The following is a 207122-nucleotide window of genomic DNA, read 5'->3' as shown; positions in this document are numbered from 1 at the left end:
ACCTAGTGGTCCATCACAGTCTGCCGCTTCTCTGCAGCCTAAGAAGCGCAAAAGTCTCTGCTGCACATTCCTCTCCTTTTCTTGTGCCTTTCTCCTCTTTGCTCTATCCCTGGACATTCTGTCTGCAAGAGTGATACTCCAAGCCCTATGCTCATTATCTAAAGCAGCAGAAACTTGCAGACTCTCTTGGAACATGCCATCCTTAGACCTCTTGCTTTACCTTATCTGGCTTAGCTATTCTGGTGTGGATGGAGAGATCCTCAAAGCCATATGTGCAACAACTGAAGATACAATACACAAAAGTACTGTTGCCATTGTATTTATGAGGCAAATCGCAGCTTAGGATATTGAACTTACTCCCTTTGATTCACACAAGTTATACACTCTACATCCTCATTTCTCCTTGGGATTTATATAGCACGTTGGTTGTCACAGCACCAGTCGTGATGAGTACAGTCCTGGAGATGGAGGTGAATTGGAAAAATGAGGGGGGATAGTTCACAGGCATGGGTATATGGCTATCGGACAATCAAAAAACAAACAAACAAAAACCACTGGCATCAATTTTCTACAGGTGGATGTGATTTTAGCCAATATCTCATTCCTGAGGATAATGGAAGCTGAAAGGAAACCGCTCCTGCAAGCATCTGTCTGCTGCCCTGGATCATGTGCTGCTAGCCTGTGTATTGCAATAGTTCCCACTGAAGTAATTGCTGAGTGATGTGGAAAGGTGCCATACCTTAGTGGGGAAAAAAAGGCTCCCACCCCAGAAACCTACAGCAGAGGATTGCAAACTACCTGCAGGAAAGTTTCATTCAGATCTCTATGGAGGATTCACAGGACATTCCAGTGCACATAAACAAATTGTTCTTCTGCCTCCCTCCCCCAACTTTAGAGATGGGTGAGAAGCAGACAGCATCTCTGCCTCTATTGGTTGTTTCTTTCTAGCATAAGTAAAAAAGAGCAAATTAAGAGATGTGCCCTGCTCTTTTGGAGGATGGAGGGGTTCCCTCTCTTTAATTTTCAAGTAAGCAGTATACTTACCAGAGGTTCCTTCTTGCCCATGCTGGACTGTAGGGACTATCTGGACTATATTGGAGTAAAAAATATATCCTGGCTCACCATGCAGCTGGACCCGCAATTGCCTGTACCTCATACTACTGCTCCTTTTCTTCCTCCACTTTCTCCTCCTCCTCCTCACTATTCAGTGCAGGAGGCCTTTAACTCAGGCTCCTTCAAAGTATCAGTATGGCTTTTTGGAGGAAGGAGTTGTCTGAGGATGGCATGCAGCTCTTTGTAAAAGTGGCAGGTCTGCAGCTCCACACCTGAGCAATTTTTAGCTTTCCTTGCCTTCTGGTACTCTTGCTGCAGCTCCTTGGCTTTCATGCAGCACTGCTGCCTGGTCCCTCTTGTAACCCTTCTCTTCCATGCCCCAAGAGATCTGCTTGTAGATATTTGGTGTTTATGTGGCTGGATTTGAGCTATGGCTGCAGACGTGCAGCTAGCACGGTCAACTGAGTAGTTGCTAGGTGAGGGCTTCAAGCTGGGCAAAATTGCAACCAGAAAATTTAATTTCAAAAATCACTGGCCAGCTGGTTGCTAAGCAATGGAGTCTATAATGATGACTAGAGCAGCCAGGGTGGGGTATTGTGGGACAGTTGCTGGAGTCCACTAGCAGTTGATGAAAGTAATAGTGTCTACAGTGACACTGTGTCCAACTAACAACACTGACCTTAATTCAGCGGTGGGCAATCATTTTTGATGGCGGGGCACTCCAAGATTTTGGTAAGTTGTCAAGGGCCTCACTTTTCTGTGGGATTTGGGATGCAGAAGATGGTGTAGAGTCTGAAAGAGAGTTTGAGTGAAAGAGGGGTTTGGGGTGCAGGTCTGGGAGGGGTATGGGTGAAGAAAAGGATTATGGACTGGGGGATGGATGTAGGAGTGGGTACAGGGTCTGTGAGGAAACTGTGACCGGATGTGGAAGGAAGGTGTAGAGGGTTTGGGTGGTGACCTGGGGTAGGAGATTGGGGTGCAGGGTCCAGGAGGGGGTATGGATGCAGGAGAGGATTCCAGCTTTGGGAAGGAGTGTAGGAGGGGGTGCAGAGTCTGGGAGGGAGTTGTGGGAGGCAGTGGGGTGCCAGAGGCAGACTCTGGCCAAGAAGCACTTACCAAAGCTGCTCCTGGCCAGGAGCACTCTCAGGCAGGCTTCCCTACCTGCCAGCAACCCCAGAGCACTCACAGCGACTGGCTGTTCCATGTGGCTCTCTGCATTGTGGGGGGAGGCATTATGTGCTGCCTATGCCCCCAATAAAATCTCTTAGCTCCTATTGGCTGGGAGCTGAGAAATTGTGCTGCAGTGCCCACATGCCCAGCAAAATCTCTCCATTCCCAATGGCCACTTTCCAGCCAATAGGAGTTGAGAGCTTTTGCTGAAGGTGGAGGCAGCATACAAAGTCCACCCACCCACCCCTCAACACAGAGAGCCATAAGGAGCAGCCAGCCATGGGCTGGATTAAAAGGCTCAGTGGGCTGGACCTGGCCTCTGGGCCATATCTTGCCCACCCCTGGTCTAGGTAAATCCAGAGAAAGTCTCAGATGAGGTAATTTACATCATTGCCACCCAAATTTTGGCAAATTATTACCATCTTGGATTACGTTACATTTACCTACACCAATTTGCTGAGGTGTAAGTAGATTTAAGAAAAGTCTTATGCGTCTATAGAAGTTTAGGTCTATGCATCTATGAAGAAATCTAACTTACAGTATCATACATATAACTTCTGAATCTGCTGTGGTGAATTTGAGAGCCAGTGGGAGGCTCCAGAGTGCACACCTGCAAGAGGAAAGGGAAGGGTTGTCATTGCATCTTAGACACATTCCTTATCATAGTATCTGAGCACTTCACAATCTTTAATGTATGTATTCTCACTACAACCTGTGAGGTAGGGGAAATGCTATTATCCTCATTTTATGCACTGGGAACTAAGGTATAGAGACAATAAGGCTACCTCTACACTGGCCCCTTTTCCGGAAGGGGCATGGTAGTTTTTGAGATCGCAATAGGGAAATGCGCGGGGGATTTAAATATCTCCCGCGGCATTTAAATAAAAATGTCCGCCGCTTTTTTCCGGCTTTTAGAAAAGCCGGAAAAGAGCGTCTACACTGGCCCCGATCCTCCGGAAAAAGCGCCCTTCAAAGTAGGAATAAGATCCTCCGGAAAAGGGCGCTTTTTCCGGAGGATCGGGGCCAGTGTAGACGCTCTTTTCCGGCTTTTCTAAAAGCCGGAAAAAAGCGGCGGACATTTTTATTTAAATGCCGCGGGGGATATTTAAATCCCCCGCGCATTTCCCTATTGCGATCTCAAAAATTACCATGCCCCTTCCGGAAAAGGGGCCAGTGTAGACGTAGCCTAAGTGATTTGCTCAAGCTCAGACAAAGTTTGTGGTAGAACAGGGAATTGAACTTAGATGTCTCAGGGGGCTGCTTAAACCACTAACCCATTCTCAAGCGCCCCACCTTTCCAAGAGCCTACTTATTATAGTCCTCTAGTCTGTCCTTCTCAATCTATGTTACATTTTTCAAGAGCTCTGAATTTGAGGCAAGAGCCTTGTTTGACCTCAGGAAGAGCACTCTTGGTGTGATTTATCTGACTCCATCCTCATCCTTTCTAAGGAGATGATGTTTGTCACAAAGAAAACAGAACAGGAGTGAGACTCCCAACTGAGGGTAGTCAACTATTTTGATTCCAGTAGTTGAGAGAACTAGATAAAATAATGTGTTATGAAAGGACTTAGCTCCAAACAAAAAGCACTGAAACACAGTGGGAATGAAGGAAGCAATCCTCAACCATAAAGTGTGTTTCTAGGTTATTAATTGCATAGCTGTCTGCTAGACCTTTGCTTTTGCTCCTACGTTGGGCCACATGGACCCGCATTCACATTGCACTCCCCATTAGTACCAGGCCCAAGCTGGGAAAGCTAATGATCCAGTCACAGACCTAATTTTGTGATGAATCCTATTCATGTGCCACCTGAGGCATGCACATCGTACATATGCTAAAGAAGAATGATCAGTGGGTACATTGCAAAACTGACTTCCCCTCTTTTCTCTTTTGAAGAGTGGAGGATGTCTGTAGTGCCCTCTGAAGACTCTGCTGATTGTTCTTCCAGCACAGCAGAAACACACCTAACAATATTTGGGCTTCAAGTGTTGCCCTTGGAGTATTTAGTGCGGGGGGAAGGAAGGGAGGAAGCTTGAGATAATTTCACAATTTTCTCATCCTGAAAACAGGTAGGAAATATTTTTGATTCCCAGAGAAACATCAGATAGTTTTCTCTGAAATATAGCTTAATGACATCCACTTTCCATAAATTACTCCTGAGGTAAATTTCTGAATTTATTGGAAAAGAGAAGTCATTTTCATTGTACACTGCTCAACAATTTCTTGTTATAAGACTGTTTACAAGCTGTATTTTAGTGCCTTAGTTTGCCTTTTTGCTAGAAAGCAAAATATGTCCTTAATGCAATTACTATTTTTTAAATAATTAGGATATCGGAAAAACTAACAATGATTAAAGTGCATTTTCTAACATACTATTTTAAAATTGTGTAGTTGCTCAAAATACATTTTCTGTACTATATATACACACCTACATTAGTAGTGATCTAAAATGGCATTTTTATTACATGTTAAAAGAGCTGATTTAGTGTGTCTTTATTGAACCGTGATTGATTTTGACTCATTCTGGTACGGTATGTTCATCATCAACACCTGTGCCCATTTAGCAATGAATTCTAGTACAAATCACAGTGAATTGAATAGACATCTCAAAGAAGCATTACAATTGTTGCAATATTTTTAGAAACTCAAACAAGGAAATAAACAACTTCAGTAAAATTAATTTAAATAACAAAAAAACTTATCTTTATAAACTGCTTCTCTCCTTGGGAACAAAGAATAAACAAGGAGACGAGCCTTTTTTTCCCTTCCATTATTAACTCAGATCACAATATGAATGGGTGAAATGTCAAGAATAATTGGAGAAAATCACAGCATAATCTTCAGCAAAAACATGTGATTTATTTAAATTGTCACTGCTTTTCTTAATAGATCCTCTGTTTAACCTTGTTATCCAAGACAGCATGTAAAAAAAGGCACATTTTGATTTATTCTAAAATTGCCAGCTTAAGTGCATGTATTCTACTGTTGTGTTGTGAACCATAATCTAGGACATCTTCACATTGTGAAATGTCAATGTATTGTATTGAAACCCTAAGGTTCTGCAATTACACTGGTGTGTGCCTCCCAAAACAGTATTTTTCCATTCATGTAAAGTATTTCCCCATTCATGGTCATGGGGATTCTCTTGGTTAAGACCATGAACAGTACAGGTATATTCTTACCGGCAATATTTTGGTATACCTCAGCCATAGTGTTTCTCCCTTCCTTTGTTCAGTTTCAAAGAACGGGACTCCAACTGGGGAAAATATAGGTCATCATTAAGGGTTCACTATCAGATTTAAACTCATGGTTCAGCTTCATTATTGCTTGCCCAGGGAGGTGTAAATTACACCTCTCTGCCAGCTGGAACCACTGAACCCCAACGGGGTGGAGAACGTGAGGGTGGTAAGGCAGTACAATCTCCACTTGTCCTCTTCTGGGTTTCTGCCAGAGGAGAGAAGCTTATTTGTTCTTGAGACCACATGGCAGCCTCATCAATGGAAGATGATCTGGCCTTGTCCCCTTTCTGGTCAGGACTTCTCCCATTTTGGGCTGTGCTGGATGCATGTTGGCAGCCTTGGAGAAGGGAATTTGTAGTTGCTTTTCACTAGTGTAGCTTTCTCCAAAAGCCATCCTGTTGCTGAGGTCCTGTATCTGTGTTTATGCCAGCAGAATCTGGGGTAAATCTGGGCTGATTTTAGCCAAATATATTACAGAAAGAAACCTGTGTCACTCAAACTTAGATTAATAAGAATTTCACAAGTCTGAATGATTTTTTTATTCTCTAGGCTGTTTTGTTTTAATTTTCTATTTCGCTGGGCTTCAACAGTAAACTTGTCAAAGCTGTCTCTGATCAGTAACCGGGAACTTTGTGGAATAACTTGGGAGGTACAAGTACACCACGGCAGCTTTAACACTTTAATGTCCTGTCCTCAATGGCATTGTAAAGACAAAGGATGTAATGGTGATTAGCTTTGCTCAGAGCCAGTGCCCCATAGCAGTGGTGTGAGTGCTTCTGGATTCTTGGAAGAAGTTTTGTCTGTGAACATAGAATCATAAAATGCTAGAATTGGAAGGGACCTCAATAGGTCATTAAGTGCAGTCCGCTGTACTCATGGCAGGACCAAGCACCATCTAGATCACCCCTGACAGATGTTTATCTAACCTGCTCTTACATATCTCCAGTGATGGAGATTCCACAACCTCCCAACACAATTTATTCCATTGTTTAACCATCCTGGGTATGTCTACACTACCATCCTAGTTCGAACTAGGGTGGTTAATGTAGGCAACCGAAGTTGCAAATGAAGCCCAGGATTTGAATTTCCCGGGCTTCATTTGCATCTTGCCAGGTGCCGCCATTTTTAAATCCCCGCTAGTTCGTGGAACGAGGTGTACCAGTAGTTCGGAATAGGAAGCCTAATCCGAAGTACCTACTCCGTGCCATGTGTAGCCGCGGGCACGGAGTCTGAACTAGCGAGGATTTAAAAATGGCGGCGCCCGGCAAGATGCAAATGAAGCCCGGGAAATTCAAATCCCGGGCTTCATTTGCAACTTCGGTTGCCTACATTAACCACCGTAGTTCGAACTAGGGTGGTAGTGTAGACATATCCCCTGACAGTAAGGATGTTTTTCCTAATCATAGAATCATAGAATCATAGGACTGGAAGGGACCTCAAGAGGTCATCGAGTCCAGCCCCCCACCCTCAAGGCAGGACCAAGCTCCATCTACACCATCCCTGACAGATGTCTATCTAACCTGTTCTTAAATATCTCCAGAGAGGGAGATTCCACCACCTCCCTTGACGCATGTGACACACCTTGCCTGGATCAACAATAAAGAGAGTGCCTCCAGGAAATCAGCATACATTCGAGTTAAGCAGAAGGCATAAGTCAATTTATGGCAAATGAAAGAGGACTAATGGAAATGTAAAGCAGTCAAACTTCAAGATGCTGCTGATGGACATGATTTTAAAGCATTCTGTGATGAGCTGAAGACACTCAGCCATCGCTGAGCTGAAGACACATGGGCCATGCATTGCTAGCTCTACATCAGTGCACCTTTGATGGCAGCAGTCTAATTACAGGCAGTGCTAAAATCCTTGACCATTGGGCTGAACATTTTCGCAATGTATTAAACCAGACAACAACTTTTGACAGAAGTGTTCTTGAAGAGATTCCTCAGTGGGCTAATGATTCACAGCTGATTATTCCGCCCACTCTTGATGAGACACAAAAAGCTGTCAAGCAAATGAAATCTGGAAAGGCACCTGGCAGTGACACGATTCCATCAGAGACTTATAAAGTTGGTGATGACCAGCTGATCTGCTGTCTCACCTGTTTATTTATCACCATTGGGAGAAAGATCCCTCTTCTCATGTTCAGCATCTACTTTTCAATGATGCTGTTAGTTGCTTTCAAGGATTGTGCATTGGGCATATGGTGCCTATTCTGTTCCAAACTGATGATAGTATTTTCAGCCTGTGAAGACTTCAGGCTCACACCAAAGTGTTCACTACAACTGTCCGTGACCTTCTTTTTGCTGATGATTGTGCATTGTTGGCTTAATCAGTCAAAGATGCACAGGAGCTTTTTGATCATTTTGTTACTTCTGCTCCCTGCTTTGGACTCACTGTGAGCCTCAAGAAGACAGAAGTTCTGTCCCAGTCTGTTCAGAAAGAGGCCAGTGCTCCAGTGATCACTGATGATGATACTGTCCCTAAGGCTGTTGATAAGTTTTGCTACCTTAGAAGCGTACTGTCCTCCAGCATACACTCTGGTAATGATTTATCTGCTCAGCTAGTCAAAGCCAGCACTGTCTTCGGAAGATTGACCAAGCACTTGTAGAATGACCATGATGCTAAACTTCATATGAAGGTAACAGTTTATCAGGCAGTTGTCCTGATTATCCTGCTTTATGGCTCAGAATCATGGACTATATCTCGCCATCACATTTTGAAACTTGATCAGTTCCATATGTGCTGTCTCAGGAAGACTGCCCATGTGAATTGTTTGAACAAAATCCCTAACATGGAGGTCCTTTAATTGTCTGTTGTCATGGGCATTGAAGCAATGCTTATGAACAAACAGTTTTGCTAGACTGGTCATGTCATGAAGATGGATGATATGTGGATATTGAAGAAGATCTTCTATGGTCAAAAATTTCAGAGGAGTAGCAGAGTTAGTCTGTAACTAGAAAAACTCAAAAAACAATGACTAGTCTAGCAGCACGTTGAAGACTAACAAAACATGTAGAATGTGTTGTGAGCTTTCCTGAGTACAACTCACTTCTTCAGATGACTGGAGTATTAACAGTCCAAATCTAAGAATAAATAAGGGAAAATAAGGGGAGGTGGGGAGAGGGGAAAGAACGGGGGGGGGGGGGATGAGAAAAAAATAGTGAATTGGATTGTTCAAATTACAAGAGGCTGATAAGAATAATTTGCACCTCTATAAATACCCATTGTTTGGTTGGTTAAGTCATTAGGATGTAGAAGGTCCTGTGCAGAGCCAGCCAATATCTTTATTCATTCCTCTCTGATAAGAATCAAACTTGTAAATGAAGTTAAGTTCTAACCCTTCCCTGTGTATTTGGTTAGTGGAATTGGCCTGAAACAACACTGTGATTTGAGATCCACTATGGTCAGTTTGTTCATAGAAAGTGATTGATTGGTGGTCAGTATAAACGTTACAAAGATATCTTAAAGGCCAATCTGAAGTCATGCGGCATATCTCCTGGTGACCTGGAAATCATAGCTCACAACAAATTGTTCTGGTGACTATTGTACAGGCTCTCAAATGCTTTGAGAGTCGGTGTATTCAGACAGTTTAAGAAAAGTGTTAGATCCACAAAAAGTGTACAACACCCACAAATGGTGGACTTTTATGTGACATCTGAAATTAGATTTGCTAATCAAGAATTGACTTAATCACTCACCTACGGCATCATAGAAGATTAAATTAATCAATTGACGGCTCAGTCCATATATATACTTGAAGGCTGTTATCACGTCCCCTCTTAGCCTTCTCTTTTCTATACTGCTTTTCAGTTCCTGAAATAGGAACAGAAGCTAAAGAAGGAAGATAGAGCTCAGCTGATATAAATAATGGCTGCAAGAGTACTTGCTCTGGCTGCAAGAGAGGTGGCTCATGCTGCACCACAGTCTAAGTCCCTTGGATATTACCTGGGATTCAGTCCAGAAGCAGCTTGGAAAACTCCACAGCTGGGTGTCTCATTCAGTCAGATCCCATGAGCAGGTGAGCAAGGCAACTCAATCCCTTGAAGTCCTCTATATTGATCCCCATCCCTGTGGACAATTCTAGCCCTCTCCCCTAGCACCAAGTGTTGAAAAATCATGAAAGATGGGAAAGGCGATTGGGGAGCAAGGAGACTTGCAATGGTAGGGGATTTCTGTCATGGATGTGGTTTCTCTGTTTCCACTTGTTCATGCACTTCCCCATTCCTAAGCTTCTGTTGTTTCTGGTGTATTGGTGTGATGACAGTTGGCTTGCCTGTGAATGAGTGAAAGTTGTGCTTTTCTAATACAGGTACTGTATATAAATTAAGTTTTTTGTGCTATCAAGAAAATGTATTGCTATCACTGCTTCACTTTCATACAACGCATACCTAAAATAATAAAGATAAATACATGAGTGGGAACAATTAGGAATTAGTAAGCAGTTAGGTACATCAATCCACACTTCAATCACTTCCTTACATATTATGAATCATCCCCACTCCCATGTTTAAGTGGTCATGTCATTCATAACTACATAGCATGGCACTCAAGCCCCCTGTCCAAGCACTGAACCCCTATCCCAAATCAATGAGTCCCCACCCCAGCATCAAGTGTATTCATAAAGGTGCTATTCCCACTCTTCCATTGGGCCATGCAGGTCTATAATGTGGAAGCACAAAGTATAGACTTGCATATACTGGGAACATCCAGCTCCAACAGTGGCAGATGCACTGTCTCAGGGGCGGATATAGGGCAGGGCAAGCGGGGTGGCCGCCCCAGGCCCCGCGCTTCAAGCAGCCCCGCGCATGCGCCGTGTCAAAGGGGGGGCCCCATGAAATTGTGCTGCCCTGGGCCCCGCAAAATCGTCATCTGCCCCTGCACTGTCTGACTGAGTGTACCAATTCAGTGGCCCCTCGCTGCCATAGCTCCATTCAGGGAGAAATGGTTCACCTCTGGCTTCTCAAAGATTATAAAGACAATACAAGAGGCTTTTAGCTTCTCTATACTGTGTAAAAAAATCAGCAGCACCAAGAATAGCATGCAGCTAAAGGCATGCAAAAGGGGCAGAAAACATTGCAAAATTCACCTCCCCCAATTGTCGAAACAAAAGTGATGACAGGATCATAGTGTTTAAATCTAGATAAAAATGTACTTAGTTAAAGATCTAAAGCTTTTGATAAGTAACAAATAGTAAAAGTTTTGAGTAGGTATGGGTAGACATCTAAAATGGCAATGGCAATGATTTTACATTAAAAAAATCAAAATGGAGGATTTGGACTTAACTGACAAAAAGCAGATGGGAGACCGGGGTGAAATAAATTTCAACAGGGTAAGGATGAGTTCATGCCAAAATACCTGAAGGGAGGAGACACACGGAGGATCTCAGGTAGGTTCAGCTCAGATAACACATAATGCTGATTAACTAAGCGGGTGTCACCCCATTAGAAGGATCTATTCTAATACCTGGTACTGAGAAAGCAGCCAGTCAGTCAAGGCCAGAAATTGTATAAAAGGCAAAGAGCTGGCAGACTTGGGTATGGAGCAGTAGAAGCACAAAACAGCAGAGAATGCAGCAGCAGCAGAAGAACCAGAACCAGTCAAAGGGGCTGCGTCTAGACTGGCATGATTTTGCGCAAATACTTTTAACAGAAAAGTTTTTCCGTTAAAAGTATTTGCGCAAGAGAGCGTCTATCCTGGCAAGTGCCTTTGCGCAAAAGATTTGCTTTTGCGCAAAAGCGTCCGTGCCAGTGTAGACGCTCTCTTGCGCAAGAAAGCTCCAATGGCCATTTTAGCCATCAGGCTTCCTTGCACAAGAAATTAACGTTGCTGTCTACACTGGCCCTCTTGCGCAAGAATACTTGCGCAAGAGGGCTTATCCCTGAGCGGGAGCGTCAGAGTATTTGCGCAAGAACCACTGATTTTGTACATTACAAAGTCAGTGTTCTTGCGCAAATACTCGCAGTTGCTTTTGCACAAAATCATGCCAGTCTAGATGCAGCCAGGCAGAGCACTGCCCAGACTACGGTGGGCCTCCTGCTTCACCCTCAGCAATGCCTAGAGCATACCAGATGGCACTCTGGTGGTGATTTAAAGGGCCTGGGAGTTCAAGCACTGCCACTGCTGCAGTAGCAGAAATAGCAGCTGAAATCCCGGGCCCTTTTGAAGCACCAGGCCCTGGGGCAGTTAACCCCTTTGCCCCTCCTCCCCGCGCCCATCAGCAGACCTGCTGCTGTGTGGATGCTGGAGTCCCAGATTCAAGCCCAAGTTAGAAATTTCTTATCCCGAGGTTAACAATTAATGTCAACACTCAAGCCCTGGGTTCTCTAACCCAGGATCAGCTGATTTAGGTCCTTCTAACTCTGGGCTTACATTGCAGGATAGATATACCCTAATGCACATTGCTAATGGTAGGAGTCCTTGACATTGGATGTTGCTTCTGTTCTGGTTTGCCAGAACATTATCTTGATTTCTTTCAGGGTACAGTGCCATCATTGCTTTGCTGGGAAGAGGGCTTGAAAGGGATTATTCTGACTTGGATGGTAGGGAGGAATTTCATGTGTTTCATGATGACAAAGATATGAGGAGCATCCTTGCTAACGTTGCATATATCCTTCAAAGGCTAGCCAACATATTGCAATCAGGGTATGTCTACACTGCCACCCTAGTTTGTGGAACGAGGTGTACCGGTAGTTTGAATTAGAGAGCCTAATTCAAACTACCTACTTCATGCCGCGTGTAGCCGTGGGCACGGAGTCCGCACTAACGGGCATTTAAAAATGGCGGCGCCCGGCAAGATGCAAGTGAAGCCCGGGATATTTAAATCCCAGGCTTCATTTGCAACTTCAAATGCCTACATTAGCCACCCTAGTTCGAACTAGGGTGGCAGTGTAGACATACCCTCACTCTGTTGCTCTGGGCCTGGGCAGATCGCTTGAGCGAAGGAACCTTTTTAGGCTCAGAGCTGCTGATCCACAGAAAAATCAGTTGGGGGTCATGAGAAGAAAAAAAAGAGAAGAAAAAAACACAACTCCCCTCCCCCCAAAACAAAGCAACAACGAAAAATATGACTCCTGATTAAGGAGAAAAATACTCCCCACATTACCCTTGCACACTAGAACCTAGGGAGACCCAGGCTATTAGATTTTGTGTGCTCCATCTCCGCGGTGGGCTCACCTGAGCCTCAGGGGCCAGATCCAGGCAAGACGGGGGAAGTTCCATACCATTGGCTTGAGTATAGGCGGGATTGTTATTTTAACTGTATTTATGGCACTTTTCATGTATGTGAGAATTCAAATATTTTTCTAACTGCCTGAAGATTTTTGATAGTTGCAATAAATCATATGGAAGAAATACGTATAACCACCTAGTAGAAATCCTGAAAGCCAGATTTAAGAACATAAGAATGGCCATACTGGGTCAGACTAATGGTCTATGTAGCCCAGTATCCTGTGTTCTGATTGTGGCCAATGCAGGGTGCTTCAGAGGGAATGAACAGAACAGGTAATCATTGAGTGATCCTTTGTCATCCATTCCCAGCTTTTGGCAGTCAGAGGGACACCCAGGACATAGAACGCATCCCAGACCATCTTGGCTAATAGCCATTGGTGGACTTATCCTACAGGAACTTATCTAACTTTTTTTGGAACATGTTGTGGTTTTGGCCTCCACAACATGCCTTGGCAACAAGTTCCATGGGTTGACTGTGCATTATGTGAATAAAGTTTCATTCAGGTATGACATATATCATACAAAAAGATGCTAACTCTTCCACCTTGACACTCCACTTTATAGTCATTACCTCCACCGAAATCACGCCCAATGCTGTGTGATCCAACTTGACTGCAAAGACTCCCATGAGCCTTACAATTAGGGTTGCAAACTTTCTGAAAGCAGAAAAACAAGCACTCTTGACCCACTTTTTGCCACACCTCCTCTCTGAGGCCCACCCTGCTCAAGCCATTCCCTCCCCCCATCATTTACTCTCCCCCACCTCACTCATTTTCACTGAACTAGGATAGGGGGTTGTAGTGTGGAAGGGAGGGCATTAGCTGAGGGTGTGGGTTCTGGGGCTGGGCCAGAAATTAGGGGTTCAGGATGCAAGAGTGAACTCCAGACTGGGACAGAGTGTTCAGACATGGGAAGGGGTTCAGAGTGTGGGCTCCAAGGGGTGCTTCCCTCAGACAGCTCTTGAGAAATGGTAGGCATGTCCCAATGGCTCCTCTGTTCACAAGTTCCCAGGAGTTTCTGTATGCTGCCCCCATCTGCAGGGGCTAGCCTCTTAGTTCCCATTAGATGTGGTTACCAGCCAATGGGAGTTGCAGAGGCAACATTCAGGGCAGCAGGTGGGACATAGTAGAGCTGCATGTGGAGTCCCCCTGCATCTCTGAACTGGCAGGATATGCCAGCTACTTCAGGTAGAGCCAGCTGCTACAATCAAACTTTTAGCAGATAGGTCAGCTGACTGGAGCCTCCAAGGTCCCTTTTCCACTGGGTATTCTGGGTCAAAACCTGATGCCTGGCAACCCTACCTATCAATGGGAAAGGAGGAAAAGTGATTGAGGAGCCTGCGGCCTTCCCTTCCTCTATAAATGCAGAGACTGTGAACTCAATCTTAAGGCTACTGAAGTTCCTGGCACTATCCATAAAATAATATAGGGCAGTGGGCCCCAGGAGCTGATCTGGGCCTATTCCCCCTGCTCCTGTAGCTTTTCCCTACAATTGCGGGCGGGCCCAAGAAGATATTTTATAGCAGAGTCCTGCTTGTTGTGCCCCCCCCCTCCCGGTGCACTATGGGAGTTGTAGTTTTCTTATCCCTGTCCGTGCTCGCTCTGAGCGAGTGCGGCGGCAGCGGAAGTACTACAAGTCCCGGGATTCCCTGAGCGGATGAGGGGCGTGGGAGGCGCATCCGCTTGTGCCGGGCGGCGGCTGGGTAGCAGCGCGTAGCTGGGGCGTCAGCTGTTTGCTGGAGCATAAGAGGGCGAGAGGGGCGGGGTTGGCTCGCGACGTTTCCGCGGTGGGTGCGCGCGTGCCCGGCTGCCTGGGGAGGGGGACCCGGCGCGGGCGGGCAGGGAAATGGCCGAGACCATCGCGGACACCCGGCGGCTCATGAGCAAACCACAGAACCTGAACGACGCCTACGGGCCGCCCAGCAACTTCCTCGAGATCGACGTGAGCAACCCGCAGACCGTGGGGGTCGGCCGAGGCCGCTTCACCACCTACGAGATCAGGGTCAAGGTGAGGGGCGCAGCGAACGTGAACCCCCCCCCCAGCCTGGCTCCACGGTTGCGCCCCCGCCGCGTGGGCGCGGTAACGGCTTCTCTGCTCCCCCCCCCCCGCCCCCTCGGGCTGAAGTGCCCCCGTGCGGGGCTGCGGTTCCCTGCCCTGCGGGACGGGTCTGGGGTCCCTGGCACCAGGGTGCGGAGGGGCTGGCCCGGCCAGGAGCGATGCAGGCTGCATTGGCGCCTCAGACCGTTCGCACCAGGTGTTTCAACTCCGCCTGGTCGTGTAAACACACCTCTTACGGGGGAAGCGCGAACCTCTTTCCCTCCCGCTCCACCGTCCTGTGCCAATCCGGAGTGGGGCTTGGATCAAGCGTAATTCCGGCCTACGGTACTGGGGGGGAGGCGGAGTTTAATGATGGCCTTTATAGGGCTTAACTGCAGAAAGGGGTCTTATTTGTGTTAGTGGTAAGTTTGCAGTGTTGTTACAGTCCTGTTGGTCCCAGGATATGCGAGATGTGAGATCCTATCTTCTATTGGGCTAGCTTCTATTAGTGAAAGAGACATGCTTTTGTGCTTATCTAAGCTCTTCTTCAGCTGTGTGTAACTCAAATGTTTGTCTTAACCACAGAAATTGATCCAAATATATCTTGCCTACCTTGTCTCTTCAGTGAGAAATGAGTGTTTCACTTGAAGGAAGATGTAAGCACAAACTGCTTGTGTTTTTAACAGCAATTTTGTTTTGTACATGTCTGGGTGTCAATAGTTTGTCAGGCTATTGAGTGGCGCTCAGGCAGGCTTCAGGCTTATCTGCCTGAGTACAGGTATCTGCTTGCCAGGGCGATGGTTGTGATTGAATATATTGGTGTCATAGAGGTCGGCCGATAGAAGCATGGAAACTTCTTTTAACAGCTATTCTGAGGAGAGTATGGTAGCTGTGTAATAGTGGTGCCAATCTGTATGCTACGTGAAGAAGTTAACATTTGGAAGGGAGGGAGCGACTGTTGAGTTGGATAAATAAAATTCTGCAGATAGAACTGCAACTGGCGTTTTGCTTTTGACTAAGACCATTTAGTCAAAACCATTTAGTGGCAATTTATAAGATGAGCACCCACATTAACACTACAAGACAGCACATCAGATTTTTACTTGCTCTAATACAGAGGCTGGCAACCATATGGCATGCAAGCTGACTTTTCAGCATCATGCAGGAGGGAGTTCAGTGCTGCCCCTCCTCACCCACACAGCTGCTAGAGAGCGCTGCCTCCTCCCTGCAGCAGGTTAGGTTGCAGTGGGAGGAGGCAACATTGGAGGAACCACTACCCCATGCGGTCCAGTGCCGGCCCCAGAGTGCCACTACATGGTCTGGGACAGACCTGAGACTGAGTGGCAGCAGTGCCCCCGGGGCCAGCCCCAGACCACAGTTGCAGCAGGAACTCTAGGGTGGTCCTGGACTGTGTCAACAGCAGCAACGGGGCTGGACCTGGATCACATGGGCCCTGGCAGAAGGATCTCTTTCTGGAGTGGCTGGGACAGCGTGGCTGTGGCCATAGCTGCAAGGGGGCACAAAGCCAGGTAAGGTCCCTCCTCATGCTCAGACCCTCCTATCCCAATTTTCTCACTCCCCCTTTCTTCCCCCCCCCCCAAAGATCTGGCACCCCTAGCTTGCTCCGAAACTCCCTTGTTCCTGAACCCTCTCTCCTGGCCACATGCTGCACCCTCCCTTGCTGCTGTTCTCTCCACCTGTCCAGACACCCTACTTCCAACCTGTTTCTGCACCCTACTCCCAACCTAGACCTCACTGTGACGGCGCGTTGGGGTTTTTCCATCTCCTGCACCCCCCCGTAATGGCACGAACAGACTCCGCCAGCCAGTAGAATAGAGGGAGTTTATTGCTTCTCCCGGATACAGCACAGATGTCATCTGGTTACAGGAACTGGGGCTAAGAGGCCTCAGTGCCCCCCCTAGAGATGGGGGGGGGTGGCTGGGCCCTACAATCCCAGCCCCCTCCCCAGTTCCTTCTCCCCTGCTTCCCAGACAGAAACTAACCAACTCTCCTCCAGCCCTGCCCCCCAGCCAGGGGCAGCATTCCACCTTCCTTTGTTCCTCTCCCTGGGGGGTAGCTGGTCGGACAGGTTGAGACCCTTTTTGCATAGTGACCCATCCCCTGCCCTGCTGGGCTGTGCTGTAGCCAGCAAGGTACCCCCACTACGTCACACTCACAACTTCTCCTTCTGCACCCTACCTCCTTCCCAGATCCTGCACCCCATGCCTATCCTACTTCCTGGCAGCCCTGTTTTGCACACTGTACCCTTTGTTTTTGTCCCTATGCCCAAGTCTAAGGAGGTCCATAAAATCCACTAACTCTAGAACCCCAGAGAAGTCCTGGACCTCAATCCCCTCCTTTCCTTCCCCTCACTCCATGACGCTGGGGAACCAGAAGGGAGGAGTCTCAGTTGGGGCCCCATGAGTGGGCATTGGGGGTTTTTGGAGGGGTTTTTTGCTTCTCACTTCTGTGGTACCCACAGAAACATCAGTTGGAAGTGACCCCAAACCCAGAAAAAGTTACCCTCCCCTGCAATTAAATAAAGAAAACATTGAGACCTTTTGTGTTAGAGATAATATTTTACTTTACAGGCAGTCCCCGGGTTACGTACAAGATAGGGACTGTAGGTTTGTTCTTAAGTTGAATCTGTCTGTAAGTCGGAACTGGCGTCCAGATTCAGCCGCTGCTGAAACTGATCAGTGGCTGATTCCAGGAAGCCCGGGGCAGGGGCTTCCTGTAGTCAGCCACTGGTCAGTTTCAGCAGCGGCTGACTTGGGGACGCCTGGGGCAGAGCATCTGGGGTGCTGCTGGGTTGGTCCAGTAGCGCCGCCGCTCCTCGGCGCTACTGGACCAACCCAGCAGCACCCAAGCTGCTCTGCCCCAGGCATCCTGATTCAGCCGCTGCTGAATCTGACCAGCAGTGGCTGAATCAGGACGCCTGGGGCAGAATAGCTGGGGTGCTGCCCGGTTGGTCCAGTAGCGCCCAGAGCGGCGCTACGGGACCAACTGGCAGCGCCCCAGCTGCTGTACCACAGGTGTCCGGAGCAAAGCCACAGGGCACGGGGGCAGCGGGACAGCCCAGACGCGCCGTGGCTGTCCTGCTGCCCTCGGGCTCCGTGGCTTTGCTCTGCTTTGCTCCCCGTCCCCCTGGTCTGCAGACCAGGGGGACGGGGAGCAAAGCGGCGGAACACGCGGACAGCCCAGACGCATCTGGGCTGTCCGCTGCCCGCGTGCTCCGCGGCTTGGCTCTGCTTTGCGCGCCCCCCCCCCCCCCCCGACCCCTGGTCTGCAGACCAGGGGGACGGGGGGGGGGAGGGCAAAGCAGAGCCAAGCTGCGGAGCGCGTGGGCAGCGGACATCCCTGTCCGCTGCCCACGTGTTCCGCCGCTTTGCTTCCTCTCTCTGGTCTGCTGGAGACCAGGGAGAGGAACGGCCCCGTTCGTAACTGCAGATCCGACGTAAGTCGGATCCGCGTAACTCGGGGACTGCCTGTATTGAAAATGAAGTATGATAAACTAACATGAGTTAAAACGGTTAATCTGTTTGGTTTAATTTAAATTATTCTCCCTAGCTGCAGCTGGTTCAGTAAATAAGGTCGCCATACCCAGTTTGCCCTTGCCTCCCTTCCCCTTCTTCCCCCAGCACACAGATCCGTGAATAAGTTAAATCTTGTTATGCCACTTCAGAAAGGTTGCCAACCCCTGCACTAAAAGGTAAAATCTGGATCTTTATTTATTAATGAAGCTGCTGTAAGTAGGACTATTATTGACTTTAAAAAGTGTCACCGGCACTTGGGCCTGTACATAGAGGCAAGTAAGTCAAATCTCAGCACTCCACCTCTGAAAGGTTGCTGACCTCTGCTCTAAATGTGTAATTCAACTGCTCCTGTAATTCAGTCTTAAATCAAGCTGAAATATTTTGCATCCAAACTCTTTGATATTTAGTATCTTGTGATTATTGACATGTTGAATAATGCTCCTCACTTATAACAGTCAACTTGGATTAACTAGCCAACACTTGTGGTGTAATCTGGGCTCTGATGAAGTTGATGGAAAGTGGCCTTTGCACTAAATCAGTATTGTGGGCAAAACTAAAACTTATTAGCTGGATGTCTAAACTTATTTACAGGAGGGGTGGAAAGGATCCCACCAGCAAGATGTGGGGATAGTGTTCTCCTAACCAGAGTTAGCTGTGAACTGAGAGTCAAATGCCACCCATCTGGTTTAGGAGGGCACCCACAGCAAGCTGCATGTGTTTCCACTGTTGGTGCACATAGATGGAAAAATGCTCCTAACCCCAGCCATCTGCCAGTTTAGGTAGGGGAACTAAGGAAGAATGCTGAGATTTTTATTAGGGTGTTATCATGACTGTTCCGGGGCTCAGTTTCTCCTAACTATTTCTATGTAGTAAATGACTAGAATGTGTCATGTTGTGCTTTACCCCTTGTAGCTGCTGATAGCAAAGGAAACCTTGTCTGGTCTCTCCCCTCCATAATCTCCTGCCTGCTGTTAGGGAAGTGGAGGAATAAACCTGCGATACTTTACTCCTCCCCACTCTTTCCTGGGGTGCAGGAGAGATCCTCTCTTGTGAATAACTCCAGGTTGCTGCTTGAAGCTTTTCTTGATTGCTTCACTGATGCCCATGTAGTTATTTGTGGAAGTGAAATTAGCCATTTCTCTTAATTTTACTTAGTGGCAGTGGTGGCACTGGAGCTGCCAGACCCTTGTCACAGGAAGATAAAATGTCAACCTTCCAAGTGTTGATGCATGTAAACTATGTTCACAAACAATGATTAGAAACTAACTTGAAATGAAAGCTTAAATTTATACAGAATCTAAAGCATAAAATACCTTGCTGCTGGCCAGAATACCAGGCCTGATAGAGTAGGTTTTTTGGGGGTGTGTTTTTTACAGCTTATCTACAGTACGCCACTCTTGGAGCATGGAATCCACAGTTAAAATTACCCTCAAACTACACTTTATCTGGGAGCTTTGAAGGCTTGTTTGGCAGTGTTTGATCTCACTACTTGATTCTGCACAAGTTTGAATTCAGTCTATCCTCATTTTAAAACGCTCTGACTTAATTCATCCGTCAACTTTTTAGCTGGTTTCAATGGAAAGGATCAAGTTATTTCTAGCAAGCTTACATTTCCGGTACTTAAAACCCATTGGCTGCGTCTAGACTGGCAAGTTTTTCCACAAAAGCAGCCGCTTTTTGCAGGAAAAACTTGCCAGCTGTCTACACTGGCCGCTTGAGTTTGTGCAAGAACACTGACGATCTAATGTAAGATTGTCAGTGTTCTTCCGCAAATACTATGTTGCTCCCGTTCAGGCGGAAAAAGCCCTCTTGCGCAAATGTATTTGCGCAAGAGAGCCGGTGTAGACAGCTGAAAACTGCTTTGCACAAAAAATCCCCGATGGCAAAAATGGCGATCGGGAATGGCGATCGGGGCTTTCTTGCACAAAACCGCATCTAGATTGGCACGGACGCTTTTCCGCAAAAAGTGCTTTTGCGCAAAAGTGTCCATGTCAATCTAGACGCTCTTTTCCGCAACTGCTTTTAACTGAAACTTTTCAGTTAAAAGCATTTGCAGAGAATCATGCCAGTCTAGATGTAGCCATTATGTATTACTAACTCCACTTGCTGATATTAACTTCAGTGTTTCTTGAAGCAGAATAAATTCCTCCATCTATAAACTTAACCCCCCCCCCCCACTTCTGCGAACATTCTTCAGTTAACAGCTTTAGTTCAGTTCTCATTCATGTTTTTGTGACTAGACAGAACTCCTAGCCATCTTGTCTATTAGCTTTCCACTTCTAACATGTCAATTGTTCTGACCATGAAATTGGAGGTAAATAAGTGGTGGAGTTTAATATTTGTGATATTCTTGCTGCACTTAAATCTTTCCCTCTGAAATCCAGAAAGGAAAGTAGAGGGTACTTGAAACACATGTCTCTAATGGCTGTGCTAATATGATGTATACAGTTAGGTGAGCACTTCAGCTTTGAATTTGTGAAGGCTTAACCAATGGCTCACAATTTTTTTCATAAGCATTGGTGTTCAGACTCCTGTTGAATAGTACCACTTGATTTGAGGTAGAATATTTAAAAGGGCATAGGTCCCATTGTCAAGTGACTTAAGCACTTACAGTGGATAATCTATGCTTTTAAAATGTGCAGGGTCTTTTGACAAAAATAAACCTATTGAAAATCTGATAGTCTAAACTTATGATACAGTGGTCCTCCAGCTTGTAGTATTCTATTTTTGCAAATGACTTGAGTAAGAAGATTTGATGCCAGGAGGATTACATAAGTGATATGCCAATAGCTTGAACAATATTTGATGTGCTGCTGTATGAAATATAGTATTGTAATGTTAGTGAGTCTTTGTCTAAGCAGTGAACATGTAGTGTTGTCTAGCCTTCAGTAAGCTATTTTCCCAAGATAATCACATTGTATTGTGGAGAATAAAGAGCTCAGCTGTGCTTCCTGTTGTAGTTTCTTGTACAAAAATGTTCCATTCTGTAAAAATGTTGGCTTTAATTCTAAAGTTCCTCCTTTTAATGGGGAGGGCGGGGGGAAGGAGAGGGTGAGGCAAGAGAAAGCAGAAACAGTTGTAATGCTGTTTTTTTCCCCTTCATGAGCTTTTCAAAAACACTGGTTAACATCGGAGGAACATATTGGTACCTGTTTTTTTGAAATTGTATGTGACTTCCTTTAATTTCCTGTCTACAGGTTTTTACTACAATAAAACTGTATTCACAACAGTTTCCTAGATTTGCTAGAAACAACACTGAAAAGTTCAAAAAACTAGATAAGTATTGATGGACCTAACCCCCATGAATTTTAGTCAGGGTGGGTAGGAATGATATTCCTAGCCTCTGTTTGTCAGAGGCTCCCAATGGATGACTGGGGAGGGATCACTTGATTACCTGTTCTGTTCACTCCCTCTGGGGGATCTGGCATTGGCCACTGTCAGACGGGATACCTTTGGTCTGACCTAGTACGGCCATTCTTAGAAAAGGCAAGTGCAGAACTGTAAACGTGTTAAAGGATACTAACTTGGGAGGGGAAAAGACTTATGAAATTGTAATTCCTTGTTTTTTCACTATAATGGGAAGCAGAAAAATATGCCCATCCATTCATTTCTGAGTTGTTTGAGCATGTAAGGTCTTAATTAGAAAAAATCTAAATAAATGCCTGCATTATAAATCAGACTATTAGAATGTTGTCTCTACATTCAGCATCGTATACATAACATATCCAGAAATTCCAATGCTTTAATTGAATCACATATGTTCAATGCCCCTGCTTTGTATTCCATTGCTATATTGAGTTTTAATACTTTGCTTTGGTTTACACAAATTAATGAAGGTCTTAATGATTGTGTTCATATGAATACTTCCCCTAAAGGAGAAGAGAACTGCATTCTACTTGACCATCCCCTGGCCAAGTCAACTTTGGGTGGTGCTGCAACCACTTGTGCAAGTCACAGTGCCCAGAGTAGTGAGCCAGGCCCAGCCTCATGGAATAGAAGCTGCCTGTCCCAAGAATGAGTGTGAGGGCAAGCTTGCTCTCAATCTCCTGGCCTTTCCTGCCCTCTCCTTCTGCCAGTCCCTGTGTCCCACTTCTCATTTTTATCAGTACCACAAATCCCATGACTTTGGCTTTTTAAGAATGCCAGAAGAAATTTGCAGCTCTACTCAGCTTTATCAAAACTTGACTTGATATTGCAAACAGCTTTATTTGAAGGAAAATAAAACTAAATTGTAAAGGAAGCAATTTCTCTGAACTAAGTGATCTCTGGACAAACCCTCTAAATCCAACTCTTACCTGACTTTTATGTATAATTAGCAGATGTACCTGGCATTGCTTGGGTTTTAACTGAGGTAATAATTTTGGACTATGTACATGCTTTATTTCAATTGTATTTTTTGAAAATGAAGGCTAGAGTGATTCAGAGGTAAGGAGAAGCTTAGGGAAGAGGGTTGGGGGAGGCTTAGGGCAGGGGGAAGGAGGTGAGGGTTCAGAAATCAAGGCAGGGGGGTGCATGATTCAGGGCAGTGGGCTCAGGACAGGAGGCTGGGAGATGGTGGGGGGGTTACCAGGTTTGCCCATGGTAGTGACAATGGCACTGCTCCAGTGACAGCTTCTCTCAGGGGGCCATGGCAGTGATTCCCCAGAGGGTGGCACCTCCTGTAATGGGGGGGATCCAGGTCTATGCACGTATCAGGTAGAGAAACTTAAACATGTCCTGCAGCACCTTAGAGACTAACAAAAAAAATGTAGAGGGTGTCATGAGTGTTTGTGGGTACAACCCACTTCAGATGAAAGGACAGAGTAACACAGCTACCCCTCTGAGATTTGTCAGGTGGAAATTAGGGATGTGAAGGACTAGTCAACTATCTGATAAGCAACAGGCTAGTTGATTTCTCCCCTCCCTCCCTTTTTTGCCCCTCAGAATCAGCAAGCGGGGGGGGGGGGAATAACAGAAAGGAGTACTTCAAAGCAACAGTGCTGCATGGAGCCTGGGATCAGCTGGGGATTCCCCTGCTGACCCCGGGCTCCGTGTGTCGCTGCCACTTTGAAATGCTGGGGGGAGCCTGGCATCAGGCTGCATGTAGCATTTTAAAGCAGCAGTGCTGCATAGTCCAGGATCATTGGGGTTGACCCCGGGCTCCATGCAGCACTTTCACCTTTGAAGTGTATCAACAGCCCTAGGGTTGTTGCTACCCGTTAAAGGCAGAGGCACTTTATTGACTAATCAAATAGTCAATGCAAAATGCATCGACTATTTGATTAGTTGATATTTAACATCCCTAATGGAGATTAGGGCTCTGCAGGAAAACCCTGGCCTGCAGCCTGTCTGGTAGAGGCAGCCCCTGGCTTGCAGCTGCTCTAGGGGGAGATGGAGCCTTGCTTGGGAAAGTGGCTATCCTGTCCTGCAGCCTATTGGGGAGGGAGGGTTGGCGCTCTGTGACCTGGCCTTGCCCTCAAACAGCCCCTCTTGTGGCCTGCAGGCTGTCTGGGTTGGTCAAGGCTTCAAGGGCTGCTCTTTCCACCAGTTCCCCTTGCTAGCTGTCTGGGGAGGGGGTAGGCTCTGGGAGATGCTCCCTCCAGTGGGTCTCCCTACAATCCTGCAGGCTCTCCCTGGAGAGTGGGCAGACTCCATGTTTGAGGGAATGGGGCTCCTTACCTGGTCTGGAGGCAGGCAAGATGGTAGATCCCCAGCCCTACTAGCTACTCTTTGTGCTGCAGCTGCCCCCAGTAGCCACTCTCAGTATTCCATCCCTCTTCTGTGCCCTTCCCTTTCCATGTTGTCAAACAGTCCTGTTCCCAGCCCTTCCCATTTTCCAGGCACAACCAAAACCTGAGCTTAGTTAGGGTAAGAGGAAGCCACATACCAAATCTCGTGGTCCTAGCTCTTACAGTTTAGGAGGCATTCTTGGACAAATGGACAGATACACTATAAAACACACATTTTGGCTAGTTCATTCACTTTCTTAAGCCTTGAAAGGAATTAGACCATATTCAAGGGCAACAGTTTGCCTAATTTCAATTTAATCATCTCTTCTAAATCAGTGTTCAGCTTTTCATTATTATGTAAATTATTTCCTTAAGTGCTTAAATCCTGGGTTGGACATACCCAAGGCTAACTTTTACAACTAAGCTAATTGCATCTTGAAAAATCAGGCTCCTAGTATTGTCTCATCATAACAAAGCCTATTCTGAGATGCTGGAGATCTGGAATTCTCATTGAATTTGAAGATGCAGATACTAAGAACTCTGTAGGAGTTGGCCTGTAAGTCACTATCTAGTGCACATGCCAAAATGTTTCCTTTTTTGAAAGAAAATTGTTCCAAGTACACAAACCTGTCCTTGACCTAAGCAAAGATAATCATGGATTCATGGCTGTACTCTTCCTACTTGCCTTGTGCTTCTAAGGAAGTGTCTCTTAGCAGAATTCTGCTATTGGTGTATTAGAGAATATGATATTAGTAAATTCCATTTGACTGTAAGCCACCAAAATGGAGCAGAGCAACACAGAGGGGAATTATAGCTGACACAATGGATTGGAATGGGAAAGACCACTGATGCACTAACAATGGTAAATCCAACACATTACACAGTGTAACTAAAAGCAGCACCAATTGAGTGCCATGTGAATGTCAAGTCTTTCAGGTGATACTGTAAGTAAGCAGGTAGTAGTGTCCTGTAAATGTAAACTTGTTTCTTAATGATTGGCTGAAGAAGTAGGACTTGTCGGCTTTAAAGTTTTATATATTGTTTTTAATATAGTTTTTGGACATAATTCTATTCTTGCAAGTTCAACTTCAGTGTGTTTTTTTTCAATTCACCTCAAACAGTGGTGTAATCACTATTGCTTTTACAAGGCAAATATCTAATCAAAATAGTGAGCACACTGCACTTTGTATTCGGTGTATTTCAAAAATATAGAAAATCTAAATTAGTTTTCAATTGGTATTGTTTATACATGATCAATCATGTGAGTTGACTAAGCAACAGCTCTTAGTAGGCACTCCTTAAGACTTTTTTGCAGCCAAATGTAACCATTTTAAATGGATTGAACTGGATTGTGGTTAGTCACTCCCTGACTCAGCATTCAGTTTGCAGAATATTTGTTGTGTGACCCAGAAAGAATGCATTTGGACTGTAATTCCAAACTGATCTTATAAGGCTGGCATTTTGCATCTAAGTAGTACATTCTGATGTTGCTGAGATGATATCCCACAAAGCCAACTTGCGTTTCCCCAAAGCATCACAGTTCTCTAAAACTTCTATAGAATTTGTGAATTCTGGCTGATGCTTCATTTTTAAAAAATTGTTGCATACTGTCTATATACCTGTGTATCCACTGTTGCTGACAAGCTTGTAACCATGTCTCTTCCAGACTAATTTCTTTACACTGCATCTACTTTAGGATAATAGTTATGATAAGGAGGCTGGCTACAGCTGGGAGAAGCCATTTAGTTCAGCTTACCTGTGAAGGGCTGGGGTTCAGAGAAGAAAACTGCACAGGCAGGATGAAACTCCAGTGTTAGTGGTAGGGTTTGAGGGGGCAGTTTGACTGTTCATTGGGTTACAGTTTGTAAATGGTGAGGGGACCCCAGTAAGTATTTAGTTGACGTTTTTGATCGTAGTTGGGGAAATTAAATGAAAAAAGTAAATCCCTGAAGTAAGAGTGGGACCACGCAAGAGCTAACATGAGCCATAGCCAGCAGTCCTTACTGTGCCGGTTAGACTGATGTAAAAAGCTGTTACTTCTGGTTTCAGCTATTAGACTAAGGTTATTACTTAATCAGAGCTAGCATACCAGCTTTCATCAAATAACTTGTTTTCTGCAGAAAACGTGCAAACTCATCCTCTACATAGGAACAAAAGAGAAGATTATGCAGCACTTTAAAGACTAACAAGATGGTTTATTAGGTGATGAGCTTGTGGGTCTGGCAAGCTCATCACCTAATAAACCAGCTTGTTAGTCTTTAAAGTGCGCATAGTCCTTTCTTTTGTTCCAGCAAGATCAGACTAACACGGCTACATCTCTTACAATTCAGTGTGTCCTATGTAGAGGAGTAACAGCTACTGGAAATTGTGGCAATTTTCCCTAATCCATTGGATCATGGTGACCTATGACTATTGTTTTAATAGGTGAATGAAAGGTTGACCTTGCTGCTGCTCATTGGCCAGAGACTTTTTGTAGGCTTGGTTTGGATCTCTTGCTTGGTGGCATTGTTATATGCCATAGATTCTGCCTCATTGCACTGTCTTAGCAGGATACATCTTCATGGGGAATCTGGCATGCTTTTGTATAACTAGAGCATGGATCTCTGGGTTCAATAAGTAGCTGCATGGTTAGATGATCTGATGCTGCTCTTTTCTGACAAGTGGATGTTGAAAGGGTTCACCCCTTTCAATAAGATGCATCTTTATGCAGCTCTGGTGAAGAGGCATGTATAGCCCATTCCTCAGGTTAACTGGCTGTAAAGTGAACATCGTGAGTGAGGAAACAGGCACATAAAACAGAGCTTTCAGACTGCACTCTTGCTTGAAAGCAGATCTATTCAGCTGTATCAAACAGCTGTACTTGTGGGAAATACTACTATTCTGGCACTACTTAAAATAGCAGAAACTGCAATGATTCTGCTTAGGAATATTTAATCAACTAATTGAATAGTCAATGGAATTTCCATCAAATACTTGATTAACCGATAAGGGCACCTCTGCCTTCTAGATGTAGAAGAGCCCCACAGGGCTCTTGCTACATTTCGAAAGCAAAGCCCACATGCTACCTCCAGACCGTATCCCTCTGTCGGCAGAGGGTTGCAAATAAAGCACTTCAGAAGTGCAAATGAGCCCAGGATTTAAATATCCCAGGCTTCATTTGCATACTCATGTTCTGGCGCTGTGCCGATCACATGCCATTTTGAAAGTGAAAGTGGCTATGAAGCCATGGTTCTGCTGACAACGGGGAGCTTTTTCGACAGATCCTGTACTCAAAAAATGAGTACAGGAAATGACGTGTGATTGGCAGTGTGCCGGAACATGAGTATGCACATGAAGCCCGGGATATTTAAATCCTGGAGTCATTTGCACTTTCGAAGTGCTTTATTTGCATCCCTCTGCCGACAAAGGGATGCGGTCTAGAAGTAGCCACAGGGAGCACAGGGCCAGCAGGGGACTGCTTGAGTCCCCTGCTGGCCCTGTGCTCCCTGTGGAGCTTCTGCTTTTGGAATGTAGTAAGAGCAATGCTCTTGCTACATTTCAAAGGCAGATGCGCTGCCAGTTCTCTGCTGCGCCCTTGCCCCTTTGCCTCCCCTCCACAGACAGTGCTGGGGGGAGCTGGCTTTCAAGCTCCTGCTCCCTGATCCCCTGCTGCGCCTCTGATAAAGGCAGCAAGGAAGGGGGCAGGGAAGTTACTGGTTGAGTAGCCAATCACCATATGCTTATCAGTCAACTAGTCGCTTACATCCCTAATTCTGCTTTTTTCCCAAGGAATGTTAAATGAAAAAGCTCTTTAATATATAGTTGCTTTTTTATATAGCTTCTCAAGTTATGGCTTGAAGTATAGGAGGCCCCCAACTTGCGACATGATTGGTTCTGGGGGAAGCATCGCAAGTTGGGAGTGTCATAACTCGAACCCTCATTTACAATAGGTGCTGTGCGCCATCGTAAATGCGGGCTGAGGATGCAAGTTGGGATTTCAGCCCCTTCTGCACTTACAACCATTTTTGTAAGTGCATGGGGTCAGAACTTGGGCAGTCCCAAGTCTGGTCTTCTGTATAATAAAAAGTGCACCTATTCAGTAGTACATTTTCCAGTCCACTTGACTTATCCTCCTCAATAGCTTTGGGTTATTAAATTCTTTCTGGATGTCTAAGCCATTATATTTATCATGGCTTTGTGGTAGATTCTACCAGTACCGGTAGATATGCTTTCACAAACTCTGAAACTACATCAGTCACACTTCAAAACTGGAGAAGTTGATGGAAACTGTGAAGCACAGGAAACACCATTCTGAAATAGTTAAACTGAGTCCTATTTAATCACAGTTGTGTCAAAAGTTCAAAAGGGAAAATGTGGAAGGTAAAATGAGCTGAATTGGCACTTTTACCTCAACATTGTACTTGTAAGCCTGATGTGGTGTTTAGAGATTAACTTTATAGACTTCCGTACCCAGAAGTATGAAAAATCTTAGGGAACTCTTTTCACAGGCTTGATCTTAGCATTGAATAAAAGAGCAGCTAATCCCTTTTCTTCAGTAACTTGAGAGGAGGAAATCTCAAATGTGAAATCTCACCTGCAGAAAACACTCAATATTGTAAAAGCCTTTCTCTCTTTAGACACTTACAAAGACTTAATATTTTAATGCGGAAGGTTGAACTCCGTTAAAAAGCCAATAGGTGAAATCAGAGAAAAATAATCCAATGCTTCATTTCTGGGAATCCTCATCCTGCACTCTAGGGGACCTAATGTGTTCCCTGCTGAGGATAAGAAAACTGTTCTATACAGAAAGCCAGCATCCTTAAATATAAGCCTGACTTTGAGTATAATAAGAGTCTTGTTAGCTGCAATTTTGCTTGTAGTCATTAGTACAATAAACAATGTTGTTACCTGAGAATTCAAATGCTTTCAAACTCTCAGTGAGCTCAGATTTCATGTATGAGACAGTGTTATGCACAAGCACCTGTACAAGGCTGTAAGTAGTGCTGTGGAAGTGTGCACTTCAGAAAAGCTGCTTAAACAGAATTGCTTTACTACATTAGGCATAATATAAACTGTTACTGACTAGCAGTTATGCTTAGGTGTGCAGTTACCACTAAACAGGCCTGTTTCTCTTCTCAGGAAACATCTTCTATATAGAGGTGGTGCAACTAAACTTTCCCCAATGGCTGAACTTTCATCCTCCAATCACTTGGGTAGTTTGGCTTGATGACTATCCACTTCCTTTCCTAAATGGAAGTTGTCTGAGTTGGACCCAAATTTGACCACAACATATTGGTTTGTATAGTTGGTAAATGTCACAACACATGAAGTTTCAAAACCAAGATCTCTTCAGCCCAGCACTTTTATTTTTGCCCAGGACAATATAATACAGATAAAACAGGTTAAGGAGTTTCAACTCTTCCTGTATAGTACACCTGAGAAGCATACTTGAGGGTCATATAGTTATTGCTTGTGTAGGGTGACAGTTATCTCTACTTGGAGCAAGTTAAGGTGCTGGCTGCATAGGCAGCAGCAGGAATTGCTCAAGTCTTCTATCTGCAGCACTGAATAGGCACTGTAAGCTGGATCTCTTTAAAATTCTCCTTCCTACCATTTTCCCCACCCCAGGAATAGAAATCAGGCTTTTTCTGATGGTGGCGGAGGGGAGGGAACCTGATTCTGGAAAATATTGTGGTATTGACCATATGTGCTGCATCACAAGTCTTCAGGACAAAGTTCATGTGCTTGCAAAGGAGTCAGACTAGATCAAAGGTCATTAACGAACTGTTAATGTGTGTTAGCAGGGTGCATGTGTACAGTTTAACAAGCTAATGCAGCAAAGATTTACATCTCAACTTGCCATGAACTAAATGTTTGGGTTGGACTGCCCTGCCCTTCCCTAGAGCACTATCCACCTGGGGATATTAAAGCCTGAGAATTCACCATTTCACTCCCCTGGTCCAATAAGATTCAGGGTGGGAGAGATTGATTAGTCAGTTCCTGCTGTCTTGATCCTCTCCTGTTTCTGTTCCTGAGCCCTCTATTACCCAAGCTTGCAACTTCCATGTTGCCTCTTATTTTCCTACCTTCAGACTGCTATTGAATCTGTCTTCCAACAGCACTAAACCCTGGTCCCATGCCGTGCCTTGGTCCTATCTCCCTGTGATTCCTATAAATGTTGCCTCTCTGGCCTTGCTCCCTCTCCCCTTGCTAAAGTTGTCTTCCCTCACTCACTAAATTAGATCCCCTACACAGCTCTTCCCTGGCTTTCTGCATCTAGGGCAGATTTCTCACCTACAAGGTCCTACCCCGCAGCTCCTGCACTTCTACCCCACTTTGTTCAGCCCAAGCTTCCCTCCTAACCATGTCTTCATATCCTTTCAACAACATCTTCTATGCTGCCTTCCATGCCCCTGTTTTCTATGTAAAACAGTGTCTCCCTCTTTCCATATATCACATCACATTCTCCCTACAGCAACTTCTGAGATTCCTGAAAACATCACATGGTGTGCTCTGGAGGTCTGACCTGCTGACTGAGTCTATGCTGGATGATAAAGCCAGGGACTTGTGTGCTACCAGCAACTTCCCCAGTGCAGTTCTGCACTCTTGGCACAAACATTTGCCATTTTGAAATAGAAAATACTTTATTGCTTTATGTAGGTTCATCTGCATATCCAATGAGAATAGCATATTAAGCTAGGTGTAGGTAGGAGCAGGGGGTGCAGTATCAAATAGATGCCATTGGTTGGGTCCAGAATAATCAAGTTATTCCAATTTGCTAACTTCTCACCAGAATCAATAGGGTTCTGCCCACAGATGCCTAGAACATTGTCTGAAATTCTGGAGTTGAACATCATACTACAGTCATCTTTGGCAAAGACTGCCATCAGATTGAGTATAAGGGGAAGATTTTCGGTTGGCTAAATCCATTCATCTGAGTGATTTAACCTGGATGGTGGATGTATGTGATATAACAAAAGGGAGACCAAAATATGAGGTATCTGTCCAGTATCTATTAATGTGTATCTGACCTTAATGTTTAGGCATTATTATTCTCAGCAATGGGATGAGCCCAGATTAGTGTTGACTGAATCATACTAGTTTTTTGTTGTTCAAGTGGAAAGAGGGTGGGGGTGTGTGTTATTTAAATGTTGGCTGTGATTTTGTTATGCTGAGGTTACTCTCAGAATCTAACTATAAAAGTAGGTCTCTAAATTTACTCTAGGTAGGCTTCAAGCATTGATGGGTAAAATTTCCCTTTGCCAGTTATGAGCAAATTGCTTGGTGCAAGTTTGTATGATTAGTGTAGTACATAAGGTGACTGTCTCAAAGCAATTAAGTAAGAGCAAGGATTAGACCTCAGGAAGAAAATTCTTGATTCCTGCCACCATACTAAGGCCACTAGACATAGAGGAAAACTTTGACAATGTCAGACCTGGCTTTTTTTGTCCCTCATCTGTAAAACATACCAGCCTCTGAGGGAATGTTGAGGATTAACATTTTTACAATGTTCCAAATATGGAAAGTTGTAAGAAGAATATAATCAGGGTGAAGACCAAAGGTGGGCAGCAGAGGAAAAGGTATACAGTTGCCAACTTTAGGATCAAGTATTTCAAAAATGACACAGGAAAACTTCTTTATCCATTATCATAGAGTACTAGGACTAGAAGGGACCTTGAGAGGTCTAGTCCAGTCCCCTGCCCCCCATGGCAGGCACAAATACTGTCTAGAGTCTCTAGACCATCCCTGATAGACATTTATCTAACCTACTCAAATATCTCCAGAGATGAGGATTCCACAACCTCCCTGGGCAACTTATTCCAGTGTTTGACCACCCTGACAGTTAGGAACTTTTTCCTAGTGTCCAACCTAAACCTCCCTTATTGCCATTTAAGCCCATTGCTGCTTGTTCATCTTGGCCTCTGAGGATAGAACAAGTTTTCTCCCTCCTCCTTATGACACCCTTTTAGATACCTGAAAATGGCTATCATGTCTTCTCCCCCACCCTCCCAGTCTTCTCTTTTCTAAACTAAACAAACGCAGTTCTTTGAGCCTTCCTTCATAGGTCATGTTCTCTAGACCTTTAATCATTCTCGTTGCTCTTCTCTGGACCCTCTCCAACTTCTCCATCTTTCTTGAAATGCGGTGCCCAGAACTGGACACAATACTCCAACTGAGGCCTAACCAGTGCAGAGTAGAGTGGAAGAATGACTTCTTGTGTCTTGCTCACAACACACCTGTTAATGCATCCCAGAATCCTGTTTGCTTTTTTTGCAACAGCATTACACTTCTGACTCATATTCAGCTTGTGGTCCACTATAACCCCTAGATCCAGCTTGTGGTCCACTATAACCCCTAGTAGTGCCGTACTCCTTCCTAGACAGTCACTTCCCATTCTGTATATGTGAAACTGATTGTTCCTTCCTAAGTGGAGCACTTTGCATTTGTCTTTAGTAAACTTCATCCTGTTTACCTCAGACCACTTCTTTAATTTGTCTAGATCACTTTGAATTATGACCCTATCCTGCAGAGCAGTCACAACCCCTCCCAGCTTGGTATCCTCTGCAAACTTAAGCGTACTTTCTATGCCATATATAAATCATTGATGAAGATATTGAACAGAGCCGATCCCAAAACAGACCCCTGCAGAACCCCACTTGTTATACCATTCCAGCAGGATTGTGAACCATTAATAACTACTCTGAGTTCAGTTATCCAGCCAGTTATGCACCCATCTTATAGTAAACCCATCTAAGTTGTATTTGCCTACTTTATTGATAAGAATATCATGCAAGACCATATCAAATGCCTTACTAAAGTCTAGGTTTACCACATCCACCACTTCTCCCTTATCCACAAGACTCAGCTTTCTTTAATAGGATATCAGATTGGTTTGACAGGATTTATTTTTTACAAATCCATGCTGACTGTTTCTGATCACCTTGCCACCTTCCAAGTGTTTACAGATGATTTCCTTAATTACTTGCTCCATTATCTTCCCTGGCACAGAAGTTAAACTAACTGGTCTGTAGTTTCCTGGGTGGTTCTTATTTCCCTTTTTATAAATGGGCACTATATTTGCCCTTTTGCAGTCTTCTGGAATCTCTCACGTCTCCCATGATTTTCCAAAGATGATAGCTAGAGGCTCAGATACCTCCTCTATCAGCTCCTTTAGTATTCTAGGATGCATTATCTTCAAGAGCTGTTGTGGGAATCCTGATGAACAAATGCATTGTATATTTGATCTGAGTTTTGAAAGATTTGTGTGGATTCTAGTACTTCATGAAAGTTAGATCCTTAGCTGTGACATGCTCCTGAGAAGGTGTGATCTGAGAATCTGTCCTTGGGGCTCCCTTCTCTCTGTCCCTAAGCCGTTTGTTACCTGCACGTTTGCAGCCAAAAAAAGTCTTCAATACTGATTAGTAAAGTGTTGCCTGTAGCCTAACAAGTTGCATCGCTAGACATTATAAGCGATGATAGGCTGAATAATGCAGGCTGAGTCTCTGCTTGTCTACCTTAGGCTGTATCTTTTTTTGAGGGGGAGCACTTTTCAGTCAAAGCAGTCTATCCCTGTCAGATGACTAGCTTGGAGAAGACAGGTGGAAATGCCCATATCACTATCTCAGCTTCATTGGGAAGCTATAGTGCCTCCATAATCTAGTGGAAGGATTTCAAATTTGGCAGGGGTATCCTGCCTCTTCACATCCCTGTAAAGTCTCTAATTTAGACAAAAGTACTAACTTCTGAAAAAATTGGTCAAGTGCTTGCAGACTTGTTAAAATTTGTCAGCTAAAATCTCTGAAGATTCAGTCTTAGCTGAGCATGCTACTTACTGCCTCTCACTGGGGTCTGCAAATGCTTTATCCCTACAGAACAGCTGTGCAGGACTTTCCCTGTAACTGCTGCATGAGGATGTTTGGCAGCACAATGTCTGGACACCAGAACAGAGCAAGGAAGACTTCTGTGATTTCAAAGGAATGTTACTGATACTACAAGCAGTCCCCAGGTTACGTACAAGATAGGGACTGTAGGTTTGTTCTTAAGTTGAATCTGTATGTAAGTCGGAACTGGCGTCCAGATTCAGCCGCTGCTGAAACTGACTGCCAGTTCCGACTTACATACAGAATCAACTTAAGAACCCCAGGCGCCCCCAAGTCAGCTGCTGCTGAAACTGATCAGCAGCTGATTCCAGAAAGCCCTGGGCAGAGCAACTCTGCCTCGGGCTTCCTGTAGTCAGCACTGGTCAGTTTCAGCAGCAGCTGACTTGGGGACGCCTGGGGCAGAGCAGCTGGGGTGCTGCTGGGTTGCTCCAGTAGCGCCGATCTGGCACTACTGGACCAACCCAGCATCACCCCAGCTGCTCTGCCCCAGGGGTCCTGATTCAGCCGCTGCTGAAACTGACCAGCAGTGGCTGAATCAGGACGCCTGGGGCAGAGCAGCTGGGATGCTGCCCGGTTGGTCCAGTAGTGCCCAGAGCGGCGCTGCAGGACCAACCGGCAGCGCCCCAGCTGCTCTGCCACAGGCGACGGAGAAAAGCCTAGTCTGCTGGGGGGGGGGGCATACTAGCTGTGCCCCCCCCCAGCAGACCAGGAAGACGCGGGCGGGGGACCAAGACGCACCGCAGTCCCACTGCCCAGGTCCTCCGGCTTTGCTCCCAGTCTCCCTAGTCTGCTGGAGACCAGCAGACCAGGGAGACAGGGAGCAAAGCCTCTGAGGACCCCAGCAGCGGGACAGCTGCAGCACGTCTGGGCTGCCCCCCTGCCGGCTTCCCCCGTGGCTTCCCCGCTGCACAAGCCCCCCCAGCTTTACAAAGCCGCGGGGGAAGCCGGCAGGGGGGCAGCCCAGGCGCACCTGGGCTGCTCCACTGCCAGAGCCCCTCCGCAGATTTGCTCCGCGTCTTCCTGGTCTGCAGAGCAGCTTTTCTTGCCCAGGAGTACACGGGCGGTGGGACCGCGCGGTCCCACAGTCCATGTTCGTAACTGCGGATCCGACGTAAGTCGGGGACTGCCTGTACCAAGTTTAAACACAGGTTTCAGGATGTGCTACATATAAGGTTCCCTCTGTAATCCTAATTTGTATGCATTATGATGATCTCTAACTAGTCACATTTTCCTCACAGGACCATTGCCTGAAGTGCATAGGATTGACTGTGCCCATTGAATGGGTAGCAATTGTATATTTTAATCATTGTCACTTAGAATGTGGCCCCAGTCTTAACACACATGGTTTAATATAAGGCCCAAGTTATCAGTATGGACACTCAAAAAATGAGGGGGAGGGTTTTGTTTAAGTGACTTGCATAGTATTGCATTGGGCCCATGTAGACTACTGTTTACCTTAATGGCATTTGACTACCTACCTACTTTCTGTGCCTGCAATCTGCTCTCTCATTCACTACATGTCTTTCAACTTCTTCAATAAGTTAGAGGGAATGATTCAAACACTACCCTGATTCTTTTCTTTCCTGAGCATGGCTTATCCTTATCCTATGCACAGAATGAGACGTGTCTTGAGGGCAAGTATGTGATGTGATTTAAAGACTGGTTCTGTGCATCCAAATTCACAACCTTAATTTGGGCACTTTTTGACTAGAATGTTTGTCACATGTCAGTGTCCTTTTATCATTGCTCTAAGTTAGACAGAGAAGCAGAACATTAACTCCTTTGCTCCTTCTTAAGGAAAGAGTATTGGATGTCATGACTCAGAACTTAACAAGACATTTTTACCTATTCAGTTTTTTCACTAATTACATCAGTTATTAATCACTTCTCTTGTATTTTAGACAAACCTTCCTATTTTCAAATTGAAAGAGTCTACAGTCAGAAGAAGATACAGTGACTTTGAATGGCTGAGAAGTGAACTTGAAAGAGAAAGCAAGGTGAGTTGAATGCTAAAGTAAAATGTACAAATCCACTTGGGAAAGCTTAATGATCACAAATGAATCTGTTAAATTCTCTCCTTTTGTTTTCACTACAATACTTGGAACTAATGATATAATTTGAAATTTCCCCAAGCCTACACTTGATGTAAAGAGTGTGCTTTCATTGTAATGAAGTACTGAAGACCCTGTAAAAGCTGTCAAGATGGCTCCAAGTTTTTACATTTAGTTAGTAATCTTACTATGTGACACTCAGGCCATACAGAAAAAGCAATTCTACGCTTAACTTTTTTGCATTGCTTCAATGTAGGCAAATTCCTTTTTCACATCCTAAATGTAGTGTTGCTTAACCGCCAACACCCCCCCCCCCCCCAAACAAATGGGTGAGTGTTAATTTATGTATAAGCCATGGTTATAGGTAGTAATTTTAAAAAATGTTTCAGGTTGTGGTACCATCCTTACCTGGGAAAGCTCTCCTCCGTCAGCTTCCTTTTAGAGGAGATGATGGAATATTTGACGATTCATTTATAGAAGAAAGGAAGCAAGCTCTTGAGCAGTTTATAAACAAGTAAGTGTGAGGTTTATTTCTTGGAATTTTATTAGCACCAATCCATCTTCTACTGTTAAGTGGTTGCACTGTTTTAGAACAAACTTGTGATTAGACCTTGTTTAAAAACCTACAATGTTAAAGTATCAAACACGGAATATCATGTCTGATATTCCGTGCTTATCCATTCAGGTGTGTTGACCAAAATTCTGTGTGTTTGGCTTAATTTATGCAAATTACTACAGAAATTACAGCATTCAAAGAAGTTCTACTTGTGAGTCTTTTTTGGTGGGGAAAAGGGTGCTTTCCATTGGACAAAACAAAGCTTACAATGGATTTCAGACACTTGACAGATGTGGGAACTACAAATGTTAGATATTCAACTACACAACTATTGTGTAATTGAATATCTGCATGAAATCTTGGTGGTTACATGACTATTTGATGGGTCCCAGGGGCAGGGCCAGCAACCCATGTACTCCTGGCCCCACTCCTAGGGAGCCCCCTGCCACCTCACACTACTGCCTTGGTATCAGATGCAGTAGTGGTGGGTGGCAGCAGCCCCTGTATGCAGGGGGTCTGAGCTCCCACTGGACAGTGGCTGCTTTGTGGCAGCATCCCCTTCCCCCTTTACATAGCGGAGAGCGTAGGTGGCACTGCGGAGCTGGTGCTTGGAACTGGCTTCTGTCTGCCCCCCTTCACTGCCTCCGTAGGAAGCAGCAAGGGGGGGCAGGTGGGTCCACAGGGACAGCACATGCAGGGAGCTTACTCAAAAGCTGGCTTTTCACAACTATCCTCTCTAGCCTGACCACCTCACCCTCTGCACTGCTGCCTCTGTCAGAGGCAGAAGTGCACAGCTGAAGAGGGCAGGTGGATCTGGTGTTTGTGGGGAGCCTGCTTAAAGCCAATTCCTCAGACACTGCTCTTGCTCTTCCCCCTTCACCCACTGCCTCTGATACAGAGGCAGCAAGGGGAAAGTGCATGTAGTCGTCAAGATTAACAAATAAGCCTGGGTTTATAGGTTAAACACCTAATTAACTACACACTGACATCCCTAGTAACAGCTTAGTAAATTTTTATTTTTTCAGATTTTGAAGCTGTAAAAACACTACTTAATTGTCCCAATTGGGTATAGTTATTAGACTAAATATCCATTTCAAACTACCAATGTAGGACTTGAGCCAACTCTGCTTCCTAGTACAACTTTTTTTCCTCTACATGTAGTGATCCAAGCCCATCTAAGCTTTCTAATACTATTTGCTGTAGAGCAAAGTTTTTCAAAGGAACAGAGTACTAATTTTACAGGTGGGAGTGCTGTGGGGCTTTTATAAAGTATACGTCATAGGTTTTCAGAATCAGTGATGACTAAAAAAGGGTAATTCTAGATAAGCACTTATAAAGGACAACAAACAGTAATTACATTGGCATTTAGTGTCACTGAGACCTAAACTGCTGTGTACTTTTCTCAGATTCTACTTGGGCATGAAACATTCAATACTTGGGATTAGCACAAATGTCTAATACTTATCTGCCATGAAGTAAATGGCGTAGTTTGCTCAGAGGCAAAATGTGGTGTTTTTTCTGCCCCTCTCCCATATGTACAGATTAAAATACCACTTCAGAATTTAAACTACTGTGGCTAGGGACTTTGAAATGTAGGTTTTTCAGTGACGATAAAAGTTGTAGCAAAATGCAGGACAATGTAGCACTTTAAAGACTAACAAGATGGTTTATTAGATGATGAGCTTTCGTGGGCCAGACCCACTTCCTCAGATCAAATAGTGGAAGAAAATGGTCACAACCATATATACCAACGGATACAATAAAAAAATGAACGCATATGCAAAGGACAAATCACATGTGATTTGTCCTTTGCATATGCGTTCATTTTTTTTTTTAATTGTATCCGTTGGTATATATGGTTGTGACCATTTTCTTCCACTATTTGATCTGAGGAAGTGGGTCTGGCCCACGAAAGCTCATCATCTAATAAACCATCTTGTTAGTCTTTAAAGTGCTACATTGTCCTGCATTTTGCTTCAGCTACCCCAGACTAACACGGCTACATTTCTATCACGATAAAAGTTGTGGTATTGCTTTTGTTAAAGGTATCAAAAGTCAGATTTATCTGCAAAATTCAGGTGTTCATTCTTTTTTCCTTTTTAAAGTAGAGAGATTTTGATAGTTTTTAATCAGACAGGCTCAATTTTATAAATTAGGTTTCAGCAGATCAAATATGCTCAAGGTGCTTCAGTTTTCTCTTGTTTGCTGATAAGGAAACATCTTAAACATTTTGGGAATGGATACAAAAGCAAAATATTTGCCTGTTGCATAGGATAAACATGCTTGCCATACTAGATCTGGACAGTGAAAAGGGTATTTTGTATGGTTCAGAAATCTGAACTTCATGGACATAACCCTCAAGCTATTGCTACTGGGTTAGGATTACTTAACCTGTGACAGCTAGGTTCTTGGTGTTGGCACCCCTATAAAACCTGTTCTAAGGATAGTATTAAATAACACATGCTACTTCCCTACCCATATATCTTACTACTGAAATGGCTTGTGTCATGTCTTGAAGCTCATTTAAGAGCTCAAGGAAACAGATTTGAGAAGGAGGTGGCTTATCTGCAGCTTAATGGTTTTTAGCCTTACTAGTATTCATGGGACAAAAGTACTCTCACGCTTTGTTCAACAAACAAGTTGAAGGAAGAAATGCCATAGAATGCATTTCTTCCAGATAGGTGACGTGTTCAGTTCATAAATGGGATGTTGAACATTGCACTGAATATTCTAACCTACACCAAATAACTACTCACTTTTGGACAAGGTGATAGTTTTATATTAATGTAACATTTCCAGATATAAAGACAGCTAATCCAACCCTAAGTGAAGTACACTATTGATGCCCATAAACTTGCTGGAAAAAATAAATCCATCTTGAATAGTTAAGTGTGTATTGAAATTGGAGAGCAAATTATTAGTCAGCTTCCCTTTTTGAAAGATAAAAAGATTTTAAAATATTGATGCTTCTTGAGTGTAGTTAGAACAGCAGCCATTGCTGTTTAAAAGTAAGATTAATTTGTCCACAAAAGGTATCAACACAGTCTTTGACAGCGGTAGGGGAACCCTTTTTATTTATTAAATGTTTACCTCGCCCCTCTATTTAAAATATTCAAGGTAGCCTAGAAAATGTTTAGAACACCATATACACATATATAAATTAAAACTTTTGGGTTGGGGACACGGATCCACAGAGAAATCAGATGGGGGGCCACTGCAGTGAGGGTTGGGGTTTTTTGCTTCACTTTTGTGGTCCCCATCTGCAACACTTCACTCGCCTGGTGCTTCAGCTTCATGGTGGGTGAATGGGGGGCACAGAGGACTGAAGTTCAGGACTTTCCATGGGACAGATTAACTCTTCTGGGGTTAGTGGATGTAGTGGAACCCCCTAGGATTGATAGGTCTTGTCATGTTGTGGATGTTGGTATTTTCTGTCCAAAGAAAAGTTAGATGGTCATTCCTTTCCTAGAGAGGAGAATCTGATCCCTGGGGACACATTCTGACATGAAGATACAAATTTCCAGCTTTAAATAGATCAGGAAAGCTAATCTTGGTCTCAAGTCAATGCTAAATAGTGATGGTGTAGATGCATAGGCTGGGAGTAAACACATTCCCTGACCTGAATGATTGATACCTTCCAGAGGAATGTCCTCTGTATCTCAGAATTGGCTTCTGGTGCCACTGCAGAGGGCTGAAATCTTAGGGTGTGTCTACACTGCAATAAAACACCCATGGCTGCCCTGTCAGCAACTCGGGGCACGTCTTCATTATATGCTGGATCAAGACAGGGATCAATCCAGTATGTTTTGCTTATCTCGTAGTTATAGATGCAATAAATCTACCACTGAGCACTCTCCCATCAACTCCAGTACTCCATCAAAATGAGAAGAGTAAGCAGAGTTAATAGAGCATTAGCTAATTTACAGCCATAAGCAAACTTAAATTGACTTCAGCTACATTATTCACATAGCTGAAGTTGACAGCCTGGGGTAGTGTAGACAAGGCCTTAGGCTCAAAGAGGCTGAGTTCTGGGGCTATCTAATTGCAATACAATCATTCAGGTGTTGGCTAGAATCCAGGCCTACAACCCTCTTTCCATGGGCTCAGGTTTGCATCTGAGTCCAGATATCCACTCAGCAATCTTATAGTCCTTCAGCCCAAGCCGGAGTCAGCTGGCACAGGCTAGCTGCAAATGTTTAATTACCGTTTAGGCTTATCGTTGGTGTTTGCTGTACCAGCAATTCTGATCCCTGCCGGACTAGAAGAATACTCATGTGCTCTGCTAGAATTTACTCCAGATCAAAAAACTTTCCTACATCAGGGCTAAGGATGTTAAATTTCAATTAATCAGCTAATTGACTAGTTGATGGGGGGGGAGGGGGGTGCTCTCTATCCCAGCTGCACCTCTGTCTTTGAAATGTAGTAAGAGCCACCTGTGACTCTTTACTACCTTTAAGAGGCAGAAGAGCAGCAGGCAGGAGTGGGGACTGCTGGGGAACTGGCTTTAAGCCAGCTCTCCCCAGCACTGGCTCCTGCTTTCCTCCCACCCCACCTCTTTTGCTGCCTGTCTCTGATAGAGGCAGCAAGGACAGAGGAAGTGACTAGTTGAGTCACTAAACTACCAATAAGCATATGCTTATCAGGTAGTCAGCTAGTCATGTACATCCCTAATCAGGGCAGAACTAGATAAGTCTGAGGACTTGCTAGAGCCAGTGAATGAGTGCTCATTAAAAAAACTTTGGATTTTACCAGATTTGCCCATTTCTTTGGGGTATATTCATTTATTAGGGTTACTCTGGACAGGCAGGTGTTATGCTGCTTGAGTACCATGTTAGAACAGACTCCCTTTTGCCAGTTCCCTCCCAGTGGAGCTATTCTGCAGGACCTAGATTCCCCAGGGCTGAGTTCTCTTCCCTCCAACTCTGTGAAACAAATGAACATATACTAATGGTGTGACAGGACTGGCTGATCATCCCTTGTATGTCCCTATACTCAGTGGGCTGGGTTGGACCGCAATGCCAAGCTGTGACCCATGTGCCCTGGGACTCAGTGGGCTGGGTTTAACAGCACTTTCAGCTGCCACCCTCATGCTTCCACTTTCAGCACATTCCTATCCCCACTTTCATGCTATAACCATTCTTCTAGTAACCCCTTGATGAGCAAACCCCACAGGATTTTTGGGTGCTACAGGGATCTTTAGCTTGGGTACAAGGAGCATTTGTGGAGTGAATGGAAAATTAAAAGCAACACTTTGGTGGGAGAGCAACCATTTTAACCATTCATTTATTTTCAGGCAGTAACCCTACAAGGGGAGCCAAAACAGTTAAAATTAATTCTAATTTAACTCTTATCACAAGTTAGGGATAGCAAACTCTAACTTATCACAGAGGAGGATCAGGAGGCTATCCAAGAGATCTCACCATTCCATTAGCTCAATTAGATCAGAGTTCCCAGGTGGTGATGGTAGCTGGGGATCCAAAGTGTTGGAGATATGCAGAGCAGAGCCCCCCAGCATGACCAGTCAGAAGTCACAATGGAACTGATGCAGAATTCAGATCCAGTTTTCAGAACACTTTACTTGAGCATGGGTAGGGAGTTTTGTAGGGAAGAAACAATGGTGCAAGTGGGAATACTGGATTTACAGGGAAACTGATGATGAAGAGTGTTCTAAAGTTGTTTAGGCTAGACAATAGGATTCATAAGCATGGATTCATTAGCATCTGGGGTGGAGATTCCCCATCGAACAATACTTCCCTGCTTTGTGCCCCAGAGTTCAGTGCAGTTCTTGCCATAAATTGCTGTTCTCCATTCTATATGCTAAGAAGCATCCCCATCCAATCTTTCTAAACCAGGCTAGGGGAGTTTCTGGAGAGGTTGAGATGTCTTTCCCCACCTTTTTTGGTGTCTTCTGATCAGCTTTGATTCAAGATGGGGTTGGGGGAGAAGTCTTTCAGTATTATGGCATAATAAATCTCCAAGGGGTGAGGATGGGAAGTTGAGGAGACACTTGAAGTCTCATTCTTAAACAACGTGATGCCTTTTAGGTGTATGCATTTCTAATCTGCAGTTGAGGATTTAGGGGCCTTCAGATTAAGAACCTGAAACTCTTGCTTTTATTTTCTGAAACTAATTCTTTTTCTCTTTTTCCTAGAGTTGCTGGCCACCCTCTAGCGCAGAATGAACGCTGTCTTCACATGTTTTTACAAGATGAAGTAATAGACAAAAACTACACGCCGTCCAAAATAAGACATGCCTGAATGCTCTAAATATCCACTCAAAGTAAATGTTAGTGACTAATGCACTTGGTTTCAAAGGTTATAGTTAAGCATGCAGCAGATACAGGCACAATAAGCCTCCTCTATACTAACATGAGTACACAGCTCAGTTTTTGCATTTATTTTGTCAGTAAAGAACTAATTTGCTTTAGCTAAATCACTCCATGAATCTCTTATAATTATAATAGCATTGAAGCTATTTAGAGTCCATCTGCACTACTAGTGGAGTATTTTCAACTCTTAGCAATGACCCTAACACAGTTTACTGAGTTGGCCTTACTTGGACTAACACTGTTCCAGTGTCACACATTCACATGCATTTAATTAAATCACTTAACTGTATCTTGTTAAAATAACTACTATAATCGTCTAACTTGTGTAATGACCCAAGGCAGTCTGTTTCAGAGATCCCCATGTTCAAAATGCACTTCTGCAATCGTCTTCAAGCTTGTAAAACACTTTATATTGAAAAATGAGGGAATTATCTTTATATTCTGTAAAGAAATCAAATTTATATACTAAAATTTGTGAAGTTTTGAAATAAAAGTGAAAATGCACTTCCAGTGTGTCTTGCTCTGCCATGGATATTAAGGGAATAAAACATTTTTCTTCCTCCCTCATGTTCATTTAACTCCTATTACTATATAAATAGTCTTTCCACTTCTTATGGTATCACAGCTGCTACTAATAAACCTGTAAGAAGGTTATGGTTCAGTACTTCAGCTGTATGAAAATAAGTAAAAGATCACATTAAAAACAAGGGCTGAGGATTAGTGGCAGTCAATGTATGCAATTTTTGAGTAAAAATCATGAATAATGGCAGTTTTAATCACATTATTAAATAGACAATTAAAACTTAGTATTTTGGGGTGTTTGTTCTACACTTTTTCAAATTGATTTCAACTATAATACAGAATTCAAAGTGTACACTGCACATTTTATTAACAATACTTGCACTGTAAAAATGGCTTTTTCAGTTCACCTCACATTCCCTAGTACTATAGTACTTTTAAGTGACTAGTTGGCAGACATGTTTATCAGTTAGCTAGTTGCTTCCCCTCTTTGCTACATCTGTCAGAGGCAGTTGGGGAAGGGGGTGGGGTAAAAGCAGGAGCCAGTGCTGGAGGGAGCCATCTTAAAAGCTGATTCTCTTCTCCCTCCCCCCCCCCCCCCCCCCAGCACTGTTGGGGAAAGAGGCAGGGCACAGCAGGGAACTGGTGACTCTTCTGCCTTTCAAATGTAGTAACAGCAGAGCTCTTCCTATGCTTCAAAAGCAAAGCATGGCACTTCTGCCTATGAAATGTAGAAGGAGCCAGCCAGGCTCTTGCTACACTTCAAAGGCAGAGATGCCCTTAACTAATCAGTGCAAGTTGTATCAACTGACTATTAAATTTAGATCAACTAATTGAACATCCTTATGCAATGCAATACAATCTCTTTATCATGAAGATGCAGCAACTTACAAGTGGAGGTTTTTGTTTTGTTTTTTTGGTTCATATCTGCACTCTATGTGGAACTTTAGGGTTTACAGGCCACTCAGTCCTTGTTCAATCAGTGAGGCAAACAAGTTTATTTACATTGAGTGATAATGCCATCTGCTTTCTATTCACTCACCTCAAAATGAGAACTGGCATTCAGGTGGCACTGATGTAGCTGGCATTGTAAGGTAGTTGTGTGCCAGATGTGCTAAACACTTGTGCCCCTTCATACTTGGGCCACAATTCCAAACAACATGCATCAGCATGGAAGCTCTTTTAAAAAAGTTAAGCTTTTGGCCCTGGGCTCTTTGGGGAATTGAATGCCTCCTGCTATTTTACTCATGTTCAGCCATAATTATGCAGTCTGATGCTTGTTTCTTCAGATATGCAGTGAAGGTACCAATATGAGACTTCTAAATAGCTACAGCATCCCAAGGTTTAAGAATCTGTAGTGCCCTCCAAAATGAGGAACAAGGAGTACAGCAACATTTGTTAAACTTTTTAAGACTGAGGAACACCAAACAATTTTTTTCCTGAGGAGCACCACACTTTTTTTTGAGTTGGGAGGGGGAAGGTTTGGGAGTGGGGGAAGTCACCTGCCTCTTTAAGAGTGGCCATTTTGAACTCTGTTCTCCACAGCACACCTCCAACTGCCTCACGGCACACTGGTGTGCTGCAGAACACAGTTTAAGAAACACTGGTGTACAGCATGTTTCCAGAAGTCTTAAGAGCAACACTTAAATGTAGAAACTACAGCACCTGCCACCAAAGGAAAAAACATTCTGGTGGTGACACCTGATTAGGATGATTAAAATGAACATGTCAGTCCAGTCTGCCTTGGCTAGTTATCCAGCAGAACCTATCAGCATGGATGCATGTCCTGCAGAATGATGGGAGAAGCATGAGGTAACATAGGAATCTTTAGTGCATCTAAGTATCTTGCAATACTGGTTATAAGTGATATGCAACAGCCTGTTTTCACTTTCAGGTGACAGTGCTTGCCCACTTCTTGTTTACAATATCTCCTATAAATGTTTGGCCAATTTCTAAGACAAATGAGTTTACAAGAAGGACTGAGTGGATTAGTAGGCACTGAAGTCTGACCTTGTTTTAATTTTTAATGCCTTTACTTTGTATGTAATAGTTATAAGTTCACTTCAGTGCTAAAGATTACTCCACAGTATCTTAATGGGAATTGAAACACTTATTTTTTACAAAATTTGTAATAAAGATCACTGTACACTATTCTGTGTAAAATCAATAGTTGAAAATGTAGAAAACAAATTAAATAGTATTTAATGGCACAATTAATTGCCATTATTTACTGTCCTAATAAGCCTAGCCATTGCAGATTTTGTTTATTGGCTCTAATTGAGCCTTCTGCATTGCTCCCTTCTCTTATAAGCATTAAGTGCAGTTTTTCTACAAGTTCTTCCTTTTCAAGGAAAAGTTCAGTGATCATGAAAATGATCTGAGATCAAACTAAAGATGGAAACCTGTTAATAGTTGGGTGTAACTAACATGATTATTCCTTGTACTTGAAAACTGTCCAGAAAAAAGTTTCCTTAATATAAAAGGGATGTTTGATGCTTATGAACTGGTATACCTGGATAACTGCATATCTAGACATATTTAACATGTATCTTGGGTTCTTAAACCCTGCAATTCTTTGACAGGCTCAAATACTGAAATGTTAGCTATTATGGCAACTTGGACTGGAGTAGGATTTAGTTCCTACAATCCAGGGATGATATTTTTATATACTAACAATTGTCCATTAGTGAGTCATTTGACAACAGCAGTGGTTCTCATTCTTTGGAGTTGCACAAATTCCATTTTCATGTAAATGAATTTTAATCTTGGCTTGCTGAAGACTGCATGTAGGATTCGAACTTCGCGTAATACTCTAGACCATCGGAAGGTAATGAATAATGAAACAACTGTACCTAGTTGGCTTTTTAGTATAAAGGCCCAATTTTGTATAATACACTTCTAAACAGCAGTTGCAATTTGATTAACACCTGTAGTCAAACATACCCCAGTAATCTAAACACAATGGCTACGTCTACATTGGCAAGATTTTGCTCAAATACTTTTAATGCAAGAGAATTTGCGTTAAAGTATTTGCACAAGAGAGCGTCAACACTGGCATGTGCTTTTGCACAAGAGATGTGCTTTTGTGCAAAAGCATCTGTGCCGGTGTAGATGTTCTCTTCTTGCGCAAGAAAGCTCTGATGGCCGTTTTAGCCATCCGGCTTTCTTGCGCAAGAAATTCATGTTGCCTGTCTACACTGGCCTCTTGCACAAGAACAGTTGTGCAAGAGGGCTTTTTCTTGAGTAGGAGCACCATAGTTCTTGCGCAAGAAGCACTGATTTCACACATTAGAACGTCAGTGTTCTTGCGCAAGAACTCCCCGTCAGTGTAGACAGGCAGCATGTTTTTGTGCAAAAGCGGCCGCTTTTGTGCAAAATCATGCCAATGTAGACACAGCCAATGTGTGTGTTTGGTGGCTTTCATTTTAAAAACAAAATCTGATTGCTGTTCCTGGACCTTCTTTTGCTGCAGCATCATCTCTCTAAGGCTATGTCTAGACTGCAAGCCTCTTTCGAAAGATACTTTCGAAAGAGCCTCTTTCGAAAGAGAGCGTCTAGACTGCACGCGGAACTTTCGAAAGAGCAAGCCGCTTTTTCGAAAGAAAGCACCCAGTGAGTCTGGATGCTCTCTTTCGAAGAAGCCCTATTTACATTCAAGAACGCCTTCTTTCGAAAGAAGCACTTTCGAAAGAAGGCGTTCTTCCTCGTGAAATGAGGTTTACCGCCGTCGAAAGAAAAGCCGCGTTCTTTCGATTTAATTTCGAAAGAACGCGGCTGCAGTCTAGACGCAGGTGAAGTTTTTTCGGAAAAAGGCTACTTTTCCCGAAAAAACCCCTGAGTCTGGACACAGCCTAAGAGGGGCCAGGAACAGTTTTTGGATATGGGGGCTACTGACCCACAGAAAAATCAGTTGGGGCAGAGCTGCATACAAGTAAGAAGCAAAACAAACACCTCATTGATGTGGCCCCTGACTGAGAAGGAGAAAGACACTCCTCACATTCCCCTCCCATACCAGAACCTAGGAGGGCTTAGGTTAGTAGATTTGTGTGCTCCAGTCCTCTGGTGGGGCAGCAGGGGGACTGAAATGTCAGTGCATGCTGTCTAATGCTGCGGGGGAGGGGTGGGGATTGAGCCTCAGGGACCAGATCCAGGCAAGCTGTGGGCCACAGGTTCCCCACCTTTGCTAAAAAGCATTGGACAGCTTAGTAGCAGCTATTACATTACTACATTCTGGGCTTCCCCTCTCCACCCCTGGGAGTGATTTGCGTAAGTTTCACATCTGTCCAAAATGTTGGGTGCACTTGCAAGACATTGCTCAAGATTGATGCTTCAGATGCTGAATCCATAAAATGTTGCCACTCAAATCAGTTGTTTCCTTTCCTACTAGTTGCACATGTAGATCACTAGATTGTTCTAGTCATTTTTAATATTGAATGCATATGTCTAGCACCTGTTTTTTAAGTTGGGGGTCAGTTGAAATCCATAAGTTTACTACACTGAATAGGAGTTCAACTAAAATTATTACTCTAAGCTGCTTTAAGACTGTTTTACTGCAATGCTAATACTTAAGGGCTGTGTCTAGACTGGTAAGTTTTCCTGCAAAAGCAGCTGCTTTTGTGGAAAAACTGGCCAGCTGTCTACACTCGCTGCTTGTATTTCCGCAAGAATACTGACGATCTCATGTAAGAAATCAGTGCTTCTTGCGGAAATACTATGCTGCTCCCATTCAGGCAAAAGTCCCTTTTGCACAAAGCCTTTGCGCAAAAGGGCCAGTGTAGACAGCGCAGATTTGGGGAAAAAAGCCCCGATCGCGAAAATGGATTGGCGCGTGTCTAGATTGGCATGGACACTTTTCTGCAAAAAGTGCTTTTGCGGAAAACCATCCATGGCAATCTAGACGCTCTTTTCCGCAAATGCTTTTAACGGAAAACTTTTCCGTTAAAATCATTTGCGGAAAATCATTCCAGTCTAGACGTAGCCAAGATATATTTTTGCTGCACAAGCCAAAAGGGTTGTTCATAGGTAAGCATGCTGAGGGACTTTTAGATATTTAGTGTCCAACTGAGGGATCTTTAAGGAGCTGTTGAAAGCTGTCTTGTTCTCATCACTGCACAAGTCTTCCTAAAGCTTTTGTAGCTCTAGCAGGCAAGCCTATTAAAGCAGAGCCTCTATAGTCTGCCTTAATTACCTTCTTATTTTGGGTATATGGCTGCTTTATCTGTGGAAGGACATTGAGATAGAATTGATGTATTTGGCTTGTCTGAACCCAGAACAAAGGTCTGGAGACTTGTGCTGAAACAAAAAAGCAGATGCAAAGTGACCCATATGAACTCAATGAAAAGCTGAGTCTCTACTCCTTTTATTCCAGCCCTCTGGTGCTTTAATTCCCTTCTACTCTCACATCAGGGACCTTCCAAGGCCACTACCCCTTTCCCAAAGGATGAGGGTTGGACTCATCTTCAGAGAAGGACCTTGGTGTACTTCCATTTAAAGCCTATCTGTAGATGAAGAGCCTGGCCACCTATCATACACAGAAGGATGGAATTTCTCTCTGCTATATAATCCCAAATATACCCATGGGAAAAGTCAGTCCTCACTCTACATCTTCTGGCGCAGGTCTACTGTGGTTTGTCTAACAGCATGGTAGCTGAATCCCTTTTCCTATGATTGAGAGGGTGGGGAAGAAATAGTGAAGGTGACTGAGCTTGAGTTTTGCCTAAACTTACTGTCTTACCAAGGTGACTAGAAGCACCAACTGCTTTACCAAGGTGACTGCAACAGCTACCTGCCCTGTAATTTGAGAAGTTATATAAGGAAGCACTGCACTAATAGTGGGGTTAATATGTCTTGGGCTCTATAGCCTTCAGCACTGCCTCACCTTTGCATTTTCTCTGCTAGCAGCTACACCATTCGTAAGGCAAGTCACTTCCTTCTGTGGACACTGCCACTTCTCCCAGGCTAAGTCTACACTTGCGTCTTCTTGTGCAAGAAATATGCAAATATGTGGAATATTGCCGAGCCTCATTTGCATGCCTCATGAGCTGCCATTTTTACAGAAGAGGCTCTTGTGCCAGAAGGAGCTGTCTACACTGCCCCTTCTTGCACAAGAACCCTCTTGTGCAATGCCGCTATGCTGATTATTTTCAGGAATTGGCCTTGTAGCCAAGAAGCTAATGGCATAGTGGGTTCATTAGGAGGAGCATTGCCAGCAGATCTAGAGACGTTGTTCCCCTTTATTCGGCACTCGTGAGACTACATCTGGAGTATTGTGTCCAATTCTGGGCTCCCCACCACAGAAAGGATGTGGCCGCATTGGAGAGGGTCCAGCGGAAAGCAACCAAAATGATTGGAGGCTGGAGCACATGACCTGCGAGGACAGGCTGAGGGATTATTTAGTCTGCAGAAGAGAAGAGTGAGGGGGAATTTGATAGCAGCCTTCAATTTCCTAAAGGGAGGTTCCAAATAAACTGTTCTCAGTAGTGACGGATGGCAGAACAAGGAGCAATGGTCTCAAGTTACAGTGGGGAAGGTCTAGGTTGGATATTAGGAAAAACTATTTCACTAGGAGGATGGTGAAGCACTGGAATGGGTTACATAAAGAGGTGGTGGAATCTCCATCCCTTGAGGTTTTTAAGTCCCAACTTGACAAAGCCCTGGCTGGGGTGATTTAATTAGGGTTGGTCCTGTTTTGGGCATGAGGCTAGACTTGATGACCTCCTGAGGTCTCTTCCAGCCCTGGGATTCTATGAATTGAAGAGGGGGAAGTGCAAAGAAGCCATTGAGAGGAAGGAATGACACATTCCTTACGTGCACCAGGACTTGGCAATTAACTACATTTTATGTACAAAAATAACCGGGGTACATTTCTTTCCTTTATAATTGCCTTATCAATAGTATTGCACAGATTTATGTGAGAATTGGATTTGTCCATTAAATATGTTTAGATGTCAAATCTGGTGAGTTGCTGACATACAGTTATGCAAACATACAGTTGTGGCATTAACATTGCAATTAGCAAGTGAGACATTTGCCATCTTAAAATAAGATATTTGGGGAGAATTATCACTGATTTTTCTCAGTTGACCATAATATTTTTACAAACAAGGGTCCCAGGAGGAACTCTAGTGAAAGCTGACTGGGTTTGGGTAAGCTCCTGCTGTGCTCTTTTGGGTTTGGACTCTGGTACTCTTGTTTCTTTTCAAAGGGGAATTGTTTGCTGCTTTCCTCTAAAAGGGTTAATATGCACAAGATGACTGAAACTACTTTTCATGCATACTATTTAGATGCTTCTTACAAATTAGGGGCTATGACTTTCTGAATATTTACCTTAAAAAGGGACTTGTGTGCGAGTGCCTACTCAATTTTCTATTACAGAATTACTTTAAAAGGTGATTTAGAAGTTTACCTATTTTTCTCCAATACTATGAAACTAATTCAGTAAACTAAGGTGTAGGTGCTTTATTATTTAAATAGTACATAGAAGACTTTGTAAATTCCATTATAGGTTTTTCAAAAACCTTCATTTTACATTAGTTACAGTTGCTCTGATCAATAAATTATACCATAAAAAATAGGAAATGCAAAGTCAAAGATGCTCGTTAGAAAATGCTAGCATGCATGTTGCCCAGGCAACCTTACTTCTCTGCCTCTTCCCCCACCACCACCACATACCGTATTTGTATTCATTATGACACAGTCTTTAATTACATGATCCCATATCTTTTACAAAGAAATCATGGTTCAGTCAGTTCATGGGCTCAGTCTGAAGATGAATCAAGATTTTGTAGTGAAGGCTATTGTATGTAAGATTCTTGTGTCATTTTTTGAAAATATTCAAACACTTGTAGTGAATGAGATGGATAGTAGGAAGGAAAAAGGGTGGTATTGTGGTTAGAGCACTTAAATGCCACCCTAGAAACTTGGATTCTATCTCTGCCCCTGAGTTCCTTTGCGACACACCATGGGCTCGTCTACACTGGCCCCTTTTCCGGAAGGGGCATGTAAATTTCACCTATCGTAGTAGGGAAATCCGCGGGGGATTTAAATATCCCCCGCGGCATTTAAATAAAAATGTCTGCCGCTTTTTTCCGGCTTTTAAAAAAGCCGGAAAAGAGCGTCTACACTGGCCCTGATCCTCCGGAAAAAGCGCCCTTTTCTGGAGGCTCTTATTCCTACTTCGAAGTAGGGCGCTTTTTCCGGAGGATCGGGGCCAGTGTAGACGCTCTTTTCCGGCTTTTTTAAAAGCCGGAAAAAAGCGGCGGACATTTTTATTTAAATGCCGCGGGGGATATTTAAATCCCCCGCGGATTTCCCTACTACGATAGGTGAAATTTACATGCCCCTTCCGGAAAAGGGGCCAGTGTAGACGTAGCCCATATGTTTCACAGGTAGTCACTTCTGCATGTAGTTAAAGGATTATTGTAATGCATACTCGGCATGGAACCAAATTAAGGTTGCGTATAAGCAACATTCATTCTGGCATTTCCAAATCTGGTGGTGCTTAACATTGGAACCAAATTTTAACTTTTTAAAATTCTCACTTTTTATTTTCTACATTTATGGTTTAGTTTATGGATAAGAGAAGTCTTAAAGCACATTTTAAAAACTTGCAATTCCAAAATGGTGGATCCTGCTAGCCTGCCAAGAAGCCTGGCTTCTCTGTATTTCCCTAATGACAAAGACTGTAGACATGGAAAGTCTCAATATCCCCAAACAGAAGAGGATTAGTCTTGTACACTTTCATTTGGCTGCCTTGGAAAGGCTGGCATGCAAAAAACAGACTGACCATCTGGGATATTGATACCAATATTGTTTATGTAAATGTCTACATTACATTCTAATGTAAACTTGTCTTAATTAAATACTATGGCCACAATGCCTTTCCTTCATAGAATTATAGAAGGTAAGGCTTAGAAGAGACCTCAGGAGGTCATCTCAATCAGCCCTCCACTTAAAGCAGGGCCAACCCCAACTAAATCGTCTCAGCCCCAGGGCTTTGTTAATCCTAGTCTTAAAAACCTCTAAGGATAGATTCACTTCTGCCTTTCATCCTTTCCTGTTCCTACTGTCAATTTCTTTCTTTCCCTACGGGAATTACATGCTCTCATCTTTGGACTGATATAATTGCACACCTAAAAAGAATAATTTTAATTGGGAAAAAAGTATTCTTCCCTCCCATCTCACCAACAGTGCCTTGTTAGCTGCATCGCTGGTTAACTAATAACAATCATTTTAACAAAGAAACATAACAATTGCCCAGCTAGCTTATACCTATGATCCATCAAGTCCAGAACTCTGTCTCTAAAAGGGGTCTGTACCAGCTGCTTCAGAAACCTTGTAGTTGATGGATATATCTGAAGAATATTTCTGTTTTCTGATAAGCAGTGTACAGTTTTACCTGTAGGAAACTAATCCAGAAACTGAGGGGGAGAAATGAAAAAACAAAAACAAAGGATCATTTAAATTCAATATATTTTTATTCTTTGTAAATACAATGAGTACAACTTTTTAACTTCACAAATCAGTTAATCCACTTTGTACAAGAAAAGTTTTACTCATTCTATGATAGTCCAAGTGCTGATTTTTCTCAGTGCTAGTTCCTAAACAAATCAAAATTTGAAAAGTACAGCAGCTATCTTTAAATGTTTTTTCTACATTTTTCGTAAGTATAGTCATATCAAATAAGCAGCTTATAATGTGTGTGTGAGAGAGAAATCAAAGCTGTAATTAAAACCTGGAGTTTTCTTTTTAAAAAAAGGCATTGGACAGTCTTGGAGACTATTAGCATTGTATCAATTGACCATCTTTATTTCTTCATAATTAAGTTCTTTCTGCTTTTTAAAAAAGTTATTTAATCTTTCTGTACACCTCATTGACAAAGAGTTTGGCCACCATTGCCTTTGGTTTCAGCACTATGTCAATGGGACAGCGATCGGCTCACTGAATCAATCATCCATTTTATTTGGTTTTGCTGTTTTAGTCTTTCTTACTTGCTGTATATTTGTTTGTGTTCTATGTAAAGCTCTTCCGTCTTTTGAGATGTTAACCACATTGAAATTCCGGTGAGATTTGCATTAAAGTTCACCAGTTTATTTTACAGGGAGGCCTAGCCTGTTTAATCCAAAATGTAACTGTCAGCATATGCTACTTTTAAAATCAGTTCCGAAGGCCACTTTATGATGTATTACAACAGAAGCAGAGTTTTGGTAACCTGGATTTAGATGTTGTCTATAACATTATGAATATATTCACCAACATAAGCTACTTTTAAAACAGATCTAAGGGCACCTCGACACATTATAACAACACAGTGGTTGGTTACCCAGTGTTCCAAATGAAAGAACTAAAGTACCTTATTTTTCTTTATATCTCAGATCTGCCAGTTAAATGATAGACTAGCAGAGTCTTTCTTAGTTATGATTGACAAATTAATTGCCACCACCCTGTAGAAACAGGAAAAACAGTCACATTCCAGTCAATTCAGTTTTTCTGTAGAGCAAAACATTCTATCCATGCTCTAAATCATTCTGTTCAAGGAGCAAAATCATATCTAATGGGATTTTTTTAAAAAAATTCTCAATGAATTTAAAAGTTAAACCATTCCCAGGCTTATGCTTCCTGTAGATTTTGTTAGTTGAGGCTTATTCTCCATGGATAAAAGTTCTTATCAAACTGTCTGTCCATCCATCTTGATTGTTTATTTTTAAGGTGTTTTATATATCACTGGATTTGTACATATCTGAAAGCAGTCTTGTAATTGGCACATTCCCAATGGTCTTTTTGAAAAATACTTCTTCTATTGTAGATGGACTAATTGAACGTAAAGCTGGCAAAAGCAATAAGAGTTTTCCAAAACGGCAGGGTTGTGTGGGGTACCTAAAATACAAAATGACAGGGAATGTTACTGAGGGGTCATATATTTTTCCAAATTCCAAAATCACTTACCTTAATGAAATACAAAACCAAAATTCAGCGAATTGTAGGGTTTGGTTCTCATTGAGTGAAATCTTGCTTGCCTTCTCATATAAGTAGACATGTTAACTTTAATAGGAATGCTCACAGTAGGGAGGTAACCAGGCTTTGGACCAATGTTTCTACATGTTGCTCTTTGGCCATTTTGTTTGATCTCATGGATGAATAACATATAGAAGGGAAATTCTGTTCTGACTTACACATCAGACAATAACCATGAATTGGGTGTAACTCAGAAGAATTTGACCCATGTTAAATAAACTGTGTTTATTAGCTTGCAAGTTAAATCTACCCAGTATGCTGTATTAGTCAGCTTGCAGATGTTTGACTCCAGTGTCACTTCTAATAATTAACATTTTGAGCACATTCCTTCCCTGGAAATATACATCTATAAAAGGCTATTTTCTATCCTCATTAGCTACATAATTCTTCCCAGCTTTTAAAGATAAAACAATATGGGCCTGATTCTGATCTTGCTGATGCCTATTTTTCACCAGTGTAACTCTGCTGACTTTGGAGGTGTTACTCTGGAATTTTGCACTGCTATAAGTAAAAGGAGACTCAGGCGCACTTTCAGACACATTTGTAGCCAAATTCTCTGAGCTTCCATCACTTTCACTCATGTAAATCAGGAGCCATCTCATTGAACTCAAAGGACTTGCACTAGGGTAAAACAAGAATTAGAGCAGATTCAGGCCTCTGCCTTCACATGAAGTCAAGTCATTAACAGTCCAATAACAACTATGAAGTCAATAGAGACTTTTGTCATTTACTTCAATTGAGGCTAGGATTTCACCTTCAAAATGTCCAACTCTTATAAAAATATATCAACATGCAACAGAAATTTCTAGAGGTCAAGAACATAAGAACAGCCATACTGGGTCAGACCAAAGGTCTACCTAGCCCAGTATCCTGTCTTCTGCGAGTGGCCAATGCCAGATGCCCTAGAGGGAGTGAACAGAAAAAAATAATCATCAAGTAATCCCTCTCCTGTCATCCATTTCCACAGGCTAGGGACACCATTCCTACTCATTCTAGTTAATAAGTATTTATGGACTTAACCTCTATGAGTGTATCTAGTTCTTTTCTGAACTCTGTTAAAGTCCTGGTCTTCACAACATCAACAGATGTTCCAAAACTATTGCATTGACCACCCCCAAAAATATATAAGGGGCCCTATCTCCATCAAACATGGTCACCAATATTTTTGTATGGTCCCCTTTCCAGAAAAGTGGCATAGACTGTGAAATGCCTAAAACGGGAGAAGAGGGGAGGGGAGGGGAGGAGAGGGAGAATAACACTGTTCCTAATTGCTGCCATTATTTAGACTACAAGATTTATTTACAGTGTATATAGTCATTAACTTCTCTTTTACCATTGTGGTTAAGAACTAACCATTTCACTCCTGCAGAAATACCCATGGAAAAGTACTATCAAGTCTGTAGTATTGCTTTGGCATCCATTTTGACAGGCAGCCTCTCTATATTGCTCTACTGCTCTGTGCCTTTTTGTTTACTTCAGAAACATGGATCACTCTGGAACCATGAGACTGTAGACCTCAGTTCATGCCTGTTCACACAACCCACGTGTTGGTTTTAACAAGGCTGGATTTTTTTCTCTCACCAGTGTAAAACACTGACGTGAATAGAGTAAAACTGGTGTAAGTTGAGGACTTCCAGAGAATTTACCAGTGCGAAAGTTGCTGGCTTTGGAGAGAGCACCAGGCCACTTAAAGCAGTGCTTCTTGCCGCCTTCTTGCACTGACTGGCCATATAACACTAACTCCTCCTGAGCTCCAATGGCACGCTATTTATGTGAAGGGGCTTCAATGGCGGTGGGGAGAATATGCAACACAGCTGCCACTCTTTCCTTTTTAGTATGTACTGGACGGACTGCTTGATATTTTTATGTTTGCTCACATCTGCCGTGAAGGCTACTATCTACAGTCTAAACAAAGGAAGTCAAAGCTTTCTGACAGTGAACAGGTAGTTTTTTGAATATGCCCTTATGTTTGCAAAATAATTACAGTCAGGGTGGTTATGGCTGGGCTTTGCAAACTTGAATTGATTTGAATTGATTATATTAATGTTCATTTATAAGCATCTCTTTATTTCTATATATTTAAATACTGTATCCACAGTTGCATGAAATTATGGGAGGAATCAACATACTAAGTAAATATCCTTAAGTCAAACTTTAACTTCTCAAACAAAATACAGGACTATGTAGCACTTTAAAGACTAACAGGATGGTTTATTAGATGATGAGCTTTCATCTTGTTAGTCTTTAAAGTGCTACATAGTCCTGTATTTTGTTTCAGCTACACCAGACTAACACGGCTACATTTCTATCACTATTTAACTTCTCAAGCAGCCTTGTTCGTACTTTGCTTAGCTGTAAGTTTTAGTTCTTAATCAATGGAAATATTTTTTCATCCATCTCCATGTACAATGAAATGAATTTTTACTAACATTTATCAAGGCTAGTTGTAGCAGTACTTAGATGATGTTGGTAGGGGAAATTTCCCTAGGACTAAGTTGTCATCTGGATTCACACATGTAACTCTTGGATCACGGAATTATGTCCTATACTAAGGATTTTATTTTTTCCAGTATAGGTTCTCATACTCTGCTCATCACCATAGTATTTGAGTGTCTTAAGCAGTGTGTTTAATGTCTGTCATGGGATGTGTTTGTTCTCTCATCTCACCACAGGGAGAAGTGTGTGCACTGGAATGTCTTGTTTTGGATTTTACTTTTAAATGATATAGAACATACAGAGAGAGAGAGGGAGAGAAATGTTGCTGTGTGTTTATGAAGGCCAGGTCAAAGAAATGTGCCTTGCACATGAAGGAGAAGGTTGGTGAGATTTTTGATGGTCCTTAGTTCTTGGGAAAATTCTTATCACAGTCTTGGGATGGCCTGCACAGACAGGCTTCACACTTACTGTAGAGAGTTCCATTGTATCAGAGAATAAAAGTTGTTATTGGAAGACTGGCCTATAAAACAGGTTAGATCAAGAAATACATAGAATGTAGGCTTTGTCTTTAATTAGATTAAGTGTAGAGAAGTATGGGAAATTGAGTTTGTTAATATGAGTGAAAGTTAGAGACAGTAAGATAGGAAAACTGAGACATGATCCAGGGTTATGATGCGGCTATGTTTTGATTAGAACTGTTTTTAATGGTTTTAATGAACATTTTTGAGAATAAGGAATGTTTTACTGAAGTGCTACAGCCAGGTGAGAACACTGATGTAAATGTTAATTTCAGTAGTGTGTAATATGAAGAGCCAATATAGAGATGGTGGAAATGCAACTCTGATAATGGATAGGTTTAATGTTGTTAAAACTGAGTAGTCTTTTAAATTAGATAGCGCTCCAGTTAACACCAAAAGGGAATTCTGTTATATTACAGAATTATACAATTATATTTTATCTAGTTGTCAGTGAACTGATCATCCTTTGATATACCATTCCAATGTGAGTATAATTGTAGTAATGTGTGAATGGTAAGTGTATGCCTGTTTGCTTAGCTAATCGTTTTTCTCTTAAATAAAGTTTGGGTCTATCATTTGAAATGTCATCTGGGGTCCTCTACTAAATTAAATAGTGTAAGTGATCTCTCAGCTAGAACCTAAAAACTAAGTTTGGCTTATTGTTCTCTTAGCTTTAATGATTTAACATTAAGTGGCAACCTTTAAAATTCAAGGTTATAAAAGTGAATTTAAATGTTGCCCCTTTTCAGAATACTCGTTGAAGAAGAAGCAGTTTGGTGATATTGAGGGAAGTACATCTGATCTATGACACTAGACAGAATCAGTCTAAAATGTTTTATCCAAAATGCAGGAGGACATTTTGAAAGGGAAAGATGAGGACAGGTGACAAAAAAGAATGAGTATATGGAAATGCAGAGACTGGAGGTTAGACCTTTTTTTCTTTTGGGTGCATCTCCATGTTCACTATGGAAACCTGAGGAGTCCCCGTTCCCCCTCACACTTGTCCCCCTACTCAAATTACCCCCTGCTCCAGACTTTGCTTTAAAGCCAATTTATTTCAAGCTAAGGACTGTACAAGATGCCTTTCAGAGCTCCTCACCATCATTTCTGAAAGGACCGGAGGAATCATAGTTGAATGAGATACAAAGCACACCCTTCCTCTCCACCCAGTTGCCTAATGAGTTGCTTCGACACTAGTCCTAGCCCTCATGGTCCAATGCTGGAGGAGTTTTGAAAAGTATTCAAAGCATGGTGCTCTAAACTGTGGTCATATTAAGACAATTGCACAAATAGTGAGAATGGCAGTGGTTTTCTACAAAGTGCTTTTCCTGCATGCCGAGTTTTACCCTTGTAAATTTCACAAGGCACTGACTACAGCTTTTATGGTTGATATACAGGTTTTTGTATCTCATGTTTTATACTGAGCAAGATTGAAATGAAGTTTTCCTTATAAACTATCATTATCATTCTTGTTAAGATGGCACTGCGCTAGGAGTCACAAGATCTGTGGTTTTCTATTTTCAGCTCTGCCATTTCTCACACCATGGGTTTTGGATAAGTCACTGCCTTGGTTTCCTTATCTGAAAAATGGGAATAATACTATAAAATATATTGAGATTCTAACATATAAAGTACTGTATGAGACTTCATATTATTTAATACAGTAAAATATATGTAAAATCTCCAGTTTTCTGAATATAGTATATATGTTCCTTTTCAGGTATCACATATCATGAAAAATTATCTCTCTTTTATTTTCCACTTATCTGAATAAATTCCATGTCCCCCATTTCATTTGGATGATCCAAGTTCTACTGTAGGCATATGATCACTGTGAGCATGGAATGAAATCCTGGCTCCACTGAAGTCAATGAACAGTTTGCAATTGACTTCACTGAGGTCAGGAACTCATCGAGGGTGTTTGGAGTGAAAAAAAGTATTCAGAGAAAATATTGATCACCTGGTGTGAATGTAACTGTTCAGAGTGAGTTGAGCTTCGTCTTGAAGAGCTGCAATGGCCGCAGCATTTCGAAAACTTCTCAGTTCAGAACCACTGTGTGTAGGTACTGGAAAGCAGATCAGTAACGAGTCAGGTGGCTTCTTAAGAGGGTCAAAATATTAAGATTTAACTAAGAATGAACCTTTATTTTTACAATCCATTTGAAATACTTCGGGTGTAACACTGCCTTTCAGAATTCAGTCACAGAAAATGTATTAGCTGATGTAATCACATCTCCATTTTAAAATGTCAGTTCATTTGAAGGGCTAACCAGTGAAATAGCTAGTTCCCAGAGCAGAAAAACAAGAGATTATTTCTGCTTACCAGCTTTAAAAGTGACAATGCATTTGAGACAGGCAAATTCAGTAGCATCTAGCCGAAGTTGTCTAAATCTAGCCACAACCTCCTGTAAAGCCTGTATTTCTGAAATAATTTTATTCAGCTTCTGAGAATCTGTATTGTCACCATTCATGCCTAGAACAGAAACATATGAAAAATACTCTATATTAAGCCATTTGCATTAATTTATATTGATTTCTGACAAAAATCCTCTGTATCAATATCTATTCAATTGTCACTCTTAGATATCCAATTCTATGTAAACTGACTATATTGTATGAAAGTTAATATAAAATCTTCTCTTGGATGATAACAAACACAGTAATTTGCATTTAAATGACAATGCAAGCAGTCATGAATACAACAAAACAACATTATTTGCATTTAAATATAGATTTATAAATGACAGGTATGCTCTATTGTTCAGAGGGAATTTGTTATTCTTTACATGTTGTTCTTTTTTCAGTAATGTATTTTTATGGTAATTTCTATAACAAAGTCATTAAATTGTGCAATTCTTACCAGATACAGCCAGTAGAGTGTTAGCGTCAACTGGAATGGCCCATTGTGCTATTCCTAGAACAAACAGTTCTCTCCAAGCATCTTCCAAAAGCATCAGCTGTCATACAATAGATGTACAATATAACATGGTGTATAATTTATAGATTTATAAACATTTTCAATATGTAAATTTCTGTTATTTTAAAAACTGCTTTAAATGCCTGTCTTTGATACTTTTTCCCTCTGAATATTTTAGCTTTTCCTTTATTTGTTTGATAAGGTGTCGATGGATAAGAATACCCTTTGAAGAAATATTATTAGTATGAATTATTTAGAACCTATTATCCCCACCCATGATCAGGGCCCATTGTGCTAGGTCCTGTGTAAACCCAGAGAATGAGAGATGGTCCCTGCCCCAAAGAGCTTACATCTTTATAAATATCTACTCATATTTTTCAAAAGCAGGCTTGTTCAAAAAGCATTCTCTTCTCTTCTGTATCTATAGCTGCCTTAGTGTCAATAGGCATGTGTTCTGAGAGTATAATGGATGTCTATCACTTCCTTTAATGATATCTACACTAGCAGACTTTTTTCCCCTGCAAATATATGATCTGTGAAATGAGTGGCAGATTACTATATGGTGGTTTCAACTTACACCACTTGATGGAGAGTCCATTCAAAGCACTACTATACAAGGACAAGCATCCTCTTACTTACATTCAAACAACTGTTGGTTAAAGAAATCTATAGTGCATTAAAAGACAATATCAAAGTACGTGAAGATGGTATTTTTTTCTAGTTTTGCTGAAAAAAAAGCCCTTGAAAGCTGGACACTGAAATTTCGTTACTGTAGAGTGAGGCCCAAATCCACACACTAGAATGTCACTGAATTTTGGGAAAGTTTGAACCTGGATCCAAACATCTTGGACTGTCCCTTTTCAGCAAGAGACAAACCCCAACTTCACAGCCAATCACTTGTGGAGTTTGGAGCCCATCTGATTTGGATCCAGCTATTTCAGCCAATGCTATTGTTTGCTCTCTATAACCTTTCCATCCTGGTTTGTTTTTGTAGATTTTTTTTTCTTTGAGGTGCATACTCTGTGCCCAATTCACATCTCTTTGCACTCGGGCAACCCGAATGATTTAAGTACAAACATGCTTCATGTAGGCATGAAAGGAAAATTTGGCTCCCTAGGATTTCTAGTGGCAAAACCAGCAAATAATAATGTGTGTGTAAGTGCACGTATGACATTTTGGCCCAGCCCACCTCCTTTGCCTGCACGTGGAGGGCCCTACATTTAGCTGAACTTCATCAGTTCCATGGCAAGGTTTGAAGGGCATGCCACAAGGCATGCCACAGAGCATGCATACAGGTGGGACTTCATGCCTCTTTGTGGACCACAACAACGTGGAGGAAACTTTGTGAGCAGGGCAAGAGTAGGCTCAGGCAGAACTGTCTGGTGGCCATAAGATTATGAAACGTTGCCCAAAACCCTTGCAAAGAACACGAGGGCTTTGTAGCTGCTACTTCCACCCTAAGACTTCAGAAGTAGTTGCAACGAAGCTCCACTGGTATTACGCAGTTGATGGGTAAAGAGAGGGGATCCCATCCTCAGGTCTCAGGATAACACACACTTAGAATTTTCATGTTCAAAAAGTGGAAACTTGGACAAATGACTAGGGAGGGGTTTAACTGTATAGCTCGAGAATGTCGGGGGGTTATCAGGAAGGCGAAAGCGCAATTGGAATTGCGACTGGCAAAGGATGTGAAGGGTAACAAGAAAGGTTTCTACAGGCATGTTAACAAGAAGAAGATGATTAGAGAAGGTTTGGGGCCCCTACTGGATGAAGGAGGTAACCTAGTGACAGATGATGTGGGGAAAGCTGAAGTACTCAATGCTTTCTTTGCTTCTGTATTCACTGACAAGCTTGGCTCCTGGACAAATGTGTTAAGTGACGCAAGATGGGATGAAGATGGACAGCCCTTGGTGGGTAAAGAACAGGTTAGGAACTATTTAGAAAAGCTAAATGTACACAAATCCATGGGTCCGGATTTAATGCATCCAAGGGTACTGAGGGAGTTGGTAAATGCCATTGAGGAGCCTTTGGCCATTATCTTTGAAAAGTCATGGAGATTGGGAGAAATCCCGGATGATTGGAAAAAGGCAAATGTAGTGCCCATCTTCAAAAAAAGGAAGAAGGCCGATCCAGGGAACTATAGGCTGGTCAGTCTTACCTCGGTTCATGGAAAAATCATGGAAGGGATCCTTAAGGAATCTATTTTGAGGCACTTGGAAGAGAGGAAAGTGATTAGGAATAGTCAGCATGGATTCACAAAGGGCAAGTCATGCCTGACCAATCTGATTAGCTTCTATGATGAGGTAACTGACTCTGTGGACATGGGAAAGTCAGTGGATGTTATATACCTTGACTTTAGCAAAGCTTTTGATATGGTCTCCCACAATATTCTTGCCAGCAAGTTAAGGGAATTTGGATTGGATAAATGGATGGTAAGATGGATAGAAAGCTGGCTAGAAGGCTGGGCCCAGCCAGTAGTGATCAACGGCTCAATGTCAGGATGGCGGTCGGTTTCTAGCAGAGTGCTCCAAGGTTTGGTTCTAGGACCAGTTTTGTTCAATATCTTTATTAATGACCTGGAGAAGGGGAAGGATTGCACCCTCAGCAAGTTTGCAGATGACACTAAGCTAGGGGGAGAGGTAGACACACTTGAGGGCAGAGATAGGGTCCAGAGTGACTTAGACAAATTGGAGGATTGGGCCACAAGAAATCTGATGAGATTCAACAAGGACAAGTGCAGAGTTCTGCACTTGGGACAGAAGAATCCCAAGCATTGTTACAGGCTGGGGACCAACCACCTAAGTAGTTCTGCAGAAAAGGACCTGGGAGTTACAGTGGATGAGAAGCTGGATATGAGTCAACAGTGTGCCCTTGTAGCCAAGAAGGCTAATGGTATATTAGGTTGCATTAAGAAGAGCATTGCCAGCAGATCCAGAGATGTCATTATTCCCCTTTATTCGGCTCTGGTGAGGTCACATCTGGAGTATTGTGTCCAGTTCTGGGCCCCCCACTACAAAAAGGATGTGGACGCATTGGAGAGGGTCCAGCGGAGGGCAACCAAAATGATTAGGGGACTGGAGCATATGACCTAAGAGGAGAGGCTGAGGGAGTTGTGTCTGTTTAGTCTGCAGAAGCGAAGAGTGAGGGGGATTTGACAGCAGCCTTCAACTTCCTGAAGGGAGGTTCCAAAGGTGATGGAGAGAGGCTGTTCTCAGTAGTGACAGATGGCAGAACAAGGAACAATGGTCTCAAGTTGTGGTGGGAGAGGTCCAAGTTGGATATTAGGAAAAACTGTTTCACTAGGAGAGTGATGAAGCACTGGAATGGGTTACCTAGGGAAGTAGTGGAGTCTCCATCCCTAGTGGTGTTTAAGTCTTGGCTTGACAAAGCCCTGGTTGGGTTGATTTAGTTGGGATTGGTCCTGCCTAGAGCAGGGGGCTGGACTTGATGACCTTCTGAGGTCTTTTCCAGCTCTATGGTTCTATGATTCTATGTTGGTCAAAGATTTTGCTGAGAACACACAAAACAGATTTGGGAAATGTAGGGGTTACTGGGAACACAGCAAGTTCACATGGAACTATTGAGTTTAGTGAGGCCCCTTTACAACATGGAAAAATAAGAATTCTTTCAGAAGAATTTTGTTTTGTCTTAGATTCAGATGTGTCAGGGATGCATGTCAGTTGCACTGAAATCATCCAACAGTTGGAAATTTCTTATCAGAGCTCTAATTTTTAATATCCGGTGTTTTAAGCCATATTGTCTTCATTAGATTCAGAGAGAGCTCTCCCAGAGTCAAAAGCCATTACGGAGCTACTAGAGAGAGACAAGGTGGGTGACCAGTTTTTAATTTGTAATGAAAGAGATGCCAGGGCTCAAGCTTTTTTTTTTTTTACATTCATAACTGATGCAGCAAGCCCAGAGGTTCTGGAGCTATGGCCTGCCAAGCCTAGTGGGAGCGGGGCTAGCACTAGCACAAATTAAACACTGGATGAGGTAATATCCTTTAGATCCAGTAAAAGATATTGCCTCAACCACCTTCTCTCCAACATCCTGGGACCAACACCACTGCATTACAGAACTATGACCGTCATGACATCACAGTCACCTTTCGGTACCATAGACATTGCAGAGCTTGTATTCAACTCTGATAAAGAAATTGTGACTGAAATGGAAATATATATAGTTCTGCTTGTACATTATGTGGGTTTTAATTAATTGCATTGGCTTTTACAGTAACAAATTGCCCAGAGATAAGAAACTATCTGAAATGCCATACGCATCTCAGATTTCCGGTGAGAGGAACAGAACTTAACTTCACTGAACCCTGACGAGTATTAACCTGCCATTCTGTGTGATACTTACTGCCTTATAAAGAAGTGATATTTCATTTAGATATGCAGAATGTGATGTGGCATAAATTGATTCTTAACCATTATTTGGTTGTTATAAACCTTTATGTCACTTGTTCATGCAGATTCCTGGAACATATCAATAGCCTGTTTTCTTTCCTATCAATCAGTTAAAGTCAGAAGACTTTAGAAATTAAAGGAACCTTCTCCTCCAAATACCTAGGGCTCCCCTCATTCCCATGAATGTGTCTTTAAAGCCTTCTCTCAGAACAGTTCATGCTGACCTTAGTGAGGGCTTATAAATGGTCTTCATTCCTCAAAGAAATTAGAAAATCCCAGGCTTTCTACAGACTTACATCTGCTTCAGAATCAGACTCTAAGGATAACCTGATACTGGTTACTTGTATTTTGCTGGTGCTCTGGTATGTTTCTGGGCACAATTCAAGGTCTTGGTTATGACTTATAAAGCCCTAAATGAGTTGGGACCAGGGTATTTGAAGAACCATCTCTTCCTAAACAAACCCACCCGGGAATTGAGGTCAGCTGGGGAGGCTCTGCTCCATGTTCCTTCACTTATGAAGATACGCTTGACATCTAAATGGAGCAGGGTCTTCTCAACCTTTACTCCTAGGCTATGGAATTCTCTCCCCCAGGACAGTTGCCCCGGTGCCAACGTTGGCACTGTTTCGGTGCCAGGCTAAGGCCACCCCTTTTACTTGTGCTTTTATTGGTGTTAGGGGCATGTGTGTGTTCCTCTCTTAAGGTGTTTTAGCAGGTTTTATTTTCCCCCTCCCTTTTGGGTCTTGTATTTTATTTTATATGCATTTATTTATTGTGGTTTTTTTTTTTAAATTAAGCTGCCTTGAATATTTTAAATAGCAAGAGCAGTAAAAATATTTTCAATTAATTAATTAATAGAAAGGGGTCCACATTTTTCAAATAAAAAAAGTAACATATGGTTCTAGAATCATAACATTTTAAGTTTTCTCAAGATGCTCAAAATGAAAGCAGATCCTAGGAAAAGATTTTAGACTCTTCAGCTAGATGGCAAAGCCATGCAGAGGAAATTCCGATATTTACATCTATGCCATTATCAAATTAAATTGAACATTAGTACTATTGTAAGACTCATCTAACTCTCTAGCTAGGAGATAATACTATTAAAACGAGAGTTATTGTCCTTGAGATTCTCCTGAATGTGAGAGGCAGTGGAGGAATCATAAAGGTTCAGCCCACAGTTCCATATTGGAACCTCTGAATTCTGAGAAATGTGGATCCAGGTCTAATCTTTACCACTCCTTCCCTTCTTTACAACTTGAAGGGAAGAACAGTGAAGTTGATGCTGTTAGAACTTTTAAACAGATGTAATTAATTAATACATTTTAAATTAATAATTTACTAATACCTCACATTTGAAATGGAAGTCAAGTATGTAGCTAGTTCATTTAAGATGACAGAATAAACTGATTTCTGTGAGTTTAATGGGAAATGTTCAATGATATGGAATGTGCATTAACCATTTCTTCCATATTAAGGGGCCTTTCTTTTTAAATATGTTTCCTTCCTCCGCTCTCTTAGCCCCATTCTTCCTGGAGGGATGATCAGGGGGAATTTTTACATATTAGAACAAACTTAGCTCTGGCCTAGGTGGATGCAATAATCCATGGCTAAATTTAGTCATTGCTGCTGTGGGTGTCAACAATCCATGGCTGAATTTAGTCATTGTGGCATTATGATTGATTGTTTTCTAGCAACCATAGCAGTTTTCAAAAAGCAAAACCATAATGTCTGAGTAATAGAGTACACTGTAGGCCTGATTCTGCAACTCCTTCCTAAGCCTCATCCAGCTTCCTACTCCAGAGCAGATACTGTATTTGAAGTGGACAGAAATGACTTGCACGCAGCAGCTGATGAGCTGGGCCCACTCCAATTATCTTCCTGTCATTTGTTCCTTGTTTACAGTTAAGCCTTTGGCTTATGCCTGCTCTTCAGCCTCTTTAAGATCCCACTCATTCAGTGGCCCTGAATGTGTATACCTGATTTGCTGGTGACAATACACAGAGAAAGGTGAATGAGGTCCCACATAGCTAACTTCACAGAAGGGCTCTCAAAATCTGGGGCTATCTCTAGAAAAGGGACCTTTCCGTTTATCTAAACAAATGTCTTTTTGTGTTGCATGTGATACGTTTTAGGTAGAAAACTCTATTGTATTCTAAAAATCTTTTTCTGCTCACAATATGCATTTATTTATGTACTCACACTAACATATTACACACCAAATATTATATTTTATTTGGTAACGAATATAAGAGTTTAATACAGTTAGCTCTACACTCATGTATGACTTTTCCTTCTAGTTATTATATTATAAACTTAAACTCGTTGATATAGAACTATTAGATTGGATTGGAGCTTTGTGTAGTTTATTCCTTTCATTATTGTCCAATAACTTTTCAGAACTAAGGCATAATATAAAATAGATCATGTCCTCATCAAAAATCAAGTAATTAAGAATGCTTTAGTTACTATGGCTCACTCACAAATCACTTACGGCAAAGGCAAGTTGTCACTGAGGAAAACAAGACAAATTAAGGAGGATTTTAATTAGGAAAAAAAGAGTGTGCTGAATTTTGCTCTGAGTCAGATCAGTGTAAATATGGAGTAACTTCACTGAAGCCAGTGTGACACACATTTGGCCAGTGTGCAATAGTACGATTAAATGGTAAAAATGTTTACTGAAGTGCATTTTTCATCCACAGAGTTCTAAGCACTTTACAAAGGAGAATAAATACCAGCATATGTGTTTTGCAACTGGAGAAGCTGAAGCACACAGAAATTAAATACTTGTTGCCAGAGTTCAGACTAAAAGTCAATAGGAGAGCCAGGAATATAACTGGGAGGTGAACTCTTAGCCCCATTGAGATCAACAAGAACTTTGCCATTTACTTCAGTGGGGCTAGGATCTCATCCCTGACTTCATCATTTCCTGACTTCCTGCCCTGTGCTTTGTGCCCTGGAACATGGTGCCTCTCATAATATGTAACTTATAGCAACATCTATTTCCTATCTGGGTTTCATCTGCACCACAGAATACCTATTTCAGATTATGAAAATTGCTGTTAAAACAACATATTATTTTAGAGATGGACGACATCAAAAAAATGTGACCTAGATCTGAATGTGGTGGACCCTTGTGGCCCGGCTGTGGACAAATACTCATTGGGTAAGTCTTACCTGATCTTGTAATGACAGAGTGGAAAAGGCGGGAACACTCTTGGCCCATTTGATACTCATAAAGAGAAGCCTGGCAGCTGATTCACAAACAGATTCTGTGGCCACTTCATAGAGATACATAGGGGTACCATTGACTTCGTGGGGGTACTAATAGAAAAATATTAAAAAGGAATAATCATTAAAAGTGACTAAGATAGCTGTAGAGTTGAATGTTGGAAGGGACCAGCACATCAACTTGCCTGACTTCCTGTATCCCAGGCCACTCCAGATATAGTAAACCCAGCAACTGACATGAGACCAAGGTATTACAGTCCACAGGAGACTAGACTGTTAAGTGCCACAGACAGACAAGAAGAGGGACTGAGACAGGGGTGACTGGTGAGGGGGCTCATGGAGGGCCACTGACCATGTGAGCCCCCAGCCTGAGGAAGGGCCAGGACAACCTCCATCCTCCCCAGGCCTCCTCTCTCCTTGCCCCTTCCTGCCCTTGCTCTGCCCCCACTCCACCTCCTCCCTTGACCAGTGTGGCCCCAGGGGACTAGTAGGGCCAAGGGACCAGCCCCTTTCACTCACCAGCAGTGGCAGAGGAAATGGAACAACATGACTCCAGCTTGTTCTGCCCCACTGGCTGCATCATCCTGCTTCCTGCTAGTGAGTGTGGGGGCAGTGCCACCCCTCTCTAAGCAACATGGCCAGGAGAGCAGAGAGAGCTGGGGATGTCTTGCTCCGCTTTCCCTACCATTGCCAGTGAGTGCAAGAGGGCTAGACCCCTGCTGCAGGTGCCAGCCCCCTCCTCACAGACCCCCCTGGGCCAACCAGGGACTCTGGCCCCACAAGCTGCTGGACAGCTCCTTGCCTCTCTGGCCATAGTTTTTGGTGGCATGTGCCCTCCCAAGCCCCCTATGTGTTGTCCCAGGACTGAGATGCAGCAGTGTCTGAAGCAAGGGCAGGCACGTGATTGCTAACCCTGGCAAGTGACCCACATGTATATGTCACAAAGTGGCCCCCCTTCCCCACTCTCACCTTCCCAACTTATAACGTGTTCCCAACCTTGTATATAGTGATCCCTCTGTGTGTGAGTAGGAACCAACCAGCCAAGAACCTGAGAGACAGAATGCACTTGGCCCAGCCCACCCATTGTCCCATCTCCAGCTATGGCCATCTCTGAAGCTTCAGAGGAAGGAGATTAAAAACAAACAAACGAAAAGATAAAACTAAACTGGCCAAACAGCAGCATTATACTCTGGGGCTATGAGTACACTGCAGGCTTTTTGCACAAGAACAGCTGTTCTTGCACAAAAACTTGCGGAGCGTCTACACTGCACGTGCATCTTGCGCAAGTAAATTTACAGTAAAGCGTCAGAACAGAGGGCTTCTTGTGCAAGAGTTATTCCTCTCCCCACATGGAATAACCCCTCTTGTGCAAGAGCTCTTGCGCAAGAAGGCAGTGTGGACAGGCAACAGGGGTTTCTTGCGCAAGAAACCCCTATGGTTAAAATAACCATCAGAGCTTTCTTGCGCAATAGAGCATCCACTCTGCCATGGACACTGGCGCAAAAGCATATCTCTTGCACAAAAGCACATGGCAATGCAGACGTCCTGTTGTGCAAGACCTTTTGCTCAAGAACTCTTGAGCAAAAAGAAGGGGAAGGGAGAATCTCTGAACCTGCAGGTGGCTGGCTGAAACATTGAAACAAAAGCATTTGGGAACATTAAACATAAACTAGAAATGAACCCTTGGCTACAGAGCCCTGCCCTTTTTTTTAAATCTTTCTCCTCAGATATGCTTCTACTTCACTAGTCATTCCTGTACACAGATAACTAAAGTGATCCCATCCCGCATCCACTGATATTAATAGCAAAACTTCCATTGGCTTCAGTGGGCCCTTTAAAAACCAGGTCATTTGCTTTGTTATCCATGGGATTAAATGGGTCCACAAAGGATAATCTTACAAGTATGGCAAGAAATAATGCAATGGTAGAAGAAACTTATTAATTCCTGGACTCTATCTCTTTAGATTTTTTTCAAATTTCTCTTCTTTCACAGCAGAAATGTATATGTTTGGATCAACGTTATATTTTGTCTCCCATATTCAGCAGTCTATCTCTATTCTGCTTTTCCTTAGTCACATGCTTATTAAGTCCCACTGATTTAAACATGTGCTTAAATGGTGTGCAGAGGTCACAGAGCAAAATAATTTCTGGTTTCATATTTTTGAATTTACATTTACAAAAATAAGAATCTGATTTTACAAGGAAGTGCACAGTGGGATTCACCAAACAATAGACCGGGTTGATTTACCATTTGCCTGTAATTTGTTATGTACTCTAAATACAACTGTCCATATTACTATTTTGGAAAGAAAAGCATTAAGATGTTTCAGTTATTGATTTCAATAACTCGTAACTAAGGCTCATCTGCCAAGTTTATGACAGCGATTTCCTATGCTGTTTACTAAATGTCAAAAACGAAGAAATAAAGAGAATTTGTTCAATATATTACAGTGCATTATGGGGCTTAGTTATTACAGAGACTTTTATTGTCCAGAAAGTCAATGATTTTCCAATCATCTCCAGTCATTTTAATAATACTGTGTCCAAGACTGAAACATGTAGGTTGGTGGGTAGACTGCAGATGGCAGTATTTATGAACCGTTCTACTTTCTGTATGTCTTTCCATGGAATGCATATTAATATCATACATATACTACAGCCGTTCACAAATGGTGTGTGCTAATGTCTAAAATGCAGTCGTGTGTATTTATCGCTACACGCTGAGAATGATTTTAACTTGCTGACAATCGTTCTTTTACTCTCCACCAAAAGAATCTTATAAATATTGGGAGGCCAACCCTAAAGTTGTTATTCAAATACAATTCTCCCTCAGGTCAATAGCAGAGGTTTTCTACTTCATAGTATTGGGATAGTATTGGGTCTGGATCTGTATTATACTATAGACATTACTGGACCTCACAAACCCTCTGGAGACAATTAACAAACCCGGCTGTAAAACAAGACTTTCCAAAGCCTGGTTTCAGGTTCTAATATTTTCTCCCGCATCTCTGAACTCTGTCCCAGTGTCCCTGACTAGAACATGGAAGGCAACTGACCTTTGGAGTTGGTTGTGCCAGTCCCACCAATGTCTGCCTTTCGGGGGTAGTAGATACAGCAGCCAGTTCCAGATTGTGAGGCTCCAGCTGTGTGACAGCAGTAAAGAAGGCTGGAGCTGGTAACGCTGCAGAAGGAAAGTGGGGTGTCGCTCCATTCTCTTCCTTGTGGCCTCTGAAATACAGTGCTACTTGCTTCCTTATTGTGGATGTTCTTGGTCCTCTTTCATGTTGCACAGCTAGGAGAAAAAGTCTCATTTAGTGGATACATTACCCACTTGTGGCCTGATCCCAACGCCCATTGAAATCAATGGAAATCCCCCCCAATAAAAGAACTTTGGGACAGACCTCACTGAACTTCACTGTCCTTGGTTATTTACTGTTATATGCACAATCAAGTGCCTGATACTGCATGCCATGTAATTATTTGCAGTACCTAATATTGCGTGAGTGATATGAAATGCAGCATAAATCTACACTGCCAGATTCTTTCCTGCAAACCAATGAAAACAGCTAACAGCTAATATGTGTCTGGATTTCATTTACAGGGATAGCAGCCTTCTCTCCGTCATGACAATGTTATTCATTGAGTGGAATACACAGTTCGGAGCCCTGGTGTTTTTGTCCTGCTATGTCTAGTTTAGGAGTGCTGTGTGGGGTGCTTTGCAGGGGAGCGTGCTAACTAGTTACTGGATCATATTGATGTTGAGGAGCACGGTTTGTTTTGTAATCTGGAATGAGCATTGAATTAGCCTTACGGGCAGAATTAAGGGGTAGCTCTACTGAGGTTCTAGGTCTCCTGGGATCTGCAAGACTATTTGGGCCTGTCCCATCAGCAAGAGGGTTGCCAGTGTTGGTTGGATATGTTCCTTGGAGGTTTCATCACATGATATAATCTTCAATTAAAGATTAATCATTAATTCCTGGAGAAGCAATGACAGCACAGTGCTTTCCAGACTGACTCTGGCAGGCATTAGGACCAGACCAATAGTGGAAAAACAAGTTTAATTCAGAATTATTTCAAGGCTGGGTAAGAATTTCTACCTATAGTGGCCCCTAGAATGTTTGACCAATTAAACTCTTAGGGTATGTCTACACAGCAACATTATTTTGAAATAATTAGTATTATTTCAAAATAACTTAGTCCACCTCTACACAGCAGGCAGTTATTTCAAAATAATGTCAAAATACTATCAAGTTGGAGGACTTCTTACTCCCACTCCTGTAACCCTCATTGTACAAGGAGTAAGGGAAGTCAGAGGAAGAGTACGTCTACACTGCATGACTATTTTGGGATATTAGAGGTGTCCCGAAATAGCTACCCGGTGTCTACACAAGCCTCCTATTATTTCAAAATATTTTTCAAAATATTTTTCAAAATAATGGGCATGCTATTTCACCATCCCAGTAAACCTTGTTGCACAAGGATGGCTCAAAATAGTGCATTATTTTGAAATTTGGCACTGTGTAGATGTACCAAATTTCAGAATAAGGTATTTCAAAGTAGATTCGGAATAAGATACTCAATTTGTGTAGCACAAATTACATATCTCATTTTGAGTTTAGGGTGCTGTGTGGACACACCCGAAAAGTGCTCTCTCTCAAAATAATTGCTGTGTAGAGGCTCCCAATTTTGAAATAAGCTATTTCGAAATAAGCTGTGCAATTGATGTAGCTCAGTTTGTGTAGCTTACTTTAAGTTAAGGCCTGGTGTTTAGACACACCCTTACTCGTCTTCATCGGATCGGAATCGGATTCAAGTTGAGAAGATTTCTGCCGCTAATTGTGGCAAGTACATCAGCAAAGATACTGTTAATGTATGCCACTGTTTTACATGTGCTAATAAATCCATCTGAGCCTGAAATCCTGGCCCCATCCAGGTCAATCAGAGTTTTGCCCAGGACATCCCAGAAGCCAGGATTTCATTTTTTTCCTGACCAAAATGTGTTTAAAGGTTTATTGGGCACTGAAGGCATGAGACGGCTGCACACGAGTTTATTGTGTATTGTTAAGACAACCAGGGAAATCTCACAGCTTAGTTTGCTGACCAATGCCAGGCCTCCTGGCTTCCACCTGAGGGGCTTGAATTGATTCTTAATTCTATTCTTAGTCGTTGCGGCTCAAACAAAGCTAAGGTGAAAGGCTAATTTTCACAGCAAGGTTCTTAGTTCTCCGAATAAAGCAAGGGAATCCTGCCTTATTGTCTTCTGTAAACTGAGGGTTGCACCCACTGCCTGCATTTCATTAAGTTATTATAGAACTACTCTTTTTTTCTGGTCCGACTCAGACGTTGAAACAAGGGGCTAGATTTTGTCTAGCCAGATCAACGCTCAGCTCTGGAACAACTGGGTCATCATTACTCAGCGCTCTGTGACACTTCCCGATACCTGCACAAAAACCCGACAGATGTTGGATCTGGGCGTTATGGGCCAAACCCATCCCCGGCATCGCTCCCCTAACTCGAGTGGTTGCCGGCCGAGGGCTGGGGTTGGCTGGAATACGATCATTTGTGGTTTCCTCGCATTTGTTTCCCTGTTTGAGCTGCTTTTGTGGCAGGCTTTGAGCCCATTGCACACAGCTGGATCCCAGACGTTCCGAGGGGAACGGATCGGCTCCGAATTAGGGCCGTGAGTGGGCGGGGGTAGGGGAGTGAAGGCAGGCGCCGGCGGGCTATGTTGGTTGGGCCAAGCGGAGAAATGGGGAGCGTCGGTGCTTTTGCCGCCAAGCCTTCCCAGCGTGGCCCTAGCGGCAGGCACAGGGGAAGGGGAAGGGAACTCTGCGGGCAGCTGGGAGGGAATGTTACGGGGCGCTCGCATTGCGAGCCGGGGTTTTCCTGAGTAAGTTCCTACAACGCAGCCCAGGGGAGAAGGGGGGGGGGCGAGGTGGGGAGGGGTTGTGTGCAAATACCGTCTTTGTTCATGTTCACTTCCAAGCACTTCTTCAGGCGGCACGCCCTGCATTGGTTCCTGTGCGTCTTATCCACGGGGCAACCGCCCTGCAACAGAGAAACCCCTCTCCTTAAGGGATGGCACCTGACGAGCCAACAGCTGAGAACCTGCTCCCAGCGCACAGCATTGGGGATGCTCCCTGCCCCCTCCTCCCGCCCCGGCTGCTTATGGTCCGCCTAAGAAGTACTAGTGAAGAGGGAGGGGTTGTGGTGCTTAAGAGTTTCCAAGCAGAACATCCCCCTGAAACCAGCAGGCACTTCTGCTTGTATCCGATGCCACCGTCAGCCCTTCCCTGGGACACCTGTGTGCACGGTCCTTGCTCAGGCACAACTCCCAGCGACGCCAAAAGGGAGTCTGGCCCGAGCAAACGGCTCAGACTTGGCCCTTGGGCAGCGCAGTCTGTAGCTGGACAGAAACCGGGAGTTAGGAGGTACAATGATTTGGTTTGCAGGATCGCTTCAGCTATGGGGCTGTCGGCTGTGCAGGAATGGGGAGCTTCTCCCGAAACAAGTGAAGGGGGGATTGGTGCGTGCCAAATCCAGAAAGGCGGGCATGAGTCTCTGCTCCTAGAATCCGACCTAGTACCACGGGCTTTTTCCGGGGGAGACTCCCTCTGGGTTGTAGAGTATGTAGAGTCTTACGAGGTGTAAGGGACCAGATCCCGCTGGCTCAGTCCTGGGATCAGCCCAGGTGAAATCCATGAAACAGAATCTGGCCTCAGTCACACAGGGGGAAAAACTGGAGTCGCTCCGCAGTGACCCCCAATGGCGTTAATGAGGATTTCCTCCCGTGTAAGATCAGAACCTGGCCCAATGGGGCTACTGGAAGGAGAAAAGCGGATAGAATGTGGACCCTGATAAATGGGTGGGCAGGTGGCAAAGGGCAAATCTGTTTCAGCACCTTAGACAGCTCCCCACCCCCAGAGGCTCCGCCTGCGCCCCGAAATAACAAAGCTCCCCAGGCCTGCAGGTGCGGCGGGAGCCCCTGTCCGATGAGGAGCAGTATGAACTTAAAGCCATCCATAGTCCCAGAAAGTCACATACAGCCCTAGGCTCAGTAAGCCAGAAATATCCACCCGCAAAGCCAGACTTTAGCCCATGGGGAGGTAGCGGGCATGGAGACCGTAAGAACAGAGGGCAAGATGGGGGGGGGGGGGAGTTGTTAGTAAATGTAAATACTAATGACAACGCATCACAATTGTAAAAAAAAATTAAAGCAAACGACGCAGTTGGGAGGCGGGGGGGAAGGAACGGGGGAGGTAATACTCGAGCACCAGCTCTAATCATTTAGCCCGGGGATCACAGATAACTTGATTCATCAAAAGCTTCAGAGGGGTAGCCGAGTCAGTGTGTAACTGGAAAAACTTAAACAAACAAGGAAGTCTAGCAGCACCTTAAAGACTAACAAAATGTGTAGATGGTGTCATGAGCTTTGGTGGGCAGAACCCATTTCTTCAGATGACTGAAGTATTAAAAGTCCAGATCCAAGAATAAATAACGGAAGGGGGGAATTGAATGGGGGAGGGGGAGAAATAATAAATTAGAAGTCGATAAGAACAATTTGCACCTTCTTAAGTACCCATTGTTTAGTTGGTTAAGTCATCCTAATGACTTAACATCCTAATGACTTAACCAACTAAACAAGGGGTACTTAGAGAAAGTGCAAATTGTTCTTATTGGCTTCTTGTAACTTGAACACTCCAATTCACTATTTTCCCGCCTTCCCTTATTTATTCTTGGATTTGGACTTTTAATACTCCGGTCATCTGAAGAAGTGGGTTTTGCCTACGAAAGCTCATGATACCATCTACATGTTTTGTTAGTCTTTAAGGTGCTCTTAGACTATTTATTGGTTTTTAAGCTGATTCATCAAGCAAGCAAAAGCTAATGGCTCTTCCTTTTTGCGCCAACCCTTTGCTAGGCACCTAGTGCTAACTCCTGACATCTGGTGTGGGTGTACTGCCATCCCCCCACGCCTCCGGTGCCCTCTGAGACATAATCATGGAGGGAAACCCTTCTCAGAAAAGGGGCAGCTTGGCAGAGAACAATCCAGAGGAGCTGGTGTTAATTAGTCAGAAACAATCTGGCTGGAACTCCCCGCAGTTCTGACTTGCGGTGTGAGCTGGAAACCGGTTCGCAGCCGCCGACAGCCCGTAGAATTGACATTGGGTCACTGACCACCGGCCTCCCAGAAGCCAGGCTGCAGAGCGAAAGGTACTCTAAAGTCTTACGGGAGTCTCCAGCTCCCACTGAAGCACGGGGCGAAACGCCCACAGCTGTCCGTGGCTTCGCTTCGGGCCGGGGCAGGCGTGCATGCAAAGTGAGAGCAAAGAAAACCAGCTTCCCAGTTAAAACACCCTTAGAGTCAATCCCAGGACCAGAAGCCGAGGGCGCGTAACGCAGGGTTGTTACGAGGGAGGATGATTTCTAGCTAGACTCCTAGGGCTGGAAGAGACCTTGGAGGTCATCGAGTCCAGCTAGTTCCTCTCCCCGCACGGGTCGCCAAGCACAGCGCACGTTGTCCGAACACCTTACTGCAGCGCTCTCTGTGCCATCCGCCTGCTGAGGGGGCAGCCTCTGAGCGTCCCTGGGAGCCGATCGTTAGAAGGGGCGGGGGGCGAGTGGAGGTGACACGAGTTACACGGCGCCCTGGTGGACGCTCTATATAACCGTATGGTTACACGTGTGACCGACCCACGCCCGGCCTTGCCCGAGTCACAGTGCCGCCCGTGGGAACTCGCCAGCGGCCGGCGCGGCGTGGGGTTGGGAACACACAGAGGAGACAAAGAGTGGGGCGTAAAGTGAAAAGGCTTTTCCGGCGTGAGCGAACAGTTCGAATGCTCCGCAGAGCCCCCCTCCCCAGTCTAGTTGCAACACGGCCAATTCGAATTAAGCCTGGACTGAAATCTTCTAGTTGCCTTGATTAGAATCTACTTGCGGCTTTGCTGCAGCCCGCTGGTCTCAGGGGCTGAGCGAGACAAGGTGGGCGAGGCGAGATCTTTGATTAGAGCAACCCCTGCGGATGAAAAGGACCCGCTTTTGAGCGCCGCTGTCCTGAATACGCGCTCCAAAGCTTGTCTCTTTCACCCACAGAAGTTAGTTCAGCAAACAATGCTGCCTCACCCGCCTTGGCTGGTTGCTTTTATTAGATAGTTGGTGCGAGCTGGGATTGTTGCTGTCCCGAGTTTCACAGTGATCCGGACAAGGCACTCTGGCTTGTGCCAAGGCCTTTTCCAGCGAGATGGGCGGGAGGGGAAGTTTTGTTTCCAAGAAATCGTCCCTGTAACTATGGTATTGGCTTGGCTTGACCTCATCAGCTCCTCCACTCACCCGCCTCTCGCCCCGTAGCTGCGCTTGTCTTGTAATTCCGGGGGAGGGGGGACAAAAGTAGGGGAGACAGGAATTGGAAGGGGGTGTTGATTGTTTCCCGACTTGGATATATTGTAGGTGTCAGAGCATCGGCTCAAAATAGTGGTCTCTCGGGCCCTCTTTTCCATGCAAACAGGCAAGGCGGTGCCTTGCCCGGTGAGGCAGCCGAGACAAATATAGAACCTGGAACCTGCAGCAAGAGGAGATCACACTAATGCAGGGGATTGTCGTTAAAGTCCACTGGCTTGCAGTGTCTCTGGCCGAGTATTTCTATACTCCGGGGTCACAGGTACTGCCACAGGTGCGCGAAACCAGGGCGTATTCTCCACACACCGAGCCTGGGGGACTGGCCTCGGAAAACTGCCCAGCCTAAGGCTAATACACATTGTGCTGTTTGCCACATGGCAGTTCACTCTCATTGTGACTGCCTCTTGAGTTAAGAGGAAATATCTGACGTGTGGAATCCGTTATCCTGCCTCAGTGCAATACCTAATGCTGCCGAGCCAATTCACTGGTCAGTAGCTCTGGCGAAACTCCCCCACAATGAAGTGGCTGGGTAGACATTCCTTCCTGGCCGCTGCAGGCGACCATTCTGTCTTGAAGCATGAGATCTGATTGTTGATTTGCCATTTAAATCCCCCCAGAAAGGTGACTCCTGTTCTATTATAATACGTGCCCGGAAGAAGCTGGCATTGAAACGCACTGTAGAAATGTAAACATCCTAAAATGTTAGGCAAACGACCTGAGCTGCTTAAAATCTATCACCGAGGAAGACCAGCCCCCCTTTCTAGAATGTATTAAACTGGGGTGGGATCCAGTTGGCAGGGTGCATATGGGATTGTGCTCGCTATTCGGCAGGACAGAGGGGAACTCCAGGGTCACAGTACAATAGTGGAAGGGGGATGCTGTCCCTAGTACCTGATTTCCAGATTTGCAGACGTACGTCCGATTCCTCCTGATGCTCCGTTTGAAAAATCCCGAGCATCCATCGCAGGCGTAAACCCCATAGTGCTTGCCGGAGCTGCGGTCCCCACACACTTTACAAGGGATATCTAAAATACGACCTGAAAAAGCAGAGGCAAGGGGAGGGGGGAGAAAGAGAGAGGGAGAGAACTAAGCAATCTGACCTCTGAAGGGATTAGCACCGGAGCTCCGATAAAAGCAAATAATGAAGTGATTTTATAGCCAACCTTCTTTTCCTTGAGCATGTGTCAGTTTCCTACAATGAGAATTATTCATGCACCGCTACATTTATTTGGACCTTCTATAATCGCCAAGACCCATTTTGGAAAGAAAGATTACAGCAACAGCCGCAAGTAGCAAAACCTTCCTGCTAGGAGAGAAAAGTTTTTGCTAGATTCTGTAGTGCTCTTCCAACAGGGAGAACTACGTTCTGTGGGCAGGGAGGGGAGAGAAGCAAGTCACAAAAACAGCTTCCAGATGTGCTTGTTCCCGCCATTACCTCGAATGTGCTGCCATTTCCCTAACATTTAAACAAAACTTCCTGCATTCATTTTTTGAAAGAACAGTTTATGTAGTTTATGTACTGCTGGACATGTTGGAAACGCCTGGTTTAGTACTATCAAAGGGATCTATCTATCTATCTATCTATCTATCTGGAAGTTCACACAGTCTGAATTATGTTTACTTTCCAGCGACTTTTACTGTAATTGCAAATGCACCAAAAGTAATAAAATGTATCAAGATTATTAATCCTATTTCAAAGATTATCACAAAACTCACTACCAGCACCTTTTTCTTTTCTTTTCTTTTCTTTTCTTTTCTTTTCTTTTCTTTTCTTTTCTTTTCTTTTCTTTTCTTTTCTGTTTAAACCATCTCTTTTTCCCCCACAAGTAACTCAAGCAGTTCTCTCCCAAAACCTGGATATGAAAAACACTGGCCGGTGTGCTTTATAGCAATTTGCTTTGCATTGCATTAGCTCAGTCAGAGTGTCTTAAGTGTGTGGGGCTATAGGGGTGGAAGGAGGGTCGGGATGGGGGAGGGGGTTGGAAGCTAGATTCAGAGGAGTCTCTTGCTCCCTAGAGAATTTAGGAGCTCGAGATGCTTTCAGACGTGTCTATCCGGAGGCTTTAAAACAATGCCTCCGGGCAGACAATAGGGACATTAGATAAAGTGTTAACTTAATGATTTTTCCCATTGAAACTCGTTTGACTGCCTCCAATCAGCACAAGCTGCCAGCTTCTCCCCTAAATGAAACTCGACAGCTGCTATATACAACACGGCTAGAGGAATGGGGATTAGGTTAGGGGCTGAGGAAGGGAGGGGGCTGCGGAGAGGGCTTAAATAATGGAAAACTTTTACGCAATAAATAACAAGTGCAGCTAGGACCGTCACCCCACCGGTTTCTCCTAAAGCCTGTAACGTAAGTTGTGGCTCTGGATCTGCAGCAGGTAGGAAATCGCGACTAGGGTTTGGGGACAAGGAATGATTTCTGGGATTGTGTAATTACAAGCCCTCCTTGCCACCTGCCTATTGGGTCACCAGTGACCCGTCAAAAAGAGTAGCATGGGAATTCGGATATCACACAATGCCAACAGGGGAGAGCACTCGACTCCCCCACCCCCTTCAGCGTCCACTGACACACGCATACACACTCTCTCACACACACACATACTGAAATTGTACATGCAACGGTGCCATCCCCTTCTATGTCATGTCACCGGCGCCGCCAAACTAAATGCGGAGTTCAGAGGCACGGCGGAATGTGATTTGAGCTATGCAAATCTTACACTTTCTTCCCTTGCCTGAAGCTTGCAGATAAATCGGAGCTTCCCGCTACAGAAAAAAAACAACTTTGTTTTTTCAACCGCAAGGAATTTTTGAAGCCAGTCTCAAACTAGCCAGTGAGTGGGTGAAATTAAGGACAGTGTGAGGGTCTCTCTCTTTTTGGGAACTAAACAATTGCTATCGGTATTGGCATATTGTATAAAATCGGAGGGTAACTTTTATTTAATATGAAAACATTTTTCTAAGGCGAGGTTCATTTTTTGTATTTTATTTCGCCAGATCTAGAGACGATAAAATACTATTTAAAATCCCTTCGTCTTAGAGCTGGTATAACAATGCTAAATTCAGCATTCGCCTCTATAATTATAAAAAAGAAGTCGGCGATGAAAATTGCGGCTAGATTTATAGTAATTCATGTATAATATAATTCTACTCGCAAGTCGACCTCCACACCCCCAACTCCATCTCTAACTAAACTTTCTCCGTCTCCCAATCCTGCGTCAGTCTCATCTGATCACTTTGTCAATTACTTTCTGACTCTCCTCAACGTCTTTGTGGAGCGTCAGCCACTCAGCCCAGGCTGGCTGCTGTTACGAGAAAATTCTTGGGCAGAACAAATATGAAAGAAAGAAAAAAGAAGCGAGCGAGAGAGAAATGTTAACTTGACACAGGGTCAGGAGATAACTGATTGACCCTGTTTAAAAGAGCTCCCATTTGACGAAGCAGAGCGTGGTCTCAGAAGTCCAACGCTAAGAAAACTTAATTTTGTTGAACTGGGAAACCGTTTTGAACATCTCTCGACGGGGGGTCCTTGGCAGCTTTTTGTGTGTCATAATTGCTTAAAGATATATGGCAGCTTCGATTACTGTAATTACCATCAGAGGCTGTTGAAAGAAGTTAGTCTGGGTTTGCGGGACTGCTGGATGGGGTCTGGTTGCCACCCAGGCAGAGAGCACGTTTGACATAACTATACACTCAACTGGAGAGAAACTGGAGCAAGATTCACGCTTGTTGACTCAGGCCTAGGAGAAAAGCCACAGTAGAAAATACCTTGAGCCTGCAGCTCCCTAAATTACTCTCCCTTCGCCCCCCATCTGCTTCTGACTTCGCTCTCAGCCGCAGACCTCGGTCCTTTCTCTGGTGGCTACAATCACAGGCTAGCACCCGTTCTTTCGGGAACGTTTTGCGGATTTCCCATTAGATCGCTCTCTCTCTCAATCTCTCTCCTGCTTCGGGGGTAGCCGAGTTACTCTGTACAGGATGAACCTGCCCATTTATTGTTTTTTTAAATTTAATCTCCCTCCTGTTCTCCCCGAAAGCTAACTTCTTCCACGAGACGCTTGGATCAAATCTAGGCTTAGAAATTAGACCAATTTGAGGAAAGTGCTAAAAAAGCCGCGTGAAATCCCGTCAAACTTTTACCCACCTCGGTTACAACATTTGCGTTGGTCTCCTGAAACGTGAGACCCCCCCCCTTTTTTTCTTTCTTTACTCACAACCAGCACCCTGTGTGTCTATAGCACAATTCACCCGTTCCCCATGCAATGGTGCAGCGTGCTGAGCATCCACCCAAGGTTCCAGAAATAGCAACGTAGCCCGAGAGCTAAATTCCGGGGTGGTTTTCTTCTCTCGGCCTATAAAAGGCGAAGAGGCGCTTTTCTCTCCTGGTCAGATTTCGGGAAAAGCGGGCTGGGCCGGGTAACAAATCCATTTCAAACGGCAGTGGGTGCCGCTGGAAGCGCCAGCTCTCGCGGGAGGAAAACTCGGTAAGTAACACACTGGCTTTGAACTGGCTCCAGGGAATATCCGAGCCAGAAGTCAAAGCGCGACTGACTGATTTCACGGTGGCAGAATTGAGAAGGGTACTGGGAAAGCCCCAGCAGGATGGGGAGTCTGTCTGGCCAAACCAAGGTTCTGAGTGCTCTGGGTTTTCTGTCCCCCCAAATATTTTCTATCACCTCAAACGCATTTGGGCCACTGGGCCTTTTTGCTACCCGTCTCCTCCGCTTTATTTTAACCTTATCTTTAAAGAAATATGCCAGGAAACTCTTTAATTTGCTGCTTTCGCTCCCTCATCCTTTGCTACCCAATTCCCTCTCGATGGGGGACTTCGGGGGGACTTTTGAGTGCGCCACAAATGCGAGATCAAATCCTTACATCTTCATTTGGTTTCTCCGCTCGGCTTTTGTTAGTGACAAATCAAGTTCCTTGCGGGGTGGGGGAAAAGCCTAATTGCCTCTGTAGGAAAATACTGAACACAAGCCACTCGCTACATAGGCAGACATCAACTTCACCCTCTCGCTTTCCCAAAATAGCCCCCTAGATTCGAGACCGGCTGAACTGAAGCAACAACGGCAAAACTCCGAACAAGAATGGCCAAGCAGCCAGCGAAAACAGCGGCTTCTCCCTACATGGATTCAAACCTCCAAGGGACAAAGGAGGATGCGGCATAATAGAGGTTAGAAGCAAAGACAAGCAGCGGGTGTTAGGTGTGCATGCAGTAGTGGGACAGTAGCAGTTATGTACATATTGTCGCAAACTCACGTGTACACTCACTTTTCAGCTCCTCGTGTGTAAATTGCAACACGACGACCCTGTTCTACCCAAAACTATGAAATAGAAAGGAATAGACATGTCCAGTCAATCACTTGTCAGACATTCAATTGGATTGTGTATTTTTTCCCTTTTTGTTACTGAACTCTATCCATATTAGAAACTCCCAAAGTGCCATTTGGGATTAGATCGAGGGAGCCGCTCTTCGCAGGAGCGGTTAGTCATACTTCAAATTCCCCAGTTACGAGGTACACGGATTTAGGATTAAGGAAAATGTGACTTTTAAGTTGTTTCTGCTTTCCTCTCTGCAGGATTATTTGCTATGACTGCGAATGGTGTGCAAAGTGTTGCATTTAAATCCTCTTTCAGCAGAGTTGCTTATGCGATTCCGTGTCATTTATTACTGATCTGAGTTTTAAACTCTTTTTAAAAAAATATATTGTCCTGCAGAAAAAGGCGGAGTAAATTCCATGAGAGAATCAGCACGTTTTAGCTCTTTAAAACCAAACACACACACACACAGACTCACGCAGACCACCCCCCCTCCAAAAAAAACCCCGCTCACCTCCAGGTGGAATACAGCTAACCCTTCGCTGCACGTATAAACTGCATTTCAGACATGCTCGACACCAACCGTGGAGCAAGATTTCACTAGGAGGCTGCGCGGTTGGAACAAGCCGGTAAGAATGACAAACCCCATGTTGTGCAAGAACTTGTTCCAAGCTCCCCAAAATTCCCCCGGGGGCCTGAATGCGCATTAACTGCGCATTCAGAGGGCAACACACGCGCGTTTGCAAAGCGCCCAGCCTGGGCTAGTTCTTCTAAAGGCGGTTAGAAACCTGCACCGCATATTACCCACTTGTTGATCCTGCCGGCTTGCTCATGCTTGGATCCCTTGGGAAATCGCTAACTCTGGCTAAAGTCGTGCTGCTCCGGGGAGATCTCTGCTCTCCCCTCCCTGGTGACAGGTGTTTCCCAGGCGGTCAGAATTCCTGGCACGTTGGAAATCGACACATCCTCGCGTCTCGTTTCTTAGGAATGTTGCTTGCGCCAGAGACAAGTTTGCTGCGGTTTGCGGTTCCTGCAAGAAAATCCTTCCCCGGAGCCGAGGAGAACGCAAGCGGTTCAGGCGGGGAGAAGGGAGGGGGGGGGGACTCGCTATGACTGTCCCTAAAAGGAAAAACAATAACAAGAGCAATGAACGGAGCAGGTAGGAGTTGTGAGCTGGATTCTGTGCTGAGCGCCTCGGCTCAGCCAGGGGAGATCAGAGCCTGCAAAATAATAGCCGGGTGCGGGGTGGGGGGAGCGTCAGAGGAGGCAGTCTCTGGCTCGCACAGACTGAATGGCACAGAAAGGGAAAGGGCTCCAGAAGTTCATTGCACTGGGTGACTTTGTGCTTTGAGCTTCAGGCTGAAGCCCCCGTCAGATCCCCCGAGAAGCGCTGACAGGCAGCCGTGGGGAGGGAATAGGACGCCCCTTGCCCACTTCGCTTCTCCTTGCCCCCCCCCTCCCAGTCCTGGAGGGCTGTGACGTCAGCCCCGCGCTGGGCAGGGAGTGGGTTAAATGCTAATGATATGAATGAAGCCCCAGCGGCTGCCATGGAACACGCAGGCGTTTGCCAAGCTGCTTTGCCTTTGGTGTGTGAGCGCCGCGCGCCGCGCCCGCAGTGGAAGCGGGTTTCTGCAAGTGACATGGGGCTTTTCTCGCAATCCCAGTTCCCCTCATTCACACCTCCCCCCCCCCCCCAGGCCAGTTGCTGGAGTGCGCAGCGCCCGTCGGGGAGGGCTTGCGTGGGAGAGGCACGGAACGGAAAGGTGTCAATGCAAGACCGGTCCCATGGGATAAAACTTGGCTCTACCGCCAGGGAAGCGGCAGATCCTTCGCAAGCGAGGCGCGGGGCCTTGCTTAGGTGCAGGAGACAGGCCAGAGAGGAAGGAGTAAGTGGCCCGGGCCCAGCTGTTTTTGTTTTTGAGTTCTTGTCGCTTTGCTCCATCCTGGGGCATTCGATCTCTCTTGCCAGCCCATGAAGCCCTTTTAGCAGCTCTGTGTAGAGCCAGAGGCCACCTCCACTTCCACCTGCAGGGGGGTGAGCCAGCTCTTCTGAGAGGCAGCAGGGATTAGCTTCCAAAGCAGAAACAGCCAGTGCTAACTCCGCCCGCCCCTCGTGTCCGTCCCCGCACCTGCCAAGGAGTTTGGGGGGGGGGGGAGGAGAAGAATCATTCTCAGGCCTCTCCTGATCTCGAAGAGATTAATACTCCTTTACATCAAAATCGGAGGCTCCCGCAGCTGCTTGAACTTGTTGCGCAATATCTTGTTAACCTCTGCCCGGTGTGTGGTTTAGCGTGGAGGGCTCGGGAACTGCTCGCCCTGCATTCCTGTCGGCGCGGAAAGGGGTAAAGGGGCCCTCACATCCCTTAGCTTTGCCTGGAGGGGGGATGTTTGGAGCCCTGGGCGTTACAGACCTCGCTGGCTATCAGCGCGGTCAATGTAATCCGCTCCAGCTCCCCACCGACACAACTGGAAGGATCCCCTGACTTTGGGCCGCTGTACCAAATTGGTCACGGTGTATTTGTTCCTCCGGCTTCGGAGCAAATCCCTGGCTTGAAAGGGGCAAGTTTTGTTTGTGAGCAACCCCATAGGTGAGTCAAGTTACTTAGGTTCAGCCGGGTCGAGTGGCAGGAATGCAACCCCTCCCCGGTCATTAGCCCACTGGCGGGCAGAGCTGTCACATAAAACCGTGACAACGCCTTTCTGTACCTGTCCCTCTGGGGACACGCACGAGCAATAGGTAGAGAGGAACCCGCAGCAGAGAACTGCCACTTTTGTCACACATGTGCGGAAGAGCCACTGACCCGTGGGGAACCCCGCCCGATGGTACACGTGGTGGTGAGTGGGCAGTCTGAAAAGCGAAAGCTAAACACCCTGATCAACCCTACTCTTGTTAAAGTGTCAGTAGTTTGCATTTGACTTAGGACCATAGCTTTATTATTGTGAAAGCGAGTCAACTTAGCGAGGAGACTAAAGTAGTGTGTGTGTGTGTGGGGGGGGGGGGGCTACCAACCTGGGTAAGGGACGTGGAGTGGCATCTAGATGTAGTGTAGAAGAAGGAGGGAACTGAGAAATGCAGACCGCGGCGGCATGCTTGTAACCGCAACTATATTGATTCGAATTGTGCCTTAAAAGCTCCTTTTCCCCTTATGTTGAAAACGCTTGATCAAGATCCAAGCAGATACACCTCGGCCGCAAACTGGCTGAGGCATCCGCGGGAAAAGTTGGGGAAGATGAGGCGTGTTTGGGCATGGGAATCAGATCAGAAACCGTGTTGTTTTGGGGACTGGCGCTGGATAGGATACGCCACCAGACTCTGAAGTCGCTGAGCAGTTTGGAAAGCTATGTCATACTAGGGAGCATAGTGTTTTCGGGTTTGTCTGACCTGCTCTGGCTGTCTCACCGTTCCTGAGATGTTATTTGTTGGCAGTAGACTATCTTGAGAATGTGATCGCGGAATAAACGTCCCTAAGACTCACTCAGGCGTTCTGTTTCTATGTCTTACGTGAAAGACAGACACACACACTCTCACTGTATTTTCTCCCTTCATGTCTAGTAATAATTGTTCTCCAGTTTTGCATAAATCCCGGTGACAAGACTGAAAATGTAATAATCACTTTTGGGCCTGATATATCAATAAAACAAGGAGAGTCAGCCAACAGTGATAAGCCAAACACACCACTTTATACTATTTAGGGTACATCTGCACAGCCATGTTATTTTGGAATAACTGAGGTTATTCCAAAATAACATAGTCCAGGGCTACACAGTATGCCCACTATTTCAACATATGTCAAAATGATATCGAGCTGAAGGACTTCTTATTCTGACTCCTTGTAACCCTTATTTTATGAGGAGTAAGATAAGTGGGAGGAAGAATGCTTTACCTTGTGTAGGCAGCGCCAAAAGCTGAAATAAGATATTTCAACTTAAACTATGGATTGTGTAATTGAAGTTGAGTAGCTAATTTCTGCTTTAGCCCTGCTGTGTAGATGTCCTTAGAGACATCCATATGCAAACTAACAAATAGATCAATCAAGTCAATTGAACATAAGAACGTCCATTCTGGGTCAGACCAAAGGTCCATCTATCCCAGTATCCTGTCTTCCCACAGTGGCCAATACCAGATGCCCCAGAGGGAGGGAACACAACAAGTAATCATCATGTGATCTCTCTCCTGTCAACTATTTCCAGAGAAACAAAATTAGACAATTTTAGACAAACAATTAGAGCAAGACTTTCATTCCAACCTCACATAGTTATTGATTTCATGTAGTAGGACTTTCAACCACTTGTGTTATGTCTAAATAGTGTGTGAGCATAAACATTCAGGACTCTAGGTCTACCCACAGGCGAGCGTAGTGGGGTTAGCCTAGTGCAAGCCAGGGTAAATGCAGTTCAAGGCAGAGAGAGAATCTAGGAGTTACAGCCTGGAACATAAAGGTTGGAATAGCTGCAGATGTGAGACACAAATGAAGTCGGATAGCTCAGACCTCTTCCTCCCTCAGACATCAATCGCTGACAGCACCCACATTATACTGGTCTATTATGAGCAGGCCCTAAGAATCCCTACCTCCTGCCTGCCTAGTTAAACACATTAAAGCAGGATTTTTCACTTTACCAATTGTGTGTATTCCTTAGAATGCAACCCAAGGCATTTCAGATAGACTTACATTGTTTGTTTAAATTGGAAACATTGAAACGATGAGCAAATGCCTATGCCTGGTTCTGCTTACCTGAAAACATACATATTTGCAGACATCTGCATTTTTGGAATAGTTTCTTACCGTTTTAGAACCATTTTTTAAACATTTTTTTCCCTCTTTGCCAAGTTCACAAGCCACAAGGCTTTTGGGGCTCAAGGTGTCTTGGTTATTGTGTTGTGATCATAAGAAGGCAGAACACAAATCCCAAGCCATAAGGACAGAAAAGAGTGTCTATGCCTCTTAAAAATATACAGAAGCCATTCTTCTATTGCTGTGAGTGTGACGGCGCGTTGGGGGTTCCCCGTCTCCTGCACCCCGAAATGGCACAAACAGACTGCACCAGCCAGTGGAATTGAGGGTGGTTTATTGCTCCTCCAGCTCAGCGCAGCACCGATGTAGTCTGGTCACAGGAACTGGGCTAGGATGCCTCAGGCCCCCTTGGGATGGGGGAGACTGGGCCCCTAAACTCCAGCCCCTTCTCCTAGGCTCTCCTCCATCCCCTCCGACAGCCAGCAACCAACTCCCTCACTTCCAGCCCTGCCCCCCAGCCAAGGCAGCATTCCACCTTCCTTTGTTCCTCTCCATGGGGGGTGTCTGGCCACTGGTTTGCATAGTGACTCATCCTGTTTTGCTGGGTCGTGGTACCCACGGCAGCCAGTGGGGGTTCCCCCAGAGCCAGCAGCATAGAAACCAGCCAGGTACCCCCACTACGTCACAGTTCTCCCCCCTCCGAGAGCGAACTGAGCAGGGTCACTCCGCTCGTGACCTAGGGAAGTTCGGGTCCTCTGCGTGGGAACCCGCCCCGGGGACATGGGTGCTCCCCTTGACTCAGGCCGGCCATGGCAAGGCCCCACATGAGTTGGTTTCCTCCGTCCACTCGCCGCCCCGCTCCAGGGCGACTGGCACAGGCCTGTCCTCGGGGGTCACACCCACCCTTCCGCTGGCCTTGATCTCTGGCCAGGGTCTCTCGGGCCGGGGCCATGAGCCCAGTGAGCCTTCTCTGGACAGCCAGGGCGGCTTCCACCCCCGATGCTCCATCCAGGGAGGACTTCCCCTCCCATAACTCTCTCAGCCAGCCCAGAGGGTCTATCTGGGGTAGAGACCCCCAAGCCGCTTTCCTCCTGTCTTGGGCCTTCCCGCCCCTCTGGCAGGAGTCACAGGACCGGCAGTACCGCTGCACGGCTGTAAAGATTCCCGGCCAATAGAAGTGCTGGAGCAGCTTCAGCCGGGTGCTCCGGATCCCCCGGTGGCCCCCAACGGGGGAATCGTGGGCCAAATACAGCAGCTTGAGGCGATACTTTCGGGGGACGACCAGCTGCCGCTCTACCCTCCATGCCCTCGCCTTCCTGGGGGGGAGCCACTCACGGAACAGGAGCCCACGCTCCCGCAGGAATCTCTCCTGGCCACCTCTCCCCCGGGGCTGAGCTGCATGGAGGCCAGCCTGGTCCCTCAGCCTCTGCAAGGAGGGGTCTGCCTGCACCTCAGCCTGGAATTCAGCTGCTGAGGCAGGGATCGGGACCTGTCCCCCACCTCTGCCTAGGTCCGGAGTCCCAGCCTGGCTGGACCCCGTGTCCGCTGGGATGGGACCCTGAGGACGCTGCCAGGAGTCCTTCCCTGGACCCACGTTGTCAGCCCCCCGCTGGCTCTGGCTCCAGGTAGTGACTAGAGCCCGCTGGGATTCATGGGGCCACTCCTCTAGGTCATTCCCCATCAGCACCTCGGTGGGCAAGTGCGGGTGCACCCCCACTTCCTTGAGGCCTTCCTTCGCCCCCCATTTCAGATGCACCCGGGCTACAGGCACCTTAAACGGGGACCCATCTATGCCCTTCAGGGTCAGCTGCGCGTGGGGTATTATCCGCTCCGGGGCCACTATGTCGGATCGGGCCAGAGTCACCTCTGCCCCCGTGTCCCAGAAGCCCGTCACCTTCCTACCATCCACCTCCAGGGGTATGAGGCACTCGCTCCGCAGGGGCCGTCCTGCCCCCACCCGGTACACGGAGAAATCCGCCTCCTGAGAATCAGACCTCCCAGGGGAGGTGCACTGAGCATCCTTCCCCTCTCTCTGAGCTGAGGTTTGCCTGCCAGCCCCTGCCTCTGGGGCAGCCTGCCCTTCCTCCCGCCCCAGCCAGTTAACCCTGGAAAGTCCCCGGTCCTGGGACCTGGTGCACTGAGCCCTCTTGTGGCCTTTTTGCCCACAGCGATGGCAAGTTAGGCTTTGGGCTGTCTCTGTCCAGGCCCTGGCTGGTTCTCTGGGGCGCAGACGACCTGTTCCTTGGTCTCGCCCCGTAGTTGACTCCCTCCGTCGCTCAGCCGAGATCCGATCTCTGCGCGGTTCCCTCTCTCTCCGGGACTCCCGTTCACACCCGGACCGGCTCTCCGTGAACTCATCCGCCAGTCTCCCGGCCTCCTGGGGGTTCTCTGGTCTCCGGTCCTTGAGCCACAGCCTCAGTTTGGGTGGGCACGCTTCATAGAACTGCTCCATCATGACCAGCTTGAGCAGCTCCTCTGCGGTCTGGGCTCCGACTCCAGACACCCACTTGCGGCAGTATTGCGCCAGGCGGGAGGCCAGATCCACATAGGTCTCCCGTGGCCCTTTCTGTACCCCCTGGAACTTCTTCCTGTACATCTCGGGGGTCAGCCCGAACTTGTGCAGCAGGGCCTCCTTGACTCGGTTGTAATCCCCTGGCTGTAGGTCCTCCAGCTGACTGAGCACTCCGGCCGCCTCCTGGTTCAGTGCGGGGATGAGCTCCTGCAGCCAGTCAGCTGGGGGAACCCGTTGCAGTCCACAGGCCCTCTCAAAGGAGCTGAGGAACCCGTCTATGTCGCCCACGTCCTTCAATTGGGCCACCACGAGCCTCTCCAAGCGTCTGGCAGTCCTGGGACCCTGGGGCCCATCCGCACTTGGCGCAGCCGGTGCCCCGCCGGTTCTCCGCTCTGCCATGGCCAGCTCATGCTGCCGCTGCCTCTCTCGATCCTGGCGGTCCTTCTCTCGGTCCTCTACTTCCAATTCCCTGATCCGCAGCTGGATCTCCAGGCGCCGCAGCTCCGCTGGGCTGGCCCCTGCCCTAGATGGGCTACGGCTTGCAGGCCTCCCGGGAGACGCTGTCTCATCTCTCCGGTGGGTTCCAGCGCTCCTCCCCCTCTCTGAGCCTGACACACTCTCAGGGGGGGTCTGGCTGCTTCCCCTGGGGACAAGATCCTGGCCCTGTGGCTGGTCATTATCTTCCAGCTGGGCAATCAGCTGGGCCTTGGTTGCTTTCTGCACAGGCAAGCCCCTCTCTCTGCACAGCCCCACCAGCTCTGCCTTCAAGAGTCGGGCGTAGGCCATCTGCCCGCTGGTCCCCTTGGTGCAGACTCACCAGTCTAGTGCTGCAGCGCCCCACGATTCCCAGGAACCGCTTCGCTCTGTCTCCAGCATGCCTGGCTCCAGGGCTCTTGCTTCTACTGCGCCTTGTCGCTTGCCGCTGGAAGCTCCATCCACGGGGTGCAGTGCATCCCGCTCCTGACACCAGTGTGACGGCGCGTTGGGGGTTCCCCGTCTCCTGCACCCCGAAATGGCACAAACAGACTGCACCAGCCAGTGGAATTGAGGGTGGTTTATTGCTCCTCCAGCTCAGCGCAGCACCGATGTAGTCTGGTCACAGGAACTGGGCTAGGATGCCTCAGGCCCCCTTGGGATGGGGGAGACTGGGCCCCTAAACTCCAGCCCCTTCTCCTAGGCTCTCCTCCATCCCCTCCGACAGCCAGCAACCAACTCCCTCACTTCCAGCCCTGCCCCCCAGCCAAGGCAGCATTCCACCTTCCTTTGTTCCTCTCCATGGGGGGTGTCTGGCCACTGGTTTGCATAGTGACTCATCCTGTTTTGCTGGGTCGTGGTACCCACGGCAGCCAGTGGGGGTTCCCCCAGAGCCAGCAGCATAGAAACCAGCCAGGTACCCCCACTACGTCACAGTGAGCTCCATCATTTCTTGATGGTACTTGCTAATCTTTCAGACGCTCATTGGATATTCCAGTAGCTGATGCCAATTATAAAATTTGACTTTTCTATTGTTTCTCTGTGGACTCTTTATCGTTTCTCGTACACATTTCAGTATAATGCGTAGAAAGATTTAAGGTGTGATTCTGCTGGTTTTGAAAGTAACGGCCAAGTTCCAATTATTTCAGCCCGAGCAGGACTGGATAATTATCCTGATAGGAGTCCCTGGGTGAGATACTACTGTTTACCTCTGAAGTTATTTTATCTTGACTGCACCAACCGGAGGTAGAGACACTGGTCCAAGATTGCCGGAAATACAGTGTGAAGTTGTAACTGAGATGAGAATGGATTAAAGCACTTAACATCTTTAACCCTTAAATCCCTAATCCATTTCATCCTTATTCTTTAACTGAATATTTTGTTTAGGAGGAAGATAAGCAAAACTGACCACAGTGAGATCGCTTCACAGTTCTCTAGGTAGGGAATATTCAACACATAGCCTACATTCCTTCCATTGCCTTCCTGTATAGCAGAAGTTCTCAAAGTGTGCTCCACAGACCACTAGTGGTCTGTGACCATCTTGCAGATGGGCTGTGAGCTCAGGGCTTGGGCCTGCCTCACCTCTGAACCTGCGAAGTTGGAGCGCCAGCTCTGGCTTCCTGCTGCGGGAGGGGGGAGCCTCCCCGAGCCTCGTAGGCTGGATCTAACTAGTGGGAGGAGGAAGTGACTCCACATGCTGCCATTTCCTCTCTCACTTGGAGGTTTTCCTCGCTGCTCTCATTGGCTGGAAACCTGGCCAGTGGGAACTGCAGGGGTAGAGCTTGGAAGTGGCAGGGGGGCTCAGAACCAGATAAGCATCCTCCATCTGTCTCATGCCCAGACCTCTACTAGCTTCCCCTCACATACCCTCCTCCCACTGAGACCTTACATCTGCACCTTGCTCCTACACCCTCCCTCCCACACAGACCTCCACCCCCAGCCCACTCCTGCACCTTCCCTTCTACACAGACCCCCACTCTCAGCCCACTCTTGCATCCTACCTCCCATTCAGATCTGGCATTCCCACCCCTCTTGCACCTGTTTTTGTAACTATGGGTGGTTGGTTTGCATTGAGTGGGGTGGGCTGCCCACAGGCAAAAAGTTTGAGAACCACTGCTGTATCTGATATGAAAGATGTATCCCTGCTATAGAAAAATCTAACAGCTACACTCACTATTGCTGTAATTACATATGTAAAAACATATAGGTTCAATTTAATTAAATTGCTTTGAGAACTTATATACGTTATTTAAGATTTTAAAAATGGCTTGTGTAGTCTCTTGATCTAAAATAATGTAACCTAATCAATAATGGCTCTTTTAAACCATGAGAAGAATGTGCAGATATTCTAGTTATTCAGACAGGCAGAATTGTGCATCTTTGGACACTTACAATAAAATTGTGAGCAATCACAGAAGAAAGACTTGCTAATTAAAGAATCTAGAAATCTTATTGAATCAAGCAATTCTCTATAACATATGACATCCCTTTCTCCTTATTATGGTCAGAGATATTAATACAATGAGTGATAGTTTAATAGCAAACCACTCTTTTGTTAAGTATGTTCTGTGCCTTTCCAGATCGCTTCCCATAATTCCTGGGGGAGGAGAGGAATCAAGAAGAATTTTGAAGAAATTTAGAGTATTAGATAAAACTGTTAGTCTTGTGGTTGCTCATGTCGCTGCTTGGATCAGTTCCTCTTGGACTGTTATTTAGTATGCTATTTGGCACAAAAAGGTGTTGCTGTTGGAGAGGCCAATTTTACAAACTTTTGGATCAAATCCCATTGAAATGAATAGGACTGGGAATGGGCGATGGGATAGATCACGTGATGATTACCTGTTCTGTTCATTCCCTCTGCAGCACCTGGCATTGGCCACTGTCATTGGACCTTTGGTCTGGCCCAGTATGGCTGTTCTTATGCTGCGAGAAAAGATTTACAATAATGGGCATTTCAACTGGGTAATATTGAACGATATACATATGTATCATATTGCAGTACCTGCTTGGGGAATACATGCAAACAGCTATAACAATACAAAACTGGGTTAATAAACTTTTCATCAAATTTCCTATTGGCCTTTTAAGAGTGATTTCTGACTCTGCTGTGCCATAATCCCAGATACAGGGCTCTCTGTTATCTATTGGCAATATTCTTTCCTCTGATAGTGTCTAACAATAACCCATGTTAAAACCATAGGCCCTCCTCCAGCCCCCCCTTACATTAGCTTTATTAGATATTAACTTGAAATGAGTCTTAAACATCTGGTGTGGAAAAAGTTCAATTTCTGGGGAGTGAAATATGGAGTACAGAGGGTCAGGCTACAACCGGTAGTTTTTCTCCTTTCCCCTTCCATTGGGGAAGGGCACAAATAAGCCACAAGAATCTGTTTTCACTCATGGCTGCATTTGTGCGTGGAGCACTTGACTGGAAAGTAAGGCTGTCATTTTTCTTTCTGGGGGGACAGAGGGGAAAGATTAGGTAAGCTGAAGCATAACTACCCCTTCTCCTTTTTTCCTCATCACCTCCATAAAAGAGTGAGCCATTTTTTGCATGGGAGAAAGCCAAAATTTCTTTAACAGTTGATTTGCCCATGGGAAGCCATGCCCAATTCACTTCTTGCTGGAAAATGGAAAGGACTACCCCACATCTCACATAGGGATAAAATCTGTGCATGTAGGGAAATTAGTCTACAAAGAGCAACATGCATGGGGACCTGGTATATAGAGGGATTAGATCAGGTCTTCTGGATTCCTACGTCCACTCTGAAGGTTGTGGCTGATTCAGCATACCCTTCCTTCCATTTACTCTTTAACCCTAAGTTACTTTTGATGCTCCTCCAACAATTCCCATTCACATTTCTACCTGGGAAAGGAATGTGGACATTCATTTCTTTCATGTTTTTTGCAAATACAAGTGGATGGTGACAAAAAACCTCAATATAACTCCTGAACTATGGAAAAATATGCAGCACCCTCAAACAACTTTCCACATAGTCACTTACCAGTTGTAGTAAACGGCTCATGAAAGGGCTTGTAAAGATTTGAATGAAGACAATTACAAAAGTGGCACCCTGGACTGAGCAAGGCATTGTGAGCAGACTGTTCATGTCCATCTTCAGTGATCATAACAGACCAAAAACGCAAATTCTCCAGGACACTGCAGAGTGTAGTTTGCTATATCGGTAGAGGATATAACTCCAGCCTCTGCTGTTGGAGGTACATGCTTTCTTCAACATTTTTCCTCACTATACTCAAGAACTTCTGGAGCTCAGTTCACTCCTACTCAGTCTAACTGTGTTCTGTATTTGGCTGATTTTGATATCCCTCTTAGTCTTCAATTTTTGTGATTTAGTCATATTTTACCTTAGGTGTGGAGTGGTAACAATGCTTTTTCATGAACCCTGTTATAGTTTTAAAGCTTCTTTCCGCTTTCTTCTTTTTGAAAGCCCCTTCCCCATGATGACAGATACTCATTTTGGGGGATTCTACTCAACAATAACTATTTTAATTTTCCCAACATGCAGTGTAAATTATCACATCCAAGATGGCTGCCTCCTACAGCAGTCATTGCCTAGAAACACACCCATGTGACCGTTATCAGCCTTCCTGAAGTTCTCCTATAGTTGTGTTACTGAGGAAACTTTGACTTCTCTTATGCAGATGGTTTAACCCCACCCGGCAAAAAACTCAACCAACCAACCAACCAACCAACCACCAACCAACCAACCAACCAACCAACCAACCAACCAACCAACCAACCAAAAAAACCCAAAAAACCCCAAACAAACAAACCCCCAACAAAACATTAAGTGCTATCCACTGCAGAATTTCTTAAATTATTTTAAAATATATGTGCTGCTCTGCTGGGAAAATATCTTTCTCTTACTTTCTGTCTTTCTGTCTCTGTTGATTTTCTGATGAGTTTTTAGAGTACCTCAAATTTTGTGGCTGAAATTTTCTTGCGCAAGAAGGGGCAGTGTAGACAGCTCCTTCTCGCGCAAGCCTCTTCCGCAAAAATGGCGGCTCATTAGATATGCAAATGAGGCTCAGCGATATTCCATGCTTAGCCTCATTTGCATACTTCTGGCGCAAGATCGCACCAGTGTAGACATAGCCTCTGTGTTTCTCGCAGGGGGGGGGATGTATGCCTTGCAATGGAAGGAGCCATGTGTCTCAAATGGAGTGTGCATGCAGGAGTATGTCAGAGAAACAGGCATGTGAGGGATGAATTACAGAGTGGGATGTTTAATGTAAGAAGAATGGGTGTCTCTGCTGCATGATAATGCACAGGAGGTAGCATGAAGTGAGGTATATGTCTACATGGGACATCAGGCCATCAGCAGCCTCCCCACTAAATGTTTATGGTGGGGAGGGAAGCTGGCTATTGTCTGCCTCCTCCCACTAAATAGTCTCTCAGACAGAGACTGGTAGTGTCCTTCACTTCCTATATTCCTTGCTGATGAGTAGTCATGCTTCTAGGCAAAAAGCAAAACAAATTAAAGTGAACTATTATTAATGAGAACAGGAATCACTAGGTCAAATTACCTGTATTATGTGGGGAATCAGATTAGATTATCATGAATTAAACAAAACTTAATTTTGCACATTTAGTTAATTACCACTAGGGCATGTCCAGAATATCTGACCAAAAGTCTTTTGATGAAAGCCAAGTTCTTTTCTTCAGCTGAGAGAAATAAAAGTTTATGGGTGGCAAAATGGTAAGTGGAGGGGCTGCTAAAGATTGTCCTGTAAATACTATCACTACTCACAGAATATACAAAATTGAATCTTATTATTCTATGTATATAATTGGCCCAGTGTTTTTTGTTGATACTACTCAGTTTTGATCTGTATTTGACGACTTTCTTCATTTTAGGGGTTCTAGTGACTATATCACAATATCTTTGGTTGTTCTTTTACTTCACTTGTTTTCAGTGAGCACATTCCCTTTGGTTATCCACCAAATAACAAGCCACAAATCACAACGTTATATGTATCTGAGACAATTTGCAGCAGGTGCCAGTGATAAATGTGGAGATCAATCATTCTTTGCCATGCATGCTCAGTTGAACCAAGTGGTAACTATATTAAATGATCATCATATATCCTAGAAGTATGGTCACTGTATGGACTATACATATATCCTATAACTAGTATATGTTTAAAGTATGTGAGGACATAACATATACAGTGCATAAAGCAGCTGTGGGAACGAGATCTAGGAAAAGATACAAACATTCTCTCACTATCTTTATTCATAGATGAAGCAGTGCAGGCACAAAGAAGAAAAGTGCAAAAACTCCAAATTGGTTGCTAGTTCTATATTCAGCCAAAGTTCACTTGCATCAATGAAAATCTCCCTTAATCCCATATGCCTGGCTTGTTTTGTATGCCCAGATTTGTACCTGACCCCATCAGGACGACCTGAAGCAAAAGTCCCCAACAAAGCTGTTCTAATTAGCATCTTGATTTACTTGCTAGTTAACTAGCTAGAAGTAAATACAAGTATATTAGTAATCTAACAGTTACAAACATTTTGAGAGAATGGGCCTAATTTTGACCTTGCATTGGTGTCTAAATCAGGAATAACTCCACTGAAGTCAATGGAGTAACTGTGTGAAATCAAAACGAGGCCTCATGTACTCTGAAAAGGGAAAAGTTAAAATACTGTACTTTTAAACTGTTACGGGAAGATATCTGATTACAAATGGTCCATGTGATTTACAACCATGTTTTAATTTTAGTTTTTCAGAAATCATTGTACAAATGTGTTTTGTACAATCCTGGCTAAGCACTGGGGTTTTGGTTTTTTTGGTACATGTTTGGAAGGGGGTTGTGTCAAATGTGGCCCGGTTTAATATAGGTTAGCAGAGGGTTTTTCAGCCTTATGCACTGGCATCACAGAGCTGGCAGCAGAACTATATTAATAATGTGACCTCCTAGGCAATCACATAATACATGGCATAATGCCAACAAAGAAGGTCCTTCCAAAGAGCCAGACCCTTTGCTGTTGTAAATAGGCGCATCTCCACTGATTTGAACTGAGCTGTGTCTATTTACAATAGCTGAGGATGTGGCCCAAAGTGTCTAGTAAGGGCAGTGAATTTAGAACCAACAAAAAAATGAAGCATAGAGCCAGTGTATGGCATTTTCTGCTACTTGAACATATTAACTCAATTCCAGTGTCTGGATTTTAGAAAGGGTTGTATAACTGTATGATTATTAGCACGGTCTCTAGCTAGGCAGGCTAAATTACAGGTGACCACTTGCTTCACAGAACACAAATCACATACTTCAGGGTGTAATGTGATCACCTGCAAGGCCAGAAAGAAAATATCATCATGTACTGCATTGCAGTAGTGGTTGGGTCCTTTTCTGCGGTCTGCCCAGGGTTTGCCTTCTTCTGAAATATTGGACGCTGCTTTTTTGCATATGTGGTCAGTTTCAGTGCCCCTCAAACACTGTGGTTCCTGGAGGGCTTGTGGGTGGACTGCAGAATGTTGGCTGATCACATGGTGCTAACGTTCTAAGATTTCATCTGCTTTGAAAGAAGCCACAGATAAATATTTTCCTAATGTTACTTTTCCATGTGCACAATTTATTGTAGTTATCACAAGGATATTGTGCAATTACAAGCATAAGGGAAGGAGCTCCAGGTGGTTCAGAATGGAAAAGAAGATGATGTATGAGACAGTCTCTTTAGCATGATGTGTTCCATATGATAAAGGCTGAAAACTGTTGACCCAGTAAATTAAAATATCTTTGTTGGGGGACATCTTTCTCATTGTGAAACACACATCAGTGTAAATGATGCTGGAATCTTGAGAGAGTTCTTTCTCTTGAGTCAATGTTTTGTGTATGGCAACGTACAGTATACTCAAAAATTCTGTGTGGATGGTGTAATGGCAATAAATATGATTTAATATGGTAACGTATGTAGAATATTTTTATAAATAGGAATATTAATAGTTTTCATGTTAACTAGTTTTGATAATTATTCTGCTTGATGGTACTACTAGAAGCGTGAAAACACAGTTGCCTGGCACTATAGTATACAGCTATTACTTTTTGTTACTTTAGTTACAAGGACTCACACTTGGAGATGACATTTTTTGTCCTAATAAATAGTTTTTGTTCCAACAGTGAAAGATGGTTCACAGGGGATGCTCCTAAATATTAAAGAATTGTTTATAAAAAAACACTTTTAATAATGGGCAAAATGCTACACATGTACAGGGAGAATTAACTTCAAAGCCACTGGTTGGCAATTAACTGCTTAAGAAGTGGGCTGTGCCCATGAAAGTTCATGATGCCATCTACATGTTTTGTTAGGCTTTAAAGTGCTACCAGACCATTTGTTGTTTTTTAAGTTTAAATATTAGTGACTTTTGTGTGTATTTTAATCTGTGGCAAGTAATGGCTCAAACTGCTGAAGCCTTATTAAAGACCACCTAGAGTATTTCCCCATGTGATGCTGGGGTGCCTAATCATCTTATGGGTGAGCAAAGAACAAGTTCTTTCTTTTAGCCTTTGGCAGCCTACACACTGCCACTATCCTGCAGTGGCACAAGATCCTGCAGACCAGTCTCAGGACAGAGAGTTAGGGAAGGGGACACACACTTCAAATTGGTTGCAAGTTCTATATTCAGATCTTACCAATCAGTTACCAACTGTAAAGTCCTCAGGCACTATAACAACTTTAACATGAAGTCCTAGACAACACTCTTGGATACTCTGATCTATCTCACCACCCAGGTGGCCTTGCCTTTGTGACAATGATCCCTTCCACCAAAAATCACAACAATATTCAGATTAATCCCCTTCCCAAAAACACAGCCACTTAATCCAGTCAGTTGCATTTTAGATCTTACATCATAGGCAAGCTTTGTAGCCAGTCCTATAATAAACTATCTAAAGGTTTATTAACTAGTAAAAGAGAACAAAAGAGGTATTTACAAGGACAAAGTAGATAAACATATACACACAAATGAATTATAGCCTTAATTTTCAAAAGGCGATGGAGACTTTTATAATAAGCAAGCTATATATGTCCCTTAGGGCTGAGCACTGGATCTTTTGCTTATGTTTAGTAATCCTTGTTTTTCACAGTCCAAGTGGTATAAAAATACGATTCCTCCTTGTTAGGGTGTCTTCTCCAAGTTGCAGATACTTGCACATCTCCTCTTCATGGGACTGGGGAGAGCAATCAACAAAGTCTTTTATCCTGTCATGTTCCACAACAGTTTGTCTAGTAGTGATGTGCTTTCTTTTGTTGGGCAGGATCTAACACCTTCCGGTGGAGACTAGTGTTTACATGGACTAGTGTTTCACACGGTAGCTTTATGCCGTTTCACATTAGTTCATGGTTCTCGCCTGTCTGGTGATTTGCACAGTCATGAAGGCTTAAAATGCAAACACTCACCTTACAATAAGAGATACAGATGTTCTATGTGAGGTTAATGCATGCAGCAATATACAAGCATTCAAACCAACTAAAGACTAAGCACATTTCTATAACTCTAATATCTATTTTGAGAACACTAATGCACAGGTGAGCCAAACTAATTCTAGCTTGATATTTGTCAATGTTCTGTTGAGACATAGGGCCCTTGACATGAGCTGGTACCTGATCTTCCAGCATTGTAATGAGAATGCAGTGGATTGCATACCGTAAAACCAGCTCATTGTATTTCGGGTCTCTAAGAGATCATAAGCAATGCCATTGCCTGATGAGCAAAATACAGCTCTTATGGTAACTCCTTCTTATGGGTCTGATTTCACCTCACGGATGCAGGGGCTGCTCTCCATTGCTCTGTCAGGGAAAGGCATTTACCATTGGACTTCCATAGGATTCCTCCTGGTGGAGCTTCCCCACGAGAGATGTTGAATAAGCATCTTTCCTGAATGTCCTGACCACATTTGCTTTTGTGTTAGCTGGTGGCAAGCCAACAAGCAGAGCGTATGGATGCCTTGGACCATTGCAACCTCCCCGGACTCTATCCCTTGGTGGATTTTCCATGTCTAGAGGCCCACGGTCAGGTCTCTCCAGGAGACACAGCACCTATCTTGATGATTTTAACCAAAACAATATCTGAAAATGAAGGACTTGCTATTAGATGCGAAAGGGCCAGTAGCTTCGTCACCTGCCCCTGTGACCCCATCCACTTTAAGGGCTGTGAAGAAGGACCCCTTTTTACAAAAGAACAACATATAGTCAATGAATCAGGCATCTTTGCTGAGTATGAGCTCCTGGAATTGGGCAACTTTCATATACTTTTGCCTGTTCCTAGGTCTGATACAGTTCCTTGGCATGTACAAGGCTGATCCTATGAGTTTGGCCATTGTACCCTCCCAGCAGTTTCTGGATACACTGAGAGGTTTTGTTCCCCAAATCCCAGAGCTCACATAAGCGTCACATTCATCCATGTCCTGTATGAGCAGGAAAGGGTGTTCTGGGAAGGTAGGTGGAGTCACAGGTGAGATCAATCATGTGTTTCACTCTCAGATTGTTGTGCTGAATGGAGACTATTGAAACTTTATCCTTAGCGATACCTCTACTTTCTCTAGTGTGTGCATTTCTGTATAAGAACCCAAGAACGGCCACACAGGATAGACCAACGGTGCATCTAGCCCAGTATCCTGACAGTGGCCAGTGCCAGATGCCCCAGAGGGAATGAACAGAACAAGGAGTCATCAAGTGATCCCTCCCCTGTCACTCATTCCCAGCTGGTGACAAACAGAGGCTAGGGACACCATTCCTGCCCATCCTGGCTAATAGCCATTGATAGACCTAACCTCCATGAATTTATCTAGCTCTAATATGTTCAATAGGGAGGTGTAACTCCAGTGAGCCTGTGCTCCTGGATTAGGCTGTGCGCAGGAGTATGTGTCTCTGCTTGGTTGGCAAACTGCAAATAGCAGTGGTTTGCAGCCCTAAGGAGGCAGATGCTTGATGGGTACAAATTGCTTTCAAGGGAGCTAGAACAATTTATATCAACAGCTAAGGACCTGCCCTAGCCTGGCTGCTGTAAGGGACTGAAGGCTGTCTTGTCCTTGCTCTGCCCCTTGGGCAGCCACTCACACCTGTGTGCTGTGTGTGTGAAGTGTTCCCATTCTGCTGGGGGAGCATTTTACATCCCGTTGGCACTGGGGTAAATAACGAGCCCCGCAGGCAACAGAGAATCGGGCCTGGCCTGTTCCTCTAGCCCTTAGGATGACCTGCCAGGGACATTTCTGGTGTCGCTAAAGCCTGCTCGGCCATGCTGTGTAGCAGGCCTGCCAATGGCATGTAAAAGATCTCCCTCCCCCGAAGGCTTTCTGAACACAGCAGCCTGGGAGCTTGTTAGCTTCCCTGTTATATCTGTCAGGAGATGAATAAGAGCCCCATCTATGCCATTTACCCTTCCCTTGATCTGCCTTGAGAGAAACAAGCACCCTGTCCAGGCCAGTTAGCTCTCCCCTACCTCCGAGCCAGACTGCATCCCTAGCCCACCTCACCTGACCAGGACCGATCCATACACAGAAGGATGCACCTTTTTTTTTTTTTTTTTTTTTTTGGTGTGGCTTTTTGCTTTTAAAGGTTGCTGCTGACAAATCTATCTATTTGGGGCAAATTGTCAGTGAGAAACTTCCGCTCGAACTCTTTGGGACAAAACTGGCTCTTTGAAAGGGTAAATCCCATTGCATGAAGGTCTGAACAATGGCCAAATGTGTTGCTGCTGCTGCTGCCACTGCCGCTACTGCTGCTGAGGCCGGGGCTGTGACAAAGAGCGGATTAATTGGTGCCGCGGCTGACTGGTTCGAGATGGCTCCACTCAGCCTGCGCCACGGGGAGCCCCATTGACTGGGCCCCGAGTCCCACTTCTCACAAACTCCAAACAAAAGTCAATTTCTTTTTTATAAGGCGGGGGAAGAAAAAAAAATCAGTTCGTGTTTGAGCTGGGGAAGTTGACTTGTTGGATTATAGGGCGTCATGCTCTCTCTGTCTGTCTCTCCCATGCTTTAAAGTTGCTTCTCCTCCAAAGACAAGAGTGAGGAAAAAAAATCCAAATGAAAGGAAAAACAAACCATCCACACTGGTGTATATGTGCATGCTAGCAAACCAACTGGGCCCTAGGGACCTTAGTGTGGGTACTTATGAATGAGGGAATTGACTTGAGCTCTTGTTTAATGATGATGAACTTCTCCATATATTATAAGGCCATTCCTACAGCTTTCTGTAATGCTTTGTGATCCTTGGATGCAAGGTGCTGTATGATTACATGAGTGAAGAAGGATGATCATGAAGAATAACATGTTCATACAGGACATAATGGCCTTCTTCTACTTCTACCATTTTTTTGTTTTAATTATGGAGGTTTTTGCTTGTCACAGTGGGCAACAAGCATTGATTACCTGACTTCAGGGGTCTCTCCAGCTCACTCCAAAGTCCAACTGATTTCAAGATTAGATGTGCAAGGAATGTGGGTTAAGTTACCCAATATGTTGTTTTAATGCATGAAAACTGCAACTTATAAAGGAACAATCAGAGGCTACCACTACACTTCCTCTTTTTTGCAGAAGAGGCAATGCAAATTAAGTGCTCATTAGCAACTTCTCGTGCGTCATTTGCATATTCCCTTCCGATGCTTTTTGCGGAAGAGGTTTTTGCACAAAAAAAAGCAGTGTAGACACGTCCGTTTTGTGCAAAAAAACCCTTTTGCGCAAGAATCTGTAAACCTCATTTATGTACATTGCTTTGATCTACAGCTCAAAATTAAAATTATTCCTTTAAAATACTTTAAAATAATATTCTAGACATAATTATTAATAATCTAATTATTAACTTTTAAGATCTATAAAATATGTATTAGCAATGCTAATAAATTAGTATTATTAGCTTTGTACTTGATAATATGGTAGGAGAACAGAACATGAAATAAGGCTTAAGAGCATGAAGTACTGTGATTTTGATTTACCAGATTGATTTGAAACTTAAGATGATTCCCATATAGTGTATTATATGTTTATATGCTCTCAGCATAAAGTTGTAATTTAAGGTCCACATAACTGACAATAGATTTTATTACATGCATTCTTCCAGTAGAACTAAGATGTTCCAAAATTGGGTACAATTTGTATCAAATATTGCATATAGCTCTGTAGGTATTTTTCAACTTGAAAAGAGCCTTCTAATGAGAGAAGGTAAATAGGTTCATTGCTGAATCAGAGGTCTGAAAGAAAATCTCTTGAATCTTGAATAGGAAAGAAATCATCCCATTTTTGTAACTCCAGTCATTAAGCTCATACCAATCTTCCTGTATAATATTACAGTCCTCTTGTCTATGGATGATGCCTCAGCTTTGTATCAGCAAATTTTATTTGCCTACTTTTTGTGCCAAAGTCATTAATAAAAGTACTAAATAAGCCTGGTCCCACTACAGATCCCTGAGGGACACCACTAGTAACCTCCCTTTAGCCCAATAACTCCTTTTCAGCACAATCCATTGCCTTTTTCTCTTTAGCCATTTTCTTATCCACTTTTCAATTCTCATACTGATCCCCATCTCCCCTAATTTAACTCCTGTGTGGTACCTTATAAAATGCTTTACTGAAGTCCAAATACATAAAATCTGCTGCACTTACCTTATCTTAAAAAAAGTCAGTTATTTTCTCTGGGTATGTCTACACTGCAAAGTTAATTTGAAATAACAGTCGTTATTTCGAATGAATTTTAATAGCGTCTATACATGCAAACCACTATTTTGAATTGAATTCAAAATAGCGGAGCCCTTAATACGAATTTGGTAAACCTCATTCTACAAGGAGTAGCACCAAATTCGAAATAGCTATTTCGAATTAAGTGCTGTGTAGACACTTAATTCAAAATAGGGGGCCTCCAGCCCTTCCCAGGGAGCCCTGGTGGCTACTCTGGGCACAACCAGGAAAACTTACTCTCCTCTCCCCCAGCCCTGGAGACATTAAAGGGGGTAGACCCTGGCCACAGTGCCTGTGCCAGCTCCAAGCCTGCCAGCCCAGAGCCAGCAGTGGCCACTGGGGCCCCTGATCCAGTGGCCCCAAAACATGAGCTAGCAAGCCACTGGCAGCCAGTCCTCCACCGCTCCCCAGGAGCAGTCTGCCAGCTCCCAGGAGCCTGCCAGGGGCTGGAGAAGGCAGGCACCTTCCTGGTCCAGGGTGGAGATCATGGACCTTATTCAGGTTTGGGGGGTATGCCCCCAACGTCCATGATCTCCGCACTAGATGGAGGAACGCGGCTGTCTATGGCAGGATAGCTGCCAGCCTGGCCACCAAAGGCCACATGCAAACCCAGCAGGTTTGCATGAAACTCAAGTTGATCCGGTGAGACCCCCCCAATCCTGAACCCTGAGCTTCCCCTCCCCCTTCTTCCCATTGCTTCCCCCTTCCACCTCCCTTCTCCCAGGTTTCCCCCTCCCTTCTCCCACCCTCTCTCTTCCCCTCTCCCATCTCCTTTTCCCAGTCTCCCCAGAGGTTCATCCTCCTCCCCCCAGTTTTGTTCAATAAACCCAGTTTCTATTTTTGAACATATGTATCTTTTATTTGACGTCAGGAAGGGGGGCAAGGGTGGGGTAAGTGGAAGGACGTGAGGGAGGAATGGGGCACGAGCCCCTTGGGGTGACTCTGAGGGCTTCTCAGGGTGGATGCTCTCCCGCAGGGGCTCCTAGATCCTGATAGTCCCCTGATGGACCCTTCGGATGGCAGCCTGCAGCAAGTGCAGATGAGCTGATGGCAACGATCCCACGAGACGCACCGGTGTGCCCAGGGGCAGCTCTGGTTCCATGTGGCCAAGTGCTGTGGTGTCCCGAGTTCGGGCACTCCAAGACAGGGCACTACAAGACAGGACTGCTTTGTTGTCCATCATCGAGGTAGACAAACAAGCAGGGAACCCTGAGAACTGACTGTCTGGGGTGGAGGTAGGGTCCCTTTAAGCATGGAGCTCAGTTAGCCTCAGGCAGCAGCCCCACACACTAAGTCCTAACCTGATGCTCTGCCGGCACTGCTTCCAGCCAGCCTTAACTTCGGTTCAGGGTCCACTCAGTGTGGACGTGCTATTTCAAAATAGCAAAACGCTATTTCAAAATCGTTTTTGTGTATAGATGCGTTATTTCAAATTAGCTTACTTCAAATTAACTATTTTGAATTAAGTTAATTTGAAATAGCACTGTGGTGTAGACATACCCTCAGAGAAGGAAATCAGGTTAGATTCTCATGATGAGCCTTTGGTAAACTCAAGTTGCATTACATTCCCTCTGCCATTTATCTCAGTGATTTTAATGATTCTTTCCTTCACAATTAACAGGTCTGTAATTGCTTAGATCATTTTCCCCTTTTCCTGAATTTAGGAAAATTAACTAAACATTAACTAAACTCCAGCCATATGGTACCACCTCTTTCAGGACTCTGGGGTGAAAATTATCTGGTTCCCACCAATTTGAGTGAATTAAACTCTTTAAGATTTTCCTGTATCTCAAATGTGGTCATTTCCATTTCTAGACACTCACATCAGCCGCAGTGCTTTTGTGGCTATGTTCCATGTTATCCTCCTTATTGAAAATCGAGGCCAAGTATTCATTTACTTTTTGAGCCATATCTAGATTTAATCTCCTTCCCATCAATGCAACATAGCATCCCAATCTCATTCCTCCTTATTTTCTTATAACTAAACAACCCACTCATCATTTATTTGAATGTCTTTGGCAGGAGATAATTCAGCTTCACTTTTAGTCATTTTCACTTTATTCCTCTATTTTCTAACCTCTGCAAGGAAGCTTTCCATGCTGATCACCCCTTTCCTCATCATTCCCCATAGGCTCTCTCCTTCCTCCTAATAACCTTTTGGAGGCGATTATTCATCCAGCTGGGGCTGGAGCCTTTCCCTACATGATTGTTCCCTTTACTTGGGATGCAAATTTCAGAGTTTTTTATATAGCTGGCTTGTAGAAATCCCAAGTGTCCTCCACATTTAAGTCTTCCAGCTCTTTAGTCCATTCATTCTCCAAAATTTGTGCTTTTTAAAATAAAAAAATATATAGCTGATTGTCTGATTTGGATTCTCCTTCCATTATCCTATAGTGACAGAGGTGGAGAGGGTTGCATTTTTATGGAGGATGCAGGGACATGTTTGAAAACAAAAAGAAAAGCTGATCAAGGCAAGAGTGAACATAGCTAGCAAAAGACAGAACAAAGCTTCATGGCTAGTGGGGGTGAATAGGCAACAGGTGTCAAATGTTGAGGTGAGAATGGAATTGTAGGTACATGCAATGGAATCAAGGGGCTAGAGGGAGGATAGGGATCATTGCTCACTCTTGCAAGGAGTAAGAGAAGCCAATGGGAGCATTTGTTCCTGTCAACCTCCTGCTGTGTGGATGCTTCCCAGCGTGCCTTAAAGTAAGCTGACTCCAGCTATGTAGTCTATGTAGCTGATGAGCTATCTGATCTAGTGTAGACATGGCCTAAGAATTCGGTTGGGAAGAGTCTGTTGTATTTTGTAGGCAGTTTCAAAAACTGGCCTGTAAGGGTTCACGAAGCCCATGGCCATGGTGAGGGGGGAGGACCCTCCCTTTATCTGAAGGACTAGGAAATGTAAAGATGTAAAGGAGAACCTCAGCTTTCATTCAAAAACCTAAACCTAAATCCTCACCCAGCTTGCAGAGGCAGCTTTGCAACTATAACCAAAGCAAACTGACCTCTTAGATTGACAGGTTGTCAGAGACCCCAGATTATTTGCTATTCCATCGTAGCCAATCAGAGCTGGCCTTTTGTCCATAAAAACTTGCACCATGAGTCTCTTGAAGGCTTTAGAGCCAGTATTTTGTGACTATCAAGGGTGAGAAATGAGAGTTCTATACCTGTGGAAAAGGGACAATCCCAATGGGATACATGAAACTCACCGTTAACCCTGAAAGGCCCTTTGGCATTGGATTTTAAAATGGGATATGTTAAACATTCTTGTGGCTAAAAAGATTCTTTATATTCATTTTTGAGGTATTTTGAATGGTTTAGTTTAATTTTTTTCTGCCTCTGAACCTCAGCCAGCTGTGTTCTTAGTAACCAAGGCTCCTGTATTTACTAGGGGATGGGAACAAGAAATCCTCCTCACTTGAATACTCTGAAGAAGTGGGTTGTGCCCATGAAAGCTCTTGATACCATCTACATATTTTGTTAGTCTCTAAGTTGCTGCAGGGCTATTAGTTGTTTTTAAATTTTTTTACTCTGCACTAATATATGTAGTCCCATGGGCTTCAGTGGAGCGGCTCATGTGAGCAAGACCAGCTCGCAAGACTGCTGTTTTCCATTGCTGGGAAATCTCAGGAGACTCAGGAGGATAAAGCAAAATGCAGGACTATGTAGCACTTTAAAGACTAACAAGATGGTTTATTAGATGATGAGCTTTCGTGGGCCAGACCCACTTCCTCAGATCAAATAATGGAAGAAAACAGTCACAACCATATATACCAAAGGATACAATTTAAAAAAAATGAACACACATGAAAAGGACAAATCACATTACAGAACAGAAGGGGGTGGGTCTGGCCCACAAAAGCTCATCATCTAATAAACCATCTTGTTAGTCTTTAAAGTGCTACATTGTCCTGCATTTTGCTTCAGCTACCCCAGACTAACACGGCTACATCTCTACCACTATTCTACATTCAGGAGGATAAAGAGTGAGAAGCAAAGTGTACAGCAGCCCAGAGCTGTCTGTCTGGGAAGACTGGCCAGACTGAAGACACATGGGCTGTGTCTAGACTGCATCTCTCTGCCGACAGAGGGATGCAAATCAAGCACTTCGGAAATGCAAATGAGCCCGGGATTTAAATATCCTGGGCTTCATTTGCATACTCACGTTCCGACGCGGTGCTGATCATTAAATGAGGAGTACAGGATCTGCCGAAAAAGCTCCCCGCTGTCGGCAGAACCGCGGCTACACTTTTACTTTCACTTTCGACACTGAGCCTGATCGGCACAGCGTCGGAACGTGAGTATGCAAATGAAGCCCAGGATATTTAAATCCCGGGCTCATTTGCACTTCTGAAGTGCTTGATTTGCATCCCTCTGTCAGCAGCAGAGAGATGCAGTCTAGATGTAGCCTCAGTGCTTAACAGGGGGTTTTCCTAGTGACTTTAGGCAAACTGACTTCCTGGGTTATTTCTTCAGTGCTGTGATATCTGGTGCCATTACCCACACACTGTGCCCCTTTTACAAATGCTTTGGTGTGCTGAGAGGTAGCATTGCTTGGAGAGGCAATCTTCTAACAGCTGGAGTTCTCCCGCACAAAGAGCTGTTTTGCCTCTGCTTTTCTGTCAAAGGCCCATGAGTTCTCCCCCACGCCCACCTCAAGGCCTCCATGTGCGTATCACTGAGGGATGGGGCTCCCTTCAGAGCCTGGCTTTGGCGCTACTCAGTTCACCAGAGAGGGTTGTGCTGGGTGGAGTGAGGTATCCCCTCCCAAAAGCTGCAAGTGCTGCTTCCCCCACATCCCTAGCCCTGCCCACCCCAAGGCTGGGACTGGAACCTTGTCCCTAGATCCCTACTGATCCACGCTTCTGTACCTTCCCCGTCTTGTCCAACATCTCCAGCTCTCTGACCCTTGGACTGTGCCCATGCTGCTAAAACTTTACTTTAGGCCTTTATTTTAGTTCCTCTTGGGCTACTGCAGTCTGATCCACCCTCACACACTCACCCCGCCTCCATTCACACTGCAGCCACCAGACTCATCTTTCTTATCTAGTGCTCTGCCCATATCTCCTCCCACCCTTAGCCCCCGTCTCTTCAAATCTCTCCACTGGCTCCTCCTCTTTCACGGATCTGCACAGCATTGTTCTGCCCTGTGGCTCATCTCCTGTCTTTTGTGTTGCTGTTCTTTACCCTCGCCTCCCAACCTCCATAGATGAGAGAAGCTTTATCTGTCAGTGTGTCAGCTTCTCCCACAATCATCGCTGTCTACCTTAATACATGCATAAGGCCACTGCTCTTCTCCCCAGAAGCCACCTCTGTGGGGCCTACCAGAAACCCCCAGGAGTTTAGTTGTGCATCAGTCAGAGGTAGTTGACTTTAATTATTTTTTAAAAACAGGGACGTTCCAAACAATTAGGTTTTGCAATAGCCACTGAGGGAACCAGGGGATCAGATTTTCATTATCCTTGTTCTCCCTCCCACCTCTTTTAGGAATCCCATCTTGCAGGATGGGTAGGTACAACGGCAACACAAATAATAAGCTATAAGAACACTAAGTGCAGGTTGCAAGATTAGGCCCTTGCATTATAACTTTTTCTTCTGTACCAAGAGTAGTTTCTTTCTTTGCTCATAATGCAGTTCTACTCTGAAAAGTGACACTAAGGCTCAGATCCTCAAGGGTATCCTTATCCAGGGCTAAGCCCCTTGACATGGCTCTGGCAGTGTAAAGGGGTGTTAAAATGGGTGTGAATATTAGGGATGTAATAGTGTAGTCAATTAAGCTTATCGGTTAATGCTATAGACTACACGCATTTCCCAGCTTCCCGCCAGTAAATTTTTTAGCAGGCTAGCCTGTAGCCCGGCTCAGTCCTGGCTTGTGCCGAGTTCAAGACCTACCCCTGCTGCGGCTCTGCATTTAAAGTGTATTAGGTGCCAGGTGGGCAGGCAGGTCAGCTCAGTTCTGGCTTGCACTGGGTCCAGGAGTTCAGTCTCCTCTGGACAGGGGTTGCTGCCACTGGTACAAAGGCAGCAGTGTGGGGTGATGGGTAGCTGGTCCGCGAGGGTAGCTGGTTTTTAAACTGGCTCCCCTCGTGGACCAGCTCCTGCCTGGCTGCTGATACAGAGGCAGCAGTGCGGAGTGGCAGGAGGCTACTCAGGAGTGGGGCCAGAGCACGCTGGCACGTGTTATAAAAATAGTTTTATCCCCTCTGTTAGACCAGAAGAGCTATAAGAGCAAAGTGTGCAAAAGCTAGATTCTATTCCATTTTGTATGTCATTGTCAGAACTGCCTATCAAGTTCTCATTAGTTACCCATGTGCAACCTCATCGAAAGCAAAGGTGTCTCTCCAACCTGGCTGCACTTTAATTAAGCTGAGGAAGAAAAAGCCCTGGATGATTCTGAGATCCTAGGGTAAGTTTGAAGAGCTGATGGGCAACAAAGAAACCATCTTTTTTTTTTATGAGCAAACTGAGCACATGATATGGAAATCACAGAGAGATAACAAATGCACATTTGCCCATGTTGCAGAGTTACTTTTCAAAGTAGAGCCTTGCATTAAGCTCACAGCACAACAGCTGGCGTGTTTATTTTTGATGAACTGACAAACAACCTTTTCTAAGTGAGAATTTTTTTACCCCTTTGACAAGGTCGGCTCTTTGTTAGCCCACAGAACCCATATTATCCTTTGGAATCCATAAAGCCAGTGCAACATGGCCTCTTTATGATAGCATGTCAAGTTGGAATTTTTAGTGAAAGGTATAATTCTGCTGAAGTAATATTTACAGGGTCTAAGACCTCAAACCGCAACACTTTACATCCCGTGCGATAAAATGATTACGCCATCAGCCACAGTTTCATTGCTGGCTTCATTTTAAACCATTAATATAGACTTTGTCACTTGGTGAGCCAGGAGCGGAGCTAAGAATAGAACACAGGAATGCTGATTTCCAGTCTTCCACTAGAACTACTAGCTGTAGTTCCTTGTGCAAAATTGTTATTGTTTCTGCACAGCCGTTGAGTACAATTGAATTTAATTGCATCCTATAAAGTTCTGCAACTCTCAAATAATTGTTTTCAATCAAAATGTGATAGAATGAGAGGAAAGGATGGCACCAAATTTTAGCTGATGCATTGATCCAATTTAACTAAGCAGGTTCAGCTAACTCAATCAGACCATTGCATGTATAAAAAAACATGTGTAGGCCAGTTATCAGAGATGCCAAGAGACAATAAAGAGTCTCAAATGGTGTGGAATATTTTCACAGAGAATCTGTTCAGTTTGACAGATTTCTAAGGTTTAAAGCATTTGTTGTGTGTTATTAAAGAATAGATCTTATGTTTTACTTAGCACTTTACTGAATGTTTATCTTAAGTAAAAATACAGAATGAATTAGCCATCTCATTATTAAGATACTTTAAAGGTGCACAGACTGTTAAAAGAAAATTTACAATGTAACTAATTTATTTATTTATTATTCATTATTTTGATTATAGTACCTTAATTATAGCCATTGAGACTGGGGGCTCCATTGTGCTGGGTTCTGTACAGACACGCAATAAGAGACAGCCCTCACTTTAAAGGGCTTACTGTGTAAGTTGAGAAAAGCCAAAATTGGGAGAAGGGAGATGATATTATCTCCATTTCACAGATGGGGAACTGAGGAACAGAGAGATCAAGGGACTTTCCCAAGGGCACATAGATAGTCTGTGTTGGAGCCAAGAATTGAACCTGAGACCCACAAGGTCTGCCCAAAGGATTTCCTGTTTTAGGAAGATCTCTTCACAGGTAGAATCTGGCACTGGAGATACTAGACATTTTCAGCCAATAAGCCACCAGGAAAGGGCCAGTAATAAGGCACCATTTGACTCCCCAGAAATGCCAATCTCCTTATTATTAGCTTCAGATGGGTAGCTGAGTTAGTCTGTACAGGATAAACTTAAAAAACCCCAAATAGTTTGGTAGCACTTTAAAGACTAACAAAGCATGTAGACGGTATCATGAGCTTTTGTGGGCACCGCCCAGAAGTGGGCTGTGCCCACGAAAGCTCATGATACCATCTACATGCTTTGTTAGTCTTTAAAGTGCTACCAGATTATTTGGCTTTTTAAAGTTTATCCTTATTATTAATCAGTCTGAAATACACAAACTCTCTGATTTTTTTTAGTCATAGGGTGGCAGAATTCTGGTCTTCCCTTTTCAGCTAGTTGCACAATATCACTGACATTAATAGTGTCTCTGCCCACTAATGCCAAGAAGAAAAGCTATGTTTCCATGCATATGTTTTCTTGGAAGTTTAGCTGCAGACAGCTTTCTTTTTCCTACCGAGACCCCTCTGTTGAAACTCCATCATATCTGTGCCCATAAACTGGACCTTATTGCTCCTGCTTGAAGAACAAAGCTCTAACACAGCCTTGCTATAATAAAAGCACCCATTCCATCTGTCGATGTTTCCAACATGGCTTAGCCTCTGAAGCTGAATAATATGAGGACAAAGCAGGAATAATGCTTACCTACTTAAACCATGTGACTTCTGGAAAAGTGTGCCATTAATTAGTGTTGCAGGTGCTGCATGAGACACAAGTCATTTGGAGCAATGCAAGAGCACAGCTGAACTAGATCTCTGAAGACCCTTATCTTTAAAACAGTTTGCTCCAAATGTTGAATCTCACTATTCAGGTTCACTAGATAAGCAACTTCCTTTTTCTGAGAAAGGCAGAGAACTCTTTAATAGACCAGAAAGGGCTTTGGATATGAAATAACTCAGACTTGTTTTAGTTGTTATTTATTTATTTATTAGAAGATTTACCCTGTGTTGCTTGGGTTCTCAACTCAATTATTTTGTGGTCCAGGCTCATTTGCCTGCTGTACTCCCCAGCCAGAGTGAGGAATGAAGCAAACTGTGCACTGTCCCCTTGCTTCCTGACGAAGGGGAACAGATGTTCCCCTATGAATCGGGGAGGGGGGTGTTGACTCCAGCCCTCCTGCCCACCCTAAAGGGGCCGGGAGGGTGAGAGGCTCAAGGCTGGACATTCCCGGACATAGAAGAGGGGGCGTGTCTCTAGCCAGTCCCTTTCACCTGCCTGGTGATTCTGTCTCTTTTCTGTATGGTTTTATGAGACACTGTCCCATTACAGGCATATCCCATTTTCCTGGCACAACCAAATCTTTACTTTGCTTTCAGTGATGATACCAGGAAGCTGTATACCAAAGTTGGTGGCCATAGCTCTTACCATTTAGGAAGAGTTATTGAATAGACAGACAGACACACAGAAACAGACAAACTCTCTCAAATATATAGTGGATTGTTGGGCTAAAATACATAGTATATGTGAAAGGAAATAGTCACCATGGTGCACAGTATTGTATATCCCAACTATTGAAGGCATTCAGATTGTTACCAAAAATGTATTTTCTTAGTTATAAGATTAGAGTTATAAGATTTATGTATCTCTTGTATACATAAAAGACACAATAGAATCAGAATTGTAGGACATCACAATTTATTCCAGTGCTTAACCACCCTGATGGGAAGTTTGTCCTAAAGTCCAGCCTAAACTGTCCTGACTGTGATTTAGACCAATTGCTTCTTGAACTATCCTCGGAGGTTAATGAGAACAATTTTTCTTCCTCCTTCTTGTGACAACCTTTTATGTACTTCAGAACTGTTTTCATGTCCCTTCTGCCTTCTCTTCTCCAGATTAAACAAACCCAGTTCTTTCAGTCTTCCTTCATAGGTCATGTTTTCTAGATCTTTCATCGTTTTTGTTGCTCTTCTCTGGACTTTGTCCACACCTTTCCTGAGATGGACACAATACTCCAGATGAGACCTAATCAGCCCAAGCTCTGGGTTTGGGCCATGGATGAAGGATTTGGGGTGCAGGCTGACTTGGGGAGAGAAAACTATTCTCAGCTTTCTCTTGCTGCAGAAGTTTGGGGCCCAATAAGAGACATGTCTCCATGGCGTTACATCACTGGCACACCTATCACTGAGATGGAAAAATCAAATCCAAGACAAGCCATGGCTATATATTCACTAGAAACACTGCTCTAGCACCTCAGTAATGCATCAGTGCAGAGCAGAAATTATAGTGACGGGAGGGATTCTTCTGTTGCTGAGGTTAATCCACCTCCCTGAGACATGGCCGTGAGGTTGCTGTAAGGGGGCTAGGTTGGCTTAACCAACTCTCTCAGAGGTATGGATTTTTCACTGAATGAGGCATACGAGTTGACCTAACTTTTTAGTGTAGACCTGGCTTAACTGGCCTATCTAACGTCCCACTACAAGTCAATGGGCAATCCAGGTATACAACTTGTGTAGCCTGATTGCCAGCCCTGTGTTTTAATCACCAGCTCAGATGTCTCCTTACTCAATGCAAACAGTTCTCTAAAGTATCCCTCCCAGGCAAATGTTTTTGAACAAGCACATTTTGGGGGCTCTGTATTCCGGTTTACATAAGAGAAACAAGCGTTGTGAATCTGCGTGAGCGTGTGTGTGTCCCATCATATCGGGAGGACTATTATTATCCTATTCTATACTATCCTATTATTATTCTGCATTAATCAGAAAACAGTTAATTCCATGTGGTTTTCCAAAGCCACAGAAACACTCAGATCCTTACTTTTCAAGACACCATTAATTTCAGGTTTATTAACTTCAGGGGGCCACAGTGAAGGGTGTTTTTTTCCCCATCCCATCCCATGCATTTGAATTGCAATTGATGAAAAGAACCCTATTGCCTTCAATAGTGTTGCATGGATGTGAAATGGGGTAGAATTTCACTGAAAGCATTGTAGATACAGGAAAAGGCCACCCAAAAGCCTTCTGCCCACCCTTTTCTGGTTGCATCTGTTTGAAAAGGAACTGTGTTTGTCATCTTTCATATCCAGTTGACTGATGGGTCCATATTAGAACTCATAAAAGACAGTGGGCCAAATTCATTGTTCTACATTCCCACGGATTTACCATGGATAAATCTGGTCCAATGTTACAGTATTAGAGTGTGTGTGTGTGTGTGTGTGTGTGTGTGTGTGTGTGTGTACTATTAGCCCAGACTCTCTGCCTGAGATCATTCAGTAAAGAGACTGATTGCTGTTGCAGTTACAATTTTCACAGTAAATCTCAACCCTTTTGTTGACCTCCCCAAGTTCACAGTCTAGAAAAGTGTGCATCTGAATTTAGATGCATTTTGCTAAGTTGTTTTATTATGCATGGAAATATTGGTATAAAAGGTGTTTCAATTATTTTCTAAGGCAGGGACCTATGCATTCTCTGCAGTCACAAAGACTTTAAATGGAGTTATTTTTCTCTGCCTATAATCATTCCCTCTTTTAAGTATCCAGGCAGAAAAAGTAAGTTTACTGCTCCTAGCACAATGGCCCTCTTCACTTTTAGGTTTGGGAGACCTGGGTGACCTATGAAAGTTAATTAGAAGGTTAACAAAGACTAAGGCAGAGTAGAATACATCGCCTCTCCTCCAGCCAAAGATGTCATCCATTAATTAGGGAAATCGTTAAGGTGGCCTTTATTGAATCCATAGAAAATCGGCAGTTGGCGGTCGAGAGTTTTGATCAGATTTTCCTCTCCCCAATAATGCTCCCCTTAATAGTACGAAAAGCAGAGGGCTTGGGGTGGGATGGGGAGGGGGTGGACAGAGGGAAAGTGGGGGGTGGAAAGTATGTGTTTCAGCGACATTACAGTTAAACAGCCGCCAATTGTGATGGCTTTGAGTCTCAGGCTACATTGCATACTTTCTCCATGATGTAATCTTTATTGAACCTGGAAGATGGGGTTGGGGAGGGGAGGGCGGGGAGAAGAGCAAGAGAAATTCATTGCCGCTGCGGCAGCCTCTCAGCTCTAGGAGTTAATATCCCAGTCTTCCTGGGCAGAACTCATTGCTTTTGAATCAGCCTGTTAAGCGGTGGTGGGTGAACCTGCATCTGTGCTGCACACACTTCATACTACTCCCACGTTTACTTTAATGTTGAAGGGCCTTGATGGAGACTATGGCTTTTTTGCATTCTCTGAACTGCTACAGTTCCACAATGTGGTTGTGGTGGAAAATACCACGTGAAACATTACAGAATCCCCGTATGTTAAAATGAGACTCTTTTCTTTTATCTACCAGGAGCCAGGGTGGGGTGGAATTTGGGGGAACGTGGGTTTGGGAACTATTTTATTGATCATTTTGTACGTCACGTTTTTAACAGATGAGCTGCTTTTCTATACATATGTCTCTATATATCTACAGTAGCAGTTATGGAAAGTCTGATGTGTAGTGAGAGCCAAATAAGACGCATGTGCATCTCTCTCCCTCTCTCTTTCTCTCCATTCGCCCTCTCAATGTGCTGCTCATCACCCTATTATGTAAACAACACAGCACAAGGACATGAGGCACCATCATTTTCTAGAGACAGGAACAACAGTTACCCCATAATAACATATTCATGTTTAAATCCCCAATCTTGTATCCACTGACCACTGTGAGAGTACTGAATACTTCAGAAATACAGGACCAAACCTTACATCAGGGTGAGGAACCATTTTTGGGCCAGAGGATGCTGATCCACAGAAAGATCTTTTGGAGGTTGCATAAAAGTGAAAAGCAAATAAATAAAATAATAATTAATAATAACAGCACAAAACAAATCCTCTCCCAACTAAGAAGGAGAAAAATACTCTCCACATTCCCCTTGCACACCAGAGCCTACGGGGGCCCAGGCTAGTAGATTCTGTGTACTCCAGGCCATGGTGGGGTAGTGGGGGGGGGGGGGGAAGTAGCTGGAGCACAAGGGCAGGCTCCCCAGTGCTGGGGGGAGTCCTGAGTCTTGGGGGCCAGATCCAGGCAAGCCGGGGGCTGCATTTGTCCCCGGCACCTGAGGTTCTCCACCCCAGGCTTAAATAAATGTACAGATCCCTTTAATGATGCTAAGGGACAGGAAAAATATTAGAAACATTTTCATTGCATAAATAGTGCTTAATTTCATTGGTTTGCTCCATGATAAGCAGCAAATGTACACACATGTTCAGGCCATTGTATAATACCAAGACACTGAAAGGATGTTGTGCCTACTCTGGCATTTCTAATTCAGACAAAACTTTTCCTGCCATCAACAGGAATTTTGTTACTATTCCACTATACCACGAAGTAGTCTAACATTAAAAATCTATTGCTGTATTTTAGAAGTAAACATTAAATAAGACATGCCGGACAGCACTACTTTGCTGTCTCTATTTTGTTGTACTCGATAACTATCACTTAGTATTATAGTTTGTATCACATCTTTCATGCAAGATGTACCTTAAAACATTGTAGAGTTAAATAATACCATTACCATACATGGTGACAGGTTTCAGAGGGGTAGCTGTGTGAGTCTGTTTCAACAAAAACAACAAGGAGTCCTGTGGCACCTTAAAGACTAATACATTTATTTGGGCATATGCTTTTGTGGGCTGGATGCATCTGACAAAGTGGGCTCCAGCCCGTGAAATCTTATGCCTAAATAAATTTGTTAGTCTTTAAGCTACTGCAGGACTCCTCATTGTTTTTACCATTACCATAGAAAGCAATTTGTCCAGTTAAAAAGGAAATAATCAGCATCTCTTTCATGTAAATAGTGTACAAATTGAAATATACCGACTAGAAGTTCTTCACTGCAACCTCCGCTCTTGCAAATAGTCACCTTACTTTCAAAGGAACCACTTAATGAATAAGGACCATAAGTCTTGGTGCTTCTGAATGGACATTTTAAAATGTGATCCCAGACCTAATCATGCCTTGCTCCTTAGCAGCATGTCTCTCCTGTGGGTGTGATCTGAAAGTGGGTTACACACCTCTTTGCTTTGTGTCATGGCTAGAGCTGATCATAAATTATTAGAGCTCTTTGGCACATGCTGTGGTGCAAGAGGGGAATATGGGTGTAATGTAGGCCAGGTGATAGAGAACAGTTGGGGAGAGGATATCTTGGGGTACGTCTACACTACAGCGCTAGTTCGAACTAACTTAGTTCGAATTAGTTAATTCGAACTAAGCTAGTTCGAACTAACGCATCTAGAACTAAAAACTAGTTCGAACTAGCGTTTTGCTAGTTCGAACTAGTAAGTCCACATTGAGTGGACTCTGAACAGGGCTTAAGGATGGCCGGAAGCAGTGCCGGCAGGGCATCAGAGGAGGACTTAGAGCGTGGAGATGCTGTCTCAGGCTAGCCGAGGGCTGCGCTTAAAGGGTCCCGACCCCCACCCCGGACACACAGTTCTAAGGGGTGCCCCTCTTGCAAAGAAGTTCTGGCTTGGAGTGCCCTGAGTGCCCACACTGGGCACATCACACCACTCGGCCATCAGCCCAGCTGCACTTGCCGCAGGCTGCCATCTGGGGAGAGGGGGCAATTGGGGGGCTGCAGGAGAGCTTCCACCCCCAGAAGCCCGCAGAGCCAGCCCAGTCCTCCCCATCGGGGGCACGTACCCCATTCCTCTCTCACCTCCTTCCACTTACCCTTCCCTAGCCCCCCTTCTTATTGATGTACAAAATAAAGATAACGTTTCTTCCAACATTGACTCTGTCTTTATTGAACAAAACTGGGGGAGACTGGGAAAAGGAGGTGGGAGAGGGGAAGAGAAAGGCTGGGAGAGGGGAGGGCAACTAACATGATCAGGGGTTGGGAACAGGTCCCAGATGAAGAAAGGCTACAGAGACTGGGACTGTTCAGCTTAGAAAAGAGGAGACGGAGGGGGGACAGGATAGAGGTCTCTAAAAGCAGGGGTTGGGTGGAGAGGGTGCATTCAGAAAAGTTCTTCCTGAGTTCCCATAAAGAAGGACTAGAGGACACCAAAGGAAAGGAATGGGTAGCAGGCTTGAAACTAGTAAGAGAAAGTTGTTCTTCTTGACAAAGCAAATAGTTAACCTGTGGAACTCCTTGCTGCAGGAGGCTGTGAAGGCTACAACTAGAACAGAGTTTAAAGGGACGTGAGATAAAGTGATGGAGGTTGGGTCCATGGAGTCCTATTAGCCAGAGGGTAGGAGTGGAGTCCCTGCCCAAAGTTTGTGGAAGACTGGAGAGGGATGGCACGAGACAAATGGCTTGGTCACTGTCTTCGGTCCATCCCCTCCAGGGTCCCTAGGGTTGGCCGCTGTTGGCAGACAGGCTACTGGGCTAGATGGACCTTTGGTCTGACCCAGGATGGCCATTGTAAGCTCAGGGCTCAGGGTCGGGGGTCTCAGTGGACCCCCTTGATTTTCATGCACACCTGGTCCTGGGTGACCAGGCTGGCAGCTCTCCTGCCCTAGACGGCCACTTTCCTGTGCCTAGTGCGGAGATCGTGGACAAGGTCCACGATGTCTGCACTAGCCCAGGAAGGTGCCCGCCTCTTGCAGTCCAGGGGAAGCTCCCGGGAGCCGCCAGCCTGGTCCCGGGAAGAGGGGGTGGGCTGGGGGGCATCGGGTGGGTGGCTCTGTGCCGTGCCAGGTGCAGGGTCTGCTAGCTGGGTGCTGGCAGGCTTGCACCTGGCACGGGCACCGTAGCCAGCCCGTGCCCCTTTAAGGGGTCCGGGGCCGGGAGGGGGGCATAGAGTTTCCCTGGTGTTGGCCAGAGTGGCCACCAGGGAAACCTGGGGAGGGCTAGCCTCCCACTAGTTCGAACTAAAGGGCTACACAGCCCTTAGTTCGAACTAGCTAGTTCGAACTAGGCGTTAGTCCTCGTAAAATGAGGTTTACCTAGTTCGAACTAAGCGCTCCGCTAGTTCGATTCAAATTCGAACTAGCGGAGCGCTAGTGTAGCACCTATTAAAGTTAGTTCGAACTAACGTCCGTTAGTTCGAACTAACTTTGTAGTGTAGACATACCCCAGGTTCTATTCCTGTTTCTGTCCATAACTCACCATAGGCCAAACTTTACAAAAGCGTCTTCTGATTTTGAGTATTTCAACGGGGCTATGTAGAGCCTGACTTCCAGAGGAGCTGAGCATTCACAACTTCAATTTGGGTCCTAATTTTTGGGTGCCTTTATTTTTCACCCTGTCAAATGGAAGAGATACATCTCCGTAATTGTAAAACATGCTGAGATCTGCAGAGGAAAACTGCTGTTTCCATGCTAAGTATTATCAAAGTACTACTGTAGTAGTTTCCTCAGCAGTAAATGAATATTACTAGATGTATAGATTTTAAAACCACAAGGGATGACTCTGATTGTCTAATCCGACCTCCTGCATAACACAGCCCATGGAGTGCTCCCCAGAGAATCCTGCATCACAACCATAACTTTGTGTGGAGCTCGAGCTTATTTTTCAGAAAGACATCCAATCTTGCTTTTCAGATTTAAGCAACAGAAAATGCAACTGCATCTCTGGGTAGGTTGTTCCAATGACTGATTAAAAAGTAGCATTTTATTTGTAGGCTGAATTTGATTAGTCACTGGATTTTGTTTACGTCTTTCTCTCCTAACCAAATTTCAAGTCCTACCCTTAACTTCTCCCCAAAGAACCAAAGTCCTTTGCCACTTCTCAGCTGAAGGGAGGGCGTGTTTTTCTGGAAAATTTGGAAAACATGGGAAGACAGTTTTCAAATTAGGGGTTGAGGAAGGATTCCCCTTCCTGTTACACGGGCTGTGAAATCCTCTTAGTTAGCCTTGTTGAGTGTCCTTGGTGTAATCCCTGTGTAGGCTGCCATTTTCAGGCCCCAGTGTGGGGAATGTGAAAAGGCCAGAAAGGGATGTGTCAAAGGGAGAAGGACAACCCTTGTAGCTCATGCAACTAGGTGGCTTCTCCACTATTGTGGAATGTAGAGCAGTCAGTCCCTAATTAGGCTAGACGATTGAACAGGGTAGACAGATTCTTGGCTGCTCTGACTTATGCTGGGAGACTGTGGTAGCTCCAGGAGGAATCCAGAATAGGAAGGATAAAAAGGGGACCTAAAGCTGTGCCTTTCTGTGCTGCTACTTCTGGGGCTGTAACCCAGAATCCCATTCTTCATGTTTAAAACATTTCCTTGGTTTTTCCCTTTTCTGGAAAAGCTTCCTAGTTGTTGGCTCATCATATTTCCAGGAAGGTTTGTCTTCAGCCACCACATGCATTTGGTTTTGCTAACCTTGTGGAGGAAAAGGAGCTCATTGTGTTTTGAGTGGCTGTGATGGCCTGTATGCACCCCAGGCTAGGGTAGGCCAGTAAGGCATTTATTAAGGGGCACATTAGAGCAGGGAGATAAAAAGGAGACACAGATAAAGTACCTTCTTTCCCTCTCTTCCATCCCACATCCACTCAGCTCAAGTAATAGTTAGAGTCAGAGAGGCCATGTTGGTGTGCAGAGGTAAGGTCTGCAGGGCAGATCACTAGCTGGGCTAAATCAATAAGGCTCCATCTATTTCAATAGGACTATGCTAATCTACCACAGCCCCCCTCCCCCCCTCAGCCTTCAGAGCTGCATGGAGTGTGAGGCACTCTGGCAATAATTTAAAGAGCTCGGGGCTCTGGTCGTTGCTGCTGCTGTATTGCAGAGCCCTGGGTCAACAGCCCCCTTTGCCCACTCAGCCCTCCCAGCAGCAGGCCTATGTTTGTTAAACACTTAGCACAGTGAGGCCAGGGGAGCTGACAGCTTCACCAGGCCCCTGGGCATGGTGTGGGCCAGCTCTACACTCCCAGAAGGGGTGGGACCCTGGGTAGAAGGGGAAGGCACTGGAACAACCAGCCCTCAGCATTGCCTGGACCTGCCTCACATCCTCTTCCCCAGGCTTCAGAACTACCCAGAACACACTGCATGGTGCTCTGGTGGCAATTTAAACGGTCCAGGGCTCTGAGGTACTACCACTGCTACAGTAGCAGTGGCCGGGAGCTTCTGGTCTTTTGAATTGCCTGGCCCTGGGGCAGTTGCCCCTTTGCCAACCCTCTCCTGTCAGTGGGCCTAAACGAGGCACTACTCCAAGACTGGAGATATGTCTACACAGCAATTAGATACTTTTGGCTGGCCCATGCCTGCTAACTTTGGCTAAGGGGCTCAGGCTAAGGAGCTGTTTAATTGAGGCGTAGGCATTAGAATGCAGACTGCCGCTCAAGATTTCATACCCTCACATCTCACAGGATCCTAGAACTTGGGTTCCACCCAAGCTCAAAGATCTACTCTTTGAGGCTCCTAATCTGAGGCTCGTGTGAACCAAAATCAGCTGGTACAGGCCAGCTGTGGACTTTTATTTGTAGATATCTGTCCATCTGCCTTCAGTTTTACCTGCCTGGCCCTCTCCCCCCCCCCCCCCCCTTACCTTCTAAGGACTCACTAATGTCTTCAGGAAAGGACAGAGCCCTGTTTTGATGGGCATCCTGAGATCTGTCAGGAAAGACTTCCCTCTGGCAAACAGCAGACATATGGTAAGCTAATGTAAGCCTTTCCTGTTTATGAAAAAACAGGCAAATTCATAAACAAAAAACTACATTAAGAAGAGTTAAGATTACAAGTGTGCATCAGTGAAGTCCAGCTAAAATCCTGAGCAATGTTAATTTTTTTCTGTATAGAATTTTACACCTTTCTAAAAAAACAAACATTATCAAATGTGGAAATAAACAGTGAAGGGATCCAACCAGGTTTCAAGTGCTATATGAGGCTTCATCATGCACTATCCCCCCACCTTATTTACTCTACCCTGTCAACCTGAACTTTGCCTCCTAAAATTGGTAAAAATAGATGCAGTAGTCAAAATAACTAATCATTATTGGCTCATCAGTGCCTTTTTCATAAACCCTCCTGAATAAGTGGCAGGCCAACTCCACTGAAGATCTGAAACCAGATCATCACCCAGAGGGCCTGGTCCCTGTTTCCTGCCTTGTCCCAGAGGGGAAATGTCAACCCTCTATCTGGTGCAGATTGCTTCCCACTCCACACCAGCAGCTCAACTGTGGTGCATGGAGATGAGAGGGCAGAGCCTAGATTTCACCTGCTCCTCCACCCCTGGCTGTGGGATGGGGACTAACAGCCCCAGAAAGGCAATTGTCCATCAGAAGTGACAGCCATGCCACCGATGAATTATAATCTCAGCCTGTATATACATTACCATTTTTATTATTACAGTAATGCCCAGAGTCCTCAGCCTAGATTGGAGCATCATTGTGCCTGGCACTATACAAACACAGAACAAGAGACAGCTCCTGCCCTCAGAAGCTTACAGTCTACACAGACAAGAGGACAAAGAGTAGGAATTCTAACTCAATCAAATGATCTCTTTCCAGTGCACTGTAATATTAATAATCATATGCACACCACAATATTACTTACTGCAAAAAGATCACTACACAGCACATGTATATCAAATGGAAAATTTCCAAGTTATTTACTATAACACCATAAAACTGACACAGTTCATAATACCAAACACAGCAGTCACTCCTGTTCTGTTCATTAAGATATTCTTCCTCTCCTCTATCACATTGTGCTCAGGAGAAATGGAAAGAAGGCTCAGATTGCTTAACATACTCTTGTACGATGGGCATTATCCAAAGCCTGCTGAAGTCATTGAGGCTCTTCCATTGACTCTAGTGGGCTTTGGATCAGATCTTGTGTTCCTTTTGAAATCTTTACAAACAAGTTTGCACTGGCTGGTGTAATCAGAAACCAAAATTAAATTAAGAGATCATCTGCCAGCTGCATAAACACAACAAGGGAAATATTTCCAAGTTAGGCACCACCATAGGATAAGAGTTTTGACATAATAGCAAAATCAGGCTTTGGATAACTGGGATTCTTCAACCGACTTTACAGAAGTATTCCCTGGAACAATCCAGAGGAGAAAATCCTAATTTAGGTTATTCTTTTTCAGATGTAATTGAATTCACTTGCTTAGCTTTCTGCCTTCCCCCACCTTTTCTTTCAGTGGCAATGTGAATTCTGCTAATCTCTCTGCACAACAGTGCTCCTCTGCTTTGCCAATGATCATTCAGAGCGCCGGTAATGTAAAACAGCTTTAATCTGACTCTCCTTGCTCCCTTCACTACAGCTCCAAAAATAGCCTTGTGGAAAAAAAACTTTCCTTCAGAAAATCTGTCATGTGAAGTAATCTCTATAGCTAGGTTAGAGTGTTTTCTCTCTGCACTAAGTTGTTTGTGAAATTCTGAGACATTCTAAGAAAGCCACACACAAGTTCCAGAACTGTGGGATTAGATAAAAAGTGTTATGATATAGGTGGCAAAGGATTATACAAACCATAGTCTATGGAGGAGGAAGGGGAAAATATTGAATATTTAGGAAGCAGATTATTTGTTGGGGAATGTTTTGGATATGCCACTTATCAGTACAGTTCTCTGTGTTAGATATCCTTCACACACAGGAGAGTGCAGCAAAAATCCTATTGCCTGCAAATGCCCAATGTAGTATTCATAAGACATTAGCCCTGATAAATTGCCCAGTGTTTCTAATTGCTAGAAAGTGAAGGGACATAAAAACCATCTCCACAGGAGATAGCAATATTTGCCAATCAAATATATGCTAACCCTTCTAGACACTGCATTTAGTTGGGGTTGCTTGTTGGCAACTTGGATGTCCTTATTTGATGCATTTTTCTATGGGATTATTTAAAAATATTAATTGTACATCTTCTCGGGCAGGTTAAAATATTTTCAAGGTGTGAGGGGGAAGACACACACACAGAGGTCTATATGCTTTTTTTGGTAAAGACTAAAGATGAAGAAATTGTTAAAGCTTTTCATTTTTATTGTATAAATTCCCCCCTATTTCTTCAGAATCCAAAGAAGTTATGTTTCATAAAAAGAGCCAGACTTTACTTCTAAAAGTGGATGGAAATTCCCATTTCTCTGCATTACATCTAACACACAACTAACTAATTTTATGAGCCGTAAGGGTGCACTATTTCTGCAGTGAACCCTTTCAATCTAAGAATGTATTTTTGCAAATCGATTTCATGATAAATATTATTTTACTTTTCAAATGTTGGGATCCCATTGTGTCCTGGGGAAAAACATATTTTCTAACACACGGAGAATGTGTAGCAATAAAGTTTTGAACTTGCATAGCATTCTTCAACCAGGACTCACAAAGCATAGTGCAAACATTAACTAACAAAGCCCCCACAAGAACCTTATAATAAAGCTGGAGCCAGGAGACTACAGTCAGTTCGTCAATTGACATACAAATATATGTATATACACATACAAATGTGTATGTGTCCTTTCATTGTTCATAGACAAATTGGTTTTGGTTGCTTAGCCATTGTTCTCATCTTCTGGCCCTGTGCTTTATGCGTGCATTATATGTGGCAAGGGCTGCTGTCACTGAAGAACTGGACTTTTCAGTCATTTATGATGCTGCAGCAAGACACACGGGAACTGAACGGCTTTGGCACTTAAACCATTGTTCTTTTGAGAGGGACAGTTGCCATTCAGAATTACACACTGCAGTGTCACTGGCAGGCAGAATTCTTCACTTCCTGTCCTCAGTTGTTATGTGCAGCTAAGAAGTCACTGTTTGTTTGAGGTAAATAAACTTCAACAAAATAGCGGGTGATATAAAGTTTTTTGGCACCTCTTTAGGATGGATATTTTAGTCCCAAATGCAAAACCATGAGTGGGTTATGCAGCTCCTCCCAGAAGAGACCCACTAAAATCTCTCTGCCACATCATGCCCTTATACTTTGTCCATGTCCCGTACATCACCCAAAAATGTTAACTGAGACATGTTTCAGAGTATAAAGACTGTTTGTTTGGACTATTTCTTGTATTCTTCCACCCATAAAACAAAATCCTCTCCCTTGTCAATACCCAAAAGAAGGAAATTTGCCAAAAAGGGGTCTCAGACAGAGTACTCACTTCATGCCATCAGTGGAACTCAGGTTTGCCCCTCCTGGAGTAGGCCATAAGGCACAGAACTAGATATTACACTGGTGGTGACAGGGTCATGTGATAAAACAGCACTTTTTGTTAACCTTTGATGCCTTGCCTAATTAGTTCAAAAGGAACAGATTCCAAACCTCTGGGCAGCTTCAGACAGACATCTTTTTAAAACAACCTTCTTCCAAAGTGGCTCCTTCCATTTGCCTCCCAAAATGACACTGGACCAAGGCCCAGGGCGGACAACGTACAGTCCAGCATCAATTGCAAATATAAGGCCTGCTACACTGAGGCCCTGCAGACCTAGAATTAATGTAATATACTTTTGTTTGCAAGTTAGCACGCTTGTTGTTTTGTTTGCCGATATCTCCAAAGTCAGTGGGTGTTAAATGGTTCAGCTGTGACTCACATGTTCATTAATTTGCTGCAGTGACAAATGCAGATTTTACAGAGCATACAGTAGTCTTATTACTAGTGTAAACAACTTGCTGCCTCACAATGCGGTCACAGAAATTAGGTCCCATTGTACTGAGCTGAAGGGAATGAGTTAGGAAATCCTTCCTTTGCAAAGCAAACGGTGCCCTCCGAGCTACATTATCATTACACTGAACTAACCTTGGATGTTCTCCGTAGGGCTAGCCAAAGGATTTCCCCAGGGCCACAGTTCATTGCAGCACAGCACAAATTTAGCATCTGTTTGTAGAGACTTGTAGAACTCCTTGACATGCTATGAAATGCCTATGGAAATAGACTGGGCATGTGTCAGAATACAAAATAATACACTGATTCCAGGGCAACTTAATTGAAGTGTTACTCAGGGAAAGGAAAAGGAGCCATGGCCTTGGGAGGGTTTCTTTGGGAAGAAAATGTCACAAGGATACTCTTGGGCAGTGTTCCTGGTTAGCTGAGTGCCTGGGCTACAGCTCAGGAGAGAATCAAATGCCACCCAGCTGATTAGCAGAGCAGCATGTGTTTCTACTTGTGGTGCACAGTCGCACATGCCTCAGTGCACATAACAAAATGTATTCCTCCCATAGATAGAAAAATTAGAGGAAACACTGCTCTTGGAGATCCCTTCACATCCAATTGGTGGGGTTTGTCTTTTTCTGGAAGAAACCAGGAAAGGAGACAGGTATCTGCACCCAAGCCCTTTGCCTCTGTCTCCTTGAGACTGGTTATTGGAGCTAATGTGCTTCCCCCAGCCCATCACCTCCTCCACTCAGTTTGCCAGGTCTCCCCAGCACAGAACTCATTCTGATCTGACAGGCTTTCCAAGACCCTTAAGGAAGGGAAGATGGTGCAGTGAGTGTGGTTGAGGCTTCCTTCCATGACAGTGTCTCCAATTAGGAAGGTCTGGAGGGGAGGCGGGGAGCGGGGGCCGGGGCGGGGAGAGGTTTGAACAGCACTTGTCCCTCCCCCAAGGTTTTTACATTTGCTCAAAGTTCCACAGGCTGCAGAGCTGGAAATGGAGGCTAGGCCTGACAACTTTTAGGCAGTGATCCCATACTAAGTCAATAGGGGAGCTGCACAGTCACAGTACTGCCCTCATCTGAGCCAGCTGCCCCTCTGAAATTGTCCCCAAGGCATCTTGAATGACTCATGTTGCTGCTCTAAGTTTCAGGAGCACACTGTGAATAGGCATCTCTACCACCCAGAGATACCCAGAATGGCTGTAGTGGTGTGTCCCAGACCCTCTTCTCTCTGTGATCAGGTTTGGAAGGGTCCTGCACCAAACAACTTAGGGCTGCTCAAGACAATTCCAGCACGGGGGGGGGGGGGGGGGGGGCGGGGGGTTATTCCCCAGCCAGCTAAGAGGCTTTTATAGGGAGGTAATGGAGGGCTAACTCTCCTTCAGTGACTCTAGTCTAAAGCCATATAGAAGGGATCTCTAGGACATGTTTGCTGTTACTTTATCTTAAACAAATTGTACTATCACAATTCCCTTATGCAACCTATTGTGAAGCTACTGCAGAAAACGTACAACACAGGCATGGCTTCACCTTAATTACAGTGTGGTAAGATCCCTTTAACATACTGAACAAAATATGATCAAAATACATTCTCAGTGGTGTTAGCAGTGGAAACAGCTAAAGGAACTCTTCCATTTTCACTAGGAAAGCCACCTCTTCTGCTTTGTCCTGCTTTCCACTGCCCAGGCATGCTCAGCATACACTTGTAGCCACTTTGTGTCACAAATTGCTTTCTAAAACACACTATTAAAAACCCAATCCACAGTTCAGTAAGTTTCATGGCAGGGCCATTTTAGAGCAAGGCAAGAACACTCCTGCTTGGCTGAGGCAGGGTCAGATTTTTCTGCTGCCCTCCCCCCTCCCCAAGTCAATCTGGGGACACTTGATCCATTCTAAGTTACTCCAAGTGCAGAATCAGATTTGAAAATGCTTTGGCCTGCTTCTCTTGAGCTCAGCAGGAGTTTTGCCATTGAGTGCCGTAGGAACAGAACCAGACCCAGGGGCAGGCAGATCGTAAAGGGTCCTTTTAGGCTCTTTCTGATTCTTTTGGTGCCTTGGAGGGAGGCAGTGTGTACAGACCTGGTTAGTGTCTGTACCCTAACGTCACAAGCACCTAGCTTGCAAGCTCTCTGGGGCTGGGACTGCCTCTCCTAGTCACTGACAGCAGTTGTGCCTCCTATAATAGGACCCTGGGTCCTTTAGTGGGGTTTCTGAGCGCAGCCAAGATAGAAATAATCAGAGGGTGTAACCACTGCTACAGCTAGATGATTATTAATTAAACCCTCACATCCTCTTATAAGAAAAGATGCTGGATGGGCATCTCTGTGAAGGAGGCTGGCATATTTAGTATCATGAAATGGCTTGATTCTTATTTTTTTTCTAAATGACAAGACAGGGCCCTCAGGACTCCCCTCCCTTTCCCTTCCCCCTCCCCCTCCCAGCCAGCCCCATCTTCATGGCTGCTGCTTGTTTCTTCTTCTTTTTGGGGGTGGGGTGGGGGAGGGGTTGAGAGAGAGAGAGAGAGAGAGAGACATTTTCTTTCACACGAGCCCTCAGAATTACAGTTCATGAACTATTCAGTAAACTGACCGGCGTGAACCTCCCCTTCAACGGCCTAATCTAAGGGGTGGATCTATGTGTTTTGTTGCTTGTCAAAAACAATCACTCCTCGGCCCATTACATTTACAGCACGTCGTCCTTTAATTGGTGTAACACACTGAGGGCTGAAAGGAAGAAAGTCCTACAAAAGAGCCCGAGTGAATGAACCCTGACTCACACAAAAATACTCTTCAGAAGTTCAGAGCTGGGCACTAACAAGGAGGTAGAGAGTTAGCTTGAAAAGGGGTTAAGTTCAGAAATGTGCCACCTTGAAGACCCTCCCATCAAAGCCATGATAGCATTGACAAGATGCCAGGGGAAAAAAAGTTAATATTCTGGGATTGGGCGGGGGGGGGGGGGGTAGTATAGATCGAGGATCTCTCTCTCCTCCCGCCCCCCAGCTCTTCCTTTGCACTTTAGGGGCATTTTCATCCTTCGCTTCGACTTTGCCTAAGAAAAAAACCCCAAACCTCCCAAAGCTGCTTGTAAGTTTCACTCCGCTCGGAACAGAATCCCCCTTCCTCGCCTCGCCCCGGAGCGGCTCCCCCTGCGCCCTCGGGAATCGCCCCATTCCCCCAACTGGGTTGCTCGCCCTCTCAACGCCGCACTGCGGGCGGGGGACAAGCCCGGCGCCATCCGCTCGCCCGGGGCTGGAGAAAAGGGGCTGCTAGCGCCAGGGACGCGAACCTGGATGTGATCCGGGGAAAGAAAATCAATAGCATCGGCTGGGGGCCGAGCCGAGTCCTTTCCCTGGCAAGTCTGATGAGTGCGAGCTGCGTGGCGGAGCGACAGAAGAGCTCCTGTCGGTGCCCCCACGTTCTGCGGAAAGGATCCTCTGTCTGAGCGCCCAGCCAGCGCTTGGGGCTAGCGGCTGCCAGGGATGGGGGGGGGGAGGGAGTAGGGGGGCGAGGGCAGCGCTGGTCGCTTTTAGCCTTCGGTGCAACAGAGCTGAACAAGTCAAATTCCTGCACTCTGCTCATCTGGTCCTCATTCCCCAGGGGGGAGCTCCTGGTTCCCTTGCACCCGCTCCTTGGGGGTTTGGGGGGGGGTGCTCTGGGCTCTGCAGCGGTGCACCCTACGTGTTCTGTGCGCCTTCGCAGCTGTCTCTCGGTTTCCTAACGTGGGCGAAGTGCAACCGGCCATGAGAGCTGGGCCTCACTCAGCATCTCTCCCTGAAGTCAATGAGGAGTCTGGCCCGGAGACCACAGAATGGGACCTGCAGCTGTTGGGGAGGAGGGAAATCTGTAAGGCAGCCCCGGGTGGGAGGATGTGGAGGGGGGAGATCAGCGTCTTCTTGTGAAGCTCTGTCTTTACTGGGGACGAACTCAACTTCCCTCTCTCCCCAGCCCTAATGAACCTTTCCAGCAACTTGCACAACTCCACTCAATGCATCTAAATCTCTGTCCAGATCTGAGGTTGCAAGTCTTTTCTTTCTTTCTTTCTTTCTTTCTTTCTTTCTTTCTTTCTTTCTTTCTTTCTTTCTTTCTTTCTTTCTTTCTTTCTTTCTTTCTTTCTTTCCGCTTAGCTTTTACAGGGAGTTTTGCTGCTGTAGGATTTTTCTCTCTAAAGCTACAATAACTATTTTGATGTAAATGGCAGGCTTTGGGTGGGTGCCTGGGGTAGGGAGTTAATGATTCTTCTGACACTGGACTGTTCTTTCACGTTGCCTGTGTGCACCATGTTAATAAATTAATGCACCTTTCATTACTCCTACATGCATCAAACCTCAGCTTTGTGTTTTCTGGACTGACCCTCGTTCCTACACTTTTGTGAGTAAGCTGCCCCCATGCTAAGGCTGGGGCACTTTTAAATGCAGCTCCATAGTTCTGTCAAGGTTTGTAATCCGTCAAAAAGCCGTTGATTGCTGCAAGCGTTACTTTTCATTAAGAAAACTTAGAAGCAATTTGGGAGAACCCTTCTCAATGAATACATTTACCCCCAAATGCTTTTTATTCTTCGCCTATACTTGATGAGTTTCTCTGGCACAAATCAGTTCTTACAGGCACAGAATGGGCAATCCCTTGATCCCCATCAATTGTCATCCAGAGTTTGGGCCACTTTGACCGCCAATAGTGGGGAAGTCAGAGCTAATCCGCAGAAGGAATCACGGGAAAAGAAAAGCAACAATAACCAAGTCAAGCGTAAAAAATGAAAGAGAAATCTCTATTATCACTCACTACATTTCCCAGCGATGTACTGAAAAAATCAGCTCGTTTGTCATTCGAGTCAGACACCCGGAGAAGAATATGGGGTCGTGGTGGGTTGGTAGACTCACACGACGTAAGGAGCAATATTTTAGAGCAAAAGGCCTCTTCATTTGCCAAATCCTCCTCACATCCGCCATAACCATTAAATACAGACTGACTTTATTCTGTATGCGAAGAACAAGGGGGAAAGGAGCCCTGAGCCACAGAGCCAGACAAAAAGTCCAAAGAGCTAGGGCTGGGGAGGCGAGGCAGAAAAAATATGCAAGTTTGTAGCCCTTGCACAGAGCCGTGTGTGTGTGTGTGTGTGTGTGTGTGTGTGTGTGTGACACAGAGAATGTGTGATGCATACGCTTCAGGAAGAAACTACTGGAGAGGAAGAGTGTGTGCTTACCAAAGAATAGGTGTGTGCGGCAGAAAGGCGACCGATGTGTGTGTGTGTGTGTTTGTGTAACATGTGCCTGAGACACTGTGTGTGACATGCCCGGGAGATTGTGTGTTTTTAAGGGCCCCAGAGAAAGAAAACGTGCGGGAGTGAGGCAGTGTGTGTGTAAGGCAGGGGTGGGGACCCTAAGGCCCGGGGGCCGGATCCGGCCCTAATTTTTCTGTGGATCAGCGGCCCCCGACCCAAAAAGTTTCCCCACTTCTGGTGTAGGTGACCCTGTGCATGGGAGACAGAGTGAGAGGGGTCGGTGCTCAGGGCGCGGCCCTTTCTGCTCCGGATCCCGGCTGGATCTGCGCTAGCCCCAGAGCGCCCTGCGCAGACAGTGCAGCTGGAGGGGGAGCAGAAGGGCTAGAGGGAGCCGAGGAGGGAAAGACAGAGTGAGGGGTGTGAGAGCCCCTGTCCGTTACCCCGCATCGGGCCAGGGCTCCTTCCCCCGCAGTCCGAGCTGGCTGCCACGCCGGCAGGGGAGTGATGCTGTCAGGCAAGGAAGCGGCTTGCTAGAGCTGGAAATCCCTGCCACACGCGCCCCCTTTCCCCTGCCCGCAACCCCCCCCCCCCCGATGAACTCAGTGACTCGGGGTTGTTGGCAGTTTGCGCCGAACACGCCTTATTTCATCCCCCGGCCCTTCCGGGCTGGACTCAGAGTTTTAATCGGACCCCGCGGGGAGTCCGGGGCGCGGCACGCGGGTGACCGGCCAGTGTGGAGCCGGGGCTGCGGGACAAGGGGCTTGTATGTAACCCAAGCCAAGACCCGGAGAAGAGCAGCCTGGGGAGCTGAGCCCCAGCCGGCCAGGGGACATTTCTTCCCCGCGTGGCTGGGACATCAACCCGATCCTCTAGGGAGGGAGACATGGCCCCCGCTCCCACCCCCACTGGAAACCAGGGGCAGCGCTGGCGGCTCCGCTGCAAACAAACTCTGGTGCGTCCTCCTCGGTCTTCTCCTCCTGCCTCCGCATGTCCAGTGGCTGAACTCAGACCCCGCCCGCTCCCAGCGAGCTCTGCAGGGCGGACACAAGCCCATTTGCCTTCACCAGCCCGGGCCATTTCCAGCAACAGCAGCCCACCTGCTTCCCCCTCCCCCAGCAAACACGGACCTCCAGCCTCAGCCCCCTTCACTAGCCATTTTTTGCACGCGGTTTATTGATGGCTGATACTGGTGTGTGCGGAGCAGTTTTTATAGTGCTAAGGGACAAGGGAAAGAGGGGAAGAGGAGAGGGAAATATCCTGCCTGGAAAACAGATACGGCAAATGTAGCAAGTTGCTAGACCTGGATACTTGACTAATCAAAAAATCAGAGTCGGCTCGCTCTGCTTTGTATTGGCATCTTCCTGGGAGTTGCTAGTACCAGAATCTTTTGTCTAAATCATTATATATGTCCATACGTGCATACGTGTGTAGACATACCCTGGTGTGTACACACACACACACACACACACACACACACACACACACCGCACACTCCTATTCGTTCGCATACCTATGCATCTTAAACTGCATCATCTATCTATCTATCTATCTATCTATCTATCTATCTATCTATCTATCTATCTATCTATCTATCTATCTATTAAATTTTATCAGTGTAAAACCTTAGGTCTAGTTTCCAAAAACTACCTGTTAACAATGACTCAAGCTCATCTCACCTGAGGAAGTGGGTTTTGCCCACAAAAGCTTATATATATATATTGTTAGTCTATAAGATGCTACAGGACTACTCGTTTTTAAAGTTAGGGACTAATACTGCTACATCTCTGAGACTGTTAACCACGAGTCTCTTTTTTACTTACTATATTTACTATCTTTTTCTTTCAACAAACACGAGGAATATACTTTTTTTCAAATCTAAATGAAATGAAATAATTATTTGCTTCCCAGGGAACCCTCTCTGGCAGCGCAGTGTTTTCCAGGGCATGGAGGGAATTCACCAGACTGTAGTGTGGGAACGCCAGCAAGTGCATGGGACACGAGTAAGCCTCCGCTCCCTTGATGTCTCCTTTTCAGTCAGGTTAATGTTTGCTAGCGTCGAAGGCTGGGAATGTTTCTAACAGGCTGCCCAGCCCTCTGCTCAGGCCTGCAGCCCAGAGACTGCGTGTTCCTTGACAGATGCGTGCAGGGAACTAGGGACATTTCAAACCGGGCAGTAAGTGAGGCTGAGCACTCGCAGTTTTTAATAGAACGAAATGTTCTCTCCGGAGCTTCCCAGCTATCTGCATATCGTCCGCCCGTCTGTCTGTCTGTCTCTCTCTCTCTCTCTCTCTCTCTCTCTCTCTCTCTGTCTATCTATCTATCTACAAAACTATAAAACCACTGTCCCTCAGAGCCCCTCAAGCGCACCCAAATAATCGCTGCTTATATGCAACCTTTCCACTATCGTGTCCTGCCCCAGATTTCCATAAAAGTGCGATCTGTGCATCATCTCTCCTCGCTAAGGGGTGCTTGAAGAGCTGGAGACACTCTGCAATCCTAATTAGTGATTTTTGTCCTCTTGTTACTGGGCTCAGCAGCTCATGCAAATGAACTCTTCAGCGCCGGCACCATTACTCCAGCTCCAGAATTAACTGACTCTTATCTTTAATGATATGCCGCTGAACTCCTCCGAGCCCGGCTAGCTTTTTATCTTGATTACTCTAATCAATAAGAAATGATAGAGTAGAATTATAAACTCTATTGGCTTTTAAATGTTGCCGACAAGCCCTCGAGCAGCGCGTCCCTTTCATTGTTATTTATTAAAATGATCTTCAGCTAACAGCGGATGCAAATAGGAAAATGAACAAGGGGAAATTACGCGAAGCTCCCCCCCCCCCCTTCCCAAGACCCCCGCTGGTTGTTGGTTTAGGGCTGGGTAGGTGCGAGACGGGGGCGCTTTGAAAGCCAATTGCTCTTTTACTAGGTGCAAGAAAAACAAAACAACAAATTAGGGCAGAAGAGGCTGCCCCTCCCTGCCATCCGATCCCAGCCCAGGTTTTGCCTCCCAGGGCAGGATCGGGCCCCGAACAGCGCAGCGCCTCCGGGAAGCAATGGCCTTTGGAACTGCCCCGTGCTATTTAATGACCGGGCCGGACCCACAGAAGGGCCGGATCCCGCGGTCCTCACTCAGGCAGGCTCCCCTCTTGACTTTTACCGGAGTGGTGTCTGGTGGATGGGCCGCGGCAGGGAACTTCTCCCTCCCTCTGCTGTATGTGCCACCGCCTCTTGGGGCAAAGGCAAACGTCTGATCTGATCTGTCACTAGAAATTAGCGCCCCCGCCCCCGTGACACACAGATACACAGCGCCAGCGACTTTGTTTCAGGGACCTTGGGGGGGGGAGGGGGGAGGGAAGCAAGGAGTTTAACCCAAAACATACATACAGCTTGCACATTTTAGTCTTTTCTTACAGCCCCTGAAAGAACATCCCGCGCCCTAAAACTAAGGCACGGGACGGAGTGAATTCCATTTACACGGAAGGTCTGATTCCAAGGCAAACAGAAATGTTAGCATCATTATGGATTTGAGGTCTCACTAGCAAAAGTACGCAATGCAATACAGAAGAGTCGGTCCTTCCGTAACCCACTGGTATTCTCCGAAAAGCACCTTTGTCTCTTCTGGCATACTCTTCTCTTCAGTTTAGGAGTGCGTTGTTTATTCGGATTTGAAATATATCTGAATTGTTAGTTGGTTAAAATGCAAATTCTTAGAGATCACAAATAGAAATTAATAGACATAATTACGCATAGGCAAGTGGAATCCCTCTGAAACGAATTCACGTTAAATAAACACCTTAAGAGAAAGAGATTGAGGTCCAATATTAAAGGATTCCATGGTATTTAAAACTAGGACTGTGCTTGTACGACTCTGTATATATCACCATTTGTAATCACGAATAGGAAAACCGTTACACATTCATATATTTTCAGTCTTTTAACTCCGTCTATTATTATATAAACTTTTACAGCAAATGATTTTTCATATCATTGCAATTATCTTTCATACATGTCTTTATATCATTCTGTGTTAAATACAAGAGTATTCTCATGCATATACTTATTAAAAGACGAAAAAGAGTTAAAAGGCTAAAGAAGAGTTTGTTAGAAAAAATTTAAAAATTACATGCCCAACAAAATATTGTTGGGATATTGGTCTTTCTTTCTTTCTTTCTTTCTTTCTTTCTTTCTTTCTTTCTTTCTTTCTTTCTTTCTTTCTTTCTTTCTATTTTCGTAATTGGTTCATAACAGAAGAGTCTGCAGGGCATGATAACAAAGTAGTCGTAGGCACGAAGACAGAAGTTGTGTACAAAGATAGACTCTTTTATGGGGGAAGGGCTGAATGCTGCAAAAAACATGTCAAATCGCTGTTCTTAGTAACACGCTAGTTATTAGGAATGATGACTAAACCCCCGGTATTATTCCGGACTGTAAGTTATCAAGAGCCCACTAATTTCACATTAAAACCCATTGACTGCAACGGCGTGATTGAAGGGTTTTTAACAATTAACATAATCAGAAAATGAGCGGAGATAATTTTTATTCAACTCATTACTTTTTAATCATGTATTTCTTTTAATTAATATCTTCTCTGGGAAAATAACTGCACGGCGAGTCGGAGCGCCCGGCCGGGCAGTGCGAGGCAAGTGAAAGTGACATGTAAACAAGTTCACCGCAGCAGGGCCAATGGCATCCGGAGCCAGGCTGCGGCGGGGCCGCGCAGAGGGGAAGAGCCACACAAGCGCTAGTCCCCCAAAGTCACAATCTTGTTTTGAAACGCAACCGCTGTCGAAACGCGTTGAATTCCGGTGAGAGTGTGTGTGTGTGTGTGTCTGTCTGTGTGTGTGTGTGTCTGTCTGTCTGTGTGTGTGTGTGTGTCTGTGTGTGTGTGTGTGTGTGTCTGTGTGTGTTGGACCTTAGGGACTTAGATCAGGGCTGCCTCCGGGGCTCGACACACCGCGACCGGTTTCGGGGGAGGTAGAACACATCTCTAAGGAGCTTGTCTGAACACTGGAGCCACAGCAGCCGGGAGAAAAAAAAGAAGCAAAGTCGACCCCTGGTGGAAGAGCCTGGCAATAGGCATATGCCCTGCACAACAAATAAAGAAGTTCTAGCGAAACTCCCCAAGGAGCATCATTCACCCCGCGGGGGAAGAGGGGCATTTGTCACAGATTCACCTACAGGCCAAAAGCCTGACCCTGCGCCCTTTGGGAAAGAGAGGTGCCGAGCCTGTCGATGACATGCTGGTGTCATTTCACTCCTCTTTATTGCCTGAACGGATTGCATGGGGAGAACAGGGGGGCATAGAGTAACCGGGGCAGCAGCAGCAAAGGGATGTATGTGGGCGTTCAGGTTAATTCGATCCTTTAGGGATTTAAATACCCAAGCCCATGACATGTCTGAATAATGTAACGCTGTGGTTACACATGTGTAATAAAGACTCCGTGTTAGGGCCTGTCATAGCCTAAAGATGGGGGTTCAGTCTAGGGGCGCCTGTGATTTGAAGGGGGGGAGGCTTAGATGTTAGCCATGGCTGCAGGTGTAATCAGGGCAGGGGCGCACAGTGGACGCTTCTCATGCTGAGCTGTAATTCAGCATTCAAGTTCAAGGCTGATTCATACCGAGCTCCACTGGGACGGAGATCGCAGTGAGATGAAATGACTGACGGACTGTCCTTCCCCCAGGCAGTTCACCCACTGTATGCGTGTTCCACGGAGCTCAGCGACCTGCATGTATCACCTGCTTTATGTTTATCCTATTGCTCACGCCATGCTCCCCTTCATCTTCTGTTCCCGCTCTCATTACCACAAACCAGCTCAGACTCCTTCGCCCCTCCTCCTTGCCTTCTCTCAGCAGCCACAAGAAGATCATGACATGTTAACCTCATCTTGAACGTTTCAGCAGTCCCCCTAGCTCCTGTGCTGATACAGGTTGAATTTCCCACTGGCATGGGGGTGTAATTTGCGGCACTTCTTTGTAAAACCCTTGCTTGTCGCTGAAAGCTTCTTGGGCTTGTGATGAAGACAGAGAGCGCCCTGGATGAATGGCAGGAAGCTTACAAACTAAAGCTCACAACTTTGAAGGGTTTCTTGTTCTCCAGATTTCACAGCTTTGATTAAAAAGTTTACTGCAGTTCTTCTTCAATCCGCTTTAGACTGGGCCCAGAAGCTGACGGGTATTAATGAAGTACAAGTCAAAAATATTTGTGTCTATGCATGCTAGAATGATAGGACACAGCAAAGCTTAAAAATCCCTTCCCCAAAGATTTCTTTATGGTTCTGTGTCAGAAAGGCAGGATCAATTTACAGCATGGACTAAAGGAGCAGAAATTCTATAGAGGTCATAAGGGACAGTACTTCAAAAAAGTTTGGTTGGATTAATGCGGGGCAGGGATGTAAGAGGGTTTTTTTGTGTGTGCTCATGTTAAAGGAACTCAGACTGCAGGCAAAACTCCCACTTGAACACAATGGAAGTTTTGTCACTTTAAGAAATTGGGGATTGGGACCAGTGATAGTCATTAATTCTAAAATCAATGACAGCAAGAAGGAACATTTTTCTTTTTTTTTCTTTCTTTCTTGAGGCAGGAGAGGAAAGGAGAACAATATCTTGTTTTCCATCTCATCTCATTAATCAAAGATTCTACAACGTTAGACCAAATCTTTTCATGTTTGTCTTTAAGTCTGGCTTCTCTAAATCATTACCAGTTCTTTAGCTGCCAGGTTAGCCAAGTCACTGTGCCAAATTTCTGCCCCTGGAAGCAGTTTGCTCTTCCATCAAAACACTACAAGCTGTTTTGCTATGAGCACTGCTTCAGAGATCCATGCTTTCCATGAGACGGACAGTTTACAAGATGATGGGATGTATCCCAAAACAGTGCTGGGAAGTAATTTTTAATATAAACCTGTTATATTAAGCCTCCTACCTATTTCCAGACAAGGGATCGTATCCTGGGAGAATTCCAAAACAAATGAGCCAGTATGGTTCTGGAAGCTTCCACGCACTGTAGCGACGTCAGATTTAAGAGTTTAACTCAGGTGTGGGGAATTTGAGGCCCGGTGGCTGGATGCAGCCCCTAACTTGCCTGGATCTGGCCTCTGAGGCTGAGGGCTCCCCTCCTAGCATTGGGAAGCCAGTGCTCATTGAGTGACTGGAGTACACAAAATATACTAGCCTAGGCCCCACTAGACTCTGGTGTGCAAGGGGAAAGTGGGGAGTGTCTTTCTCCTTCTCAGTCAGGGGCCATGTCAGTGAGGGTTTGGGGTGGCGTTTTTTTTGGCTTCTCACTTGTGTGTGTCCCCTGATTGATTTTTCCATGCTGCTGACCCAAAAAAAGTTCCTCACCCCTGGTTTAACTGTTAGATGCTGCTAAAATTCTATACAAACAAAGAAGAAAAGGAAATCAGTGTTTATCCTACAAATACCTGCAATGGTTACTTGTATCTTAGAGCTTGCTTATATGGAGCAGTAATGCAGACTATTGGAATGTGATTTCTAGAGTGCTTTTAAAGTGTGAAGTACTAATTTGTTCACATAGCCCTTGCTGGTGTGCACTAAATGTACTCTAGTGTGCTTTAATGAACTACAGCTTGAAACAGTGCTCCTTTAATCACTACCCATAGATTACTCATTATAGTATACATTACATCAACAAAAATTCTGGAATCTATCGAGCAGCTAGTACATTGTGATAAAATATGTCCTTCAAGAGATGCTTAAGCTGCAGATAATGACATGGATGCTGGACCAGGTAGGCTACATGGTTACTGAAGAGTTTGGAATGACAGGACCCGATCCTCTGAGATCAGACGAGAAACTCAGATGATTCCCTTCCCCAGCCACTCTCTTTGTTGATTTTCCATAATGAGTTGCCTCAATGTACAGAATCAATGTCTGAGAAGGGATAGAGTTTAAAGTTGCTAGCCAAACTGGCCCTGTTTGCCTGTTAGACAATATTATAGGGGACATGCATGTGTATGGATTTGCCATCTGCCCAAATCTTCCACTACCTGGGCTCCAGTGGGCTCTAGGTTAATTCTGACCAGACCTGCACTGCTATCTCATGATATTAAACACCTGAGTACTCATGAATGTTATTTTAAAATACAAGAAGAATATATATTTAAATGTGGGCTTGATCCTGAGAGGTGCTGAGTGCCATCCACATGCAGTGACATTCCATTGATTCCATTGACTCTCAATATTACTCCAACCTTCAATTTTGTCATTTTGCAGACAAATTTTATGTAGCACATCTAGGATCCTCAGTATTGTGTACCTCTGATACAACATGAAATCAAGTCACGTCATATTTGTTTGCTGTCTATTTGTGATGCGTGTGCATTGTATACTCTTCCCCAAACATTTTAGTTAAATGCTATATGAGTTGACAATTGCTGGGCAGATCAGAAGATACAAATACACAAAATCAAGTAAGACTATTAAAACCGAATGTTTAGAATAGCACAGCTGTCTAATTTATCCTTTAGGCCTAAATCTGCATTCATTACCCAGGCAAAACTCCCAATGGATCAGATACTGAAATGCTTTCTTCACAACAGTAATATTTACTTAAATGAGTAGTCTCATGGAACTAGCCAATTGGACTGCTCATTTGAATAAGGATTACTCCCATGTGTGAGAGTTTGCCCAATGATTGGAATGGAAATATTCCCTGGGTAGTCTAGATAATCGTTAATTTGAACAGGTGTTTTTATAATTCATCTGTGCACAGAAAAGGTAAAACAAAGATTTTATGTTCAGAATTTAAAATTGGGAATGATTTGTTTTAAGAGCTGGTGCAGTGTTGAAACATATATTTATGGCTAAAGAAAGAGAAAGAGAAAAAATAAAAATATATAGTACCCATAATTCTATCCCATTAGGAAACACTGCTTTGATTCATTAATTGTGTTGCCTAATACATGTGTCTTCTTGAAATGTGATCAGTGAATTTAAGGCTTTACCAAACAATATGGCATCAAAATGATGCCACTGCTATTATTTTTAATTTTTTATCCTCTACGTACAATCATTTTTTGTCTCTAGAATACTATTTTTTGGCTCACACAAAGCACAAGGGAAGCCATCTGCCAGTCAATATGATATTTATACCCCTCTGAATCAAATCCTGCTTACCTTAATTCATGCAAATAGTTACACCGAAGCTAACAGAAGTACTTACATGAACAAGATAAACAAATTTGGCCCCTAGAGGCAAACAACACTAGAACAATGTTTGTAAAATATGCTGTAATGTTAAATAGCACTTAGCACCTTTCATTCAAGTATCTCAAAGCTCCAAAGAAACATTAATTAATCATCCCAAACAACACTCCTGTGAGTTGGGAAGTATTAGTAACCCATTTCACAAATCATGTAACTAGGCTACACAACAGTTAGTGGTAGAGATAAGGTCCAGATTCACACAGGGGAGACAGTAGCAGAGGGAGGAATGGAACAATATCCCTATCCACTGATCTAACCACCACAGCACATTTCCCCTTTCCTCTGGAACCCCTTGCTTTAATTCTGGGGACCTCAAATTTTCAGATCAGTGTAGAGACTGAGTTCCTCAGTGCAGTTGATTCTACTAGAATAATGGATCCCTAGGGTCTGAGTTGACCCTCATTGAAATAATCCAGCATTCTTTAAAGAAAGCTCTTCTGTTATTGTTTTCCTTGTTAAGGGAGAACATCTCCTAATTAGCAGGAGGGTGGCAGAAAGCTGTCAGAGAAGACCAGTATTAGCAAAGAGACCACTTTGTGTTCTTGAGATAGCATAAAAGGAAGCCCTGGTTCAGAGCTAAGGAAAGTAAAGAAGCGGCAGATGGTGATATGCTAGAAGATTAAGAAGTAGAGGTATCTCTAATAACTAGCAATCTGGAGACATTTGTCAAATTCTTCTCTCTTCACTCATGCATGTAAACTGCCTGATGATAAATGGAATTGGGAGGGAAATAAGGAGAAAAAGATGTTAATTTCCTTGGGTATGTCTACACTACAGAGAAGATTGAAACTACCTCAGTCGATCTTCCGGGGTTTGAATTAGCCGGTCTAGTGAAGACACACTAATTCAAACTGAGAGGGGCGCTCCGGTCTATGCTGGTAGTCCTGCTTCTACGAGGAGTAAGGGAAGTCAAAGGGAGAGTGTGCTCCCTTCAACTCCCTGCAATGTGGACAGCACCAAAATTTGAATTAAGATACTTCGACTTCCGCTACGCAATTAACGTAACTGAAGTTGCATATCTTAATTCAAACTTTTCCCGTAGTGTAGATATACCCCTTCTGTGAGACTGTGTAAGGAAGGTGATCTAGACTAGACTTCCTCTGGGGATTAAAGCTAAGAACACATTATTATTTTCCCCCTTCACATTCTCAATTTCTCTTTTATGGATGAGGCTCCTAAAGCTTACAACCAGTTTAAAGTACAATGCCCCAATGTCTGTAGTATTCATGTGAATTTGTTGCTACTTTACAAATGAAAGTCCAGATTCTTCCCTGATATACATCTGGTACTGTCCATGGAGTGATTGTTAGGGAATATTCTGTGTTTCTGGAGAACAGCCAGACTCTGAGCATCACTGTTAACAAAGATAAGTAGGGATTGTCTGTTACAAAAAGTGCAACATAGAAAATCATATTTCAGTTACACCAGGACAAATATAAAATATAAGTTGAGATTCTGCTCTCCCTGAGACCGGATCAAAAGTCTCTTGAAGTTAGCAGGGAAGATTCCCATTGACTTCAAGAGACTATGGATCAGTCTTGTATACCTATGAAATCTCACTGATGTTTGATGAAGACAAACACAGAAACTGGCTCTGAACTACCTGTTCATAGGATTTGCAGAATTCAATGCTTATTTTCAATATTTCTGGGGGATGCTATCAGCAGTTATTTTAAAGAATGTTTTCTATTTTTATTGATTTAGATGTTCACATTTGTGGGAAAGTATGGGGGGCAAACAACAGTGGTCAGGCAATTAACTAATGATGGTAAATGCTGAGATTCAAAAAGGGAAAACTTTGTAACTGTTAAAACACAAATTGTCAACATCACATGTAAAAATATACAAATAAATACTCTTAAATCAAGTCAAGTATGTTCTCAAGCAGCATTTTTATTACTTTGACTATCTGTTCATTTAGTTTATTACTGATGGAAACATTTTGTGGTGGTTTGTGTGCATATGGTGAAATTAGTATTGACCCACATTTACTGAATAAAATCAAATCCTTCCCAGTCTAACTATACAAGAAGATATAGCTATTCATTTTTATATCCTAGTCAGTAAATCTCAGTTTCTTATATTAACAAATATGCCTTTTGGAGGTGGCAACACATATGTTAAATATATAGGTATTAGAAGATTTACCAGGCATTGCTTGGATCCTTAACTCAAGTAATTTTTGCTTTTTGGAAAATAAAATGAAAATGTACATGCTTCATTTATATCATTGCACTGGGGTGAGACTGGGGATGAGAGATTCAGTGTGCAGGCTGCCCCAGGGAGCAAGGACTACCCCAGTCCTCTCTCTCTGCAGCAACTTGCGGCCAGGTGGGAAGTAGAGATGTTAGACAGCATGTAATTGAATAGTTAGGTAACCACATGAAATCTTAGCAGTTACATGACAATTGCATAGTCTCCGGGGGTGGAGCTGGCAACCAGTGTGTTCCAGCCCCACTCCTGGGGAGCCCCATGCCACCCCCATGCTGGGGTGGCAGGTGGAAGTTTAAAAACCAGCTCCCTGTGCAGACTGGCTCCTGCCTGCTGCCCCACGCTGCTGTCTCCATGTGAGATGGCAGCAGCTCCTCTCCATGGAGGATCCAAGTTCCCTGCAGACAGGGACTGCTCTGCTGCAGCTTCCCCTGCCCCTCCGCCTCTGTAGGAAGCAGCAAAGGTGGGGCGGGAGGGTGCCAGGAGTTGGCCCGCATGCAGAGATGGCTTGAAAGCCAGCTCCCTATGGGCATCAGCTCCTGCCTTTCCCCTCTTGCTGCCTCTGCTACAGAGGCAACAAGGGTGGAGGGATGCATGTAGTCAACAGGATTAACCAATAAGCCCAGGCTTATCGGTGAATCGTGTAGTTGTCTACACATTGACATCCTTAGTGAAAGTGCCTCTGCCTGGCTGCTGCAGCCTCAGTAGGCACAGCCAAGGGGGATGCATGTCCCCTGAGCAGGGCAGGTCCAGGTTTGTTTGTCTCCTGCATTTCTCAGACAGTGAGTAATACAGCAAACTGTGCACTTTCCCCTTGCTCCCTGACAAACTGGAAGAGCCAGCAGTGTTCCCATATGAATTGGGGAGGCTTCAACTCCCCCAAAGGATTCCTGGGGTGGGGGGAGAGGCTTGGGACTGGTGCAGTCCTGCATGGGGGTGGGAGTGGGATGCCTCCAGAAAGCCCCTATCACCTGTCTGGCGATTCTGTCTCTTTTCTGCATTGTTTTATGAGAAGCAATTCCATTCCAGGCACATCCCATTTTCTTGGCACAATCAAACCCTTACCTTGTTTTAAGTGATAATAAGGACAAGATGCATACCAAATTTGGTGGTACGAACTCTTATCGTGTAGGATTAATTTTTGAACAAACAGACAAATTCACAAACAGACAGACACATAAACTCTCTCCACAAAAGCTCATGATTCTATATATTGTTGTTAGTCTCTACGCCCTGGTCTACACTAGGGAGTTATTTTAAAATCAGTTATTTTAAAATAATAGCTCCCAAAATAACTTCAAAATAGCGTGTCCTCACTACAGGGAAGCCTTGAAATTAGTCCAAGGCAGGCTCCCTTAATGTGGACTTGCTACCTCGACTTAGAGCTCCAGGAAACACAGGGGAGTAATTACTTTGAATGACTCTGGGGAGTAGTTATTTCGAGGTAGTGGAGCATCTACATTACTGCTATTTTGAAATAACTATTTTGAAATAAGCATTAATCCTCATGACAAATATAAGTTGTTATTATTATGAAATAACCAGCCCCTTATTTTGAATTAATGTGCTTAGCAGTGTGGATGCTCTGCTTGTTATTTCGAAATAAGGGGAGTTATTTCGAAATAACTTCCTCCTGTGAACCAGAGCTAAGATGCCACAGGACTCCTCATTCTTCAACATATACAGGATATAGAGATGAAAATGGAGTTACCCAACCGACCTCAGAGAAACAGCATAATGTGGCCCAGAACAGACTTCTGAACATAGATAGCTATCCACCCAATGTGAATATTTTAATGCTTGTTAATAACCATGTACCTTTAACATCACTGATGTCGATCAAGAAGTAGTGTTATGTATGATAATTTTGCTATTATGCGGTTTTTAATGTTTGTGTTATTTTTTCAGCGTTCTTACTTTTAAGAGGCTTTTTTACATATTTTTCTTTTTTCAATATGTTAGCTATTTTATAAGGATCATCCTGTTTTTCTCTCATGAAAAGTACTCAGTTTAACAGCTCTTCTTTCATTTCATATGGCACAAATAAGATTTAATTAGAAACATATGAGTAAAAGAAATTGAGAGCTACCCAAGACCCCTAAACAAAATGTTGCACCATTAAATTACTCAGATGTAGCATTTCCCCACCTCAAAAGAGAAAAATGTAAACTTATTTCAGGATGGAGCTTTTCAGTATAACATGATTGCTTATTAACAATGAACCATTTCTTAGTCATGCTTAAAAAAATCTTGTTTCTAAAGAAAAAAAAACCTGACAGGTGCATTAAAATGGCATTTTATTGCATGTAATTCACAAACAATACTATGTGCAAACATTTAAGGGTGAGGAGAGGATTACATGGATCCATCTATGCTTCCTCTTTCCATAACAATCATTTATAGTTTTATAAAGAAGCAAGTCTGAAACACAGTTATTATTTTTTCTGGAATTGTGGGTGCAGTGCATAGAAGGATTAGATGGAGATTTTTTTGCCAAGCTGAAAGTTTATTGTCTATAGCTGTGGGTGCAAGTGTTAAGTGTGAGATCCTATCTCACTTTAGGTCTGAGGTAGGGAACCTTTTTTGGGTCAGAGACCACTGACCCACAGAAAAATCAGTCATGAGAAGTAAAAAACAAAACAAAACAAAACCCAAAAAACCCCCAAACACCTCTCACTGATGTGGCTCCAGCCTGAGAAGGAGAAAGACACTCCCCACATTTCCCTCACACACCAGAGGCTGGGGGCCTAGGCTAGTAGATTTTGTGTGCTCCAGCCCTGCAGGGAGACAGCGAGGGGATGGAATGCCAGCACCAGCTCCCAGCCTTGGGGGTCAAATCCAGTCCCTGGGCCTTAGGTTCCCCACCCCGCTTTAGGTCCATCCTCAATGGCAGCAAGGCTTGAATGGTTTGGATAGTTTCTCCTGGTTTGGTTGAAGACAGGTGACTATACTTCAAGGAGTTCACTTTTGGGGCTTCTGGCAATGGGGTAGTTTAGTATCTTGCCAGAGAATTTTGGGGAATTATGCCTGTGAGTTACGGGGAGGATATTTTATTTTTTATGAGGCAATTGGTAGCATGTGTTGGGAAGCTGGTGGTATGTTGGGCATGTGAATGGGCTGTTTAACAGCTTTTGTAGCCTGCTTTGGTAAGCTCTTATCTTAGAAGCCAGCTCAGCTGCCTATACTGGCGAGTTTGGGGGTGGCAGGGAAGTTGTAAAAGGAAAATAAAGGCATGGGAGGAGACTGAAATCAGTGGTGAGGGTTTAGGCTCCTTGATCCCTATGGTAGTGGGCAGGATAGATCTGGAGAGGAAAAAAGCACATGTGGGGCATAAACTAGTGCAGAGATGTTAAATTTTGTAAGATGTTGGCAGGGTTTTCCTGGAACACCCCCACATTGTTAGCAGGTGCCAATTCTGCTGGGAAAGGAAACGGTGGGTTCAGCTGATTCTCTCTGATTTAGGAACCCAAAGGAAATATGAATGGCTCTTTGAGGAGAAAGGATTTACATTGTGGGCTGATTAGTCTTGAGGGAAGTACCTTGGGAGCAGCTAATGCAGGAAAGAGACTTTCCTGGAATCTGTGTTATCTTACTGTTATTGGAGCCGAACACTGAGAGAGGGTGAGTTCAGAGTCTCCAGCGTGGGTGCCTTATGTTTTGGATCAGGTTGGGAAAATCACCCTCACAAAATGTTTGCCATTTCATTGACCAAATTAAACAAGCTGAAGTTCAGGTTAACTTGGCTATTGAGGCATCATGAACTCAGATTAAAAATAATTAATTGTACCTTGTTTTATTTGGTCATTTAAATGATTAATCTTTTTTGTAACCTGTATGTATCACCTTTCATGTGCAACTATTTCATTTCAGGGTGTGATTATCCAGATCATAGAATCATAGAATCACAGAGCTCATGTTAAGCAAAATTTGAACAGGAAACCTTCAAGGAGATCCCAGCCTGCTGCAGAAGTGATGATGATCGTGCGTAGGGGGCTCTCTTTTATTAAGCCTGTGCTGAACCAATACCCCAAGAGGGGGTAGGGCACATTGTGCCACTCAGGCTATGTCTACACTACAAGGCTTTTGCGCAAAAATGATTGTTTTTGCACAAAAACTGGTGGCGCGTCCACACCTCAAGCACATTTTTGCGTCAGAAAAAAAAATACAGAAAATCAATAGGAAAGAGGGCTTTTGCCGGTAGAGTTATTCCTTTCCCCACAAGGAATAACTCCTTTTTGAGCTACAGCTCTTGCACAAAAAGGCATGTGTGGATAGTCCACAGAGGTTTCTGCGCAAAAAGAGCCTATCAGAAAAAGTACAGGTAATTCTGTTAATGGCAATCAGAGCTTTCTTGCACAAGAGTGTCCATGCAGTGTGGACCCTCTCTTGTGCAAAAGCACATTGCTTTTGCGATTCGCTTTTGAGGTGTGGACGTGCTTTTGCACAAGAAGTTTTTGCGGAAGATCTCTTCCGCAAAGAGCTTCTTGAGCAAAAACCCTGCAGTCTAGACAAAGCCTCAGTGGTGCCATCTTTGGAAGAAGGCAAACTTCAGCTTTTGATTACTTGTGGGCATTAACATTCTCCTGGTACTTTTCTCAAGAGGAGAAGCATAAGTATAGTGTCCCAAGGACTCTCAATGAAATTCCCATTAGGGCAGGGTGATTCTCTCCTGCCAACCTAATCTGCATTTTCCATTGGCAATGGTATTTTTTTATGATATGCCATGAACCTTTGTGTAGTTCTGTGTGCACTATTCACCAATAGCTGTGTTTCACCACTCAGGTGTTTGCACCTCAGTGAAGAGTTAGTGTTTCCTACATAGCCAAATCTTGCTTTGTTGCTAATTAACTAAGAAGCATCTGAAAAAAGGATTTGGTGTATGGTTTGTAAGTCCTTTGGTAAAGTTGACTTTGGCCTCCTTCAGGATGAAAGCCATTATATAAATCTGAGCTCATTAGCATTTATGTAACTTACCTGCTTTTCCAACTTGGATGTTTTTGCTCATGTTTAATGTTTTGGATTACATATACTTCAGATTCTTGTATGAAGCATGTTAATTTAGTGAGGAGAATTTAATTTTCCTTGTCACATTTATAGAAAAACAACAAGAACCCATAGGATTTTTGCCTACAGACTCCATAAGCCAGCCAGGTTAGATATGTTAACTAGATGACATTGTGACATTGGTTGAAAATTGCTAGGCATGGATTAAATTAGCCACAAGAGGGTGCCAAAATTGGTTCTTTGAATTAAAGTAATGGAAACATATAGGATTGTAACAGTTAAGAGACAGAAGTAGATTTTATGTGCTCCAGACCCACAGGGGAAATAGCAGGGGATAGGGGAGTTGGAAAGCCAGAGCCAGCTCCCTGATACTGAGGGGGAGCCCCGACCCTCAGGGATTGGATCCAGGCAAGCTTTAGGTTCCCCACTCCTGATCTAGATTATCCCTGATAGATGTGTATCTAACCTGCTCTTAAATATCTCCAATGATGGAGATTCCACAACCTCCCTAGGCAATTTATTCCAGCGCTTACCCAAAATAAGAGTTATCAGAAGTGGGGTTTGAACTCACATGGCTATGCACCTATTAGAGCTTAAATCCAACACCCTAACCACGCAACCATCCTGATGCAGAAGCCCAGTCTCCCCTACAACACAGCTAAACTCTTTTCTGTCCTTGCTGCTAAATACTTTTCTGCAAGCTTTGATCAACCCATTGAAAATTAGAAGAAAGCATGATGAAAAAAGGGAATTGCAATTATTAGTGCCCACCATACCTCCACCAGTAAATAGTACTGTAGTTTACCTTAGCATTAAGTTGTTTTGTGTTACATTGCTGAGCCTGATCTTGGGGAGGTGGGAAGGTTAGCAGAAGTTCAGTCCTGCCTATGTGTGCTGGAGTTAGTACTTACAGTGTTCCAGCAAATCTCTGTGATTCTGCAAGGGGCAAAGGAGTATTACAGCTGGTGGCAGCACCTTCAAGATGGCAAAACCACCATTGCCTGAAAATAAATCTACTGGACATACAGATGAATATGGAACGTGTGAGTACTTGACAGACTTTGAACTGTTGCTCCCTGTGATGAGTGGACTAATGAGAGAGAAGCACAGTGCCTAGCAGTATTTCTGAAAGGTGAAGTCAATGCCTTTTACCAGGAGCTTCCAGTGTGACTCATGAGCCTTATCAATATTAACACAAACACTTATTATTGCTACAAGGGGAGAGGGGTATTAGCTCTTCTGAAATAGAGGCAAGAATGGCAAAATAGAAAGTAGCAGGAAGAGATCCCCTGCATAATTATTTGTGTGCACTGCAGAGATTGCTCCTTAGGGCTTTCCAGGTGCTACCCCGCTGCGGGAGGACTCAAATGAAGCAGAACTTGTTGCATTGAATCTGCAGCTGGCAATGAAGATTGGAGTCTATGCCCACTGGAAAGTCATGAGAGAATCCTGAGTGGGAAGTCAGTCTATAAACAGTTTAACAGGGGAACTTCATAAACTTTGTTGAAAGAAGAGAATGTGCTGGATAAACCTATGGACCAGCTTTACAGAGGTCAAGATATTGAAAAAAATTGGTGTTTGTTTAAAGGTATCAGATGTTAATTCTCAGGCCCTCAGTGACTCTATACCAGATGCAGCCCTCTGAGGGTATGTCTACTCTGTTCCCTTAGCTCAAAAAAAGCTACACAATTTGCGCTATGCAAATGGTGTGGCTTATTTTGAGTTAATTTCAAAATAACTTATTTCATAATGCAGTGCTGTCTACACAGTGCCGAATTTCAAAATAACTTGTTATTCTGAAATGCCCCTTAACCCTTGTGGAACAGAAGTTACCGGGACATGAGAATAAGCTGCAAGTTATTTCAAAATCTATTTCAAAATAACCGGCTGCTTCAATAGACGGGGAATAGCTATTTTGGGATATTTCTGGTATCCCAAAATAGCTCCACAGTATAGACGTGCCCTTAGAGAAGATTGCTAGGAAAGTGGCTAAAAAATTGGAGGGTGCCCAGATGAAAGCTTTTCACAGGCATTCTGTGGGTCAGATGATAGAGACTATTTTCCAAGTAGATCCAAAGTGATGTTTGCAGGTGATGAGGAGACAAAGGTGGAATTACTCAAGCAGAGAGAAACCATGTAAAGAGAAACTAAAGTTCCTGAGCAATATAGCCACCATCAGCAACTATTAGAATAACTCATGTGAAGAGCTGCACAGTATCTTTTACTATGAGTCTGGAAACAACAATGAAGGGGAAACCACAATGTTGTTGGACTCAGGATCCAAAATAAGTCTGATCCCTGGAGAGCAGCCAATGTATAAAAGGGGAAGTAAATTTGTACTTTAGGAGTTAAATTGGTGACTGTTAATCATCAGCCATGGAGATAATAGGAGAAATCCAGCTTCCACTGAACTTGGGGGTCTCTGCATACTAAATAGACTTCTGCTGGGATGGCCAATATTTCTAGTGCTATTGTATCAGGAGTAGATTTCATCCAACGACATCACAAGAATTCCTAGAGTGTTAAAAGAACACACCGGTCCCTGGGCAATATTAAGGTACCTTTGCCTTGTGCAGGAAGGAAGAAATGTGGACCATAGTCAACAACTTTTGTAGGCTTAGAAATGCCCCTACAGGATGATGGAGAGGACCTGCCCCCGGAGATGGCTTGGCATAAAGTTCTGGTGAAGCCATGTCACCCTACAATAATCCTAAGGGTAAAGGAACCTGGAGGCCTGGTTGAAGCTACTAATAACCGATCAGGATTGCTGTTTGAGAGAACTGTTTCAAGATGGGCTGAAGTATGAGTTCTGAGAGAAATTTATGTGATTGACCAGGAAGTGCAATTAAGTGAAAGATCAGCCCCTGGGGACAGTGTCCAGTGTAGCTGATGTCTCAAAGCCTCTTTTCCTGCGTTAGCTGTCAAGGAGGACAAACACTCTCAAGGGAGAGGCACAGCTCCTTTAGGAGAAATGACCCAGCTTAGTAACCTCTGGGAGTTCATACAAAGTAACTTGAAAGGCTCACAACCAGAAAGTTCAGCTGGAATTCAGTATGGGTGGGTGGTGTATGATACCTCAAAGTAGGTGTGGGGACACTCACTGAAGGATAAAAGGACTGTGACAGTTACAGAAGCGTTGTTGATTGGTCTACTGCATTGATCAGGGGAAGGAATCCGAATAGTTCCAGATAACCAAGGTGAGGACCAATGTCACCCACCCTGTGAATAGTGAGGGAGTGGAAAAGTAAACTGCCCCTTTGGTTCTGGGCTTAGAATCTTGATCAGTGAAGACCAGCAAGACTGGGATATGAAGACACCTTTTGTCAACTTTGTCACCAGCCAGCACTCAGCTACTCGTTACTCTCCTTATAAGATTATTTTTTACTCTGTACATCCATGCTTCCCTGGAACTTGATGTTCAGGTACCAAGAACTGGCAAGGCACCTGCATCTACACATGTGAGAGGCAGGGTTGAGTATCATATCAGTGACCTCCAGACAGCAGTCAAGAGGTGGCAGAATAGAACAGCCAGACGCAAGTATGTCACCTAACAGCCAGGAAAAAGAATTGTGTGCCCATCCAGGAAGACAGGAAGATGTGATTATGCAACTGGAAAAGCAGCCTGTAAAAAATCCTAAACTTATTCCTTTTTAGAGAGGATCTTACAAGGTAGCTAAGCCAAACAACTTAACCTTGCTTATATAAAAAAGCAAGAGCTTACTTCTTTATATTGCATCACAGATTGGTGTATCTATTAAATGAAAGATTGGGAAAGACAAACACAGAGGATGCCCAACCATCATTCCAAAGGGAATGCAGAAGAAAATGTGGAGGTTCCTGTGACTTTTGGGGAGAACAATTCCTTGGAAACTCAACATCCTGAAGTCTTCAACAGTCTGTCCACCATGGATAGTCCTAGTCTGGTAGACAAGAACTTTGTACTGAGTGATAATCTACATCCAATTGAGTGATGTGTCCATGACCAAATAAAGGATTTGAGTGGGCAGTTGAACAGAGAAGACTGTGTGGGTGACAGATTACCCAGATTCCTAGGAGTTATTGCTTTGCAAATTGTATTCAACTACAGCTGTGGGTGAGTACTGGAAAGCTATAATGATTAGCACAGACAGCACCTCCACCAATAGTTTATGCTGTACCTTTATCTTAGTTTAAATTGTTGTCTTGTATATTATGTTATTGTATCTGATTTGTTGGGGTTAGCAGGAAGATTAGTCCTGCCTGTCTGAGTAATAATTGGTACTTTGCAGTGTTCCAATAAATCCCTGTGTTTCTATAAGCAAGTATTATTGAAGCTATGAATTATAGGACTGAATGCTTGTATAAATCAGGAGTAAGACCACTGAAGTTAATAGCAATAGAGAGTACAAGAAATAGCATGAGATGAGAATCAGATTCATGGAATGCACATTGTCACCTCTGGTTCATATCAACAGCTACACAAATTCTGCAGAATCAGAGTTTATATATATATATATATGTTTAGTTATGTTTCTCTGTAATATGGACATGTATTAAACTACTCTTTGTATGTATTTTTGGAATAATGAAGTCTATTTAAAAGCACAAAACTTAAAACATTTGGTATTGTCAGTGCAGCCCCGTACCCGCAATGAGGGGTATGATTGCTTTACTATGCAAGGAGTTACTTCAGCGACACTTCAGTAGGAAGTCAATGGTTCCACTCTCATCAGTAAGGTGATTTGTTCTGGCTAAACGGTAACAGTATTTGCGCCAGCTTTTTAGCTATGGTAAATGCTCATTTATACTGGCATAAAATTTGGCCCATGTTTTTTTTTTTTCAAATTTGTCTTCCAGTCACTACCATGATTTAATCTGGAGAAGCGAGATCATTTCTAGTTTTGCTTTATAATTTATTCCATTTCTAATATTAAGAAAAACAAGAAACTGTTCAGCTGCTCAATAATAACACTTTCTTTGATCTCAGAAACCATTAGTCTGCTTTGTATTCTGCCATAGACTAAAGCATCATGGTTGGAATTATTTTACAATTTTTCCCAATCCAAACAGCTTCTGTTCAGAAATATTTCTAAAGAGAATTTTAAATTTTGATAAGAATATCCCTTAGTTTTAGTTAGTCTTAGTGGAAGTGGGCAAACCTGTCTCTTACTTGTAACTTTGAATATAGCTAAATCTGTGGATGTCATAACAACACAGCAGTTCCTTCCTAACAAGCATGTAATTCATTAGAAGGGACAACATTAGGGAGCAAGACAGTCACAATGACATGAAGGGTTAGGCTTGCTTCTTTCTGTGAACAAAGTGGCGGGTTGGATTCCTGGTGCTGCTTATCAGGTTTGTAAGTGGGATAATTTAACAACTAAAGAGGGGTTGTTCTCCAGAATAACACATTGGTGAGAAAAATGAGAAAAAGTAAAGACTGGGTTGTGGCGGTGCGTCAGGGTCCCCCGCCTCCTGCACTCCCATAGTGGCACGAACAGACTCCACCAGCCAGTAGAATAGAGGGAGTTTATTGCTTCTCCAGGATACAGCACAGCACAGATGTAATCTGGTTACAGGAACTGGGGCTAGGAGGCCTCAGTGCCCCCCCTTGAGATGGGGGGTGTCTGGGCCCTACAATCCCATCCCCCTCCCTAGCTCCTTCTCCCCTGCTTCCCAGACAGAAACTAAAAGACTGTCCCTTCCAGCCCTGCCCCCCAGCCAGGGGCGGCATTCCACCGTCCTTTGTTCCTCTCCCTGGGAGGTAACTGGTCGAACAGGTTACCTCCCTGTCCCATCAGCTACTCCGCTGGGCTGTGGTACAGACAGTAACCAGTGGGGGTCACCCACAGCCCCAGCCTAGCAAGCAGCAAGGTACCAACACTACGTCACATGGGTATACTGAATCTATGTAAAGGAAAATCACGATTCTTGGGGGAAATGCCATTCTGGTTGTGATGACTCTCATTATGCACTCCATTGTGTGTATGCATACTGCTGCCCTCTATTGGATGGCATATGTCAGACTTGATCAGTTCTTTTTACTATCCACATCCATTGATTTGTTCCCTAGTCTGTTATAATGTGTATTATGGCAATACATAGGGGCAGAACCAAGACCAGGGCTCCAGTGTGTGAGGTTGTTCAAATGCATAGTAAGACAATCATTGTCCCAAATGCTTTGTTGACAAGATAAAGGGTGGGAAAAGAACAGAGATGAAGTGACTAGAACAGGGCTACTCAACACGCGGCCCTGTTTGTTTGCGGCCTGCGGTGCAGTTTGGATTTATGCTGGGCTCAACACGTGGCCCATGGTGGGAGCCAAAACAAAAAAGTAGTCAATATAATATGTTGATATGCGTTTTAGTAGTTAAATTCCTGGACTGCCATTGCTTATTAAAAGTGCTGTCATATGGGTGGAAATCAGGTAAATACTGAATTTTATTAATATCAGTAGAACTGACTTAAATGGGGCCTGTGTGTTGTGTAGTCTTGCTTTAATCTTTGTATTCATGCCCTTCAATGTGAAAGAAGCTATTTGCATATATTTGCATATATATTTGCATGTATATGCAACCACACTTAAGTTGCGGCCCTCGGCATGTGCTGTATTATTGTGGCCCCCAGGGCTTCCAAAGTTGAGTAGTCCTAGACTGGGGCAAATGTACACAACAGGCATGGTACAGACAGTAATTGAACCAAGATCTCGATTCTCAGTCCAATGCCAGTATGTGTTAATGACACTTAGAAGCTAAGAGGTTCTTTTTAACTATTCTTTGTAAATTGAAATAAAACATTGATTGAAGGCTGCATTTAGGCTCAGAATATGTCATACGTTATCGCTAGCTCACTGACAAAAATACATTGTCACTTCTTTATAGCTTTTAATCTATGGCACTCATCCCCATCGTGTCTGATATGCGAGGCTGGATTAAGATATAGGAACAAAAGGTCACAGGGCCTCAGCTCCTGGGGTCATGTGATTACAGCAGACTTTCCATTTTCAGTTTTAAAAAAAGTGAAATTCCTAGCCTTTGTGATTGTGAAGAGAAGCTTGAAACCATGAACTGAGTGTAACCAATGTCTGCCTGAGTCTGCAGACAATCTGGAACAAAAGCTCTGAGAGAAGGAGCTGTTCATGCCTTTCCTTCAGTGAGGTGTTAATCTGAAAACACATTGCTCTGTAGGGCTCTGTCCACACCACCCTCGCAAGGACTGTAGATATGACAGTGGGGGAAGAGTGCAGCCATGGATCTGGCCCCTCCACTGAAGCAGTGTAGCCAGACACAAAATCCCCATCTTGTTTTTCCACGAGCCCCATCTTGGTTCCCCCCCCCCCAGAGAGCAAGAGAAAGGCAGTCAGCCTTTGATGCCCTGGGAACACAGGTTTGCTGCCTGTCCCTGACTCTACCATAAACAGAAACCAGACAGTAAATGGGCTAGCTGATGACCCGGGGCCTCCCGTCGCCCTGATGGCTAGTACCAGTAATTGACACGCCTGCACTGTCCCAGGAGAGGAATCTTCGCCCATCACATACCAGAGGTGCCCATTGTCTGCATTTTCCCAGGTGTAAATTATGCTTTGCACCCTTCGTGGGAAACTTGGCATTCAAAGCCATTTTTCCTAATTGGCCACTTGAAACCAGGAAGAAGCCTACATGACCCAAGGGGTATAAAAAGAGGTTCAGCAGCCCACCTCATTTGAGCTCCAATCATCTATACCTGCTGGCAGGTATTGATTGTCTCCCGAGGTCTGTGGGACGCCCAACCTCGCCCTACTTCTTCCCGAGGGATTGAGAGAAAGACGCTGGCCACGCCAAGTCTGGAACGCAGGGGTGAGAATATATACCTGCTATGTGTCTATTTTGCATGCATTTAATAAGAGCTCAGAGAACCAAAGGGTTTCATGGTACCTGTAAGTGACTTATTAGTGTAATTTCTGTCCTGTCCTTTGTAGTGTCTGTGTTATCTGTAACACAGTAGTAGCATTTAACAACTAAGTTTACCCTGTAACAATAAAATAGTAACTCTTTAAGCTTTAACCTGACTCCTTCAGTTGCTGTAACAGAACCAAGCACAATTTAAAGGAACTTCAGCCGGTCATAAGGGACTCACTGCCCTGGCCGTCGGCTGACAAGCAGATACACACTGGCCACAGAAATTAGGTTTTGGTCTGTTTTTGGTTTCCATTCCTCAACCATTCAAAAAGAATGTCTAGGAAGAGACACCAACTGCTGATGCCACCTGAGGCTAAGGTGCGTGCTGCAAGAGAAAGGAAATTTTTGGATTAATGAGAGAGGGAGAAGGTTGCCAGTAGAATCTGCTATCTCACATACTTCTGAGCTGTCCCCATCATTGGCTAGTCAGGGCTGCCATTAAGCAAGGAGGCAAGAAACACATGTTCAGGAGCTATTTAAGACTAGGTCTACATGGGGAATGTGCCTTGTTTCCAGCAATTAATAGTCAACCATTGATTTAGCTGCATCACTGCAAACCCTACAAGTAAAGGCAAGGAAATCTGCCACTTGCAATTCAGGCCTGGTCTACACTGCAAAGTTAGGATGATGTAAGTTGCTTTGGCATTAACCTGTTTGTGTATGTGGCTACACTGTACCCAGCCAAAATAAGGGTACATCTAAACTACATGGCTCCGTCGATGGAGCCATGTAGATTAGTTTACTTGAAAAAGGGAAATGAAGCGGTGATTTAAATAATCGCTGCTTCATTTAAATCAAAACAGCCTCTGTACTGTGCTGATCAGCTGTTTGTCGGCACAGCACGGCAGTCTAGACGGGGATCTGCCGACCCCAGATCCCTTTGTCAGCAGATCCTTTATGTCCAAGGATCTGCCAACGAAGGGTTCTGGGGTCGGCAGATTCCCGGCTAGACTGCTGCGCTGTGCCAACAAGCAGCTGATCGGCACAGCGCGGCGGCCGTTTTGATTTAAATGAAGCGGCGATTATTTAAATCGCCGCTTCATTTCCCTTTGTCATCTTGCCTCATCTACATGGCTCCGTCGACAGAGCCATGTAGTCTAGACACACACTAGGTGTCCCATTGTGGCAATAGAGGAAAGTCATCTCCCCAAACAGCATTGAATTATTGACCTACAGGATGAGTGTCTGTCTACACAGTCTGAGTGTAGATACTGTGGCTACATCTACGCAAGAGGAAATGCAAATGGAACATTCATTTGCATATGTCACACTCTCATTTGCATTTCCTCAGATTCCTTTTGCACAAAAAAGCGCTGGGTAGATGGCTCCTTTTTGCACAAAAACCTCTGCAGTGTAGACGTAGCCCTAGTATGGTTCACTGTCCCATGTAGTGGCACGTAGACCACTTACAGTGAGAGATAAGAACAAGGGAATTTTACAGCCTAAACTAAGTGCCAGTAGGATTTCTAGCTCAAGCTGCAATAGCTTCTATGTTAAGCTCCAGAGATCCCAGGTGCTTACACATACTCAATGCTTCTATAGGAAAAGGTGTGTTGTGACAAATGGAATGTGGGTTTGCATATTTTTTTTTTAAAAAGCTATGGCCTATATGCAATGGAGAAAGGTGTATAATGGGCATTTGACCACTTGCTCCCAGCTACCCCTGCACAACTGGTTTCTATCCTGCATCACATTGCGAAAATTTGCCAAAAGGCAGTGTGTAGTACAGTGGTGCATACAAGCAGCAAAATATGCTTATGCACACTAAATACTAACTTTGGCAGACATGTGTGGACCAAAGTTTGCAGTGTTTACATGGTTTTGCAATTATTTAGCTACATCAGTGGCTGGCCATTGATTGCAAGAATAACAGCAAAATCCTACTGTAAGCAAGGCCTAAGTGTTTATGTGGTCCCTAGCATCACCATGGGCGAGTGCCTCTCAGGTAGGCTTTAATTTAAAGAGTGACATCTCCATTGCTCTGTCCACCTTGCCTAGAGGGCAAAGTGAGACTGGTTGGCACCTGGTACTTATTGATAGACAGTTACCCTGAAGAATGAGATAATCAGTAGTTCTGAATTGGCCAGAGATCTAATTATCTGCTGGGGTAGAGTGCCAGGCCCGGCTCCAGGGGCGTGAGTGTCTTTTCCTTTCAACTTGGGGGCAGACACCTTGCCCTGGTGACCCTTTTCCACAATCAACCCTACAGGCAGGGCCCTGCTCTGCAAGCTGGCGAGCCCAAGCCAGGCCACGCCCACACCCTACGCGCCCCCTCCCGCCTGACCCCAGCTGGCCTAGCCGCCGCCACACCCCCGCCCGGCTCAGGCTGGCAGTCCCGCCCCTCCACCGCGAGTCGAACCCCACCAGCCAATCAGACGGCGCGCCTGACCCAGCTCCGAACGTTGACAGCTCTCCGGGCTCCACGTGACCCTGGTTTGTCTCCTCACTCCCCGCCGCGGCCGCTGGCACCCGGCAGCCATGGGCCCGGCCGCGCGCCTCCTCCTGCTGCTGCTGCCGCCGCTCGCCTTGCTGCCGGGCCGGAGCGCGGGGCAGGGCCTGGGGCTCGGCCGCCGCCCCCCGCTGCAGAGCGGCCCGGAGGGCTGGGCGCTCGCGGGCGGGCGCCGGCTGCTGTCCCTGGAGCTGCTGGAGGAGGCCGAGGACCTGTCGCTGGCCCTGCTGGGCGCGGGGCTCCCCGGGGAGCTGCCGCCCGAGTGCCGGAAGCTCCTGGAGGCCTTCGCCAACAGCAGCGCGGGGCTCGCCGGCTGCCTGGTGCGGAGCGCGCAGCCCGTGCGCCTCTGCCGGGGCTGCTACCGCCACTTCCAGAGCGTCGCGGAGCAGCTGGAGAACATCACCCGGGCCGTGGGGGTGCGTGCGGGGCAGGGGCCTGGCTGTGGGGGCAGGAGGGGGCGGCTCGCAAACGGCTTGGCCAAGCCCTCGCTGGACGCGGGCTGCTGCAGAGGGGTCGGGCAGGCCTTTGCCTTCTTCCCTAAGCCAACGGGGAGACTGGCTGGCCTGTGTGGCGCCTGCCTACCTGGCTTACCCTGCGGCCCGACCTGCCCGCAGAGCTGTGGGTTGTGCCTGGCGCTGGCTAAGGACTGCACCTGGGGGTGGGCGGCTAGCAGGCTTACATGGCAAACGTAAGATGGTGGAAATGAGGGCGGATAAAGGGTCCTGAGCACTGTATCCCTTTGCAAGTGATTCCCCAGCAGAAGCGGTGTCAAATGGATGTTCCCTCGCGTTGGAGTGAATGTTTCTGGCAGCCTTATTAATGGCCTCAAGTGTGGCTGAAAAGAGGAACTTTTGGTGGCTGGTAAAATGGAGGTACAAACCTGTTAGAGTTATCAGGCTTGTATCCTATGGGGGGAAATAGCACTTGGAGTGCTAACTTGCACTGCCTGATTACTCCCTGATGTTGACCATTCTCTAGAAATGACCAGTTTGCTGTATGGTTAATTGCCTCAAGCCACATGCACACAGTAAAATTGCAAAACAGCCACTTCTTATTTGTTCTGTCACATTTAATAAATGCTTACGCTTTAAAAATCAAAGCATTCTAGAATTTAGGGGATTTGTAACTAGTCGGGGCTCAGGGCATCTATCAGTTTCTCACATGTTCAGGAAATCTCTTACAGATAAGTCATTACTGCTTAAAATGTTTTGTTCGTGTAAGCTTTATGGCCATTGCCTTCCCCTTATATAAGAGTTCTTGTGTCAGAAAGAAGATGCCTGTTTCTTCTCAGTGCACTAAACTGTGTGGCTGGTATTGCTTGTTTGTGTCTCACATGACTGAATATTTTGGTTTTGGTATTAGACTGTGTATTGATGCTTGCTTGCTTTGATTTTGTACAAGAGATAGTGTATGCTCCTCCCTTCCCTTAGCATACTTAAAAATGTGATATAGCTCCTAAACTCAGTAATTCCACCAAACTCTCCTGTTTTCCCCTTACCAAAAGGCCAGGGGAAAAGGTGAGCATTGCAGAGTATTTTGGAAGTTAAGTCTGTGAATGATGCCATTGTGATTATATGGCATGAGCGAACAAGCAGTGTGTCTCAGGTAATATGGACTCTCCACTTTTGGGTCTTTGCAAGTCATTACTTACACCTTTAATTTCACCTAGAAGTGCACATGCAACTAGTGCATCTTGGTGGAGCACTGTAAAGCTCTTCTTAATAAGCAAGCTTCCACACTTCAGCTTCTAAAATAGTCTTGTGATGGAGCCCAAGTGAAATGCAGTAGTCTTAACTCAGGGTGCAAAGGCATGGTTGAGCATAGTGTGGTGTGCATCTGAAGCAAAAGGTCTTGCTTGCCAATGGGAAAACATTCAGTGGTAAAACTGACTTGTTAGTATTGAATGCACAGTACCCGTTAGTGATTGGATGTAATTTAGGCCAGTTCTGGTTGCATTCTCCATCTTGCTCATCTTTGTCTGGTTTCTTAATATTGGAAATTGTTCATGAGTAAAGGATGTTAATGATCTATCGAGTTCTACAACTCCCTGTAGTAATCAGCTTACAAAAATTTGATGCATCTATGAAAATGAGTAGAAAGGTGTCAAATCTGTTGACCAATAGTATTATTTTTATATGAGGATGCTCACCCTGAAAAGCCTCAGATGCCTTACATATTATATACATTAATCTCCATTAGATCGCTGCTCCCTAGCCAGTACAGTCAACCAGTTGCACAACTATTTTGGGTGAGGATGGAGTGCCAGGATAAGCCCTGACTCCAACAGTACAGGTACATGAGCTAGGACAGTGATTTTATGTATCTGCAGACTATTTGGAGCTAATTGAATGTCATCTGACAGATCCAAATGTAATGAACTGCATAGTAATCAACTTATCTCTTTTTCAGGCAGATAAAAGGAGTGAGGTGACACTGCTAGATTTGAACCAGTGGTTGGAGGGAATTAAAATATTTTAAACTTGATGTTTATAACTTTTAAGTCATCCTTTCCAATAGTCAAGGGGAATAAGCAGTTCAGTTTCATTCTATAAAGCTATATAATTTACTTTTTGTTAGTTTCAGTGATTTATACCTTTTCCCCAAAGTTAAGTCTTCTATGGATATGAAAGCTTAACATTTAACAAGCCCTCTGGGAAGGTAGTAGGCCCTTGCTCTTTAAATCTTTTCAGCATTTGCTGTATTTTTTCTTCTTTTGTCCAGGTATGTGCATAAATAGTGGTTCTCAACCAGGGTACATGTCCCTCTAGGAGTATGTACAGGTCTGCTGGGGATACATCTGTTCATCTAGGTATTTGCTTAGTTTTATAACAGGCCACATAAAAAGCACTAGTGGAGTCATTACAGTCTAAAATGTCATACAGACAATAACTTGTTTATACTTCTGTAGATACCATACATTGGAATGTAAGTAAAATATTGAAAATTCCAATTGATTTATTTTAATTGTATGGTAAAATGAAAAAGTAAGCACATTTTCAGTACCAGGGGCTGTGACATACTTGTATTTTTGTGTCTGATTTTGTAAGCAAGTAGTTTTTAAGTGAGGTGCAACGGGATACACAAGACAAATCAGACTCTTGAAAGGAGTATAATAGTCTGGAAGGGTTGAGAGAGCCACTGACCTAGTAGATATGAGTGTATGTGCATATGACAGTTCCCCATAGAAAATACCAGAAGTGTCAGTAATGGAAATTCCTCTTGAGTGTAAAATGGAAGTTCTGATGGTCCTTAACCATGTAACAAATCTTCCATTTTAACAAGGAAAAATTAGAATAAATAGGGAAATGGCGCGCTCTGAAATTTTTGTAGGGAGCACCACATTTTAAGAGATTGTTGTGTTGTATGTTCCATTCCGTTTTTGGCCACTTGACACATCTGTTAGCTACAACCATTGACGTGAACAACAACTTTATGGCAGTATCTAAATCAGAACCATGTGTCCAGTAAGCTCTCCACAAATCACAGTTTGGGAACCATAGGGATGAAATAAGACTGGTTTTGAAAAAGGAAATGCTACTAGAGAGTCTGACAGGACTTGTTTTGCAATGAAGATTCCTAACTTCACAGGTATTTCCAAACTTCTTTCCCATTCACTTCACCCCATTCCTTTGGTAGTCAACTGCATTGTCAGACTGCTTTGTCACAGGAAGTCCACCTCTTTCTACTGTGATCTCTAATTGTACTGGATACTTAGCTATCAAACCAGGGTAGAGAGAGAAAAAGGAGTTTGCTATTAAGAACAATTAAATCTTTGCTTTTCTATCTGTAGAAATTTAATTGATTCACAACAGCACATCAGTTGTCTATATGAGCTTAGGTAGTGGAAAGATCCAATGTATCACGAGAGGAATGTTGTAGCTTTTTCTGGCCAAAAAGACAATACAGATTCATATGCTGGAAATAACCAGAGGAAAAGAGACTAGGAACTAGATAGTGTACATGTTTTGTGGATGGAAAATCTGTTTTATGAAGAGGTGGAAAAAAAATCTGAGGATAATTCATTAGCCATGGGCCAGTAACTAATTTGGTTTAAACTTGCATCTGATTACAAGTGATACCTTATCACTGTGCTCAGATGTATAGAGCATTGCCTTTTTCTTCTCAGAATTAGTGTGAAGCAGAACTCTTTTCCTGATAGTATTCATGTTCTAACTTTTCCCATATACCCTTTCCACTTAGGTCAGGTCTGCACTAAAGGGGAAGGTTGAATTAAGATTTGCAACTCCAGCTACGTTAATTACATAGCTGGAGTCGGTGTACCTTACTTCGAGTTTCTACATGGTCTTCATTGCGAGAGGCTGATAGAGCTAATGCTCCCATCGGCTTCCCTTACTCCTCATGAGGAGCAAGAGTACCCGCAGATAGGGGCACCCTCTGAGTTCAATTTAGCGGGTCTTTAGACTAGGCTCATTGGTTAATCCTAATGGCTACAAGCACCCCCCGCCCCTCCGGCTGCCTCTGTGTCAGGAGGGGGGTAGACAGGAGCTGGTACCTTGGGGAATTGGCTTTTAAGCCGGTTTCCTGCATGTGCCAGCTCCTACGGAGCCACCTGCCCGCCCCCACTGCCTTCCACAGAGACAGTATGGTGGGAGCCAATATGCATGCAGACCTGGCTTTTAAGCTGGCTCTTTGCATGTGCCGGCACCTGCAGAGCAGCCTGCTCCCCCTTTGCTGCCTCCTGCAGAGGCAGCAGCGTGTAGGGTGGAGGCAGGCAGGAGATGGTACACACAGGAAGCCTGCTTTCTATGTAAAGAGCTGTTAACATATTAAAATATTTGTGTGCAACTTAGGGTGTCTTGGGTAGGGTTGGGAGCGTGATCAGTTATCTTCTGCTCCAACCTCAGTATACTGGTTACACCTCCAAAATCTGGCACTCGCTGGTCCAGCACATTGTCCTGGACCAGAGAGCCTGGGAGTCTAATAGCAGGAGATCAGGGTCGGCGGCCTGTCTAGGGGCAGTGCGGGACTGGGACTGGAGCCCCGCAGCTGCCTCCAGCAGCCCGTGGGAGTGCGGGGCTGAGGTTCGAGCCCCACGGCTGCTGGCTGCACGGAGCTGGAGCCTGTGCTGCCCAGTGAGCCAGCAGTAGCTGGGCAAACAGCCCAGTCAGGTTGTGGGGAAGAGTGAGGTAGGGTTGTCTGCTGGGGCAGCCTGCCAGCAGTGGTTGATGAGTTTGGCGGCCAGTGGCAGGAGACCTCCCTTGGTCCGGCAAATTCTCTCGTTCGGGTCCAGTCAGATCCTGATGAGGACTGACCAGGGAGGTCCAACCTCTAGTTAGTTAAAAACCTTATTTTTATTAGGAAATGGTTTGTAGTCTTGCCAACCCTAACTACAATTTGTACTCTGTATGGGTACGGCTACACTGTGTTTTTTTTTTCTGAAGATATGGAAATTGTGCTCAAATTTGCATATCATCTTCCGTTTTTTTCTGGAAGAGGATTTTCCAATATTTGGCCAATCTAAATGGGGCCAGATGTCGGAAAAAACCCTCTTTCGGAAGCCCCCTTATTCTTTGTAAAATGAGGTGTATGGGGGCTTCTGAAAGAGCTTTTTTCCCCGGCATTTGGCCCTGTGTAGATGGGCCAAATATCGGAAAATCCTCTTCGGGGGGCCGGGGGGGGGGGAACCGGAAGAAGATATACAAATGTCAGCGCAATTTGCATACCTTTGGGGAAAAAAAAACCAACCCCAGTGTAGCCATCCCCTCAATCAGGCTAGTTTTTGTGCTTAATCTGGTTTTGGGCAAAAACTGCTCTGGAGTACAGGCAGTCCCCGGGTTACGTGGATCCGACTTATGTCGGATCCCTACTTAAGAATGGGGTGAGGGAACCCCGAATTAGCTGTGCCCCCCCGCCCAGCAGACCGCTGAGACGCACTACGGTGGTCCCGCCGCCCGCGTCCTCCGTGGCGAGAAAAGCTGCTCTGCGTCTCCCTGGTCTGCTGTGGGGGCCCTCCTGCACACCAGGGAGACGCGGAGCAAAGCCGCGGAGGATGTGGGCGGCGGGACCGTGGTGCGTCTGGGCGGTCCCGCCGCCCGCGTCCTCCGCGGTGAGAAAAGCTGCTCCACATCTCCCTGGTCTGCTGGGGAGGGGGGCGCAGCTAGTGCGCCCCCCCGCAGCAGACTAGGCTTTTCTTGCTGCGGAGGACGCGGGCGGCGGGACCGCCGAGATGTTTCACGGTCCCTCCGCCCCCGTCCTCCGCGGCGAGAAAAGCCTGGTCTGCTGGGGGGGGGGGGGGCGCAGCTAGTGCGCCCCCCCCCCCCCCCCCAGCAGACCAGGCTTTTCTCGCCGCTGGTCAGTTTCAGCAGCGGCTGAATCAGGATGCCTGGGGTAGAGCAGCTGAGGGGCTGCCGGGTTGGTCCCACAGCGCCGAGGTGCGGCGCTACTGAACCAACCCAGCAGCACCCCAGCTGCTCTGCCCCAGGCGTCCCCAAGTCAGCCGCTGCTGAAACTGACCAGCGGCTGACTACAGGAAGCCCGAGGCAGAGCTGCTCTGCCCCGGGCTTCCTGGAATCAGCCGCTGGTCAGTTTCAGCAGCGGCTGAATTGGACACGCCTGGGGCAGAGCAGCTGGGGTGCTGCTGGGTTGGTTCAGTAGCGCCGAGGACCGGCGCTGCGGGACCACCCCAGCTGCTCTGCCCCAGGCATCCCCAAGAGCAGCTAGGGTGCTGCCAGATTGGTCCCGCCGCTCCAAGGGTCGGCGCTACCAGACCAATGCAGCAGCACTCCAGCTGCTCTGCCCCAGGCGTGTCCAATTCAGCTGCTGCTGGTCAGTTTCAACAGCTGCTGAATCTGGACACCTGGGACAGAGCAGCTGGGGCACTGCTGGGTTGGTCCCCGCAGCGCCGCACCTTGGCTCTGTGGGGACCAACTTGGCAGCACCCCAGCTGTTCTACCCCAGGTGTCCCCAAGTCAGCTGCTGCTGAAACTGATCAGCGGCTGATTCCAGGAAGCCCGGGGCAAAGCAGCTCTGCCTCGGGCTTCCTGTAGTCAGCCGCTGGTCAGTTTCAGCAGCGGCTGAATCAGGGACACCTGGGGTACAATATGTACCAGTTCCGACTTACATACAAATTCAACTTAAGAACAAACCTACAGTCCCTATCTTGTACGTAACCCGGGGACTGCCTGTATGTTCCATTTTATTGTGGACGGAAAATCAGCCAGATGGGCCTGGCTGATTTCTGTCAGTCTGTTTGGGGTTTTTTTGAGGGGGAGGGGAGAAGGCAGTGATGTACAATCACTGTTTTGAGTTGCCTTCTAAATGGAATGAAGAGAGATATGTGCACACTTTAAAATGCTGCTTTGAGGCTTGCTGTTCCTTTGCATTTGCAGTTAGCAGTCTCCGTTCCAGAAGGCTCTGATGCATGCTAGGAGGCAGTGGTTCATAGTGGAAGGCTGATTGGGGTGGCGCAGTGCCAGGGGAGAGCAACTTCATGCTTCAGATGGGACTCCAAGCCCTGGATGCTGAGTTATGGTTAATATTAACACTTATGCCTAAAAGGACAGACTTGGCATCCGTTGTTACCTGTTATCTAAAATCATTTCAAAGTTGTTTCCATATGAATTCATAACACTCTGTGGGTTTTTTTTCTTCCAGAATTCTTCTGAGAGCAACTGTGCAAAAAGCCTCTTGATGTCTGATAGGGTACAAGTAGTTGTGATCCTTTCGCAGTTCTTTAACAGTACTTGGGAGAAGGCCAACTGTGCAAGTACGTGATTTGTTCTGTCTTCTTACCATTATGATTCAGATGACAGATTTAATTTTGCCTTTACAATGTCTCAATTGATCAGAACTGAATAGCATCAATAAGATTTAATAAGTCATTTAAACGGACCAAAAAATAGCCCTTTATTGATATATCCTGGGTATTTTTGTTGTGCAGGGAATCCTGTTCAAAGCAGAGAGATTAAAAAATAAATGTTGTCTTCTTCCTTTGCTTATCTAAACACGCTAGTTACCATGTAAATGTTCACCTGGAAGTAAAGACGTTTATCTCTGCAAAATGAGAGCTGCTTTGCTTGCCATCTGTTTGTACTTTGCCCAAACAAACCATGGTGGAGATCTGCTACAGCGCTGCTGCCTTTATAGATCTCTTATTTTTCCCACTCCTCATTTTCCTATCTATGTAGAAAAAATAACTTGAACTGCTTAATAAACAGTAAGGGTCAGATTCTGATACCATGATTCCTGTGGAATAGCACTGTATTCCACCAGTAGTCACTCATTGTAACTTGGGGCATCAGATTCTGTGTCTGAACTTTATTGGTCTGATTCTGGCTTTAATATGCTACATGGTCCTTAAATGCTGCCACAGAAAAAAATCCTGTCACACACATGGGAGTGTACCAGTGCTCAGAGGGATAGTAATATAGAGCCAAGTGCTGCAAAGTATTTTGGGCTGCTATAGAACCCATGGACAGCTCCTGGGAGGTTGCCATCAATCACTAACATATGGTTGGAACTGGACTGACCTGTGCAGCTAGCAAGAACCCAAAATGTACAAAGGAAAGGTAGAATGACCTTTTCCAATGGTCCTCGTATTCTCAGGCTCTTCTTTGATGCATCTCCCAAGAGGGGCAACACAGACTCTATCCCCTAATGCTTAAGATGTTCCCTCTCTTTTTTTCCTGTAGGGAAAGTTACGTTTGGAGTTCTCCAACCGTGGGAGTGCTCTTTTTAAATGAAATTCTATGTAAAACTCACAGTCCTAGTTTCCAGGAGTCTAATGGTTCAGAGTAGTAAAAGTGAAGTAAATGGAAGGAAATAATTACCTGCAGCACTGTAGCAGTATCTGACAAGGACCAGGGATGCTGGAACATTTTTTATAGCGGGGTGTTAACAGCTATTGAACCAAATTAGAAACTCTGTATATGATGGAAATCACTTTAAGCTAGGCATCCATGGCACCTCGTAGTTCCAGTGCCTATGCAAAGTACTGTTTCAGGAGTGTCCTGCAAGGGCAGGTAAAATTGGCTGCTACTTCCTGAAAAAATTGGTGCATATTTAGTGGCCTTGCTTAGTGCATTTTTCATAAGCGTTTGTTTTTTTACTTTCATAAGCTTAAGGATTCCCTCTATTTCCTATTTGTCTGCTGTTTCAGCTACAGTTCTGACACACATACTTTCAAACAGTGCACGCTAGTGCTGATTGGCAAAGCCAAATTGCAGAGCAAAAAGTAAAACCAGCATCTTGTGTTTGAAAGCCCAGAGAGAGCTCAAATCCTCCCTTCGGAATGCACTTGATGATCTTCATCTTTCACTTAATCAAGGCCAATTAATTTTGAAATGTATCTAAATGAAGCACAAATGAGTTAGGACAGCAGGCCTGAAGACATCTTCCAAATAGGAAATGCAAAGCTGATTGGATTGTTTTTAATATTGAGAGCTCTTGTAGTAAAGCTGTAGTGCCATGGGAGTTGTTGGCTTTAGAAATGGGTTAAAAATCAGGCTATCTTGATTAATTTTTTTTCTTTTTGACAGGTTGTATGAAAAACAACAGTGAAGGGCTATCAAATAGTACAGTGGAGTTCTTGGACTTATTCAATGCAACACTGAGCTGCTTTGAACATAACTTCCAGGTATCTATACTGTGTATCTCAGGGCAGTACTGAGCCCTTCGGTTGTATAATAAAATACCTTATTTTCCACAGAACAAACTGCTGTGGATACGTATTGAACAACTGCAATTCACAGACTCTTAAGCAGTTTAAGCAGGTAGAACAATTATCTGTAAGATGCAGATGTTCACAATTGAGAGCACAGAATGCATTTTAATTGATGTTCACCTTGACTCTGCTTATGTACAATTACAGTGCCATTTCATATTGGGATTTCTGGATTCACAATAGCTGATAATTATATAGTAAGAGTCACGTAGTCACTGAATACAGTAAGTCACTTTTTCTAGTTCCTTCTGGAGTTGACACTGCCTGAATTAACAATGTGGCTCTTTAAATAAGTATTTGGTTGTATTGTAGCTGAGTCCAAAAGGACCAGGTACTTGAAAACACTTCTTAAAAGTTCTCCTAACCAGCAAGGTTATGAACAATTAAACTCTTCGTAATTAAGTATCTCTCTTTGTAAAATAAACGTGGTAATTATCTTCCAAGAAAATGGCCCATAAGTGCCTCCTAAGGAATTATGCATCAAAGTTTTGGAAGTTATGCTATTTTAATCCTAAAACTAAATTAGATTATGCGAAAAATATTCTTTCTGGTTTCATTAATTAGCGGATCAGTAAAAACTGTCCAAAAGGATAACATTCAACGTGATGTTCTTGGTGCAGAATAAACATCTAACTCTAGAGGAAGGCTCTGAGGTGACAATATGCTTAGCAACTCCACTTGTTGGTGAGCTAGCTTTCCCTGCTGTTATGCTTGCCAGGCAGATCTTGCTCCCTTCACTCCTCCTCCTCAGGTGGTGGGTCATATGATTTTTTTCCTATCCTGTTTATTATGATCCTATCCACAGAGTTCTAGTAAAAGGTCTTGTGCTCTTTTTGTAAGCTAGCTAGCTGGCTGTATACCTGCATAACGGAGCTGCCTGTCTTATCTCTGAGTAGTACAGATTCACTTTGGGTATGTCTATACTGCAGCGTTTTTTCAAAATATCTGATTTCGAAATAGTTATTTCAAAATAGCTTATTTTGAACTAACGCGTCCACGCAAAATGCATTTCGAAATAGCTTTTTGCTATTTCAAAATAGCACGTTCACACTGAGTGGATGCTGAATTGCATTTAAGGCCGGCTGGAACCAGGTCCGGCAGGGCATCAGGTCAGGAGTTACTTTGTGTGGCTGCTGCCTGAGGCTATCTGAGGCTTGTGTTTAAAGGGACCCCCCCGGACAGCCAGTTCTCTGCTTTCCCTGCTTGCTTGCCTACCTCGATGAGGGACAGGAAATCATTTTGTCTCTGCGTGCTCTGGTTGCCCTCACTCAGGACACCACATCACTTTGCAACATGGAGTCAGACCTGCCCTTGGGCACTCTGGTGCTTCTCGTGGACGCGTTGCTGCGAGCCTGGCTGAACTTTCTTCAGGCTGCCATCCGGGAGGTCCATTGGGGGACTGTCAGTATCCAGGAGACCCTGCGGGAGAGCTTCCACCCTGAGGAGCACTAAGAGCCTCCTTGGTCTGCCCCACTGGAGGCTTGTGCCTCATTCCTCTTTCATGTCCTTCCACTTACCCCTCCCTAACCCCCCTTCCTGATGTAAAATAAAATACATGTATTTTCATGAACACAAACTCTCTTTATTTAACAAAACTGGAGGGTGGGGTTAAACTCAGGTGAGACTGGGGAAAGGAGGTGGGAGAGGGGAAGAGAGAGGCTGGGAGAGGGGAGGGGGCAACCTGGGAGGGGAGCTGGAAGGGGGAAGCAAGTGGAAAAAGGGGAAGGGGAAGCTCAGGGTTGGGGGTGTCGCTGGATCAACTTGATTTTCATGCAAACCTGCTCCTGAGTTTGCATGTGGCCTTTGGTGGCCAGGCTGGCTGCTATCCTGCCATAGACAGCTGCATTCCTCCATCTAGTGAGGAGACCATGGATGTTGGGGGCATCCCCCCCCAAACCTGAATAAGGTCCATGATTGTCACCCTGGACCAGGAAGGTGCCCACCTTCTCTGGGCCCTGGCAGGCTCCTGGGAGCTGGCAGACTGCTCCTGGGGAGCGGTGGAGGGCTGGCTGCCAGTGGCTTGCTGGCTTATGTTTTGGGGCCACTGGGTCAGGGGCAGGGACTGCTGGCTCTGGGCTGGCAGGCTTGGAGCTGGCACAGGCACTGTGGCCAGAGTCAACCCCTTTAAGGGCTCTGGGAAGTGGGGAGGGAGAGGAGTGTTCTTGGTTGAGGCTGGACTGGCCACCAGGGCACCCTATTTTGGTATAAGTGTCTACACAGCACTTATTTCGAAACAGCTATTTCGAATTTGGCATTATTCCTTGTGGAATGAGGTTTATCAAATTCGAAATAAGTGCTCCACTATTTCAAATTAATTTTGAAATAATGGTTTGGCTGTGTAGACGCTAGTAAAGTTATTTCGAAATAACGGCTGTTATTTCAAAATAACTTTGCTGTGTAGACATATCCTTTGGCTCTTTTCTCTAGCCCCTCTTCATGGACAAGTGGAGGTGGGTGCTGGGAAGCTGAGCCAAAGATGTATTTAGCATTTCAGTCTGGAGGTGGTGTGTGTTGTGTTCATGCTTAAGTGTTGTGGAAGGAACAGCTGCTGAGAAAAACCTGTCTCCCATTATTGATGGTTCCGGAGATATTAAGCCTTTATAGTAGGTCTTAGCCAAGGGAAGGAGGTTGGGCCTGATTAATTGAGCTCTTTAAAGATAAAATCTGGAGCTCACACTTAATGTAGTAATTATAGGATAGCCAGTGGAGTGATTGCAGCATTGACATGTTCTCATTTTCTGTGGTGGTTAGCAGGTAGACTGGAGTTTAAGTGCCTGCTAGGGATGTTACAGTTTGATTAACTAATCGAGTAGTCGATAGAAATTCCATCAAGTACTTGATTAGTTGATAAGGGGGGTACTCGCTATCCTGTTCTCCCTCTGCCTTTGAAATGTACAAGAGCCACTTGCAACTCTTGTATATTTCAAAGGGTGAAGCGCAGCATTTGGGACCCCACACCATTTCCCCCACTGCGCCGCTACCTCCCCATGGAGACAGTGCTGTGGGAACTGGCTATTAAATTGGCTCCCCGCCCCAGCTCCTGCTCCCCCCCCCGCTCGATGCCTCCGATACAGAGGCAGCAAGCGGGAGTGTGGGGGGGAAGCGACTAGTTGAGTAGTGACTCGACTACTCAGTAAGCCTAGGCTTATTGGGTAGTCGACTAGTTGCTTACATCCCTAGTGCTTGCAGTTTCATTCCTGTGTTATGGAGATCATCATTTCAAAAGATTACTTTGGTCAAGTCTGTATCTGTTAGAATGGGGCGTCGTCTCCTGGTTGGCTGACAGTGTTGTTTGGATATTGAATATTGCTGAGACATTGAGGAGGGCCGAATCTAGAAGGCCCCTGTATAATCTTCTCCATGGAGTTGGCTAAATCATGGAAATGTTGCCTTCTTCCCTCCAGCCTCACCATTGTCTTGCCAGGTATTAGCCTCAGAAAGTTGCCTTTTATCCAGGTGTTGATCTGATTTGCCAGTAGTACAGCTGCAGAAAGGGGCATTCATACTAGACAGAAAGGAGGCTAACTTCTGGGTACAATTTGCATCTCGCTGATGTTTTAAGATCAAGGTGTCTTATAGTCTCTTCCAGCAGCTTGTTGTAACAATTGAATAGAAAGTGGGAGAAAATGAAGCTGTGAGGCTTACTGTTTATTCCCTCTAGGTCTTTGTGGTGAACCAACAGCACTGTCAAGTGCTGTAGTGATCTAAAAGAATGTGGGGAGGTTGCCTATTTTCTGTAGTGAACAGGAGATAATCTTCTGTTTTCATTGTGGCCATTGTTAAGTAGCAGGTGGGTATAGAGTCCAGTTGGGAATGATCTAGGATGCTGACATAGTAATGGCCTATCACTAGCTTCCTGACTGACTTGCTCAGAAGTGGGAAATTGGAGATAGCCTGTGAAGTTGATCATACAAGAGTTTGCCTTTTGAGTGCTAGAAAAAATGGTGCTTTAAGGTGCGTGGTAGCCAGGTCTCTTCTTTAAACTCTGGGTGCTGTCACTGTTTCAGGGGGAAGGCTTTATAAAAAGAGAAGAATCTGGAAATCTTATAATGATCTTCTCCCCCGAACCTAGCCAGGTATTCAGAGTTTTCAGGAAGATGAAACTGCTGCTACAGACTGTGTTAAAACATGATTTGGCTTCTTGCCATGATTACGATCTATTAAATAAATGGGGAATAGAAGGGGACAGGAGCAGTAGCTATTGAAGCTCAAAATAATTAGGCCAAATTAAAATTCCTGTTCAGCATGTTCGTGTAGATGAATGAAAAATAGCCAGCTGTGGGGGAGAAGCACACCTGTGCTTCCAAGCCAAAGTTGGTATTAATAATCCTCGTTTTGTTTAATTCTAGTAAGTCCATAGTTTAAAAATGCCTCTTTTAAAAACCTTTTAACATTTAAACAACTGTCTGGTTTTGCAATACACGATAAAGATCAAATTGGGGGAAAAAAGTCAACTTTTAATTCACTGAACTTTTTATATTATTATTTTTATATTAAAATTTCAGTAACATTTTGGGATATTAATATTGTGGATTTTGCTTCAAATTCAGATAGTTTTTAAAGTTAATTTTATATTGTTTAAACATGCTGCTTATAATTTTAGGGGCAAGCAACCCATCTTGTACCAAGCAACCGCACTGAAGTATGCAGAAATTGCAATGTAACATACAAAAATCTGAATGCCTTGTATAACAACATGCAAAAAATGACTGGATTGGGCAGCCACTCCGAACACAGAACGCAATTATGTATTGATGTGGAAGATGCAGTAAGTATATGTATTTGCTTCTGGATCTTGTGCCTTGCTGATACTCAATGTGTGTAGATAGGGCCAAAGAGCAATATTTAGTGGTCACTTAGCTGTTTTATATTATTTTCTCTTGGCATCATCCTTGTCCTTTCAGTAGTGGAAGCTGCTATCACTAGCAGTTTCTTTGGTGTGTTAGCGTGTCACTGCACCCAGAGCTTTCTGCTGTGACCTCCTTTCATCTCGCAAACTAAGAAGGATCAGGCTGGGTTCTAGTCAATACGTAAAAGAAAATAGTTAAGGAACACCTAAATGCTTCAGGATATAGTACTGCTGATTTGTTAGGTTGCAGTCCTCTCTTTGAGTTAGTACTGAACCAGGGCCCTGGGTTCAGTACTCCATGCTACTGCTGTATATTTGGAAGAGATGTAAAATAGAGGTCCTGACAATAGAGGGGGTCATTAAAGACCTTGTGCCACTCCTGAAAAGCAAGGGGGCGAGGCTAACCTTGATGTCCGGATATCTTTGTTTGATCAGTTGGGACTTTATTTTTGTCTAGAGATTTTGTGAAGGGTTTGGGAATTCCCCTTCATCTTTGGCTTTTATCTGACACGCCTCAGCAGTACCAGTTAATGATTCCAGTTAGCTGCTTCCTAACTACAGCAGTTGCTTCTGGAGCTAATGAACTTTAGGAAAGCTTTAAAAAAAATTAGCTGCCTCTTATTGTGATTTTTTTTAGCAGCTGGACCGAAGGAGAATTAGCATGTGATCAGCCAGCTTTCCATGAGCCACCGGCAAGTGCTCTAAGAACCACAGTGTGGGAATCATTGCTCTAAATATAGTGGGTGAAATCCTGTTGTCTTGGAAGACAATGGGAGGTTTGCTATTGATTTCAGTTGGGCTAAGATTTCACCTATGATGTCTAATTTTTTGAGGGGCAGCATTTTAAATGGCTCTTTTTCAAGTAGTTTAAAGATATTAATGTGGTCTTGCAGTAGAGAACTTTGCAATGGTGAGTAAAACAGTGAGGCAAGCCCCAGGGGTGTGTGTTGCTCACCATGTTCGTTTTCCTTTTAGATGAACATTACACGAAGGCTTTGGAGTAGAACTTTCAACTGTTCTGTCCCATGCAGTGATACAGTCCCAGTGATTGCAATTTCTTCATTCATTCTCTTTTTACCAGTCATTTTTTACCTTAGCAGCTTCCTTCACTCAAAGCAGAAGAAACGTATCCTCATCCTGCGTAAGTAATGTTGTCAGAACTTTACTTACAGAATGGGGAAACCCACGGAGTCATCTTGGTCACTCTACTTGGTCAGTCTACTTCAGGGGTTCTCAAATTTCATTGCACCCTGACCAACTTCTGGCAACAAAATTACCACGTGATGCCAGGAGTTGGGGACCGAAGCCTGATCTTGCTTGAGCTCCACTCAAGGCACCAAAGGTTTCAGACCCAGATAAGGGGCTTGAAACCTGAGTCCAGAAGCCCTGGGCTGAAGTCCTGGGGCTTTCGCTTCAGCCCTGGGTGGTGAGGCTTGGGCTTTGGCCCTGGGACCCATCAAGTCTAAGCCAGTCCTGGCAACCCTATTAAAATAAGGTTCTGACTCACTTTGGGGTCCTGGCCTACAGTTTGAGAACTGCTGATCTACTTGGTATGCAGTCAGGCATTTCTGCCACTGTAACTGTAGATGTGATGGGGATTTGGTGGTGACTACTTGTCTTCTTGGGATCTGCTCTGATCACTTGAAGAGTTGTATGGGAAGGGAAAAGTAGGTCCTTAGCCATGCCTTTCTATTGAAAAGAAAAACCACGATGTTAACATTACGCTGTTCAACAGTATGTGCTCAGGCTGAATGAGTAGGAAACTGATGTTGGGAGTTGGTTTTTTTTTTAATTTTGATTTTTTTCCCTTCTAGCTAAGCGTATCCAATCAAGTGCCAGTCTTGTGAACATCCAAGAAAAATACAGCTGAGCTGCAAAACAAAACCAGAAAACTGCAACTGGGTATATATTGGGTACAATAGTGGTAGAAGGAGGACAGCACAAAAGAGGAGTTAATTATGGTTTAGTGTTGCTCTGTATCATTATACAAGCTAAACAAATGCTGTCTGACTCCAAAACGGGTATATTAACAAACATGACAAGACAAGACTACGAGGCTCAGTACGGACTTCTTACTTGAAAAAGAACGTAGTGCTTTCCAGACTAGTGCTGAAGCAGGTTATTTTCTGATTCTTTGACTGCAGGTTTTTGTACCTTTCACCAACAGAATATATACTTTTCCTGTATATGTTTTTTCCTTTATATGTAATTTTATGTATTGACACCATAAAACTCTAGTATGACACTTGTGTTCATTTGCAGGCATGTTAATGCAGTCTGAGATTTGATCATCTTTCTGATGTGGTTCTTATGAACTAACAGAACTTAATATAATTTGTTTTGGTTTAATTCAGTAATAGAATTAGAACATTTCAAAGTAAAAATGCCATCTTACTACATTTGGGTAGATTTATACTGCAGGTTTCAAAAACTCATCCTGGTACATAGCATCTCTTGACAGACAGAACCATGTTGCTTAGTTCATTTTAGTGGTGCTGGTTTTTTTTTAAAGGTGAGAGATGCAAGGAAAGTGGTACGTTTCTGGCAACAATTACAGCAGGTCTGCCAGTGTTAGACATTAAGACCAATCATTGACAACTACTGTATTCAGCAATTTCAGAAATGTTTGTTCTGTATTAGCATATATTTGAGCACTTGCACACCTAAACCACTAAGTCATTGCTTTTCAGATAGTTAAAGGCTTCTTTTTAGGTCTGATGCATATCCCTATATATAGCCACATGTGTTTGTCTCTTACTTCGCTTACCTATTTATTTTCCTTTTATATACATACACATACACACCCACCCACCCACCCACCCCTACCTCTTGCCAGCCACGCTGTCCGGCGATATGCACAGATCGCCCGAACCCGGCTCTTCCAGGTTGCAATCTACTCGCCACGGGTGAGTAGATTGCATTCTTTGTCGAGCCCTCTGTGTGTGTATATATAAATAAAATATATAAAATCCTGATTAGGAATTTCCTCTGATTTAAGATACAAATGGATATACACGAAAAAGATATATATGCAGTAGCGAGTAATGCACAGATGTTCTATAACTTTAGAACTGGCTTAAAGTGAATGTGCTGTGCTTGGATCTTTGACTTTGTGTCCTTATTTGCAGTTAGTACTTGACTTCCTAGAAGCTTACTGGAAATGAAGTCCATGTAATGGGTTAAAATAAACTCAAACTCTGGAGGAAGATAAAAGGTTACAACATTGTTACTAAAATTGATGGGACTGTTGAAAGAATGCTGTTCTAAAGTTGCATTAATACAGGATATCCAGGTTGATAAATACTAGGCCTACATTTTCCTGAAATTTCTACTACAGTGAAATGAAAAAAAAATTGTGGTGGACATTGGAGATTTTATTCTGATAATGATTTTGTTCCATTTTGCAACTTTAAAAGAACACATCAACTGGAAAAATCACATTTATATTTAAAAAATTGATACCCATGATTATTGTACAACTGAAAAGTTAGCATTTTTTTCCTTTAAATAATCTTGTATATTTGACAGAACTTTTGTTTTGTTAGTTTCACTCTTTTGCCTCTGTAACCAATTAGTCACTTTTTTCCCTTTCCCAGACAAACATAAACAAGGGAGTAAAATAATTTTAAAGCTCTTTAAATAATTGTTTTTTTTAAAATAGTTAAGTTATACTGTCAGTTTAAAGAAGAAAATAAAACCAAGTTGATAGTGTCTCATTAACTAACATGATGTGTGAGCCTTTGGCTGCTATCCATTACAACTGCTTCCTGGTATTTTGTGAATAGGAAGTATTATCTCTCTCTGTTAATCACATGAATCCCCTTGAGTGGTTGATTTGTGGGTTGGATTTCTTGTCTGAGGAAATATATTCTTGATACTTTTGATCTGTTACAGTTAGTGTCAAAATAGTAAAAGAATATATGTTGCTTATTACATGAAGTTACCTTCATGGGGCTGAGGGAAAATTACATTTGTTTTAAATTACTATTTTTATATTTATTGTGTTCAGATTTCTACTTGCTGGGCCTAACTCAACTGCTGTCCTAATAGCATTACTTTAATTTGAAGCATCATATGATGGAGATCTGTTCAAAGCAATCTTTCATTCATGCTGATAAAGCCAATTTGTATGTACAGAATGATAGCTTTCATACCGTAAGCAGTGGCTTTTTGAGCACATTCATATTAAGTAGGTCCGAAAGTCATTACTCTTGGATATGGTGATTAAGCACTTTAAGAAAAAGCAGCTTTTTGTTTTTTCATGGCTGCTAAGCCAAATTAAAGTACTCGTGATTTTTTTAAGCCGCTACAAAGTTTACACTCTAGAAATAATTTATCTTATGTCTTCTCAAATGTCACTATTTTTCCTTTTTGTTACCTTGCAATTCTAGTTTTCTTTACATATTTTTAAGAATACAATATTTTCATATAAAATGCACTGGGTCTTGTTCATATTTTGATGTTTCTACAAATGCTTATATCCTTCCTGTCCGTAAAGGAAATGTGTTGGTGCACAAAACATATATAGGGAAAAAGCTAACTTTATTTGGCTGGTAATTTTTAACACTTGTTTGCCATTTTTCTGACTACATAAAGTATACTAAAAATTGTACTTTGAAATACCAGTTGTTTATATTTTTCGTACATTTTTATTCTTGGGTAGCATTATCTATTTTTGGATTAGAAAACCTAAATACACTGAAAAATGAACTTTGACAAATGCTGTATTGAATAAACCTATTGTATATTGTATTGACTGCTTGATTGTTCCATTTTCTGTATTGAGATGCTTGCTAATGCTGTTTTTAATGAGTGATGGGGAACAGATCGGACTGGATGGACCAAGTAATAAAATTCTCAATTTACTACACTTTCCTATTATGGACTTGTGTTTGAAGCTCTTGGTTACTGTAGAAACATGACACAGGTAAATGGATAGTAAATGCAACATCACAATGTTGCCATTTACTGTTAGTGCTTTGTTCTAGACTGTAACCAGTTGTAATACTTTGTTACATAACTTATGACTGTGCTTAGGTGTAGTCAGGCCAAGAAGGTGAGCTTCCTTAGACTGAGAGAAGTCTGTAGAATGGCTCTGTTGGTTGCAAAGGGTTTTGAATCAAGCCATTGTTGCATGAAAAAAGGGGATACTGGGAAAAATATCTGTTTGCTATTGGAATGATTCTGAGATGACTGATATTCATGTGGAAATTTCCTCAGCTTTTGATTGAAGGGGCAGGCTGCGGAAACCTAACCTAAGAGTCATGTCATTTCTCCCCTACTCCTGCCACTAACCTATATTCTAATTAAATAGAAGCACAAATAGTACTGTTCTCTCCCTACCCTCTTTTTTTGAACATTATAAAGGTTGATATCTTCCTTAAGAAGTGAATTACTACAGGTTTATAGATGTAGCTCCTTCCTGCTGGTGGAGACAAGGAGAGTGGGAGTCAACACAGAGTGGTTTTATTTTGTCAGGATTTCTTCTTGCCATCGTAGGTCTGTAATGCAGCTATTCCTAGTTATCAAGGTCTATAATTGGCATTACTGTTTCAGATCAAGAACTCTGAAACCTCCGGCACAACCAGAATTTCAAAGCAACTATTTAGCATCAAGGCTCGGTGTTCTTTAAGAAACAAAAAATATTCTTAATTTCTTTTTCTATTTTGTGTGGCCAGAACTACTATATTACAAAGTGACTTTAGAACAATGCTGTTTTATGTCTGGCACTCACTGTCCAATGAGTCAAGTGCTCAGGTCTCTCTTTGAAAAACAAAATGTAGTTCTTATTTCATAGCAGTGATATACTTCAAGTGGAGCATTATTTCAAGGGGACTGTTGTACTTGTGTGTAGTTTCAGAAGCAATTTGAAGTCACTTGCCTGTAATTGCATATCATGTTCTGTGAGTTTATCATCTTAAATTCTTTGATCCTGCCATTTTTTAAAATCCCTAAATTGCCTCCCTACCCTCAGGTGATCATGGCTGCCTGGCCTCACCCCCTGGGAATGGGCACCTGCCTACACTTGTGTCTTTGACTGAGTAACCCAAACCAATTATCATCTCACTCTGCTTCTGCCTCTTGTCACTAATCTATTTTGTTCTTTTTGCACTGAAAACTGATCTCTCTGGCTGTCCCAGTCAGGTCTCTCATTCCAAAATCTTGATTTAAAAAACTGAGTACATGTAGGCTGTGTCTACACTGGGCCACTTATTCTGGAAAAGCAGCTGCTTTTCTGGAATAACTTGCCAGCTGTCTACACTGGCCGCTTGCTTTTCCGGAAAAGCAATGATGATCTACTGTAAAATTGTCAGTGTTTTTCCGGAAAAACTATGCCGCTCCCGTTCGGGCAAAAGTCCTTTTCCGGAAAAACTGTTCCAGAAAAGGGCCAGTGTAGACAGCACAGTAGTCTTTTCTGCAAAAAAAGCCCCGATGGCGAAAAGGACAATTGGGGCTTTTTTCCGGAAAAGTGCGTCTACATTGGCCACGGACGCTTTTCCGGAAAAAGTGCTTTTCTGGAAAAGCATCCTGCCAATGTAGACGCACTTTTTCCGGAAATACTTATAATGGAAAACTGTTCCGTTTTAAGAGTGATAGAAATGTAGCCGTGTTAGTCTGGTGTAGCTGAAACAAAATACAGGACTATGTAGCACTTTAAAGACTAACAACCATCTTGTTAGTCTTTAAAGTGCTACATAGTCCTGTATTTTGTTCCGTTTTAAGCATTTCTGGAAAAGGGTGCCAGTGTAGATGTAGCCGTAAAGTATATGGCATAACATCCTATTGTGTCTGGCCTGGATAACAGTATTACTAGATAGGATAAAATCTTGCTGTCAGTATGGATTTAAGCAGAAATAAAATGTGTATATTCTTAGACCTCATGTTTTTATCTCTAGCCTCATTTATTTATATTGGGCTGATAATAAAGGCTTTGGCTAAGTCAGGGCCTTATTGTGCAAGAGCACATTTATAATGGATTGTCCCTACCAAAAAAGCTTAACAGTCAATGCCTTTGATTCTGCAAAAGTTTAAGCACCTGCTAACTTGACTCGTGTAAGTAGTCCCATTAAGGATGAGATGTAGCAGGTATGTGAACACAAGTAGGGGTAGGGTTAACACTTATAAGCAGGTGTGGTGCATACAGTTGTTCAGAACTTATATATACAGCAAGTGGAATGTTCAATTCTTGTATTTTGATATTATATTTATTTAGACCGGAACAAAAATGCTCTTTAAGCTGTTTAAAGTCTCAAATCCTACACAGAGTATGAATTTAAAAAGAAAAGAGGAAACCGTTTCCTCAGATCTACCTACCAGGATCTAAATTCAGAGTTCTGCTTTCCTGCTGAGAAGGGTTGGTGGTATTATCAGCACCAAATACAACATTAAAAGATCCAGGGTGTGGAAAAGACGTTGGTGAGAGCAGAAGACTGTGCTAGACTTTGGTCCTAACACATTTACAACCTTTACATTAATGCTTTTCAATATAATTGCTTCCAATATTAAGTTTAGACAAGTATTCTGTTAGCAATTTGTTTGCTTGAGTTACCTGAAAAATGTTGTTCTCAATATCTTGACCAATATTCCTCATTCCTGTTGCCCAAGTACAACCAATCAACCAATTTGTGATGTTTGAATCATTTCTGGTTTTGAGCTGGTATTTTCCTGGCCAGTGTCAAAAATGTTTGTGCTTTTACTAATCTGTGTATTAGGCTTCGTGCCCAGAATACAAAGTTTCTTGGGAAAAGGGATCTGTATGATCAGCAAAGCCATGATGCTTCCAATTGGAATCTGTGGATAAATTAATATTTCCCTACTTGCTTTTTTATGGTGAATTTTCCTGGCTCACTTGACTATTTCTAGCAACCTTAACCAGGGAGCTCAAAGTATAAAACTATGTACTTTATTTTCCACTGTACCATCTCACTCTGCCCTGTGCATAGGGTCCAAATACTGAGAGATCTGAACCATTGAATTTTCCCAACATTACTCAGATATGCCTGTAATTCTTTAGCAGGAGCATCCAAACTAATGTATTACTGCAGCACCCAAACAGGATAGGGTGTGTTCCGTTGTGTTCTACAAACAGAGAAAGTCTGTAGCCTGAGAGTTCAGACAAATATAAAGCAAGGTGCTACAAGAAAACGAAACAGACAGGAGGGCATGATAGAGGCATGAACAGGATAAAGGTGACAGGAATATGTCTATATAGGCTGTGTGTAAAGACATAGTTGGATCAGAATCAAATTTGTTTTTAGTTTTACCTCTTCGTATTACCTCTTCGTAGTACAGGTTATTAGTAAAGTAGACATCAGCAGTCTGTACAGGCCATCTGACCAACAGATAGGCCAGAAAATTATGCTGAACCTAATCTAGGCACAGGCCTGAATGCCTATGATCTAATTTTAGCTGACATCCTCTGTGGGCTTGAAGACCTATCACCTGAGTAATCAGATACATGTCCCAGATGAGTTACAAACCTCTCATAAATTATAGATTTACATGTAAATTAAGCTTTTACTTATATATATTTGGTATTAGCACAAAATATGCCAAAGCTTTTCCTTATCATTGCTTTGCTTTATCTTACAAGGCCTATTAACTACATACCTCACATGCCCAAACCCCCTGTAGTGATTTGGTAGTGATTTGGAGACGGGGGAAAACCTAACATGGTGAACTTCACCATTTAATCTCTTACTAGACCCCAATCCTCCATCTCCTTCCTGTTTTGTCTCTTTATTTGCAAAGATCTTGGGATGAGTCCTTGTTTCCATATTCATAAAATACATAGCACGTTTTGGATGCTATACACTTAACTTCCTCCCCAGGAAATTAAGTTAAGACAGAGTTGTGGTATTCCTACTATGAAACTGAAAGTGTTACTCCACTCTAAAAATGGTGTAAATAGTCGCTTCTCTGTGTCTAACAATACGCTGAAGTGGCTAGGGGATGAACTATACAGATATAACCATAGGCAGAGGATGTGAGCTATGGGGTCAGAGTTAAGGTGGTTTTGTGGAAGCTTAAGTGTGAATTTTCTAACTTTCCATTGTGCAGGATGAGAGGAGTTGGCCTATAACAAATGGTAACTTTTTTATCATTTGTTTTAGTTGGCACATGGTCTTTTAGAAAGTAACCTTGGAGGTCGGCTTGCTGTATACAAAACAATATGCAGTGGGCAAAATGCACATAGTAAAAGTGGTCTGCTATTAGTTAGGTTTGAGCTTTTTTTTTTTAACTTCCTAGAAAATGTGCATGGACAAAATCTGAATAATCAAGAAGCAAACACACACTAAAGTTTTAATAAAGTTAATTTTGCAAATTCAGATTGTAACATATTTGCATCAAAAACAAGGAGTAGTGCTGTGGCACCTTAGAGACTAACAAAAATATATATAGTATCATGAGCTTTCATGGGCATAACCCACTTCTTCAGATGAGATGATCTTCATCAAGTATCTCTTTAAAAATTGTAAATAATTAGAATTAGGCTGGAAAAGTCTTTTCAGATTCAATGAGTGTTCTACTCTTGTGTGCAGTGCAAATATTGGAAAGTTATTTCAAATATTTAAGAAAAGACCACACTTGCTAATAACTCAGTAAAGCTTTAACTTAAATAGTGAAAATTCCGATCTGGTGCCAGCACAGTAAGTATCATGGATTGCTGCAATTAAAACCAGTGCCTTAAGTTATTCATAATACTCTTTCTGGGCAGCATTCCCACCTGCTTAATCTTCACTATACAAGTGTTTATTCGAACTGACTGTTGAAAAACGCCAAGCTAAATCGGACATGAAAAAAATCAATATGATTCCCTAAACTGCTTTAATATGTCTTTCCTCTTCAGTAATCCCACACATTACTGATTTATTTGACATAATGAACATGCCATTCAACTGAAACAAGATTAGCTTCTTAAACCACAGTATTAAGCACAGAGCAACTTTAATGCTGCTTTATGTTTCATTGTAGTGCTCAGCAGTTAAACTATATGATGTTGTCTCTTTCCTTCCTCTGTAATAAAAAGAGTTTGTTTGAGGATTACAGATTGCTCCAGGGTGTTGTGTTGTGTTTTGTGTGTGTGTGTGTGTGTGTGTGTGTGTGTGTGTGTGTTAAGAACATATGAAACAGTAAATTTGGGTCTACATTCAAATGAAGCAACTCCTCCATCCAAACCTAGTGGAACCAAATTGGTGAGCAGGATTGGTGCACAATTTATTATATTCTCTGCAGACTTTTCAAAAGTTAACAGCAAGGTAAATGCTTAGGTTAAACTGATCTCTGGTAAGACTAAGGGGCAGCTAATGGTGTACAGAATACTACTCTGGATTTTATCGTTTTGTTAGAAATTGAGAAACTATCATTTTAAAAGTTTCAGAGGGGTAGGTGAGCTAGTCTACCTGGAAAAACTTTAAAAAACATGAATAATCTAGTATGGTTTGTTAGTCTTTAAGATGCTGCTAGATTATTTGGTTTTTTTTTAAGTGTATCATTTTAAAATTCCAGCAATTTATTGTGCTTCAGGAAGTGTGTGTTACAAGCCGACCAGATATAGCTATTCAGAGTGGTACAATGATGATTTCAGATGAGTGCTTTTACAGTGTAATAATGCTGTGCACTGGACATGCAGTAAAGTTGTAACCTGTTTTGTAATGCCATGAGATTAATTACTAAAGCATGAAGTGATTTCACAGAACATAAGAGAATGGCCCAAATCCACAGGCATCAAATGCACTATACATGAATGAGTAATGCCAGCAGAACTTGACCGGATATCAAAATGTCAACAGAAGCAATGCCAAGCATTTATTGCCATCACTTAATTGCAAATTAAGAAGTTGCATCTTTCTTAAAATGTATTATTCTTTAAAAAAAAAAAAATGATCCTAGAAACTCTCTTCACCTCATAGATTACTATAAAGGCTTTTTCTTTTAATCTGAGGGCTCTCAAGCTATTTTAAGAATATAAGAACGGCCATACTGGGTCAGACCAAAGGTCCATCTAGCCCAGTATCCTGTCTGCAGACAGTGGCCAATGCCAGGTGTCCCAGAAGGAATTAACAAAACAGGTAACCACCATCAAGTGATCCCTCCCCTTTCAGCCGTTACCAGCTTCTGACAAACCAGCTACTGGCACTATTCCTATCCATCCTGTCTGAAAGCCATTGATGGATCGATCCTCCATAACTGTATCTAATTCCTTTTTTAACCCTGTTAAAGTCCTGGCCTTCGCAACACATTTTATTGAGATGCTCCATCATATACCCTACGTCCTAGAGTGGCAGGGAGTAGCTGCTGCCATGAACACAGTAACACTACACAACAGGTTGCACAGGGAAGGATATATGACAGTAAAATCAATATACATTTTCAAACCAGTATTTGTCCAATATGGTAAAGCTAATATGTAATCTGGTTTAAAAAAAAAGTGCTTCTTAAAAAGACCAAAAATGGCCAGACCAATGACTTATCTCTGATCTGACATACGGACCTCAAGCAGCACAGTTTCTCCTAATGCAGGGGTGGGAACCTAAGGCCCAGGGGGAAAGATTTGGTCCCCAGTTTACCTAGATCGAGTCCCTGAGGCTCAGCACTCACCCCCTGCCCAGTATTGGGGAGCCCACACTGGCTCCAACCCCACCCCAGCAGCTCCCATCACAGGGCTGGAGTACTAGCGCTGTCTTCTTGCTGGTGGGGGGGAGGATCCCCAAGCCTCGTGGGCCAGAATCAGGCAAGCTGGAGCTGGTTCTGATCCACGGACATTTCTTGGTGGTGGAGGAAGCGACTTCATGCGCTACCACTTTCTCTCCCCTTGGCTAGTGCAGTAAAGCACTACCTTGGAGGCTTTCCCCTCACAAAATCTATTAGCTTGGGCTGTGTGAGACAAATGTGGGGAGTGTTTTTCTGCTTCTCAGTCAGGGGTCATGTCAGTGAGGGGGGATTATTTTTGTTTCTCACTTTTGTGCAGCTCTTGAGTGATTTTCTGTCAGCGGCCCCCAACCTAAAAAAGGTTCCTTACTCCTGTCCTAATGCCTCACTGGCACTTTAGTTCACTAGTGAGTTTGGAGAACAGAATGCCACCCATTGAACCACCTCTACAATTTCCTGCGGCACATGGATTTTCCTTGGTATTCTATGCACGTACAGAGCAAACCTGACCCTGCTTAATTTGCATCAAATCCTGAGGTCATCAGGCTGTTGGCAGTATAGTGAACATGTAAAACTGCACTTTGCTGAGTGGTAAGTTGACACATTACATGGGGCACTACAAATTCAATAGCTGTAAGCATATTTTAATACTTCCACACCCTAGTCACTGTTGTATAGGGCTAGATTCCCGTCTTGCTGATTAAAAAGCTAAGTTGCATTTGGTTACAACAGTAGCATGTTCTCCAGAATTTTAAAAATTGCTGTGAACTTTCCAGAGAAACTGCAGTATAATTTATATTTCCCTTTCTTCAAAAGGCTATAATTAGCTCCATATGTTGTTTCGCTTGCATTTACAAATGCCAGAGTCAAATTTAGCATATTAAAAACTTTTGGAAATGAGCTCTCTGTTATCCTGGAAGTGTGCAGAGTTGAGGGCATTCTCCTAAAAAGATGGAGAATTGAGTAATACAGAAGTTTTGATCTGCTCTGAGGGTCATTCCAGGTTCGGTTGAGAAGTGTAGCCTAAATGGAATTTGGGTTTTACTAATCGGTTTCCTGTTGTAGATAGCTGTGATCTCAGAGGATTTGGCTTGTTAATCAGCTGGACTATCCTGATGATTCTTAGAGTGAGAGATGGATGAGCATGTGAGTATCAGCTTACACTAATCACGTTTTCCTTTATTAACAATTTTGCTAAGTAGAGAAATGATCCACCAAACACTGCAATGTGTGTGTGAGAGCGAGCACAAAATATTCAGCATTGCACTGACAAGGGGGATGGATGGAATTGCTAGGCTCCTGGACAAGGTGTGGGAGAGAGTGGCTGTGCTCAGAAGGCTCAGAGTAAAGAGTACTCAGCCCCCAGCACCACCCAAACTGAGGATATTAAAGACTAGTCGACTATCCAATAAGCAAATGCTTATTGGATAGTTAGTCGACTAGTTGATTCCCCCCCCCCCCCCCCAAACTTGCTGCCTCTATCAGAGAGAGGTAGCAAAGGGTGGTGGTGGAAGAGGGAATATTTGAAAGGGCAGTGCCTCATAGCTGATCCCAGCTCAGCTATGCGGCGCTGCCCCTTTGAAATGCCACGGTGGCATTTCAAAGGGGCAGCGCCTCCTGGGGTCAGCTGGGGACTCCCCAGCTGATCCCAGGCTTTGTGCAGCATTTCTGCAGAACCCAAGATCAGCTGGGGAGTCCCCAGCTGACCCTGGGTTCTGGGGAAATGCTGCAGGGAACCCGCAGTCAGTTGGGGAGTCCTTATCTGATCCCGGGTTCCAGTGAAATGCCGTGGAGAGCCCAGGGGCTGGGGGACTCTTGTACATTTCAAAGCTGGCAGGACCGCGTGCAGCCTGGAGTCAGCAGGACTTTCTGCCGGCGCTGGGCTGCATGCGGTGTTCCACAATCCTCCTTTGAAATGTACAAGAGCCCCATTGACTACTCAATTAGTAAATTAACCACAATTTAACATCCTTAACCCAGACCATGCCGCATCCTCCCCAGCCCTTATTCTAGAAGGCGCAACACAAGTTCAACCGCCTGGGGCTCTAGTGGTGATTTAAAGAGCCTAGGGCTCCAGTTGCCACCACTACTGCAGTAGTAGTGGCAGGAGCCCTGAGCCCTTTTAAATTGCTGAGTACCTGGGAAGGTGCCCTCTTTGCCTCCTCTCTTGGCAGGCCGAATCACTCATGTCTCCTGATCATCTGTCCTGCATACATGATGTGTCCCTCTGTTTATAGGCAAGGCCACACATTATAAGTTACACTGACACCGGCAGTAGTCTTTGCATATTCACCTCTGTTTCCTTACCTGTAGTTCTATATCCTCTGAACTGTCATTCATGCTTAAATTTGACACTTTACATCTAGGTCTTAACAAGGACGCTAATTACCTTACCCATTACAAAGATAGCTTCCCCAATTATCACCTCTAATATCATTAGCTCACAGATATTTACCTCCCCCCCCATCCTCCTTCTGTTCTGAAATTTGATTTGTCCTTTTCATATTTGTTCATTTTTTTGATTGTATCCTTTAGTATATATGGTCATACCAATTTTCTTCCACAATTTGATCTGAGGAAGTGGGTCTGGCCCACGAAAACTCATCACCTAATAAACCATCTTGTTAGTCTTTAAAGTGCTACATAGTCCTGTTTTTTGTTTCAGCTAGACCAGACTAACACGGCTACATATCTATTACTTGTGTTATGGTGATTCTTGTCTTCATGAGGCTTATTAGCGTCTAGTTCAGCTAGTTTTGTGATTTAACATCTGCAAAGCTTGCTCAGACCCATTTCTCAAGAATTGCCTGAAATATCAGTAAGCATGTTTTGCTGTTGCTGTTTGCACAGGCCTGACCACTTCATCATATTAGTTTACTGCAGCACTTTATCTTTATTTGAAAGGGTTGCTGGTGGGATAAGCTACTCGTGTCAAGCTAACTAAGCCATGGCCTAGATTAGTCTGGTTAAACTAATTGTATTACAGGTCTTGGTCACAGAGGCCCTTGCATTCTGCCTTAATGAATACTTAGACACATCTATGTAATATGGCAAACTCAAGTGGTTCTACTTTAGGAACTTGTGTTGTGCCTTCTAGAATCTGCTTCCTTTTTTTCCCCCTTCTTATTTCCCTCCCCCAATGTATCAAAAACTCCAGTTAGGAGCATTCTTAGCAAAAGAAAGTGAAGACAGATTTAAATCAGCCCTTGCTGAAGGGTAAAAGAAAAAACCCACTTTAAGAAGCTGCATAAAGGAACACTGACTGCTTTTTTCTAAATGGAACAGTATAAAGTAAGGCGATATCCCGTCAAAATGTATGAGGTCAGAGATAAGCATTTTCAGTGGCAGGAGGGGCTAGGATGTGTTGTTGGGTGCCACTTGTTATGAAGAAATTGATGTGATATACCACTTAATATGAAACGGAGGGGGGGGAGGGGGAACCACTGTGTTTTTATGCACTGAAGGCAATTTCTATGCTATGAAGAGAAAATTGATTCCTCAGCAAGCAGTCAGAAGTTGTATTTGGTGTGCGAATAAATTCTATGAAATCAGAACATTCCATTAATAGGAACAAAGGGTTTCTCTTCTCAGTCACAGTATATCTCATTGATTTTTCCTCCCCATAGATTGCATAGGTATATTTCACAGCAGATTGTGGCCCACCTATTTTAGCTGCTTCTCACTGCAAGAGAATTTCCCGGTAAGTACCCCACAATTCTTATTATGTTAGATAAATAGAAATCATAACCAAAAAGGTAGTGTTACCTTGAGGCAGCTATTCAATTGAATTATGTAGCCCTGTTCATCAATGCTGGAGTTCACATTTTGTGTAAAGATCAGGCAATCTTTGTGTTCGCTGTTTCTCTTAGATGACGGTAGAGCACAAATTTATTGGTGAGCATAGTGCATGGACATGAATAAAGGAGATGAAGCACCAAAACTTATCAAGGGCAATGCTACTGCAGGACTGTGCACCCCCATTCCCTGAAATGTGGCTGTGAAAGTTAGAAATGCCTCTGGTCTGCGTTAGACTGTGCAACTGGATCTTACACAACACATAACCCCATATGACCCTGCCCCTGCCAGTGTTTGTGGAGCTATATTTTTACCAAGATTAACTTTTTTTCCCCCTTGAACAGTGTCTCCAAAGTACTTAGTACAAACTAGCTTTTACCACATGTCCCCTTCAGTCTAGTGAGACCAGTTCAACTACAGGTGTCTCCTGCTGCTGGATACCTTTCTGTGGAGTCTGTCTCTTCTTGAGCAGTCCCTCCTGCCCTTATGTGTCTTATTAAAGCCTTTTGTGTAGGACTAGTGCAAGGGGCCCCTGGTCCTTAGATAAAGGCTGTAGGTGCTACTATAATAACACAGAACTAGCTGAGTGCTCCAGTATCTAGAAGGATCACCTCTCTTTGTGCTGAAATGCAGTCCTCTCTTGGCCACCTCCATTCTCTGTTTATAGCTGCACTACGTGAGAGGGGAAGCAAATATATCCTTCACTTCAGAGGGAACTCAGGAAGGCAACTGGGATGAATTTACAAGAATGGGATGGGTTCTGACAGCCATCAGTACTCTGGGACATCTCCTTCTATTGGACTATACCCCCTAACAAAGCCATGGACGCTGGTTCAGGGCTAAGTGTGACACCAACTGAAGCTTGAGTTCCCTTGTTTGACAGAATCCAAAGCCAGGAAGAGAGAGAGAGGGCTCAAGTCTAATGCTAGAGGAGTACCTGATAGAGTTAAGAATTTGCTATCCTTTCCAGTCAGAGAGATTAGGGCCCAAGGGACCACCCAATCGCACCTCCAGTGTAAACCAGGCCACCACAATCACCCACCCACTGAATCCATCAATTACAATTTGACCTGAAGTAGTACAGCCCAGAGGCATCTAGTCTGTTGTCTGCCCCAGGCCAGAAGTGACAAAAATGTGCCAGAGCCAGTGAGGCCCCTGCATGGCGGGGAACTGATTGAACTGTACTCAGATAGTCCTGGCAAGTTACCTTTCTCTCATGCTGCAGAAGAAGCTGAACTCCCTCAGGCCTGGGGGAAAATTCCTGCTCAAGCCCCCACATGGTCGTCAGACAGACCCTGCGCATGTGAGCAAGAACCAGCTAGCCAAGCACCTGAGGAAGAAGACTTGGTGATGACTCAGTGCTCTGGTCCACCCTGCCCAGTATCCCATCTCCCTGTTGCTTCAGTGGATGGAAGGGAGAAATGGTCAGAGCAGGGAAATCCACAGTCTGACTGTCTTTAGGAATGCCGCAACATCTTCCTCTTCCAAAAATTTTCATTGTTGCATGAAGAATTTGAACAATGTTGCCTTCTAGGCACTCTGCTAAAATTAAACCTGAACTAAATCAAGCAAAACAAAAATACCCCAAGTAGAGTTTTTGCCCTAAAAAGGAAGACGTGCCACAGATTACACAGTCAGCTGGGGTTTTGCTAGTAGATTTAAACTTTTATACTCCATGTCCATATCTGGGCACACCCGTGGTATGGAGGAGGAAACAGCTCTGTGCGCTGCCATGCTGACCCCCAGGGGGGGTAATGGTAGCTCATAGAGCGGCTACCTCTGAGGCTGTTCCCCGCTGCTCCCATAGTGACAGAAGGCAGTGTCAGGGAGTATGGAGCCATGTGTGCCCCCAAGAGTGGGGCAACAGATAAGCATGCCACTTCCACTCCCTTGTGCCCAGACCCTGCAGCATCCTCCTTAGCCTGGCAAAATCTTTATTCTGGCATTCTCTGTTTCCCGAGGTTGCCAGATTAAACAGGTTCAATTTACATGGTTTTCAAAAACTCTGCTGATTGAAAGTAGTATTAAAAAATGTCAGATAGATAAACCCTGTATTAGGGACAGCATCTCTCCGCCCCAGCATATGAAAAACTAACTCCTGCTCTTTGTTCTGCTGCTATAGCCCTTGTAGCATCAAATGCCAAGGGAACCATTTTTACTGCATCACAAGCATTAGCATCGGCATAAGTACTACGTTAAGATGATGCTCCCATCATGCAGCTGATCCTTATCCCTCTACAGTCAATGGCAAAGTTTCTGTTTACCTCTGTGGGAAGAGGCTGAGGCCCCATGTGCAATGAAACCAATTATTCTTGTTCACTCTCAGTCTAGTGTCCTCAGCCTAAGCTGCAGCTGCTCCAGGATGGGAAAATGCACTGCCAGTGAAACAAAAACAGTAGGAGGTGGCATTATCAGTCACATCGGTATTAGCACAAACTTCTTGGGCATGGGGATGGGTGAGGAGGCACTAGTTGAAACCAAAAACTGGAGGAGCAACATCAATACACTCAGTCCCCCCAATACTGGAATTTGTTCTAAAAATTAAGCTGAGATACCAGTTGGGTTCAATAATGATACTTGAATCAGTTGTGTATGTATGGAAATACCCACTTCTGCTTGTGAATACTGCTGACTCAGTGATGCAATGCTGTTCACAAGCCAAAGGGAAAAACTTTCAATCTGCTCCTAAAATTAAATGGGGAGGAAAAATCAACTGCTTTTCAAACCTAGCATTAAAGTGACAATATTTTAACTTGCCGTCCCTCCCCCGCCTCACTCCATGTCAGATATTTTCCTCCAGAATAAGATTCTCTTTGGTGACAGTGGTACTTTTAAATGGCTTGTTTGAGAAATGATGGTGGAGAGGGAGCAAAACAAGATGTCAGGCAAATGCCAACACCTGAATTGAACCCTACAGCCCAGTGTTGCAGACCAGTCTATGAAAGACGTTTATCAATTCCTTGGTACTCTCGTTTCTTGGCTTCAGGTTTCTCATATGGCAGCAGTCTTGCCTCACCTATCTTCTTGTTAGCTCTGTCACAAGAGGAAAACTAGTGCACCTCAAAGAAAGTGAACTGAACTCTCTTTGCAGGGTGTACCAATGACACCCTCTCATTTACACATATGCAGTCCAAGGTAAGGCAAAAGAATTGTACAGATGTAACTAAGGTTATATTTAGTGGACAATTTGCACAGTGTCACTGAAACATCATTTGTTACTGGTATTATGGCTGTTAATGCTAGGTTTACTAAATACCCACCCTCCTGCTGAGATTTATGATCTTCTGCTGCAGCTATGTCTAAAAACATGTATGCAAAATTCTCAGATAATCATTTGAAAAAATGTAAGAAACTGGGACTTATTCCTCCAGTGCCTGAACTGACTGCTGTGTACATATACAGGACAAAAATACTAATGTCAGGCAAAGTAATCTTGTTGCTTCATCTCTATTTTTTATTAAAAATTAATTCAGCATTTGAACTTTAAAAAACAGAGTGAATCTAAACATAAGACTGTTGCGTGAATGAATTGTAGGATCAGATACATAATCAAAAGGGAGATTAAGCTATATTCTTTTAGCATTAGGACTTTGTATGAAATCATAAAACATTCTTTATAGTGGACATTCCAGTTGCTTATAGTATATAGTAACAGCTAAAATGAGTATGGGTTTTATATAGTGTCTAAAATCCTAACACTTTTCCCCCACAGGAACTTTATAAAAAACAAATTTTAAAGCATATTACTTTTCAACAGTTGTAGTGAAGAGCTGTAGTGGACAGCAGCCAGGTGACAAATGAGAGAGTTCTATGTACAAAAATAATATAATTTATTGGCTTTCAGGAGCTGGGGGAAAAAAGGAAACATTTCAAATAGTATTAGACAAAAAACTAAGAGCCCTTCTTACTCATCAATAGAAAAAAGATATGTGCTGCAAGAAAGGAGGAACAAAAGAGGGGGAATTCCAAGCATATGAGCCTCTTGTGAAAAATGACTAATGAAATGACACTGGTAGCTCAACAATCAATCTTGTTTCAATGAGAAAATATTTTAGGAAACCTTGGGTTTGCCACACATAAAAACCAGGAAGGATCAAAGCATACGAGTAGACACTGGGACCTATATTTTATTATTTCTTGGTTGTAAAGCTAATTTCAGGAACAAATTTAGACACAAAAAAGTGCATGCAGTGATAATGCCTAGCACTTACAGAGCACTGTACAAACACTAAATAGGTCTGAAAAAAGCCCTCTGAAGTAGGACAGCAAGTACTGTATTCGGACAAACTTATCCAAGCAGCTGCAGGGAAGTGAAAAGCATACCCTCCTGAACCAGCAAAGCCTGTAGAACCCTATGGAAGTAGAAAAGATTTCTGACTCTACCTTTTGGCAGGAGGATGAATTCTCAGAGTATTTCTCCCAGTACAGAGCAGTATAACAGGGAGGTGGTGGTTGCCTGAAACTTCCCATCCTATTACCAGGGGTGGATTTAGCTGGTAAATGTTAAGTGAGTTCTGCTGACTTCCTGGGGGTGATTATTCCACTTGGATATAAGGGAGATGGAGGTGGCTGTTCGGAGGAGTTACGATTTGGGTTGAGCTACTGAATCGGGGTAAACCTACAAGCAGTCAAGCCTGGGGACAAATTCACCTTATTGTTCATTGCTGTGTTGGTAAAACCAAATCCTAGGAGCAGAGTGAGTTAGGATTCCATGTAAAGTGTGAACTCTCAGGCTATGTCTACGCTCGCGGCTTCTTGGGCGAGAAATATGTAAATGAGGCTAAGCGTGGAATATCTCTGAGCCTCATTTGCATACCGAATGAGCCGCCATTTTTTAAAAGGTTCTTGAGCCAGAAGGAGCTGTCTATACTGCTCCTTCTTGCGCAAGAAAACCCCTCTTGTGCAATGCTGTTATTCCTGAAAATAATCAGCGTAGCGGCATTGTGCAAGAGGGGTTTTCTTGCGCAAGAAGGGGCAGTGTAGACAGCTCTTTCTGGTGCAAGAGCCTCTTCTGCAAAAATGGCGGCTCATTAGGTATGCAAATGAGGCTTGGTGATATTCCACGCTTAGCCTCATTTGCATATTTCTCGGGCAAGAAGCCGTGAGTATAGACATAGCCTCTGAGAGTTAACCGGTAAAGGTTCATGTTCTCAGGAAGCTATCGCATAAAAAGACTTTTGGCTGCCCTGCCTGCATCACAGTTTTAGAGCTGTGTTGGCCCCACATGGTTCTTTCCAGAATATGAAGGACACTATAATAGCTTTGTGTCAATGCAGCCTTCCTCCCTTCTCTCCCACCAGCTGCAGCTTGCACCAGCACGGTCCTTGCAAACCATTAATAGCAGAATATGATAGAGATGGCCTATAACCTCCATTTTACTGCTAGGAACACCCAGGCAGAGATGTGAAGAGACTTGCTTCAATTCCTTAGTAAGTCAATGGCAGAGTCAAGATAGAAATTCCTGAGTTGTCCACTCCAAGGTGGTTCATTCCTCCTGTCTCCAGTTTGGTGCATCACCAGAAATCATGATCTTGTAACAGGAACTGATAACCTGCATTCTATGGACATAATTGCAGGATTGTTCTTTAAACTACAGCATGCTGTGTCTTTATATTGATTTCAGCACAATCTTAAGATTGCTCGGCCTGTATTAAGTGCAATATGACTCCTTAAAGGAGTTTGGAGTATTCTGCCTCCCCAAGGTCCAAAATAATGTGAATTTGGTGACTTTCTGGGCTTGCTGTAAAGGCCACTAAAAATGGAATTTCTGTTTAGTGGGAAAGTGAAATGGGGATATACATTGTGTTGGTCATCTGACTTGGGATCTAGTTTTGTCCGATACAAAAAAGTGGTTCAGCTTTGATTCGTCATTACATTTCCTGGTTTTGTGTTTTTAAATTCTGTCGATAACCCAGAACTCTGGCTGGCTAACCACTGATGTCCATGGTGAATAAGACCAAAACCTAGATAGCAAGATAAAGAGGTAACATTTGTATATTTTTAGAAGAGCCAGCTCTGTGTTGGGGGTTGGGGAGCACATAAATAACATAAACAGATATTTCTCTAACTGTGGTGCCTGAACATCTGCAGGCTAATATTTTTAATATGTATTTCATACTGTGAAAACATGAAAAGGATTAACTAAAAGGAGAAACTTTTGATCTCTTCCACTAATAACCATATCAAAAGCTCTTTTCAATGCCTTTTGTTGAAACATATAAAAGTCATGAACTCTCAGGTTCCTAGTTAAATACATCACAGTGTATGGGCCAAATTGTTGCCCATTGTAAGCAACACCAGGTCTGGATTTGATCTATGTTTGAAGAGATGCTTGTATTATCATTGTTGTTACAGCTTTCAAGGAGAAATTGGAGGAACATGTTTCAAAACCTGTGAATACCTTTGAACAAAGAAGCTAATCCATATCTCAGGTAAACATTACCATGCTAATTACCCAAGCCAGCAAAGGAGTGAGACTTCCTTGATAATACCTTAGCTGGAGATGTAATACAAGTCTTAATCAGAAAAAAGAAGAATCCTGAGTACCTTACAATTCTCTTCTTAGAGTTGAAATTTCAGTTTGCTATAAACATTCAGCCTTAAAACCATTTAATTCTCTACTTGTAACACACGGGATTCAGATCTGAAAAGAAAAGAGTTTTCCTGTCTTATTATTTTTATTGTCACCAAATGACGAAGGGTGCATCTACACAGCACCCTTAGCTCAAAATAAGCTACACAATTTGTGTTACGCAAATTGCATAGCTTATTCTGATTATATTTTGAAATAATGTGCTATTCAAATTCCCCTTAACCCTCATGGAACGAGGATTATAGGGATGTCAGAATAAGCCACTTGTTATTTCAAAATCTATTTTGAAGTAACGGGCTGTTTTGAGATACTTCTGGTATCCTGAAATAGCTCAGCAGTGTAGATGTACCCTTAGAGAAAAGGACTAACATTATTGTTCCTTTTATTTGTATTATGGTATTTGAGGCATCAGTTGAAATCAGACCTCTTGCCCTAGGTGCTGTACACACACACAGTAAGAGACAGTTGCTATCCCATAGAGGTTACTGTCTACATAAAGAAGATAGACAAGTGGTGGGAAGGGAAACCAAAGCACAGAGAGATGAAGCAACCTGATCAAAGTAGAATTACAGGAGCGCTCTGTCTGTATACCTGTAAACTGTTAATAGATCAGGTGCCATCAGATAGTTCTCAGGAATTTGTAGCCTCATTGCTAAGTTTTGTAGGAGCGACACAATTTCTTATTAGTAACTGCAAATAGTGTCTTCTGGCTGTAGTTTACAACGCCATCTCTTAACAGAAGTAAAACAATTCTGATTAATTTTCACTGTGGCTGATTGGGGAATTTCACCAGTGCTTCCGGTCAGGATGCCACTCTTTGGTGCAGTGCAAATGCATGGGGATAGCAGTGAAAACTTGCACATGACCCTATAGCAGGCAGAACTAGGAATAGAACTGAGTTCTGCTAAGTTCCATTCTGGCATCCTAGCCCCTGTACTGCCTCTCAGCATGGGCTGGAAGCAGCTGGGCTGGCTTCCCCTTTAATCAGTTAACCAGTTAAACACTATGGCTACGTCTACACTGGCCCCTTTTCCGGAAGGGGCATGTTAATTTCAGAGATCGTAATAGGGAAATCGGCGGGGGATTTAAATATCCCCCGCGGCATTTAAATAAAAATGTCCGCCGCTTTTTTCCGGCTTTTAGAAAAGCCGGAAAAGAGCGTCTACACTGGCCCCGATCCTCCGGAAAAAGCGCCCTTTTCCGGAGGATCTTATTCCTACTTCACTTTGAATGTGCAATTATACGGAATTTTACTTCTCTAGTACCTATAGGCTGGTCCATAATTCTTAAACAATAGCTCTTTTCTATGAAATTCTGTAAGAATTCTGATAGACTAAGGCCATATGGGCTCATTATGATAATTTAATCTGACCTTCTGCAGGTTGCAGACTACAGAACTTCATTTACCTCACCCACCAATTTCTGCAATAAGCCCATAACCTCTGACTGAGTTCCTAAGTCCACAAATCTTGACTTAAATATTTCGAATGACAAGAGAATCCACCATTTACTCCAGTTCAAACTAGCAAGTGATCTGGGGGCCCCTTTTGTAAAATGGCAGGCTTCTGGGCCACCACTGAGAGGGTCAAATCAGGGCAAATTGTTTTAAGACAGGGCTACTTACAATGCAAAATTGGAGGTCCTCCATTATAAGGCACATCAAACTAGTCACAAAGAGCACTTCTGTTTGTCACACCAACCAACAAGAAGTCACACAAGCAATCCCCTAGACACTCCTGCTTTTCCTGTGCCACAACCGGTACCACTCCTTACACAGATGAGAGGATATGAAAATCTAAACAGGTTCTTCCAATCCAAAAAGAACTAGCCACATTCCCAGATCAATATATACCTCAGGTCTTACCCAAAAGAGCATATTGTGCCAAGCCTTTAGACTCTAAAATCTAAAGGTTTATTATTAAAAGAAAGAAAGAAAAGATCGAGAGTAAAATTGTTACATCAATTACAAAGTTCCTGGTACAGGATTGTAGCAGAGATGGAATAAACTGCTATCTTAAAAATCTCCAGAATACATCCTTCGTTAGGATCCTTTGTTAGCACTTCCAGGAAGTGCTGAACTAAATAAAGTGCTGAGCTAAATGAAGACAAAGATGGAGGAATCCCAGGGTCCTCTTTATATCCTGGCCTATGTGGAAGGAATTCCATTATTCTCCTTGTATGAAAGTAAGGACCAGATGTCACATGAACAAGTCACCTATCCATGCATTGCTCAGTTCTTGCCAGGATGCAGCCGTGGCTTACATGCTGGTCTGCACATTCACAGCAAAGTTCCTCAGATGTGGATTGGCATCATTTAAGGCTTGTTTTCAGTCAAATACTCTGATTCACTAGACTAGCAACCCTTTCGCAATAGGTTAGCCCAGTGTTTCCCAATTTTATTTGTCCATGGAACCCTGTTCAGCTTTTCAGAATTTCAAGGAACCCCTAGGTTTGTCAAGCAAAAAAGTTTGAGGCCCCATCCTCTCTGTTCCCCTCCCTCCATCACTTGCTATCTCCAGCCTTATATACGCTCACTGGGTTGAGACAGGAGGTGCGGGCTCTGGGGTGGGAATGAGGGATTTGGGTGTGGGAAGAGGTGAGAAGTGCAAGTTCTGGGAGGGAATTTGGATGCAGGAGAAGGGGATGCTGGCTCAGGGAGGGGGCTCCAGGCTCAGGAGTGTTGGGCTCAGGTGGAGGGTTGGGGTGCTGAGCAAGTCACAGGCTTGTGGATGTGAGGGTACAGGAGTTTGGGTTGGATATGTGAGGGGCTCAGAGCAAGGAGGTTGTGAATATGATGGGCTCAGGACACAGATTTGTGATGTGTGGATGGTGCAGGAGTGTTGTGGCAGAAGACTGAGGATGTGGGGGTGCAGGAGTTTGGGGATGTAAGAGGCTCAGGACAGGGGGTTCCAGTGATAGGTTCAGATTTGGGGTCAGCTAGTGCAGGAGTGTTATGATGCTGCAGTGAGATGGGGATTTGGCCCCAACTGGGGGCATGTTGGCCAGGCTTCATTTTTAAATAAAAATGTATGTCAAACTCAAAAGGTTTTAGCATTGTCTTTATTTATGAGAGGGGTGAGGAACCTGTTTTGAGTCCAGGGTCATTGACCCACAGAAAAGTCAGTTGGGGCCACACAAATGAGATGCAAAAAACCCCCTCCAAAACCTCCAAGCCTCACTAATGTGGTCCCAACTGTGCTGGTGGGGGCAGGGGACAGTGTGCTAGTGGGTGCTGGGGCTGGGGAAAGGGTGCTGCTGAGTGGCAGGATGCTGGGGTCAGGGACTTGGTCCTGCTGGGCACTGGGGTGGATGACAGGATGCTGGGACAGGGAACAGGGTGCTGCTGGGTGCTAGGATGGGTGGCAGGCTGCTGGGGCCAGGGCCAGGGCCAGGGCCAGGGCCAGGGCCAGGGCCAGGGCCAGGGTGGCAATCCTGCAGCACCTCTGGGTTCCAGGAAGTGTGCGACTGCACTTCCAAACAGCTGGCATGTGCGCTGCCTGAACAGCAGGGGCTGTTGAACTCCAGCAACTTACTTCCATGATGCCGTCCTGCGGGGTAGGGGAGCGTACGGGGAGTCCCAGGGCAGAGAGCGCTGTCTGCACAGACAGAGCTGCACAGACCCGGGCCTCCTGACTTTCCCTCCACCCCCGCACCATGCAGAAAGGCTGCAGAACTAAGTTACTGGATGCCACAGCCCCAGCTATTCAGGCAGCACGCGCTGACTCCTTTGGGGAGGGGAAGTGCTTCCCTCCCTGCTGTGGGTCACATGGGGGCACCTCTGTCCAGCACCCCCCTATTGTGCCGGCTGGGAGCAACTGTTCCCCTCTGCCCCCGTCTCGCTATGTCTCTGCATTGCCAGGGAGGAAGAGGAAACAAGTGTGCTGCTTCTTTAAGAAGCTGGCGCTCTCTTCCAGAGGGAGCAGGGGACTGCCGGCTCCTCGCAGAACCCCTACTTTCGCTTCATGGAACCCCAGCATTCCATGGAACACCAACTGGGAAACACTGGGTTAGTCAAACTTCCTGTTGAGGTTTCCCAGAAGCAAACATTTGAAATACAAGTACATAGCCAATACTCATAACTTCAAATACAAAAATGATACATGCATATGGATTGTATAAACAGAATCAGTGAATCATCACTTTCTATTGACATCTCAGCTGGCTCATGTTGCACAAGATTTGGTGCAAATATATAACAATGGTTGCAAGAATGTTTTGCATGTTTATACCAGAATCCAATAACATCACAGCTTTTTTCCTGGTTTTGCAACTAACTCATCCCTATAGTCCTCCATGCTTAGTCTTCTGCCATTTCGGATCTCAGGAGCTGAGTGCACAGGTTCTTCTCCAATTCTAGCCACTATCCCCAAGTTTGATACAGGCCTTTGACAGTCTGCTCTCTACTCCCTGTAGATCTCTCCAATGTAAGAAAAGCAGTGCCTCTTACAGTAAGCACTGCTTCTAGGCTGCTGTCACATGACCACTCCTGGCTAACTTTGTAATGGGTACAAATGGTTGCTGCCACTCCTAGTCTTAGTCTTAGGGTAACATGAGGTCTTGTTTTTAAAGTGACAGTCACATATTTAACCCCTCCTTAATTTTTTCACCCAGCGCCCAACACCCTGGGTCATGCCCCTAGGAAGCAGGGGGCTGCTCTGTCCCCTAGGCATCCTCCCTTGCTGAGCTACCTCTCTGGCTGGGTTTGCTAAAGTCCCTGTAGTTAGTTCTCTGGCCCTGGTATACAATGCATCCTCAGAGATTAACCTCTTCCAGCCCACACTGCAGCCAGGAGAAGCTGAGTTATGTTGCTGACCAGCAGTCTGGAGGTGTTAGCTGCCTTTGGACACTATATGGTCAGGAAGTGACAAGCTGCTTCAAACCACATGGGGGGTGGGGAACAGATGACCTCTGCAAAGATATTGCACTGATAACTCCTCCTCCCCCCCAGCATCTAGAAGCAGCTCTCATCCCTTCCCTCTTACACACTACTGATAAGCTGCTGCTGGCCACATTCTGGAATGTACCCTGGCAGAAATCTGGGAGGGGGATATATGGCCTTGAGTGCCCCCCCCCCACGTGTTGGTCCATCTTGGGGGCCCAGCTCCACATGGAGGATAAAGAGTGCCGGGCAGGGAGGCCCAAGTAGGTTGGTCTCCCCTACTGTGTAAGAGAGACCTATGGAAGTGTATGTAAGTCATCTCTCCCCATGGCTACATCTAGACTGGCATGATTTTCCGGAAATGCTTTTAACGGAAAAGTTTTCCGTTAAAAGCATTTTTGGAAAAGAGCGTCTAGACTGGCACGGACGCGTTTCCGCAAAATCACTTTTTGCGGAAAAGCGTCTGTGCCAATCTAGACACGCATTTCCGCAAAAAAGCCCCGATCGCCATTTTCGTGATCAGGGCTTTTTTGCGGAAAACAAATCTCAGCTGTCTACACTGGCCCTTTTGCGCAAAAGTTTTGTGCAAAAGGGACTTTTGCCCGAACAGGAGCAGCATAGTATTTCCGCAAAAAGCACTGATTTCTTACAGTAGGAAGTCAGTGCTTTTGCGGAAATTCAAGCGGCCAGTGTAGGCAGCTGGCAAGTTTTTCTGGAAAAACTGGCCAGTCGAGAGAGAGAGAAGAGAGAGAGAGAGTGTGTGTGTGTGACCTTTCTCTGTGTGAACACTAAAGCCTTAAAGATAAAAAGGTAAATAAAAAGAATCCATCTACACAGAATTTGTTTTTAATGGGATCTCAGTCAACTTAATGTTAATTTGAACATTTACACTGCATAGGCCTGATTGATTGCTGTTGAACTCACTTGAATATGAGTAATTTTACCAGGTGTCCTATATTCAGCACAGAGAAATGTAGTCACTCTATTCCTAGGGTAGATTGGGTATCTTTTCCTTCACTGGTTTAGGCATAGAGTCTCTGCCCTTTGTTTCATGCCCTGACTAGGCATGTGGATGTCAGCAGTGGATGTCATGAAGGAGAGCCTGGCTTTTTGCCAAACAAGGCGGGGGGAGGGTCTGCATACCTGTCACACTGCCTTATGGGAGCCAGCCACAATCTTGTCTTAAATATATAAATATCAGAGCTGGTGGATTTTTTTTATTTGTTATTTTAACAAAAACTCTGACTAAGGGGACCGGTAGGCATATAAGGCCCTTTTATACTGTCAGAGTGGTGGAAAAGGATCTTTTTGTAAATAAGAATCTGTCCCAATGGAACTTGGATTAAGTCATTGGAAAAACTCATTTATTTCAATGGAACAAGGGTTTGGATCTCAGAAATTTGCAGATCATAGGGAGAAACTTGAGCCCATGGTGAAATTAATTGCCATAGAACTCAAAAGCAAGAGGACTTTTCCCTTGTTACTATGGCATTCAATGCTGCACTGACTGAATAATACTTTTCAGTACAATCATTTTAAGATTAGGTAAAGTCAAATATTTCTGAGGCTCTTTATCATGTGTGAAATCTCTTTATCCTCAGTATACACTAAATATTTCTCTCTAAAGCAATGAACACATTAAAGCTGAACTCACATCTTTACCTTTCAGCTGCTGCTGCTTAGCTGCTCTCCTCCTCTCTACTTAAAAAACTTTTTTTAAGGAGAGAGCCTGAGAGAGGTCAGATGGAGCATAAGTACTCTGCTTTTTTCTTTCATTAGCACAAGTGATGGCTACCCATGGATTCAAATTTGTTTCAGCTCCTACTAGAAGCTATTTCCAACATGAAGCAGGGACTGATTATCAGTGAAGAGGTTCTGGAATAACAAAAGACAGAAGTCATACATTAAAGGTTCTGACATGTGATCTGACAGAGGTGATGTCACTAACAGCTGACCTATCATAAGACCTTAGGAAAAAAGCCAATAGGAGTCTTATTTTGAGTTTCTAGTGCACAGCTCCCTGCTAGTTTGCGCTTGGAAACAGATTGACTAACATAATAGAGTGATTTTGTAATCTGTCATAATACTATAAGCTACAGATCCACAGACTTTGACCCCTCACAGGTATAATAAGCTCTTTTATTCAGCTGCACATGCTCCCTTGATGAGGACTAAGGGAGGAGGGCTTTTTCTAATTATATATCCAAAGCATATGTTTTGCCCAGAAACAAAGCATGATATTCATTAGTAAAATCCGGTAAGCTTGATTCTTTTTGTTAGCCAGTTAACTAATTGACAGTTAAGAACTTGTATTAATATCATTTTGTGACAATGCAGTCACTTAATCTGACAGTATTGTTAAAATTATAGCAGTGCCTCTCAATGCCTCTATGGGTGAGGGCCTGTCAGCATTTTCACTATAAACTAGGTTGAGGAGTTTATAGCTCAGATGTAAAAATCATTATAAGGGAAACTTCATACAAGGTCTCAGCCTAGAAATAATGTATTTATTTTTCTGAAGCTGGGGTAGGGAGAGAATGCAAGGGCTTTTTTAAAGTATATTTAATCTATTGTAAGGTTTATGAGCGCAAAAATATTTTGGAAGTTGACTTTTTTTTATCACATACACAGCATGTCACAGTGGAAGCAGTTATGAAAACCACTCAGAGTAACTGTAACTACTCAGGAGACAGACCCAAGTGTCATTGTTGGGATCTCTGTGAAGGTCTCTGCTCACAGTGCCTTGGTGATTAAAACAAACCAAACCAATGTCAGGCTGCGTAAGGAATGGCTTAAAATAATACTGAAATTATTCTAATGCCGTTTTATAAATCCAAAAGATGGTCTCACCTCATATGGGAACCAAGTCTCCATGATATTTTAAAAAGCTGTGGTTGTCCAACATGCCAGCCATGAGCCACATGTGGCTATTTGGCTGGTTGAGTGTGGCTAGTTCAGAATTGGTTGGATACTGTGGACTGAATCAAAATATGGCTTCTGCACAAAGGCAGAGAGTATAGTAATAGTTATCATCTGGAGCTGTCAGATGATTTGTAACAACCTATGTGTTTGTGTACCACTCCCCCCTACTGGAAGGAATACATACAGTTTGCTCAAGTTTTTATCATCTATGGGCTGAACAAGAGTAGCTGCTCTGTTAGTTCACTGAGAATATTGCCGTTCTACATTACAGGTCATCAGTTCTATTCCTGAATTTCACTGCTTACCTCGGTGTCTCTGTATGTAGGTAGCTGGAAACCATTGCTGCTTTGGTGTGTTTTTTTTTTTTTGTAAAGTCTGTTTCTTTCTCTAGAGATCTTTATTCCTCACTGATAAATCCTGTTACTGAAGCTCTGGTCCTACACTGGGATTGTGATATCTGTATTGCTGCCATTGTAAATTAGTTCAGTTTCAGATTTCCTGGTGGCTCTACAGTGGAGTGTCTTACAAAAAAGAATTTCATATTATCTAAATTGTGAATACAGATTTTCTATAGCTTTAGGGGATCTAATGGTCTCATGGAGCAACATGTGAAGATGCAATGGAATTGTAGGAATGGTATATGTCAGATCTTGGTGCGAGGGGGAAGGGGCAAGGAGGGAGGAGGAATGGTACCATATCCTCACCAGCTTCAACAAAAATAGGCAGGAGGAAAGGTAGAGAACTCTGTGTGGGCATAGAAAAGTACAGAAGACCTCCCCCTAAGGATATAAAAATGGGGAAGAATTGTCTTATGGCATGGGACAAAGAGTCTGGAGATCTGTTAAAAGTTCTGAAATTTTTTTCCTGCTTCTTTCTGTCTTGATGTATAAATTTAAAATGTGGTTGTAATCTGAAAAAGTCATTCTGTTAAAAAAAAATCCAACCCACAATTTCAACTTTGCTGTTTCAGAGTTATTACTTATTTTTGTCACAAAGATGACTGACTTTGTGTAGGATGCAGATCTGCTAAGCAACAAGGTACCACTTTATAATTATTTTTTGGCTGCAAGTCCATTTTAATATTTGTTTAATTCAATTTTTAATACAATATTTTCCTTCAGTTCCACTTCAGATTCTGCTATAACTTGAAATCCAGGAACAAAGCCTTTATCCCTTGTGTATAAAGTAAAATGAGGGCTGTTAGTAAAAATAGAGAGGATAGATAAGTAAGATAATTGTAATATAACTGTAAGTCATTAACAAAATATGTTAAAATGCTTCTGACTTTTGTGAATGACATAATGTTCCCAGTTTTACAGTCTTTTCTCAGGCAAAATTCCTACTAATATTAATCAGACATTGATGTCCCTGAAAATTTTGCTTGATTAAGATTTATAGGACTAGACCCACTGAGAAGTAAATAAATGTATGAGATATTCATTGCTTAAAAAAACCCAAACAACCTAGAATAATGGCTGTAAACACTAGTGTTACCTTAATCTACACTGGGGTATTTTGCATCATTATTGTGTAATGGACCATAAGATCATGATTCCTGATCACGTTTGGTATTCCAATGGAGTAAACAATACCTCTAATACTAAATCAGAGGTGAAATGAATTGGGTGATGAACTTTTTTTACAAAAAGTTATTTTGTGAGTCTCTGTGCAAAGACCATTTTAATTCTAAGCCTTATAATCAGCTTGGAAAATATTTTACTAACAGGGATTTTAGTGACTGACTCTGGTATGTCTTTCCCAATTTGTAGGGTCAACCATCGCAACAGATATCGTTGGAGGAACTTTGAATGCCCAGATGTATCAGTAATGTACAATTTAATACTAATTTTTAAAGACTGTACTATTTAATAATTTTAGGCCAGATTAAAATGATTAATTTAATGAAATAAGAGAAACTGAGAAAAAAGGCTTTTCAGATAATCCACTTACTGCATCTTTGTGCCTGTCTTCATAATACACTTGAGTCCCAGTTGCTGGATTTAATCACAACACTTGTTAATTTCCAGAGAAGCGGCAGTGGCCTCTCCAGCTTCCACTGTTGTTGTTTACAATATTACTGTTCTGTTCCAATTCTTTTTAAACACGGCAGCAAATCCACCACTTCAAGTGCACAACCCTTACTGGGGTATTAAACTCATTTTCTGGGGAAGCTGCTCTCTTTGTGGGTGAGAGGAAAAGGAGAGACGGGGAGTTAGTTCCCAGAACACTGAACTAAATCCTCTCATCCCATAGAAAAACGACTGGAGGAGGGAAAGCACTCAGATTCAGACTAGATTCACTCTTGATGTAACTCAGATGACTTTGATGGAGTTACACCTGGGATGAATTTGTCCCTTGAATTTCAGTTTAGCGATTCCGAGGGACTATCTCCTTCAGGAAGAGAGGCTTGTGGCAGTGCTGAGAGACTGGAATAGGAGTAAATAGAAAAAGTATATGAAGCATCCCAACCTAAACTCTGCAGATTCTGAGACAATCATTAGAAGCGTTTGTCCCTCCCTTTCCAAGCCTCTCCCTTCCTCCTGGCAGCATAGTTCATCCAAACCAGGAGCATTATTGTCATTGGATTCCATACAGCCCGCTATCTTCGCAGATGCAACATTAGTTGCTAGCAGGTTATTAGGGGAGCATACTGCACAGAGCTGCTGCTTTCTTGACTTTGCCAATCTCCCTAGCTAGGAACACCCCAAACTTCCTGTTGTACGAAATCACACATTTGAACTGAGGAGCTTCTACAGGCTGCTTGGACTACGACATGGAATTTCTGTTTCCCCACTTCCACTCTGCTGTTTTCCTACTCTGTCTCCTATTGGCAGCAGGGCTGGATGGATCCTCCTGTGAACTCATGGGAATTTCACCAGTCTGCAGGGAATAGTGCCAAGAAGAGTTCTAGTTCCCTTTCCTTCCCATGCTAGCTTCTTCCTTAGCTGTAGCCAAGGCACAGGGGTATCTGCAGGGTACTGCTGGAGGCATAAGTGGTGCTATGAATGTAGTACTCCTGGGCAAACTTTAGTAAAATAGGCCAATAAGAGCATAACTATAGTTCAGTTTAATCCATGGCTTCTTTTCGTTGCGAAAAATGCCAGCAATGGGATCAATTAACATAGTGATGTTCTTAGTGATGGAGACATTTGTCCAACTGGAACTGGTGCCAGATACCTTCTCCCTGTAGTACACTTCCCTTCACAAAGGTGATTTTCTTCCAAATGTTTGAGTTAATCCCATGGAGTTGTTGATGACAGATTTTTTTAATTGCCCTTTCCATGTCACACAACATGCACATAAAGACATTACTAAACTAGACCAAATACAAAGACTCTTTCGTACTATGCTGCTTGCACATTATGGGTGCCACTGCATCCCAATGAAGGTGCAGAACAAATACCTTATTTTGCACTGGCACTGAAAATCACTGATTGCCTAGCAGATCCCTTCTTATATATACTGTACTGTCTCCTCAGTCCTTCCACTAGCTGTAGTTTATCACCGGTTACAGGTGCTTCTGAAGCTCCCTACAAAGAGCTATTCTATCAGCAATTTCCATTTCAATAACAAATATGTCATGCAAATCTGTTGGGGATTCTTCCCCTTAACAAATAAAATGAGCGTTAGCATTCTTTTTGTAATGTGCACTTGCACTAACCCAGGTATGGTAAGCACTTTAACCCAGATTTACTAGGTTTATTCAAGGACATATTACTATGTATTTGAAACTAGAATCATTATAGAGCTAGTCAGTTGTTGGAAATCCATCATCTTCCTATTTGACTCATTTAGCAGTGGTACAAGATTAAAAGCTTTAAATTTTATGTTGTTTTATTGCCATCTGCTGGTCATTCACAGCCCTTGAAAAGGCTTGTTGTTGCAGGATTCTGTAGTACTTTCTTGTAGCTCTTTCTGAAAGTGGTTATTAGATCATAGGAGTTAAACATGCTAGCATAAAAGCCAAGTGTGTGTGACACAGAGGCTCATCAATACCAACTGGCAAAGAGGTCATTGTTCTTTTCAAGCAATTCTGTCTCAGGCCTGGGAAACACACTAAACCTAATAAATCATTTTATCGTGTTCATCCATAAAAGGTAGCATATGAGGCGTAGGCTTGAAAACTTTTGATGTGCACAAAACTGAGCACCCTAGCCCCGCCCCTTCCAGAGGTCACACCCTTGCCCCACCCTTCCCCAAGTCCCCATCCTCCTCACTACATTCCCCCACCCTCATGACTTGTTCCTCTCCCATTCTCACACACTTTCGTTGGGCTGGGGCAGGTGGTTGGGATGTGGAAGGGGATGAGGGCCTTATCTGAGGGTTCAGTCTTCATGGTGGAGCCAGAAACAAGGGGTTCAGGGTGCTGGAGGAGGTTCTGGGCTGAGGCAGGAGGTTGGGATGCAGGAGAGGGTGAGGACTCCAACTGGGGATGCAGGTTCTGGGGTGGAGCTGAAGTTGGGGGGTTTGGAGTGCAGGAGGGACTCAAGGTTTGGGGAGATTAGGGCTGAGGAAGAG

At 44.1% G+C, this 207122-nt stretch overlaps 3 protein-coding genes and 1 long non-coding RNA gene across 4 annotated transcripts; 2 read left to right on the top strand and 2 right to left on the bottom strand.

Moving 5' to 3' along the window:
• Positions 1-6765: 6765 nt before the first annotated feature.
• LOC142827850 (uncharacterized) lies at positions 6766-14351 on the bottom strand. The gene is made up of 3 exons (XR_012902621.2): positions 9406-14351; positions 9159-9273; positions 6766-8543 (listed from the first exon to the last, which is right to left on the bottom strand). It is a non-coding gene; the product is annotated as an uncharacterized LOC142827850 (long non-coding RNA).
• A 28-nt stretch (positions 14352-14379) lies between these two features.
• On the top strand, positions 14380-43273 carry SNX3 (sorting nexin 3). Its single transcript, XM_006123176.4, has 4 exons — positions 14380-14694; positions 35730-35825; positions 36269-36393; positions 42587-43273. The coding sequence occupies exons 1-4, from the start codon at positions 14533-14535 to the stop codon at positions 42690-42692; spliced, it is 489 nt and encodes a 162-aa protein (XP_006123238.2). The 5' UTR covers positions 14380-14532; the 3' UTR covers positions 42693-43273.
• A 10590-nt stretch (positions 43274-53863) lies between these two features.
• NR2E1 (nuclear receptor subfamily 2 group E member 1) lies at positions 53864-147869 on the bottom strand. Its single transcript, XM_089777152.1, has 9 exons — positions 147839-147869; positions 78091-78236; positions 73764-73851; positions 70860-71095; positions 67750-67896; positions 60110-60206; positions 59573-59722; positions 59210-59315; positions 53864-54157 (listed from the first exon to the last, which is right to left on the bottom strand). The coding sequence occupies exons 1-9, from the start codon at positions 147867-147869 to the stop codon at positions 53995-53997; spliced, it is 1164 nt and encodes a 387-aa protein (XP_089633278.1). The 3' UTR covers positions 53864-53994.
• Positions 147870-158207: 10338 nt separating this feature from the next.
• Positions 158208-177634, top strand: OSTM1 (osteoclastogenesis associated transmembrane protein 1). The gene is made up of 6 exons (XM_075923968.2): positions 158208-158649; positions 165848-165959; positions 167731-167828; positions 172519-172683; positions 173740-173905; positions 174579-177634. Exons 1-6 carry the CDS (start codon positions 158263-158265, stop codon positions 174632-174634), a joined length of 984 nt encoding a protein of 327 aa, XP_075780083.2. The 5' UTR covers positions 158208-158262; the 3' UTR covers positions 174635-177634.
• The last annotated feature ends 29488 nt before the right edge of the window (positions 177635-207122 follow it).

Source organism: Pelodiscus sinensis, chromosome 3 (genome assembly GCF_052426305.1).
Source record: "Pelodiscus sinensis isolate ZL-2025 chromosome 3, ASM5242630v1, whole genome shotgun sequence".
Classification (NCBI taxonomy): Eukaryota; Metazoa; Chordata; order Testudines; family Trionychidae; genus Pelodiscus; species Pelodiscus sinensis.
Note: the sequence above shows the minus strand (reverse complement) of the source record. Positions and strands in the feature narration are given on the sequence as shown.

Excerpts from the sequence above, each read along its gene's own strand:
- OSTM1 (XM_075923968.2), top strand. The coding sequence starts at position 158,263 with ATGGGCCCGGCCGCGCGCCTCCTCCTGCTGCTGCTGCCGCCGCTCGCC. Across the intron at positions 158,650-165,847 it reads ACATCACCCGGGCCGTGGGG|AATTCTTCTGAGAGCAACTG; the intron begins GTGCGTGCGGGG and ends TTTTTCTTCCAG. Across the intron at positions 173,906-174,578 it reads GAAACGTATCCTCATCCTGC|CTAAGCGTATCCAATCAAGT; the intron begins GTAAGTAATGTT and ends TTTCCCTTCTAG.
- SNX3 (XM_006123176.4), top strand. The coding sequence starts at position 14,533 with ATGGCCGAGACCATCGCGGACACCCGGCGGCTCATGAGCAAACCACAG. Across the intron at positions 35,826-36,268 it reads AACTTGAAAGAGAAAGCAAG|GTTGTGGTACCATCCTTACC; the intron begins GTGAGTTGAATG and ends AAAATGTTTCAG. Across the intron at positions 36,394-42,586 it reads CTTGAGCAGTTTATAAACAA|AGTTGCTGGCCACCCTCTAG; the intron begins GTAAGTGTGAGG and ends TCTTTTTCCTAG.
- NR2E1 (XM_089777152.1), bottom strand. The coding sequence starts at position 147,869 with ATGAGCAAAAACATCCAAGTTGGAAAAGCAG. Across the intron at positions 73,852-78,090 it reads TCTGCAAATCTGGAAATCAG|GGCGGTTGCCCCGTGGATAA; the intron begins GTACTAGGGACA and ends TCTCTGTTGCAG. Across the intron at positions 67,897-70,859 it reads TGGCACAACCAACTCCAAAG|TACCCCCACGAAGTCAATGG; the intron begins GTCAGTTGCCTT and ends TTTTTCTATTAG.